The sequence below is a fragment of the Schistocerca nitens genome, chromosome 4 (genome assembly GCF_023898315.1).
Source record: "Schistocerca nitens isolate TAMUIC-IGC-003100 chromosome 4, iqSchNite1.1, whole genome shotgun sequence".
Lineage (NCBI taxonomy): Eukaryota > Metazoa > Arthropoda > Insecta > Orthoptera > Acrididae > Schistocerca > Schistocerca nitens.
In genome coordinates this window covers 284,174,741-284,463,098 of record NC_064617.1, presented here as the reverse complement: position 1 = coordinate 284,463,098, position 288,358 = coordinate 284,174,741, and the positions used below count along the sequence as shown (strand labels likewise).

The 288,358-nt window shown below is 42.8% G+C and overlaps 1 protein-coding gene across 2 annotated transcripts; it reads left to right on the top strand.

Moving 5' to 3' along the window:
- The first annotated feature begins 106,732 nt into the window (after nt 1-106,732).
- LOC126251982 (putative inorganic phosphate cotransporter) lies at nt 106,733-274,443 on the top strand. 2 transcript variants are annotated; one of them, XM_049952755.1, is made up of 9 exons: nt 106,733-106,885; nt 266,664-266,896; nt 269,103-269,360; nt 271,195-271,282; nt 272,284-272,510; nt 272,632-272,781; nt 272,873-273,005; nt 273,209-273,450; nt 273,972-274,443. In XM_049952755.1, the coding sequence occupies exons 1-9, from the start codon at nt 106,813-106,815 to the stop codon at nt 274,161-274,163; spliced, it is 1,596 nt and encodes a 531-aa protein (XP_049808712.1). In that variant the 5' UTR covers nt 106,733-106,812; the 3' UTR covers nt 274,164-274,443. The 2 variants fall into 2 exon arrangements, with proteins under 2 accessions (XP_049808712.1, XP_049808711.1); XM_049952754.1 differs by lacking the exon at nt 106,733-106,885 and adding an exon at nt 246,737-246,880.
- The last annotated feature ends 13,915 nt before the right edge of the window (nt 274,444-288,358 follow it).

Sequence of the window (288,358 nt, the reverse complement as noted above, 5' to 3'; positions counted from 1 at the left end):
TGGAAGATGTAATTATCAGCTCCAACAAAATATTAAGAGACTCATAGTAACAGAAGGAAAATAGACTGACGAACAAAAATCGCGACAAGAATGAAAGTTGTAAGGGTGTTTCTACATGTGAAAGATGATATCTTTTCATATTTCTCATCTGACGATTAAGATTGGCGCTAATAGCGCCACTTTGAAGATGCAAATCAGGTTTGCTTTAAATTCGTGCTGTAACAGTCGTGAACGTTAGTTAGCTTTGAGATGGGACGTAGTGATTTGATGTTAGTCAAGGATGCCATTAAGGCGATAAAGACGCCATTATCTACACCTCACTGAGTTTGAAAGAGGTCGCGCAATAGGGCTACGAGAAACTGGATGTTCCTTTTGTGATACTGTGGAAAGACTTGGCAAGAAAGTAGCCACTTAAGATGGTTACTGGCAGCCGTGCTCACGAGAATGTACTGTCGCAAGAATACTGGCCTCCGGACGGCTACGTTGCACAACCGAGAGGTAAAACCATCGTGTTCGGCGTGTGCTCTGTCGCATCGTTCGGCATCTGCAGCAACAACCTGAACAGCCGTCGGCATTATAGTGACACTATGAAACGTCCCCTTTGAACAATTTTACACGAGACTGTGCTTAAACCGACGCACAATATTTTTTAGCGCAACGCAATCTGACTTTCAATAATCTCTACAAGAGAATGGCCCTGACTAACATTAACCTGTACTTTTCACAAATCACTTACCTCACAAAAAACTTGGTTACTCCCACTACTGCAATACAGCGAGCGCCACTACTGCCAGCTAAATAAAAGATTCAAACTATGGAAGGCACTAACTACTGATAGGGATAGTTAGCAAATGAAAGATATTAATAGAGAACAAACACTGTATTTACCTTAATAGTCATAATATATATAGCAGTTCATGACAAATTACGAAACTCCGCCATCTCTCTCCCCACATCCACCACTGCTGGCGGCTCACCTCCAACTGGGCAACGCTACGCGCTGTTCACAGCCAGCTGCCTAACACTACAATGGCGAGTATTACAACAATGCAAAGCAGCCACAGACTGCACACAGCACAGCCAGTGATTTTCATATAGAGGTGGCGTTACCAATAAAAAACCTAAACAGCCTACTTACAACACAACGAGTTCGGTAACATGAAGGACAGCCCCGAGCCATACGCTCTATAGCGCGCATTGCACTGACCCCAAACCACCATCATTTGCGACTTTAGTGGTGTCAAGCGATAGTTCATTGGAGGGCATGGTGAAGCTGTTATGTTTTCTGAAAGGTGGTTCTGCCTCGGTGCCAGTGATGGTCGTGTGTTTGTTGGTCTGCCCGCATCTCGTGGTCGTGCGGTAGCGTTCTCGCTTCCCACGCCCGGGTTCACGGGTTCGATTCCCGGCGGGGTCAGGGATTTTCTCTGCCTCGTGATGGCTGGGTGTTGTGTGCTGTCCTTAGGTTAGTTAGGTTTAAGTAGTTCTAAGTTCTAGGGGACTTATGACCACAGCAGTTGAGTCTCATAGTGCTCAGAGCCATTTGAACCATTTTTGTTTGTTTGTTGGTCTGCGTTCTAGATACATAGGACCCACAACTGGAGTTATGGTCTGTGACAGAAAGAGCACTCTTGTGGTTACGCCACGCACCCTGGTTGTAATATTGTAGCCGGCCGAGGTGACCGAGCGGTTCTAGGTGCTTCAGTCTGGAACCGCGCGACTGCTACGGTCGCAGGTTCGAATCCTGCCTCGGGCATGGATGTTTGTCATGTCCTTAGGTTAGTTAGGTTTAAGTAGTTCTAAGTTCTGGGGGACTGATAACCTCAGATGTTATGCACGTTTGAATGCTTGCAAGCAATATTCTGGCAGTTACACCGGTTGTTGATGCACCAGTATTTCACATTTGCAACGGCTTATTCTGCGGTTATATTAACCTGTGATCTTGCACTGTTAATCGCTTAAATACCTTCCTGAAATTTCATTACTCTTAATGAATTAATTTTTGGAGTTGCCGGAGAAAAGCCATAAAGAGAAACCAAGAAATGCTTAAAATATGTCGCGCAAAAACATTGAAAATTAATAATCTGAAGATTGTCGTAAACATTTCAGAATTTACAAACTATGGTTGTCAACCACTAAAACACAACGTGTTTTTTTAAATAAAGTTTCTCTTATTCTTTTAGGAGACATAACTGGTCAAAACTCTAAACAAGAAGTCCCGGAAAAATAACACTTTGAGATATGGACCATTCTGTCCGATGACAGCCATTTGTCGATCGACACTACAAGAGGTCCTCATTGTGGTTACCACTCATTTCTACCCATTGTAACCTCCCCACAAAAAATGAAAATGAACCATGTGTAACCTCCGCACAAAAAATATTATAATTAAAAATGTGCCATGAACCACGAGCCATAAACCAAGTGTAACCTCCCTACACGAAAATATTAATTAAATGAATTTTTTAAGTATTGTAACCTCTGAACAAAATTGGCTCCCATTTATAATCTCTGTGCAGAAATGCATTCACATTTAATGTAACCACAAAATTCAATTGCTAAACCCGGAAATAATAAAAATTCAGTAACCTGGTAAATTTTATGACGACAGCAGCGCTGCGCCTCGGCCCTGTATTCTGAATAAAAAAAGAGGAAAAATTCTTACCTCAATAAAAACTGCGAATATATATCTGCTCTTATGTAGAAATATTTTGGCACAGCTTCGTGCAATGCTGGCGTATATTTTTTTTTTATTATTGTTGGAAGGAATGATCATGCATTGGAAATATTCTTTAAATTGAAATGAATGCTTTTCTTTAGAAAAATTACTTTATATTATGAAAATTATTATTGCGGCATTTTTAAAATAAGTTAATGACAGTTAATATACATTACTAGATATGCGCAAGGCTGCTTCTTTACCTTCTACAATAATACTCATCCTCCAGAGTCCAGACCAGAGCAGACTGCCGACACGCGCCGACTACTGTAGACTACTGCATACTACTGCTTACTAGCACGGACTGAAGACTAACACGGACTGACTACTACTGCCGACTGACGCCGACTCGCGACAAGCAACAACTAACTACATACTACTCTCTGGTCAGAGATTCTGCCATGCCTCGCCCATCGCCGGCAACACATACGTCTTACACCATCCTTCAGTCCTCCTCTTTAGAATGTTACGAATTCGTTCAAACACACCTGGCTGTCTTCGGATCTGGTCACATGCAGTGACACAGACTTCTATAAGTGTGCATGTTGTCGAGGGTTGTGGGATATATCAGTGCCCTTAAACGTCCGCTCAGGCAGATACCTAAGCTAATTAGGTCAGGTTCACGTTAGTTATTCTCGTGCGAGGCGTAGAAAATGAAGTGTTGAGGATGATTACAAGGGCAAGCAATGAAAACATTTACTTTCGGTTTGTAATATAAAACTTTTTGTCTCGGTCGCAATTTTTATTGTCATACGAAGGTTTCAGTGCCTCTCATCCGATATACACTGTCTGCCAAAAGAAGGAAAGAAATCAGAAGGGAAGAAGGAAACGGAATTAACCCTCATGAATTGAAGTTCATGTGATGTTATTTCAGTGATTATAATATCGTGTCAGATTTACAGAGAACGTGGCATGATGAGCACAATTAAAAGTAAGCCGCTGGATCCATCGTCTCTGGCCTGGATGCGCGCACTGATTCCGTTGGGAAGAGTGTCGTTAAGCTGTTGTGTCCTCTCCTGAGGAGGGGAAGAATAGGAAACCTCCCAAGGGAGCCCCCACACTCGCCGACGATGGTCATCCAGGGTGGTGCAGAACCGCGATTCTTCGCTGGACATCATGTAGCGCCATTCATCAGCAGCCCATGCTTCCCGGTCACGACATCACTTCAAACACACCGTTTGTGATGTTAACGGCAGCGTTACGCATGGGCCAATAATTTACTAGTTCGGCTTCTGCTGTTCTCTGGCCAATGCTGCGGGATGACAGAGAATGTTTCAGGGAGTCCATTACTTGTTCTCAGATGGGAGGCACAAATATGAAGCGGCTACGATGTGCTTAGTGCGCTATACGGCGAGCCTCCGTTTGCTGCGCAAACGAGGTCGATTGAAACCCTGACGAGTGTGACTGCCCTCACATCGCCATTAGTAATGAATCTTGTCCCCTCGGAACTTTGGCATGTTAATCGATATGTCCAATTTCGTATAAATTTTAGCCACGCGTGGGTTAATTTTCTTACTTAAATTATATATTTCTCATCTGAAGATTCCTCTCAATACATTTGATTGCCAAAAAACATTTTAATTCATATCGATCTATTTCGTAATATCGACCTTGTACCACGAAGATTAGGTATCACAATTGTCAACTTAAATGATCAAAAAAACAAATTTACAATAAATACACTCATGCTCATAAATTAAGGATAATGCTGATACATGGTGAAACAACGCTCTGGTGGGCGGTTTGCGTGTTTAAATCACCTTGGGGTATGACCATACGGCGCATCTAACCTACGGTCCTCGCACGGTGGCGCTGGCAGCAGTCCACATACGCAGAGGTATGTTGGTGCATGTCAGAGTACGGTGCAGCGAGTAAGTGTGCGGACGTTTTCAGACGTGCTAATGGTGACTGTGTGTTGAAAATGGATCAAAGAACACATATTGATGGTGTTATGAGGGGAAGAATACTAGGGCGACTGGAGGCTGGTCAAACAAAGCAGGTCGTAGCATGGGCCCTCCGTGTGCCACGAAGTGTGATCTCAAGATTACGGCAACGATTCCAGCAAACAGGAAACGTGTCCAGGCGCTACAGTACAGGACGTCCACAGTGTACAACACCACAAGAAGACCGATATCTCACCATCAGTGCCCTCAGACGGCCACGGAGTACTGCAGATATCCTTGCTTGGGACCTAACTGCAGCTACTGGAATAGTTGTCTCCAGACATACAGCCTCCAGACGACTGAACAGACATGATTTTGCAGATATCCTTGCTTGGGACCTAACTGCAGCTACTGGAACAGTTGTCTCCAGACACACAGCCTCCAGACGACTGAACAGACATGATTTATTCGCCCAGAGACCTGCAAGGTGCATTCCACTGACCCCTGGTCACAGGAGAGCCCGTAAAGCCTGGTGTCAAGAACTCAGTACATGGTCATTGGAACAGTGGTCCCAGGTTATGTTCACGGAGGGTTTTCATCTGGCGTGAACCAGGAACCAGATACCAACCCCTTAATGTCCTTGAAAGGGACCTCTGTACGGAGGTCGTGGTTTGATGGTATGGGGTGGGATTATAATTGGTGCACGTACATCTCTGCATGACTTTGACAGAGGAACTGTAACAGGTCAGGTGTATCGGGTCGTCATTTTGCATCAGTATGTCCGCCTTTTCAGGGGTGCAGTGGGTCCCACCTTCCTCCTGATGGATGATAACGCAGGGCCCCATCGAGCTGCCATCGTGGGAGAGTGCTTTGAAACAGAAGATATCAGGCGACTGTAGTGGTCTGCCTGTTCTCCAAAGCCCATCGAGCAAATCTGGGATGCTCTCGGTCGGCGTATCGCTGCACGTCTTCAAACCCCTAGGACACTTCAGGAGCTCCGACAGGCACTGGTGCACGAATGGGAGGCTATACCCCAGCAGCTGCTCGACCACCTGATCCAGAGTTTGCCAACCCGTTGTGCGGCCTGTGTACGTGTGCATGGTGATCATATCCCATATTGACATCGGGGTACATGCGCAGGAAACAGTGGCGTTTTCTAGCAAATGTGTTTCGGGACGGTTTTCCCAACTTATCACCAATACCGTGTACTTACAGATCTGTGTCGTGTGTGTTCCCTGTGTGCCTATGCTATTAGCGCCAGTTTTGTGTAGTGCCACGTTGTGTGGCAACACATTCTGCAATTATCCTTAATTTATGAGCATGAGCGTATAATACTATTATGCTTCAGTTTTCATGTAAACCAAATTTATATCTTGATTTAGAATTTTTCGAAATTTACTATCGATAGTGAAATCTATTTTACAAAAGAACATGAAGTTTCTATTTTTTATCATCATCTTCAAGGATTGGTCTGTTGCCTGTTGCGAACTCACAAACAAAATCATTCCAATTGTAACGATTTTTTTAAAAAGAAAAGTTCACGATTACGTTGAATGAATGTCTGAACTGTGGAATGGATACTAAAGTCGAATTAGCATGTAGTTTGTTGTAACTGAAAGTGGTGTGCTTACTCTGTGTTATTGTTAGCAAAAATTTTATACGCATTGATTGGGCAATGTAACTCCCTGTACCAATAAAGAAATACAGTCACTGCAAAATACATTCAGCCCCTTAGGCACTAAATCCTCTGGCCCTGTTCAAAAATGATAACTTTGGTCCCTGTGCACATAGCAAATAAATTAAATTGTCTTACCTCTAAAGCAGCAACAGTGGAACGCGACGTATTCTGGTCTCTCATGAAAAATATATAAATATGCTAGCTACTAGATCAACGATGTGCATTGCTAGCTGTAATACTTTCAAATGCACATGAAATTGTTTTGGACGATAATGAAAACATATATGAAAAATCTAACTTCTTTGAAAAACATATAACCTGGCCAGGGAAGCGGTACTACACTGAGGTTTTTTTAGCAAAATTATATTGCGAGTTAAGTTTGTGTTTTCAAAAATATCTACAACTGAAGTTATTGCTTAGAATAGTATATCATATTTACTAATTGATCCACAAACAATGGTATTTATACAGCAAATATTATCTAACCTCACTAAACCAACATAAATGCAAATCATCAAATTACGTTTAGCTCTGTTAACAAATCATAGAAACATTACAAATGTGAAATATCTAACTAGCCTTTTTCAAATCAGTTTACGTATATTCTGAGGTTACTCAACAATTACAAATTAACAGCTAACTCATACTAACGCGCTGAAAACAAAAATCATTGTTATTTAACATCTTTGCCTTGCTTGTGAGAAGACTTCTGTTTACATGTTCTCGTATTTCGTACATGAATCTAACACTTGGTAGCTTCACCACAAAAACTGCCTACATCATCGACTTTCGGTCACAGACAGCTACCTACTACTGTGCGCAAATCGCTCTCTTACTCCAACACTGCAATGTCAGACCAAAAGCAGTATCTTTGGGCCTGCGGTCGTACACAGTCAGCGATCCGCATTATAAAGCCTATCAGAGACATACATCATTTATAGTATACTAGTTCCACTTTAATTTACATTAATATTATTGACATACCAGTAGACTCCTTACACAATCTTTTTGGAGGCCTTCCAATATCTCTTTTCCCATTCGGCTTGTAGTTAAGTATCTTCTGAGGAATTCTGTGAGCTCCTCAGAATTCACAAACAGCCTCTATTTTTTATATTGTCAAAATTTCCAACATTTATTATTCACCATTAGGGCTGGAAATCTTCACTTAAACAATTATTTTCAGAAAACAATATACAAATTAAAACTGAAAAACAGTTTCAATTAAGATAGTCATGTTGATACTAATTTGGACTATATCCTCTTCTAGATGGTACTGGAAGCTGGATTCGTAACATATATATAGAATTTTTAGCGCCAAGCGCGTCAGATACCTTGAGAGCAGCGTCAGACAGTTTCAGATTTGGATTAGCTAGCGTCAGAGTGACCTTATCATCTACTGAGTTTGGTACATGTTGCCCTCTGATCAACTGCTTTTTTTGTGTTCCAAAAACAACAAGTAAAAGAAGAAATAATGTCCCAGCGTCTTGTCATTTAAACAACCGTGGATAAAATCTTTGCAATAGTTTATACAGGAACAAAGTAACCAGCCCTGACATTGAGATCAACTTTACAAGATAAGTACTATTTATCTGCAAATGCTGTATTATGCGTTTTCTCTTGCAATATATCTTAATGTTTTGTAAATTATAAGACACTTATGACTACGTAACATTTGTGCTTCATAATATATTGCGCCATCCCCGTTTAAGTCTTATATGTGCCATGGCGATAAAATAGGAAACAGTGTCGTGTTGTGAAAATATGGTGAAGTGTGAAATGAAGGCCAGTACAATGCATCCACAACACATAAAATGTATAAGGAATAGCAGATAACGATGTTTGCTTTGGATAAACTCATCAATCTCTTTGGAGTAATAAACATATAAAGCCCCGCCAGAGAGTGAAAATTGACAAACTTTTTTCGTCTCGCTGTATAAGGAGAAAGTTGTCGTGTAATAGCACCTCTGACGCTTACTGCTTGTAAAATGAAAACGTATCTATCGTAAATGTATTAATTAGTGCTTAATTTCAGAATATATTTGAATAGTGAAAATATTAGCCTGGTTTGTTCCTTTCTGAAAAACTCCTCTCCTTGAATTATTAAGTAAATATGTAAGAGTTTTCTAACGATTATAAACTATTACAGATCACTGCTGGATAGCGGCCATAAACGATTAATAACTTTATATTTATGCAATAATTTGCGGGCTTCACCTGTCTTCTTGAATAATATTACAGAGACAAAAATCAGTAGAATATTTAGCATTTTAATGATACCATAAAACATGAGTGCTCAAGAATATTTTTGTTTGTTTGTTTACGGAATAAAATGCTCTGGCTTTCTCGATTTCGCTTCACGAAATTTGACAACAGGGATAAAGAATTAACTTGAAGACAAATTCTGAACAGATAACCGAAGTATTTTTTTCCTTCTGGATGCTCAAAGAACAAGAATTACTTCATTATAATAATTTTTCTTTACATGAGTGTTTGTATTGGCAATCCCTCTCAATAGTGTACGTCTTATGTCGGGCAGACCTAAACAATTTCATACTATTGACGTCATATACTCGAGGCTTTATCAGACATATTGGTTCGCAAGGTTAATTTTAACAACATTTTAAAAGCTTTTGCTCGCGTAATGTCAAATCATTAACAGTGTCAAACGCAAGGCGATTTTCTGTGCTTCGTCGCTGTACTCATTTCTTCACACGCCGAGCAGCTGCGGTACGCGTGTATCTAAATCATTACAGGCAATTCCGATCGCGTAATTACCGACCAAGTAAGACCAATACGATCATTCATTCTTAAACATCATAAATAAAATAAATTCAAAAAAAATATACACTAAGGGTGAGACGGTCACTACAACAATAAGTAAGGGAGTGCATTACACCATACAGTCCAATGGCAGGCCACTGTACCATCCGAACGCCCCACAAATCTGGATATTCCACGGTTCAGCCAGTCGGCCAACTGGAGAGCCACAGAGAGGCCCCTGCCAGGTGCTGATAACGCTGGCTCGCATGAATGCACAGCACCTGCGTGTCCTTCACTGTGATCACTCAACAACTGACGCTGTTCACGTCCCTTATATACCCAACCAGGCATGCTAAAAACACTAAACACGAACAACACAAATGCGTCCTGGAAGCCTTTCAACCAGTGACAGAGAACTGTAACTAAGTATTTACATATCTACCGATGGTGTGGACGTGTACGAAATTACACTGACGGTCCATTCGTGTCTTCTGGGTACTTCACTTTTTCGTCGGACAGTGTTACTTACTTAGCAGCAAATAGCCCGCATTACCAAGAATTTTATATCGGATATAGGCATTGAACTTGATCATCTGTTAATAAAAATGTATTGCAATCGACAAAAAAGATTCATACTAAAAAGATCGGTACGCTCATAACATCCCAGTTACGATTTCACCAAAGGAATTGCATTCTTTCAGAAGGAAATCGTGACCAGGAGTAAGATAGAGGAACAATGTGTTCGCGAACATTGGCGATATGGAGATGCAAGGATGACGAATAAGAGCAGTACCCACGCGTGTATGAAGGCAGAGTGTTGATTCGAAAGGCCGTCAAGGTCTGTAATGCTACAGAAGAAGAAAGCTGTGAGTGGGCGGCGAATTCATATTCTTTCTTTTTTAGTACTTCTATAATTTTCATAGAAGCACAGCCACTGCCTCATGTTTCCCGTCTCTGATCACTATTACCCAGGAGGAGCGTATCAAATTAAGGGGGGCGACAGGGTGACGGACGAAAATATTCCTCAAATTAATGATTTTTCTCTCCGTACTGAAATGCAGTAGACAAATGGGGTTTTCTGCAATGAATAAAACATACATTGAAGCTTCTATTGGATATTTTATTGAAAAATATTAATATCTTCACTGTGTAATTGGGATTTTAGCGAGGCAACTATGGAAGGAGGTAGACCGACGGTTGTCGCTGTAACTTCGGTTTCCGTTATCTGAAACATGAAATTAATGTACCACCCTGATTCTTACAGATGTAATTTTAGTTAATCGCAGAGAGTTTCAGAAAATTTTTTTGGGAAATTATAGATATATGAAGAAAATGGCCATTTTTGGACCCCTCTTTTTGACCGAAAAAAATACTAAATATCAACATTAGATAAACCGGCTACGATGAACTGAAGAGATTCCAATTTGCTTCAAGAGCGATCAAAAACCACTCAAATCTGATGAAAATTTTAGAGTGGGCGACGACAACCACGCCGTAAAACATGGTTTTGAGGAAAAAATGGTTCAAATGGCTCTAAGCACTATGAGTCATCAGTCCCCTAGACTTAGAACTACTTAAACCTAACTAACCTAAGGACATCACACACATCCATGCCCGAAGGAGGATTCGAAACTGCGACCGTAGCAGCAGCGCGGTTCCAAACTGAAGCGCCTAGAACCACTCGGCCAAAGCGGCTGGCTTGAGAAAAACGCTTATAAAGTTTGACTTGTATTTGTCATATAAGAAAAAAGGACAAAGCTTGAATCTTACGGAATATCATCCATGCCTGGTCCGTAATAACTATCGCCGCAGCAAGTGAATGGTCGCTCTCTGCTACTTTGACAAGCCCCCATTTTCGTCATCAAAGCCCTTTTCGTCGTTGAGCGCATCGCCACTGGCATCTATATCTTCACAGAATCACTGAATAGACATACGGCCAAATTTGAAGCAATGTTGACAATTTCGATTCGGCTGGATGTTATTTTTGAAGCGTATCTGCAAATGAGACTATTGAAGCTTTCGTTCACATTTTGAGTAAAACCGCCCAAACAAGCCTCCAGCAAATTATGTTTAGGGGTGATGGCAACAAAAACGACTTGTGGCAACCGGTTCTCTAACGCCGAGGCGTTCCGAGGACACTCGGCTTCAAACGCACACAGAATTGTTACTCCTCGCAGTTCGCGAGTAATATTTTGTGGAATAATTCTTCGATGTATATATATTCGAATTCTGTAATTAAAAAATTTCGAATTTTTTCAACATTCAGCCTGTCTTTCCCTCTTAAGGGACGCTTACACATGTACTTTGTGGAGCTGTTTCGCCGCATCCGGTTATACATTCTCTGTGTTCAATAATGTGTAAAGTCTCGATAGCAGTCGGAACGGTGATCTGAAGTTTTCGTCGAAACAAATGTTAAAACTTGTCACGTGTATCGCACACTTGTAATTCTCCCGTGGTATATTTGGCCCCACATGTATTCCCAAAGACGAATGATGTGTTGCTGATAATCATATTTCGGATGATGCTGATGATCAGTAACTAGAATTGTACGATGAGAAACGTCTGAAACTGGTACCGAAATACGATGAAAAACTCAGGGATCACGGTGACTATGCGGAGATGTCCAACGAAACTAGGAATTCTCTTTTATATTTTGAATGGCTCGAATGCTGTTAGGAATATTGGATGATTTACACAAAATAAAAACTGTTGAAATCCTCGATTCACGAGAATGTATGCGTTAACTTCAGATGTTCACAGGTGCGACTGAGATATTGGCTGGGATCTATAAATACCGCGGTATGTCGTCAGTTGTATTTTGAAATACATCACGGGTAACATTTCCTAACACAAAAATGATTCACGCTTCTAATTCGTCGAGAGTATGTGATTATGATCGGTAGACTATCTCTCTGACGCAGATAGTGACGTTGAGTGAAGATGGGACTTCAAGGAAGCCATTAGTGTTGGCGCGACCTTCGCAATCACATTTCTCGGACGTAATCGCCAGGCATTTCACGAACGTCAGTGGCAAATGGGGTCGGACACCGTGGGAATGCACTGGTTATTTATGCTCAAACAGTACCTTCATCTACAGTTCGCTGCCTGTGATGTCTTCTAAGATCAGGGGATCAGTGAAGTGGTCCAAAGTAATGGAAAACCACCCGTCACCAGTAATAAAATTTGTGTGGCGAAACGTTCTGAAGATCGCTGGACTCAAGGTCTGGCAAAGTTATTTTTTATTTGACATTACGGCCGGATACCCTTCTTGTCGCAGCAGTCGTCAGTTGCCGAAGTAGGGTGGGGTTGGGGTGTATGGCCGGCCGGAGTGGCCGTGCGGTTCTACGCGCAACAGTCTGGAACCGAGCGACCGCTACGGTCGCAGGTTCGAATCCTGCCTCGGACATGGATGTGTGTGATGTCCTTAGGTTAGTTAGGTTTAACTAGTTCTAAGTTCTAGGCGACTGATGACCTCAGAAGTTAAGTCGCATAGTGCTCAGAGCCATTTGAACAATTTTTTTTAGGTGTATGCTGTGCGCGCCGCCTGTCTTGAACTGTTTAAATTGTGACCTATATATGATCAAGTGTTGACTGTTTCTCTGTCGTATTTTGGGACCAGTCCAGTGTTTGCATAAAAAAGCGTAGCATCCAATAAAATCAGGATTCACTGATGAACATTTTAATTTAAGACTTCATTTATATTGAACCAGCGCATCTGACTGCTATGCGGAGCACACGGGGTCGTTTCTAGGTAATGCCAGGGATTTTTGAATGATGGGGCCACGGGAACGGGGTGCACTCAGCCTCGTTACGGCAGCTGAGAAGTTACTTGAGTGAGAAGTGAGCGGCTCCAAGGTCTGGTAAACTGACAACGGCCGGAGAGCGGTGTGCTAACCCCATGCCCCGCCACACCGCATCCAGTGACGCCATTGGCAGAGGATGACACGGCGGTCGGTCGGTTTCGATTTGCCCGCCAGGGCCTACGGAGAGAGTTTACATTTACATTACAAATGCGCTGTGATGCCCGTAGGGTAACATGCTCGGTATGCCGTCAGCTGGAAGTAGAAGAACTTGCCTGTAGCGCTTCAGAAATCATGCAAAGAAATTCTCCTGAGGAGACAATACTGTTAAGGTCTGATCTTGTTCACCTCGACCTGCATGTTTGCTCCATACGTTATGCGTCCTGTGACTTCAATAACAATTTTCGTAAACTACGAATCATCCTAAGGGTTTCATTGCCTAAGTACAGTTTTTAGATTCCCTTTACAAGGATATTGGACACGTCCTAGTATTAAATCTTCATGGAGACTCCGCAAACCACCGTAAGGTGTGTGGTGGAGGGTACCCTGTACCACTACTTGTCATTTCCCGTCCTATTCCACTCGCAAATAGAGCGAGGGAAAAACGACTCTCTGTACGCCTCCGTATGAGCCCTAATTTCTCGTACTTTATCTTCGTGGTCCTTACGCGCGATGAATGTTGGCGAGAGCAGAATCGTTCGGCAGTCAGCTTCAAATGCCGGTTCTCTGAATTTTCTCAATACTACTTACCGAAAAGAACGCCGCCTTCCCGGCAGGGATTCCCATTTGAGTTCCCGGAGCATCTCCGTAGCACTTAAGCTTTGTTTGAACGTACCGGTAACAAATCCAGCAGTCGTCCTCTCAATTGCTTCGATGTCTTCGTTCAATCTGACCTGGTGCGGTTCCCAAACAGTCGAGCAGTACTCAAGAATAGATCACCCCCAGTCCTATATGCGGTTTCCCTTTACAGATGAAACACATTTCTAAACCTCCCAATAGACCGAAGTCGACCATTCGTCTTTCCTGCCACAATCTTCACATGCTCGTTCCATTTCATATCGCTTCACAACGTTAAGCCCAGATATTTAAACGACTTGACTGTGTCAAGCAGGACACTAGTAATACTGTATCCGAACATGACAGGTTTGTTCTTTCTGCTCATCCGCATTAACTTACATTTTTCCACATCTGGGGCTAGCTCCCATTCATCACACCTACTGGAAATTTTGTCTAAGTCGTCTTGCATCTTCCTGCAGTCACTCAACTTCGACACCTTACTGTACACCACGGCATCATCAGCAAACAACCGCACACTGCTGCCCACCCTGCCCGCCAAATCATTTATGTACGTAGAGAACAACAGCGGTCCTACCCTACTTCCCTGGGACACTCCTGACGATACCCTGACGATAGCCTTATCTTGCCGTCGAGGACAAAATTCTGGATTCTATTATCTAAGAAGTCTTCGAGCCACTGACATATCCGTGAACTTATGCCATATGCTCGTACCTTCATTAAGCCTGGAACGAGATACCGTGTCAAATGCTTTGCGGAAATCTAGAAATATGGAATCTGCCTGTTGCCCTTCATCCATAGTTCTCAGTATATCATGTGAGAAACGTGCAATCTGAGTTTCGCACGAGTGATCCTTTCTAAAACGCTGCTGATTCGGGGATACAAGCTCCTCAGTCTCAAGAAAGTTTACTACATTCAGATTGATAGTATGTTCAAGGATTCTTCAGCAAACAGCGTCCGTTCTTTTACCGTTCTTATGTACTAGAATCAGTCGCTTTTTTCCAGTCGCTTGTGACTTTGTGCTGGGCGAGAGATTCACGATAAATGCAAGCTAGGTAAGTGGCCAATGCCGCAGAGTGCTCTTAGGAAAATGGAACTGGGATTCCATCCGGACCTGATGATTTGTTTGCTTTCAAATCTTTCAGTTGTTTCTCTACGCCAGGTATGCTTGTTACTATGTCGTCCATACGGGATGCTTATTACTATGTCGTCCATATGCGAGTCTGTCCTATGGTCAAATGACGTCATGTTTGTATGATTCTCCTGCGTGAATGATTTCTTGAACGTGAAATTTGAAACTTCGAGTCTCGTTTTCCTACCTTCAACTGCCACACCAGACTGGTCAACAAGTGTCTGAATGGAAGCCTTACACCCGCTTAGCGATTTTACATACGACCAAAATTTTCTCGGGTTCTCTGCCAAATCTTTTGCCAAGGTGTGACGGTGGTAGTTGTGTATGCTTCGCGCATACGTCTTTTCACAGACGCACTAATCTCTACTAACATCCACTTATCGTCGTTTGTGCGTTAAGTTTTGAATTTAGAGTGCAACAGCCTCTGCTTCCTCAGCATCTTACGAGTTTCGTTATTAAACCATGGTGGGTCTTTTACACTCTTTGTCCACTTAATAGCCATTGGTATTACTATTTAAGAACAACAAAAATAAAGTAATTCCCATACTTAGAATTTTACGTATGAGGGACGTTGAATAAGTAATGTTTTGTCTTTGCCAGTTACGGTTGAAAAAATGCGGAATTTGTTGTAGGACTTCGTGGAATATTAATCGCTTCATCCCCTATAGTAACACGCAGTTCCAACGGGTGTCGGTGCTATATGTACCTTCAAAATGGCGTCTGTAGCGGATGTGCGTTCCAAGAAGAGACCTGTCGTTGAGTTTCTTTTGGCGGAAAACCAGAACATCGCAGATATTCATAGGGGCTTGCTAGTGAACGTGAGCACGGTGAGTCGCTGGGGGTCAGTCATCATTGCAACCTGTCTGATCTCCCGTGTGCCGGCCGGCCGCACACAGCTGTGACTCTGCAGCGTTGGAACGGACGGACACTCTCACTAGAGGTGATCTACGGCGGACCACTATCAGACTCCTCGCTGGTCGACTGGACGTCTCTGTTGGTAGTGCTGAGACATCCGTCCAACAGTCCGGCAACTCAAGGATGTGTATCCGTCTGGTTCCCCGCCGCCTAATAGAAGATTTTAAAGAGCAACGAAGAACCATCTGTGCGGTGCCAATTTTGTATCGAATGTCGTCACCGGCGATGAAACACGGGTTCATCACTTCGTACCGCCAGCCGCTGTGGCCGAGCGGTTCTAGGCGCTTCAGTCTGGAACCGCGCTGCTGCTACGGTCGCAGGTTCGAATCCTGTCTCGGGCATGGATGTGTGTGATGTCCTTAGGTTAGTTAGGATTCAGTAGTTCTAAATCTAGGGGACTGATGACCTCAGATGTTGAGTCCCATAGTGCTTAGAGCCATTTGAGCCATTTCTGAGTCACTTCGCACCGGAAACAAAACGGCAGTCCATGGTGCAGCGCCACACCACCTCTCCTCCGAAGAAAAACTTCAAAGTCGCACCCTGAGTTGGTTAAGTCATGGCGAGGGTCTTCTGGGACTCTGAAGGGGTTATTCTGTTTGACGACCTCTCTCATGGTGCAACATCAACTCTGAAATGTACTGTGCTATCCTCAGAAAACTGAAGAAACGACTTCAGCATGTTCGTCGGCACAAAAATGTAAACGGACTTCTCTCTCTTCATGACAACGCAGGACCTCACGCAAGTCTGCGCACTCGAGAGGAGTTCACAAAACTTCATTGTACTGTTCTTCCTCACCCACCCTACAGCCCGGATCTCGCACCTTCTGCTCTCACCTATTTGGATGCACTCCGCTGTAAGCAGTAAGTGGGTGATGGTCAGCTTATTGATGCAGCAGGAGGTTGGCTCCGACACCGTCCAGTAGAGTGGTACAATGCAGGCATAATCTCCCAGTGAGATGACGTAAGGTCGTCGCATTGAACAGAGATTATGTTGAAGAATAGACAAACAATGCTGTTAGAAGAAAATCCGCAACTGAGCATTATAGCAGAGGTTGAAAGTACCGCTTCAGTTGTAAATTACTTTATTTTCACACGACTGGTTTCGGACTGTTGTAAGCCCATCCTTATGTGTCGTAACTATGCTGTGGTCCCCGAGCGCCGCGTGTACCAGGCGCGGTGTGCTGCCTATGAGCGCAGAACAGGGAGGCGCTCGGGGACCACAGCACAGCTACGACACCTTAGGATGGGCTTATAACAGTCCGAAACCAGTCGTGTGAAAATAAAGTAATTTACAACTGAAGCGGTATTTTCAACCTCTGTTGAAGAATAGTTTTGTAGGCAAAAGAGAGGGGAACAATAATATTTCTTGGAATCCTTCAGAAAAAAATCGTTTTGGACTACGTATTGAACACCCCTCGTACTTACAGGTCTCGTATGACAAGTATGGGACAAAGAGTCGGCCGTGCCCTTATAATAGGAACCATCACAGAATTTGCCATAAAGAAATGTAGGGAAACCTAAATCACAATGGTTGGATGAAGACTGGAGCCGCCACCCTCCCGAATGCAAGGTCACTCTTCTGTCCCATTTGGTATATCCCTAGTGTACTTTGAAGGGAATTATTCACACAAGTTGGTACAGAGACAATGATTGCGAAAAGTACTTGATTGTTACGACGTCAGATATTTTTAGCCCGAGTACATGGATTTGACTATGTTTGGATCACGGGACAGACGCTTAGGACACATCATCTCCAAACTTTTGCAGCCATCGAGTTCCTCACGCGTCATCATGACAAGGGTCTGTGATCTGCTGCTGTTGTCGACAAAGCGACGATGACGGGTTCGTCGTCGATTTACTTTAATTGTATCATCGAATAGACAGATGGTCTCTCACCTCACTCCCTAAAATATATCTTAGCTAACACATTATGTTTTGAATCTACGAACCAACAAAGAAAAAGAAGTTGACTACAGATGTAAGGGAAATGCTGTAAAAACACATAAACGGAAGGAGCAAATGTAGGTCACCTACCAGTTCTGCTATCAGAAGAGACTTCTATACACCCACTTCTGCCCATATGAGTGTAATTTGGAAAGTTCTCAGAATTGAATAGAAAGAAACGAGTTACCGCAGTCAACTTTTTATTTTTCTGTGCAGTCTGCTTGTACCTTAACACAGTTCGTTCGGCAATGTTCCAATGCCTTAAACCCATTTCGAAAATAAGATTCCTCCAGGCCTGCAAAATACCCGTCAGCTTCGGCTGTCGGTTCTTCGTTTGAAAAAATCTCCAGCCATCATATTCTGAGCTTGGAGAACAAATGGAAGTCTGACAGAGCCAAATCAGGTAAATATCGGGCGTGTGCAGCAGTTTGTGTCTTAGTTCATGTATTTATGCCGTAGGAACAACACTTGTGAGTAGACTCTTGAGAGGAGACGCGTTTGAAAAATACTTTCTTCCTTGCCTAACGCAGCCTTTTTCCGTGTATGTTTTGTTGTAGTTGTTCCAGGTTATTGCAGTGTTGTCCCGTAATTGTTTGACCAGTTGAAAGATAATCTATCAACAGACGCCATGAACGTGTTGTCTTTACGTTCTTTGGTGGCAGTGAATCAACATGTTCAAATTTCTCTGACTGTTGTTTTGTATCTAGAGTGTAGTAATGGACCCATGTTTCGTCTGTGGTCACAAATCAGTTCAAACAATCTTGTTGGTTGTTCTGAAAACGGGTCAGACATGGACTTTTCCATTCTGATGCGTTTCTGACCCTGCGTTAACAGTCGCGGCACCAATCTAGCAGATATTTTTCTCAAATCCTGTTCCACTGTTATAATGTGATACGCCTGTTCAGATGACATCCCACAGCTTCTGTAATTTCTCGCTCTTTCAGTGGATCATTTTCCATAATTACTTTATGCACTTTTACAATAATTTCTTGGGTAGTGGCACATCTTGGCCGAGCAGTACGGGATCATCATATAAGCTGTCCCGACCAAATTTAAACTCGTTTGTCAACTTGGTTACAGTTCATTATGAAGAAGCAGAGTCCGTCAGCGTGTTCTGAAAATCGGAATGAATTTGCTTTGCCTTGATAACTTTCTTTGCGGAGTATTTCATCGCTGCTCAAATCTCTGTTTCTTCCATCTTCACAAATCACTATACCGGAACAACAACAGACAGACGTCTATACCAGAGAACTGTTACATCACATGTTTACTCATAAACGATGGCCTGCGTGGGAACCTCGTCTCGCTATTGATGACATCTAATGGTGATTCCGTGAACTTCTCAAACAGCCCTCTAATAACCTTGCAGCGGTTACCACTTGCGTGCAGGAATGCACTCGGGAAACATTTTCTCTCAAGTTGTTACGCAAACAACAGCACGACATCTATGTACTGTCCTCTATATGTTTGGAAACAGCAGATGATTAAGGTCAATGGAAAGGAAATACATTACAAAACTGCATTTTATTATTTTCTCGGTGTTTGTTAACCTCAAACAATACATAGGTAAATGAGAGTATTGAATTTTAGATTCCTCAAAATAGGCGCTCTGCGCTCTCATCATTATCTTGCACACTTTCGGCATGCGGAGAGTCAGTTTTGCCAGGATTTTAGTTGGAGTTATTCTCATTCTTGCTGCAGGCCCAACCACAAGTATGAACCACACATGATTCCCCGTTTTCTGATCTTCCTGTCCAACTCATTCCATACTAGCTCGATTGGGTTACAATCAGGGGACTGGGGAGACCGTTCCAAGGTTTTCAAAATGCTCTGAGCCTCTGGAGACTTCGTGTAGTTCTGACACAAGAAGGACGTATGTTTCGGTTCGTTGTTTTGCTGTAAGATAAACCCTTTCCTAATCAGAGGCAAACCAAATGTCTTGAAATGTCGCTGGAGAATGGCATGATAATCCATTTGGTTCATTTTTCCATCTACTTTCACCACTTCTCCGACTTCATTCCCTCTAAAAGATCCCCGAACCCCCATTATGATTCACAGTAGGAACTACCCACTGAGGATTCAAGGGTTCGCGGAGTAAGTGGTGTACAACTTGATGTTAATTACTTTCAAATATTTCGAACGTGAATTCATCAGTAAATAAGACTGTTTCCCAGTCCTCTACTGTCCAATGTTGGTGCGTCGTAGCCTATTGTTAACAGAGCGTAACTGTGATTTCCTTGCTGCTACATAACAATAGGGGTTGTTTACTGCCAGAACCATCTCTCTGTTGATTCACTCACTGGTCTATCCCTACGCGTATTTAGTTCAGCAGTCAATCGGCGGACAATTTTGGATGTATTACGTTTACTGGTCACTACCAAATACTTTTACTGGCGTTCTGACACTTCTCTGGATGCTCCTGAGCGATGATTATCATCATAGCAGCCTGTATCTCGATGCTGGTGTATGGTCTTGACAGGTCCGCGGTCGGAAATTTCAATTTCTTTGATATTTGTCTGTCACTATTGCCTTTTTCGAGCAAAATGATTATCCTTACAAGCGAATCATAAAGGAAACTGACACTCTGAGCCCATTTTCGATTACTTTCACTACGTATACTATCTTCTTTCGCGACGCGCCCTATCTCCATACAATCTGAACTACAACTGTAGAGAATTGTAAAACAACGTATCTCTATACAGACATGCCATCCACTGGCGCCAACTGCCATGTTTACTGGGACAGCTTATAGAGATAAAGTTAGTCTATATAAAACTGAGCAATACCAATATGTATGTATATGTACAATAAACATCTTTACAATTATGTAAGTGTAATTATTAATCGTTATTTGAACATATCCCGTATTCTAACCAATAACACACATAGTTCACTCCCATCTTGCTCCGTTCTAATACGCAGCGTGTTGTTTGCAAACTTATGGAGGTCTGTGCATCTACATCAACGACTGCACCCCACAAATGTTGTGGAACGCATTTCTTGTACAGCTATCATTTTTTCCTCTTCCTATTTCACTCGTAAATGATGGGGGAAAACGACTATACGTGAGCAGTGCTGCGCCTCGAGTTGGTGCTGTTTCTATGTTTCCACCCTCTGTTGCAGGCCAGAACTATCGTTTAGTTGGCATGGTTGCGGTTGGTTGTCTTCTTCTCGTATTGACTGGCGCCACTCGGTTTTGCAAGCGTTGCCTGTCCGCTATTGGCAGCAGCGGCGGTTATCGATGTGTATTAACGTTGCCCTATCTTTGGGTCGACGTGGTTATTTTTTTAAAATTCTTTATTCCATAATCAATAATAGTTATACAATATTAACCCACCTCCTAAGATGATCAGTGGGTCATAATAATTATACATAGATAAGATTACAATGCAGCTTTTACAATTGTGTTAGTGAGCTACAGTTTAACTACTACAATGTCTTAGTTACAGTTTACTACAACAATGGGCAGTTTTCTCTACCTACTTTTTGCTTAACTTATCTACTATGACTATTTCTTATTACCTGCAGCGTCACAGGTGTGCCAGTTGTATATAAACCTACTTGGGATAGCCAAGCTCAACGAGCTAAACCCGAAGAGCATGCCTCTGGCACTGGGCTGGCCAAGGTAAGTAATCGCCGCAGTTCCCTAAATTAGTGTCCTAATCTAAGTCCTACAAAACTAACTTAACCTACGTCATATCCGGTGTTGCCCCCACCCCCACTAGTCCTGTACGTGGCGGATTCCAACTATGATGGAAGTCGGCCAGCCCACGCACGGGCGGTATGGGAATGGGCTCTGGTCTCAATTGGTTTGGTCTACAAGTTGATACCTAATCTATGTCCCTCAGGTATTCTACTAACACTTTTTGTGATACCCCATCTGCCAATGCATTCAGAATGTGAAAAGTGTCGTCTTGTCTGAGTTGGTGGTATGTGTCGTGATTTGGAAGTCTGTCCTGAAGTGTTGTCGCGACATCATTGAAGAGGGGGCACTCGTAAACCACATGGTCGGGAGTACCCTCTGCCACACCACAGTCACACGCGGGGGTTGCCGTCTTTCCAAACCGACATAAGTATGTCGGATAGGGTCCATGGCCAGTGAGAAAGTGAATGAGGTGTTGGTTCAAAGTGTTTCAGGCTCCCACGCTCTCTTACATCTGGTAAAAACTGGAAGGTCCTTCTCCCAGTTTCTTCTTCCTCCTAAGACCTCTACCAAAGTTCCTCCCCGCTATTTCTTATTTCCCTCTTATCCTCCACCCTTACACCCATAATTTCTATTATTTTCTCCATATTCCCCTTTTTGGCCCAATACGACGCCGCTTGTTCTCGTATCTTGATGTCTAGCGGGCAAAGCCCCATTATGACTCCCCCCGGAGATGTTCTGTAAGCCCCCACAGATCTTAGAATCGTGCTTCTCTGGACCCTTCTCACTGTGGTTATTTGTCTGGGTCGTGTGAGTGGGCCAGTTCGATTGAGGACTGAGGAGGAGCCAGATCCGCGCAGTCCGGGAACACGCTGGGGCTGCTGGCGGCACGCATGGACTGCCGGATGGACGGCCTGTGGTCACGAGGGTGCACGACCTCGTTGTAAACCGGATCCAGCAAGCCTTAAGATGAGTGCATTTCAATCCAAGTAGAGCGGAGTCAGTCAGCTGTGTGGGCCCCGCAGTATGTATGTGATGTTGTGATGGATTACCATCGCGCCGTCATGTGCAGTTTGGTGGATCTGCGTACCACTTAGTACTTGAAGAGCCTACTGTGTTAAAAGCACTTGGCTCAGTGATTAAATGGTGTGGTTACTCAACTGTGAATTAATAAAGCAGTGAAGCGATTTGTTTGATTCTGCCAACCGTTGTCAGAGTTGTCACAGTGAGTTCAGTATGCGTTTGTGTGCCTAATGAATTTGATGTCACTCATTTGGTACTTGGTTTTGGCTCGCTTTGCGATTATTTCCGCAATGACTTGTGGTTGCTGATTCTGGTTGGTTACATTTCGGTTTTGCCTCGCACGCAAATCGAGTGCGGTTTTAGTTACTGTTAGTTTGTCTGGTGTTCTGTACTGTGACTTGTTTGTTCAGATTTTCGGATTTGTGGAATCGGACGGAAATCTCGTAGTGGTTCCTTTCTCGTTCTGGGCGCTCTAAACATAGTATTCTGGGGACGTAGTGCAAACCGCCGGTTCTGGCTTTGGCGTGTTGTTCCATTCTTGCATTTGGTTTCTTGGACGTCAGGTAGCTTCAGCAATATTATCATTAGTCATTCGTTAGACTGCCACTAGTCTGAGTTAACATCTTGTGAAGTGAATGCAACTCTTGGGTGCCTATCTCATCGCTCGCGAAGGTGTTTGTTGCCGGACCTTCTTAGAAGTCGATTCCTCGAGCACCGTCGGTAACTGGTCCTTATGTTTTATGAGTGTATTATTTATAACCATACCTTGTAATGCTACATTAAAGGTTATGTATGTCTAGGTAATAGTTCCGGTCGCCTTCTGGAATAAATCTAGCAGTGTAAGAGTTGTGTTACAAGGTTACCATCATCTTATTTCATCCGTTTGGTGGTCAGTTGCTTGTTTCTTTTAATAAACTTTTGCTTGTATTTGCTGTTTTACAGCAGGCTTCTAATTTTTTTACATATTGCCGTTCCTGGTGTGTAAGGCTTCCACCCGTGATTGTGGTCATTTGCTTTTAAAAAAATAATTCGATATTTGTATTTTAGCAGTAAGCCTTAAGACCTTATTTACTGCCATTCCTGTCGTCTGATGCCTTCTGCTGTGTTTGTGGTCACTTTTTAATATTTCAATACCTGTAAGTTGTAATTGCAGCGAGTTCTTAAACATTCTTAATTTATTACCATTCTTGGCGTGTAGGGCCTTCAGCCATGATCACAGTGGCTTTTTTATAAAAACATTATCTGTATCTGTATTTTATGGTGATTTGCTAAATTGTAACGTACTGCTAACACTATTATTTACATAGTTGTTTATTCCTTCATTTATAATGTGTGGGTTTTTTATTTACTGTTTTAAAAATAAATGAGTGTAACTGTAAAAGGCAACCAATAGTAACTGATTACGGCCCCGTCCACAATCGTAACCGAATCCTGCCTTCCCTCGACTACCAGGTTTCAGTACGGAGGACTCCATATGGGGTTAAATGCCTCCTAATTTCACCTTACAATCATTCCATGAAATGTGCATGATGGGTCGTAATATGTTATTGACCTTTCTCGGAAAGTAGCTAAAGCGATTTTTACTCCAACCCTGTCCATGACGCGTAACGGCTGTCTTGCAGCGCCTGCCACTTCAGTCGGATGGGCTGCGCCGTTACGCTTTCTCTGCTTTGTGGAGCCACTTCTTTTGTGGACGAACTGCACGTCCTTAGGAGTCTCTCACTGAAGCTCAGCCGGCATCTGTTCTTCCTACAACTGGCACGTTCACTTCATATCACTAGAGATGCATACTCGTAAATATTTTTGGATGGATACTCTTTTCAGTCATAAATCACCAACAGTTTAATAGAAAAATGATAGTTGTCCCCACCTAGTTAAGAGCAACGCGTAACGTTTTGTATTTTTAGTTAATTACTGGCTGCCAAACCCTGCGCTGCCCGGGCATTTATTATACCAGTTGTCTATTACAAACGAAAACAAAAAATGAACTGTGCTTCTAGTGGAGTATCGAAAAAAAATGCATTTCCATGTATTCGTGAGAACAACTATGAAATAGCGAAACATTCTTTGAAAAAAAAATATAGATAATGTACAAATGTAAAAGCAACGTATAGAAATTAAGGAACACGAACGCGGACAGTTTCTGTGCACTGGACGCAACTACTTCGCGTGTTTACAACACGATTTCGTAAACTTCTCTATAGATGGCTACAGGTTTGGCCTACAGCCATTTACGTTTCATGGTTGCAAGCTGTCAAAACGCTGCCAGGTGTCAGTGGTATCCTTAATATGAATCGACTGTGCAAGTGTCCTAGGGGGGACTTCCTTAATTTGCATCGATTGTGCGTGTGCCCTAGTAGTAAACAATAAACGTATTAAAACTTCATCCATAATACGTCAATTTTTCAGGCGTCTCAGTATTTATGACATATCTCTTGAACTATGTGTCGTGGAACGTTATTTTTTTTTTTTTTTCAATAGTCTTCTGACTGGTTTGTCCAGTTTGCCACGACTTCCTCTCCTGTGCCATCCTCTTCATCTCAGAGCAGCACTTGCAACCGACTTCCTCAATTATCCGCTGTATGTATTTAAATCTCTGTCTTCTTCTACAGTTTTTTATCCTCTACAGCTCCATCTAATACCATGCAAGTTATTCCCTGATGTCTTAACATATGTCCCACCATGCTGTCGCTTCTTCTTGTGAGTGTTTACCATACATTTCTTTCCTCATCGATTCTGCGGGGACCTCCTCATTCCTTACCTTATCAGTACACCTAATTTTCAACTTTCTTCTGTAGCGTCACATCTGAAATGCTTCGATTCTCTTCCGTTCCAGTTTTCCCACAGTCAGGGAATACTGTGCCCCAAACGTACATTCTCAGAAATTTTTTCCTTAAATTAAGGTCTATGTTTGATACTAGGAGTTGGCCAGGAATGCCCTTTTTTCCAGTGCTAGTCTGCTTTTGATGTCCTTGCTCCGTCCGTCTTCGGTTATTTTGCTGCCTAGGTAGCAGAGTTCCTTAACTTCATTACTTCGTGATCATCAGTTCTAACGTTAAGTTTGTCGCTGTTCTGATTTCCGCTACTTCTCATTACTTTCGATTTATTCTCAGTCCGTATTCCGCAATTCTTCTTAACTTTCACTGAGGATAGCAATGTCATCAGCGAATCTTACGTTGATATCCCTTTCCCCTGAATTTTAATTCCACTTGTAAGTAAACTGTTTAGGTTTTCTTATTGGTAACGCCATGTAGCGCCCTGTATGAAAATCACTGGCTGTGTGTGCTGTGTGCAGTCTGTGGCTAGTTTGCATTATTGTCTGCCATTGTAGTGTTGGGCAGCTGGATGTGAACAGTGCGTAGCGTTGCGCAGTTGGAGGTGAGCCGCCAGCAGTGGTGGATGTGGGGAGTGAAATGGCAGTGTTTCGAGAGCGGACGATCTGGACGTGTGTCCATCAGAAAGAGTAAATTTGTAATATTGGATATCAAGGACTGATATATATATATATATTATGACTTTTGAACACTATTAAGGTAAATACATTGTTTGTTCTCTACCAAAATCTTTCATTTGCTAACTATGCCTATCAGTAGTTAGTGCCTTCAGTAGTTTGAATCTTTTATTTAGCGGCAGTAGTGGCGCTCGCTGTATTGCAGTAGTTTGAGTAACGAAGATTTTTGTGAGGTAAGTTATTTGTGAAAGGTATAGGTTAATGTTAGTAAGGGCTATTCTTTTGTAGGGATTACTGAAAGTCAGATTGCGTTGCGCTAAAAATATTGTGTGTCATTTTAGGGTTGATCAGAATAGGTAAAGAGCGAAGTGCGAAATGTATGAGTACGTTCAGTTCTGCTCAGCTGTCTGAAAATCAAATAATGTAGGGGCTTACCAGCACAGTAATTCATTAATTTTTCTAAGGGGACGTTACATATGGCGACCCTGCCAGGATACCTCACTGGAATCTTCTGATTTTTTTTCTTGTAGTTTGTGTAATTAGTGTAGCTATTGTTTATTGCTAGTGCGTAATTGTAGAGAGAATCTTCTTTGTAGTTGTAGTTTTTAATTGCTGTACAGTAAAACACATGTGACATACATGTAGATTTGCACCTAGTATCTTGCAGCTGCGCTTGCAATTAACTAGATATTATTTTCAGTGCTATGTTGATGTGTTTTCTTATTTTGCTCTTCAAATTGTGCTTTTCTGTATTATCGTGTGAAATATTGTGACAATAATGTGTGAAAAACGTAATACTAGGCTCCAAAGTAAACTAAGAAATGATAGTGAAGACGAAAGCAGTGTGCTAGCGCCACCATGTAATGAATTAACTAATGTTCAAAGTAGTAATTTGGTAATTGTGGGGCCCTCTCGAGAAGGTGAATATGTAGAAGTTAGGTCTCCTAATCCCAATAACGATGCATGCCAACAAAGAGACAGACAATGACTCACACCACAGGCAGCCATGTGCGGCGGATGGCTCAGAGAAAAATAACATAGACGCTAACCTTGAGAAAAATTCCATTATTCTTTACCGACGTATACCACATGATAATTGCGTTGAAATTGAAACTCTGCGTACTAGGAAGAGTAAAGGCTTACACCACATTTCATATGTAAACCGTTTATTTAAAGATAATCTGCTATTTAATTTAGTCTTTGCCATAAAACTTTTCACTTCACGTTACTAGTATGCATTGTCACACTTAGAAACTGTTATCACGCAACAATGTTTTGAAGTTAACTATCCAGTCTAGAACCTAGGGAACATATTTAGACAGTAATTACAAATGCATTGTTATAGTGAACAGATGACACAGTGTTATTGTGTGTGTACATTCTTGCTTGTTAGTTGCACGATTATGTAACGACTATAAGGCTTACATACTTAGAACATATACTGCTAATGAGATTTTAATGCAACATTTTGGTTTACTTGAAAAGACATTCTTTATTTGAAGTACTTTCTGTGAGATTAAAGATGACTTAGTATTTGGTTTCTTTGACAGCTACACGATTATATCACGACGCTACTAATATGTGACACAATTTACATTGTTGCTTTTGTGCTTTATCTTTTTTATATCTACACAGTTCTTCTGAATTCTTCTGGAAAGTAAAACGTGTTTTAGTAGTTACTTTTGTGGTATAGCTACAATGAGACAGCCTTTTTTGTAGCACAGCAATACATTACAGTGTAGTACTTTCTTGATCACGGTACTGTACGTAATAACTACGATATCTATACGCATAGCATTTCACTTTTGTTTATTACGGGGGTAAGTACATTGACTTCCACAGAACTTTGCTTATGGACGACGATAATTACGACACTTGGCACATTTTTTACCCTTACGTAATGACAGAGATTATCTTACAACAAGACGCACAGTTTAGCGCTACAGTACACGTATTTGAGTGATTAATTTTGTACTTAAAACATTTATTTTTAAAGATTTTTGAATTACAAACATACAAAGGTTTTCTGTGATACATTTCATTCCATTGCTGTAATTTGTAACACTTGATGGTATAATTACATTAATCCTCAGGGGGTACACGCCTACTTTGTGTACCATGTGTTTGGCAAGCACAAGGAGCCCTAGCTAATATGGTATTTGTTTATACAACTTTACACATCGGTACCATATTTCTCTATCACATAAAATACACAGCCATCTGATCATTTAACTGAGAGAGACAAACATTTATTTTACTACATCAGTGACAGATGTTTATGCAATTACACCGTTGGATAACTTCACACTTACGAAATTGTATTTTGTCTGTACTTTGTGAACTGTTCATATTTTTTCGGAACCATTGTGATTCTATGAGAGCTTTGAATGATGTATTTGGTATGGGATCATGATTTTTAAAGTACGTTTGAGGTAGAACACACTATTGAAGTGGCAGAGATTTTCTTTTAGGTTTTGAACTTATTGGAGGAAGCTACAACGATTTTGAGATTTGACTGAGGTGTTATTGTGGTGTCACCGCCAGACACCACACTTGCTAGGTGGTAGCCTTTAAATCGGCCGCGGTCCATTAGTATACGCCGGACCCGCGTGTCGCCACTGAGCCGGCCGCGGTGGTCTAGCGGTTCTGGCGCTGCAGTCCGGAACCGCGGGACTGCTACGGTCGCAGGTTCGAATCCTGCCTCGGGCATGGGTGTGTGTGATGTCCTTAGGTTGGTTAGGTTTAAGTAGTTCTAAGTTCTAGGGGACTTATGACCTAAGATGTTGAGTCCCATAGTGCTCAGAGCCATTTGAACCATTTTTGTCGCCACTGTCAGTGATAGCAGACCGAGCGCCACCACACGGCAGGTCTAGAGAGACGTACTAGCACTCGCCCCAGTTGTACAGCCAACTTTGCAAGGAACGGTTCACTGACAAATACGCTCTCATTTGCCGAGACGATAGTTAGCATAGCCTTCAGCTACATTTGCTATGACCTAGCAAGGCACCGTATTCAATTGATATTGAGATTCTATTAATGTATCATCAAGAGCGATGTTCTACAAATGTGGATTAAAGTTAAGTATTCCAGAAGCTACGTACTTTTCTTTATAGCATTCATTACGTATCCTGTTTCAGACCTCACACCAGCCTGCATGAGTTTAAGCGCGTGCCTTTCGGCTTCCTCTCATTGTGTCTAGGCTGTCTTGTCTAGACACAACAGTTATGATGTTATTATTACGATTACGATGTGTATTATGCTGCTGAGGTATGTTTACGATCAATAAGATGATGCTACATATTTATTATGATGAAATATTGAAGAAGTGTCGACGAATATGCATAATTATGTATAATAAGGTAAGGAATAATGAGTAGTGGTTAGGGTCTCTGATATGTCAAAAAGGATGTTGGAAACCAAGAATCGTACTTTAAGAGTTACGGAATGTGTGTAAATGCGTGAATGTATCACAATGCCGCCGAAAATTTTTTGTACACTGTTATATTTATAGGATTTTGTTTCTACACATTTGTAACGCAAATTCTCAACCTGTGAAATTTTTTTTATATGAGACTGTCACTATAGCGCAAACTGCTGTCATAAATACTTCGGTAAGAAACCGAAGTGACCTTGATGTAATGTGTTGTGGGTGCCCAGCTGTGCCACCTGCCTGAAAAAAAAAGCCATTAGGTGGAAAGAGAAAGAGGCCATTAACCTCGCTATTGACATTCCTTTCCAGAAAGCATCACAAATACGACACGTTCATTACTTGGAAAGATACTTACATCTGTACACCTGATTATGACAAGTGTCTTTCTGCGAGAGTTGAGAGAATTTCTACTAACTTGTGAAATGCCACATGACTGTTGAATGATATTTTTATGCTTTTCTTTACATAGTTGCTTATTTCATTTGATATCTGGTTTCCAGCTGTGTTACAGCATTGATTTTATAAAATAAAATTAAATGCATTTGCTAATGTGAACACTTTCTGTCAACATATCTATTAAATAATAATTTTATGATCCATATTCTTCCAGAAAGGAGAACTTGGAAAGGAAAGAACTATAAGAAGGGACTAATAACACTAACTGTATACATAATTTTCTTTTATAATACTTGGTAATTTCTTTCGTAGAATAAGTTGTGGTGCACCACTTTAATGACATAGACATTAAGACGTGAATAGACATTTCCCTTATCTGCATTGTTGTCTTTAGTGTACTATTTTTTCTGCTTGTGGGTTTGTCATGATTAGATATAAGTTATTGCATTTGCTGCTGCAGGTTTGCCAGGCATTGTGCTACTGAATTTCACTTTGTATTACTCTGTTAAACCAGTTTTGCTACTGATTTATTTTTCTTGTTGCTGCACATTGGCTCATATTAGTGATAATGTTGCATTTGCTTTGTTAATTTATATTTATTGCTATTGGTTTGCCAATTTGCATTTTTTGTCATTGCTGTTTGTGTTAATTGTTTTGAAGTGTTGCATTGCCTCGTCCCTTAGTTTATGTATCTGAGCTCAGTAGATTTAAGTTAGCTTAAGAGGGGGGGGATACTATATATGAAACTAACTATGGGGAATAAGGAACGAAGGCATTGAGAAGTTATATGAAAAACATTTGGGCCAAAATGTGTATTGTACAATGAAATATAATTAGTTTGAAAGAGGATGTGAACCAAACAGTAGGGTTTAGGGACAACAGGTTTACGTAGGATTTTCTTGGAAATAAATGATTAGGTAAGATAATGGAAAATAAATAATGAGGTAAGAAATATGTGAACATATAAATACAGAAAGCATGCTTGGATTAGGTTTTTTTGGTGGAAACAAATGTTGAAATAAGACGAAAGATCTATGGAATGAAGTTTTGGGTTGGACTGCAGTACCAAATGTTACACTGAAAACAAACCCTGCCCTTTCCTCTTGTGTTATTCTGCTATGTGTTTGTGTACCCTTGTGTATTTGTGTTTTTCCTGTCTTTATGTGTTTAGCTGGTGAGAGTTATGTTGTAGAATTTTTCTAATACTATGTTATTTACTTTGTAAAGATGTTTAGACATTATTTATCTGTTCTGTTTTGTTGCTCATGTGTGAAGTTGATGTTTCAAAAGTTATTCTGATCTTTTATGTATGTACTTATGTCATAATTCCTGTAACACTTATGTATATGTTATTTCGATTCTTTTGTAAAGCCCATATTACTACAAATGTTATCTGTATTGTTATGTTCTTTAATGATGTATTTTGTACCTTTGTTATTGTATTCTTATGTTATAAAATTGTAATTGACACCAGTTCATCAAATTAAGTAACTTGTAAGCATTCATTTCACTGCATATATTTCTGTTGGACATAGTATATGCATAATATGTGAAAAAAAGAGGACTGTTAGTGTTTGCACATGTGTTAATAATTCAGCAAGGGACTGATTAACAGCGTTGCTGGTTCTAAGGACAATTCCAAAAACTTTGTGAGTGCACAAGTGGTGGTTTATGGACTTTCTATATTGTCTGCAAGACTTCTAAGGACAATTCCAAAAATTTTGTGCGTGCACAAGTGGTGGTTTATGGACTTGCTATATTCTCCGCAAGACTATTCGATGGTGATTGTGCACCTGCACAATCGCAACAGATGGCTGCTGGCAGTCTCTACAAGGACTACAGTGGGTCTGCATCTTTGATGGCCCACCAATACCATTATTTCTACAAGGACTGCACTTGGTCTGCACCTCTGGTCGCCCACCAATACCGTAATCTCTACCAGGACTACAGTGGGTCTACTCTGTGATGACCTACCTACCAATATTCTTCAAAACTTCGACTGTCTCTGCGGTGGGATTGCTCTGTTGTGGCCCATTACCTGTCTGCATGTCAAGAGTCAGCGCTATCTTTCCGTTGGAAGGACAACACTACTTCTTCAAGACTGCATGGAAATCCACTACTTCCGTGTGCATTTTCTTTTACTGCTCAGACTTTGAGAAAAACACTGCTATTTTACTGTGATGAACGATCAGGATTGTCTTTATGGACTGTGAGAAAATTTTAGCTTTTGACCAACATTGTATCAATAAGTGTGTGCATTTGATTTCTTTGTAATTGTAACTGTGACAAAATTTTAACAAATATGTATTGGCCACTGCCCAAAACAATTTGTGAAATTTTTTGTGGGGAGCATGGGGGCTATGTAAGTAGGCTGTTTAGGTTTTCTTATTGGTAACGCCACGTAGCGCCCTGTATTAAAATCACTGGCTGTGCTATGTGCGTCTGTGGCTAGTTTGCATTGTTGTCTGCCATTGTAGTGTTGGGCAGCTGGATGTGAACAGCGCGTAGCGTTGCGCAGTTGGTGAGCCGCCAGCAGTGGTGGATGTGGGGAGTGAAATGGCAGTGTTTCGAGAGCGGACGATCTGGACGTGTGTCCATCAGAAAGAGTAAATTTGTAATATTGGATATCAAGGACTGATATATATATATATATTATGACTTTTGAACACTATTAAGGTAAATACATTGTTTGTTCTCTACCAAAATCTTTCATTTGCTAACTATGCCTATCAGTAGTTAGTGCCTTCAGTAGTTTGAATCCTTTATTTAGCTGGTAGTAGTGGCGCTCGCTGTATTGCAGTAGTTTGAGTAACGAAGATTTTTGTGAGGTAAGTTATTTGTGAAAGGTAAAGGTTAATGTTAGTCAGGGCTATTCTTTTGTAGGGATTACTGAAAGTCAGATTGCGTTGCATTAAACATATTGTGCGTCATTTTAGTGTTGATCAGTATAGGTAAAGAGCGAAATGCGAAATGTGTAAGTACGTTCAGTTCTGCTCAGCTGTTTGAAAATCAAATAGCGTAGGGGCTTACCAGCACAGTAATTCATTAATTTTTCTAAGGGGACGTTACACACTCTTCAACCTTTCTCTTATTTGCGTCATTGCTACTTCTACGTCTAGACCGAACAGTAGGTACGAAAGAATACATCCCTGTCTTACGCTCTTCTTAATATGAGCACTTCGTTTTTGGTCCTGCACTCTTACTGTTCCCTCTTGTTTCTTGTACATATTGGATATTACCCATCTTTCCCTGTTGCTTACCCCTATTTTTCTTAGAATTTTTAACATCTTGCATCATTTTACATTGTCGAACGCCTTTTCCAGGAGGACAAATCCTAAGAACGCGTCTTGCTTTTTCTTTGACCTTGCTTCCATTTTCAAATGCAACGTTAGAACTGCCTCTCTGGGGCATTTTACTTCCCTAAAGAAAACTGATCGTCATCTAACACATCCTCAATTTCTTAACCATTCCTATGTATATTATTCTTGTCAGCATCTTGGATGCATGAGCTGTTAAGCTGATGGCGCTATAATTGTCGCTCTTTTCCGCTCTTGCAATTTTCGGAATTGTGTGGATGATGCTATTCCGAAAGTCAGATGGCATATCATCAGACTCATGCGTTCTACACTCCAATGTGAATAGTCGTTCTGTTGGCACTCCCCCCAATGATATGTGGATACTGTCTGCGAAATACGTTGTGAATAGAGTTAACATCAAAGGAGTACTAAATTTAAAAGTCAAGCATGATGCGGCAGTTTCTCACGCACCTCTGTGTTTATGGCGTCGTGTGGAACTATGTGTGGCACCGTGATGTGGATCCTGTCTGCTAATTTTTTTGCGAATACAGCTAGTAGCACAGAAGTAATCCATTTATACGTCATGAATCTCATTGTTTACGGCGTCATATCTGCTCAACTATACTATGAGGGTGGTTCTTACCACCCACAGCGACTGTCACCTGACGTTAAGGTGTATGTTGAAGTTTGGTTGAAATCGCTACAGTGGTTTAGGAGGAGATGCGGAACAAGGACACATGTACATAGACGCACGTATTTTTATAATATAATTGATATGGATTTAATTGCTGGTGATCGTGTTTTGCAACCGACACAAAAATCATCTACGTCCGTCAACGAAACGCAATAATTTTGTTGTATATGTATACTCTCTGCTTCTCTCCAAGTTCTCTTCTAAATTAATTTGTAAAATATTGCAGGCTCGTTCTTTTACCAACACGAGAGAGAAAGTCTGGTAGAAGAAAAGTAGGGATATAATAATGTAAATGTCGTGTGACTAGGGCCTCCCGTCGGGTTGACCGTATGCGGGGTGCAAGTCTTTCGATTAGACACCACTTCGGCTACTTGCGCGTCGATGGGGATGAAATGATGATGATTAGGACAACACAACACCCAGTCCCTGAGCGGAGAAAATCTCCGAGCCAGCCGGGAATCGAACCGGGGCCCTCAGGATTGACATTCTGTCGCACTGACCACTTTTTTCCTTAATTTTGTTCTATATTGTTCATGAATTTGTTCGAGGCGGACGTCCGATGACACCCGTTCAGGTTTTTCGTTGATCCATTCACTCAGTTTTTTTATTATAGAGGGTAGCTAAACCCTCTCACCGAACACGTTGAGTTAGCGTGCCGGCAAAAAAATACGGTTGGACGCGAACACGCGACTGTAAGTTTAAAATTCGCGACGATTACCACTTTTTTCTATTTAGTTCGGTATTGTTCCCTTTTTTTTATGAGCTACCGTGCCGGCATCACTCCGCTACCGGTGGCGGACGAAAGCAGGGATGATGAAGGTGATTAAACTATACAACTTGCTCTACCATCAATTAAATCAAACTCCTGCCTCTGATCGGCACAGACTGTATACAGGGTGGTTCATTGATCGTGACCGGGCCAAATATCTCACGAAAAAGCGTCAAACGAAAAAACTACGAAGAACGAAACTCGTCTAGCTTGAAGGGGGAAACCAGATGGCGCTATGGTTGGCCCGCTAGATGGCGCTGCCGTAGGTCAAAGGGATATCAACTACGTTTTTTAAAATAGGAACCCCCATTTTTATTGCATATTCGTGTAGTACATAAAGATATATGAATGTTTTAGTTGGACCACTTTTTTCGCTTTGTGATAGATGGCACTGTAATAGTCACAAACCTATGGCTCACAATTTTATACGAACAGTTGGTAACAGGTAAGTTTTTAAATTAAAATACAGAACGTAGGTACGTTTGAACATTTTATTTCGGTTGTTCCAATGTGATACATGTACCTTTGTGAAAGCATTTCTGAGAACGCATGCTGTTACAGCGTGATTACATGCAAATACCTCATTAATGCAATAAATGTTCAAAATGATGTCCGTCAACCTCAATGCATTTGGCAATACGTGTAACGACATTCCTCTCAACAGCGAGTAGTTCGCCTTTCGTAATGTTCGCACATGCATTGACAATGTGCTGACGCATGTTGTCACGCGTTGTCGGTGGATCTCGATAGCAAATATCCTTCAACTTTCCCTACAGAAAGAAATCCGGGGACGTCAGTGCTGCTCTGGTGCCCAGTAACAAGGGAGCGAAAAAGCGGGAGAACTCTGGATCTTCAGAATGCTGTTAGAGGACATTAATGAAAAAGGCAATATTTAGGTTAGTATGACTACTCTCCTTCCGAATCAAGGAAACTCCTCTATCTACCTCACTACATTTGGAAATCACTCGCCCAAGCAGTCATATTGTGCAGACAGTCATTCTGGATGCGGTAAAGTACAAAGAAATTGGTTGCTGATCTCAGATATAATGGAAAAATTCCACTGTATCCTTTTCCCAAGTATTTGTACAACCTCAATTACGCGGCAGAAGCAACAACAACTTATGACATTAGCGATCTACGAAATCTTAAATTATCAAAGGGGCAAAAAGACGTACCCCTTTCAACCGAACCACCGTACCACCATGTAATAATTCTTAGAAAAACATCGTCGACAATTTCTTTTGTTGCTTCGTCTCTATAAACAGAATTAATTATAACACTTGTGTCATTTAACCCTCCGTGACGCATCATAAGTGGGAGGTCATTCACTTACGAGGAATAGAAGTGAACCCAAAATAAACCCTGGGGAACTTGAGGAACTCACTTTGCGATTTTGCCGGGTCACTTCCAGCATCGTTTGACTCATTCAGAAAATCTTTTTGCATTTTTTTTTTCGTTAACCATGATTCAGACTACCTTCGTAAAACCATCAGTCCTGTGAGAAGTAGCAGCCCTCTTCAATATACTCTTGTCTTGAACAGAGGATTTACTTTTTCTTCCACTGTTCCATTAAAGAGATGAATTTTTGGTATTAATTCTATACAGGGGGAATATTATGGAATTGGAAAACCCTTAGGAGGAAATTCTTGAAAGGAAAAGGAATAAATAAATTCATTTCAACGTATGTCCGAAAACAGACAGTGAGTCTGCAATAGAGCAATTAGTACTTGCACAATACATTAACATTGCATTGTATTATTTATTTATTGCATATTTCCCATAGAAAATAGCACTGACGAACGAAATTATTCTCTGTGCTGCTGATTGTGTGATTTCAGCTAAGCCAAAGCACTATGGTCCGTTATTCATTTCAAGATCCAGCTAAGGAACTTTTCGTCCGCACTGAAACTCCTAGAAACTGTTGAGACGCCGACGGATTACCTCTGCATGCATTTTTCGACGTTTGTGTGAATATGGGTACCTTCAGAGAAATGAATAATCTAGGTGGCAGCGGGACGTTAACACATAAACTTTGGGGAATGGGTTCTACATGATACTGAGACCTACCCCAGCATAGAGTAAGCCAATGGATGGAGTTGTGTATGCTGAATGAAAACAGCTTCTATCCCTGTTACCCGCAACGTGAGCAGGGATTATCAGTAGCGAATTTTCCTGCACTAGAAATGATTTTCACTTTTTACAAGAGACCACCGTCGTTAAGGGATTTATGTCGTCAGTACTTTACACCCTTAGAGAAATCATTGGTAGAGACGGCACCATAAACCTAAACAGTCGTCATCTGTGATACACCGAAATTCCTAAGGGAATGATTGAACCGTCTCACCAGCAACGGTTTAACATAAATGTTTGACCAGGGATTCCTACACCTACATCTACGCCATTATTGGCTACACGTGTGTGAATTGCTGCAGAACACTCTGCCGTTTCTGAGGAAAGGTGTGATGGTACTTAATAGGTGATAAAAAAATTTGTCATTCTAAATGTTTGTAAGAGGAAGTATTACACCCATTTATTGAAAAAAATTAGCTACGATTTTATAAAACAAACAAGATAATCGCTGAAACTGTCATAGAAACATGACTGGAAAAGAAAAAGTGAATCTTTACGATCCTTTTTTGTTTTTTTCTATGTGATCTTCCCGTTCGTTCCAGCGAATGTGTGAGCTGAATAAAACTCTTGATTTATGCATGAAAATGGAGCAGACTTTTGTACCAACCACATGCAAAATACATAACAATAAATACACAAATGTATGTGTATTAATTAGTCATTACATATAACAATCCAAGCAAGTTTTAAGTCATGAACACTTAGCAACGAAAATGTCCGATTCACCTCCATTATGGGTAACACGGGAATAACTATTGAAAGAAGATGCAACACAGCAGACCTCACAAGGGCCACAAGAAACTATAAGGTAAGAAGTCGAACATCACAATATTTACGGATGTTGGACTGTGTTAGAGCGTCAACGAACTGGTATACAGATTTTGTGTGTGTGTGTGTGTTTTTCATATATTATACACGTAATGTGGCTGACGCATTATGTAGTACCAGCTCATTTCTGTATCGTCGAACGCCAACACTTTAACAGTATTTTCTGATGGATAGGACGAAGACCCCCTTGTGCGTGACCACCTCGATAACCGGACTTAAATCCCATTGATTTTTACTTGCGTGGCGTATGAAAAGTTCTGCGTGTCCTGAAACAGTTGCTGATGTCCAGACCCTTGAATAGCGTGTCCGTATAAGACTGTCGCTACTCGGCTACAGATTGGAACACTCGAAAGAGTCAGGCAGTCCCTGGTGCTAGGTGAGAAAGCTTGCATTGCATCCCGTGGTGTCCACTTCGATCATCTCTTGTAAGATGGAAAATATTAGCACCTTGTAACGTTTGACTGAAATGACTCGGAGCACTATGAGACTCAACATCTTAGGTCATAAGTCCCCTAGAACTTAGAACTACTTAAACCTAACTAACCTAAGGACATCACACACACCCATGCCCGAGGCAGGATTCGAACCTGCGACCGTAGCAGTCCCGCGGTTCCGGACTGCAGCGCCAGAACCGCTAGACCACCGCGGCCGGCTGTAACGTTTAATGTAACGTACCGGGTAATAGTTTTACTGCAGGTTCACCATCCACTTCAGGATATACGTTGTTACGAACTACTTTGTTCATTTTGCTGTAAGAATCATCTCCTGAAATTTGTCGCATCATTATGTAAGGTATTCACTTTGTATACTGTCATGACGTAGATACAGCAGTTCCTTATAGCCAGAGCACATTTGTGACTAGTTACCGATAGGCCAAAAAACGGACATCGTTAATATTGCCATTCTCGCAAGGCTGTAGGCCAGCTGGCTGTTCAGAACCGTTCCTGAAACGTTTTAGTAACGGAGAAAAACAAGAAACGTCAATACATTACACCTAAGATAGGAAAATGAGATACTCATACAGGGGTGCTCATATTACTTTGTCGAAACTTTGCACACGTACGAGGGTCATACTGAATGTCATCAGTAACCCATTGTTATGAACATAAATTTGGACAAACCGCGAACATTGTCTTAATCTGTAGACTTTTCTGTCACTTTGCAATACTGTCACCATTTCTTTGCACACATTTTTTCTCATCGTACTGTGAGTCTGAAAATTCCCTTCCAGCACAAAACAGACACTAACGCACCGCATTCTGGACGTTCTTCATTTCTCGTAGCGTTGATCTCACGGCTGTTTTTTCAGAGAATCGAAATGGAGGTAGCGGTGGATGCCAATAGCTACTCTAGGGAGTGTCTGAAAGACTTCACAACCCAACGTGATGTCCAACTAACACGAACCACTAACCTTTTGATACCGCCCTCCTGCTCACTCACAGCACTCCTAGTGATATTTCTGGTTTCTGTAATGAATTCGCCTAATTTCGGATTGTGGCGCTCCGCGTTCCGTTGAGGCAGTTCGTGGGAAACAGCTAGGAGGCTCGTCTTGAACGCTCGTATTCTCGTCTGTGAAGTGTTCCACAAACATAATATTGCTGGCACACATGCACACACCTCGGTGTGCACGCTGAATCTATGTGTTAACAGCAGATTTTTCCTTTTTGAGAATAAATCCAGTGACCGCACGCTGACGAAATGAAACATCAGCCAACTATTTTTTAAACATAGTCTGAGGTCAAGTGATAGACATCACTTACGTTACAGTTTGCCAACATATTATTTTTATTACATTTATTGAGTGCTACAGAAGAATGCTGAAGATTAGATGGTGTAAGACGTCGCGGTCTCCTGACCTTCATTGCTTACATGTTCCGCCTTCACAATCATATTCCGCACATCAAGACGCTTCATTCGAACCCAAACTCGATAAGACAAAGTCAGTGTTGTATGAATTCATGTAAAAGACACGCAGTTGACAAGTGAGCGCACCGTGGTTGAAATACTCGAGGCTGGCGTGCACACACAAATATTCCAGACATGACGGTCACAGAGACTTTTAGTTCGGGCGAGAGGCCGCACAACAGGACGCCAGGCCCTTCAGAGGACGACCCAGCCCACGTCAGCCGGTGACAGCCCGTAGCGGACAGCGTGGGCCCAAGTGAAAACGGGGGAACAACCCCGTGTTCGAATTAAAAGCAAATTCCGCTACACTGTGTGGGAGCGGCCAGCCTATGCATTCTTTACACATAGCATGCAGTTTCAGAGATTTTCACAGGAAGACAGCAAACGCCAAACGCCAAAGCTACAAGCTTCCGGATTGGTCGCCTTAAACGAAACGTCATTCTCCCGTTTTAGAAGAGCAATGCTGATTGGCAGACGATATTTCTGTCGCCTTGAGCTGAAGGAATAATGGAAGAGACCGAAAGATATACCACTTCACGTCTGGCGTGGAGAGGCACGGTTCTGTTGCCGCTCTTGGAGCGAGAACACGTAACGAGAGCGTGCGCGCTCGTATGTGTACTCGAAAGAGCAAAGAACAAGTCTCTCCTCAGTACTTCACTGGGAGAGCACCTCTGTCGAGAGCTAATCAAAGGGCTGCTCTATATTGAGTCCTTGCGATTAAGCGTTGTTCACTGTGTTGGCCGACACACTTATTGTGCGGTGTGAACTGACAGAGTTATAGTTAAATGCCTGCGAGCGAATTTTGAGTGGCATAGTGGTGGACTGGTTATCTGACCGGTGTACCACGCCAATAATTAGACTAGGGGCGAATAGGAACCCTTGACTTTATCAAGGCGTAGGGAGAGTTTGATTGGCGAAGGCTAAATGGCTCTGAGCAGTATGGGACTCAACTGCTGTGGTCATCAGTCCCCTAGAACTTAAAACTACTTAAACCTAAGGACATCACACACATCCATGCCTGAGGCAGTATTCGAACCTGCGACCGTAACGTCGCGCAGTTCCAGACTGTAGCGCCTAGAACCGCTCGGCCACTCCGGCCAGGCGATTGGCGAAGGTCAATCCAGATAGAATGAGAGTTATCTTATTTGTCAGCAGCGAGCGGCGCAGACAGCAGTCATTGCAGCTTACGATATGGTGCGCTACAGCTATTGCGAGCCCCATATTTCCTCCACAACAGTACACTTCACTGCATTTCACATGTGACAGTCTCGACCGTACCTAGCAACATTCTAAAGGATAATTGTTCACGTTGAGTAGCCGCGCCTCTCAGCCATTCTGCCAAGTCAATCTTAAACTTTGTACAGAAATTTCATTAGCGAATCCTATCCTTGAAAGGTAACTTCACATTCCGAAAAGAACCAGGATATAACTTGTTCAATTCATAACTAAAAGTGTCATTGTGATTTCTTAGAATTTTTGCAAAATAAATAATGACTTTCATTAGTTTCATGTTTTTCTTACATTAATTAGCACTACTCCAGTACCCAAGTATCCCACTAGTTATGTAAGTAATTTTGTGAATTTTTATGTCATTTCCTTACAGCGGACGACTCCAGAAGATATTTATTGCTGAAAATTTTTCAGGCAGTTCTCTTTAGAACGTTAGGAGCGTCTGTCTGACTTCTGTAGTAGTGTGGGGGTGGAAATTGCATCTTGCAGGAGCCACAGGGTAAAGGGTACATCTCAGATTAATCCGTCACCTCAGAAAATGACGAACATGCCAGGATAGGTAAAATAGGTAAACTGCCAGGATAGGTAAATTAGGTAAGCTGCCAGGATAGGTAAAATAGGTAAACTGCCAGGATAGGTAAAATAGGTAAACTGCCAGGACAGGTAAAATAGGTAAGCTTCCAGTATAGGAAAGTGTCAGGATAGTTGCCGGCCAGTGTGGCCACGCGGTTAAAGGCGCTTCAGTCTGGAACCGCGCGACCGCTACGGTCGCAGGTTCGAATCCTGCCTCGGGCATGGATGTGTGTGATGTCCTTAGGTTAGTTAGGTTTAAGTAGTTCTAAGTTCTAGGGGACTCATGACCTCAGATGTTAAGTCCCATAGTGTTCAGAGCCATTTGTCAGGATAGTTAGGTACGGCAGGTCGCAGTAGTAGCACTTTGAAGAACTTTCTTTCATGTATTATATAGCTATTTGCAAAGATTGGGATCAGAATAGATACAGGTAGTGAAGAAAGCAGAATTGTAGGGAAAAGGGCGTGTGTTATTTTGTTGGAAAATTTTGCATTTTTTTACTATTTTTGTGTAGCTGTTAGGGCATAGGATTTTCATGTGAAAGGCACAGACGCAGAGTGATGCAGAGACGCAGTGCGACGCAGCGTCATATAAATTGGAATTAAGAAATAACATTTTTCTCCCTTTGCAAGCGCACAGGTAGAGATTTGAGACTGTAGCAGAGCAGACAGAACATTAGCCGAGAAGTCACGACGTTGTTGTTGTTAGTTCAACCAACTGGTAAGTGGTCGTACAGTTTTGTAGGTAGGGTTGTGGTGTGTTGAAAGAACTTCCATGTTAACGAGAGCACAAACCAAAAGGTTACGTGAGAGACAGCAAGTAGACAAGATGCGGGAGAATCAACCAGATAGACAGCAAGTAAACGAGCTTATTGAGAATAGGACAGAAGGTGAACCTGAGAATAGGACAGACGGTGAAGCAGAGAATAGAACAGTCGGGGAGTGGCAGAATCAGCAGGCTCAGTTAGACTGCGATAAAATTGAGACAGATCAGACAGATGGTAATCGAAGGGATGAGAGCATCGAATTTCCAGAATATGAAATTCCAGGTAGGGCACATTCTGAGCCAGAAATAGATAACCCTCGTAGGAAATGGCAAAGATTAGAAGCGAAACGAGCACAGGAAACGTGTTTGTTTGCCGCATATTCAGGGTCATAATACGCGTGAATACAGTCAATGAACCGGCAGTTAGCTAACGTTCAAAGAGAAGTAGACAGTGAGGAAGATGGGAAACATTTAGAATACGTCGAACCTATCGTACACATTCTAAATATGCTCCAACAGCAGACACAGAATTTTGCGGAGTTACGAGCTCCACGAAAAGGTTCCGTAACAGATGCAACTGTACCTGCAAACGCAAGACATACACAACAGAGAGGGCAGAATGCGGAGTTGTTTGCGCCACGTAATGGTTCAATGACAAACGCAACTAGTCCTCAACTCAGACAGCATGGGTTATTGCAGTTATCAAACTTAGAAACGCCAAAGCATAGTCCAATAAACGACGTAACTGACCGAGTAGAAAACAATAGATCGAGAATACATAGTTCAGCAGAACGTAGTGTTAAAAGACAGGACGCGATCATGGAGATGTTAGAAAAAATGAACGCTAGTATGACGAAACAGAATCAGGATATTAATAATATTAATACACAGATGACAAAACAGTATCAGAAATTGAAACAGGATAATCAGGAATTGAATCAGGATAATCAGGCTACTAAGACACAGATCCAACAGGATAATCAGAACTTGAGTAAAGAAATTAAGACACAGGTTCAACAGGTCAAAATCCAGATGGAAGAAGGGATCGCTAGAATTGATAGATCACTCAGATGAACAAAGACGCGAAAGAATCTAGAGAAAGAATTCAGGTACTAACACAAGGTCAGCAGCAATTACGCACTTACGTGGACAAGGTCCAATTGGACATCGTAAACGTTGACAAAAAGGTGGAAGGTTTTACGAAAAAAGCCACTCGAACAGCAATACAAATTTCGGAAGAACAAGAAATTCAAAGCAAGGTCGCAAAGGTTGCACTGAAAAAGTATGATCAGCGGATTAATAAAATAGAACTTAAAACAAAGATGAGTTTGAAAAGCTTCGAACATGGTTGATACAAACTATCGAAGAAAAGATCGAAACCGATTACACCTGTAGCGAAACAACTGACGCGTCAAGCATTAATTCAGTACACAAATACGCGCCGTCTAAGAAAGTTCAAGTAGAACCAAGGCTAGACGTAACACTCGCGCAGAAATCGAAACAGAAAACCCCGATTAAAGTAATACGCGACATGCCACAGGACCAGGCACAGTACCCAGAAAAACGGAACACATACATTCAGCCGATACCAATCGAAAGACACGTAACTGAACCAGTAAATCCAATGACACAACATAATAGCAGCACAGGTACTATACCACGAACGACGAGAGTAGAAACACAGGAACAACACTTTTGTTCACCAATGATACGATATGACGCGGATATGAGTCAGGAAATTGAGAATAGGCAGACAGGCAGTAGATTACCAGCGAATAAACACGACGACACAAGCAATGGCAGATTATTTGAGTCCATGTATCAGCCACAAACCGGATTTATGAGTAGATATGATACAGACCACTTCCTTACAGTTAGAAAATTTCAACATTTCAAGAAAGAAGGCGGTAGCTTGCATGCACGCACATTCATCGACCAGTTTCAAGTAGGCTTACCAAACCACTGGAGCGTAGCTCACAAACTTTATTTGTGCACACATGTCAGGGACAGTAGCAGAGGTGATGCAAAAGATCTCGGCTACCTGTACGTCTTACCTACAGTTCAGAACAGCATTTCTCGAAAGATATTGGTCCAAGGAGGCGCAAAACAAAATTAAATACGAGTTACTTCAGATGAAACCATATGAAAACTCGGAGAGAAAAGCGTGGTAAAATTCTTTGATACAATGGACAAAAAGAATCAATGCCTAGACAAACCATACAGTAACGGAGAGCTGATACGTCTGTGTAGAATGAAATTACCGGTAAAGTATCAACAGGCAACAGTAGGAAAAAATGAAAACACCGAAGAATTCAGAGAGGTTTTAAGGGAACTTGAATTTATATTTAAAGAAGACGAAGTGAATGAAAATATAAAGGAAAGGGAACAGCAAAAGGAGAAGACTAGGAACGAATATCCCAATAATATTAATAATAATAATAATAATAATAATTGTAATCCTAAGACCAATAATTTCAGCCAGTTTAACAGATAAGGACAGTGGCACAATGGAGACAATTGGCATAGAAACGATAACCAGAATAATTGGTACCGAAATAGGAACAGTAATGGACACTCATACAGTGGCAGATATGGATTTAGGAATCAAAATCCCGACGGTCAAGGGTACTTTGAAAGAGGTCACGATGTTAGAAACAGCAACTGGTGAAACCAGGGCGCGAATAATTACCAAGGAAATTATGGTCCACAGAAACAAGAACAACACAGCAAAGAGAAACCAGATGTAGAAGTTAGCCCACCGAACACTGCAAAACGTAAAGATTGAATTGAAAAAATGCGGAAGAGGTTAGACAAACTAACGTCCACCCTATTTTATAGTAACCACTAAATAAAAGTTAAATTAATAGATCAACAAAATAACACATTAAATAAAAGAAAAGAGAGACACAATATACACTAACAATATCTTGTAGTATCAAGTACACTACAACATGCACACAAACAATAAACGGTACACAACAATTAAAAGAATGAAGAAGTGGTAGGACATAATTAGAATAAAGAAATATATCTATCTAATAATTTTTGCCACTATCAGAAAATTTTTGCATTATATAAAAATCAGAGTTTTTTTGTAAATAACAAATATATGCAAAACAAAAATTGTAAATATTTCTACGCGTCAGAGAGACATCGCCACCAACACCAATTACCAGCTCCCTTAACACCAGATACTTCGAGATAGCGACGGAGAGGGTACAGACATGTTGAGAAAGCACTTAGGGCAATAACAACAACATGAAGACCAACGCCACACTGGAAATGCAAGTTGCAACCAGGTTGGACTTCGGGAGGACAACGCGCAGCATGGACATTTCATATGTCACGACACTGCTACACAACAGAAGAGCGTGGGGAGAATCACAATACGACGAGACGACAATGAAGGTACAGAAAATTACTAAGATCTACAAACTCATCAAGTAACAGTTGGAAAGGCAGTCAGATCCTACAAATCCTATATCACTCCTACAGTAAAATTCACATATTCCTAACCCAAGAAGAACAGAAGAATGCAAGAAAGAGGAGAAGAACAGAAGATGCAAGATGAAGAAGGGCAGAATACAGCGAGATACCTTTCTCTCCTATCCTACAAAGCAAATTGCTACAAATGTCTTTCCATGAACTTTGAGGTATAGCAACTACCACAACCACCTCTCCAAAATTAAACCTTGAATCGTCAACCTAATACAAGCGAACGGTAAACGGAATATTAAGTAGTACCAACCAATATTATCTAGAAATAGATTCAGCAAAATGAACAGTATTCTCCTTACCACATCATCAAATCGCCATGCCGAACCAGGTGTGCAGTACCAAGACGTCACAGCACAATATTGGGTGACGATCGTCGGTAGTCAACTACAATCATCGAACTGCCTGTCGAACAGGTGACAGCAAAGGAGTACCAAGACATCACTGTTTATGCAGTAAACCACAGTCATCATCATCGGTTAAAAGTACCACTCCATGATGACAATGTCAACAAGTAAGACCCGGCATTGCATGCTAGCGTGCTTCTCTCATGATTTGTGACACCCATACAAATGAGTCGACTCATTCCAGTGTTTCAGTGGGGATTGTCGAGCACAGAAACTGACGCAGCACGAAAGGAAACAAAATATTGACAAAATACGAATGTAGAGTTATGAAAATAATATTTTTGTAAAAATATTTTCTTTTTCCTTTTTTCTAAAAGTAATCATTTTATCATGTATGTAAAGCTCACAATTTATAGATACCTTAAACCTTTTGTAAAGAAACTTAGTTAGTATAGTTATATAATCTCATAAACTCATGGAAAGTCTACTTGTTTCTTTTATATGTACAACTAGAAAAGGATTTGTGCAGGATTTTTCTTCTTTAAGTAACATTCAAAAACACCTTTTTGGGGTAATAATATTAATACCGAGGATAGACTTAAGAGGAAATGCTTCTTCATTCTTACAAAAAAAACAGTGACACATAAAGAAAAAGATAATGCCTAAACAAATAAAACAAAGTAACACAACAGAGCTTTTGCGAACATTTATGCAAGCTTAACTAAAGAAAAAATATAACCACACTAAAACATGATACACTGTTCACTTACGAGTTTAAAAAAATTAATATTGTAAAAACAAATTTTTGGAAATGAAAAAGGAAAACAGAGACACGTACTGGCAACGACAAAGAATAACAACCTTGGTAAAGCCTATATTTGCCTAACAACAAAATATAAATTGTAGAAAAAAATAGAAACAATAGCTGTAAAGAAATCATTAGAAAAAATTGTTAAGAATGGATGAGAAAAGTTTATTGGAAATCTAAAAAAACAATTTTTGCCTGACTTTGTCAATGGTTTCCTCGGCATTAAAAAAACCCCAGACAAAAATTTTGTCAGGAGGAGGGAGGTATGTAAGACGTCGCGGTCTCCTGACCTTCATAGCTTACATGTTCCGCCCTCACAATCATATTCCGCACATCAACACGCTTCATTCGAACCCAAACTCGATAAGACATAGTCAGTGTTGTATGAATTCAAGTAAACGATAAGCAATTGACAAGTGAGCGCACCGTGGTTGAAATACTCGAGGCTGGCGTGCACACACATACATTCCAGACATGACGGTCACAGAGGCTTTTAGTTCGGGCGAGAGGTCGCACAACAGGACGCCAGGCCCTTCAGAGGACGACCCAGCCCATGTCAGCCGGTGACAGCCCGTAGCGGACAGCGTGGGCCCAAGTGAAAAGGGGGGAACAACCCCGTGTTCGGCTTAAAAGCAAATTCCGCTACATTGTGTGAGAGCAGCCAGCCCACGCATTCTTTACACATAGCACGCAGTTTCAGAGATTTTCACAGGGAGACAGCAAACGCCAAACGCCAAAGCTACAAGCTTCCGGATTGGTCGCCTTAAACGAAACGTCATTCTCGCGTTTTAGAAGAGCAATGCTGATTAGCAGACGATATTTCTGTCGCCTTGAGCTGAAGGAATAATGGAAGAGACCGAAAGATATACCCCTTCACGTCTGGTGTGGAGAGGCGCGGTTCCGTTGTCGCTCTTGGGGCGAGAACACGTAACGAGAGCGTGCGCTGTGTTGGCTGACACACTTATTGTGCGGTTTGAACTGACAGAGTTATAGTTAAACGCCTGCGAGCGAATTTTGAGTGGCATCGCGGTGGATTGGTTATCTGACCGGTGTACCACGCCAATAGTTAGACTAGGGGCGAATAGGAATCCTTGACTTCATCAAGGCGTAGGGAGAGTTTGATTGGCGAAGGTCAATCCAGATAGAACGAGAGTTATCTTATTTGTCAGCAGCGAGCGGCGCAGACAGCAGTCATCGCAGCTTACGGTATTGTACGCTACAGGTATTGCCAGCCCCATATTTCCTACACAACAGTACACTTCACTGCATTTCACATGTGACAGCCTCGACCGTACCTAGCAACATTCTAAAGGATAATTGTTCACGTTGAGTAGGCGCGCCTCTCAGCCATTCTGTCAAGTCTATCTTAAACTTTGTATAGATATTTCATTAGCGAATCCTATCCTTGAAAGGTAACTTCACATTCCGAAAAGGACCAGGATATAACTTGTTCAATTCATAACTATAAGTGTCATTTTGATTTCTTTGAATTTTTGCAAAATAAACAATGACTTTCATTAGTTTCATGTTTTTCTTACATTAATTACTACTACTCCAGTACCCAAGTATCCCACTAGTTACGTAAGAAATTTTGCGAATTTTTGTGTCATTTCCTTACAGTGGACAACTCCAGAAGATATTTATTGCTGAAAGTTTTTCAGGCATTTCTCTTTAGAACGTTAGGAGCGTCTGTCTGACTTCTGTGGTAGTGTGGGGGTGGAAATTCCATCTTTCAGGAGCCACAGGGTAAAGGGTACATCTTAGATTAATCCGTTGCGCAGAATAACAGAATAACAGATCAACCCCACACCTCAGAATGGGTAGATCACATAAGTAATCATGAGGTTTTGAATAAATTTGGGGAGAAGAGGAGTTTGTGGCACTACTTGATTAGAAGAAAGGATCGGGTGATAGGACATGCTCTGAGGCATCAAGGGATCACCAATTTAGTTCAAAAATGGTTCAAATTGCTCTAAGCACTAACGGACTTAACATCTGAGGTCATCAGTCCCGTAGACTTAGAACTACTTAAACCTAACTAACCTAAGGACATCACACACATCCATGCCCGAGGCAAGATTCAAACCTGCGACCGTAGCAGTCTCGCGGTTCCGGAGTGAAGCGCCTAGAACCGCACGTCCACCGCGGCCGGCACCAATTTAGTATTGGAGGGCAGCGTGGGGGGTAAAAATCGTATAGGGAGACCAAGAGGTGAATACACTAAGCGGATTCAGAAGGATGTAGGTTGCAGTAGGTACTGGGAGATGAAGAAGCTTGCACAGGATAGAGTAGCATGGAGAGCTGCATCAAACCGGTCTCAGGACTGAAGACCACAACAACAACAACATATTTATTGACTTGCGGTTGAAACAAGGGTTGCTCATGACAGCATATATCGTTATGACAACGCGCGAACCACTACCTCAACAACAAAAATGATGAGCTGTGTTAAAAATATCAGCTGTACAGAAGATAGGAACATGAACGACAGAATTTGCCGTTCACAACAAACGGACACGAAATGATGATGACGTAACAACACTGATACGTACATGGGTAAACAGAAACAAAAGGAACTGGTTTTTGCTCAAGGCGGAACTCTCAGAATACATTTATTGTTCAGACAAATACGGACACAAATAGCTGGCTATCCTAAACAAAATCACATCAGAATGAACGCCCTCAAACTGTAGGAGAAAACGTCCGGAAACACAGTATGAAAAGAACTTTCCTGGGTCATTCAGTTCCGCTCGACTTGTCATACGGGACACAATGCAGTACTGTTTGTGCATACGCTGCTGAAAACATGTGGCAAAGAAAGGGCCTCAACAGGCCGATCAGAATGGTTTTCATTTTCATTGCTTCTGCGACCATGTTCAGACACATCGCAAAACTATACGGTGATAACAGTATTATGGGATATGGACTTCGAAATCAGGCAAAGGAGATCCCTTTATTTGTTAAAGAAAGGCAATCAGATGGAAGTACCAAGGATCCTTGGAACGGAGGCCAATATGAAAAAGTTAATACAATATTACATGTTACAACTGTAGCAAAATGAATCGGACGCTTCAAGTGTAGGCAGGAGAGCATATGAATTTTACCACGCAGAGTCTGGAAAAGAGATATCTTCACCTGTCAAGTGGCCTAATACATTATGTGAACAGTCATGAGCCGTATGCTACGTATGCATACAAAATCAAAAGTCTATTGAATGATAGTTGTGACTGCGCCAGTGTGGACACATCAGAGAACTGTTTGTAAGGCTGAGACTCTGTACCACATGATGAAGCGAGTAATGGTCGACAGGCATTCAGGCTGCTAGATCACAAAGTAACACTGAGGAACGAGTCCACCTGACGCATCTTGAACGACACTGCAGTAGCAGTATCCAGGAAGGCCAAGGACGACTCCAGAAAACATTAAACCACACGTCGGTATGCTGCCTTCCCAGCTAGACAATTTTGTCTACAGACAGAGAGAAGACTAACTCATATCAACGACCACTGAAAGAAACGATTTTCAGGACTTTCCATCGCGTTACTTACACGTGATCACGCAAGTGTGGATTTTAAGACCAGTGAATCGTGGAGATGCTGCTGACGTGCCGCCCTGTGCCCAATAAATCGAGCAAACATTTGCTGTTGACCGGGGAAGTATAAGGGCGGATCCAGTGGGGGAGCCAACCATCCACAGTACCCGCCTCCGCGGGAAAGGTCGCTAATGGACGATTGTGCGTTGGCGCTCGACGCGAGAGTAAGTCGGTTTGAGTCCTGGTAGTGAAAAAAATTTTCACTGCCAGTATTTGGCTGGCAAGGGGAGGAGAGATGGTGGCCTAAAGTTCCTGATCACCAGATCAGGATTTAAATACCAAACGTTTCCACAGTGTCTCATGAAGTCAAGGCATGCGAGACAGTTGTTTGTGATCCATCCGTTGGATGGGGACATTAAGCTTGGCTGTCCCCTTGGTGCTATTCGCGAGTTCCACCCTCTCCCTTCTCTCACCATCATAATACAACACAAGTATTCCACTAGACACACAAACACACACACACACACAAGCACAAAACACATACTCATTGTATTACAAGTAGCGTGGAATGGAGAATGTTGTAAATAAATGAACAGAAGAACATCTACAATCTAGAGAGAATTTCTGTATGGTGCGAAAAGTGGCAGTTAGCACTAAACAAAGAGAAGTGCGAGGTCATCCGCATGGGTACTAAAAGAAATCCGATAAATTTTGGGTATATGATAAATCGCAAATCTAAGGGCTGTCAATTCGACTAAATACATAGGAATTACTATTACGAGCAACTTAAATTGGAAAGACCACATAGATAATATTGTGAGGAAGGCGAAACAAAGACTGCGCTTTGTTGGCAGAACACGTAGAAGATGCGACAAACCCACTAAAGAGACAGCCTACAATGCATTTGTCCGTCCTCTGCTGGAATATTGCTGCGCGGTATGGGATCCTTACCAGGTAGGATTGACGGAGGACATCGAAAAAGTGCAAAAAGGGGCAGCTCGTTTCGTTTTATCGCGCAATAGTGGTGAGAGTGTCACTGATATGATACGCGAGTTGGGGTGGCAGTCACTGAAACAAAGGCGGTTTTCTTTGCGGCGAGATCTATTTACGAAATTTCAATCAGCAACTTTCTCTTCTGAATGCGTCAATATTTTGTTGGCACCCACCTACGTAGGGAGAAATGATCATCATAATAAAATAAGAGAAATCAGAGCTCGAACGCAAAGATTTAGATGTTCCTTTTTCAAACGCGCCATTCGAGAGTGGAATGGTAGAGAAGTAGTATGAAAATGGTTCGATGAACCCTCTGCCAGGCACTTAAGTGTGAATTGCAGAGTAACGATGTAGATGTAGGTGTAGATGTACAATTAAGATGTATTCAAGTAAATGAACATCAGAACATAATCTGTAGTACCAACAATAGTATGTAGTTTGATAACTGATTAACGTGTTTATAGTAGTTTTCTAGTGGGAGAAAGTAGTTGCAGTATTAGCATTTTTGTAGTATTAGCAGTTTAATTTTTTCATAGTTTCTGTAAGTACATAAATAATTAATATGCAGCTCTTTTCCACAAAAATGTCGGTTATGTAGCTCACGTTAGACTCCCACATAATGGCCTATAATTGTGGCGAATAAAAGAAATAAAATATACTGTCTGACAAAAATGGAGAGAAGCACCCATAATACATGGTTTGACGTCAATTTTAAATTCTTCCATGTATAACCATCGGCTTGTATGTAAATGATTAGAGCTGCAAATCTCTGTTACTAATAGAACGGCTAAAATTTAACCAAAACCAAACTCCTCCCCAACAGGCCATGAAGGCCCAAAGGTACCGACCGGCCGCCGTGCCAACCTCAGACCACAGGCGTCTCTGGATGCGGATATGGAGGATCACGTGGTCAGCACACCGCTCTCCCGGCTGTACGTCAGTTTCCGAGACCGGTGCCGCTACTTCTCAATCAAGTAGCTCCTCAGTTTGCCTCACAAGGGCTGAGTGCACCCTGCTTGCCAACAGCGCTCGGCAGACCGGATGGTCACCAATCCAAGTGCTAGCCCAGCCCGACAGCGCTTAACTTCGGTGATCTGATGGGAATCGGTGTTACCATTTCAGCAAGGCCGTTGGCAATGGAACGTCTACCAGAGCGTATTTTGTTTTTTTCGTGTTCAGTGTTGATACCAGGACTGGCAGGATACATAGAGAGTGTCGACAGCGTCAGAAGTTGAGTGATCACTATGAAGGACAAGGCGATGCCACATTTTCATGTGAGACAGCGTTATCATCACTGGTCAGAGTTTTAAAGGGGCCTCATTGGGGTCTCAATTTGGCCAGTTGGTCGAATCGCGCAATGTCCAGATTTGTGGGGCATTTGAATGTGACAGAGGCCCGGTATTCGCCTGCAGGAAAGGTGAGGGCCAGCATACCTGTCATCAAGATTCCCGTCGGCGACGTCTGATCACCACACAGGACTGCCATAGTGTTCACCAAGCACATCGTAACCCCTCCACATCTGTACCTGCCATCCGAGATCACGTGGTTGATTCCCTGCAACATTTTACGTCTCACACAAAATATTGACTTTCTGCATCCGGAATAGAGAATTACCGTCTCATATGTAGGTTGGCGTTAACGCCGAAACATAAACGGCTATGTTTGTAGTTGTACCATGACCAAGAAGCATGGAATGGTGAAGAATGACGCGCATCGTGTTCAGTGATGAACCGTGAATCGCGGTTGAGCGTTACCGTGGATGACCGTCATCGGCAAGTACGATGTTTACGTGGGGAAAGGTCCCATTCTTCCAATGTTTCGGACAGACACTGCGGTGTTACTCCTGACGCCATGGAGTGGGGAGACATCTGGTATGACTTCAGGTCACAGCTGGTAGTGACTGAGGGAACTCTGACGGCACAATCTCATGGACATTCTGCATTCCCAGTAATTCAAAAACAGTCTTAATCGCATTTATTATCATTACACCGCCAACCGGTTTCAACCCGACGTAGGGGTCATCTTCTGGGCGTTTACACCATTGGTCGACTGCTGTTGGTGTCACTCCTGTCTACATAACGGCAGGAAACTATCTAGTGACAGGAGTGACACCAACAGCAGTCGACCAATTGTGTAAACGCCCAGAAGATGACCCCTACGTCGGGTTGAAACCGGTTGGCGGTGTAATGATAATAAATGCGATTGAGACTGTTTTTGAATTATTGATTAATCATACTAGTCGCTGCTTCTCTCCACAACCATGTTTTCCAAAAATTCTGCATTCTCATGTGCTACCTCTCATGCGTCAGTATGGTGGTGGCATTTTTCAACAGGACTATGCTTGTCTTTATGAACTGTTTGGGTAATGCTGATTTTCTCCTGTGGCCAGCAAGATCCTCAGGTCTGTCACCAATAAAACATATGTGAGACCATCTCGGACATCAACTTCGTCCCAGGATGCCAAGGACCTGTTGCAAAATTTGTGTCACCTTGACTTAGGAAAGAGTATGCATCCATGCCAGAGTGGGTGCAACATCAGACTGATAGGTGACTTAATACTGCCAAGTTCTTTGTAAATTTAACTCGATTTTGTAATCATTAAAATAACATCACATACCTTTCAACCCATGAAGTTTCATTTCGTTTCCTCCTCCAGTTCTGGGTGCTTCCCTTTTTTTATCAGGCAGTGTAAATACAAATAAGTGTCCCTGTAATCTGTAGATGATTGCCATATGGACAACCTGGGTTCAGTTTCCAGTACCACCTGGGATTATTCATTGGTGGGAAGACTCGTATGGGGCACATCCAAATGACGCCATTGTATGAGGTCGGTCGGCCCCAATTCGCCTGTCGATTGTCAAAGCGGTGGAGCTTTGCTTTTTGCTGTAAACCTGTCAGCAAATACATACAACTAAAGTAGTCCTTTAGATTGACCTCACACGTTTAATACTGTGTTAGCCAATCCATATTGCTAAGGGACTCATCTGGACTAGCCTGACACAGCTGCAACACTTTCTCTGCTACTGAAGTCTAATTACCACACAATACTCCTCTTTATCAGTGGGCTGCGCTAAGTCGTTTTGTCTCTTCTAACTGGATGCTATGACACTGTGATAAGGCAACTTCAGTGCATACCAGGGATGCATCTATGTATCTGCAAACGACAAAAAATTAACTACATAATTTTATTTTTTCGAGGTGGTTATAAAAACTTTGTGACTGCCTTCTGTATATTGTACCACTTTCAATACCACTCCAAACACATGCTGGCGCACCTTATAAATCCTTAAATCGGAATTTATGCTAAGGTTCTTTACAAAATAGACTAAATCTTACCACAGGAATATGTAAGCGCTTAAATTGTTCGTAGTAGCATATTTTGTAATTTATCAGTAATAATATGTTACTAGATTTCACAAATAAATTAGTTTACACAAGCAAAGACACACTTTTATTTATGTGGGGGCAACACTGATTCGGACAAAGTGCAGAAGATTAATAAACGTCTCAAACTTTTGGAAGAGAAAGATTAATCTCTTGTAAGAACCTTAATTTTTACGAACGATGGCCGCGATAATTATTTTTACATGTACCTTCAAATCAGAAGAATCTGACTGAACTATTACAGCAGAAGCGTTAATGACTTTGCTGCTAAGATGGATTTAAAAAAAAATGTAATGAATTTATTAGCTAACGCAAAACACGAAGAAAATATTTTATCCAGTATAATTATCTAGTCACATATATATATAGAGAGCGCACATACTCTCGGAACAAAAGGTCTTCTAGAGGGCATTTCGTTCCTGATCAGCATGATATTCAGGATATCAATGATAAAACGGAGATAGTGCATAGGCCTCAAAAGCGTAGGAAACCACACTCGTTGGGGCACTTGGGAATCTTCAGTCGAATTAAGATAGACCCTGACCTCATACTTAACGATCAGCGCCTTTTTAATCAAGGATACTTGATATTTTTCATGACCTTTTATGAACACTTTTTTCTTTGAACTGTGATTTGGAGTTTGCTGGTATTCTGCTAACTGGATTTTTTCAACCTTGGTTGAAAATTGTGGACATCATCACGTCTCTTCATCTTCGTCCAACTCATTACCCTAGACGTCAATCTACGACATGCTTACTTACAGAATAGTGTGTTGTGCTTTTGACACCTCTTTTTTTTAAATGTATGTTCTGCTGGCTGTACTGCTGATGCCTGTCAGCTGGACGTCTGTAGGCTACAAGATGTCCGGTCAACTTCGCCCAGCCAATAAACTTAAACGTCAGGCTATGACATACCTGTGGATTACATGTCAGCTGAACATTTGCTGCCGTCATCACTTCTCTTCAACTTTGCTCAGCACATGAACATAGATGTCAGGCTGTACACACTTACATAGGCATTGTGCCACATCAGGCTTACCTATGTAATGTAGCTTTTGTACTCATTTTACAGCCTCATCTTCGTTTTACTCTTTTTTGAGCACTGGTATTTGTTATATAATCCCTTTTTCCTTCCTTCTTGTCTGTATGTATTTGTGTCACACATGAACGGTTTTATTTATTAATCTTATGTGTTTATATTCTTCCACACACTGTTCTTAATTTTGTTATGGTTTTATGATGTGCAGTGTTTGACTAATTATTTTCCATTTTATTCATTTTTACATTTTAGTGCCCATTCTTAGTGCAATTTTCTGTTGTCGTATCAGATATGAAGATGACTATCAACTGAAACTAGTAATCACTTAGACTTAAATATTTTCGATCTTGACTATTAAAAGATAATGTTAAAAATTTTTTACCTTATAAAAACACTTTTTAGGTTGTTTGTCTCCTCTCTGGCAGAGATGAAGACAAAATATCAGACTTGTTTCCCACATAACTTCCTGGATACAATAGAATCTCAAATTATATAGCTTTTAATTCTTGTTTTTAATTAATGCATACGCATATGGGTTACATTCTAAATACACTCCTGGAAATTGAAATAAGAACACCGTGAATTCATTGTCCCAGGAAGGGGAAACTTTATTGACACATTCCTGGGGTCAGATACATCACATGATCACACTGACAGAACCACAGGCACATAGACACAGGCAACAGAGCATGCACAATGTCGGCACTAGTACAGTGTATATCCACCTTTCGCAGCAATACAGGCTGCTATTCTCCCATGGAGACGATCGTAGAGATGCTGGATGTAGTCCTGTGGAACGGCTTGCCATGCCATTTCCACCTGGCGCCTCAGTTGGACCAGCGTTCGTGCTGGACGTGCAGACCGCGTGAGACGACGCTTCATCCAGTCCCAAACATGCTCAATGGGGGACAGATCCGGAGATCTTGCTGGCCAGGGTAGTTGACTTACACCTTCTAGAGCACGTTGGGTGGCACGGGATACATGCGGACGTGCATTGTCCTGTTGGAACAGCACGTTCCCTTGCCGCTCTAGGAATGGTAGAACGATGGGTTCGATGACGGTTTGGATGTACCGTGCACTATTCAGTGTCCCCTCGACGATCACCAGTGGTGTACGGCCAGTGTAGGAGATCGCTCCCCACACCATGATGCCGGGTGTTGGCCCTGTGTGCCTCGGTCGTATGCAGTCCTGATTGTGGCGCTCACCTGCACGGCGCCAAACACGCATACGACCATCATTGGCACCAAGGCAGAAGCGACTCTCATCGCTGAAGACGACACGTCTCCATTCGTCCCTCCATTCACGCCTGTCGCGACACCACTGGAGGCGGGCTGCACGATGTTGGGGCGTGAGCGGAAGACGGCCTAACGGTGTGCGGGACCGTAGCCCAGCTTCATGGAGACGGTTGCGAATGGTCCTCGCCGATACCCCAGGAGCAACAGTGTCCCTAATTTGCTGGGAAGTGGCGGTGCGGTCCCCTACGGCACTGCGTAGGATCCTACGGTCTTGGCGTGCATCCGTGCGTCGCTGCGGTCCGGTCCCAGGTCGACGGGCACGTGCACCTTCCGCCGACCACTGGCGACAACATCGATGTACTGTGGAGACCTCACGCCCCACGTGTTGAGCAATTCGGCGGTACGTCCGCCCGGCCTCCCGCATGCCCACTATACGCCCTCGCTCAAAGTCCGTCAACTGCACATACGGTTCACGTCCACGCTGTCGCGGCATGCTACCAGTGTTAAAGACTGCGATGGAGCTCCGTATGCCACGGCAAACTGGCTGACACTGACGGCGGCGGTGCACAAATGCTGCGCAGCTAGCGCCATTCGACGGCCAACACCGCGGTTCCTGGTGTGTTCGCTGTGCCGTGCGTGTGATCATTGCTTGTACAGCCCTCTCGCAGTGTCCGGAGCAAGTATGGTGGGTATGACACACCGGTGTCAATGTGTTCTTTTTTCCATTTCCAGGAGTGTATATATGCACTGTTGCAGTACCTCTTCTCTATAAGCTGTGCCCCCGTAGCTGGAGGTAACGGCCTGGCTATATTTGGATGTGTAAAGTATCAGATACACATCGTAGTGTTCTGTATCTCACCTGTTGTCTTCTAAAGTTGAATGTTTATCTCACCACAGGAGATCACACTGGCCCATAGCTCCATTTATGAACTGGTGCAGCAACAGTTATGACTATAGGAAACTATGGATCACTTTTCCAGTAAAGAGCACATAAATCTGTTTTAAGGGGTGCCTGTCATTTATTTAGTGCTGCACCTCTTGCCATAGCACTCTTAACATTAACATGAAATGTTACACAACACTCAAACTGAGTACATCAGTATTTAACACTTGTGAATACTAATATAAATCAAACTTTATAATCTCGTGATGCAGTTAATACTTCCATGAATAAATCTTTGAACAAAACTCGTATTCCATGGTCTCACATTGTGACCATTCACTTTGGCTGTCATCATCCAAATCTTAACAATGCCATTAATGGTTATTATCAACTATGGCTACCTATAATAAACGTTCTGAGCAGTGAACAGATTTCTGCCTAGGCCAGGAACTTTTCAACTGCAGATACCATCCGACTCTTACATAGGAAACTGTACTTGGCTACAGACACCACCAAGTCAGCCATCAACAACAATGCCTCGAATATTTCGGTAATCATGGGCTACATTATTTGGTCACGCTTCGCTCAGCCAATGAAAAGAAAAGTCACTGCCTCCAAGTGGATGGTGACATAGTCATCAAGCCAGAACTCAATTGCCAATTCTTCTTCATTTAAGATACCTTATTTTATAGAATAGTTAGGTCATGAACTTCATTTAGTTTGAGAATGTTTAAACGCTACTTTGATCTTATTTGAAATAATTACATTCACGTTTGGGAATATTTTCACCCAGAATGATCTAAAAGGCTTAGTAATTCCTATCCTTAAACTTTTATTAAGAAACCTCCCTGAAATTTATATATTTGTCATTAAGTTCACAATACACTATAAAATGCACTTATTCTTAATTCTAAGATGATTCGTGTTTGCATATAATGATAATATATTTTTCTAGCACTATGGCTTTCACATTATCATTACCTACTATCACTACAATTCCTTTAGTGAGCACTTTTCCATTCTTTTAACTTAACTCTCTATTGGTCACATAAACGAACAAAACACATACACTGCTTTCATATTTCAGCACCCTGCGGTCTTTTGAAGAAGAAAAAAAAGCCGTTTTACATTCCCCATAACTACAAATATATACACAAACCTCCACTGTAATTTTGGCAATGGGTCACCTAAGTCAACGGCAATTATGTCCAAAACGACTGGACAGATTTCTCATTTTCGATAAAAATTTCAGAATTTGGTTTTCTGATATGTATCACGAGTTTCCAACACTTTTGTCTTCTTCATATTGCAGATGTTTCCACTGTAATTTTGGCAATTGGTCACCTAAGTCAACGGCAATTATGTCCAAAACGACTGGACAGATTTCTCATTTTCGATAAAAATTTCAGAATTTGGTTTTCTGATATGTATCACGAGTTTCCAACACTTTTGTCTTCTTCATATTGCAGATGTTTCCACTGTAATTTTGGCAATTGGTCACCTAAGTCAACGGCAATTATGTCCAAAACGACTGGACAGATTTCTCATTTTCGATAAAAATTTCAGAATTTGGTTTTCTGATATGTATCACGAGTTTCCAACACTTTTGTCTTCTTCATATTGCAGATGTTTCCCTGAGCTTCTCAGTACACTTCTTTGCCCCAAAATGTCCATAATGAGATGTCCATCTAAAATTCATTTGTCTCCCTTATTTTCTAGCAAGTAGGCCATTGGAGCAAAATCAGTCCTTTAATACAAAATACCATTGTGTACGAAATAATATTTTCTTAGTTTCATGACATTTTTGTCCTCACATCGTCACTTCACCATTTTTAACATTTCTTTTTCGTTTTGCTCTCTATGCTTGTTTTGACTTGCCGTTTTCATGTGCACCATCCACATTCAAAATCTTCGTTTCTTGCGTTTTTGTGTCAGTTATGGTAATGTTAGACAGTCTGTAAGCAACAGTGTTTTCTGAACTTGGCATACAGGTAAAGCCATATTCCTGTAATGCTAAAGCCTACCTTGTGAGTCTACCACGTGTTAGCCTGCAGTCTATCAAGAAGGCTCCGGCTCTGTGATCTGTGCATACAAAATGAAATGACACAAGTTCAGAGACTTTACTGGTCTCATACAGATGAGTATAGACTGAAGCGGTGAGTGAAAATCTATACCGTGGCTTGGAATCAAACCCGTGTCTCCCGCTTACTAGGCAGGAGCGTTAGCCACATAGCCACCTGGCATAGCGGTTCACACAACTGCACGCATTTCCCTGGCATGCGTCCCTCGTCGATCCAAATTCTCACTGCTACCCCAGTCTACTTTAAGTTCCCCCATACACACGAACAGAATTGCCCAGACTCTGTTCATGTCTAAGGGCGGCAGTGAAAATTTTGATCAGGGAGGGAGGCATGCCAGGGTAATCCGTGCAGTTCTCCGAACCGTTGTGCCAAAGTGGCTAAGTGGCTAATACACCTACAGGAGACAGGGGTTCGATTCCTGGTCTTGGTAAAAAATTTCACTGGCCACTTCAGTCTATATAATTAAAAAAGTTTCTTACCCAAAAGATAAAAATTTAATTTTTTGGAATGCTCACACAATGGCCAAATCTTTTTTGCTATGACAGAGTAATTTCTTTCACATTTATTTAACATTTTGTTTGCATACGAGGTTCTATGATATGAAACAATGTTGTATCAGTCCCATATTCGTACACAGCTGCCCCTAAAGAAAAACTCTATGATAGATTTGAGTGTAATAGTGTAATTGTTTTGCGTAATTCATCCTCAATTTCCTCAAATTCTTTACTACATTTGCTGATCCATATCCAAACTGCATTCTTTGTCATCAAGTTTAACAAAGTGTTTACATCAACCACCTGATTTTTCGCAAAACATAAAGCTGGTACCACCTTTCATTATTTGTATGTTTTACTTTATTTATCCTGAAGTCTAACAGAACCTGTCTTCTTGTTAACTTACTTTCAACTCCAGATGCAGTGACTATTCTTACCCCTTGCACCAGTAACTCCTGAATCTCATTACCTGTTTTAATCCTGTCGCATAGGTTTTGGGCTATTCACTGGTCTCGGATTCTGAATCTACCACTGCTACCGCATTTCAGTTGTGTATTTTAACTTTAGGCTAATACGCTTCAGAAACTTCTCACTCATCCTACTCCATCAATGCCTCGTTAATACTATCCCTGGTATCATACCCCAAAAAGTTCATCTTGAGTGGTTCTTCAGTTTCTACAGTTTGTGATCAGACATCATCCGAATGTCCTCTGAGTTTCTCTGAGGTGAAACCTCCCGTTCATAATTTCCGTTATCATGGCTCTGTTAAGCTCTAGATTCCCCATAACAATTTCTTCTTCTTCTTCCTCTATTAAATCGCCCCTTTCCTCATGTGGAAGGATTGCAACAGTAATTACGTGACCCTTACGCTTTATACTTCGACCTCTCTTCCTGTTCCCAATGTGTCTCTATCTGCGCTGGTGTCACATTAAATCTCGGTGGCATCATTTGCCTGTGCCAACCTCCCAAACTGTGGTTGTTACCAACCAGTGAGTCTAATCGATTCAAGGCTGTAAAATCCATACATGTGTGATTTCGGAATTCTGATTGACTTTTCCTGTCCGGATACTGGTAACTTAATCATTATGACGGAAATTAGGTCCGACTCCTTCAGTGGATAGACTAAACAAAAATTCTTTTCTAAATATATCTTAAAGAACTCTTTATAACTCTTGCAACCACTGCTACTGAAATTTCGACCTTCAAATAAGTCTCCCCCAATGCAATTTTGTGTCACGCTCGACGAGTGCTGCTTCATAAATGCCCTTATAAACTGGTCAAATGTGTTGCGTTGTAATCCTGTTCTCATTCCCCAGGATAAAACTTTCTCTTCCAGTCTACTAATTACGCAACCAATTTTCTTCTACCGTCCCATTGCTCAGGAAATATTCATTCAAATTGTAGTTTGAATGCAGCTGTGTATTCGCTCTCTCAGGTCGATAAAATATGAATCCTAGACCCTTGCAAATTCTTTTCATCAGACATTACATAAATTTAATTTTTGGCTTCTGATTTTACCGCTCATAGTAAGCATCAAGCCTTTGCTTTATTTCAACCTCAACTTGAATGCTATACCGAGCCACTGACTCCAATTCTACCTCAGATTTTTTCTCGAATTTGTTTCATGATCTCATGCACTCACAGGACATGACTTTTTAACTACTACTACTGCTGCTGCCGCCCCCTTAAATACAAATCAATATGCACCTATTCTGTCTCTAAATCCTGCTGCTTATGAACAACTTCATAGTGGTAGTAGCTTTATTCATCTGTAGATCTCTTTTTACAAGGATGTAGAACATGTCGAAGTATTTTCAAATTTAGATCAATTTAAAATAAGCTAATTCGTATACACATATAATTACAGACTTCTAGTTAGAGACAATCATTAGATTTACTCCTGGTATACAATACTTTTTTTTACAAATAACTTGTTAAATAATGTAATGCCACATTGTTCACTCATATCTCACTCTCAGTCACTGCACACACTACACACACATTGTTTCATAACACTTCAATCACTACACACACACACACACACACACACACACACACACACTGGTGAACTCTGGGCCATTTTCTGTATCGCAACATCCCATTTGCTGTCCTGAAAAACTGAGTCAGCATCCCTCCATAATTAGTGCGATGTTGAGCTCAGAAAGAGGAAGAGGTGTTAGTATTGTACTATGCATAACTTGGGGGTAAGTATTTCTAGAAAGGAAAAAAAGAAGGAATAAAACATAAAGTGAAGGTGTTACGTGGTATATTGGATATTTTATAATCATTATTATTATTATTTATTTGTATAACATTTTTTATCAAACCCCTACTCTGTTTTAGCTAAGTAATCCTTGAATGTATAAAATGATAATTGTCATTTGTCTCTTTTCAGTCATTAACTAATTGTACAACATCAGTTTCTAGGCTAGTGATTCAAAGATCACGTGTTTTCCAACTCGCTTATTCTTAGCTACGTTTTACGATAAAACATAAGATATTACTTTTTGTCTCTCTTCATATGCCTTAATTAAGACAGAAGTTTCTAAGCGACTCTCATCTTTTACGTTACCCAGATTTTATTGTTTTTTTTTAATTTGCTGATTTGTTTTTTCAAATTTTTCTTCAATAGAAGATTTGCTTTCTTTAATGGCGTTTTCAATTGATCCCTGTCATTCGCTGAGAAACCACATAGTCCCACCTTCATGATAAGTAACATATACCGCTGTATTCTCACTTGACAATTCACCCTCACAGTCGACTTCTGCAGTGGCTGCTGATGCAGTGCAGTGAGTTCCATTTGATACACACACTTCTGTCCTATGGTTATCTTAATGTAACCTTGTTGACATCTGAAATGTCTTGTATCGATGCGGAACTTTCGTCAAGTAATTCTGACGAGGGTTTGTCATCGTCATTTCTCCCATGAGAAGAGTAACATACCTCCCAAGGACAACAACCTTTTTTATTTTGACACTCATGGTTGCAAATGTTGCCGATATTTATTACTATTAAATTCTACTCACTACTTGCTAACCTAAGGGTGTGGATTGCGCTGCACTAGAGTGCCGAGGACTGTCTGCTGCAGTTCCTGAAGCTTTTAACAGAGATAAGACCAGCATACCACAAAATGTACTATGTGTGGCTGCCTGTTGATGCTTTGCTGGCCTTTTTCACTTGCCAGGCTTGGTGGCTTTCGCTTTTGTAGGGCCGCTCTCCGCTGCGACGTCTTGTGCAAAGGTTGTCTGCACACTGAAAGGCTATGACTGAAGCTGAGTTGCCAGCTGTCTGCTGCGTCGTGGAGCGTCGCCCGTCTTGATGCGAAGTGTTGCGTCGTAATGAAATAATGAAATCTTCTTTTCTTGACATCAGTCTTTTATACTGCATCCCACATCACAATCCGTAGCGTTCCATATGTATTTGGTTCAAATGGCTCTGAGCACTATAGGACTTATCTTCTGAGGTCATCAGTCCCCTAGAACTTGGAACTACTTAAACCTAACTAACCTAAGTACATCATACACATCCATGCCCGAGGCAGGATTCGAACCTGCGACCGTAGCAGCCTCGCGGTTCCAGACTGTAGCGTCTAGAACCGCTCGGCCACTACAGCCGGCCTACGTATTTGGTACATTTTCAGAATACTGACTGCCATTGAAATGTTGTGCAATTTTAAACCATAGCAAAACATTGTCAAAATCAACTTTCACAGTTTCTCGACTTCACAATTAACCAATCTTCAACAGATCATATATCACTTTGTGCTCGTTACTGCTATTATTAACCAAGGCCACTGTACATCCTATAAAAATCCGTATTTAACAGTCATAAAGTAACTGTTATCGCTAATTCACTTTTATCACTGTCAATGCATTCCATCACAATCACAGTCACTTAAAATCATCCCCAACAGGGATGCCGTGGATGCTTTTAGGCATGCTCTAAAAGCCATGCTCCGGTGGCTGGTGTAACAGCCTGGCTGTAAACATGAGGACTGTATTTGGGTGTGTATGGCATCAGGTACACACTATGTTCTATATCTCACCTAACGTTTTCTAAAGCTGAATGTCCCTCTCGCCACTGTACATCCTATAAAAATCAGTATTTAACAGTCATAAAGTAACTGTTATCGCTAATTCACTTTCATCACTGTCAATGCATTTCTCCACAATCACAGTCACTCAAAATGCTTTTAGGGATGCTCTAAAAGCCATGCCCCGGTGGCTCGTGTAACACATTTATGACGTGGTGCTGTAACTGTTATGATTATAGGAAAATACGTCTCTGCTTTTCAGTTAAGAGCATGTAAATTTCTTTTAAGGGATGTCTGTCATTTATTTGGTGCTCCACCTTTTGCCACAGCACGCTTAACATTACACATGAAATAATACACAACACTCGAACTGTGTATATCAGTATTTAACATTTGTGGATATCACACTTTATAAACGTGCAACGCAATTAATACTTTCATGCATAGATCTTCGGCTAATTAACACACTTTATGAACTTCCTATTCCATGAGCTCACATTCGCAACTGCTCGCTTTGGCCACAGCCACCCATCTTTTATTAAAGCAATTACTATCTAATAACCATGAGAATATACAATAAACGTTCTGAGCAATTACTATCTAATAACCATGAGAATATACAATAAACGTTCTGAGCAATGAACAGATTTCTGCCCAGATCATGAACTTTCCAGCTGCATTCAGTAGTGGAAGCCACCCAACTCTCACATATACGATCACACTTGACAACGGCTGCCACCCAAGTCTGACAGAAACAACAATGTAGCTTTTGCCTTGAATGTTTTGACCAAACATGGACTAGAAAAATCCACACTACCTTGAAACCAATGAACAGCGAAAGAAAGAAGGAAGATTAGAGTTTAATGTCCTGTTGACAGTGCAGTCATCAAAGATAGAACACAAGCTCTGATTGTTTTAAGGATGGGGGAAGAAATCAGCCACACCTTTTACAAAGCAACCTACCCGGCATTTGCCTGGAGTGATTTAGGGAAATAATGGAAAACCTAAATCTTGATGACCAGACAAGAGTTGAGCTGTCCTCCCAAAAGCGAGGCCAGTGTGCTAGCCACTTCGCTCAGTATGGAAAGTGAAGACACTGTCCGCAAGTGGATTGCGAAGCTCAACTCGCGACCAAGACACTACAACGTCGCAGTATTCTACCCATACAGCAGGGCTTATGAAACATTGCACAACATTACGATTTACTTGGTTCCAGTTTTCTGTAATATGCCAGCCTACACGCGCTTATGGAGCCAACCTGTGGTATCTACACCTCATACTGTAACTCTGGTAACAACGGCAGGAAGATAGGTGGGATTTGCGCATACTCTGGCAACATCAGCCACTGATTACGTCACTAATCCCAAAGGTGGCTTAAGAACAATTTTAATGTGAGTGCGAAGTCATTTGTTCTACGCATACCTCTGCACCACATTACGGCGAAAGATTTCTTGCGCAACACAATTTTCTAAAATAACATCCAACCGAAATACTTGGTTTCTTAGTGTCCTCGCACATAATTACATGAAGATACGAATACTTCTGCCGTCTGGATAATAACGGCCTTTTCTACAGATAATGCAATACTCGTACTTTTCTCTGGAGTGATTCCTTGTATTTTTACATAAATGCAAAAAAAAAAAAAAAAAGCTCCGTCTTTAGGCCACAAGTGGCCCTTCCGGGACCGTCCGGCCGCCGTGTCATCTTCCGAGGAGGATGCGGATAAGGAGGGGCGTGTGGTCAGCACACCGCACTCCCGACCGTTAGGACGGTATTCTTTGACCGAAGCCGCTACTAATCGGTCGAGTAGCTCCTCAATTGGCATCACGAGGCTGAGTGCACCCCGAAAAACGGCAACAGCACATGGCGGCGGGATGGTGACCCATCCAAGCGCCGGCCACGCCCGACAGCGCTTAACTTCGGTGATCTCACGGGAACCGGTGTAGCCACTGCGGCAAGGCCGTTGCCTACATAAATGCAAAGCAAATAAATAATTGTAAAAAGTTTAGGATTAAACGTCAGTAATGGTCCGAACGGAAGGAAAGTTGGCAATGATAAACAAGGGGCTGAACTAGTGTCTCTTTCGGATATTGTACAACGTAGTTTCCAATCATCGCAGATGTGGTACTTGTAGCGAAAAGTATATGAAATAGCCAGGATTTGTTGGTATATTATTTCGTAAAAATATGCGGTAACCTTGAATTCCAGGGAGACGTTATCAAGTGATGTACGGCTTACGATTTTATTCGATATACAGGGTGTTACAAAAAGGTACGGCCAAACTTTCAGGAAACATTCCTCACACACAAATAAAGAAAAGATGTTATGTGGACATGTGTCCGGAAACGCTTAATTTCCATGTTAGAGCTCATTTTAGTTTCGTCAGTATTTACTGTACTTCCTCGATTCGCCGCCAGTTGGCCCAATTGAAGGAAGGTAATGTTGACTTGGGTGCTCGTGTTGACATGCGACTCGTTGCTCTACAGTACGTAGCATCAACAGGTTAGTGTTCATCGCGAACGTGGTTTTGCAGTCAGTGCAATGTTTACAAATGCGGAGTTGGGACATGCCCATTTGATGTATGGATTAGCACGGGGCAATAGCCGTGGCGCGGTACGTTTGTACCGAGACAGATTTCCAGAACGAAGGTGTCCCGACAGGAAGACGTTCGAAGCAATTGATCGGCGTCTTAGGGAGCACGGAACATTCCAGCCTATGACTCGCGACGGGGGAACACCTAGAACGACGAGGACACCTGCAATGGACGAGGCAATTCTTCGTGCAGTTGACGATAACCCTAATGTCAGCGTCAGAGAAGTTGCTGCTGTACAAGGTAACGTTGACCACGTCACTGTATGGAGAGTGCTACGGGAGAACCAGTTGTTTCCGTACCATGTACAGCGTGTGCAGGCACTATCAGCACCTGATTGGCCTCCACGGGTACACTTCTGCGAATGGTTCATCCAACAATGTGTCAATCCTCATTTCAGTGCAAATGTTCTCTTTACGGATGAGGCTTCATTCCAACGTGATCAAATTGTAAATTTTCACAATCAACATGTGTGGGCTGACGAGAATCAGCACGCAATTGTGCAATCACGTCATCAACACAGATTTTCTGTGAACGTTTCGGCAGGCATTGTTGGTGATGTCTTGATTAGGCCCCATGTTCTTCCACCTACGCTCAGTGGAGCACGTTATCATGATTTCATACGGGATACTCTACCTGTGCTGCTAGAACATGTGCCTTTACAAGTACGACACAACTTGTGGTTCATGCACGATGGAGCTCCTGCACATTTCAGTCGAAGTGTTCGTACGCTTCTCAACAACAGATTCGGTGACCGATAGATTAGTAGAGGCGGAACAATTCCATGGCCTCCACGCTCTCCTGACCTCAACCCTCTTGACTTTCATTTATGGGGGCATTTGAAAGCTCTTGTCTACGCAACCCCGGTACCAAATGTAGAGACTCTTCGTGTTCGTATTGTGGACGACTGTGATGCAATACGCCATTCTCCAGGGCTGCATCAGCGCATCAGGGATTCCATGCGACGGAGGGTGGATGCATGTATCCTCGCTAACGGAGGACATTTTGAACATTTCTTGTAACAAAGTGTTTGAAGTCACGCTGGTACGTTCTGTTGCTGTGTGTTTCCATTCCATGATTAATGTGATTTGAAGAGAAGTAATAAAATGAGCTCTAACATGGAAAGTAAGCGTTTCCGGACACATGTCCACATAACATATTTTCTTTCTTTGTGTGTGAGGAATGCTTCCTGAAAGTTTGGCCGTACCTTTTTGTAACACCCTGTATACAGCGATTTCTGCGCTGTTGGTCGGGTGGTGACTTGATAGCACAGCTTAAATTACTGCGAGTGATGATTTTCATACACTTTTGGTGATTCTTTAGGAACAAGTCAGATTCCCGATACTGTGATTAGGTTGGGACCTGACAGTAGAACTTAACTGTAACTGCACATTCTGCTCTCTATCATGTTTACAGAAATATATTTCATTACACTGTCTCACAGCTTCCTACATAACGTAACGTCATGACGTTTATTGAACCAGATTCTGTCATTCGTTCCCATCTTATAGTCAGAGAACATCACACATGACCAAGAGCTATTATTTTTCTTAAAAAATCACTTTTAACATACGGTATGGCGAGTTTTATGATTTCAAGTTATAAATATACTTCTTGTCTACAGCTTATTGTCCTATAGAGAACTGAATAACACCTCCAGCTTCAGGAGGTAGTTAATGACTTATCTACTAAAGCAACAATAAGGATTACCATTGTCGCTGTACGCATCCGTTACTGTTGTATATCCTTTGTTCCAATCAGGTCTTCCTCATTTCCCAATATTTTTAGCTGATGCAGTCTCCTTAAATTTCCTCTCCCCAGAATTCGCTGAATCAGAGAACACCTTTCTTGTACACCTACAGTTTCTTTTTGAATATGGAACTATTATTACTGTTATTATTGTCGTCATATTATTATTATTTCTATTATCACTATTAGTGGAGATAGCTGCGGTAGAACAACTCCTGTCAGCATTAATTTCATTACTTCATAGTTAGTATTATTTACTCATATTGGCACTTCAGACACTCAAATCATTTCAGTACTATTTCTCCTATAAAAACTATTATTTCGTAGGTGACTAAGATGTAAATAAGGTGCTGTATATGTGAAAACCTGATTAGATGTAAGAAAGGGCCTGAAGGCCCTAATCAGATGAAGTTAAATAAATAAACAAATAAATAAAAATAAATAAATTTTTGAACATACATCCATGAATTATAATCGCTTTCGGGCTTCTGCTAAAGTTTTCATCTGTTAGCAACTTCAGTTTTGCAAACTGGCATCAACGAATCGATTTTGGTATAGCCTAAACTGCCGTGTTCGCAAATATTTTATTTTCGTCTCATTTTCCCTAAATTGATTAACATCGTTTTAATTGTACTTATTTGTTGAATGAAGTTATCCGTGTTGTTTTCCTATCATTAAGTAGAAGCACACACCTGTCTTTCGACGTGACCCAAGAGCAGAAATTCTAGCAATTTTGTTAATTACCGAGTTGAGATTTTTAATTTCTTAACAGGTCCAAATTTTCGACTTTCATCAACCATCAGTTTAATCTGTTTACTTTGATCATGTTTCATTTCCGATGTATATTAACTCAACTTTAAACTAATTCTTTATTGCTAGCTGGTCCTGATCCACTTCAGTTACTTTTTTAGAAGCGTTGCTCTTATTTTTCGGTCTTACAGGCCAGCAGAAACACTTAGATTTGTAACACGTTTTTGTTTACAGATTGAAAACTGTGTTTTATACAGAAAAAAACGTAACTGTTAATTTTTGTTTTATACTGAAAAAGATGTAACTGTGAATCTTTCACGCTCTGTGATTTTGAGTCGCACTTAATCTGTTGACAACATTCCCGTCCTGAAGGAGGTCGTTCGCTTTCTTCTTCTGTTTCTTTTTTTCATGCTGGCATGTATTTCCGTGCTTGAGAGTGAGAAAATATTCTCTTACGTTTAAGCGTTGAGCACTAAAAATCACAAACCCCCAAAATATCATTTTATAATGAACACTATAATTCTCTCTTCAATATTTAGTTTTAGGTTTCATTTAGTTAATCGCGCCGAACTTTACCATACACACTTTTCAGAAGCTGAAGATTCTAGAACACAGCATTGAGTATTTCTTGGTCTAGAATATTGGAGATTATTCAAGAACATTCGAAAACATTCTAAAACATCACATTTTTAATTCCAGAAATTTATAGAATGTTCGACTACATTACATTCTTGGAACATCTAGAACACTTGAGAACATTAAAAAGACATTCCTGAAATTAGTAGAAAAATCTAAAAACTGACGAAACTACCAGAATGTTCGAGGAAATATCTTAGCTTCCGGTACATTCGAGAAAATTTCTGACATTTGCAGGACATTTTATAGAATTTCCAGAACATTCGAGGACATTTGCAAAGTTTCCGAAAGTTTCTAGAACGTCTAGAATATTCTTGAAGTTGCTGCAACATTCTAGAAAATTCATGAAATTTCTAAAACATTCGGGACCATTCCCGAAACTATTAGAACATCATACAATGTAGGCTTTCACGGACGGTGTTGTCTTCAGTTGAAACTTCCGGGCTGAGAGGCCGTGGTCGAGGTATAAAATTTCCACCTAACGTTTCGTCTCCATTTGCGGGAGACACCTTCTGAGGTCGTCCGACTCTGCCCAGTAGCCGGAAGTTTCAACTATTAGAACATTTTGAAACAGGATCAGATCGTTTCAGTATGCGCGTGAACTTTAAGTTATGTTTATTCACAAAGATAAAATAAGTTCTATTTTCATGTCAGAAGTAAAGGAAGATCGAGAATGTTCAAGAAGCAAGGTAAAAACAAACTAACGTAACTAAAATATTTTCGATTTTCGAGCAAAGTGATTTTGAATAAAATACTCGAGCTTACTACGTTTGTGCCGACTGTCGTCACTAGCAGTAAAACTACCGACGGCCTGAGTTGGCACTGTGTTCCACTTACACAGCCAAGCCAGCAGCGTGTGGAACCATTCAGAGGATGGCCGCAGTGACGCATGCGCGGGAAAGCGAGTTGGGCTGTTTCTGGCTGGTCCGGTCGGAATTACGTTGACCCCGTGTGGGACCGAATGACGTCAGGTGGCACGAGGGACTGGTGCCACATTTGAAACTGCCGCTCTCGCCTCCCTATAAGCGTCAGGTATTCGCCATTGTTCGCTCCCGGTATCTAAAGACAATCCCACGCAGCTGGTCTCGCTTAAAATTGCACCAATTTAATCTAATTTCAATTCCTTCTTTTATGACGGAACCCCAGTACGTACATGCATAGGCCAAGACTCTCGTATTCTCAAATTATATTTTATGCCCCTTTTTTACACATTGTCCAGCCACCACCGACTTACGTGTCGCGTCTCATCGACACTCAAAGCGTTTGGCTTATGAGGATGCCCGAGTGCAAACGGAGACGGATGCTTCGCGCTTATAAGGAGGCTAAGAATGTTTTTTCTTCAGATCGTAAAATAGGACCAACACTACTGTCAGGTAACTGTCAGAGTGAAAGAAATAATGTTGAATTTCTTTTTAGATTTCTAAGGTTGAAAAGAGTGTACTGCCCGCTGGCGCTCGCTGTATTGCAGTAGTTTGAGTAACGAAGATTTTTGTGAGGTAAGTGATTCATGAAAGGTATAGGTTATTGTTAGTCAGGGCCATTCTTTTGTAGGGATTATTGAAAGTCAACGACGGGTTGCTTCCCTAGTCGTGAAAAAAATCAGGCATGCGCACTACCTATGCCTACAATCACAGAGAGCGCTCGCGCCCCGGCACCGTTGCTTGTTTCGACAAAAAAAATGAGGTCAGATACTTTTTAACAGCTCTCATACAACTGACTGAAAGTTGATTTATGCACCAAGCAAAGTACGAGTGTCAATCAAATGAAAACCTTAAATATTTTTTTAAATATTATTTATTGTGCAGAAGTGGTACACAGCTGTATCACTTTTCAACATAATCTCCCCCACACTCAATGCAAGTCCTCCAGCGCTTACAAAGTGCATAAATTCCTTTAGAAAAATATTCTTTTGGTAGTCAGCTCAACCACTCATGCACAGCGTGGCGTACCTCTTCATCAGAATGGAACTTCTTTCCTCCCATTGCGTCTTTGAGTGGTCCAAACAGATGGAAATCACTTGGGGCAAGGTCTGGTGAGTGTGGTGGATGAGGAAGACACTCAAAATGCAGGTCTGTGATTGTTGCAACTGTTGTATGGGCAGTGTGGGGCCTTGCATTGTCATGTTGCAAAAGGACACCTGCTGACAGCAATCCACGTCGCTTTGATTTGATTGCAGGCCGCAGATGATTTTTTAGGAGATCTGTATATGATGCAGTGGTGACAGCTGTCCCTCTAGGCATGTAATGCTCCAAAATGACGCCTTTTTCGTCCCAAAAGAGAGCCAGCATAACATTCCCTGCTGATGGTTCTGTTCGAAACTTCTTTGGTTTTGGTGATGAGGAATGTCGCCATTCCTTGCTCGCTCTCTTCGTTTCCGGTTGGTGGAAGTGAACCCAGGTTTCGACCCCAGTAACGATTCTTGCATGGAAGCCATCACCTTCTCGTTTAAAGCGCTCAAGAAGTTCATCACAAGCATCAACACGTCGTTCTCTCATTTCAGAAGTCAGCTGCCCTGGCACCCATCTTGCAGACACTGTGAAACTGGAGCACATCATGCACTATGTGGTGTGCTGACCCATGACTAATCTGTAAACATGCTGCAGTGTCATTAAGTGTCACTCTGCGGTTTTCCTTCACTACGGCTTCAACTGCTGCAATGTTCTGTGGAGTCACAACTCGTTGTGCCTGACCTGGACGAGGAGCATCTTCCACTGAAGTCACACCATTTGCGAACTTCCTACTCTATTCGTAGACTTGCTGCTGTGACAAACATGCATCACCGTACTGAACCTTCATTCGTCGATGAATTTCAATAGGTTTCACACCTTCACTACGCAAAAATCGAATAACAGAACGCTGTTCTTCCCTGGTGCAAGTCGCAAGAGGGGCGACCATCTTTATACTGATACTGCGACGGTATGTGTGCATCTGCACTATGCTGCCACCTACAGACCATTCTGCACGCTGTTTGTAGCACGCTTACCAACTTACAGGATAACGGCGCGAAATTTCGATTTGTTATTACGAATTCAAGGTTTTCATTTGACTCACCCTCGTATATTCAGTCTGCTGTAGCGGAGAGTCACTTGTCTCGAATATCGTGACGTGGTTGAGAGTTTTGTACCTCGGCTTTAGTTACTTAAGGTTTACTTTCAGTCCAAGGTTTCGTGCAGGTCGTGATATTGAACAGAGGTCGTCATTCATACCTGCCTTGACAATAGCAACGTTCTTATGCTGGCACTTCGATCCAAGTGCAAGTCGTCAGAATATAATGACTACAAGGATGTCACACAGACGAAATGTGATAGGTATACAGGGAGAAAAGCAACAGACCAAGGACTAAACTCTGTGGGACACCTGAGACCACATGTTTCAAAAAATGGTTCAAATGGCTCTAAGCACTATGGGGCTTAACATCTGAGGTCATCAGTCCCATAGACTTGCAACTACTTAAACCTAACTAACCTAAGAACATCACACACGCCCATGCCCGAGGCAGGATTCGAACTGCAACCGTAGCAGCAGTGCGGTTCCGGACTGAAGCGCCTAGAAACGCTCGGCCACAGCGGCCGACCCACACGTCTCCCTGACGACTTCGCCGACCCATAGACGATTCATTCTATCTTTTTAAAGGTAACTTTCGAATCACGCTATCGCATGTTTGAGAAATTCAAGTGTTGAATCCTCACAACTAGGAAACTGTCCTAATATTAATCGTCGAATAACGTACTGGGTCTTTCTTGAATGCAAACGAGAGACTAGGCAAGAGCTGAAAATGTCTTGTCGGAAACAGCATGTAAATGTAGTAAATAAATTGTTTAACTTACATATGTATTAAAATATGATAATCCCTGCTAATAAAGATGGATAAATAGATCATAAATTCATACGTGGAATAACTAACAATAAAATTAAACTTTAATTTACGGGTAGGTCACTCCTGAGATTGGAAAACAGGAATATTAGAGATTAACATACTGACCACGACGAGGTCATTAGATATGGAGCACAAGCTTGATTCGATGAAGGAAATCTACTGTGCACTTTGAGAGGAACTTTAAGCAATATGGGGAAACCACGGCAAAACAATGTCAATGACTGGGCAGAATTTGAACAGCCGTCCACCAGAATGTGAATCCAGTGTCTTACCACCGCACCACTTGGCTCGATCTCAGATATACGTACACGTCTAGAAAACGTCTAACCACTTAGACATCTAATTTACATGACTGCGATTAGCATGTACATATGAAATCATTTTTTTTAAAAAAAGAAACTTGGGTATCGTGTAGTCGCCGAGCCAACCCTATTATCAAATAATTACTACATGTTATAAATAATCATGAGCGTGAAGCTTCAGCGTTGCACCGAAGAAAACAATGCGCGCATTCATCGAAGTATGAGATCTCACTGTAGATATTTATTACAGGATCCTGTTGTGTGTATTACTTATAGACAGGGTTCTTCACGTAAAAACAAAATCATCATTAGTATAGGAACGCTTAGTTTTTGAGTCATGAGCCCGTCGCGCGTAGTACAACGTGGTGATAAAAGTCATGGGATAGCGATAGGCACACACACATACGGGGTTTGTATCGAGTATGTGGTGTCACCGCCAGACACCACACTTGCTAGGTGGTAGCTTTAAATCGGCCGCGGTCCATTAGTACATGTCGGACCCGCGTGTCGCCACTGGCAGTGATCGCAGACCGAGCGCCACCACACGGCAGGTCTCGAGAGACGTACGAGCACTCGCCCCAGTTGTACGACGACTTTGCTAGCGACTACACTGACGAAGCCTTTCCCTCATTTGCCGCGAGACAGTTAGAATAGCCTTCAGCTAAGTTAATGGCTACGACCTAGCAAGGTGCCATTAGCCTTAGATAGCTTGTTTCTAAAGAGTCTCACTTGTATCGCCACAATCTCCAGATGTCCCATCAAGAACGATGTATACAAAGGATGGATTAAAGTGAAGTATAATAGCAGCTACGTACTTTTCTTTATAGCATTCATTACGTATCCTGTTTCAGACCTCATTCCATCCTTCGTGAGCTAGCGCGTGCATCTTGGCCGCCTCTTTCAATTAGTGTGCGTAGTGTTGGCAAGTCTGCCGACACTACAGAGTACACAAGATATAAATGGACAGTACATTGGCGGAGCTGTCATTTGTACACAGGTCATGCATGTGAAAAGGTTTCCGAAGTGATTATGGTCGCATGACGGGAATTAACAGACTTTACACGCGGAATGATTGAGCTACAGTCATGGGACAGTCCATCGTTACGTAATTCAATATTCCGAGATCCAAAGTGTCAAGAGTGTGCTGAGAATAGCAAATTTCAGGCAACGCAGTGGTCGACGTCCTTCACTTAACGACCAAGAGCTGTGGCTTCTTCGTAGAGTTGTCAGTGCTAACAGACAAGCAACACTACGTGAAATGACCGTAGGAATCAATATGGGACGTACGACGAACATATCGGTTTGGACAGTGCGGCAAAAATTGGCGTTAATGGGCAATGGCAGCAGACGACCGACGCGAGAGCCTTTACTAACACCACGACATCACCTGAAGCGACTCTCGTGGGCTCGTGACCATTTCGGATGGAGCCAAGACGACTGGAAAACAATGGTCAGATGAGTTCCGATTTCTGTTGGCAACAGCTGTAACGTCGGAGTATAGCGCAGACCCCACGAAGTCATGGACCCTAGTTGTCAACAAGGCACTGCGCAAGTGTGGTGGCTCCATAATGGTGTCGGCTGCGTCTATAAGAAATGGACTGGGCCCTCTGGTCCAACTGGACAGATCATTGACTGGAAACGGTTATGTTCGGATACCTGGAGAACATTTGCAGCCATTCATGGACTTAATGTCCCAAGCAACGATGGAATTTTTATGCACGACAATGTGCCAGTAACTGGACCACAATTGTTTGAGATTGGTCTGAAGAATATTGTGGACAATTCGAGCCATCCAGGCCGCCCGACGTAATTCTTGTCGAACATTTAAGGGACATAATCGAGAGGTCAGGTCGTGCACAGCATCCTATATCGTCAACACTTTCACTGTTATGAACGGTTATAGAGGCAACACAGCTCGATATTTCTGCAGAGGACTTCCAACCTCTTGTTGAGTCCATACCACATCGAGTTGCTGCACTAAGTCGGGCAAAAGGAGGGCCGACACGATATTAGGACTTTCGTCACCTCAGTATATATGCGATGATGCAACTGTTGATTACACTTGTCATTTGCTGAATTTTATGAAGACAACACATCACGAAAGCATTCAGTGTAGTTACCTCCTGCGTTCGTTTCTTTACTTACAGGGGACAAGCAAACCATCAATATAGCATAAAATCTAATCGGTTTAAGCCACTTGAGTGCGAAGACCAAGGAATTGTTGTACTACTACCTATTCACTGACCAATGTAACGTCAATTAAGGTGCAGTCGGGCATACAAAATAAGATGTATTGAGTTGCTCCACATTCTTCAGAACCATTTCATTTCGGCAGCAGTAAGATAAGCATATTTCTTTTCTTTGTACATACGTAATATGTATTATTGCTTCTATGATATGTTGTATATCTTACAGGATCTATGGAATGAAAGCACAGGGTGGCTGTAAAAGAAAGAACAGATTTCAATTGTTTGTTACAGAGAAGCTACGAAAGATAGACGCTATACCATACAGTCAACACGAACACCATGCCTTGCTCGAGAAACATCGCAACGGTAGTCCATTGCATTCCACACACGAATGAACAAGTCCCAGTTTATTGAATCGAGAACTTCAACAGTTAGATTTCTCAGCTTGTGGAGAATATTTACTACAGGTGGGCCAAAAACTTTGTCTTTTATGCACCTATGTACCTCCTCACAAAAAATTGCAATGTTTGAGGATTGGTGACTGGGAGGCCAAAAGCAATGAACAAGATCTTGTTGTCTATCTCTTTCAATCCAACGTTGTCGGTTGTTGGTGTTAAGGCCGCACGTCAAGGTGAAAGAGAGGCGGGGCGTCGTCACGCTTAAAAATAAAATCAAGAGAACCTTCGTGAAGTTGAGGGACGAATGAGATGTGTGTATCATCATGTCGTTAAATACGATAAAAAATTGTTAGTCTGCAACCCAAAAAAATTTTTTATAACACAAAATGTGTTTAGTGACATTTTGACCTGTTAAATCGTGACATATACTGTACAATTAGCACTACTTATGTATTTGACTTCTTGGTTTCAACGTAATATTTTACGCAAATTAAGAACTTTGTACCTCTGACTTCCCACACCAGATGGTGGTTACTGTGCTACAACAAGTTCTGTTATATTTGATGTGATGTTATTTGTATATTTCTTTACTAGTCATATAATCTGACACCTTATAATTTTACCTGTTGATTTTTATTCTTGCATGTTTTTTTTAAGTTGTTTTGAAAATAACACGCCAGTGTATGTTGGCAAGATGCGCATTTCCCCCTTCCTTTTTGCTGTGCATTTTAATGTACAATTTTAAATTTGAAATATTCAATTAATGTTTTGCAAGCGTACATTTGGTATTTTGTGGTAATCTCTTGCCAAATAAAGTAATATTAAGTCTTCACGTGACACATGTCACATAGAGGGCTTTCCAAGCCCCTGTCACACTGAGACCTAATGTATAGGTGAATGTAAACAGCAGCTTCAGTTATTGTGATCGTTTCATAGCTTCTGTTACTGCTAGTAACTAGACACCAGTGCCTACGAGCTTTAATTTTTACGCTAAAGGTATCTTATTGCCAACAGTTGGTTTATACTCAGGTGTATTTGTGGTCTTTTGTTTCTTATTCACTGATCGCTATGTGGAAATTTTTAACTTCCAGCACTGAAGATGATCATGATGTGATCGAAAATCGATTTTGCTGTTAATAAATCATCAAAATTACGACCAACTCTGACCTTCCTTCTAATTTTACTTACTATATAGTCGTTGTGCACACAGCACTCTATGGAGTCGCCAGTCAATAAGTATTGCTTTGATTTTTTGACTGTTTTTTTTCTAAATCATTCTGATTTTATATTATACTTTTTGAATTTTCTGTGAAAACCTAACTTCATTGGTATATGAATAAAAATACGCTGTCGGAAAAGAAATAGTACACCTGGAAAGACGACGTCGATTTTGATTCGATGATGGTATATGTCAACAGGAGGATAGAAGATGTACTGATAACGGTTTCAATGTCGTCCACCAACAGATAGCATAATGGCATACCTACCAGAGCGCTATCTGTGTCTACCCTTTAATAATGAATCTCACAGCCAGACTGAGTATGGTGCAAACGTGTGAAGCAAGTAAGCAACCACGCGACGGAGACGCACTCGTGCTTCCCACAGCCAACTCGGCGAGTTTGAAGGGTGTCAAATTGTGGCCTTCCGAGTGACGTGATGGTTCTTTCGGAGAAGTCACACAAGTTGCTTCAGTCGTGCAATGACACTGGTATCAGTGGTCACACCCGTAGACGAGGTTCTGAATAGCCACGCAGCACAGACGCCCTCCAGGATCGTCGTACTGTAAGGGCAGCAGTGACATCTCGTACAGCTACCACAGCACAGATAAGAGGACTTGTGAGCTCAGACGTGTGAATACGTACCGCTACGAACCGCTTACTAGCAGTGAGACTACGGGCACACTCTTCTCTAGCCCGTCCTCCACTCACGCCACAGTATCGACGTGCACGACCCGGCTAGTGCCGTCACAGGATCACTTGGAAGATGGATGGCGCCGTGATCTTCAGCGATGAAAGCAGATTCTGCCTGCACGCACGTAATGGTCGTTTGTCCGAACGACGTAGATCTGCTGTCAGCCGACTCATAGCGTACATTCTTCCAAGACATATTGGCCCTAACCCAGGCCTTGTGGTCTGGCGTGCGGTAAGGTACAACTCTTCTTCACCCTTGGTGTTTCTGGAGGAGACGCTAAATAGCGCCCAGTATGTGCTAGAATGTTGTTTGACCCATACTTTTGCCGTTCCTGCAGCAGGAAGGTGACGTGTTGTGGCAAAGATAATGCTCGCCCACACTCTACCCATGCAACTCAACTTACTCTGTATGACGTGCAGCAACTTCCCTGGCCAGCGCGACCTCTGGACTTGTCTCCAGTCGAGCATGTGTGGGATATCATGGGAGGGGAAGTGACTCGTGCCACACGTTAACCGGCAAGTCCTAAAGAATTAAGTGAACATGTCGAGCAGGCGGGAACCAAAGTATCGCAGGACAGTGTTCGCCACCTGTACGATCGGCTAGATGACCGAACCAGCGCCTGCATTGCCACCCATGCAGGCAACACCAGGTACTAATATGGATGTTGCAGCATGGGTCAATACCTAGTACCTCAGAACTGATAGTGCTATTGATCCGTAAATGTACTCACTTCATGTACATCATATGTATTGTTGCAACAATAAATCCTGAGTGAACTGGAAACATATCAAAGGGTGTACTAATTTTTTTTTCCGGTAGTGTATTTCTTTGAATAACTCGTTGAATACCCTGAAGATAACCATAAGAAGGATGTAATTTCAGATTGTTGAATCAAACTCGCGTTAGTATTTTGCAGCCGTGACTTATGGAATGTTGTAGATGGAATGTTGTCACGCCCGGGGCCTTGTTTCCACTTAGGTCTTTCAGTTGCTCTTTCAAACTCTTCACGTAGCATCATATCTCCCGTTTCATCTTCATCTACATCCATTTCCATTATATTGCCCTCAAGTACATCGCCCTTGTATAGGCCCTCTATATACTCCTTCCACCTTTCTGCTAAAGCCCTTCTTTGCTTAGAATTAGGTTTCCATCTGAGCTCTTGATATTCATACAAGTGGTACTTTTTTCTTCAAAGGTTTCTTTAATTTTCCTGTAGGCAGTATCTATCTTACCCCTAGTGAGATAAGACTCTAAATCCTTACATTTGTCCTCTAGCCATCCCTGCTTAGCCATTTTGCGCTTCCTGTCGATCTAATTTTTGAGACGTCTATATTCCTTTTTGCCTGCCTCATTTACTGCATTTTTATATTTTCTCCTTTCATCAATTAAATTCAATATTTCTTCTGTTACTCAAGGATTTCTACTAGCCCTCGTCTTTTCACCTAATTGATCCTCTGCTGCCTTCACTACTTCATCCCTCAAAACTACCCATTCTTCTTCTACTGTATTTCTTTCCCCAATTCTTGTCAATTGTTCCCTTATGCTCTCAGGTCCTATTTACAATTTGTACAGAAACCAGATGGCAGATATAAGAGTCGGGGGACATGAAAGGGAAGCAGTGGTTGGAAAGGGAGTGAGACAGGGTTGTAGCCTCTCTCCGATGTTACTCAATCTGTATATTGAGCAAGCAGTAAAGGAAACAAAAGAAAAATTCGGAGTAGGTATTAAAATCCATGGAGAAGAAATAAAAATTTTGAGGTTCGCCGATGACATTGTAATTCTGTCAGAGACAGCAAAGGACTTGGAAGAGCAGTTGAACGGAATGGACAGTGTCTTGAAAGGACAATATAACATGAACTTCAACAAAAGCAAAACGAGGATAATGGAATGTAGTCGAATTAAGTCGGGTGATGCTGAGGGAATTAGATTAGGAAATGAGACACTTAAAGCAGTAAAGGAGTTTTGCTATTTGGGGAGCAAAATAACTGATGATGGTCGAAGTAGAGAGGATATAAAATGTAGACTGGCAATGGCAAGGAAAGCGTTTCTGAGGAAGAGAACTTTGTTAACATCGAGTATAGATTTAAGTGTCAGGAAGTCGTTTCTGAAAGTATTTGTATGGAGTGTAGCCATGTATAGAAGTGAAACATGGACGATAACCAGTTTGGACAAGAAGAGAATAGAAGCTTTCGAAATGTGGTGCTACAGAAGAATGCTGAAGATTAGATGGGTAGATCACATAACTAATGAGGAGGTATTGAATAGAATTGGGAAGAAGAGGTGTTTGTGGCACAACTTGACTAGAAGAAGGGATTGTTTGGTAGGACATGTTCTGAGGCATCAAGGGATCACAAATTTAGCATTGGAGGGCAGCGTGGAGGGTAAAAATCGTAAGGGAGACCAAGAGATGAATGCACTAAGCAGATTCAGAAGGATGTAGGCTGCAGTACGTACTGGGAGATGAAGCAGCTTTCACAGGATAGAGTAGCATGGAGAGCTGCATCAAACCAGTCTCAGGACTGAAGACGACAACAACAACAACGAATCAAACTCGTGGCCTTCACATTCATATTAATATATAAAGATGTACTTTTCATGTGCTAATGAAGTATGTTTATCATTTCAATATCAAAATCATTGAGTTTTGCGTAACATGTCATTTGAGTAAGTTTTGTGTAATTCTTCTTAAATTTATTTCATTGGGCTCTATATGTTCTGAGACTTACCAATTCAGTTTCTTCGAAACAGGAAATTTTATAATATTGGTTAAATATCAGCGGACGCGTAGACCCATTTCCATTTTTTTCCTTTCAGCGGACGTGCATGTCCATTGCATTTCTATTCGCAAAGCTCTGAAATAAACAAGAGATCTCGTTACTGCAGTACTCTGTTACCAATACCGACTGTGACACGAAGACACCGGCACTAAGATGCCTGCTCTGTACATGCAATGACGTGGCCCTACAGACAGTGTCACTTGCATATGAGTCAAGCATACTGCGTAATAGAATAGCTTCGCGCAAACAGCAACACACCTGTTACAACAATTCATGAACTCTCAGAGGCAAATGAAAAAACACAAAAATAACACAACAGCAATAAATGACAGTCATAGTACTCCAAAATTAAGTATAGCCGACCCAATACAAATGTTTCTTCTTAATTCCAAATGACTAATCTGATCCGTAAGTCATCATCATCGACACCATCATTAGTCATTTGACATCTCTGCTGACGGAAGGCGTCCTCTAGACTCTTCCATGTATAACGACGCCCATACTCTTCCGGCATGTTTTCCAATGTTGTCGATACACCTTCCACTAAGTCGTCGTCCCAGCCTTTCCTCATCTCTTTGAATACAGAAAGGAATTTACTAGTTCCATAGGCAGTCAATTCGCCTGGTTACATATCTCAACTCACCACCATCTCATTTTCATTACAGTCGTAATTAACGTCTTGCACTCTTGCATCTCTCGGTAATTCACATTGCTGTCTCGGAAATCCTCAGTTCATGAGTGATCTTCGCATTAAAACTCTGTATCTCACTGCTAAAAGGAAAACTGATAATACAAAGCGACTGCAAACCTTGCGTGTCAGAAACAATGAAATCTTCTTCATTTTGAGAACTCCTTGTCATTTTTATTCTTTTGCTTATATCTTTTTATTACACTTCCTTCAGCTTTTGTGTTGAAATACCATCATTTCCAAATGCTTTTTATTTCTTCGTGCAAGTATAACAAATCGCTACAGACAGATCACCTCATTTTCTTCCGAAATGTCCTTATTTTCGTTATTAATTGTGTGTGTTTCTGAGTCACATCTTAAACTAAACAAACATTGCATGAAACTTCCGAATATTGGAACAATTTTCTTACTTTAATGTTGTTAATCTGTCAGTCCTCAGGCGCCGTTATTGTTATGTCAATGATAATTGTGTAAGGACCATCTGCACGCAACTGCACAAAGGTCATATTTGTTTTCTCAGAAGCGTTTCTCCTCGATTTGTTAATGCATCATTGGCGTGGCCAGTCATATTCTTGTCTATAATTTCTGATTTGTTCACAACTTTCATAGCGTAAATTGTATCTGGATTTGACTTCTGCAAGAAAACTTTTCATTGAAGTGATTATTCGTGATGCATTTAAAAAGATTTACAAACTAACCTTTCATAGCTCCAGCCATAAATTGTATATCATTAAGCACCTATTTCCACTAGCAGCCATATAAATTTTGACCCTCCTTCCATATCATTTGTGTCAGCTTTCCGTTATTGAACACAACAGTGCAGCCCACCGCTATAACATCGGTACGTTTTCATGACCACGGAAAGAATACAATTTTAACAGATGTAATGCCAAATGAGCGCCATCAGGCGTAATCTACATCAATGAATCAAATGGTCGCAATAGGACTGGTAGCTGCTTATTGGACTGGTAGCTCCTTACTGGATAACAACTCTTAGAAAAGAGGCAAATGAAGATATCAAACCTCGATATATCTAACCCCGATATATCGAACATCTGTCTATATCGAACATTTTCTTCATTCCCTTCTCTTGGAAGCCAAAAAACCTTGTTATTTCGAAGAAAACCTGCCATTATATTGAAGTTTTTGTAAGGCTCGAGAAGAGCAGATTTTATCTCTATATATCGACGTTCAGTGGACTAAAACTCTCTTTATATCGAAGTCACCACTATGTATCGAAGTCTTCCATGTAGTACCTTTGTATATCGAAGTGCACACTGTTTGGGGAATCCCAGTCCTCCCCCTCCGTACGCCGAAGCGCCAGTGAGATTTGCGTCGCTTTGAAGTTCCCACGCCTTCCGTGCCGGAGCAATATGAGACAGCGTTTGTTTTGATTGAGTGTGAGCTGTTTAAGTGTCATCCATGCACTTTAACCGGAGATGTCTGACAATCGCTGAAAAGCAAAAGTTAATAGACGAAGTGAAAGCAGGAATGAAGAAAAAGAAAGTAGCTCCAGAGTTTCGGATTCCGGCAAGCACTCCGTCGATAATAATCAAGAATAAAGACCGCGTGATTACAACAATTAAATCGACGCATTGGAAACGACAACGAAAGGCTGAGTTTCCAGATTTAGAAGTGTTTAGTACAATGGTTCCGAAGACAGTTGAACAATAATGTGAACATAGGTGGACTTATTCCGAAAGAAAAGGCAGATGATTTTGCAGCAGAGTAGAGACACGATATGTTTCGTGCGACTGACGGGTGGTTAGAAAATTTCAGGAAAAGACACGGTATTGTTTTCCGAAAAGTGAGTGGGGAAAGTGCAAGTGTAGAGAACAAAATTTGTGATGAGTGGAACTTAGAACTGTAGAGGGTCCTTCAAGATTACAAACCGGATAATATTTTTAACACAGACAAACCTGGACATTTTTACAAATATCTTTCAGACAAAGCTTTGACTTTCCGAGGAGGAAAGAGTGAAGGGGGCAAGCTAAGCAAAGATCGTGTTACCGTTCTGTTAGCAGCAAATATGACCTGCACAAAAAAACTCAAGCCACTTACGACTCGAAAACCCAAGAAACCGCGATATTTTTCCGGGTGTAAGTCGTTCCGTGTGGAGTTCACTGTGAACAAAAAAGCATGGACGGGTTTTCCAGCTGATTAAAATACTTTGACACGAAAATGGCTCGTGATAATAGAAATGTGTTGTTTGTGGCCAATTGTAGTACGCACTATACTATTGTTGTGGTCTTCAGTTCAAAGACTGGTTTGATGCAGCTCTCCATCTACCCCTCCGTTAAATCTGTAACAATACAATTTTTAGCATCTAACACTACGTCGAAATTGCAGCCCTTAGGTCAAGGAATAAACAAGAACGCCAAAGAAAACTAAAGGTGGTTCGAATGACAGTCCGTAATATTGACAATGACAACCCTACAACTATCAACATTTTAGACGCTATGAGAAATGTGAAGGAGCAAAAGATCGTCACTTGTTTCGAACAGATGGATTTTCGACGACAGATGAAAATGATCAGCTGGGTTCAGTACTTAAGCATGTAAAATCTTAGTTTGATTCTGACACTGATTTATGGAAATTTTGATTAAAATTTTTATGTTATACTATACTTACAGGAGACACACTCATGTCAGTATCATCGAGTCCGAATGGACGAAAGTGTTGACTCACTTAACCACCGCTCGCGTTCGTTTTGAAGATTTCGTGGATGTAGACAATGATGTCGCAGTAGTAGGATCACTAACAGAAGTCGAGGTTATTGACTCGATGACGACATCGAACGGAAAAGAAGGCGGCAACGGTGCCGAAGAGGAAGGGGCAGAGGGGAAGGAGGAGATGGAAGATGCACCGCCCGTGAAGGTCAGGACAGGCCCAAACCGCTCTCGACACAATCAGAGCGTACGTGACGAAGTGCGAGGAGGTAGAGGATAATGTAATCATGAAATTGATTCACCGGTAGTCAAAGGTTTAAAGCAAGCCCAGAACACGAATTACTTTTAATGCTAATCGTTTCCGGAAATTTTTTTGTACATACTGCGTATTCTTCTACTGGATTTAAATCTTTTTAAGATGCAAGTCTTCTGTTTTAAACTTACTAACTGCTGTCTATTTCAATTGTAACGTTCTTTAAAAATTATTCTTTGAGATACGTAAGTGAGTGCCAGTGTATATAACGAATAAATGAAATTGTCTTACCTCTAAAGCAGCAACAGTGGAACGCAATGTATTCTGGTCTCTCATAAAATAAATAAATAAATAAAAAATTATGCGGGACAGCGAGGCAGTACTGATTGTGGTGAATTATTAACACTGAGTTTTTAGTGAAATTATATTGCAAGTTAAGTTCGGCTTTTCAAAAACATCTGACAATTGAAATTACATTACCCAGAAAAATTACGAATTGATTCACAGAAAATGAGATTTATACCGCAAGTATTATCTAACCTCAATAAAAAAGCATAAATACAAATCATCAAATTATATGTACATGTGTTAACAAATCTTAGAAACATTACAAAAGGGAAATATCTAACAATCCTTTTCATCAAATCAGTTTACTCACATTCTGGGGTTACTCAACAATTACAAATTATCAGCCAACTCATCTAACTGTGCGCCAAGCGCTCTCTTACACCAACACTACAATCTCAGACCAAACGCAGTATCTTTGGATCTGCGATTGTGCACAGACAGCGATCCATATTATAAAGCCCATCAGAGACATACATCGTTTATAATATACTAGTTTCATTATTGTTTATATTAATGTTATTATTATATTCGGGTGCCACATACAAGTGCACCCCAGTAGACTCCTTTCAAGAAGAAATAAAACAATATGCATAACAATCTATCTTGATTTCTTTTTCATATTACCAAAACTAAACAGACGTGAAAAAAATCACAGCACTGTAATAAAAAAATCGTGGGTTGTAAACTATTAATTTTTCGGAAACGTCGTTTTATCGAACCCTCGATGTATCGAATGAATTTTTCCTCCTCTAGAGATTAAATGTATCGAGGTTTGACTTTCCATTAGAGGTAAGACTGAACTTAATGCCATCTAGGACGAACTCGCTTACTCCGCAGATCTCGAAAAACGGGCTACCTTAATTTTATCAGATTCACAATATGCCCAGAAGTTAATACAACATTATTAAGTGAATATCAATAATTATTTTATCACCGTATGCGAGAGACGCGCAACCTAAAGAAAACCATTGTCTTGATCTGCATCAAAGCACACTGCTCGTAGGACAACGAAAAAATTGTCCTAGCAGACGAAACAATGTCTGGGAACGGTAAGTAAAATAAAATACTGCAAAGCGACTACTTTTCGTAACGTCACAACCTCAACACAAATAAGCGAGGAATGGAACAAAGAATTACGGCTGTCATCCGAAACAAGGGCAGGAACTGTATAGCTGCGTGACAACAACGCCGCCTCTGGTCTGGGTTCAGAGACTACCCTCGGTTTCCTTCGGTGGCTGGCAGAAGTGTCAGCGGCCGTTAGCCTCGTGCGCAGGGCAGAGAGGCACTGCTTGCGGGTTGCAACACCGTCCCAGGATGACTTTTCGTGAGCAATCAACGTGGTTTCTGCAAGCACCGATCTTCTGAAACCCAGTTTACGCGGTTCGTTAATGAGATACAGAAGGAAGTAGATAGTGGAGTTGAGGTCAATGGCTTCTGTACGGTTTCTACACCGCGCCACGTAAACAAAATACGTACATACAAAATATCCTAGTACGCGTGCAGCTGAAGACTTCCTAGCCAACAGAAATCAGTATGGGGATACATCGCCAGAAACACTGGTAGCCGGCCACTGTGAGCGAGCGGTTCTAGGCGCTTCAGTCCGGAACCGCGCTGCTGCCACGGGCGCAGGTTCGAATCCTGCCTCGGGCATGAATGTGTGTGATGTCCTTAGGTTAGTTAGGTTTAAGCAGTTCTAAGTCTAGGGGACTGATGACCTCGGATGTTACGTCCCGTAGTGGTTAGAGCCATTTGAACCATTTTGAAACACTGGTAGTGTCCGGCGATACCTCAAGCTTGTGTGCCAAGGCCGCTGCAGTTCACGATATACAGGGTGAAAAGTATTTAAACCTACAAACTCTGGGAGGTTGTAGGGGACATCAAAACAAATATTTTTCCCTAATGCCATTTTTTCCTATGAGGATTATTTAAACCGGTGGAGGCCGTATTACGCTCTTCAGTCCTTTGCTGCTGTGTACCAACGTCTGCGTGAGACCGGGTCGTTTAGTAGATTACCTGGACAGGGACGCCGTCGCACGGTAAGAACGCTGCAATTTGAGGAAGCTCTCTTGCAGCATGTGGTGCGGGATCCTCCAATCAGCCCTCGTGCAATTGCACTTAACATGGGGACGAATCAGACGAATGTAAGAACAGTCTTTCGAGAGCGCGTCTATTTCACTTACAGCGTGTCCACAACCTGGAACCAGTTGATTATCCACCCAGAGCACAGTTTTCGCAGTGGTTCCGGGTACAGTGTGAAATGCATCCTACATTTCCATCCTCTGCGTTATTTACCGATGAAGCAACGTTCGAGAGTGATGGAGTCTTCAACATGCACAATTCGCATGTTTGGAGTGAGGATAACCCACATGCCACAGTTACTAGCGCTCATCGAGTGTGGTTCTTCGTTAATGTGTGGGTCGGTGTTGTTGGGGACTGTTTAATTGGGCCATAACTGCTACCTAGGCCATTAAATGGCAGGCACTATTACAATTTTCTCGCCAGAGCATTGCCAGAATTGCTGGAAGACGTCCCGCTCCCTACAAGACAACGCATGTCGTTCCAACATGACGGGGCGCCGGCATATTTCAATCGTCGTGTGCGTCGATTCCTGGACCGACGGTTCCCAGAAACGTGGATTGGCAAAGGTGGTCCTATACCATGGCCTGCTCGATCCCCAGATATGTCCCCTCTGGACGTTTTTGTGTGGGGAGAGATGCGCAACCTTGTTTACGCAACTCCTGTTGCATCAGAGGAGGATCTGGCTGCCCGGATGGTAGCAGTAGCAGGAACAGTTCAGGATACTCCTGGGGTTTTCGCCCATGTCAGACAGAACATGATCCGACTGTGTAACCTTTGTTTACGTGTCAATGGAGGCATTTTTGAAAACCTACTGTAATTGAAATTGGGTTGTGTTAATGTGTTGTCTCTTGGTCATAAAAAATGGAAAAGTGTTTGTTAGTTTAATTAATTTGTCGCCAGAGAAATCCTCCTCTGCCGGTTTAAATACTCCTCATACGAAAAAATGACATCAGGGAAAAATATTTGTTTTGATGTCCCCTATAACCTCCCAGAGTTTGTCGGTTTAAATACTTTTCACCCTGTATAGATATAAATGACCTGTCGTGGAACGCCTGTAGATCTATGAGGCACTTTTCTGATGAGGCAGTCATGTACATTATAACAACTCGAAGCTTTTCTAGTTTGTATCCGAGATATGAGCTTCAGCTCAGTGAACCAATAATAACGTCATCTTGCGAAATGTCATAGATTTATACCAAGACTGGTAGTTCTGTTTAGCGTATATTACAGCTGTTTGGGCACACAATTAAACAAGCTGGAAAAAGATAGTACCAAAATGTTGATAAGATTAGGTACTTAGCTGCAGTAATGCTGTCATGAAGATTCTCTTTGGACTCAATCAAGTTAATTTTGATCTAGGGACTTCCGTGACAGTTTAGGTGGAATTAAACGCTAATTTCATAGTATTCCATTCATTGCTTCCTCAATGGCATCTTCTAAAATCACTGCATAAAATACTTACTTAGCACCATACAACACGGGACTGAATTTTTCAGCTTCATATTAACAGCCCGTACAAAGGCACCAGTAATATAAAAAGTGCTTGAAACAATTGAAACTCATATAGCACACGGAGAACGACTGGGATACGTTTGGTGCGTCTGGCAGCTAATTAACAACTGAGATAAAACCGTTGGTGCGTTTTTCGCGGCCTTATTTAACCTACAATTACGAGTTTTAGTTACTAGATTAAGTTTCTATTTAAAACAGAAGCTTCTGGATATTTTGGCATTGTTTGTATTCTCATTTTCAAGCATATTGATTTAAATGCATTATTTCCAGTGAATACACCTATGTTATTTCAGTCAACTAGGCCATTGAAAGGTAATACACAATAAATTATTATTTGTAATCCTTCTGTTGAATCGATGAGTTGGAAAAGCCCTTACGTCCACTTTCTTTTCAAATTACCTTTACCAGAGGTAAATGATCTTTATATCTCTACCCACCGGTCGTATATCAGGGGGCAATGTCCCATCACCGGAAGTGCTCGTTAGAAGAGTATTAATTTAATGAAGGGGCTATGTCCGTATAAACAAGTGTATAGCAGCCTGTCCCAATAAAACAAAGAAAGAAAATAGACGACGTACAGAAAATCCTACGATACATACCTGACAAGCAGAAGCCATTTTATAACAGTATCTGCCAGTAACCAGCGTAAAAAGGAAAAGATAAGGATGAAACTTACCCATCATTGTCTGCTTTGCTGTATTTTGCTTGTGGTTGTATTTTGGGTACATTATGAATAAACATATATGCTCATAACACACTGTTTTATTGGTATAATGAATATGAATGTTAACAATATAAACTTTCATGACAATACTTTCGCTGTAAACAGAAGCTAGTTGCCGCCTCAACATCATCACATTCGAAAAGGGATCATCTCCAGTACATTCAAATTCCATTATTGACCACAGCCGGTTGACGTACGTTGTAATTGTGTATGTTGTTTCACCATGGTGCCAGTTGCTACATGGCAACTCCACAACACTATTCTGAAACCCGTTGTGTAGTAAACCAGTTTTTTGTTTTTCCTGAAAAAATTACTATTCGAGACATGACCCTTTTCCATCTCAACGATTCAGTTAGAGTTTTGACCTGTCTGGGTGATTTCGAGCTCAGTCTGTATTTCTTTGAGAGTATAAAACAAAACCCAAAGCTAATTAGCATTATTAGGAGCTATTTATTCCTGTCGTCGTCTACTTCTTTAAAAAATGAAAGGACAGAATGGTGGACTTTTATTATGAAACATTGTGTTGACATGTGACGAAAAACATTCCAATAGCAAAGAAAGCAGGTGTTGACAGATGTGAAAATTACCGAACTATCAGTTTAATATGTCACAGCTGCAAAATACTAACGCGAATTCTTTACAGACGAATGGAAAAACTGGTAGAAGCGGACCTCGGGGAAGATCAGTTTGGATTCCGTAGAAATGTTGGAACACGTGAGGCAATACTAACCTTACGACTTATCTTAGAAGAAAGATTAAGAAAAGGCAAACCTACGTTTCTAGCATTTGTAGACTTAGAGAAAGCTTTTGACAACGTTAACTGGAATACTCTCTTTCAAATTCTGAAGGTGGCAGGGGTAAAATACAGGGAGCGAAAGGCTATTTACAATTTGTACAGAAAACAGATGGCAGTTATAAGAGTCGAGGGGCATGAAAGGGAAGCAGTGGTTGGGAAAGGAGTGAGACAGGGTTGTAGCCTCTCCCCGATGTTATTCAATCTGTATATTGAGCAAGCAGTAAAGGAAACAAAAGAAAAATTCGGAGCAAGTATTAAAATTCATGGAGAAGAAGTAAAAACTTTGAGGTTCGCCGATGGCATTGTAATTCTGTCAGAGACAGCAAAGGACTTGGAAGAGCAGTTGAACGGAATGGACAGTGTCTTGAAAGGAGGATATAAGATGAATATCAACAAAAGCAAAACGAGGATAATGGAATGTAGTCAAATTAAATCGGGTGATGCTGAGGGGATTAGATTAGGAAATGAGACACTTAAAGTAGTAAAGGAGTTTTGCTATTTAGGGAGTAAAATAACTGATGATGGTCGAAGTAGAGAGGATATAAAATGTAGACTGGCAATGGCAAGGAAAGCGTTTCTGAAGAAGAGAAATTTGTTAACATCGAGTATAGATTTAAGTGTCAGGAAGTCGTTTCTGAAAGTATTTGTATGGAGTGTAGCCATGTATGGAAGTGAAACATGGACGATAACCAGTTTGGACAAGAAGAGAATAGAAGCTTTCGAAATGTGGTGCTACAGAAGAATGCTGAAGATAAGGTGGGTAGATCACGTAACTAATGAATTGAATAGGATTGGGGAGAAGAGAAGTTTGTGGCACAACTTGGCTAGAAGAAGGGATCGGTTGGTAGGACATGTTTTGAGGCATCAAGGGATCACAAATTTAGCATTGGAGGGCAGCGTGGAGGGTAAAAATCGTAGAGGGAGACCAAGAGATCAATACACTAAGCAGATTCAGAAGGATGTAGGTTGCAGTAGGTACTGGGAGATGAAGAAGCTTGCACAGGATAGAGTAGCATGGAGAGCTGCATCAAACCAGTCTCGGGACTGAAGACCACAACAACAACAACAATGACGAAAAACATCACAGCTGATAACAGACTACCGGCCGCTGTGGCGAAGCGGTTCTAGGCGCTTCAGTCTGGAACCGCGCGACCGCTACAGTCGCAGGTTCGAATCCTGACTCGGGCATGGATGTGTGTGATGTCCTTAGATCAGTTAGGGTTAAGTAGTTCTAAGTTCTAAGGGACTGATGACCTCAGATGTTAAGTCCCATAGTGCTCAGAGCCATTTGAACCATTTGAAAAGAGACTCTTGAATGGAAGGTAATGTTGTAAGAACAATGGTCCAAATGCATTGAATGCTTCATCTGGAAAAACATTTAACAAATTAAAAGTCTGAATCAAATATACGAAACAAAGATAGTATGTGTAGTATGCCAATCAGGCCTGTTTATTGGTACCTTACATCAGGGAGATTACATCCTTAGAAACTTGTTACGATATATAGAGACATGCAGATGATGGCGTCACATACAACCATTCCACACAAAATATCCTTCCACCAACGTCATATTGAAATTACATACAAGGAAAAGTACATTGAGGTGATAAAAGTCGTGGGACACCACCTAATATCTTGTCGTACCTCCTTCTTCCCGGCGTAGTGCAGCAGCTAGACATTGCAAGGACTCAACAAGTCGTTGAAAATCCCCTGCAGGAATACTGAGCCATGCTGCCTCTATAGCTGTGCATAATTGTGAAAGTGTTGCTGGTGCTCGATTATGTCCCTAAATGTACGATGGGACTCGTGTTGGGCGATCTGGATGGCCAGATCATTCGCTAGAATTGTCCAGAATGTTCTCAAATGGCGCATTATCATCATAAAAATTCTATCGTTCTTTAAGGACATGAAGACCACCAATGTCTGCAAATGGTCTCCGACTGGGCAAACATAACCATTTCCAGTCAATGATCGTTCCAATTGGACAAGAGGACCCAGTCCATTCCATATAAACACAACCCACTCCATTATGGAGCCACCGCCAGCACGCAGAGTGTCTTGTTGATAACAAGGGTCCATGGCTTCAAACCCTACCATCAGCTCATATGTCCAGGCCACGGTTTTCCAGTAGTCTAGGATTCTATCGATATGGTCAAGAGCCCAGAAGAGGCGCTGCAGGGAATGTCTGCAACACACATATAACAGATATTTTGCCCGCCGGTGTGGCCGAGCGGTTCTAGGCGTTTCAGTCCGGAAACGCGCGAAACCTACGGTTGCAGGTTCGAATCCTGCCTCAAGCATGGATGTGTGTGATGTCCTTAGTTTAGTTTGGTTTAAGTAGTTCTAAGTTCTAGGGGACTGATGACCTCAGATGTTAAGTCCCATAGTGCTTAGAGCCATTTTAACCATTTTTTTGAAGAGATGTTTTAGGCCTACCCACTTACATACTTATTCAGGATAATGCTACAAAATTTTACGAAACAACACAAACTTCTCATTCCAAATTTAGGACAAGAACCGCCAGAAGCTTCTCACAAGCGCCTAAAATTGACCCTTACGCACCGCTGTAGGGACCAATAACACACACCCAAAATCCGCAACTCGTGGTCTAGGGGCTAGCGTTGCTGCCTCTGGATCACGGGGTCCTGGGTTCGATTCCCGGCAGGGTTGGGGATTTTTCTCTGCCCGGGGACTGGGTGTTCGTGTTGTCCTCATCATCATCTTCATCATTTGTGAGAGGGACTAGATTAGACTGTGAAAAGAAAATGGACTGTGTAAAAATTGGGACTTTGTACGGGTGCTGATAGCCGCGCAGTTGAGCGCTCCACAAACCAAACATCGTCATCATCACACACACAAAACTCCAATCACAAACACTAAAAACACACATACAATTCCAATAACTCATCGTCACGAAATCCCCTAGCGCATTCGAAAGTCAGACGGGCACAATCCCGTAATACTTCATATACAACGTAGTACAACAATAGCCTCCGTCGTCGTGGTGTTAGCACAGGCACTCGCGCCGCTCGTCTGTTGCCATAGTCCATTGACGCGAATTTTTTCTGCAGTGGTCTACGTCTCATAATGATTCCAGCAGTTTTTCACGCAATGTTGCCTGTCTGTTAGCACTGACAACTCTACTCAAAAGCCCCTGCTCTGGTTCGGTAGATAAAGGCCTTCGGCCACTGTATTATCCATGGTGACAGATAAAGCCTTAAATCTGATATTCTTCGCACACTCTTGACAGTGTGGATCTAGGAATATTGAATTCCCTAACGATTTCCGAAATGGAATGTCCCATACGCATATTTTCAGCCGCGATTCCGCGTTCGAAGTCTGTTACTTCCCATCGCCTGACCGTAATCACGTCGGAAACTTTTTCACATGAATCACCCGAGTGCAAATGACATCTCCACTAATGCACATTCTGATCCTAATATTTGATCCCATTTCTCTTCCCTACTGACTCCTACTTCCTCTTATGACTCATCGTTACACAAGTCCTCCCCCTCACAGAGGCCTTCACTTTCACACTTTCCATCTATCCACTCTCTCCTCTATATTTAATAGTGGGATTCCCAATTCACTCATAATGTTACCGACCTTGCTTCAGATTTCACCGAAGATTGTTTTAATCTTTCTGTGTGCTGAGTCAGTACTTCCGATAGTCATTTCTTTTTTGATTTATTCGCATTTTTCATGCACAATTAATAAAATATTCCGGGCTATTATGCCGTGGTCGAATGGATTTCACTTTTACCCCGACGTTTAATAAATTAATAAAATAATTAATAAAATATTCCGGGCTATTATGCCGTGGTCGAATGGATTACACTTTTACCCCGACGTTTCGTACCCATCTGCGGAGGACATTTTCAAGGGGTATCGTAGCTTTGTTGAATATCCGATTCACACCCCGGCTCGCTACTGACCACTACTTAGTCAGAAGCGAGCCAGGGTGTGAATCTGACAATCAACAAAGCTACGATATCCCTTGAAAATGTCCTCCGCAGAAAGGGATGAAACGTCGGGTTTTAATGTGAAATCCTTTCGACCACGGTATAATAGCCGGGAATATTGTGACAATTCCGGCCGTGAAAGTTTCATTTTACTTTTTTCATGCAGCCATTTCATCTTAGCCTCCCTACGCTTCCTATTTATTTCGTTCCTAAGTGACTTGTATTTCTCTATTCCTGAATTTCCCTGAACATTTTTGTACTTCCTTCTTTCGTCGATCAACCGAAGTATTTCTTCTGTTACCCATGGTTTCTTCGCCGTTACCTTCCTTGTACCTTTGTTTTTCTTTCTGAGGTCTACGGTTGCTCTTTTTAGAGATGTCCATTCCTCTTCAACTGAACTGCTTACTGAGGTATTCATTACCGCAGTATTTATAGCCTAAGAGAACCTAGAGTGTATCTCTTCATTCTTTAGTATTTCCGTAAGCCACCACTTTGCCCATTGATTCTTCCAGACTACTCTATACTTTTTACCATTCCTAAATTCGCTCCCGGGAACGCCATACCATCCAGTATCCGATTTCGGAATCTCTACCTGAGCGTGATGTAATCTAACTGAAATCTTTCCGTACCTCCCTGCCATTTCCAAGTATACTTGCTCCTCTTGTGATTCTTGAACAGAGTATTCGCTGTTACTAGCTGAAATTTATTGCAGAACCCAATTAATCTTTCTCCTCCCTCGTTCCTACTACGAAACCCACATTCTCCCGTAACCCTTTCTGCCACTCCTTCCCTTACAGTCACATTCCAATCCTCTATGACTATCTTCCTTTACGTACTGAATTATCCGTTCAGTATCTCTGTCTTTTCATGTTCTACTTGCAACGTCGGCATGTATACCTGAACTATCGTTACCGGTGTTGGTTTGCTGTCGATCGATGATAACAACCCTATTACTGAACTGTTCACAGTAATTCATTCTCTGCCCTACCTTCCTATCATAACGAATCCTACTCCCGTTACACCATTTTCTGCTGCTGTTGATATTACCCTATATTCATTTGACCAGAAATTCTTGTCTTCTTTCCATTTCACTTCACTGACCCACACAATATCTAGATTGGGTCTTAACATCTCCCTTTACATACATTCTAGCTTCCCTACCACGTTTAAACTTCTGACATCCCACGCCTCGACTCGAAAAACGTTATCCTTTTGTTGGTTATTCAGTTTCTTTTTCCTATTATTACCTTCCCCTTGGTAGCCCTTCCCAGAGATCCTAATGCGGGACTAATTCGGAATGTTTTGCCATAGGAAAGGTCAACGTGACCCTTTTCAATTAGAGCACTCCTGCAGGCAATAACTGTCACTGTAGAACCTCCCTCAGCAGCAGTATGGTATTCTGCCTTACGGCAGGTCTTGTCATTGGTTAAGCCTCTTCCACTTTTGTCTGCCCGTAGTCAGTCTTTTCATTTCTGAATATTTGTCTCCTTTGATATTGTCCATCATTTGATATCTTCTTTTTCCTCTTCCCCTTTTCCCCTCCAACATTCCTTCTATTCCTTCCTTCAATAAACAGTCCCTCCTCAAACAATGTCCAATCCATTTCCGTTTTCTCTTTCTGATGACTTTCAGCATGTTTCTTTCTTCTCCAACTCTTCTTAACACTTCTTCATTCCTTACTCGGTCTTCCCATTTCACTTTTTTCCATTCTTCTCCATATCCACATCTCTAGTGCCTCCAATCTTCTTTCATCTTCCTTCCGCAATGTCCAAGTCTCCGCACCATATAGTGCAACGCTCCCTCCGCAGACGTCAATGCTGTTATTTGTTCTTGCCCTTCCTCCCTATGACATATGGGATCTTGCTCTGGGCAATTGAAAGACTTATTCGCCCCACGTTGAGTACTCTTCCTGCAGTGAATTTGGCTTCCGGTATCATTCTTGCAAATGGTTAAATAAAGCTTGCACATTTCCTTTGTTGAAAGCTAGTGCCCTCGCAAACGATGCTCTACAAAATTTCCGAAATTGTAAACAACATTTGCGTCTGTTCAGAAAAAGATCTATCCAGGTTCTGCTGGCGTCATTTGACTTGATAGGCGTTTACAACCATTTTTAATTGAAAGTTGAAATGCCATCCTTCTCAGATCAGCTTTAGCACATTCGTGGATTTTTTTTCCATTATAAGAAGGTATTCAACCAGCTCTTCCTCTAATTCTGCACCCAAACTGGCTTTTCACCCAATTTAATTACGAACTGCTACAGCCAGAATCATATCATGCTTTTTACTTAAGGTTTGGAGTGTTATAGGAGGTACATTAAATATCCTTGCTACTTTCTGGGTCTCCATTCGCTTTTCTTGGACAGCTAAAATAGCTTTTTCCATGTCCTATTCGTTAGAGCACTTTCTTTTAGTCTTTCTAATATACTTAGTCGTTTTTCCAGGCGTCCTGAAGCAAGAGGCGTCGTAAATTATCAACCCATTCTACATCAGGTGTACCACAATAATGTGTACGTATGGACTAGCCCACATTTAGATCCGGTTTTGTAACCCATGTTTAGACCAACCGGATAAGAACGCTTAGAGTGGTAACAACTCATTACCGAAATACGTTGTGCGATAAGTAATATACACCGAACGAACTGTGGAATATCAGTAACAAAATTCTGGTAACAAAAAATGCCTTGCTGTAACAACTAACGGTAAATAAAATAAAAACAACTTACCCACAAAATGTTTCAAGGCACTGGAGACGGCAAAATGACGTGCTCTGTACCACTGTATCGAAACACTTCGGCTGCAAGCGATCTATTGCATTTGATGGCTCCCTCTCTAATAGTTTAACACCACTAGGCTGCAGTACCTGTATCCCCTTAGACAACAACTAGCCCATATTTAGACCCTAGTCGGTATTTGGACCACTTCCTCTGCCTAATTAGGGGTGATCAGTAACTGGAGTCAATCACAACCTTCAACTGTCTAGGAGTTATGCACGGAGCTGTTTAAAATGAAACAACTGGTTTAATTTATCCGTGGGGACTGCAGGCTGATAGACTCAGATTTTGCACAAGTATCCTGAGGAAGTATACACTGAGATGACATGAGATGGACATATAGATAAAGAGGCAGTATCGCGAACATAAAAGGGCAATGGACTGGCGGAGCTGTCGTTTGTAAAGGTTTCCGACTTGATCATGACCGCACGACAGGAATTAACAGGATTTGAACGTTGAATGGTACTTGGAGCTAGACGCACAGAACATTCCATTTCGGAAATCGTTAGGGAATTCAATATTCCAAGATCCACAGTGTCAAGAGTGTGTTGAGAATACTGAATTTCAGGTGTTACCTCTCACCAAGGACAGCGCAGCGGCCGACGCCCTTTACTTAATGACCGAGAGCAGAGGCGTTTGAGTAATAACCATAGAAATCAATGTGGGACGTAGGACGAGCGTATCCGTTAGGACAGTGCGGCGAAATGTGGCGTTAAGCGACTATCGCAACAGACAACCAACGCGAGTGCCTTTGCTGTCAGGACAACATCGCCTGCAGCACTTCTGCTGGGTTCGTGATCACATTTGGACCCTAGACGACTGAAAAACAATATCCTGGTCATATGAGTCCCTATTTCAGTTGGCAAGAGCTGATGGAAGGGTTCGAGTGTGGCGCAGGTGACGAAGCCGTGGACCCATGTTGTCGACAAGGCAAGGCAAGCTGGTGGTGGCTTCATAATGGTATGGACTGTGTATGCGTAGAATGGAGTGGGTCCCTTGGTCAAACTGAACCGCTCATTAGCTGGGAATGGCTATGTTCGGCTACTTGGAGACCATTTGCGGCTACTCATAGACTCCGTGTTCCCAAACAACGATAGAATTTTTATGGATGACAATGGGTCACGGTTGTTCACGACTGGCTTGAAGAATATTGTGAACAGTTAGAGCGAATTATTTGGTCATCCAGATCGGCCACCATGAATATCATCGAACAATTGCGGGACATAATCGAGAGGTCAGTTCATGCACAAAATCCTGCACCAGCACTTTCGCAGTTATGGACGGCTATAGAGGCAGCATGGCTCAGTATTCCTACAGGGGACTTCCAACGATTTGTTGAGTCCATGCCACGTCGATTCGCTGCACTACGCTGGGCAAAAGCAGGTCCGACACGATATTACGAAGTATCCCATGACTTTTGTCACTTCAATGTAAACCATGAATATCCTTGATCTTAGACATTTAGATGTATATCATAGCATCATACAGCGCACGTTCAGTCGGCCGTCCAGAAAATCTTGGAAATCATTTTTAGTGTATTATTTACTATCCGCCAAGGTATGCTTTATCTGATTACCAGGAGCGTTTGAAAAGTCCATGCAAAGTCCGAGAGATGGCACGACCGGCGCGTATCGATATCATGTTTGGTTAGTAGCATCTTTGGAAAGAACGCACACCAAGTTTCAGCCATATTGGTCTATTTCTTTGTGTTTGGCATTCGTGTGAATCAAGTAAGTCGAGTGATTGTCAAAAAATGGACGAAAAAGAATTTCGTGTGGTGATTAAACATTACTTATTGAAAGGCAAAACGCCTCAGGAGACTAAACAGAAGCTTGATAAACATTACGGTGACTCTGCACCTTCGATTAGAACATTTTATAAGTGGTTTCAAAATTTTCGGAGTGGCCATATGGGCACAAGTGATGCTGAACGTTCTGGATGCCCTGTGGAGGTTACAACTCCAGAAATCATTGATAAAATCCATGATATGGTGATGGATGACTGAAGAGTTAAGGTGTGTGAGATTGCTAGTGCTGTGGGCATCCCGAATGAACGGGTACATAATATTTTTCATAAACATTTGGACATGGGAAAGCTATCCGCAAGATGGGTTCCGCGATTGCTCACGCTTGACCAAAAACTGTATCGTGTGAAGTGTTGCAAGGACGGTTTGCAGCTGTTTAGGAAGAATCCGCAGGACTTTAAGCGTCGTTTCGTCACTGTGGATGAAACATGGATACATTACTGTACTCCTCAGACCAAACAAAAATCTAAACAATGGGTTACCAAGTGAGAATCTGCACACAAAAAATGCGAAGACCGTTCCTTCGGCCAGAAAGGTTATGGCGACTGTCGTTTGAGATTCGCAAGGGATAATCCTCATCGACTATCTGGAAAAGGGTAAAACTATTACAGGTGAATATTATTAATCGTTATTGGGCCGTTTGAAAACCGAGCTGCAAGAAAAACGCCGGCGATTGGACAGCAAAAAGGTCCTTTTCCATCACAACAATGCATCAGCACACACCTCTGCAGTTGTGGTCGCAAAATTAATGGAAATAGGATTCCAGCTCGTTTCACATCCCCCCTATTCTCCAGACTTGGCTCCCTTGGACTACTATTTGTTCCCCAATTTGAAGAAATGGCTGGCGGGACAAAGATTTTATTCAAATGATGTGGTGATTTCAGCAACTAATAGCCATTTTGCAGACTTGGACAATTCCTATTATTTGGAAGGGATCAACAAATTAGAACAGTGTTGGACAAAGTGCATAAGTATAAAAGGAGACTATGTCGAAAAATAAAAAGGTTTACCCCAAACACGTAAGTAATTTTTATTTTTGCACGGACTTTTCAAACGCCCCTCGTACTTTCTTAGTCGCCTCAGTCATTTTCCAGCTGCAGGGGTAGGAGGTTTTTCCCTTATCCATCTGAATGGGCGGTGTTCGGAGCCGACTCGGCTGATTTTAAGGGGGAGTATTTTCCAGCATGGCCGGTACCTCCAACACTTCCCGCAGAGTAACTTTTTAAAGGACTTACCAGAAAGCAGCACCTTACAAAAGCTCTGCAAGTGGGAGCAGGAAATGGCATAAGAAGGCCTACACTCTGCTTCTCATTCTCTGTAATATATAAAGGTTAAAAAACTTCGTGAAGTGGTCTGGAGCCCATGAAACCGAGGAGTGCACAGGTGGCCTTCGTGGGCTGGAGAAGTTATGTCCCCTCTAGGGCGGAGGGGAGCTGGTGATCCTTCGGTATTATCATGTTACTCATGCAGTACGAAAGTGTGTTCCCCAATGCGAGCGCGGAATGCTGCTTCGGTACCTTCCTGTTTTTGTCAGCGAGTGTTACGGATTATTGAATGCAGTCTTTTTCTTGTAGAAAGAGATACCTCGGATAGAGTTTGGAGCCGTTAGCTAACTGAAAGTAAAGCTGGATAAAAGCGACGGTCTTGGCTTCACGGTCGATTCATACCAATAAATTTAATTTGTTTCCTCGCTAATTTGAGAGTGGTGTTTTGTATCCTTCTTTCTGAAATAAGGGAGAAAGCTGGTTTTGAATGGTAGGATAGTGGGCCATAATTTTATTAACAAAGTCAATAAAAAATAAACCACTTTATTGCCGCAACAAAGAGATCTAACACTGTCAGTAACTACTATCAGACTTTAATCTACTAGTGACTTTTTTTTTTAAGAAACTCAGCTGGTAGCAGATTTCACAGAACCTCTAAAATAACTTTTAAGAAAAAAAAATTAAGAAAAGTCAGCAACTACCACCAGAAATTAATTTTCTTGTGACCTTTTCTTTTGCAAGCAAGGCAACTAGTGGTAGAATGTAGAAAATATCTAAAATAACATTTAAGAAAAATATATTAACTAAAGAAGCTTAAGAGAAATTTTTTGAAATCTTGGCTTTAAATTCAAGCAAAAAAATGGTTCAAATGGCTCTGAGCACTACGGGACGAAACATCTATGGTCATCAGTCCCCTAGAACTTAGAAGTACTTAAACCTAACTAACCTAAGGACATCACACAACACCCAGCCATCACGAGGCAGAGAAAATCCCTGACCCCGCCGGGAATCGAACCCGGGAACCCGAGCGTGGGAAGCGAGAACCGTACCGCACGACCACGAGATGCGGGCAAATTCAAACCTTCACACAAATGTTTAATAAGGTAAACAATGTGGCGTTTGACAAAACATTCTCGATTTAAGCTTAAGAAATCTACAGAAATAATTAAGAGGCCATTAGCATCCGACATCCGTCCGCAAGTAAAACAGATCACTCGTAATAATCAAAAACAAGCAATCCATAAAATACAATTAGTTGGTCGTGCGGATAATGTGCCCGTATGTGGCCCAAGTAACTTATTTCTTTTGTTTATTAACAACACTCAGCCTAGTTTGCCACTTGAGATTTTAGGCTCTCGCTTTAGTACTGTTAACAGAGAGAGCAACCACTTTAGGATTGATGATTTCTTTTACTCAAGAACCCTTTAGCGGAATTAACAATATAAACCACCTGTGTACTCAAGCTACCAGGTGACAGTAAATTATTAGTCACAATGTTAGAAAAAATTACAACAGCAAAAGACACTGGAGAAAGTTTGGGAAAAACGAGCAGTGCGGTGATATCACGTTATGTACTGCCTAATATTGATAACACCAGTTAGCGTGTCCAAACGAAGGCAAGAGGCTTTCACACGGCAAGGTTAATAGTAAAAAATACACAGTAAAATGACTTGACTGGAATCACTTCAAATGTTCACAAAAAGTGCTTTACAGGCGGTGATGGATAACCAGGATGGTGGGTAATAAAATAGCAGTTTTCACACGAAAGCTGTAAGAGTTGTGACTGTAACTGAAAGCCCACAATAAATTCCCGGGATTGCGAACATAGTTAACAACCGCCCGAGCAGTGACTGTCATCGGCTGAGCATATATCCACCAGTCGCCCTCGTGTTCACTCCTTTGGAACTGGCTGATAGGACGTCAACCCGGCGCCGAAGTGCACACAGGCTTCTTCCAAACGAACCAAATCCACGTACAAGCAGGCGCACAAGCGGCACATCGAAATACTGTAACTTGTAGCTCGGGCAGCCTCCCCCTATCCGGCCGACACAGGGCACCACGTAACTCGCTCTGACTAACATCTCAAAAGCAGCAGCGAGCCAAGGATCTTATCGGCGACGACGTCACGTCGATTACTACCAGCCGGCGCCATACGAACCGCTAGGCACTTGATCACTGACCCACAACAACCGTCCATGCGGTCCAGCTTAAATTGACCTAAACGTCACTGCGCTTAACTCTGGCGGCGGAAAATCGTTCTACCACCGCCAACAATGCCGCCAACCACACGATCTATCGATATTAAATCGCGTCACGATATACTCGCACGGCACACTTGTCCTATTGACTTCGAACGGTGTTGCTGTTTTGTTGTTGCTGTGATTATCGCAGGAACTTGATGGTAACCAGTTGGAGGTGGTGCACTGAGCCTTTGGTGATGAACATATTCCAGTCCAGTGGTCGGACCTCGAAATGTTACTTGAAAGTACACTGTTGTTTAAAAGCTAAAAACGAAAGCAGCTTTTGCACGATGTGTCACTCCTAAGTAACAAAGTTTGATGAAATTTGAACCACATATAGAAAGAACTGCTAGTATAGTACAGACGTTAAGTGAAACAAATGCGTAACGAGGCGAACAGAAATGACACTTTTATTCAAAGACAAAAAGTACACCGAAGTCTCCGGAGCGCGAAGGAGCGCCTGGTCCCCGGCACGAATCCGCCCGGCGGACTTGTTTCGAGGTCCGGTGAGCCGGCCGGTCTGTGGATCGTTTTTAGGCGGTTTTCTATCTGCCTCGGCGAATGCGGGCTGCTTCCCCTTATTCCGCATCAGCTACCTATGTCGGCAATTGCTGCGCAAACAAGTTCTTCATATACGCGTACACCACCATTACTCTACCACGCAAACACAGGGGTTACACTTGTCTGGTGTGAGACGTTCCCTGTGGTAGTCCACTGGGGACCGAACCGCACAATAACCCTGGGTTCGGTGTCGGATTGCGGAGGGGAGAAGTGGACTGCGGTAGTCGTCGCGGGGTTGTAGACCACTGCCGCTGCGGCGGGGACGGAGCCTCTCCAGCGTTTCTAGGTCCCCAGTTAACATTCAACACCGAAGTCACCGCGATTCACGATGGTCCCTGGGCATTACAAAAGGCTTGACATGGTTCTGAATAGGGTGCGTGATCACCACGGACGGCCACAAGGTAGGTATGATTTTCCAGTGGGATGTCCCATACCTCCACCAGCGGGGTTGACAGCTGCTGGGTGGTGGATAGCACATGTGGACGTATTATAATAGGCCTCCCAAACGCATCCCACACGTGCTCGATGGGATTTAAGTCGGGGGAACGAGCAAGCCAGTCTATAAGCCGAATATATCCTCTAGTTCCAAGAGCCCCTGCACCTGCGCTGTTCGAAGCGGCCGCGCCTTGTCATGCATAAAAATGAAGTCAGGGCCGAATGCACCCCCGAAGTGACGCATATCGGGATGGAGTACAACGTCACAATAACTTTGAACAGTGAATGTACCGTATTCAAAGATTTGGAGGTCAGTCTGCCTATGCAAATTATACCTCCAGACACCGTAACACCTGGATCACCAAAACGGTCATGTTTGACAGTGCTGCCGGTCGGTGTGGTTCAAATGGTTCAAATGGCTCTGAGCACTGTGGGACTTAACTTCTGAGGTCATCAGTCCCCTAGAACTGAGAACTACTTAAACCTAACTAACCTAAGGACATCACACACATCCATGCCCGAGGCAGGATTCGAACCTGCGACCGTCGCGGTCGTGCAGTTCCAGACTGTAGTGCCTAGAACCGCTCGGCCGTACGGTGTGGCCGAGCGGTTCTAGGCACTTCAGTCTGGAACCGAGCGACCACTACGGTCGCAGGTTCGAATCCTGCCTCGGGCATGGATGTGTGTGATGTCCTTACATTAGTTAGGTTTAAGTAGTTCTAAGTACTAGGGGACTGATGACCTCAGATGTTAAGTCCCATAGTGCTCAGACAATCTGACAGTGCTGGATGTACCCTCATATGCCGAGAGGTGGGAACGGGTAATGCACCTAGAAACCATTAAAATTGCTACACAACGAAGATGACGTCTACAGACGCGAAATTTAACCGACAGGAAGAAGATGCTGTGACACGCAAATTATTAGCTTTTCAGAGCATTCACACAAGGTTGGCGCCGGTGGCGACACCTACAACGTGCTGACATGAGGAAAGTTTCCAACCGATTTCTCATACACAAACAGCAGTTGACCGGCGTTGCCTGGTGAAACGTTGCTGTGATGCCTCGTGTAAGGAGGAGAAATGCGTACTATCACGTTTCCGACTTTGATAAAGGTCGGATTGTAGCCTATCGCGACTGCGGTTTATCGTATCGCGACATTGCTGCTCGCGTTAGTCGAGATCAAATGACTGTTAGCAGAATATGGAATCTGTGGGTTCAGGAGGATAATGCGGATCGCCGTGGTGGATCCCAACGGCCTCGTATCACTAGCAGTCGAGATGACAGGCATCTTATCCGCATGGCTGTAGCGGATCGTGCAGGCACGTCTCGATCCCTGAGTCAACAGATGGGGACTTTTGCAAGACAACAACCATCTGCACGAACAGTTCGACGACGTTTGCAGCAGCATGGATTATCAATTCGGAGACCATGGCTGCGGTCACCCTTGATGCTGCATCACAGACAGGAGCGCCTGCGATGGTGTACTCAACGACGAACCTGGGGGCACGAATGGCAAAACGTCACTTTTTCGGATGAATCCAGGTTCTGTTTACAGCATGATGCTCGTCGCATTCGTGTTTGTCGACATCACGGTGACCGCACATTGGAAGCGTGTATTCGTCATCGCCATACTGCCGTATCACCCGGAGTGATGATCTGGGGTGCCATTGGTTACACGTCTCGGTCACCTCTTGTTCGCATTGACGGCGGTTTGAACAGTGGACGTTACATTTCAGATGTGTTACGACCCATGGCTCTACCCTTCATTCGATAACTGCGAAACCCTACATTTCAGCAGGATAATGCACGACCGCATGTTGCAGGTCCTGTTCTGGGCAATGATTTCTCAGGATCTATGCACCCAAATTGCGTGTAAATGTAATCACATGTCAGTTCTAATATAATATATTTGTCCAACGAATACCCGTTTATCATCTTCAATTCTTCTTGGTGTAGCAATGTTAATGGCCAGTAGTGTATATTCTATTAAGAACCATGTTTGCCGGCCTCGGTGGTCTCGCGGTTAAGGCGCTCAGTCCGGAACCGCGCGACTGCTACGGTCGCAGGTTCGAATCCTGCCTCGGGCATAGATATGTGTGATGTCCTTAGGTTAGTTAGGTTTAAGTAGTTCTAAGTTCCAGGGGACTGATGACCACAGATGTTAAGTCCCATAGTGCTCAGAGCCATTTGAACCATTTTTTGAAAAACCATGTTTCGCCTTTTGTAATGTCCAGCGGACCGTCATCAATATCGGTGACTTTAGTGTAATTGTTATGTTTGAAACAAAGCCTCATTTCTGTTCGTCTCATTGCGTATTTACTTCAGTCTGCTCTTGCACTGTAGCAGATCTTTCTATGTATTGTCGGAGTTTCATCGAGATATGTCACTTGACAGTAGCACATACTGTGAAAGTTACTATTGTCCTTACGTTCTGCACACCACTGTAGTTAGGTAACTACATGGCTTTTATTTATTATTTATTTTAGAATGATGGTCCGCAGGTCGTGGTCTCGCAGCAGCGTTCTCGCTTCCCGAGCAGGGGGTCCCGGGCTCGATTCCCGACGGGCTCAGGGATTTTCACCTGCCTCGAGATGACTGGGTGTTGTGTCGTCTTCATCATCACCATTCATCCCCATTGCGGTCGGAGAAAGGCAATGGCAAACAACCCCCAGTAGGACCTCGCCTAGTACGGCGGTACGGGTCTGCCGCATAGTTCCCCTACGCTCTGTCAAGGAGTATGGGACTTCATCATCATCATCATCATTAGAATGGTAAATCGTGTCTCGGGGATCAAACAGAGGCTGGCGATCATTATTTCGACTAATTTTGCACGTATATCAGTGAAGGTCATTAATCTGGATCCGGCATTAAACGTTAACGAACAAGTCCGCGGAGCTGGATGTCGCGTAATTTTTCTCGCGCGCCGCGAATCGTCAAGAGTGTGTGGACTCTGGCAGCGAGTGTGATTTCGGTCGAGGCGACGGAAGCTACGCAGAACGGACTGCTCGAGAATGATCTGTTTCCTCCAAAAACAATCAAAACCCGGCAAATCCTGCTCTGTCACCCTGCTGTAGCAGGCGTGGACGTTATCTGTCAGCTCAAGTTGAGCAGAGCTTTCTCTCTGCATATCCCCGCGCAGGGACGGTAAGCCGAGGCAAATTCCGAAGCCGCGGGTGATCCCTGACCACACAGCTTGGGGCTAACTGGAGGCGCGCCCGCAGGACTAAGCCCACGTGCGCGCGGGTCGGGCGACCTAATCTAGACGCTGACGGCCCCACGCACGCTTCACGTGAGCCGGCGGTGTGGCCGCCCGTGGGGGGGAGGCACGCTCTCCCATTGGTCGGCGCCGAGGGTACATCAGCGGCGCGCGCCGCGAGTTCGTCCGGCAGTAGTCGCACGGAACACACGGAGCGAAGCAGGGCACCGCGCTCGGAAGACCAGACGAGACGGCATGGGCACCAGCCAGGAGGAACGGCAAATCCGCGACAGCACTTTCCGCATCATCGCCCCGGACCCGCCAAGAGGTAAACATGGCCGCCGCGCAGCTCTCGCAGTAACCTTTAGGCGGCGATTGTTTTCGCAGCTTGTGCGCCAACTGCTGCGCAACTGCTACGAACAGGTGTTTTTGGAAATGTGTTGGAGGTATTGTTGTCTCTTGGTGACAGGGCAGCAATATTACAGTCGAATCATCGCCTTTTTGGCAGGCTGCCATTACTGTTTTCTCGTCGTGATACGTAGCACTATTTATTTTCTTGTATACCGCACATCCAACGTGGCTTTCACAGTAAGCAAGCTGTGCCTCGTTCCTCACTAGTATAACGTCTGTTTTTCGAAGATTCCCTCCGTAACCTAAAACTACCTTAACATATTTTCCAGCTTGTTCAATGTTCACCCTTTTTCTTTTCGTTGATACTGTATACCTTCTTATAATAATGTCATCTATGCGACCCAACCAATACCGAATAACATATTGTTCTTATAGATGCTGGTAATAAAACAGTCGACGCACACGTAGCCTATTTTCAGGATAAATATTTCCCTCAGCAGCAGAGTTTGCAAAGAGGCGTAATGAAATTACCGGATAGATGGAAACTTAACGTCGCAACGGTAATCCAACCCCACTGGCAATATTATTACAATAGTACACGAGTTCGAGAGCCGGTTCAATACCCATTTCTAGTCTGTGAGGAAGTGTCATTACAGCACGAACTCCACTCCAAAGTGAAACATTCAATCCTGCACAAATCTTCAGGCGGTTGATAAGACGTTCTCAGTCATAAGCTGTAGATCTTTCCGTGTCTGGTGGTTACCATTAACATGTTCCTCCTTACTAGTTCCACTTGTGAATGGGTTTGTAGTAAGAAAAGACGTCCGTACGCCTCCGTGCGCATACAGCTTTCTCTGATTTTCTCGTCGCGTTTCACGAGATGTGAAAGGAACGCCATTCTCGGAATGTAAAAGTAAACTCGTCTCTGATGCACAACGGCGCTTTTATAGTCTCTGGCGCTGGAGTTAGTTGAGCATCTACGGAACGCTATCGCGCTTACTGAACAATCCCTCGGTGTTACATGCCCAGCCTTGTTTAATCTTTTCTGTTAATCCAATATAGGACACTCCAGATATTGTATACGTAGGGTGCTTAAAAAGTATTAAATGTTTTGAGAGGTGACAGCGTGGACCAAAACAAGAAAAAAAGTCCAGTAAACATGGGCTGTAAAACGCACTTGAAGAGCTAAGAGCCACTTGTTCGGTAACAGAGACGTGTTTCACGATTGCGAAGATAAAACAAATTCTCATAGCTCTTAAGTATGCATTTTAGAGCCGAAGTTTGCTGGATACTTTCTTCCTTGTACTGCCATCTCTCAAAATATGGAATACTTTTTTTACAAGGTGTATATCCTTGGCTCTTCCGGTTGGTTTTTGAAAAATTAATTTGGTAGCATATCAAAATTTTATATTTTCCTATGTAATTGTGGAGTTAAAACCTTGCTTATGGGGCTTCCAGTCTAACAACGTACGCTAGAGTACCAGTGTTGTGTAGAAAAGGTACGCAGGCTGAATGTTGTGGACCGTGCCTCGATAGGTCAATTAGAAGAACATGGACGCAAAAGTTAAGGGTTCAGTTGTGTGTCCTGATCCAGTATTCATAGCATGATGTATCATTCCGTGATCTTGTGGCAGAATAAAAGGGGGATGTACAGTTTAAGCAGGAATAGATAGACTGCAAAGGCTATTAGTCAGTGCTCACATATATCTTTTGTTAACGAATAAACAATATATGTAAGCACTGGCTGTTAACGTTACGTTACTATAGTCTATCAGGGGTGTCCAACCTGCGGCACACGGGCCGCATGCGGCCTAAAGCAAGCATCAAAGAGGCCCAAAAAGTGAACACTATCACACGGTCGGTAAAACATAAAAATCAGTTCATGTAAAGTTACGAGAAACTGAATATTTTCAATATGGAACTCCCGCCACAAGATGCTATTCCCTCATTCACCCCCACCTCTTTTTTTTTGTCGTTTCTTTGTTGTTTTTTGTTGTTGCTCAGCGTTTATTGTTAGTGCTAAATGTATTACGTGCGGCTTAATAATTCCCATTTTCTTTCAATGTGCCCCAGTTAAGCTAAGAGGCTGGACACACCTGTGCTAAGTTAATGTGCTCACTGCTGCTCTTTGCCAATAATACGGCAGACGTGAACAAAGAGAGCAGAATAATTCATGGATTAATGTACTTTCGTAACACAGAGCTCGGAACTGTTGTTGTAGTAGTAGTGTTATATAAGTAACTGGAGAATTTCGAACATTGTTGAGCGTGTGACTAAACATAATATAGTTGAAAACTCAAATTGAAAGTCCAACTGCCTGTCACCTACCTGTGCGAATCTGAACACCATCAATCATAAGTCAGTGTTAAAATGTAGGCTCAATCACCTTTCACAGTGCATAAGAACCGAAATTGCTGAGGAGCAAGCCTTGATCAGAATTATTGTACAACAATCTATAAAAGCGATAAAGATACAAATATAAATCGCTTTTATAGATTCCATATAGTAATTCTGATGATGAAGTCTTGCTCCTTCGAAACGCCTAAATTATAGTGCTTTTGCAGTGTGAAAGACTACAGTGTAACACTGGTTTTTAACAACCACGACCTCTTGTCCATTATGGAAAAAAATCAAAACCCGTAAGGTATTCTGCGTAAAGAGCATAACGCGAAGCTCCACTGGATTTCAACCGCAATTTTATGTTGACTCATTCGTCCGACAAGCGGTATTATCGATTACAGAAGATGCACCTTAATTCGCTATAAAGATTAAAGTGCCGTTTATCTGATGGTCAGTGTTAAAAATCACAGACGCTCGGGAATTGTGTGATAAAGACGTTTGTAGCCGCAGACTTGGTTATGTCTTATCAGGGAAGGATCTAATTAGGTGAGCCGGTCGGCCTCTAACAACGCCAATTGATTCAGTTAACGCCCGTTTACTTGGTTTTGCGGAGCGAGGAGACGGATGGTCGCCAGATTAAGAGTTATGCGAGGCGCAGAGACGGCGCAGACTTTGGCAGGGCAGGCGCTCTGTAAATCGAGTAGCTCTGCTGACGCCGCAACAGGTGGACGCATACCTCAGCGGCGGGTATCTTCCTCTCCCTGCTCGTCGTGTGTAGCGGCGTCCCTATCGAAGAGGTGCCACGCCTGGCCCTAGAGAGACCGCAACCATAAAGTGCGGCGTGAATATCTACCGGCAGATTCTCTTAGGATTTCAATGACGGTTCACCACTCAGTGTAGGGAGGTCGCTAACGTCACACGTTATGCTGTTAGTGCATCTGATAGACAGAACAAGACTGGTGTTCTGAGTAGCACTACACAGTTCTTTTGGGCACAGTCACAGATACATTTACTGACTTTCTTTCTAGATCGACTTTGTCGCGACACTGGATAGCAATGGCTCCTTCAGTCGATATATTTTTCAACTCATCAGTAATTCCCCATCTTTTGCTGTCTAGTACTAATCGTTTGCTCGCCAGGCAACCACTACACCCAACGTCCTCACTTCTTCTTTCCACTCCATGCAGATTCAGAAGGATGTAGGTTGCAGTAGGTACTGGGAGATGAAGAAGCTTGCACAGGATAGAGTAGCATGGAGAGCTGCATCAAACCAGTCTCAGGACTGAAGACCACAACAACAACAACAACAACAACAACTCGTTTCGTAATTTATCTTACCACTTAATTTTTAGCAATCTTCCCCCCAGTTTTTTCTTCTTAGGACTTCCGATGGTCCTTGCTTAACCCAATACAATGCTGTGCTCCACACGTACACTTTAAAGGACTTCTTCCTCTGTTTTCGATATCTGATTCCAGGAGAGGCTCTTTTATTGAGTAATTTGTACGACCGTTTCACAGGAAGTCTGCTGCGCAATGTATCGCTCGGAACTAGTTACTTCTGAAGTACATTTTACTCTCGTTTTCCGGTTGGTTCTCTATTTATATCTCATACACAGTGTGATTTCCTGATGATGTTACAAACTTTCATCTGTGATGGAGAAGCGTAAGCGTGTCAATTTGAGGTAAGAGACACTGTTCGGAAAGAACAGAGTTGAAAGTTACGCACGAAAATCGTTCTGATACCTCTGACAGTGACTCTCTTGTACTGCAAGCTGTTTCCATGTTTTTGAAAAATGTAGTATGGACAAAATCAATAAAAAGGCTAGTACACATGGGTTCTAAAGTATATACCTTAAGATTGTTAGTCTTTGCTACTGCTTCTGCTGAACAAGTGCCACAGTTCTTAAGGTGTGCAGTTACTTTTCTTGGTGCATATTATCTTCTTCCAAAATATGGAAAGCTCAGAGCTTGCAGTAGAAGAGTCCACTGCCAGAGTTATCAGAACGATTTTCGCTTATAGCTTTCCACTCTCGTTTCCGGGCCGGGGCCTCTTACCTCAAATTGATGCAGTTACCCGTCTCCATTATCACTGAAAGTCTTTAACATTGTCACGGAATCGCCCTGTAGATTTAAGGCTTTCTCAGAGTGCCAAAAAATAGCGTGGAAGTACTCACTTCATTATGTATTAGCGGTTTATAAGAAACATATTCTTTTGAAAGAGCGAACGATGAGGATGGTACATATTCCATGTTAGGGAACCTTAATACGAATGAAGTAATTATTCTTTATGCTCGTAGTGCTGAGGCCTTTACGTCTTATTAATTAACTTACAAATAACGACTAATTTTTTTTTCATTCTTGCTGTTCTGTGCCAAGATAGCTATAATATCAGAGGCAAAAGAAGAATAGAATGCACTGGATGTGAGTCCAATCGCTGTCACAAAACGCCGCTGCTGATACGAATCCGAAAGCAGTATTAAAAATCATAGTTAATTCTCATCCGTATAGTCACAAGGAAGTTCTTACTCACTGTAAGAAAACACGAGTCATGGTTTCGTAATGGACACGTCACATCTCTGTGATGGGCCTAACGTAGGAACTACACTGTCTTGACTCACTGAAGACAAGGAGGAGATGTGAAGTGATACTGATGTTATCAATAGTTGTGCGCACATATCGATGGATTGAGACTTTTTTTTTTTTTTGTTCAAATATACTACCAATCGAATCAAAATTCCTTTCTTGAAATATCCGCCGGAGTTCACTCGAAATATACGAGAAACACACGTGGTACTTTCAGGGTGGCGGCACAGAATATATTTACGAACAGTTTGCTAGTTGAATGAGATTTTCACTCTGCAGCGGAGTGTGCGCTGATATATATATATATATATATATATATATATATATATATATATATATATATATATATATATACACTGGCGGAAGTAAAGCTGTGAGGACGGGGCGTGAGTCGTGCTTGGATAGCTCAGTTGCCGGAACGATAGCTCAGCGTGTTCGGTCAGAGGGTTACCTACCCTCTGTAATAAAAAAACTGAGTTACCGATCAACGACGAACTTGAACGGTTGTCTTACGACGTCCGCCCCGAGCAGATGCAACGAACGAAAGCGAACAAACTGAGAGAGAAAAAAAGTTGGTAGAGCACTTGCCCGCGAAAGGCAAAGGTCCCGAGTTCGAGTCTCGCTCCGGCACACATTTTAATCTGCCAGGAAGTTTCAGTTTGCTAGTTTACCGACAAACCAACTGCATTTACTAGATGTTTCATATTGTCTTCCTTACACAGAGATTCTACACTTTTACTTTTGTCAGATGCTGATAAGTCCCAAATATTGCAGTTACATACAAAAGGACAATAAAATCTTTGGTGGTCCTCTAAGAGTCACTTTATACTACATCTTCTTTGCTAAAATTCATAACTTAGAGTTCGAGTCATCACGCGTTAGTTCGCGTATAAGGAGAGGGAAGCTGGTAGAGGATGTTGCGGTCGTAACAGGAGGACACGAACGTTTGCGGTTGTCGGCGGTGCTGAAGCGTATTGGGTCACCACAGAAGATCTCAGAGCTGCCGCTACGGGACAGTTTTACTCAAGAAGTTCAAATGGCTCTGAGCACTATTCGACTTAACTCCTGAGGTCATCAGTCGCCTAGAACTTGAATCTAATTAAACCTAACTAACCTAAGGACATCACACACATCCATGCCCAAGGCAGGATTCGAACCTGCGACCGGAGCGGTCGCTCGGCTCCAGACTGTAGCGCCTAGAACCGCACGGCCACTCCGGCCGGCACTCAAGAAGTTTTCCACAGGTTAGCAAATACCGCGATAATCCTCTGCAGTCTTACTAGGAAGGATGAGATGTCTCGAAAGGGGTTGCTGACTTTGAGCATGATTCTAAACTCGATGTGAGGTGCGACCAATGCCTTAAATTCGAAGAATGGTCGCTTATAAATGGGCGCTCCTGAACGTGTCGTCTTGTACGGTTTTTCTAATGACGATATAAGACGTGCTATCTAACCGTTTTACACGACACGAGAACGAATCACCTGGATTGCCGTATTTAAGGCGTAAAATACTTTCGTGTTGTAACCCGGCTAATAAGCGCTCAGTTAAGAGAGATTTTGTACGTCGTCTAAAACAATCTAAGAGACTGTGTAGCTTACTTTCAAAGAACATTGGCCCTAAAGAAACATTAAATCTCCGCAAGCAGCGTTTTCATTTGCGAGCGTCAGCTGAGCAGTACTTCATTAAAATGTAACTTAGTTGTCGGCAGCTGTGAGCGACTGCAAATTATCTGGCAGGCGGTGAATGGGCACGTTGCCGCACGCGTGCCAAATCAACGGGCTGTACCTTGACGTCTCGCCACTTTCTACCACGTCGCATGCACCTGCGCCGTTCCGCATATCATGTTCGCAGAGTGTCAATATGCGCCGCCCTTGCATCTCCGAGCAAGCGAGAGGAATTAACTTTTTTCTCGGCGTTTCTTCCTGAAACTGCCTCTTCTTATATGCCAGGCATCTAATTTGGCAAGCGTGTTGCAGGTGAATGTGTCGAGTAACAGTTTCTACGCCCAGACACTAAAAGCCAGCCGGCCGCAGTGGCCGAGCGGTTCTAGGCGCTACAGTCTGTAGCCGCGCGACCGCTACTGTCGCAGGTTCGAATCGTGCCTCGGACATGGATGTGTGTGTGATGTCCTTAGATTAGTTAGGTTTAAATAGTTCTAAGTTCTAGGGGACTGATGACCTCAGAAGTTCAGTCCCATAGTGCTCAGAGCCATTTGAATCATTTTTTTGAACTAGAAGTCACAACAATTTGCGTAGCGGCTACGTGTACAATTTGCAGCCTCCAGCAATACTAGTGCGCGAGAACATCGTAGCTTATGCGTACCCAATGGTGTTCTCAAATTACTTCAACGCTGCGAATTTTAGTGAGAATTCTTCAGTAATTAAATCGTTCGTGGGTGCTGTATAAGAGCATATTATGAGGACGACACGGCGGTCGGTCGGTGCCGTTGAGCCTTCAGAGACACATTCGGCTGGTTGGAGAGATAACAATACTTACAAGCTCACTAATAAGCAAAGTGGCATTATGTTCAGGCAGCATACTGTAGTATAGATGTGTGGACTTAAATATTTGTAGAGTTAGCCTGGCACAATTTCTACTGCGTTTTTTCAGTTACTAGACAAATACCCCCTTCACAGGACACTGCCACTTCTCGATTTGAGCTAGTGAACAGGTGAACAGGATCCTCATGCTTCTGAAAGCGGCAGCTTCGAATTATTCTCTGCTAATCTTGAGGGCATCACATTCCCACCGCTGCTGTCTAGATTCGTATTCGCTGAGTGGCTCAAGAAACCAAAGGTTTGTCTGACTGTCTCCCACGAGGCACTTTCTCTCTGTGAAACGCAGTACTACATTCCCATAAGATATGAAGCATTGTCAAGGGTCAAATATCTCTGCGGCTGCGTCTGATCGTACTCTGTTCAAAGCAGTCTGTCTGACAAATACTGTCCGACGTTCGGAACTTGGGTAAGAATGGCAACTGGAAGCAGACCACGCAGTCTGACTTGCGACAGTAGGTGTATAGGAATCTCTATACTGTATACAGCCGTCTTTGACACAAAGCTATTAGTATGGTACCTTCGGAGGGGCACGTGGTTACACATTACCTGTACGTCATTATTAATGGATTGTGTGTTATATGTTAAGAACATTTCGTCTTTTTTTGATCGTACGCATCAGGCGCCAACGTTTGTTGCAAATATAAAAATGATACATTATAAGCAAATGTTTATCTTCCAGTGAAAAAGTACATGAAATTAACTCTTTCTGTTGCATGTGCAAACATGTTTTTCCACGATAAAATGACCCACTAATTACAGCAAAACAGAGATCAAACGTGTTTGAACTATAATCAGGAATGAAATAATATTTAGCAAACACGATCGCCATCAGAAATTATAGACTGCATTTCCAGTAAGACCTTGGGTTCCGTAAGCGATAGGAAGGCAACATACCCGGAAAGCGGTACACATCACGCATGTACGATCGGGGACTACTCATAAATTGTACTCAGGTAGCGCAGCAGCAGACTTTGAGCAACGCGCAAGGACTTCTAGCTCCGAGCGGAAGCAATTGCTGAGTGAGCGCGCATCTGTGGGAAAGACCTTGTATTTACACTCCAAACGTGTGAGCTCTACGTTCTCACACATTAGAGTGCGCGGAGGGGGGGAGAAGGAAATGACACCACAGATGAACTGTTCTCGAGAGATCAGCTGAATAGATACTACTCGACCGATTTTGCCAGAAAACTTAGTGTATTCGCCGAAAAAGTCTGCATTCACACTTATCAAAAGTATCTCACGGAAATACTGTAATCCTTCTGAATCTCTTACTGACTCCGAAAACATGTGCAGTATACAGAGATTCCGCTTCTAAACGCTATGCTGCGGGCAAAATCTGCATCTCAAGACAATTTTTCATACGCCATGCTACTTCAAGAAGAAAGTTGAGCCATGCATGTTCTTACTGTTGCTCTTGTTGCAAGTAAGTTAGCATAGATGAGTCTATAAGACAACGTTTCTCTGCTGCGATAAAGACGTAGGGAGTAGGGTAAAGGGCACTATGTGATTTCACTGCTAAGTAAGTCTGATACAAATAGTCGCTCCGGTATCATGTCGGTGGGGATGGCTTCAAAGAATCGGATAAAGGAACGGTCGTGGCTTAATTGAAAGAAATATCCGTATATTTCAAATGTAAATCCGTATGTCAAACGAGTAAACAAATATCCGGATGTAACGTACTGTCGACGAGGTCGGAAGAGACGGAGCATCAGATAGATGGAAATGTCTCATTATGAAAGAAACCATCACGGCGTTTGCATTCAGGATATCCATAAAAGCGCTCTGTCTGGATGGCCGACCAGGGATATGAATTACTGCTCTCCCGAAACCGAGTACAGTGTGCTAACCACAGCACCACCTCTTCTCTGTCACAACTTCTCTTCCTGATGCATCGAGGTAGCAATTGGTATGTGGCTTTTAAGTTGTGAACAAAATTACCAATTTAAGACCCAATAGACGATATGCACTACGCAGTAGCCTACATATAGATAGACCGAATATGCCATGTAGAGGGTATCCCACGAGGAATGGTCAGTTTTCACGGATATGACAGGAACAAACATTCGAAGAAAAAGTCAAGTAAACATGTAGTCTAAAAGGCACAAAAAATGGTTCAAATTGCTCTGAGCACTATGGGACTTAACATCGGAGGTCATCAGTTCGCTAGAACTTAGAACTACTTAAACCTAACTAACCTAAGGACATCACACACAGCTATGCCCGAGGCAGGATTCGAACCTGCGACCGTAGCAGTCGCGCGGTTTCGGACTGAAGCGCCTAGAACCGCTAGGCCACCGCGGCCGGCCTAAATGGTACACCGTAAGAGGTATGAGCACTTCATCTTCGATACTGTGAAGCAAATCTCCTCTACCGCAAGCTCTTTGTTTTCCACATTTTGGGACGGGGTAGTATGGACCAAAACAAGAAAAAAATTGTCTAGTAAACACGGGTTTTAAAACGTATACCTTAAAAGTTACGAGTTTTTGGTCTCTAGAAGAGATGTATTTCGCAATATCGAAGATGAAGACGTGCTTATAGCTCTAAAGGTAAGTATTTTAGTGCCAATATGTACTTGACTTTTTTGCTTCACATGATCGATCTTGTTGTATCCCTAAATATTGACCAGTCTTCGTTTTAAGAGGATCTAAAATTCCTGGGTTAAAAATGTAGTGTCAGTCACAGCCTAGTGCAAGTCTTCCTAAAGAAACTGGGTTAGGGGTTAACGTCTCGTCGGCAGCGAGATCGGAGTTGAATGTTAGTTACGGGCAGGGTGGGGAAATTAATCTTCCACATTTCCCCGTACTGATTCCGAGGGAAGATTTACGGAAAATCACGGTAATATCCTGCTTCCTGTTCCATAGCTTTAGCCTTTACGTCACCCCTCTCGTTCAAGCCTTCAAAACTGAGGAACACTACAGTGTCAGGATGGATCCCTCATTTGGTGTTATACCACGGAAGAGTCAGAACTGGCCATCATGAAACGAATCGAGGACCACCTACAGGTTTCACTGTGGAAGTGATCCACATCCCGAGGCGAAACGTGTCCTGAGGACGACAGCTACATTTCGCAGTCGAGACGTCTCTATAGCGATGCTACGAAACCCGCAGCAAAGCACTCTTTAATGAGACTAGCGGCGTCTTGTGTCAGCGCGTCGCTTATCACCGACTCCGAGCGACGCAGCGGTTTCTGAGATGGCTTCTAATCGCTGGCCATTTAAGAGGCGCCCCTTGGTCTTCGGGAACTATTCTGTCACGGATGTCGTGACTCCCTGCGTACGGCAACAAGTGTTTCAGCACTCTCTGCTTTCTGACGAAGCAGTTCTCCGTGGGATAGCATCCACCTTAAATTCCTCAAGTAAAACCCACAACGGACTGGATCAACTTTAGTGGGGGCGGTATCTGGAAAGAGATGACAGTATAACGTCCGATCGACGCGTGGTACTTAAGGCCCTGATTTTCGGAACGCACGGGATCAGATGCAGTCAGACCTTCCAAAGTATTTCATGGTTCGCCCAGACCACTTCATTTGAATATTTTGGATGGTTCCTTTTGTAAACCCTCGTCGCCAGTTTTGTAAAGGCCTCGTCGATACTGCAGTGGAGGCAGAGTTTGTGAGTTCGTGAAATGGCTTCTGGTGCAGTATACCGCTAACAAGGAGACGGCACGATTTTTCCGAAATTTTGTGTGGTGAAAGAGGACCCCTAACACGTCACGTGGTTAAAATATTAGGACGCATTACTCGGAAAATCCCGTGAAAAATTGATCCAAAGTTTCTTAGGTGCCTTATAAGATTTTAGTTCATCGCCGAGCCTCCGTCTGGCCTACATGGTTAGCGGTCGGACCCTTACGCCAGAGATCTCGGGTTCGATTCCTCCTCCGGCACTTTTATTTTCTTCTGTTGCTTGCAAAATTGCAACGCATTGTTACGGGAGAATCGTGAAATTAATTCCCGGGCAGACTGTATAGAAATTCATTCTGTAATTCACCATCAGTTATCGTCACCAATATTCCGAGGCATGATTCAATATGCCTGGTTTGCCTCAAAATTATCAGAAACTCAAAACATTTTCGTAAATGTTAATGGGGCATATTTTTGTACAGATTTATTGCAAACGCCCTGTGATTGTAAAACATGCGCTTTTATATGTTGCGCAAGATGTCGCAAAAATTATTGCTTTGCTTGTTTTTACGATAATTACCACTGCGGTTCTTGTTTATAATTATTATGTGTATAAAAATTGAATGTTTCCCAATTGAATTTGTTATTCTGATTAAAAACCCAGTGATTCTCCTTATATACTTTACAATGAAAAATGGAAAACCCACCGTCATGAATTGTGTTGTTCGACAAGAAGAAAATAATTTTTATTCAATAATGTAACTAATTTGTTAAAGATAATGTAGCCGGCCGCGGTGGTCTAGAGGTTCTGGCGCTGCAGTCCGGAACCGCGGGACTGCTACGGTCGCAGGTTCGAATCCTGCCTCGGGCATGGGTGTGTGTGATGTCCTTAGGTTAGTTAGGTTTAAGTAGTTCTAAGTTCTAGGGGACTTATGACCTAAGATATTGAGTCCTATAGTGCTCAGAGCCATTTGAACCATTTTTTGAAAGATAATGTAGATTTGGGAAACTTTCTGAATAAATGGTGGAATAACAAAAGAGAATGAAACAGAAGAAAAAAAAGGTGCCAGAGGAGGAATAGAACCCGAGACCTCTGGCGTAAGATTCCGAGCCCCAAACATCTATGCCAGACGGCGGCTCGGCAGTGGACTAACATTTTATACTCATAACGCATCTAAGAAACTTTAGATCGACTTTTCCCGGGATTTTCCGCGTAGTGCGCCCTAATATTTTAACCACGTGAGGTGTTAGGGGTCCTCTTTCACCACACACAATTTCGGACAAATCCCCGACCCCACTCTCGCGCCGTCTCCTTGTAAGACAATTTCTCCCTGCCACTATCACACAGCTGTGCCCCAGGTTCAGGTAACAATTAGGAGAACGAAGGTTCTACAACACTCCAAGAAATTAGTAACAAAGCCACACAAATGATTTAAAAGGGTTTACTTCGGCTATCTTGGTGACGTCTGCAACACTGCTTGTAATATAACACGAAAAAGGCCCTCTGTGGTTAAGTGCAAATAATCGTAGGTAAACTTCACAGTACACAGCAAATGCAATTCACAAAAACTGTCTGATCACTTCTAAGAGTTCGCTAGACGACGTTCCCTCTCTAAGTCAGCCCTGGACGATGATCTATAATCAAGTGGGCGAGAGCTGCTCTTCTGTCTTCCGAGTAGGCTTCTGTCCGTTGTCGTCCGGTCATTGGCGGATTGTACTCTGACGGCAGTCACCGAGACGATATCTTCATCCTCAGCGCCGCCCGTGCCGCTGATGGAACTCGCGTAAGTCGCAAGTCTCTGTGGCACTGGCACCAGTTCGCACCTTTGGGCCTGCGGTGCCTTTGCACTGGCTGTACCTTGTTTGGACGACACAGTAGTTCCGTCCACTAGACTCCTGCCAATTTCCTTCATCTTCCCAGCCGCACGGCACGGGATTAGCCGAGCGGTCTCAGGCGCTGCGGTCATCGACTGTGCAGCTGGTCCCGGCGGAGGTTCGAGTCCTCCATCGGGCGTGTGTGTGTGTGTGTGTGTGTGTGTGTGTGTGTGTGTGTGTGTGTGTGTGTGTGTGTGTCCTTAGGATAATTTAGGTTAAGTAGTGTGTAAGCTTAGGGACTGATGACCTTAGCAGTTAAGTCCCATAATATTTCACACACATATGAACATTTTTCATCTTCCCTGTCAAAACTAATTGTCATGACTTATTTGTCCACATTTACAGAGGGTGGACGAAAATACGAAAACGCCAACAGACAACGCATTACTATGTCCAATACGGTGTAGGACGTCACTTGACCCTCAAAACAGCTTCCAGATGCCTCGGAATGCGCAAATAAAGAGCCTGTGTGGTTTTCAACATTCCTGCAAAATACTGGCAAGTGCTGGTAATGATGATGAAGGTGGATAGCGATCACGCACCCTTCTCTCCAAAGCAGACCGCAAAGGGGCTCGGTAATGCTGAGATGTGGTGACTGCGATGGCCAGGAAAGACGCGACGGTTCATCCCCGAAAACCAGTTCTGGACGATGCGAGCTGTGCGAACAGAGGTCCTGGCGCTTTGGAACACAGCATCACCATTGGGGAACAAACGTTGTACCACGCGATGGATCTGATGACCCAAAATGGTCACATGGTCCTTGGCAGTAACGCTACATTGCAGTGTAATCATGGGGCCCCTGGAACGCCTCGATATAGCTGTCCAAATCATCACCGAACCCACATCACGTTTCACTCTTCAATGTAAACTCTGCCAGAAGTTGACAACAGTGTAAAACAAGCCTCATCCGACCAAACGACGTTGCTCTATAGCCCAGGTTTTGTGGCTTCAGCACTGCGTTTCCCTGTTAAGGCCCATTATATCACCCGTCTACAATTCCCTGCTTTTGGAGCTCCATTCGTGTTTTGGCGCCGACAGGATTCGTGAGTGCGACATTTAATTTTGCAGTGAATTTTCCAGCTGTCTTCCTCTTACTTTGTGTCAGTCCCCTTCAGTGGCCCTCTTTCACGATCGCTCAACACACCCTTTCATCAGCGTTGCGAATCAGCGAATAATATTCTTTACCATTCCCCTGTATACGGTATGAATTTTCGATATGTGCCTCTTGAGACACCAAACACTTTCGGTTACCTTGGTTACAGAAACATCCACCACACGAGTACCAATAATTTGCCCACGTTCGAATTCACTTAGCTCCAAAATAACGGACACTGTTTTGACTACGACAGACACTTCCAACGTATTGAGGACCTTGCACAGGTATCATTGGTGGTCAAATAGAGCCGTGCAACTTTCAGTCTTGACCAGCATCCCCATTTATGTTCAAGCATGCGTTTCTCACGGTGTTTCCACATTTTTGTCCAACTCATGTACATACGTATTCCGTAAGATGCCTTGCGATACGCGATACCTAGCGCAGGTTACTTCTAATACTACTATTAGTTCCCTCATTTCCTGTTCCATTCGCGTGTGGTGTGTGGGAAGCACGGCTGCCTGTAAACCTCCATTTCATCTCCAATTTCTCTCATTTTCTCGTTGTGGTCATTACACGCTTCTGTGGGAGGAACTAAAATGTCCCCCGAGTCTCCTTGGAAAGTGCGCTCTTGGCCTTTATTAGCTAACTTCCCCGTGACGCACAGCGCCTGTCTCTTGATATCTGCGACAGAAGCTCGTCAGTATCTCAGTAACGCTCAAGAAACTCTCAAACGAGTGTTTTGTAAGCCGTTTCTATCGTGGACGAATTAAATTTTCTTAAATTCTTCCAGTGAATCTCATCATAGCCTCTAATTTTCCTGCAAATAGTTTTGTTCACTCGTTTCACTTTACCTGGCTCCGAATTGTCGCTCCTCTGCATCCTAGGGTTCTTACTCTTTCTGGTTCTTTATCTACAATAGTGCAATCAAACAGTAATACTGGGGTGGACAAAAATTTGGAAACAATGCGAGAAATACATGCCTGATCACGAATATAGATGCTAGCCAAGTCGCTGGTTGCACTGCTGTATTTGACTACAAATGTCACCTGTGCGATGTCCTCAATACGTTGCAAGTGTCAGTCGCGGTCAGAGCAGTACGTTGTGTAACCGTGAGTGCATTACGTCGGAGCTAAGTGAATTCGAACGCGCACAACTTGTCTGTGTATGTGCGGTAGGTGGTTCCGTCGAAAGTTTATACCGCATAGGGGGAAAGCGGAGAATCATTACCAGCGAAGTCACAACGCATAAGAAAGTGTGTCTTGAGTGATCTCAACAGACGGTCGTTGAAGAGGAATGTAACGAAAAATAAGAGGATGATAAGTGCGAGCTGGAATCCGAAAACCAATGGTGTACTGCCCGTAAAAGTAAAATACGGGGTCGAAGCAATAAAACCTGGACTGTGGAGAAATGAAACTGAATAATTTGGTCGGATGAGTCTTGTTCCACATTGATTCCAACTTCTGACCCAATTTACATCTAGCGCACGTTGTCCCAGGTGTACGAGACAGACTGCTTGCTGCCAGGAGTGAAACATGACGGGGGTTCGGTGCTGGTTTGGTCAACCATATCGTGGTATACCGTGGGCCCCTTGGGTACTGTGCAAGGTCACATTACTGCCAAGGATTATGTGACCATTGTTGCTGATCATGACCATCCGCAGTGTTTAGCACACTGAACTCGCATTCGGGAGGACGGTTCAAACCCGCGTCTGACCATCCATCCATCCATCCATCCATCCATCCATCCCTAAATCGCTTCGGGCAAATACCGGGATGGTTCCTTTGAAAGGGCACGGCCGACTTCCCTCCCCATCCTTCCCGACTCTGATGGGACCGATGACCTTGCTGTTTGGTCCCCTCCCCCTAACCAACCAACCATGTCCACCCAATTTTACATTGTTTGTTCCATAGTGATGATGCTGTGTTCCATGTTGACAGAGGCACATCGTCCAGCACTACAAATTTCCTGGCAGATTAAAACTGTGCGCCGGACGGAGACTCGAACTCGGGACCTTTACCTTTCCTGGCCAAGTGCTCTACCAACTGAGCTAACCAAGCACGACTCACTATCCGTCCTCACAGCGGTAGAGCACTTGCCCGCTAATGGCAAAGGTCCCGAGTTCTAGTCTCTGTCCAGCACACAGTTTTAATCTGCCAGGAAGTTTCATATCAGCGCACACTCCGCTGCAGAGTGAAAAATCTCATTCTGGAAACATCCAGGACTAGTTTTGTGAGCTCGGGAATGAATTGTCGGGACTTCGCTGGTAGTCACTGTCACCAGATCTCAATAACATTGAGCTTTGTGGTCTGCTGCGATCGCTATCTCCCTCCGTCATCGTTTCTGAGCTTGCCTCTATTTTGCAGGAATAATGGTAAGATTCCCTTGTAAACCATACAGGACCTGTGTTTATGCATACCAATTAGTTTCGTACACCATTTTGGGGATGGCAGTTATTTTTTCTTTTTTTTTCGTTACTGTTTCCGTATTTTTTTGTCCAACCCCTGCAGATCACTTCGCCTATTTTTAGACAGTGTGCTACAATTATATACATTCAGGGCACTTGGTTTCCTTCGTTTCCATCTTTGTCGCGAACCAAAGTAGGTTTGCTGTTGTAAAGCTCTCGGCTTCCATTCATGGCGGGTTGTTAGTTGTATTCTGAACAACACTGTATTACACTGCCGAATCGGATTGAATTAGAAATCTTGTTTCAGACAGTAAGCGACACTAAATTCGCTGCCATGCGTTGAAGTATAGCTAATCCTAATTCGTACACCGAACAAGATTGTGCGTCAAGGGGAGCTTGGTTACTTGAGGCCACTGTGTGGAGCCTTCTACAAGATCTTCGCCCACCCAGCATGCTAGTATCCGGTTACCTGAGAGAGGCTGGATTACGCCTGAAAATGCTCGACGCTGATACTTTAATTACCACGCGAAGCGCCCTTTGTTAACGCTCTGGCAATCGACTAAAGCCTCCAGATCAGTCGTAATCACAAAAAATCCGTGAACGTGCAGTCATAAATTATTGATACCAATGCGCCCGACAGCGTCAGTACCGTAAAGCAACGAATAGCGTCGGCGGTAAGGCTGTTTCCTTCGCTCGTAATCGACGCGTAATGAAGAAACTCCGATAAACATCGTTCTGCAGTCGTACAATCGCTCATTTTGAGTGGAAAGAGCGTTTAATGGCCAGTGCCAGACGACCAAACAAGGCGAGGGCGATTTTGAGGAGCGGAGAATTCTGATTTGTTTTCTTGCATTCGAAGAAGCGGTAAACTTATTTTTCTTTCGACATAACACGCAGTTCAGCCAGCAGTCCACGTGGACATTCGAAATCCAGATTAGGACTTGTGAGATACATCGTCCATAGTGAACGTTTCTTTCACGCCGTTTCCCACTGCCACTCAAGCGAACGCTGCGATAGTTCCTTCTTCCCGTCTGAAACACTAAACACAGTCTGCATTGTTTAAGCACGAAATGAACCAGAACACATTTTACAACACCTGCAGACTCGTGACAAACAACATAGTTTTCCCCTTAAAATTAAAAGATAATACGGCGATCGTATGCAGTGCTTTGCCGTTCAGTAATTACTTGGCAGGTAGTGTTGGAATAATCATTACGTAAGCGTTTTTGCATAACATATTTTTTCATACAAGGAGTACACCCTTCGGTTATTCATTAGAACTGAGAATTTTCTGAACCATTAGTCACTAAATATTTAGTGGATGAAGTGTTTTAGCAGAGTATCGCCAAACACGTGGTACATGCCCTAGACAAGCTGAGCTAATTTCAGCACCTGTTGGAGCCGCGCTTTGTACATCTCTCACGAAACAAATAAAGGTCTCACTCGATACAGAATGAAGGTCTCGTTCGAAATAGAAATCTATCCTGTCCATTATTTCCTGTTCTTTAACAGATTTAAACCTCGCAGCCAAAAAGGGAATAGGATGTATATCCAGACATGTTATGGCACTACAAAAGCACTATGTTATCTTAAAAAACATGTACAAGCCGAAGCCTATTGCCGACTATAACACATACCTAAGGCACGGCAATTTGACGTGGGCAGTTTGATAATACTTAAGTTTATATCAGATCAGCATGCAGTAGATGATGGAGTAGAAAGTAGTACCTTAAGGTTCGTTTATGTTTGAACACTGCTTCTTGTATTGTAAGAATACATGTAAATGATTTATGGAAAATAATGCACTATTAAGACAATGAAGTCATAACATGGAATTGCGCATTTATTGTTATCAGGCAGATTATTTCCCATTGTGTAATGATGTGTGCGATGCTTTGATGAGGCAAATGCGTCGCCTAATGTACTTTACAAATATTTTCGTAAATATCTTCGTCTCTTGCACATCTTTTGTCAGAAATGAACGAAAATCATTTGACTGGACTTCTGTAAATGGAAACATACTACTAATTTCAGACTTTTTTGTTATGAAAATTGCATCTAATATCTTTGTAGATGTACAGCGCTTTTTGCGATTTATCCCTTCGTATTGAAGTCGGTATTATCGCTGTTGCATGTCCAGCGCTGCATAAAATTCCCACTGCTAATATTTCGTTTCCTCAAAAACATTTTGCAGCTGATAACAGTCCTGAAAAGAAGAATTGTCACGAATTTAAACACTACGAAAATGTACATGTTTTTTTTTTTTTCTTTTTCATCCACTAGGTGGCGGCAAAGTAAACAACGCAATTAAATCTGCTTTACTCCAAAGCTTACTGAATGTACAGGTGGTTCTCTTTGTTCGCGTAATGGACAATGAAGAAAATCGTTGACGCCCAAATGAATAACCTTGTACTCCCACGCCCAGTCAAATACCAATACAAAGGAATGCACTGCTGGTATTCCAGTGTGTTTCCTTAAGTTCGACACAGTCCTGAACAGAGGCACTTCTTTAAACATTTCCTGCCCGAATTATGGAAAAAAATACCAAATGATTTAGTATTTCGGGGAGAATATTACCGAACGAACTAAAAGCAGAGTAGCGATTTGTAATACGTACATTTGTTTTAGTTTGTGTACAAAACAGAAGTGTGTTTTCTGAGTCTTTTCAGGCTGTATTCATCTTAGTTTACTTACTTATTGCATTAGTATTATTAGTTTACATTAAGTAAAAGGATACGAAACCAGATTATGAAATGTCAAAAGGCCCGGAAACTCTTATCAGAAATTAACACCACAGAAGTACGACCAGTTTTTTGTCGTCTTTGGGCAGAGAGATTGAACTATCGCAGCCAAAGAGTTTCCTGTGCTTCAGCGGAGCTACACAGACGTCCCGACAGTTCGCCACTGCATGAATTCAGCCCCCATGCTGTTTTTATGACTCTAGGAAGTGGACGGGATTTTTAAGTCCAGTCGGTTAGGAAAGTGTTAAGGAGAAGTCTAAAAGAAGGAATAGTAGACCGGTTTGTGGAAGACAGCAAGCGTTCGCAGGCGTCTTTCCGTCACGGTGAGATGACGCAGGAGATAACCGCAGTTGCTCTCTTGAATGGCAATTAGCGGCTATTTACCACAGGCAGAAGCGTGTAACTGCGAAACCACTTGAAGATGACAGAAACCTCTGTCTCATGGGACTGCGTAACGCAAGACAATTCCAGGAAGCGGGCTATGTTCACTTGCTTCTTTTGACAATCGTCGGAACAGGCGACTGTACACGTGCCCGCGTTGCGACCTTGAGCGAGGCATGTGATCTAATCAGGACGGACAAATGAGCGGCCCGTGCTGCTTCCGTGACACAACTGTCTACGTACCTAATGAGATTGCTTAGCTAATACAGTCTGTCCATCGGGGCGTGTCCTCGAAATACACTTCCAATGATTAGAAGGAGTCATCATCACTCTGCCCAAAAAGAACATAGCCATAATTCTAAACGATTTTGTTGCAGATATGGCTGTTATCTGCAATGCTTTGAGGGAGCAAAGAGAACGAATAGTAACAGACGTCAGTATATCGTCGTAACTGACTACCGTATTGTGAAACTAACTGTATTGATACGAAATGTCTTCTACACTGGATGAACCAGACCACCTCCGACAAACCTTCGCGGCTGGTAGTACGGACTGAAAGAAGAAAGGAAAAAAAAAGTCTTCAGTCCGATTAAAATTACTTGACAGTTGACGGCTGTCACTTACCGTTACAGTGTTGCCACATCGGCTGCCGCTCCGTTAAAGGCGACACGCGAACATAGCAGGCGACTCAACAAGTGCCGAAATTCATGTAACGCGGAGCAATGTTGCAAGCGCATGCGGTCGGGTATTGCGGGAATCACAGCCTCGTGATGTGCAATATATCCGAGAAAACTACTGATAACAACCTGTGGCACAACTATTAATCTCGCTCGCTTTGTTCATGGCAACTGACAGACCGCTGCGAGACGAAAAAACTTCAGTTTCGACACTAAAGGCGAACTGTAATTGCTTGCTTTCGTCGGTTTCCTGAAACTACACTCATACTAGCTGACGCGGACCAGTGAGCAGTCATCGTTGCCGCTCAGTTACAGGTTATAGGCGACACAGGCAGATTCCAATCGAAAAAGAGAGTGACGGGTAGAAAAAATAAGGGGAAATAAAAATGGAGAGACAGGAAATTAAAAATAAAAAATTACATTTAAACCATTAATTGAAATAATAGTCAATCTGATAAAGATTTACAAATAAGCAAAAATATTACATCTGATAAGATTCAAACCTAACTTCTGCACAGCAAGTTTGTAACTGTACCACTGCACTACGGCACCGCGTACGGTTTGACGTTTCATTAATTGCCCTATAGGACCACTTAAATTGACGATTTGATACCTTCATAACGTTCGGCCTCATGCAATGTCGTATGAAACTTATCTACTGTGGGCTGATCTCTGTAGTGATAAAAATTAAACATGTGACACCGAATAGCGTCTTGTACTAGAGGATCCAGCAGTGTTTGGCTAATGTTGTGTACGAAAGGTACGTATTCCCTTAGTTTTGTGTGTGTATGTGTATGTGAGCGCGCGCTGGTTTTTGGGGTGGTTACCATGTCTGACCAAATGCGAAATACGAGGGCCAAGCCCAGGACTCGGGATCCAAAACACACAGAAAACAAAACGCAGACAAGGAATTGGAAGTGAAATGACCATTTGTTGTGGCAGTTAGGCAGCGGCGAACAATTCGGGTTTGACACTGAGCGCTCTGATAGTAATAAGATAGCTGCAGCGCGTGAGTTATCAACTATCAAGTGATTTTATTCAGACTATAGTAAACAAGGATTCTTAAGAAGCATGTCTTAGGAACTACGAGCACTTGTTCATCTTAGCTCTGCGAAACACACATCTTCGACTGAAGTTGTGCGTTTTGAAGTTCACGTTTATAGACGTTTTCTTCTTGTTTTTTTCCACACCTCATCCCAGATTATGGGAAGAAAGTAGCTTGGAGATGTATTTGAGTATCGAAGATGAACAAGGGCTCATGTAAGATACGCGTTTTAGGGCCCATCTTTGCTATACATTTTTATTTTCAGTAGAGTTCTGATTCACCCTACACAGAACAGTACACGTTGCATTGGACACTCGTCTTAAGTTTAAACGGTGAATTGCACCATTCCTCGAACACAGATACCCTCCTTGATATGGTTTGCTCTTGCTATTCACTATCCGATCGCGCCTTGCGATTCAGTCCAGATCATTAACTTTCGGATGGTTCCACTTCATTGCTTTATAATTCAGCGATACTGCAGTTTAGCGACCACTTGACAGCTGTTGCATAAGGGAAGAAATCACCTAACGCTTGCTAATGAAGGGAAAGTCGCTGAAAACGCGGTATATATACTGAGTTATGTATTTCTGTAATGGCAGCAATGTGTAGGGGAAAACCTAACTTTCGCTTAAACATGATGCGACTGTGTGGACTTCTGTTACCCTAGCACCGCACTGAAAACTTCTCACCTTGTCTGTCGTCCAGGAGTAGAATGGATTGCAAATAAAGCCCACGTGGCTTATTGCTCTCGCGTCAGTCGAAGTCTGACAAATTTACGATATCGCATTAGCGGCCGGAATAATTTCAATCGATCATGTAAGCGCATTAACTGCGTTTCACGTCGTTGTAAAAAAGCAGATAATTATGTAGTAAATTAAAGAGTCCATTAAAACATTCCTCTACGATGTTTTAGTATACAGTTGCACTAGATGTGAAAAATAGTTGTTAAAGAGTGAAAAAAGTCGTGCCTCACACAATAACCGCAAAAGAAACCTTGTCATGTTTTCCTAAATCTTGGATGAAGCATGAGTCTGAAAACAGACAAGTAGAAAGTGGAAATTCTGAAATGTATATTGTAATGTTCGTAATAGGACATACTAGACCGCATAGGAAAACAAAACCTAGTTGCACTGTGGCACGGGTGTGAAAAAAGGACTACATAAAAAAATGGCGATGAAAACTCCGCCCATGTTTTGAAAATTCGGAGAAAGTGCGTTGTCAAACGACCAAAGGTCACAGAAATCAGCGTACTCACCTCGCCAACAACATATGAGAAAACACTAAAACATCAAAGCCATGACAAGTTGTAGGTAGTGTAGCAGACTAGCTACCAACATAAATATCCAATAGCTTCATGTGAGTTAGAAAATAAAATAACCCACTGAAGATAGCACAAAAAGTGTTGAAACGTTTCTGGGTGAAAGGAAACTGAAAATGTGTTTTGCATAAGGCTCAATTCATCGTCCTATTTTCATAGCAAGCATGGACATAAGAAGAACTGCAACACCACAAGATGTTACAATCCACACTGATGATCGATCCTCCTAAATTAATCCAGCGAAAAGCAGTTTGCAGATAAGTAAAGCTGCTTTCATTTAGTCGCAGCAACGGATACCATATACTAGAAACATACTCGTAGCAGGTCTAAATATACTTGATGAGATCCTTGTTTATATATAAACATAAGTATAATATGTGTGTGTGTGTGTGTGTGTGTGTGTGTGTGTGTGTGTCATATTGGAGACCTCAGAACGTTTTGTTTGTGTTCCTTTTTCCCGCATCTCTTTGCCTAAATGTTGACGTCGCTAGTGACGTTGATGGAGTCGATCATACCCAGGCGTAAACAATCACCGGTCAGTGATTAAGCCTCGCCGAGTGCGGGGCCAGCGGTTCGTTAAGAGGAGCTCGCTAACGCGACCCGCGCAAAGAGGCAGCCATCATCTAACTGCTGCGTGCTCGCTTTGTGCGGAGACCTGAAGTGAACGCTAATTCGCCGTGCGTCGCAGCTCCACTAGGCCTTTAGCATCCTCATCACACGTCCAAAGTCAAAACGCTGATAGTAAACTAAAGCTGTTATCAACTGGAACATTTCAATAACATACTACTTACACTTGGGGTGCGCGCACGCAACGTTCCGGTTGCTGTTCCACACTAGGTTAGCCACCCGCTGCATCGCCCGCATAGACTGTATTGGCTGCAGATATTTTTCTGTTTCTTTTTTTATCAAACTTTTATGTTGTTCACAAGTTTCAACATCATCTAAGCTTTTCACACTAATCAAGGCCGCATGGTCTTTCCCGGATGTACTTCTGCCCAAAAAGCGAACGTGGCAGCTGGAGACCAAAGTTTTTGTTAATCATGCCTTTTGCGTTCTTGTGGAGACATTTCCATAGAAACTTTCATCTCCGAACAAATATTTCTTTATGTCTAACCGAAAAGTGAAAGACCAATTTTCATACACTCCTGGAAATGGAAAAAAGAACACATTGACACCGGTGTGTCAGACCCACCATACTTGCTCCGGACACTGCGAGAGGGCTGTACAAGCAATGATCACACGCACGGCACAGCGGACACACCAGGAACCGCGGTGTTGGCCGTCGAATGGCGCTAGCTGCGCAGCATTTGTGCACCGCCGCCGTCAGTGTCAGCCAGTTTGCCGTGGCATACGGAGCTCCACGCAGTCTTTAACACTGGTAGCATGCCGCGACAGCGTGGACGTGAACCGTATGTGCAGTTGACGGACTTTGAGCGAGGGCGTATAGTGGGCATGCGGGAGGCCGGGTGGACGTACCGCCGAATTGCTCAACACGTGGGGCGTGAGGTCTCCACAGTACATCGATGTTGTCGCCAGTGGTCGGCGGAAGGTGCACGTGCCCGTCGACCTGGGACCGGACCGCAGCGACGCACGGATGCACGCCAAGACCGTAGGATCCTACGCAGTGCCGTAGGGGACCGCACCGCCACTTCCCAGCAAATTAGGGACACTGTTGCTCCTGGGGTATCGGCGAGGACCATTCGCAACCGTCTCCATGAAGCTGGGCTACGGTCCCGCACACCGTTAGGCCGTCTTCCGCTCACGCCCCAACATCGTGCAGCCCGCCTCCAGTGGTGTCGCGACAGGCGTGAATGGAGGGACGAATGGAGACGTGTCGTCTTCAGCGATGAGAGTCGCTTCTGCCTTGGTGCCAATGATGGTCGTATGCGTGTTTGGCGCCGTGCAGGTGAGCGCCACAATCAGGACTGCATACGACCGAGGCACACAGGGCCAACACCCGGCATCATGGTGTGGGGAGCGATCTCCTACACTGGCCGTACACCACTGGTGATCGTCGAGGGGACACTGAATAGTGCACGGTACATCCAAACCGTCATCGAACCCATCGTTCTACCATTCCTAGACCGGCAAGGGAACTTGCTGTTCCAACAGGACAATGCACGTCCGCATGTATCCCGTGCCACCCAACGTGCTCTAGAAGGTGTAAGTCAACTACCCTGGCCAGCAAGATCTCCGGATCTGTCCCCCATTGAGCATGTTTGGGACTGGATGAAGCGTCGTCTCACGCGGTCTGCACGTCCAGCACGAACGCTGGTCCAACTGAGGCGCCAGGTGGAAATGGCATGGCAAGCCGTTCCACAGGACTACATCCAGCATCTCTACGATCGTCTCCATGGGAGAATAGCAGCCTGCATTGCTGCGAAAGGTGGATATACACTGTACTAGCGCCGACATTGTGCATGCTCTGTTGCCTGTGTCTATGTGCCTGTGGTTCTGTCAGTGTGATCATGTGATGTATCTGACCCCAGGAATGTGTCAATAAAGTTTCCCCTTCCTGGGACAATGAATTCACGGTGTTCTTATTTCAATTTCCAGGAGTGTATATTTTACTCTAAATTCTTTTTATTGTAACGAAATGAATTTCCAGAAACACTGAAACAAGTATTGTTTTATGTCTAACCGAAAGTCAAATACCAATTGGCATAGATGTAGCCTTAAAAATCCTTCAGTAGTTCTTTAGTAATTACTTATTTTCGAAGAACTTTCACCCACTATTTTACTCCTTGGTGCCTAAATTTTAAAAAATGAGGGAACGCGTATTTTTAATTTTCTGACTGAGAAACCAGATACCAGTCTTCGTAGTTCTAGCTTCAAAATTTACCCTTTCTCACCCCGTTAGCGTTAGAATTTCGAAAAATCCCTTCTTAAGCGAATCCTACTCTATGATTCACAACTCCAAATTTCGAGTTTCTGTTCTTAGAGGTTTGGGCTGGACGATAGTCAGTCAGTCAGTACATTGCGTTTTATATATAGAGGAGACGCGGGAACATACCAAGAGGCAGCACACTGAGACGGTCTATGGCCGCGGAAACCTTCCATATCACTGATTTGAAAACTGTCGTTATTTATCAGGAATTGTCGTCTGGGGGTGATGTGACCAATGGCATTTACCGATCCAGTTACAGGGATATCTACAGTCTAGGTGGGAAGCGAACCAAGGTGCAAGTTGGCGTAGTTCACATTGGCAGATCGATTCCATTAGTGAAACAAGCGATGAGTGAGAGAAAAAGCGTTAGGGCCGCCTGCGGACAGAACCCCGAACCTTTGAATCTGCTGACATTTACCCACAGAGCCAAACTCTGCCTATTAATCCTGATTAATCTCTCTCGTGGTTTCCATCGGTCACGTCAAGAGGATGACTCAGCAAAGGCCGCAGCTGAGTTACCCTGAGAAGGCCGTTGTGGCCGAGCGGTTCTAAGAGCTTCAGTCCGGAACCGCGCTGCTGCTGCTACGGTCGCAGATTCGAATCCTGCCTCGGGCATGGATGTGTGTGATGTTCTTAGGTTAGTTAGGTTTAAGTAGTTCTAAGTTCTAGGGGACTGATGACCTCAGAAGTCAAGTCCCATAGTGCTCAGAGCCATTTGAACATTTGAGTTACCCTGCATCCCCCCCTTCCAAGGGACTATTGCTCTGCTGTTCATGTCTCAGATGACATGTTAAATACCAGCCTACCTTCTTCCAACTGGTATTACAAACTCAATTCGTAAATAGTGTTGTAGTCTTCTTTAGGAAAAGTTCTTATTTCTCAAGGAAGGATATATCGATTACTAGTTTCGACCAGCTAAATGTCCATCTTCAGATCACATAATAGAAAGCAGTGTCTACATGAACTACTGAAGAAAGACACTTTTTCATAGTAACGTTTACGATTCCAACTACAATTTTGACTTTGGCGTGGTAAATGTGATGGTGCCAACTGTCTTGCTCCAGAAGTCGATGCAGTCACTGCTTTCTATTAAGTGATCTGAAGATGGCCATTTAACTGCTCGACACTACTAATCGACGTATCTTTCGTTGCGATCTCGGCAAATGAATTTTTCCAAACAGTGTACGAGGTGTGCGAGAAACGTAATGAGACTGACAACACTGCGAGTGATCTGGCAACGCTGTGCTGTTCTGCTTGTGTAGAACGAGGTGTTCATCCCTTCCAGACGCCCTGCGCGAGATTCAGCTCCTTACAGCCATCACGTGATTTCTGAGAGCGCCATTGGTGAAGCTGTGTCTTTGTGTGGTACTAAAATGGAACAACGGAATTTAGAGCAACATTATGCCACCACGTTTTGTGTTAAACTTGGGGAATCCCCACGTGTGACCTTTGAAGAGTTGGAACAGGCCTATGGCGAACATTCCTCATCAAGAGCACACGTATTTTCGCTGGCACAAATCATTCTTGGGATGCCGAGAACATGTTGAAGATGAACCTCGTTGAGGAAGGTCTTCAAAAACCAATGAAAACTTCGAAAGTGTGTGTGCTGCTGTTAGACTGTTCCTCCACGACGGACTGTCAACCAAGTGTTTGACAAAGATGTCTTTAAAAGCTGCAGGAGAAGGGTTAATGGAGTGAGACCGGACACTCCAGACAAGTGGATGCTGCATCACGACAACGCGCCATGTCACACGGCCACTTCCATCACGGAATTTTTTACCTTTCGTTCCACTGCCCCCATATTCACCTGATGAGTCGTCGTACTTTTTTCTTTTCCGGAGATTGGAAAAGTCTTAATAGGACGTCATTTTGGGGGCTCTGCAGAACACTGAAAAGAATGTGACCGACATGCTCAAGGCCTTTTCAGCGCTGCTATCAAGACTGGGAACGAAGACTTCGCCGGTGTAGCTGCCGAAGGGAACTACACTACTGGCCATTAAAATTGCTACACCAAGACGAAATGCAGATGATAAACGGGTATTCAGTGGACAAATATACTAGAACTGACATGTGATTACATTTTCACCAAATTTGGGTGCATAGATCCTGAGCAATCAGTACCCAGAACAAGCACCTCTGGCCGTAATAACGGCCTTGACACGCCTGGGCATTGAGTCAAACAGAGCTTGGATGGCGTGTACATGTACAGCTGCCCATGCAGCTTCAACACGATACCAAATTTCATCAAGAGTAGTGAGTGGCGTATTGCGCCGAGCCAGTTGCTCGGCCACCATTGACCAGACGCTTTCAATTGGTGAGAGATCTGGAGAATGTGCTCGCCAGGGCAGCAGTCCAACATTTTCTGTATCCAGAAAGGCCCGTACAGGACCTGCAACAAGCGGTCGTGCATTATCCTGCTGAAATGTAGGGTTTCGCAGGGATCGAATGAAGGGTAGAGCCAAGGGTCGTAACACATCTGAAACGTAACGTCCACTGTTCAAAGTCCCGTCAGTGCGAACAAGAGGTGGCCGAGACGTGTAGCCAGTGGCACCCCATACCATCACGCCGGACGGTAGGCCAGTATGGCGATGACGAATACGCGCTTCCAATGTGAGTTCACCGCGATGTCGCCAAACACGGATGCGACCATCATGATTCATCAAAAAAAAAATGACGTTTTGCCATTCGTGCACCCAGGTTCGTCGTTGAGTACACCATCGCTGGCGCTCCTGTCTGTCATGCAGCGTCAAGGGTAACCGCAGCCATGGCCTCCGACCTGATAGTCCATGCAGCTGCAAACGTCATAGAACTGTTCGTGCAGATGGTTGTTGTCTTGCAAAAGTCCCCATCTGTTGACTCAGGGATCGAGACGTGGCTGCACGATCCGTTACAGCCATGCGGATAAGATACCTGTCATCTCGACTGCTAGTGAAACGAGGCCGTTGGGATCCAGCACGGCGTTCAGTATTACCCTCCTGAACCCACCGATTCCATATTCTGCTAACAGTCATTGGATCTCGACCAACGCGAGCAAGAATGTCGCGATACGATAAACCGCAATCGCGATAGGCTACAATGAAACGTGATGGTACGCATTTCTCGTCCTTACACGAGGCATCACAACAACGTTTCTCCAGGCAACGCCGGTCAACTGCTGTTTGTGTATGAGAAATCGGTTGGAAACTTTCCTCATGTGAGTACGTTGTAGGTGTCGCCACCGGCGCCAACCTTGTGTGAGTGCTCTGAAAAGCTGATAATATGCATATGACAGCATCTTCCTGCTGTCGGTTAAGTTTCGCGTCTGTAGCACATCTTCGTGGTGTACCAATTTTAATGGCCAGTAGTGTACATCGCCTCCTACAACACTGTCAGGTAATTATCAACTCAGAACAGCGTCCAACTAGCGAATCAGTGATTCATACATAAGGGAATGGCTTGGGATTAGGACATGCGAGTACACGCGTCCTCAACGTGGCGGCCGAACTCCCTGGAACGGTGGTACAGAAGCGGCCACGGTCACGCGTGACACGGCAGCTCGTGCCTCGCCGGGCCGCGCTGTGGCGTGTGCCGTGTTCACAATGGGCCGTCACCTCGCATTTCCCGCGTTGATGCTCGCACGCTTCCGCCCATCCCAAGGACGGACGCAAGGGCTTTGTAGAACGGTCTGCAATGGTTCCGACTAGTTAAGAGCTGAACTGTTACTTTCAGATAACAGTGATTGCTGTTCAGGTTACTTTTCGGTAACTGTTATTTTTAGTTGTGGCTGTGACCTGTCACCGTTTTGAATAATGTTCTAACGATTTCACAACTTGCATCTCTCCGCACTCCGCCAATGTTAAAACGTTCCTTCTGTTATTTGTCACCGAAGCTGTTACACTGTGATTAGTAACACACAACGGAATGGACAGTGTCTTGAAAGCAGGGTATAAGATGAACATCAACAAAAGCAAAACGAGGATAATGGAATGTAGTCGAATTAAGTCGGGTGATGCTGAGGGAATTAAATTAGGAAATGAGACGCTTAAATTAGTAAAGGAGTTTTGCTATTTGGGGAGCAAAATAACTGATGATGGTCGAAGTACAGAGGATATAAAATGTAGACTGGCAATGGCAAGGAAAGCATTTCTGAAGAAAAGAAATTTGTTAACATCGAGTATAGGTTTAAGTGTCAGGAAGTCGTTTCTGAAAGTATTTGTATGGAGTGTAGCGATGTATGGAAGTGAAACATGGACGATAAATAGTTTGGACAAGAAGAGAATAGAAGCTTTCGAAATGTGGTGCTACAGAAGAATGCTGAAGATTAGATGGGTAGATCACATAACTAATGTGGAGGTATTGAATAGAATTGGGGAGAAGAGGAGCTTGTGGCACAACTTGACTAGAAGAAGGGATCGGTTGGTAGGACATGTTTTGAGGCATCAAGGGATCACCAATTTAGCATTGGAGGGCAGCGTGGAGGGTAAAAATCGAAGAGGGAGATAAAGAGATGAATACACTAAGGAGATTCAGAAGGATGTAGGCTGCAGTAGGTACTGGGAGATGAAGCTTGAACAGGATAGAGTAGCATGGAGAGCTGCATCAAACCAGTCTCAGTACGGAAGAACACAACAACAACTAACAAGCACTGGCAAGTACCGGGTGATCAAAAAGTCAGTATAAATTTGAAAACTCAATAAATCACGGAATAATGTAGATAGAGAGGTACAATTTGACACACATGCTTGGAATGGCATGGGGTTTTATTAGAACCAAAAAAATACAAAAGTTGAAAAAATGTCCGACAGATGGCGCTTCATCTGATCAGAATAGCAATAATTAGCATTACGAAGCAAGACAAAGCAAAGATGATGTTCTTTACAGGAAATGCTCAATATGTCCACCATCATTCCTCAACAATAGCTGTAGTCGAGGAATAATGTTGCGAACAGCACTGTAAAGCATGTCCAGGGTTATGGTGAGGCATTGGCGTCGGATGTTGTCTTTCAGCATCCCTAGAGCTGTCGGTCGATCACGATACACTTGAGACTTCAGGTAACCCCAAAGCCAATAACCGCACGGACTGAGGTCAGGGGGCCTGGGAGGCCAAGCATGACGAAAGTGGCGGCTGAGCACACGATCATCACCAAACGACGCGCGCAAGAGATCTTTCACGCGTCTAGCAGTATGGGGTGGAGCGCCTGGTTCTAATAAAACCCCATGTCATTCCAAGCATGTGTGTCAATTTTTACCCCTCTATCTACATTATTCCGTGGTTTATTAAGTTTTCAAATTTATACTGACTTTTTGATCACCAGGTATATCTGTTCAATGGTATATCTGGAAAGGGTAAATGTGTCACTGCTGCGAAAAAGATATGGTCTCACCTGTGAAGGTGATTACTTGTCAGAAGCGATTGTCACGAATTGAGGTTGGCGTTTTCAGCAACCTTAGTGATAATATTACAGTGTGCATGTGCACGTATTCTTCCTCAGCTGTTTCATGACAAACAATATCTGAGAAGTGGACACGACAGTGCACAGAGAGAATATCATTCCAAAAAAAGTCTGTAATATGTATGGTTAATATTTATTCTTCCTGTGAATTTTTAAATATCCTCGGAAATTCCCAGTGACCAATGGCCCTGTCGTTCATTCACGGCCGCCTATAGCCGGCTGCGGTTCACTTCCTCGGCTGTATATAGGTTATACATCGATAGCTTGAGGCACAAGGTTCTTCGAACGAAGTACAGATGTCAGTCCACAGAGGGTACACTGCGTTCAATGCTAGAATGTTACTTGTGACTTACACTGGTCTTGAGAACATCCGAAAAAACGTATGACTCCATGATAGCAGAGGTGCCGCTAAACAGATGGCTCGCAGTCTACTCTGAATTCACCACCAGATACTGATAACTTATTACTACGGAAACTGTGACTTATCAGTAACTAACTATCTTTAACAGTTACGTTATTTGTCGCCCAGCCCTGGTTCCTACACTGCGTGGTTAACTGTCCGCTGCGGAGGATTAGTACAAGTATTATTCGGACCCAATCTTATTGGATATCCTAAATATTGGCCTTTCTCCCAGGAGTAGAAGAGTTCCGTACAGTCAGATTAGACAGAAGGAATTTTTAATTCATACATTTGTCATCCATCCGACATGTCAATATCGACTTACAGCAGAAAACATCCACAAAATCGGAGACAGCCGGCCGTTGTGGCCGAGCGGTTCTAGGCGCTTCAGTCTGGAACCTCGCGACCGCTACGGTCGCAGATTCGAATCCTGCCTCGGTCATGGATGTGTGTGATGTCCTTAGGTTAGTTAGGTTTAAGTAGTTCTAAGTTCTAGGGGACTGATGACCTCACAAAGTTAAGTCCAATAGTGTTCAGAGCCATTTGAACCATTTTGTCCAAAGATCGGTTGTATTATTTCACGAAGACATTAATTTTTGTAGCCGTTTTTATTCCGCAACAATTCGCTTGTATTTCGGTGCCTCCTTCGCATCTGTCTTATAATCCGCCTTTTTAAACGTGTACATAGACCTGCTTTGGAAGCTATCTATTGCACGAGATTTATCTGCATTGTTGCATCTTCTATTTATTCAGCAAGGTGGAAGGTCATCTGCAAAAGATTATCCCTTTCTCTCCCAACTGTGATTCTTTATCTTTAATTCCTTCTTCTGTTATTTCCCTCCATTCCCTCACTAACTTTTTTAGTACACCACTGAACAGCAGCGGGAACAATCCAGCTCCTTATCGTACACCAATTCTGCTCTGAAAAGCCATTTAGGCTTGGCAAAAAAATTTAATTTTGCGTCTTGTATTTGTTAGTATGTTTATGATGGCCACCGATTTCTTGTCAGCTGGATCTGCGCGAACGATAAAGTAACATGGTAATAAAAGTATGATTATTGCTAATTCCGCTATGTCCACCTGAACTAAGCTCAAGGGAAAAGGAGGATGATGCTCGTAGAACACGCTTAGCGCAGATGGAACTTGATATGTGACGCCTCAGGCAACGTCAACAAGTTCAAGGTCACCTCTGGATTGCTTTGCAAGTGCCCAGTTGGACAATCAGTGTAAAGAACCTCGCTTTTATTCACCCTGTGAGCGTTATTAAAGTATTTCCTCTGTTTTGTTTCTTTTGTAAATCACTTTTTACCTGTTAGGTTCCTCCCCGTGTCACCTGCGCGGGCGACCAGCGCCGAGGTATTGGCTGGCTGCGCCGCCGTCGCTCTATTTTCGCCAGCCGTGAGCCACGAGCGCGGCGCGTGCGGAGCGAGAATCTTGCGAAGACGGCGCGTGCCAGCACAGATACCTGTTGTTGTTCACCGCGTGTTTGTAAATCACGCGGCAGACGACAACGCCAACACACGGGACTGTTTGCCACGTCGGAGGAAACACGAAATCTACATATCCTATAAAAATTCCCGTTTACAGTGGTTCCTGCGGATCACGGCAGTTTGCATAGTTTTTACACTTCAGACAGCATCGAGATAAGATGGCGTGTCGTACAAAATGGGACTTGCCTAATGTGGATCGTTTGCGTCGCAACAAGCCACGTCGGTCGTCAAGCTGTGTGAACAGTTTCAGAAAAAAAAAATGGTTCAAATGGCTCTGAACACTATGGGACTTAACTTCTGAGGTCATCAGTCCCCTAGAACTTAGAACTGCTTAAACCTAACCAACCTAAGGACATCACACACATCCATGCCCGAGGCAGGATTGGAACCTGCGACCGTAGCGGTCGCGCGGTTCCAGACTGTAGTGCCTAGAACCGCTCGGCCACGCCGGCCGGCTTTCAGTAATTCTTTTCTTACTATTGCAAGTCTGTATTTGTATCTTCCTTGCTTCGGCCACCAACAGTTTATTTTTCCGGCCTAATAGCAAAACTCATCTAATACTTTTAGCGTCTCAGCCTCTAGTCTAACAGCCTCAGCATCGCCTCATTTATCTCGTTTACATTACATTTCCTATGTTTTCCTTTTATTGATGTTCATAATGTAATCTCTTTTCAATACATTTTCCATTCCGTTCATTTGCTTCGCCAAGTTAGCAAACTCTGAAAGAAATAAAATGTCATCGAAAAACCGGGAAGTTTTTATTTCTTCTCTATGAATCTCCAAATTTTTTCTTGGCTTCTTTCACAGCTTGTTCATGTACAGATTGAACAAGACACTGGAAAACTAACATGTAGCGTCCAACCTCGTCCAAAAACATTTTTGCAAAATGTGGACTGCCACTTAAAAATTTCTAATGCAAATCAGCATTTCGCAAGCCACCGTGTGGTCAGTGGTGGAGGGTACACTGCGTACCAGCATAAATTTATACCGTCTGATACCTTTAGCGGATGCCTTGTCCTTGATACTAGCCGACGACGAAAGGAAGGTCGAACAAGTTCGTATGCTTGCTCCGAGGGAGAGTGGGTTCTATTCCCACGAGGGTCGCGTGCTGAGCCGCAGAAGACACTCGACTGCTGCCGCCTACCTACTAACCGAACCATTTCCGTCTTATTTTACTATTGTACGTTCAACTGATTTTCATTACGTTTGTAGCCTTCTCAGTTTTAGTGCCCGAATCTCCCGGCTAGAAGGAAGCATTTATTCCGTTATGATGTTAACCTTTCATCGGATTCTTTGGTATCGACTGTAGTGAGATGTCTTGTTCTGTGAGAGCCATCGTCCCCTATGTGACCAGCATACCGCCCCACCTCATTTACCTCTCTTCCAGTTATTTCTCATCCTGGCACCAACACTGCTTTCAGTGCCTCGATTTTACCACTCCTATGTGCTGTCGCAATTGGATCAAATTTCTAGGTGACGTCACTAAGACCAGACGGACTCTCTCTAGATCGAGAGACTGAGGACCTCACTGTTCAGTCGTTTAAGCCGCCTCCCTCCTCCCCCCCCCCCTCTCTCCTCGTCACCAGCCAACCGAAGCCTATACCCTTCGCAGGAACTTTCTAATGTATACGTTGTAGGATATCTTGGAGATGAGCGGAACTCCTTCGTCGTGCATCTGACATGTAAAACAGGCCAAACTGAAACGAAAGATCGTAATGCATTCTTAACTGTAATGTAGAATGTCAGAGTAGTTATAAAGATTATATACACTATGAACTACGAAAGCAAAATTACATCTAAACTGCCAAAACTGTCACGGATGACTTTCGAGAACTTATCAGACATTTGTTTTCGCATTCTCCGAATGTGTGATGTTAGCGCAAAGATTGCCTATGAAAATTCGGGCTTCTACTAGCGCGTCAGACGGATGTCTTTGTAACACACTACCTGTACCTTGGTTGACTGGCGAATGTAGGTAACGAACCGATGTATAATCTAATAGACGGCAACAGTGGTTCGCGTCGATTATGCCGCTAGTTTCACAAAGACTGAGAGATTTGAGCAATGTTTAAAAAGGCCCGCAATACACTGTAAAATAACATGGTCAAAGATATACGTAAGAGTTCTACAAAATCTTTGGTGGCGTACTTTGACATGGAGTTGTAAGACTATAAGCGGAAGTCAAATCTGTGACAAGGCATCCGCATTTAGTCTTGCCACGATCACGCTGAATTGTTTAAGTCGAATGCGAAGACGGTTCATTCGAAGAGACCTCTGTCGACACGGTTCTTGTCCAAAGAGACGCCTGTAATGATGTATTGGTCGAAGGGGCGTAAAAGCCTTCTCTTTCTCATTTGTACGACAAAACTGTTCCTAAAAAACATGGCGTGCAAAGTGTCCTGACGTCCAGTCTTGGCGAAATGACTCAATCAGGAGGACTGTGATCTGTGATGACCCAGAAACTTGAAACTTCCTGGCAGATTAAAACTGTGTGCCGGACCGAGACTCGAACTCGGGACCTTTGCCTTTCGCGGGCAAGTGCTCTACCAACTGAGCTACCCAAGCACAACTCACGTCTCGTCCTCACAGCTTTACTTCTGCCAGTACCTCGCCTCCTACCTTCCAAACGTTACAGAAGCTCTCCTACGAACCTTGCAGAACTAGCACTCCTGAAAGAAAGGATATTACGGAGACATGGCTTAGCCACAGCCTAGGGGATGTTTCCAGAATGAGATTTTCACTCTGGAGCGGAGTGTGCACTGATATGAAACTTCCTGGCAGATTAAAACTGTGTGCCGGACCGAGACTCGAACTCGGGACCTATGCCTTCCGCAGGCAAGTGCTCAATTTTAATCTGCCAGGAAGTTTCATATCAGCGCAGACTCTGCTGCAGAGTGAAAATCTCATTCTGGACCATGAAACTTCTTAGCACCTTCTTCAGTCTCTCTGGGGAATGCAGTTCAAATGGTTCAAATGGCTCTGAGCACTATGGGACTCAACATCTTAGGTCATAAGTCCGCTAGAACTTAGAACTACTTAAACCTAACTAACCTAAGGACATCACACACACCCATGCCCGAGGCAGGATTCGAACCTGCGACCGTAGCAGTCCCGCGGTTCCGGACTGCAGCGCCAGAACCGCTAGACCACCGCGGCCGGCGGGGAATGCAGTAATGAACTAACAAGCCTCTAGGCAATATGGACGCTTGTACAAAACAGTTCGGCAAACATGACATAGTAGTCTCTGATATCTGCTTTGAGTGAGGTACTTCATCGTTAAGTAACATGAAGCTCAGTGCAGAGGTCGCCCAACAGTTGCAGCGGTTCTCGCATCGCAGTGCGCGCTATTGAGACGTGTCCACCGAGCCTCCCTGCACCGACACAGCTAAGCGGAAAAGGCGCAGCACAACGGAACGGAAGCGTCGACTCAGCTCCCGACGCTATGTTCGTGACGTTAGCGGACCGGCACAGAAAACTACGAGGCTGCGCGGAAAAACGGCGCTACCGAGCCCGAGTGACGGGGCAGCCGCCAGGCCACAAAACTGGCGAACAATCGCTATTGTCGGGTGGACTTTCATCGGCTAGCAACCGGGTCATCGAAGCATCTCACTCAAAGAAAAACTACCAGCAGACTTGTTTGGCACCGCTAGGTCGCTTTAGTGGTTTCCTTTCCAGCAGCATTGACCTATTTCAGGATTCATTTCGCGTCCGTAGCAAGTTGTGTTTGTGTGTTAATGAGCAGAACGTACACAGCATGATAGGTGGTGTTTGCTATGAACTTCCATCTGAAAGGGGGCTTCAAAAAGAAAGCTACACATTATTATCACAGTCCAAGTAACTTTTATTGTGTGCTGCACTACACTTCGAAATGCTACAGATATATAACACACTATTTTTCAACATAGTCACAAAGTTCCTGTAAGCAACGGTAAGAAATTTCTACCAATCGTTCAGTTTTTTTTTCCATTATTGTAATTTTGATACCTGTACAAACAGGTAGGCTGGCAGCAGCATTCTACGCTGCTCTTCAGCCTTAGAGTAGACAATATGGCGGGTAAAAAAACAGTAAACATAGAATTCAAAAACACGGAGCCTTCACACTCGACGATAATCCACAATACAAACTGTTGACACGACGCACAAACACTGATGATTTCGATGGCACATGTGAACGATGGAGTATGATGGTGAACACTGAACACAAAACACGATGACACACACGAGAAACGGATGGCGATGATCTCCGACGCGCGAATGTCCACGTAACGTGTGCGAGTCCCAATCGTTCAGTTCCTCCATGACAGATATACGCACCTTGGTCATGCAGCCATTCGAGAACTGCTGTGTGGACATTCTCGTCTTCGGAAAATCTTTCTCCACAGTTTGCCGAAATATGGTAATCGCATGGCGCAAGAGCACAATTTATACAGTATACAGCTGGTCCATATACCGCCAGAATTTCACTGCAAATCTATTACGTCTACAACTTTGCTTCCGCCATTTTGCAATAGATGGCAGTAGCGGCAAGTGGTGGTGCAGGTGGTAGACTGTGTCATACAGTGAGCTTAGGCGTTGTAAACATAACGTCATCATAGAATTAGTTGATTTGTGATTGCATCTTAAAGTTATTCTCGATTGAATATGTCAACTTACGAGCGAAATTCTCGTCATTTGGTGGAAGTTTTATTTTTCTGCCTTAACGTGAAGATATCCTGGACTGAACATTCAAAAAATGATGGGTAAGGCCTGTGGTGAGGCTCCTATTACTTGGTTTATTTAGGAGGAGGGGACAAAACAGCGAGGTCATGGGTCCCCATTGGATTAGGGAAATATGGGAAAGAAAGTCGACCGTGTCCTTTCGAAGGAACCATCCCGGCATTTGCCTGAAGCGATTTAGAGAAATCACGGAATATCTAAATCGAGATGGCCGGACGCGGATTTGAACAGCTGCCCTCCCAAATGTGATTCGAGTGTGCTAAACATTACGCCACCTCGCTCAGTTCCTATGAGTGAAAGGACTTGCAGAGAATGGTTTCAACGCTTCAAGAAAGGTGATTTTAACATCGAAGAGCGGCACTGCGGTGGAAGAGAGGTGGTTCTCGAGCTACTGAAGCCGACGGCAACAATCACAGAAAATTGTTATCGAAAACGATTGATGCGTTCGAGCCTAGCTCTGAAAGATAAACGGCCACAATACAGCGATAGACAGGAAAAGATGATTTTTCAGCATGACATTGCTCGAACCCATATCGCAATAACCGTCAAAACCTATTTGGAAACCTTGAAACGGGAAGTCCTACGCCACCCGCCGTATTTTCTAGACGTTGCTACCTCTGACTTCCACCTGTATCGATCAATGGCACACGGCTTGGCTGACGAGCAGGTCTGGTTATATGAAAAAATGCAAAATTGTGTCGATTCATGGCTCTCGGTAAAGGATGCCCAATTATTTTGTCCCCGAATTCTTAAGCTGCCCGAAAAATCGGAGAAAATAGTGCCTGGCGATGGGCAATACTTCCAATCGTAAATTTTTTCTAAGCTTCTCGTGTAAAGCTTCGAACTTTGAGAAGAAACGACGCATCCAAAGCTGTAGACCTAATGTGTTGCGTTTCAGATGTTTTGTCCGCAAGAATCGAACTACCCCACGTCTACTTGGGAGTATATTTCCAGTTGCCGTGCCATTTTACTCTAACTCTGTTAAGTACCTGTTGCCCGACCGCAGCAAAATTCTCTCTGCAGGAGAGGTATTTAGTTGAATTTACGGCCTTTACATTAGACTGATCTATCGTGAAACCGAAGTTTGATGGATTCCTTTTAGCACTCATGTGGATGACCTCACACTTTTCGTTACTTAGAGTCATTTGCCAATTTTCGTGCCATACAGATAGCGTTTCTAAATAGCTTTGCAATTTGTTTTGATCTTCTGATGGCTTTGCTAGGCCATAAACGAGAGCGTCATCTGCAAACTAAGACGGCTGCTCAGATTGTCTCCTAAATCGTTTGTATAGATCAGGAACAGCAAAGGGCCTATAACACTACCTTGGGGAACGCCTGAAATCACTTCTTTTACTTGCCGACTTTCCGTCAGTTACTACGAACTGTGATCTCTCTCAAAGGAAATAACGAATCCCGTTACGTAACTGACACGATATTCGATAAGTACGCAATTTCACTACAAGCCGCTTGTGTAGTACTGTGTCAAAAGCCTTGTGAAAACCTAAAGTGCAGAATCAATTTTAAATCTCTTGTCAACAGCATTCAACACTTCGTGTGAGTAAAGAACTATTTGTGTTCGACAAGAACGATGTTCTCTAAATCCATTTGACTGTGTGTCAATAGACCGCATTCTTTCTACATTTTCTACCCAGAGAGAACCACTTAATTGATACCTGACTACAGGCACAAGAACCCGAAACTAGTCCCTCGTACACAAAGAAGACGGCCGGTCATCTCCTCGACATCACCACCTCCAACCGCTCCGCCCAATTACTTTAACATGTAGGCATTTGAACCAGTCACCCTCCAGTGTGAAATTTAGGCACTATGATAAGCCATTTTCTGTTAACGCACTGCTGTAAGGTGCTGCTACCTGCCGACACCTTCAGAAGTTTGTTCCGAAAGGTCATCAGGAAACACACCACACATTGTATGTAAACGACTCGACTTTGAAAACAGACGGATCGGACCAGACCACCTCATTACAGTGAAATTAGGGGAACCCCGTGCTTTATCTTCGGGCTGGAGAATGGCACCACTGCCACGTACAGAAAAACTGTCGCTGATGTTCACCGCTCCGGAAATGATACGTGACAAAGATACTGCGCTCTCTCTCTCTGAGGACAAGTGAAAAACTCTGGTCGTGAATGAAAAGGATTACCTGGCAAGAATTAAACATCGGCACTGCTTGCACAGGGACTAGAGAACTTGGCATGGCGTTGTCATCGCTGCGTAGAAGCTAAGGCGAGTTAGTGTGAACAATTACTGCAATTTTAACTTCTTGTGCAAGTTGGGCAGGTAAGAATTAATTATTTAAGTATGAAAATCATACAGCGTTTTGTTCCGTTAATGATTTTCTGCTAATTACATGGCTCAGCAGTTAAACGCAAGACTACGGATACACAGTATGATGTTAAAGCACCAACTAGTCCTATGATCTTTAACGCCAGTTATAAATCCTTCCATCTTTGGCAGTCTGTTAACGTGAAACGTACCAAGATGCACAGTGGTTTGCAGTCTTGTCTTACATTGCAGGTCCCTCTACAACTGGCTAAAGTCAGTTCAAAGGTCTGAGGAAGCAACGACCATGCCTACTAAAACACTATGGTATTCAGACCGTCCTTCAGACTGATGTCTGCTTTACTTTTTCTAGGCCGTCACCAAATAAGTGCTTTCAGTAAAATGTCACTGGAACAAAATGTAGTTTCTTTGCTTTGCATCTTTAAATATGAAACTGTTATGTTCAGAAGGAAAAGGAGAATTATTAATACGAAATATAATTCAGCGCGCTCTCGATTACAGAATTTAATGCGGACCCCATAGTTCACGGATAAAATTAAATACACATTTTTCCGAAAATTGCTACGCGCTGTATTTACAAAAAATGCTGCTAGTCACATTTGAAATCCCACTGCATTAATTACACTTACTCGCCGGAAACATTCTTTTTTTACAAAATAATAGTTAAAACCCACAGTACTTCGTAGCAGTTTCGGAAAATAATAGTCCAGTTTTTTACGTTTGTTTTTTCTTTGCGTTTTTCCTGACGGTGGTTCTCATTTTGCTGAGAGCCAAACCTCGATGTAGTCAGCATTTTCTGATAACACACACACACACACACACACACACACACACACACACACACACACACACACACACACAGAGAGAGAGAGAGAGAGAGAGAGAGAGAGAGAGAGAGAGAGAGAGAGAGAGAGAGACCCACCCATCCCTTGATCATTTAGTCTTCGCTGACTTCCTCTACTTGACTTGGTTCACTACAAGGTGATTCTGGTTAATGGGGAAACTGATGGAAACGACCTTCAGAGAATAAGGAGAGGAAAAGGTCACATGGACAAAAAGCCGCAAATGCGTTCCAAGGGAGGTACACCCACTTGAATGTGGTTCCAAACTGACACACTTTTGCCTTCTCCATAATCTCGGAACGTACTGAAATATATAACCGCAATCTGGCTGTATTATATGTTTCATTGCAAGATCCAGATTTCAGCCTTCGGCTGTTTTCAAGTTTCGCAGATGTCAAAATATATTTTAACGATGACTTGTGATCCACACAAGTTAGATGATTTATCACAGTTGTTAACACTTGAAAGTGGCCTAAGGCTGAAATCTGGATCGTGTAATAAAGCATATCATAGTCAGCTGTCGTTTACATCTTTCGTTAAGCTTTATATGACTGTGGCTTCACATCATGAAAAAATTATTTCGTAATGTATCATCACCGCCGAATTGACCTGTATATACGAAAGTCTGAGAAACTTAGAAGACTAGGCCGACATTCACTTGCTAATGACCGCACTTATCTGACACGGAAAACGTGTACGTTGTACACGGCTGCCTTGGTGCAAAGAGTGCCTTAGCAGTTAGGTCACGCAACGCGCGCCCCGGACAACACGCGAGGCCGGAGGTACAGCCGTGCAGCGGCCACGGACAGCGGCTACTAGCTACTTGGCTACCATGTGCAGGCACGTAGCTTTCGGACCGTGCCAGGCTTCCACGAGGAGGGTCTGCACGGCTCGGCGCGGAGCGACGGGTGCAAAGTCCGAAATAGCGGCTCGTAGGCGTTGCGCCGCGACCGCTCTGCGCATGCGCCTGGCGCACCTCAGGTGTTTAGCCGCTGCGAGGTGCCCGTGCAATACAACACACGACGCTGACCACCTGCAAGGTGTTTACTTATTTGCTATTTTCCTTTAGTTCAAATAGTTCAAATGGCTCTGAGCACTAAGGGACTTAACTGCTGAGGTCATCAGTTCCCTATAACTTAGAATTACTTAACTAAGAACATAACACACATCTATGCCCGAGGCAGGATTCGAACCTGCGACCGTAGCGGTCGCTCGGTTTCAGACTGTAGCGCCTAGAATCACTTGGCCACCCCGGCTGGCTTTCCTTCAGTCTGTTAGCTCGATAGAAGAGCAGACCAAATGTCGCGTGTGAATTGGCATCTTTATATCACGTAATATTTGAGATAATTTCAAATGTGTTAGTATAATTCGTTCTGGACTTGCACGAACAGATTGTGCAATAGAAGTGAGTCGGTACTAGGCAGCAAAAAGCTGCAATAGCTAATTTATACTGTTAGGTATGGTTTGTGAACTGTCAAGAATCAGAGATTAAACACTTTTCATACCATCGAAACCCAAACACAGGGTCCCACTTATCTTGTATCCTTGCTATGCCCGCTCCTTCGTTGTGGCTGCTGTCCGCCGCTGGAACAAGATGCCCTGGACGCTGCACAATTTTCAGTGTCCTATTGCTCTTAAGACGTTGAAGCACTTCCTTCCATCACCTTCATAACGTTTCACTAAAAATTAAAGTACACGGACAACTTTTTCCGTGTGAGATAGTACAGTCAATGCCTCTGTCTCCTCCCAAATACGTTTCTTTCTCTTTAAGAAACACCCAGATGAAGGGAAGTAGGGATAAGTCGGGTCGCAAGGGGACAAAATAGGAGAGTTTTAAACTGTTGAGTCCCACCTTGAATAACACCAACTGCTTCTATCCACCTGCGAGTATGGTCTCCACCGTGTCTCCACATGTAAACAACCGACAGGTCGAACCACCATGCACTCGAGTATGCTAACAATACCACACGCCCCCTATCCAGACGTTGAGAACAATTGGGATGGATCAGTGTTGTGAACAAGCTAGAGAGATCATTTGGACAGGCTTCTGGTAGGAGCCTCTCGTAACTGATGGCTCCCTGCTTATTCTGACGCTTCCTTAGGCCAAGAAGAATCCCTGGGCTACTAAATTAAGGCATTTAACTGAGTATTTAACACCAATAAAATTTATTAAATTTTCGTTGCCAGTAAGACAGCCCAAGTGATAAACTCGCTCAGTTATGCAAGAATTGTGAAGAAAATAGGTTAGTCTTGTTCGATGAATGAGCCCAACATTTTCTTGAAGTGATTTGAGGAAACGATTTATTTTTTTTGCGTTTGTTCCTAAGTGTGACTGGTTTCGCTGATAATGGGCAAAAGCACCTCCAGAGGTGTAACACAGCAAAAAGGCACAGCATGAACAGTCGATAACAAAATCTTCTTATGACTAAATTCCCATGATACAGAACTGGGTCGTCTCTCATACTGTGAATCTTGACGTTAGTCTCAGAGCACGCGCTTCGTAACGTCCCATAGACGGAAACCAATACCTGACCAGAAATTTCTTGGCGACTCTAACCATTTGTTTATTATTGGCTATGCCCCTAAGATAACTCAAATGGCTCTGAGCACTATGGGACTTAACGTCTAAGGTCATCAGTCCCCTAGAACTTAGAACTACTTAAACCTAACTAACCTAAGGACATCACACACATCCATGCCCGAGGCAGGATTCGAACCTGCGACCGTAGTGGTCGCGCGGTTCCAGACTGTAGCGCCTAGAACCGCTCGGCCACCCCGGCCGGCCTATGCCCCTAAGAGGCAGCAGGGCATAGGCACTCTGCGTTGTTCATGTACTATGTATCCTATTAAATTGATAGTAATCTTCAAGAAAATTTTAAGAATGTCTCCAAACGGAGAAAATATATTAGAAGAAAATCAGGATCTCTAATTTTGTACGGCCTATCGTCTTTCACGCAGAACTGATGACTGGATGACGTGCTACACATATTCCGCACACTTGCCGCAGTGTGTCTTCGCTCTGAGAACCAATAAAAAACAGCGGCCTAGCATCATCGGTAAACGTTCGCAAACATTTCGTCTGTAACAATAGTTCATTTCCGTGACGCGATCTGTACCTCGAGATGTTTCATGCAAAGACTTTCAAACGGCCTATATAAACACGCATTATACTTACCCTTGGAGAAGGCTGCGTCATGCTGTACACAAAATAGATGAGTAGATGAATAGAAGCTGACAACACTCATGAACATCCTAAACTGGAGCTTTCTGTCAATGGTCTTTTGATTAGTGGTACGACATCGTTCCCCGAGATGGTTGCTGTGGTCTTCAGTCCAGAGACAGAGATGCAGCTTTCCAACCTACTCTATCCTGTGCAAGCTTCTTCATCTCTCAGTACTTACTGCAACCTACATCCTTCTGAATGTGCTTACTGTATTCATCTATTGGATCTCCCTTGACGACTTCTTCCCTCAACGCTTCCCTCCAGTACTAAATTGGTGATCCCTTGATGCCTCAGAACATGTCCTACCAACCGATCCCTTCTTCTAGTCAAGTTGTGCCACAAATTCCTCTTCTCCCCAATTCTATTCAGTACCTCCTCATTAGTTACGTGATCTACCCATCTAATCTTCAGCATTCTTTTGTAGCACCACATTTCGAAAGCTTCTATTCTCTAAACTATTAATCGTCCATGTTTCACTTCCATACATGGCTACACTCCATACAAATACTTTCAGAAAAGGCTTTCTGACATTTAAATCTATGGTCGATGTTAACAAATTTCTCTTCTTCAGAAACGCTTTCCTTGCCATAGCCATTCTAAATTTTATATCCTCCCTACTTCGACAGTCATCAGTTATTTTGCTTCCCAAATAGTGAAACTCATTTCTAATATAATTCCCTCAGGATCACCTGGTTTGATTCGACTGCATTCGATTATCCTCGTTTTGCTTTTGTTGATGTCCATCTTATATCCTCCTTTCAAGACACTGTCCATTCCGTTCAGCTGCTCTTCCAGGTCCTTTGCTGTCTCTGACAGAATTACAATGTCATCGGCGAACCTCAAACTTTTTATATTTTTCTCCATGGATTTTAATTCCTACCCTAAATTTTTCTTTTGTTTCCTTTACTGTACACGTAATATACGGATTGAATGACATCTGAGATAAGCGACAACCCTGCCTCACTCCCTTCTCAACCACTGCTTCCCTTTCGTGCATTTCGACTCTTACAATTGCCATCTGATTTCTGTACAAATTGTAAATAGCCTTTCGCTCCCTGTATTTTACCCCTGCCACCTTCAGAATTTGAAATAGGGTATTCCAGTCAACATTGTCAATTTTCCCCGAGGTACCACTACTAAATACTGGCGCGATTCTTTACCACTACAGATTTCTTAGCTTGCAACGATTTCACAGCACTGACGTAAAACTTAATGCTGAAATTACGGACTGCCGCGTGCTTGTTCCGAGGAGGATGGCTGTTTTCCTCTTCAGATACTGTGAATTATCGACATACTACGATTAGGGAATTATGGCTAAGGATTCCAAGAGTCATCCACAGTTCTCCGTGACCGGTGAAGTTACACCACTCCTGTGTGATGCAAACGCAATGGAAGTAACAGACAGCACGGCCGGAGTACTGGAAGAGATCCGTCGTCTTCGCAGGCCAACGCTGCTCAGGCAAAAATTAAAGCGCACTTCCCGGGAACTGGCGCCGGTGTCGTGGTAAGGTCAAGGACAGTCGGCCAGCACCGCCTCGCTTGCAGCCTTCTGCGAACAGCCGCCGCTCCCACTCGCCTTTGTGTTTACCTTATTGAAAGGCGAATTCAAGCGCCTGTTCTCGCGGAATCACGAAATGCCTCTGCCTCAAGTGTGTTTCATTTGCCTTGTGCTCAGCCAGCAATAGTAAATATGGGAAGGAATACTTATGTAAATACAGACCCGCTTGCTCACCTTAAGAGGAACAGAACAGTTTTCTAAACGTGATACTATTTGCACGAAAAAAGAGGACTATTTTTTTCATCACTCTCCTGACATGTTTGATACGGCTTGCCATGAATTCCTCTCCTGCGACAACCTCTTCATCTCAGAGTAGGACTCGCAACCTACGTCCTCAATTGTTTGTTGCATGTATTCCAGCCCCTGTCTTCCTCTACAGTTTTTACTCTCTACAACTCCCTCTAGTACCATGGAAGTCATTTCGTGACGTCTTAATACATGTCCTAAAAGCCTGACCATTCTTCTTGTTAGTGTTTTCGATATATTCCTTTCCTCGCCAATTCGAATCTTGCCTCGGGCATGGATGTGTGTGATGTCCTTAAGTTAGTTAGATTTAAGTAATTCTAAGTTCTAGGGGACTGATGACCTTACATGTTAAGTCCCATAGTGCTCAGAGCCATTTGAACCATCTGTTCTGGTTTTCCCCACAGTCCATGCTTCACTACCAGCGGTTGTTAGATGAAAGCTTTGAAAGCTCAGCTGTACTCACCAATATTTTTTAATCTCATCTGCTCACCTTCCATTCCAAAATTCTGTCTTGCCATTTGGCACGAAGCAAAAACTTTATTGGCCCATCTACCGTCGATTCGCCGGACTACACATCTTGCCCATATACATTTAATGTTCATTACAATCGTAATTATGTCTTGCACTTTCTTTTACCTGATACAGTTTCCTGTTTTTCCATCTGCCCTAGTCGCTCACAACATGCATCTTTCTATTGGCCACTGAAAAATCCTTAGATTTTTAGTGTTTTTCTCATTAAAAGTGCGTGTCTTACTTTAATTAGTTGCAACTGGTAACACTTTTTGAAGAACTTTGCCTTTTCAGTATCAAAAATGTAGCCTTAAACTTCATTACTAGTTCTTCCCATTTTATCGGTACTGTTTGCTTTTTTTGTCTATTTCTAGTTGGTTTTGAGGCCAACTCTCAAACGTGTTACGTTAAGTTCTTCCATTCATTGTTGAAGTTGTCTACACTATATACGAACAGTACTACAGTGTTATCGACAAAACGGATGTGTTTAGGTACGTCGCATTAACAGCTATTCCTTTTTTCAGGTTGGGCATCTGACAACTACTTCTAATGTTCATAGTTGTACCAGCCAACAAATCTGCTCAAATGAGCATCACCACCTGCTTGCGCTACACCTCAATAGCAACGTCAGTAGAAACTAACCACGCGCTAAGTTTGCCATCGAAAAGCAACGAATTGGAGCTATGCTCTCTCCAGCTTGCTTCCGTCAAACACAAACGGAATGGCTTAACTCTTCCCAACACGTAAGCTAAAAAGTAATTGGTTATTTGTGTATACGGAAATTTACAGACAACAGCATGTATAGCGTTGCAGTATACCTTAATGCTGGTGAACCTGTTGTCAGGAAATGTTTCTGAACAGTAAACTGCAGCTTTGTACACGTTATCGGAGACCGTTGTTTCGTAAAAAGAGGTTGTTTACAAACAGGGAGAGCATTGCGCAAGAAAGCCAGCTTCATCCCTCTCATTGACTCATTGAGGTTACAGAAGCGAAAAAGTGCAATGTTACATGTGTTTTTGCCGCTATGCGGTAAGTACTTCTGCGAAAGAAAATTACTTGCCAAAGAGCTGTAGTTTCGCTTCACAAACTGGAGTCCCGGAAGTCTAGTGAACTGGCGTGATTCTCGCCATCCTGGCACGAGAACTTTCGATTGGAACTGAAAAGTAGAGGATGTTTTCCTAGAAGTGTTAAGTTGCAGTTTCGCTAATTCTACAGAAACACTTCGCGTCTCAGAAAGCAAAGCACCTGCAGGAAATCACTTCCTGGAAGGCAAAATTACAGACGCCATAGCTCTGAGATTTATCAGAGAGCGCACATGGCGGGTCCATAAGCAGGGAATCTCTGGGATAATGGAGTGTACACCGTCAGTACGAAACGTTTAGAGACTGTTCCTGGCGTAGCAGCGACGCCAGCCCGGTAATTATGGTGGCCGATCAAACTGACAACTGTAAACGACAGATGTTTATTCGTTCAGTTTCTTGTGACCAGGCACTGTTAAGTAGCGGATGCGCTTCCGTAGTCTGTTAACGTTGCTGTGTCAGAAATCGTAAGGGAGCAACATACACAAATCAATTGTTCAAGACATTCTTCAGAATGTTTTGAAGAGGAGAAACGTGTATGCAAAGTTTGTCGCGCATACATTGATTACAGAACGAAAACCATGAACGCATGGACGCCTACCACGGCTTGATTCATTTCTGGAAAAAATCATCTCTGGTGGCGAGACTTGAAGTTATCAATATTAACCTTGCCGGCTGATGTGGCCGAGCGCTTCAGTCTGGAACCGCGCGACCGCTACGGCCGCAGGTTCGAATCCTGTCTCGGACAGAGATTTGTGTGATGCTCTCATGTTAGTTAGGTTTAAGTAGTTTTAAGTTCTAGGAGACTGATGACCTCAGATGTTCCCACAGTGCTCAGAGGCATTTGAACCAATACGAACCTTACAAAAAGCGACAAAGTGCAGAAATTCACATGAAGAGTCAATGCTTTAACGACATAACCAACATTCAAGTGAGTTGCACAACGTCCCAAAAAAAGACTTTTCTGACACTTTCATGTGGTGGTATGTACTCAATAGGGGATGGAAACTAACGCAGAACACCCGAAGTATTAAAACAGCCATCTTAGCTTTTCTCTATATTTTATTAATCCAGTCTCGAAAATATTTGGACTGACACTCTTACTTTCAGATTACAAATGAATGTCTACGTAACACGTACTCAATATGGTCATACTTCGTAATAATTTTTCTACGAAAAGAGTAAATACTTCCACACTCACTTGCAATTGTAGGGCTGCGATGAAAGCAGTCTCTCCATTGTACCCATTGTCTTGGAGTCTTCTATTCCCAAAACGTCGTTGGAGAACCTCTGTCGAGTCGAGAAACAATGTAAAAGATGTAGAAGTTAGTTGAAACACCAGTTCGGTCGACGAATCACGATCGCATGACTGCACCGAGCGACGTGACGCAGTGGTAACACAGTCTACTCGGAGGACGGTAGTTCAGAGACTCAGCCAACCAGACCTAGTTTACACGTGATTCCTCTAAATGGCTTAAGGTTAATGTCTGGATCGGGGTGGTTCCTTTAAAAAGAAGACTGTGACTTTTCTTCCGCAGTTGGTGCATGACTTCATCTCTAATGACCTAAACGTCGACGGGGCGTGGAAGACTAAGTCTACCTCCTTTTCAAGCTATATTTATATTGACAAGATGACCTACAGGTCGAGAAATGAGTGGCACTCGTTTTAGCCGGCGCCCAGCTTAGAGCCAGATCGCCGACAAACGCCGATCGTATCCGAGGCGGCCTTTCCTGGTGAAAGCTGGCGCCAAGTTGAGGTCGGCCAACGCTGTCTGGTAAAATCCCCACGCCACGTTTCTGAAACGCAAACACGTGATCTGAGTGTTGCTAACCCCGTGCGCTGACGCCCCACCAGGCACTCTGTATTCTCGCAGCGTTGAGGAACTAATGGCCTCCTGCCGTACAGGTTGGGAGGAACGAGAAAAGAATGGTAAAGAGAATAGCCGTGACGCACCACTAAGAGATAAAGCTATTTTTAATTTAGCGAAGGAAACAAACTGAACTTAAGTTCATATTCGTAAACAGTATAGAAATGTCCGATCGCTACTTGTATAGTTGAATGTCACAAAAGGATCGCCTTCTCACCCGCGCCTGCCTATTTCGTGGTGTATATCCGCAGATCATGCGCATGATAATAGGTTTCAGGTGAAACTATATTTACAGTTGCAGTAGCCATTCTTAAAATTTTTTAAGTATACTTGCTGGTCTTTTACTCTGATGCTCTGCTAGAACGATGACCTATTCACACCTGAAACTAATTGATATGTCGCTTGACTCAAACACATCAACACACTATTGAATGAATCTAGTCATTTGTACGAGGGCGGTTCAGAAAGTAACCTCCGATTGGTCACAGTGCGGGTTGTGGGGGGAGTAGCGACGCCATCTGTGCGTTTACGCACTCAACAGGTCAGTCGGCATCAAGACGTGGTCGAGTGAACGTCGTACCTGCGCTAGTTTAGTTTTTGTGGCAGTTTGAAATGTGTGCTGCAATAGAAAACCCCGCCAAATGTGAAGTGCGTGCTGTCATAAGGTTTTTTACAGCCAAAGGATATTCTGCAGCAGCTATTCATCGTGAGCTTTGTGCCGTTTACGGACCAAGAGTTATGAGTGAAGGAGTTGTCCGTGAATGGGTACGTTTATTTAAAAGTGGACGAGAAAACGTTCATGATGAAGAGAGGAGTGGTAGACCATCATTGGTGACTGACGAACTCGTTCAGACAGTTGATGCAAAAGTTCGTGAAAATCGACGTTTCTCAATGTCTGAGTTGTCTACTGGTTTTCCACAGATTTCTAAGACTCTCTTGTACGAGATAGTGACAGCAAGATTGGGTTACCGTAAGTTCTGTGCACGATGGGTGCCCAAAATTCTTACCGACCACCACAAAACTCAAAGAATGGCCTCTGCATTAGACTTTCTGTCACGTTATGAGGACGAAGGAGAACCATTGTTAAACAGAATCGTGACCGGTGACGAAACCTGGATTAAGTACGTGAACCCTGAGACAAAAGAACAATCAAAGATGTGGGCACATTCAAATTCGCCTACCAAACCAAGAAAAGCCTCGCAAGATTTTTCTGCCAGAAAACTGATGGCAACGGTGTTTTGGGATGCCAAAGGGGTGTTGTTGGTTGAATTCATGGAACTTGGTACGACCATTAATCAAGACGTGTACTGTGAAACAATAAAAAAGTTACGACGGGCTATACAGAACAAACGCCGTGGTATGCTGACTTCCGGTATCGTTTTTTTGCACGATAACGCCCGTCCTCACTCTGCTCGCAGAACAACGGCCCTTCTTGAGTCCTTCAAGTGGGACGTTATCAACCATCCACCTTACAGCCCAGACCTGGCGCCAAGTGATTATCACCTCTTCATGCATTTGAAGAAATGGCTCGGGTTACAGCGGTTTGATGACGACGAAGAGCTCAAAGATGCGGTCACAGGCTGGCTCCAGGCACAAGCGGGTGATTTTTATGCAGAAGGAATTTCAAAGCTTGTGAAGAGATACGATAAGTGCCTCAATCGCTATGGAGACTATGTAGAAAAATAGTGCAAAGATGTAGTTGTAAGATGTATATATTAAAATATTTTTATTTAACTTGGTGTATTTTTTTTAAATCAACCGGAGGTTACTTTCTGAACGGCCCTCGTATAATTTCTCAGTCTTAAAAGTGCATCTAGTGTATTGCTCTTGTTGTAGGGGAAACTGCAACTATCTCTCATGTCGGGAGACAACAGTGGGGTAACAATGTTTCATACCACTTAGAGGCCTTACCTTGTCCTTTTTCCCCTATCACAAGCAATGATCTCAGGTATTTGTCAGAAGGAGGTGGCATACAGTTTATTTTCGAGGGATGTATTCACTTTTGCCGCCCCCCCCCCCCCCCCACCCCCCCAGTCATATTTTCATGTCAAATTCTGGCCCTGATAATTCCTTTACCATTCGGATTCGAACCTGCAACCTACAGGACGAGCAACACTAGAACTCGGCAACTTTTGCAGCGCTTCCAGATTGTCGGCACTTCAAAGTCGGCTTATCCCCTGATCCGCCTGCGCGACCATTCATACTGCCCACCTGCTTGCGCGTCGATCTGGTTGCATAAATTACAGGCTGTACCGTGAGATACAATGCTGAAGTGACATGTACAGTGATAAATTTCACAAACTGCTCAAAAAAAAAAAAAGGAAAAAAACCGCTACGTAGCCGTGAACAACAAATGTAAGTCACTAAACTCATCGCCGCTGGTAGGGCTTCAGCTAACTGTTGGGGCAACATTTCGATTCCCGATAGAGAACTTGCATTCGGGAATAGGTCATTAGAGATGAAGTACATGCACCAACTGCGGAAGAAAAGTCACCGTCAACTTTTTAAAGGAATCACCCCGATCCAGACATTCGCCTTACGCCATTTAGAGAAATAAAGTGTAAACTAGGTCTGGATGGCTGAGTCTCTGAACTACCGTCCTCCGAGTAGACTGTGTTGCCACTGCGTCACGACGCTCTGTGCTGTCAGATTGCCGTTCGGCCAGTCACATTAAGTTTACAAAATGTTAGCAGTCTTCGTGCCACATCAGATTCGATTAAGAACTCAAGTTTTCGATGATTACCTCCTCCTCGTGAGGAACCACTGACTGTTGTGGCTGCTGGATGTTTCCTTGCAAAAGGACAAGATCCATTCATTTCCTTCCCCATACTCTCACTGTCAGAGCTTCAGGTACGTCTGCAATGACCACGGCATCGCCGGGACGAAACACACAGAAGGATTTCAATCATCCAAATTGCCAAGGATAACATATCTCCGTACCTACGCGCTTACTTCCATGTCTGAAGAGTGGAATTGCGTGTTTGTTAATGTTGTAATGCTTCCTCAGTTACGATATCGCAATGTAGCTGCCTCTTATATAGACTGCACGCGTATTGTTTTTATGCACAGAACTATGTTTCAATGCGCTATACGTTTTAGTGCATCCACAGCGCTCGGAATTCGCTCAGTAACAAGCTGAAGCTGTGTGATTAAATTGTTCCATGAAGTATACATTTGCGATGACGAGTAGGCTACATTCTTCAATTGTAACTCACCGTTCCATATATATCGGTGTTTAAAGATGCCAAGAAAAGTCGCTGTGGCTACCATTAAAAATTATGAGAATTTGAAAAGCACCGGCAGTTTTTATGCACTCAAGAGTTGTTGACTGAAAAAAAAATTAGTTTATTAAGTGAATGAATGAAGTGCATCAGCTGTAGTATGTCATCATGATCATAATTATTGACCGATGGGACTTCGGAGCCTGTTTTCTTTACTTCAGAGCATGCGAGCCATTTAACGCTGCGGCGGATTGATGGATCTCTACATTGAAGTGTCCACGGGTCGTGGTCTTGCGGTAGCGTTTTCGCTTCCCGCCCACGGGGTCCCGGGTTCGATTCGCGGCGGGGTCAGGGATTTTCTCTGCCTCGAGATGACTGGGTGTTGTGTATCTTTCATCATCATTTCATCCTCATTCACTCGCAAGTCGCCGTAGTGGCGTTAAAGAACTTGTGGAGCGGCGAGGGGTCTCCCGGCCACCAATGCCATACGCTCATTGTCTACATTGAAGTGAAAATGATTTGGCAAAAGTTTATTCCTTGAAAGAAGCTTACCTCCTGCAGAAGCTCCAGTAAGGAGCAGATTTACTTAGTACTTGCTGCTCTACAATCGTGCGCAGATGTTACTGTAGTGAAGTAATGTACGAAGAGTTAACAAGAAAAGATGTGATTCTTTAGAGTACATGTCGAAGTATGGAAATGATGCTCTGTTGTCATGGACCAATTCGCGTATAAAATATAAACGTACGGAGAAGAGGACAAATATTCCAACCACAACAAAAAGCTAGGCCTCGATATTTACGTGTCATTGTCCTCCTCCGAAGCTCAGTGGTGACCTTGTCTGGCTGCTAAGCACAAGATCCGGCTTCGATTCCCGGTACTGCCAAGGGACTTCCCGTTGGTGAGAGGGCTGGTAACGGGTACACTCAGCCTCGTTACGTCAACTAAAAAGCTGCTTGAGTGAATGGCAGCGGCTCCAAGGTCAAGAAACCCGACAACGGCCAGGAGTGCTGTGTGCTGGTCCCACGCCCCTCCATACCCGATCCAAATGATGCAACTGGCAGAGGATGACACGGCGGTCGGCCGGTCCCGCTTGGCTCGGATGAACCAGAATAAAGGGCTTTTCTTGTATACGTGTCATTAGATGTTGTATCTTTAGAATCTTTTCTTCAAAACAAAAGCATTTTAAATTCAACACAAAACATGACGAGACTTATAGTATGTTTGCAGGAACCAGCTAGAGTAAAAAAATCAATACTTCAACAACTGTCTCAAGTTAGCTGCTACATAATAGTATTTTTGGTATATGTTACTGAAATCTGATACGTTCATTGGAGTCTGTACGTCATATGTAATGTTCCTACTGCACAGGGGTTCTCTGTATTAACATACACTGCAAACGTTTTACTTTCCATGAACCTGATATCTAAAGCATGTTTTCTTCAGGCAACTGTCAGCGGCGGGATAGATATTTCAGGAAATTAGTGACACTTGGTTGCATTGGAATAATTTATTGATTTGCTGCCGGTTTCGGCCACTGACCATTATCTGGCACCTGAATCAACGTTAAAAAACAGAAATGACAAAAAGAACCAAATGTATAAAACGTCACAAAGACACGAAATACAAAAACATAACTTACGAAAAATTGGCTATTTTGAATTTGTAGAAGTTTTATAAACTCGTTTGTTATTTGTGTGATGTTCCATATTGATCTCATAAATTTGGATGTTGTTTATCGATCCCTCTGAGGAAACGTATTCCATATAACTTTTGCCTGACAATCAGTCAGATGAGTGTGCTACATTACTTTATCCACACGAATGGACGTGAAATACTTTTTTTTCCGCCAGGTCTTCTGCATACTATCACTAAGGTATCCTTTATTGTGTTATTGGGCTATAATACTCTGTACCTTGTATTGTTTAACTCTTATTAGTTTTTCTTATTTCTGTGGAGACGTAACTTTTCAGTAATATACTGGGAACCTTAATCATAATTATTTGTTCGTATGTACCTGTCTGTTGGGACAGGTGATACATTGACTTTTAACATTGCACCTAGAATTTGACAAGTGTTTCAATTTTGTCACAAGTTACTTTGTTTACATTTTCAAGTAGTGCATACTAAATACATAGGAAAAAATGAAACTGATTTTGATAATCAATGCTTATGATTTCTGTACCTTAACAACTTCTGCCTATACTGTAATTTTTCTAATTATACTTGTTTTGTTATCTTTGTATGTCATGATTTATATCGATTGAATAACTTGGAGTTGTCTTGGAGGCTACAGGGGCTTTGTCTGCTCATGCTATGTTCTGACTACGTAAGGCCAGTGCATGTATGCATGAGGAAGGTTGCTGATATGTGAAAAGCATTGTTCTTCTGTATTATTACAAATGAAGCTGCCAATTTTAATGCGACTGTTCGGTGTGACTTGCAATAGCCAATTTTTCGTTAGTTACGTTTTCGTAAATCGTGTCTGTATGACGTTTTGCACATTGAGGTTTTGTTATCATTTCTGTTTTCTAACGCTGATTTAGGTGCCATATGATGTCAGAGACCGAAACCGATCGGAAATTAGTAAGTTGTTCTAATGCAGTCAAGTGTCTTCAATTTCCTGCAACATGGTATCGAAAGGTTATCTTGCCCCAGACCATTCGATACTTCTGATATTGATACTCCGATATTTCTTAAGATTCTATGAATTTATATAGTAGTACTGATACCGATTACATAGGTATCGATACTTCTCACGTCAGTAATGGAACGTCCGTAAGTGAAGCCAAACAACATCTTGCAGTGAGACTGAAATATGTGAGGCGAGTCCCTATGGAAATTAGCCCCGACAAAAGTAATTTGTCAGTGCGCGCTGGAAGAGCGCCAGCCTGCTAGCAACTGGAAGCGATGACGTAACCAACACAGCGGGGAAGTCCCGCCGTGGCCACAGGCGGCCTTGGCGTGACCCGACCTGTGTTTCCTGTCCGCCACGTGCAAACAAATGACGCGCATCACCGCATTCCACGATAACAAACCGGGACACCGCTTAGGAGCCCGCCAACTGCCTTAGTCACACGATATAATGGTATTTCCGCGGAAAACACGCGAAGTTGCCAACAACGTAGGAGCGGCGGCTGCCCCCTGGAGCTGGTACAGGTCGCGATGTATGCCTCTGGGTGCGCCGACCTGAGCGAGAAACCACGCCCAAAGCGTTTCTCTCTCATGGCTGCTCCCACACACTAAAAGGCTGGCGTGAGGGACTTCTTCAGTCCTTCTGACTGGTATTTATAATGTCGAAACACATGAAAGTGAAACAGCAGTTGAGAGTGGGGAGTTGTAGCGCATCCAGATGTTTTTCAATCCATGCATTGAACAAGCATCAAAGGAAACCAAGGAGAAATTTGGAAAGGGGATTAAAGATCTGGAACAGAAAATTAAAAATTTTGAGCATAGCCGATGACATTGCAGCTCTAACAGAGAAGGCGAAGGATTTGGAAGAGCAGTTGAACGAAATGGACAATGTCTTGAAAAAGAGACAAGGATAATGGAATCAGCCGAATTAAATCAGGCGATGGTGAAATTACGAATGAGACACTAAAATTAGTAGATCAGATTTGCTATTTGGACAGCAAAATAAACTGATGACAGCCCGAAGTAGAGAAGATACAAAATGCTGAGTGGCAGTAACAAGAGATCATTCCTAAAACGGGGAGATTTGTCAGCAGAGAATAAAAATCTAAATGCTGGAAAAGTGGAGATGGGGCGCTCTCGTTTTCTGTTGGTTCCTCTAGCGGCGTGCTGCGGTACTGTGGCATGGAGATTTCAGTGTGTACCAGAACTCCAGTCATATACCTGCAACTAAACAAAAACAAAAAAAAAAAAAAATACTCGAGCAACTTTATTATTTCGATATTATTTCGAGGTGACGATTAAATAGTTATGACTACTAATTTTTAGATACCTTTCCAGCCGGCTGGAGTGGCCGAGCGGTTCTAGGCGCTACAGTCTGGAACCGCAGCGACCGCTACGGTCGCAGGTTCGAATCCTGCCTCGGGCATGGAAGTGTGTGATGTCCTTGGTTAGTTAGGTTAAGTAGTTCTAAGTTCTATGGGACTGATGACCTCAGAAGTTAAGTCCCATAGTGCTCAGAGCCATTTGAACCATACATTTCCATGTAAATATTTTTCTTTGTTTGTATTTATGAAATGACCATTCGCCAAGCGATTGTCTGGTGGAATGGCGTTAAATTTATTCCATTATCGACTTCAGCCTGTTGCCATTTTAAAGTGGCTTTCCAATCCTATATGATGTATTAATACGATTTTTTTTAATATACACTTAATAAAGTCACAGCCGTATTAAATTTGTCGCATCTCGTAGACTAAAAAGGAACACTCGATGTGCCAAATAATTACATCATCGACGTTCACCGCGGTGTACAGGGGCTGCATAAAATGTAAACGGTTAAGTCAGTGAGCGAGAACAACATATATGACTCGTGAACGATTTTCTCTGTTGTCTTATGACATTCAGCAAGCTGCTGTTATACTTTCTACCCCTACCCACCAGCTTCGCCCATGGTTGGTCCAATCCACTCCACATTTCCTCCAAGTTGTTTTCAATTTCCGTCGAAACCGCCAAGTCCCCTTTATAATCGCGATGTCTGTTGTGCAGTACAACATAAAAGTTCTGAATTTCTTACTACCGTCTTGTGGAGATACTAGCGAGGATAATTTGCTAACCTGCCCTACACTAAAATTAGAAATGGGTAATAATTCTACTAAGCTGTTGCGAAGCTGATTATCTGTTGTGGAATAGCACTTCACAATTTAAGAAAAAAAAGGGGGGGGGGGAACTAATCGAAGCATCAATCGATTATCTAGAAAAACTGCACATATTCTGAATAAAAAAAAACTTGTGAAAAGTACCGATAAACATGTCAGTTTGGTTTTCTCCTTATTATTCGACGTGCAGTCCTCTTCGTCAAGTGGAGTGGTGTTCTGTCGATTACTCCCAGAATAACAGGTAAACGGTGTCGTCCTGTAGTCTTCACTTAGACGCAGTGGATGATTGGGGACAGATCCGACCAGAGCTATCGATTCGGCCTGCGTATCAGGTTCCTGGCCATCGCGAACGCTTGGCTGGCGGAGCACGAAGATCAGCGGACGCTCTGACGTCAGCAGACAACTGGCCACCGCCTCCTACAGACGCCCTACACCGTGGCATCCCGGCATTCCTAGCAGCTTTGTGTCCATCGCTCTGGTCTTTCATTTTCAGTACTGTGAAGATCCTACACAGTTAAAACACACACACACACACACACACACACACACACACACACACACACACACACACACACTAAAACAAATGCAGTCCTACGTTTCGCTTAGTTATCAGGCTTGAGGAACTGAAAGTCGTTTCCAAAAAATCCTCTGCTGGGAACAGCTGTCTCCTCCTCCCGTTACCCGTCCCAGCATGCTGAGATTTCCCTGAAAACTCTTTCTGCATCGGCCTGCCCTGCTCTCGTGAATGTGTGGCGCCCAACCTGTGAACGGGCTTCTCGTCTGACTGGGCGTAGAGTGCAGCCTCGGCACTAGCAGGGGGACGGTGGTGATCCCATCGCCCTGGCCGCATTTACTCCCGGGAGAGAGCGCTATTAGTAAATCTGATAGCAGGCTAAGTGCACCTGGGCCCGTTCTGGAAGGGCTGAAAAGAGGGAAAAAATACCCATTTGTACCTAGGGTTGAACCCAGGACCTCCAAGGCGAGATTATAGCCCTCGCGCATAGATAACAAAAACCATGTTTGATTTATGGCTCTTCGAGGACTCTTTGGAAGACACTAGACACTGGGTATTTGCCAAAAATCGACAGTGTTACGGTGGATCAACATCATAAATTGTGGCGAAATATGACGCAAACTTGAAAAATCTTCCGTTTTCATTCTCGAAGATCTGCGTGCAGCGGACATACAAAAACCTCGAGTCAGAATCTTGCTTCCACGTCTGCCATCCAACTTTTAAAAAGCTTCCCTAGTTTCTTTCCCCCCTAAGATTTAAAACAAGTGTTTCGCACTGTAGTGGGATGTAAGCTGTAGTGAAATATTTTTCCAGAGTACAACTGCGTGCATGGAGGGAATCTAACCTGAACCTTTGCCTTTCACTCGCAGTGTTCTTACCAACTTTGTGACCAAAGCCGCCGGCCGGAGTGGCCGTGCGGTTCCAGGCGCTACAGTCTGGAGCCGGGCGACCGCTACGGTCGCAGGTTCGAATCCTGCCTCGGGCATGGATGTGTGTGATGTCCTTAGGTTAGCTAGGTTTAATTAGTTCTAAGTTCTAGGCGACTGACGACCTCAGAAGTTAAGTCGCATAGTGCTCAGAGCCGTTTTGACCAAAGCCAGGCTGACACAGTGACACTCATTTCCAATCTGAACCAGTTAAGTTATGGAACATGGAAGTAGCTTCGTTGGCAAGTCATGTCGAAGTCTCTTTCATCTGTACAGTTTGGCAGGTAATTACACTTGTAAACCTGACACCGTTGCTCAGTCGTTATGTCAGGTTCAAATGGCTCTGAGCACTATGGGACTTAACATCTGAGGTCATCAGTCCCCTTGAACTTAGAACTACTTAAACCTAGCTAACCTAAGGACATCACATACATCCATTCCCGAGGCAGGATTCGAACCTGCGACCGTAGCAGTCGCGGGGTTCCAGACGTTTTGTCAGGGGTAGCGACATTTAACACTCGCGCCGTTGCAGTCGGCTGTATCTTGTACGTTAAAGACACTTATTTTCGATGTAACACACAGATTTCAAATTACTGCGAATCTTCTATTTCGATCGGATCGGTATGCGCTGGATCAACTCGTTCTGGGGTTTATTACGTGGCTGATCGTTTGTCAAAGCACAGAAAAAAAGAAATGAAAATGTAGGTTTAATGTCCCGTCGACACTAAGAGACGAGCTCTAGTTTGGACAGTACTAGGATGAGAAGAAAATTGGCTGTGACTTCTTGAAAGGAACCAGCCAAGTATTCGCCTTACCGAATTTAAGTTAACCACAGGAAACTTAAATCTAGATGACCGCACGGAGATTTGAACCCTGCTCCTCTCTAAAGCAAGTCGCTCCTTTTATGTTTGTCTTCGTTTAGCGTATTACTGAACACGACACATGAACCATAAAGTAATTTCTAAGTTTGAATTCTAGGAACATTGTGTTACAACGGCCCTCTTGGTCATGCACAACATACTGTGGGTTTAGCTGGAAACACATGCAACTTGTATTGTGTAATACTGGTCATGAGTGTTAAAAAAGAACAGAAAGACGCACGCGTGAGGTACTTCGGCAGCGTTTCGTTCCCAGCTCTATCCATGATCGCTGAAGATCTGTACCCGGAAGGGAACACACAAACTGTCAGCAGTCTACAAAGATCTTGTTGGTGGATTTTTATTTATCACTATTATATTGATATTCGAATTACTTGCTGCAAGATGAATGCAAATGATCAACTCGTGGTATGAGAATATTCGCTGTTAAGAGAAAATGAAGTGAAACGACGGAGTGGGTTGATGTGGCAAAAAGTGAGAAAAGGTAATATGAGAATACTTACACTTCCGTGACCATGGAGGAGTTAATTACTGCTTAATTAGCAGCGAAAGCGGAAAACTGCGAAAGCGTGCACAAAAGCTGGTTCTGCGTCATAGATAAGTGTCTCCAGAATTGTGACTGACAGAACTTAATGGCCTCGCCGTGAAGGGCAGCGGTGCACTTCAGCGATACATTACTCACAGTATTCCCAAATTGTGTTTGCTTATCGTTTCGTATTCGCTTTCCTGGAGAGCAAAAAAAAAATCTGGTTGATAAAGTATTAGGTTGGTATACAAGTTCGTAGCGTTTTTGTTTTTCGTGTTGGTATTCTGGTTGCTTTGGGTTTATTTATGGACTGTAATTTATTATTATTAGTTCACTGTTACTATTTGAGTTTATACCGTGTCATTTTGTCACTTGTAGATAGTGTGCCGCACGCGTAGCCGTGCGGTCTGAGACACCTTGTCACGGTTCGTGCTTCTGCCCCCGTCGGAGGTTCGAGTCCTCCCTCGGGCATGGGTGTGTGTGTGTTGCGTAAGTTAGTTTAAGTTACGATTAAGTAGTGTCTAGGCTTAGGGACTGATGACCTCAGCAGTTTGGTCCCATAAGACCTTACCACAAATTTCCAAATTTTTGGAGATAGTGAATGGAGCTGTGGACGCTAGAATAATGGAGTGTAAAGTGGAGAAATCAGAACATTTCCGACCTATTCTTCTGTTCGAATTCAATAGAGGGGTGAAAGCAACAGAAGCACTCAGAAACATTTGCAACACATGTGAGGATAATGCCACTGAACAGGCCACGACAAGAAAATGCTTTTCTCGTTTTAAACACGGTCGTTTCGACATTAGTGACTCTTCACGTTGAGGAAGGCTTTCGGGGTTTGACGAGGATCGTTTACACTCATTAATCGACAATGATCCACATCAGTGAACTCGATAACTGGCAGTGATAAACTGTGGTCATTCACCATGGTTCGGCATAAGCATGCAGTGGGGACGGTGCAAAAATCAGGTGTACGGGTACCGCATCTCTAAGCCAAAATCACAGAAAATGGTTCAAATGGCTCTGAGCACTATGTGACTTACCTTCTGAGGTCATCAGTCCCCTAGAACTTAGAACGACTTAAACCTAACTAACCTAAGGACATCACACACATCCATGCTCGAGGCATGATTCGAACCTGCGACCGTAGCGGTCGCGCGGTTCCAGACTATAGCGCCTAGAACCTCTCTGCTTGCTCATCATCAATTGCCGACCATTCCTATCCTGTATCGTTACTGGTGACGAGAAATGGTGTCTTTCTGCTAACACTAGGAAAAGAATGAGATGGCTGAGCCTAAACAAAACAGCAACTCGCCGTACAAAGACTTGCGAGCATCCACAAAAAATGTTATGCATCTAGTGGAACAGTGACGGTGTAGTGTGCTACGAATTGCCTCCCCGAGGGGTAACCATCACTGTTGACATCTATTGTCAACAACTGAGACGTCTTACAGACGCAATCCAAACACAACGACCAAGAAGACTGCGTGAAGCGATGCTACTGCACAAAAACGCCAGCCCGCATTCTGCTAGACTGACAAACACTATACAGGAGTTGGGTGACAGCCTCTCTGTAGCTACCTTATTCACATGATTTTGCACCCTCATATTTTCACTTTTTCCGCTATCGAACAACATTCAAGAACTTTCTTTCCGGATAAAAATGCGCTCCGAACCAGGCTCGACGATTTCTTCGCCTCAAAACCATGTGGTTTGTACAGTCGCTGAGTCGAAAAGTTACCCCAGTGTTGGCAGACAGTTGTAAATTGTGAAGGAGAATATATTATTGATATTAAAGTCTCTGTTACGTGTATCTGTTTTTATTAAACTTAGGGAAAAACGCTACGAACTTACATTGCAATGTTGCAAGTATTCCATTTTTCATTTGCCCTGGATAGTCGAGATCTCTCTCACTGTGCCGAAGCGTTAAAGCGGCACAGTTGTACCTTCTCGCCAGGCGCACACTAGGATGTCTACGACCATATACTTACTTCGATATTCAACAAGCAGCATTATGGTGTCGAAGGAAGGTTCCCTGGGATTACGCGAGTACCAGTTTGGTAGCTCTTTTCACTTCGCTTCTTGGACGCAGCAGACGGCTACGCAGTGCGCACAGAAATTTCCGGGCGGCGTGTCCTTGGCGGAAGGCGCTACTATTGTGCGGGACCGAGATACAGCTGAGCTGCCGTCTATATCTGCGCCACCTCGTCTGCTCTACTTGGCCTCCCGGCGACGACCCACTTTCGTATGGCCACGCATGTGCGCCGCACGTCTGCATCTGGAGCACTTACTGCCTGTACGAAATAAACACGTGTGTGCTGGCGGAGGGGGGCGGGGGGAGGAGATGTTTCTGAAGGTCATTGCCTGACCTAAGATGGTGAACGACGGGCAAGCAGCTCCCAGTCGTTTGACTGCGGCAACAGTGTCTTGATCGGAAAAATTAACAGCCATCAATTTGTAGTTTGCATTAATCGATGAACTTGACGAGAGGTGACGAGATCACGTTGAAGGTATGGGCGATCCAGTATCTGAAAATAGGCGGAAACCAAAACAGTCTGTGGTCGCAAATTTGCATACACAATGCAATAAACAGTTTCGAGTCATCCCAAAACTCCCGTACTCAATCTGGGAGACATGTATAATATCTCTTTCCGTAAGAGGCAAAATAAAATAAACAAGTAAAATGCGCAAACGCACGCTAACTAAACAAAATGTATAAGATTTCAACTATTTTTTATACTTTATTATTTTATACTATATTTTAATTATCTAGAAAATACATGCTCTGACAGTTACGGAACATCAAATACCCTATGCTGCTGAATGAATTCACACGCGTAACGATTGAGGAACAGATAGTTCAATCTGTTCCTCAATCGTTACGCGTGTGAATTCATTCAGCAGCATTAGGGTAGTTGATGTTCCGTAACTGTCGTAGAGCATATATTTCCTAGATAATTAAACATCTTTAGCTTTTCCTTTTACGTTAGGTTCGGACTTGTACGAACAAGAAAATGGAAGTATACGGACGCAGTATTACAAAGGACGTCGGAGTTTATCGTTAACAAAATCACCTGCAAGCCATGAGAGCGTGTCTGAATCTCGACTGGCTTAGAGGAAGTGGGTGCTGCAGGAAAACGATATCAGGCGCTCGCTTCGGGCGACAATGCCTCGTACTGTTCACGGGACACGGCTATAAACCGTTGTCTTCCACTGCGTAGCATTTTACGACCTGCCGTTTTGTGCGTTCGACTTCAGTCTACCGCTTTCAAAAGTAGCTGCAATCCGACGCAGCCCATATGCAAGGTATGGGCCGTGTGACGAACAAAGGAACTGCTCGTTGCATCAGCAGTCTTAGCTAGAAAAGAGGGAGCTTTACAGTCACTTTTTCTCCTGCACCTCCCACACCAGTGCAGTTTTTCACTGCGACTCCGTTGCTTCCTCGTCTCAAAATAGTCTGTTCCTGATTCTCTACCGTTGGTGTAGTTGTGAACAGCGGTGTAACTAAAGGAACTGGCGCCAATGGAATTCGTGATGTCCCCACCCTCCGTCGCTGCAGACATCTCCCTAATTTTTGTTTATAAACGGACGATGCCCCTCATAAATGTTACCCAGAAAAATGTACGTAAACACTAGTATTATGCTCTATGAAGGGCAATCGATTATGTATACTTACCTCAGCTGTGTGTGTGGGGGGGGGGGGGTGATTCATCGTGATTTTAACAAAGACTGGACCTTCACCATTGATGGTTTTACCAATTGAAGAAGGCTCAGAGCTTTGCTTACCCACGCCAACTGTTACTCAGCGGCATTCTGTAAAAGCACCCTATACCGTTTGACATAGCATTATGTACACCAGAAGACGCAACATAAACGTTGTGTGAAACTCTGATCGACTTCAGTAAATATAGCTATTTCGAACTATTACACTTCTCTTTCAGCTTTATATTTTAAAAGTTGCCTATGTGTAAACAGCTGTCTTATACTGTTTGAAAGGTCAGTAAGTAATGTAGGTCTGGTACTATTTGTTATAATTAAATATCAACTAATGACACATCGATAGCATTAACTCTCAGGGCAACATAAAACGAATGATACTGCCAATAATTGTGTAAATTCACCACAGCGTAGCGGGCAGAGACATGCATTTGTGGAACATCAGATAGTAGATTGGCCTTCTGGTATATGCTAATATTTTTTTTCTATTTTCGCGTTCCTAATAGATTCTGGTACTTCCCCAGCTATATTCCATGTTATTTACACATACGAGCATGGCCTCTTGAGAATGGGATTAAAAAACGAAACACGAAATTGCTGCGAGTGAAATGAGCGGCACTGATGTTCATATTCTTCATTGTCACAAATACTAGGCTGTTTATTTCCGAATACGTCGCAATTACCGAGGATGTGTTGGGGTAGAAACATTAGAGGGCAGTTTTAATGTCAGCAGAGCTCCTTACGAGCCATGTCAACAGGCGCGCTACAGACCTCCTGCCTTCCTTTCGACGTCTTGGAACCGAACGACGTGGCGCAGTTGTTAGCACACTGGACTTGCATTCGGGAGGATGACGGTTAGAATCCACGTTCAGCCACCAAATTCAGGTTTCCCGTCATTTCTATAAATCGTTCCAGGTAAAGGCCGGGATGACTGCTTGGAAACAGCATAGCCGGTTTCCTTCCCAAAAAAATGGTTCAAATGGCTCTGAGCACTATGGGACTTAACATCTGAGGTCATCAGTCCCCTAGAACTTAGAACTAATTAAACCTGACTAACCTAAGGACATCACACACGTCCATGCCCGAGGCAGTATTCGAACCTGAGACCGTAGAGTTTCCTTCCCCCATCCTTGAAACAATTATCTGGCAGTCGCGAGAGGCAGGTTAGGGAAACCCCTGACTGGCGCGAAGAACTGCGCTTTCCAGGTCGGCTCCAGGTGTGAGGCCGTGACCGGTGACGTCACAGTCGGCGCTGCGACTCGGGTAGGCGCTGCGGCATCCTTGGCGCTCCATGTCGGCTCGGCCTCGTGCCGACCCATCACAGGTTGGGATCCCGGCGGACACGTCCTGCTCAGGGACGACGTGGGAGCGGCGGAAGAATCACTTGCGAGCGCCATTAGCCACTTGTTGCAATTGGCCGAGCCGCCGCCGTCGCTTCTGTCTCTTCGTTTGCGGCGGAAGAGCGGGCACTTCGGATCTAGGTCGCCCGCTGGGGCCTCACCTGTGTGCGCCTTGCGTGGACGCCAGAGCGAAAGTCAGCCGGAGCTCATTCTGCGTGCCTCATTAGGCAGAGCACGTTGCGCTCTGGTTACCTAACTTTCAAACTGAATACGTGCTTTCTTTTGGGCATAAATGCGAAGCTTCCGCTCCCAGTGTCGATCTCATTAAAAACATATCGGGCATATTGCCGCGTCATCTTATAAAATACTAAAATACGCGTGTGCGATTGCAGTTACATGTTGAACTCTATGTCGAGGGCCTTAATGCCGAGGAAGAAAATAAATAATATTAAAAAAGATATATCGAGACTGATAGCGGTACACAGGGCTTTCCAGGTCGTCTCGAGGAAGGCAGCCGTGTCCGGTGTCAAGTTGGTGCTACGACTCGCATACTAGCTGTGCCGCACTTGGCGGGGTTTTACAAACCTGAGGCGGCATTCCTCTCAGCGAAACAGGAAAGTGGCTCTGAGCACTATGCGACTTAACTTCTGAGGTCATCAGTCGCCTAGAACTTAGAACTAATTAAACCTAACTAACCTAAGGACATCACACACATGCATGCCCGAGGCAGGATTCGAACCTCCGACCGGAGCGGTCGCTCGGCTCCAGACTGTAGCGCCTAGAACCGCACGGCCACTCCGGCCGGCCAAACAGGACAGTAAGTCCATTTAAACATGAGCCTGAAAATGCTTTTTTTAATAATGAATGTAAGTTTATTCAAACTGTTCGTTGAGTAATATGTATGACGATGCTGCAGCTTCCTCTAGACTTAATTACGATAGTGAAAAATTCAGAACTGCAAAATGCGTCTGATAAGGAAATTACATATCACCAGTTCCTGTTTCCCGAGTCTTCAACCGAGAAAATAAAGAAAGAATACGTATTAATGGATCACACCTGAGTCACCATCGTTTCGCGAGTGATGTCGCGCCTCCAGTACATAAGAACGTCCACAATAAATGAAAGAGCTCAATAAAGGAAGTAGAGCTGAAAACCAATTATGAAATGACAAAAAATTTGTAATCAATAGATTTCAAAACAAATGTTAAAAATTAATAACTAAGATTTTTTTGTATTCACTGCAACTGCCGGCCGTTGTGGCCTACCGGTTCGAGGCGCTTCAGTCTGGAACCGCGCGACCTCTACGGTCGCACGTTCGAATCCTGCCTCGGGCATGGATGTGTGTGATGTCCTTACGTTAGTTAGGTTTAAGTAGTTCTAAGTTCTAGGGGACTGATGACCTCAGAAGTTAAGTCCCATATTGCTCAAAGCCATTTGAATCACTTAAGCTGAATCAAAATACTGGATGGAAAGCGAAGGAAATAAATGGAAGATTAAAAATTCCCTCTAGTAGCTGTCGAATGCAAATTGTGGTTATAAGTGTATGCTTCCTACGGCAATGAGACGTGGAATTTTAATACGAAAAATCATTATTTGTTTCAAGAGTTAACAGAAAATGTTGAACACGTCGTTTATTGAGTAAGGCTCCCGTAGGTGTGAATAAAAACATTCTCGGTGACACATTACGTCCAAAACCGGGTTCACTGTTAACAGAACTAAAATCGATAAAGTACTGAAGTAGACTCTAAAACTACCTTTTCAGATGGTATGGGTTTTGACAGTTGAGGAGGAAGAAATATAGAGAAGCTGCGGTCTCTCAACGAGCAAGGAGGGGTGCATGTTCGGAATACTAGGAGGGACAGAAAAATATAAGAGTAAATTAGGGAATAGTCAGAAGCGGAAGACGTAATTTATATTACAGAATTGCTAAACCGATTTATGATGCCCTGTCCCATGCGAATGATGGGACACACTGTTTATCGCTCATTAAATTTTCACTGTTCACAAAGAGAAACTGCAACATCAGACACGACGTTTCAAGTTACTACTTCACTACTAGATCTAGTCGTAACATATTTTGCGGACAATGTCTATACATATCAGTGAATGTGCTTGCAAAATTATATCATTGTACGACACACTGTTCAGGAGATACGACGTCATAACATTGATATGCGTGAAAAACTAGCTTTTGTTTGAAAAGGAGCCCAAATTAACCAGGCGATATTCATCCAGTGTTTGATAATGAGAGCCCTTAGCAACTTCGAATAAACTTTAAACGTAATTTCAAACCTTTTCCAATTTTTTCCCGCTAACATGCTTAACGTCAAATATTTACTGTATTAACTCATTTGTAAAATAATTGTAAGTTTGAGGCTGTTTTATACATCGAAGTTCGGCTCTTTAAAGACTCGGGGCTGGTTAATTTGGTGGTTTTGACTATCACGGAAATTAAAAGGAGGTGGTCGTCAAATGTAGCGGGACGAATGGATGGCAGATGGGCCGTAGAAGTTGTCTGCTGGACTCCAAGAGGTAAGGAAAGACAGACAGGAACCAAACAGAAGGTGACCTTAGAAAACATATAAGCATACGTCTGGCTGGAGACAGTAACGCAAGGCAGTGTCTGTTCAGAATTAAATGTCGAATGGCCCATGGCCCATGACCGGTGGTGGTGGTGGTGGCGGTGGTGGTAGTGGAAGTCTAACGCAGAAGCTTTCGCGGATAGTGCCCTTATAGAATGAGTTTTCTGTGCACGACTCGAGATTCGCTCTCACAGCTTCAATTCTGTTAAGTGGAACGACGGTTAGTCTGGTTAGTATTACGTTCTCTCTACAGTTCGGATAAAATAAATGTGTCTTGGGCAGTCAGTCGGCCTTTGTATGAGACAGCATACCAGATGTACTCTCCACCCGGTCCTATCGTGCGAAGTACTCTGAGAGGCTCGCTTGTGGCTGCTAGCGCTGCGCTGGCTTTCTCTGCAGCAGAGGCCGGAGAAGTGGTCCACCGCCTCTGCCAGGAAGCGACCTTCGCCGCTCCCGTTAGCAAGTGTCGCGTGCCACCAGTATCCACACCCCCGCCCTTTCTCTCTCTCTCTCTCTCTCTCTCTCTCTCTCTCTCTCTCCCTCTCCCCCTTTCTCTCTCTCTCTCTCTCTCCCCCTTTCTCTCTCTCTCTCTCTCTCTCTCTCTCTCTCTCTCTCTCTCTCTCTCCCTTTCTCTCTCTCTCTCCCCCCCTTTCTCTCTCTCTCTCTCTCTCTCTCTCTCTCTCTCTCTCTCTCTCTCTCACCCTTTCTCTCTCTCTCTCTCTCTCTCTCTCTCTCTCTCTCTCTCAAGAAATGCTATTGCCTAGCAGAGACCAAGCGCAGAGAATGCAGTGGGTCTAAATGCAAGCAGCAGTAAAAAAGTGTCAAACAAAACTGAAGTGCTAATTTTCAAAGATAATAAATGCTCTGTTTTTTATGTTCTTGAAAGCTCTCTATTAGTACCCAAAAAGTTGCACACGCCCAACATTATTTCTTAGGTGAAGAATCTTAAAATTGTTTTTACTTCCAACAAGTGTATGAACAGAGCGAAGGCAAGAACCGCTAGAAATAACACTTTTATGTCCGAATTTTCACAGTTAAAAGAAGAGAGGGAGATGGGCGAATGGGGTGTCCAATTTAGCCAGCCAGTTTTGCAAGCACAAAAAACCTCTTAAGTAAACGTGGTAATTAAGAAAGGCCTAGTTCATGATTTTAGAGAAAATTGAAATATTTCACGGACTGCTGCTGCTAGCTACCTAAGTCAGCTGTCAAACATTTGAGCACTTGAAACTTTAGCTCTTTTGCGCTGAAAAACTTAAATTGATGTAAAAATTGTGTAATTCTGAATGTTGAGAAAATAAATTAAAAAATGAGATTATAGCATAAATTGAAAGTTCTGTGCTTTCTCTTGATCTACATACTCTTAATTATAAGATAACACAAATCGATAATTAAATATATTTTATGCTTTCTGAGCAACCCTTGAAAATAAGGAAACGAAAAAATCGATCATATATTTTGTGAAATGACATGTATAAAAGTAACAGATAAAATAGATTAGAGAAACATTCGACGCACTCATTTGCTGTACAGCATTTAGAGCACCGTTCAAAAGATTGGTCAAATGTTTCATATTTTTATTTCTTATTTTTACACAAACTGTTTCACAAAACATTCACCCGGCTTTTTATCATTTTTCATTGTCTTAAATAATCCTACACTCTCAGAGGATGCAAATAAGTAACGTGACTCTTCATAACTTCTCTCTGCAGCTTTTATTACTACGTGAATTAATAAACAGAGTTCCTTCATTATTTGTTTTGTTTATTTGTGTGAACGGAAAATTTTCTAGTTTTGAAGAAAACGTGTTGTCGCATGGATCATTTCCGTAGATATGATAGTAAAATTTGTTAGAATGACCAAAAAAAAAAAAAAAAGGAAAATGTACAGTACGCAGTTATGCTAGTGGTGGCTCGGCGTTGGGGCTAGCTTGTATATGTAACTATAGACGTCGCCAACCTTCTTCACTCACGTCTGCTGACTGCAACTCTTTCTGTACCATGGTTCAAACAATGTTGAATAAATTGGTTGAAATGTTTCACATTGCATCAGCATTATCTTCCTGACTCAAAAGCAGTTACCTACATGGTGGTCGGGTTCAAAAATGGTTCAAATGGCTCTGAGCACTATGGGACTTAACATCTGAGGTCATCAGTCCCCTAGAACTTAGAACTACTTAAACCTAACCAACCTAAGGACATCACACACATCCATGCCCGAGGTAGGATTCGAACCTGATACAGTAGCGGTCGCGCGGTTCCAGACTAAAGCGCCTAGAACCACTTGGCCACAACGGCCGGCGGTGGTCGGGTATTCTCGAAAGTATTAAAAAACTCACAGAACGGAGCAAGCTTCGTTGCCGAGTGGTTATCACAGTATAATAGAAAATTTCCAACAGTAGTAGGTTTTTGGTGAGGACTAGCTTCCCTTTGATTTAAAAAAAAAAAATTCTCGGGGATACATTAAGAACAAAGGGGTCTCCAACGTAGCAGAAATGAGATCTGTCGAAATTACAGTCAACAAAGTGCAATTTAAAACTATTTTCTCAGATATCATCATTTATTTTCACAGACTTTTAACTAGCGCCAAGAAGGTCGTCCCTTAAACGAAATAAATATAAAAGTTCTGAACCACTTGGATTAGGAATTGAGATATTTTAAGTAAGCTAAGGATGTTGTAGCAACATCCTACAACGCTATTTTATCGTAATGTTCCACCAGTTAATACAACTTATGCCTCTGTAACTGTACCGACAGTGGTTGAAATAATGAGCAAGTTCTGTTTCGTCAGGTATCCCACGAAGTCTCAGTATGACGATCATCCAGGACGCCGAACGTCACAGCTCAAAGCTGCTTCGGGCGGCGACCGGAAGAGTTAACACCCGCCCTTTGCGGATGAATCACTGCAATGTCCCACGCCCTGCCCTTAACACTGCAAAGCAGACTGACGCACCGTGTGATGACCGCAGGCCTGCGGAAGTGCTTCCCATCACATGCCCACAGCCAGCCGGTCAGCCAGCTAGCGTCTCGTAGAACGCCTTGTTGAATCAGCGGCTGACGTAAACATAAATCGACGAGTTAGCGTCCTGGCATACCAAGCAGCTGCAAGATATATCTTTGCGATGCTAAGATTTCAACAGCGGACGCACCTTTCGATTGACAATAACTATGAAAAGGTCAACAGCTCGAAGGTTTGAAGTTAAAGATGCCTAGGGCCGGCCGCTGGTGGCCGAGCGGTTCTGGCGCTACAGTCTGGAACCGCGCGACCGCTACGGTCGCAGGTTCGAATCCTGCCTCGGGCATGGATGTGTGTGTTGTCCTTAGGTTAGTTAGGTTTAAGTAGTTCTAAGTTCTAGGGGACTTATGACCTCAGCAGTTGAGTCCCGTAGTGCTCAGAGCCATTTGAACCATTTTTTGAAAGATGCCTAACTGGGCGTGTTTTCCTCTTTTCTGCCTGTGCAGAGACTCAGTTCAACGCGCAAGACAACGTGTAGTTTAAAAACAGAATACTTCATAGTGCTATAAATAGAGAGAAGCATTCTCTATAGCTAATACGTACTCTAAGAAGCAGAAATGAACAATAAAATTTACTGCATATTTAGCTCATAACTTTTTGGACTAGTTAAGCCAGCAGGGAAACACAGCATATAGTCATGGAAAGTCAAGGCTTTGCCACGCGTAATTTCATTAAATGCTTCGCGACAAACTAATTTAGTCCCAAATAACACTGGTCGTTAACTTCGTGGCCCGTAAGTCGAGATCATGTTAATGGCAATGGGATGAGAAATACAGTGCACACCACTCTTACGACAGATGTAAAAAGACAACTTTCTTATTGCAACGGCATCCTGATACAAAAAAGGAGACTGCTCGAATTATTAAAAAAACTATCTTTCTAGTGTATTAATGCTAGAGTTTTTTGTCCTTAAGGTTTGCACACCAGTATATTTCGTCCTGCTGTCTGTGCGCTGCATATGAGTGCTTTGCCGGAAGGGATCCACTGAACTACCGCAGATTTTTCAAATTAATACTCCTTCTCTTGGTATGGTAGTAAACGTGTTCTGACGTACTGTATGTCCACGCGTGAAAAGACGATAAGCCCGTCACCTACGACCTCACCGCTTCATCAGCACCACTTATCACCAGGGGAGTCATGAGCGACGACCTCTGAACCAAGTGGGGCCCCTTTAAAAACCTCTCAAAACTGTTCCCCAATCTGTTGAATACCATGTACTGGCAGTATACTGTGATGTACTGTACTGTTCCAAAGCGTATCTTCGTCCATCCCTATTTCGCATCTACCCTAGGGAGAACTACATAAAATTTTCTGTTTGTATGAGTAGATAGACTGTTATTATGATGGGTTTAAACATACGACCAAGAAATTCTTTAACTGACGATTGCTTACTTTTACTCAGCAAAATAGCCAGATTATAGCTTACGTGTTGCGGCGTTTAAATTACACACACCACCATAAGCAATTTTGATATTATTCACATGTACCTCATATTTATTCATTTAAGTATAGAAAGAGCTCATTAAATAACAACGAATCCTATGTGCACAAAGATTTGCTAAACACTGCTGAAATCCTATCGGTCATAATTACGGTAATCTAATACCAGTTTGTGGCTTATATATTACTGTAAACGACAAATTGGTTGGTTGATGTGGGGGAGGGGTCCAAACAGCGATGTCATCGGTTCCATCGGATTAGGGAAGGGTGTGGCTGAAAGTGGGCCGTGCCCTTCCAAAGGAACCATACCTACATTTGCCTGAAGTGATTCAGGGAAATCACGGAAAAATCTAAATCAGGATGGCCGGACGCGGGTTTGAACCGTCGTCCTCCCGAATGTGAGTCCAGTGTGCTAACAACTGCGCCACCTCGCTCTGTAAACTATAGGCTTCACCTCGCTAACGAACAGGTTTTCTACTTGCAGTATCACACTTCAGTAGCATGTAAATAGTTTTTTCAAATGTTAACGAAGGAACGAACGTTACGAAAAGCAGATAGTTATGGAATAGCTCCTTCATTTGCCAATAGAATGAAGTAATAATTCAGATATCTTATTCCACCCGTCAAAGATAACTCGCGCTAATACTGGAATTCAGAACAGTGAATCGACTTGCGATTCGTTGAAATAATAGCACTCCGTCTTCAGGCCACAAGTGGCCCATCGAGAACATCCGACCGCCGTGTCATCCTCACTGAGGATGCGGATAGGAGGGGCGTGTGGTCAGCACACCGCTCTCTCCCGGTCATTATGATGGTTTTCTTTGACAGGAGCCGCTACTATTCGGTCGAGTAGCTCCTCAGGTGACATCACGAGACTGAGTGCACCCCGAAAACTGGAAACAGCGCATGGCAGCCAGGATGGTCACCCATCCAAGTCCCGGCGACGCCCGACAGCGCTTTACTTCGGTGATATGACGGGAACCGGTTTATCCACTGCGGCAAGGCCTTTGCCATTCCCTGAAATACTAAAATGTAATCAGAAAGGAGACCTTGAACCAACAAAAGCTGTTAATTAGTTTAGATCCTAAATCAGCAGCAGGTCGACAGATATTAACAATTTAACAGGCACAACGCAAGGGGCGTGTTAAGCATGAAGGATTTACTAAAATATAAAATAATTATTTCACTGATTGTCTGCAGGAGAGGAGGCTGACACAGAGGCAACTAAATGACGACTGAAAGACGGTGAATCCACTAGGAGTCGAAAAGGTGTTGGACGTCCAAGCCTCATCCCCAGAATGTCGAAGTCGAGGGCTTGCCCGCTCTGCAAAGCAAGATTCATTCCAGCAGTATTGTTGCAATAGGGGGCGTACAATGTCAAAATATTCATTAGGCATTGACACCAAAATATTCATTTGTAGACTCCAACTGCAGTCTTAAATTATATCTGATATGAGTCAACTAGATGACCAAAAATGTTTCACTATCACTTTTTCTATGTAAATTAAAGAATGGCACTCGTAACCATTTCAACTTCTTATGCACTAAACTTGGATTGTAAGTCTTGTTAGCAAAATAAGAAGCCCTCTTCGTGCTGCGCCTTGTACGTTCTGTCATTAAACAAAGATTCAGCAAATGAATACGAGACATATGGAAAAAAAGCAAGTAAACTGTTAATTATTTCAAAAGTAATAGTCATAATTGTTAGTACATTTATCCCACTGTCAGACAAAACGATCGATGCATTCATGGGAAAATGTCTGCGGTTGCTTGTGGAAACATGACTGTACCCAGATGTGGGCTGCCTCGTCCGAAGAAATTCTACGGCCACGAACCAGGGCTACACAAATATGGAAATCTCGTGGAGAGATATCGGGACTGTATGGGGGGATGTTTAAAGGCTTCCCAGTGCAACTTCTGCAGGGTAATCGAAACAACCTGGGCAACATTTAGGTCCACGTGTTGCAGCAGAAGTTTCACTGGGAAGCCCTTACACATCCTCTGAAATTTTCATATTTTTGGAGCCCTGAAGGAAGACATTCGTGGCCGTCGATTTGCTTCGGAAGAAGAGTTACACGTCTGGGTACAGTCATGTTTCCATAGGCAACCGTAAACTTTTTCCAAGGTGGCTCTGACCATCTTGACTCACAAGTAGTAATAGCTACGGAGATTACTTTTGAAATAAAAGAATATTTACTTTTTCTATGGTGTAAAAACAAGTCCGTAGGGATAGCCAGACTGGCTGTTAGACGTGAAACACGAAATAAAAACAGTGCATTCTTTCGGTCATTACAAAATTCAGATGGGTCTGAGCACTATGGGACTTAACTTCTGAGGTCATCATTCCCCTAGATCTTAGAACTACTTAAACCTAACTAACCTAAGGACATCACACACATCCATGCCCGAGGCAGGATTCGAACCTGCGACCGTAGCGGTCTCGCGGCTCCAGACTGTAGCGCCTAGAATCGCTCAGCTACTCCGGCTGGCTCGGTAATTAGTTATGACTGATCTGCCGAGGATGATTCCATGTACTAAGGGACCTTGCAAAACATTCATATGTTCTGCCAGAGGCAGTTTTGCAGTTAGTATAATTATAGGTGTCACGAGTTCCCGCGTGAGAGAATTCAAACAGGGGAACAGCTTGAGGGACGATGTGACAAGGCTACCATTGTGACGGGTGGTTTTCGCTGGTAAGCAAAAGTGCGCCTCGTTGCATAGAAGAGACTCTTGTTTCGTCAACACAGTGCTCATTGTGCTGCACGCTAATCAGTCGCCGTTGGCTTCCAGGCATGTTCGCGCTGACTTCCGCTGCGTCAGTATGCAGTACACTAATTAGCCGAAACAGTAGGACCACCTGCTTAAGAGCGCGTTGGTCCACTTTTGGATCCCAGTACAGCAGCGATTGTGTGTGGCACGGATTCGGCAAGTCTTCGGCTGGTTTCCAGACATATCTGGTAGCAGATGTCTTTCCACAGATCACACTGCTACTGTAAATTATTGGCTGCTGATTTGTGGGTGAGCATGTTCTATCGGGTTCAGATCAGACGAATCTGGTGGCCAAGATATCACTGTGAGCTAACTACCGAACTCGTCAAGCCACTTCAGCAAGATCCTGACCTTTGTGCCACGGACAGTAAACCTACTGGAAGATGGTATAGCCATCGGGAGATACATGAAACATGAAGGGGTGCAGGTAGTTCGCAACAATATTCACGTACAAAATGTTCACATAGTCCACAGCTGTCACTGACCTGTCCAATGGAAGCCCAGGTCAATGTACCCCATACCAGAATACCGCCCGACCGGTCTCCCTCCGTGGTGCAGTGCAAGCTTCGAACAACTGTTCGCCTGGAGGACGGCATATCCCGACACGAGCACCGAAATCGTGCAACAAGAAACGTAATTCATCTGACCAGGTGACGCTTTTACGTTGATCCATCGTCCGATCTCGATGATCCAGCACCCATTGTAATCGTAATTGACGATGTCGTTGGGTCGACACGGGGAAACGAAAAATTCGTGGGCTGCAGAGCATTATGTTAAACAATGTGCACTGAACGGCGTGCTCCGAGAGATGTGTGCCTGCTCCAGCATTGTATCCTGTCGTCAGATCGGCCACAGATCGACGCCCATTGGGTTCATCGCCCTTCAACCACTTTCCCCTGATACTCACGGCAGTAGCCTGTGAGCAGTCGACTGGCGTCGTCGTTATAGAGATGAGTGTTCCCAGGCGCGGGGCCTTAACGATCTGCCCTTCGTCAGTCGCTTATGTGAGCGGGTTTCCCCACATGCTAGAATGAGTCCCCATTCGCCTTTGTTCCGCCTACATACTCTCCTTACCGCGTCACTTGCAGTGGGCAGCGGTTATAATGTTTTGGCTTATCGGAGAATGTCCCAAGGACACTCTCGATGCTGGGTCAAAATCGAAAACTCTTGCTGGTAACGTTGATTATGCTACTCATGTGGTATGTACAGAAGCTTACCAAAATTCTCACAAAGTCGCCTGGAAGACAGCCCTGTACATAACTTTGACACCACAACGAATCTGCTCTCTTGGACACATGTCTGCTTGAAGACCATTGGCTCAAAAACTCCATAAATGGATGTCTTAGGTTATTTTCGTAGTAATTTTGGCAGTGGCCCCATTTCTGAGATAAAAATTACGTGTTTCTATGTAGTAAACGTTAGATTCCGAACAGTCGTATTTGAAGAAGGCTGGAAATTAAAATTGCGGAAAGGAAATGCTGACAGAATGCAGCCGTAGGAATGCATTTCTTTTCTGACCTTTTTTATTGTAATATTACGCTCTCCCCCTCTCCCCACCCCCCTTACAGCCACTTTGCATCTGCAGCTACTCTTTCTAGTATGTCTTCACTGTTACGTTTAACTGTGCGTTTGTTCCGTACCGTATGACATCTAAAAGACTTCCTCTGATTTTTCGCTAGAGCACATTACACTTCCACAGGGAGAATTTCTGAAATTTCTTTACTCGATTCTGTATAAATATTTAATTTTTCTACTACATATTTCTTCCCCGGTGACAGTCTGTTTCCGACTTCCTCCTTCCACCACCTTACTTAACACTTCGACGAGTTTACTCGGCTGATCTTCCCAGTAGAATTCATCTTACTTACTCTTATAAGCATTAGAATTCTTTCGCTATTTCTAGGGTGATTTCATAAATTTACAGCTAACAAGCCATTGCTTCGATTTTTTATACTTTTCATCACCTATATTCGACACGTAAGTCGCCGCAGCAAATGAAGACTTACACCAGATGGTCCGTCTACCCGAAGGGAGGTTCTAGCTAAGTGCACATTTCATCACTTTGATATTTTAATTTTGCTTCTTTTTTTCTTAAAATCTACCAAAAGTATCATCCTTATTGCACGTAACAGCTATATATCTTCCTGCCATTGAGCTACAAGCTAATTTCGCTGCGGGTCTTAGAACTGCGATATGTTCGTGTTCACCTCGTACATTTATTTCAGCTGCCAAACTTTCTTTCAGTTCGGTTTTCTTTTCGTATACTTAGAAGTTACGAGAAGTGACGATAATCTAGTAGGCAAACATACTTACTACTGAGAACGTGAACGTCTTTCCTCATTTCATTTTCAGATTCCCGCTTAGAACGCCCCTGTATTTTGCACAAGCTAAAACTTCACACCACGATGTTTTAAGAACAGTAGTGTCGTAATCGCCAAAGGTTGCGTGTTCGCTCTGTTCAAGTGACGTCCTGATTTCTCACACATACATCTATCTCCACGTACTTGTTATTCAGACTGCGTTCCGGGTCGTGTCAAACACCAACTAGCGTTAAAGGATTGACCGACGCGCACTGAATCTGTAATAACGTGCAGCTGCAGATGACACGGGCACACGTTGCCAGAAGAGAGAATGTCTATAATTGTATCCTGCTTTTCTTTCAACCGAAGGAGAAACATGGGAAATTACCGTTCACACATTTCTGCAGGAGACTGTCTCGTGTTTATCGGCTGTCATTTTCAACTATTTAAGCAGGAATTAACAGTGGCACCTACGCGCTTGTTTATCAACGTGGACCAGAATCTCGTATTCCGCAAACCATGCATCAGACATTTTCAAAGTAGTAGTGTCAAATCCCCGCCTGTTCATCTAGATGGCCCCTTGGAGCATCCATATTGATCTTGATGTCGACGGGACGTTAATCTTTAATTACCTTCTATTTGTTAGGCGGCCTACAAATACCAGAGATGTAGACGTGTTAAGGTAGTTTCTCTGAGAACTTTACCCAGGGTTTATGACCGAGGTCCCAGTCTACGTTTAGCAAATTTGACTCGTCTTGCTAAAAGTTTTCTAAATCTTTTCAAGCAGTTTGGCGAAGGTTACTCAAACAAAATCCCAGCTTCAAAAATGTGTGTCTCGAACCTTTAAGGACTACAGAGCCAAAAAAAAAAAAAAAAAAAGTAAACGTTGTAACTGTCTTTTCAGAAAGTCATGTCACATCGATAAAATGTTTGAGAGTTGTTGGAAGAGACAGAGAAAGTATTACGTTGTGTTATGATTCTGAAATGCGTAAATTTTGCAGTGTTTAGTGACGCTTTCAACAGTTTACCAAAGCAAAAACTGAGAAGGAAATAGCACGATTCTCTTACAAGTGAGTGACACAGTTTTACATTCGATAATCTTCCCCCGAGACAGTTTCACATTCATACTATCCTCGATGTCAGTAATCTGTCTTCACTTTCTGATTCCTACTATTTATATGTCTTCCTGTTCCACTGTAAATGTATGACTGTACGCACGTACACACACACACACAACAGCGGATTACTATGTAATACACCAGGCATCACCTAGAAGGGCATTCACTGGAGTTACCATCAACGTAATCCGGGAATGCATTTAATCTCTCACTGAACATCTGATAGAAGAAAATATGAAGTTTCTGTTCCACTCATAACGAAGTTCATGAAATTGGACATGAATATGAAACGAATCTAAGCATGAATATTCAATGATTTCTGTTTTAACTTCTAATTACATATTCTTCCGGCGTTGTTGCCTCTGTTTTGTATGCAGGCAAGGTAAACTGTTACAAAAGTTACTTCCAAAGGTATCCATTAGATGCTTCGCGTGGCACCTCGAATCATAGCTAATGCAGAAAAAAAAATGCTGATGAATCCGACATGAAATAAAAGTTACCAGTCCGCGTCCCCATCGTACGTCAGTTACTACATAGAAATGCGAAATTTATGTTCCGCAGTCGAACAGGAACTCTCTGTTTCAGCATTGTTGTTTTACACGCACATTAGAAACATGCAATGAAGTCTTTGTTTGTGCGCCTGCCTGTATCCATTTACAAAAATTGCCTCTACATCCCATTTACTAATTGCCTTTAAAACGCTTACGCTCACGTCGGTTGTGAGAGGTAACCATAGTTCGCAGTAAAATCTGGCCGCAACCGGCTTGCGATATTAAAGTAGTTCTTTCAATTGCCACTAGATGGCAGGAATGGAATCTCAAGCGGTTTGCCTCGGTTGGAGGTACCGCCGCCAGGTGGCAGTCGCATGCAAGACAGTGCCAACTGCATCTACAGGACGTAGGTAAACAATTGAGGTCGGCGCAGTTCTGTTCGTCATTGGGCGCAGGCGAAACCTTGGGTTCGGGCCAAGCTGTTGGCTGATGTAAAAGTTGCAGAATAGTCTTGGCACCTGTAAGAATAACGTGTGTTCTGTAGGATACGAAACGTATGTGATGGGCTGATGGATGATCCTGTCTTCTTGCCGGTTTCGTTCGGGGATACATATAGAAAAGAAAAAAAAAAAAAAATCTGCGCCTGTGAGAAATGCCATCAGAAAAATATTTGACATCAGCATTTAATAAACTCATGACAAGTGTTGAGTGAAGGGACGGAATCAAATGGAAATGACACGATAAGTGCGAGTGGTACTCATTGTAGAATATTTATATTTCAAATTTTCGTAAGTAGCAGTACTTATTATTGCACAACGATATGAGCTTTTTATTATTTTCTACTCCAGCTTCACAACTAGAGGGAACCGATTCTTATTTCTTTAATGACATCGGCATATTACTTCATGCCTGCAATTTTAGCAGATTGTAGATCCCTCTTATTGAATCTCGTGAAAACTTTCGTAAAGAATGATTGGCAACAGATACGCAGAACAATGGACGGGAAAATGTCTCTGAAACAAAAATTATGTATGTGACTGCCATAACGCATTATTTTGTGATTATACGTAAGAGCGGTTCTAGGCGCTTCAGTCTGGAACCGCTAAGGTTCGCAGGTTCGAATCCTGCCTCAGGCAGGGATGTGTGTGCTGTCCTTAGGTTAGTTAGGTTTAAGTAGTTCTAAGTTCTAGGGGACTGATGACCTCAGATGTTAAGTCCCATAGTGCTCAGAGTCATTTTGTAATTATACGTAATGCATGTGCCGCGTTCTCGAACTTCATGACTGTCGTAAAATATCAGTGCATTTTCTTTTATGTAAATAACGCCGTATGGTGAAATACTGTGTTACTCATTTCTCAATTTTGTATGAAACAAAAACATTGGTTGCTGATATTTCAGATGCGGGTGGTTAGGTTGGTAAGCATATTTCTTGCGGCTTCTAGGAATTTTGTGTAAGTGGTCGCAAAAACAGCATCATCCACTTGTTTAGCGTATAGATTCAATGAACTCTGGAATTCTCCAAAGACAATTAACACTAAGAAGTTATCGTATCGTACTGCAAGAAATTATAGGCGAAATACGTTCTGAATTAAAATGTGTCTTTCTAGCAGACCTAGTAGTCATTAATAGTCGTGAATAATTTACTAAAAAAATTATATAGAAGTAATTTAATCGTTTTTGAGGGCTTAGGGTTTTTCGAGGTTTCGAGGCAACCGACTTCGTAGACATTCTTGTTACCTCGTGACAGAGGACTTTATATATAGTCAGGTATCTCAAATCTGTGTTCATGCTACCTGTAGAAGTGAATGCTGGGATGGTTTCTTCAACAAGACTAGCAGAGTACATTCGCCATAATTGTACAACAGATTTCATGCTCAGTCTTTATAAAGCCACTCACAATTGGTCCATGTTGCCATGTTCCGAGTGTTTGTTGCTTCATTTGTTTATAAGAAGTCCATTTCGCGTGATTTTGCACAATGAATCGTGTAGTGAACCACAACCTCGTCAATCAGAACACGACGTTCTTCCACAGAAATTTAAGAATTTTTCATCGTTCTGCGGGCAGTAACGTCACTAGTGATGATACTATGGACCTGTACGTGAAATGGAACCGCTCGTAGTTCCATGACTTCGCCTCGGAATCACTGACGCCACACCAGTTAGAGCGATCATGAGATGCAGTGTTCGTCGAACATAGCACACATGCAACGATGACTTCCTCGGTGTCACGTTATTCGTCTACATTTTGTTGGTTGAAGAACGCACTTAGTCCTAACTTCACTTACACAACAGCAGTTGTAAGACAGTGCGGAGATAGACATCCGGCGGCAACGCCCTATTTTCCTATACAGTCTTTAGATCTAAGAGTGTCGAGTAGCTTATATATGACGCGGTAAGAAGTTTTTGTGAGACGGAAGAAATTTATAATTAGACAAAATTCTAACAACTACCACTTTTGACACTACTTATTCGATGAATTTGAAAAGCATGGTGTCCCAAGAGCAAAATTTGATAGGAATCATACATAACGTATTGTGCGTCAAAGTATTGATAGGTATCGACTCAGTTTCGTAGGTAATTTAATATGATACCAAAATGGTAAAAATACTTCAGATACAACATACGAAATAAATATTTCTATAGTAGTATTATGAAGGCCACCAGCTCAGGTCAACTATCTTAGATTATATCCTTCTTATGATTAAATCCATGGTATCCAAAGAGTTACTCGCAAGAAATACTTTCATCCGTATATAAATAATGTTAGCTTGTCACTGAAATTATTAAATAGCAAAAAATCAGACTGAGAAAATATTGTTGAATTGCAAGAAAATAATCTGGAAAAATTGCTTAATTAATCATTCTCAAACTGGAAGTTCGGAAATAAGCTTTAAAAAATGCAATAGTTTCCATCGCGCTGTGAGGTTCGAAATCTGTATTAGAAGAACACAGACAATAATTGCTATAAATGCGCGGGAACTGTAGTACATATAAACTATACCTCCAGTTTCCAAGATGGGTCAAGTGCCTGTCTTGTTCCCCCCTCGCCTCATCCCCCTTTCCGGACGTCCATGCTGTCGGCTTGGCACAATAATGACAAAAGATCCAGTGTTCGATGCACAGTTCGTCCCAGGACTTCGTCTGTGAATTATCTGCATATGCCAATGTATCTTCTGCACGGAAACAATTGGCTTGCATTGTAGTTCGGATTCGACTTTGAAGTGTGGATATAAGTTAGTTGTCAAGTCAGGAATAGGTAAGAGCACGCCTCTTCAAATGGGACAGCGCTTTATTGAAGCACTGTATATTCCAGCCGAGCATCGATTTATTATGTTGAGTCTGCTCGTCTTTGAGGGAGATTCTGCGAATCTGAACCGCAGCCTTTGTCTTGATGTATTAATGCTTTACGGTATATTGCTTGAAAGTTCACAAGATGTTTTTATACAGATTTTCTCTCTCTCTCTCTCTCTCTCTCTCTCTCTCTCTCTCGCACGCCCCATTGACACAATAAAAAATCAGCAGCGCAAGATTCTCATATTCTTACTTACGGGAGCGGTACGTTTAAAATGTGAATCCACCAAGATTTAGCGTTTCCACGGTTCTGTTAAATTACGTCAGGCAAACCTCTACTGGGAAGTTAAAGGCCAATTTCCTTCCAAATGATTGTCGAATGCAAGTTTGTTTCATCGGTTGTCGTCGATAGAACTTGGCTAGATAACAATCCCAGACAAATCAACAATCAAGAACTAGTCAGACTATAGTTCTGGAAACGACGTCTTCGAAAAGGGCAAGCAGCAAAGCATGCTTCTCCACTAAATTATTCGCATGGTCGCTTTCTGCTGCATTTGTTCGTGATCCTTACGTAAACGAAAATTGCGGCTCGGGCAGTGATTCATCGCTAATGTTTAATTACTTCAGATGATTCAGTCTACTTACGAGCTTTGTAATAGGCCTACGTTTGTGTACACAAGACCCAGCGATTAGTCACTGCAGCTACTATGATTTCCTGTAACTCTTCCTGCATTTCTTAACGTCTCTCATGAGATAAGTGCTTTCTCTGCAAATAGTGTTAGTGATCTATCAATAGTGTCACGTTACACAGCAGATTCCTATCTAAAGAGGCACATCTAGCAATATCGAGAAGGACCTTAACAGGCACAACACAATATTCCACAACTGAGCTCAAGAGCGTTACATCAGACCACACGCTTAAATCACTTTCAAGAATAGGGGTGTTACATGGGAAGGATACCTGTCAGGAGAACTTAAAAGGGCATCTGACGCAATTTTGCACTGTAACGGTTTCGCAGCAGATTGTGCCAGATAGCGGTAGGTAGCTGCCGTAACAGTTCATGTGCATGCTTAAGTTAACCAACTATGAAAAAGCCAACAACGAAAAACTAATTTCATCCGATAGATTAAAACTTTATATCACACCTGGACTTGAACGCACACCATTCGAAATAGGTGGCACTGCTATTACAGTCTAAGCTATCTTGGCACAACTCCCATCCCATCTTCTCAGCTTTCTCCATAACTGTGACAGCAAACACTCGATCCAGACGTAGCCCCTTCGAATCCTAGAGCTGAAAAATAATTTCATCGACACTGTTTGACTGCCAAGCAAAGGAGAGGTGGTGTCGTAAAACTTCTTGTCACCAGAATTTCGCGCAAATTTCCTGGCGCAGTGGTTAGCATACTGGACTCTCATTCGGGAGGACGACTCAAACCCGCGCACGGCCATCCTGATTTACGTTTTCCGTGATATCCCTAAATAGCTTCAGGAAAATGCCGGGACGCTTCTTTGCAAGGGCACGGCCGATTTCCTTCCCCCATCCATCCGTAATCCGATAGGACCGATGACCACGCTATTTGGTCCCCTACCCTAAAGCAACCAAACAAATTTCCTGGTTGAATTTCAAAACTCTTCCAGTGTGCTATAATAGGGAAACCATGTCATCGTTTTTATAATAGTGAACAAAATAGTCCACCAGGTATCAATTCAGATTTGTGACTGGATTCAGGACTTCCTAGCAAACTACATTCAACGCAGTTTTTTTTTTTTTTTCTGGACTCAGAGTAGGACTTTCACCCAATGTCCTCAATTATTTGTTGGATTTTTTGCATCTCAGAGAATTTATTTAATAATCAATACACCTTTACATGTGAACCATTTGTAGGACGAATAATACTTCTTGCCATGTCCTTGGTAATATGTTCTCCGTGTGGCTGCTCCGCGTCCGCTCCAGCGATTGGGAAATTTCGTATCCTGGAACTTACGAACGGCAGTTGACCAATGCGGCGCAGCTCCATCTTGCTGAAAGATAATATTGGGTTGCAAGTCTCGTATCTGAGGGTATAAAAACTGCTCCAACACGTCCAGATCCACTGACCCATTCACTGTTTTTTCTGCAAAGAAGAACGGCCCTACTGTCCTGTCGTGCATGGGCCTACACTAGACCTTCAGTTTAGGACTATCATGAACATATTCAAATATAGCGTGCAGTTCTTGCGAGCCCCAAATCCCAACATTTTGCTGATTAACCGTTCCTGACACATGAAAGGTGCCTGCCCAGTCTTTAATTAAGGTTGCTACTCCGGAATACTGAAGCTAAATACAGGAAGGGCCGCAAAGGATCGGTGACTGGTTCAGGGTCTGAAAACTGACCTTGAACGTAAATAAATATAACATGCTGAGCATAAACAGAAGAGGAGGTCCAGTGCTGTTGGATCACCTACATCTAGATGAGTGCTCTGCAATTTACATTTAAGCGCCTAACAGTGTGTACATCGAACCACTTTCACGTTATTTTTCTACCATTTCATTCTCGAGCTGCGCATGGGAAAAATGAACACTACAACCTCTCCGTGCGAGATTTGATTTATTTCGTTACGATGATCACTTCTCCCTATGTAGGTGGACGCCAGCAAAATATTTTGGAAATCGGAAGACAGAATTGGAGATTAACACTTCGTGAAAAGGTCGCCGCATCGAAATACGCTTCTGTTTTAATGATTTCCGCCACACATCGCTCATGACATCCGTAACACTCTCTCGTAATTCGCGGTAGTACAAAACGAGCTGCCCTTCTATGAATAAAAATACCGTCCGTCGATCCTATCAGGTATACCACTGGTGATACATCGTCGGAAGAAGTTCAAATGGTCCTGAGCAAAATGGCTCTGAGCACTATGGGACTTAACATCTATGGTCATCAGTCCCCTAGAACTTAGAACTACTTAAACCTAACTAACCTAAGGACATCACACACATCCATGCCCGAGGCAGGATTCGAACCTGCGACCGTAGCGGTCGCGCGGTTCCAGACTGTAGCGCCTAGAGCCGCCGGCCACCCCGACCGGAGACGGAAGAAGTAACACAAATAAAATACGTAGCGGTAACCGTCCGGAACGACATAATGTGGAATGACCACACATAACTGCATGAAAAATATTAAAAAAAGTGGATTATAAAATCCTCTCCCAACCAGTTATTAAGGTCTGGTCGTTAGTCTTGGACGTGTAGTAGGTTCGAATAATAGAAGAGTTAAAGAAACGCTCCGAAGAACGGCGCATTTTGTCAGAGGTTCGTTCAGCAAGCGCGAGAGCATTATGGAGCTTCTCAAGGAACTCCAGTGGCAGACATTACTACGGAGGCATTGTGCATCACGGAGAGGTTCTTTTGAAATTTCACAGGCGTACGTTCCAAGAAGGGTCAGGCTCAATGTAACTTTCTCCCTCGTGTGTTTCGCGAAGTTACCACGACGAGAGAATTAGAGAAATTATGCGGAGGTTTACCGGCAGTCGTTCTTTACACGCTTCACTGGCGAATAGGAGCGGCGAGGGTGGTGGGAAGTGGGGAAGGGGGAGGACGATGGTCATATTAGAAGTACCCTTCCCCTCGTCTCTTTAAGGTGACTTGGGAGTGTAGATGTAGATGGAGATTACAAGTGAGCAGATGCGTCATCTTCATGGAAGTAAATGAACGGCTCTTTTGAGATTGGAACTGAGGCCGCCATCAACCAAGAGTCCTGAATCTCAGCTGGAAACTGTGACGCTTAAGCGACTGATGGAGAGATGGATATTGATTGGAAAAAGATAACAGCACTCCGTCTTCGGGCCACGAGTGGTCTACCGGGACTATCCGACCGCCGTGTCATCCCTCAATGGAGGATGCGGTTAGGGGGGGGGCGTGTGGTCAGCACACCGCTCTCCCGGTCGTTATGATGGTATTCTTGACCGAAGCCGCTACTAATTGGTCGAGTAGCACCTCAATTGGCATCATGAGGCTGAGTGCACCCCGAAAAATGGCAACATCGCATGGCGGCCTGGATGGTCACCCATCCAAGTGCCGACCACGCCCGACAGCGCTTAACTTCGGTGATCTCACGGGAACCGGTGTATCCACTGCGGCAAGGCAATTGCCTAAAAAGGTAATAAGATATTCCTGTATTCAAGTAGTATCAGCGAACAGAGACGCAAAATTATAGGCCTAAATTTCCGACGTCGGTCTATTGTACAGTTTTGGAATATGTTTTATGCTCGTGAATTATGACATTTCTGGAGACCGAAAATCTCCTCTGTAGGAATCGACACGAATTCCGAAAGCAGCGATTGCGTAAAACTCAGCTCGCTCCGTTCGTCCACGAGACCCGGAACGCGGAAGATACAGACGCCCATGTAGATGCTGCATTCTTCGACTTCTGGATGACATTCGATGCTGTTCTGCACTGCAGCCTAAAGAACAGTACGAGGTTACGGAATATCGGACTAACTGTGTGACTGGACCGAAGAATTTCCAGCAGACAGAACGCAGCATATCATTCTGGACGGAGGGATGTCAAAAATGTTCAAATGTGTGTGAAATCTTATGGGACTTAACTGCTAAGGTCATCAGTCCCTAAGCTTACACACTATTTAACCTAAATTATCCTAGGACACACACACACACACACACACACACACACACACACACACACACACACACACACGAGGGAGGACTCGAACCTCCGCCAGGAGGGAGGTCTTCAGACGTAAAAAAAGTATCTTCGGGCGTGTCTCAGGGGAGTGATATAAGACCATCACGTTTCACAATATATATAAATGACCTAGTAGACAAATTCGGAAGATCCATGAGGCTTTTCGCAGATGATTGTTTCTATGAAGAGAAGTCTCAGAGGTAGATTGCAACGAAATGCAGGTAGAGCTGCAGAGGACTGGCATTTGGTGCAGGTAGTGACAATTGACTCCCGATACAAGCGAACACAACGTATTGCGAATAGACGACATAAGACCCTTCAGTGTGTGATTACAGGATTGTAGAACAAACACTGAAAACAGTTGCTTTCATAAAATAGAAGTACGCGTACGGAGCAATTTGAAGTGCAACGACGGCATACTAGACTGAGATTCATTGGAAGATGGCTCTGAGCACTATGGGACTTAACTTCTGAGGTCATCAGTCTCCTAGAACTTAGAACTACTTAAACCTAACTAACCTAAGGACATCACACACATTCATGCCCGAGGCAGGATTCGAACCTGCGAGAGTAGCGGCCGCGCGGTTCCAGACTGCAGCGCCTAGAACCGCTCGGCCACTCCGGCCGGTTTCATTGGAAGAGTCCTCAGCAAATGTAGTCCATCAACAAAAGAAGTAGCTGACAAAAATACCTTTCGAATAATACTTGAATATTGCATTTTGCTCTGCGATCTGTACCAGATAGGACTGATAGAGGAAATGGAGAACATACAAAGAAGAACAGCATCTTTCGCTATTGATAATTTAGTATGCTCTCAGTCGACTCCAGCGGCAGGCGCTGGAAGAGAGGCGTTCTGAATCACGGTATGCTCTACTGTTAGAATTCCGAGAACTTAGTATCCTAGAAGTGTAAACCAGTATGCTGCTTCATCCTACGTATATCTCGCGGAAAGACCATAAAGATAAAATTAGAGAGATTGAAGCCCACACGGAGGCTTACCAGCATCCTTTCTTCCCGCGAACCATTCGCGACTGGAGCAGGAAAAGGCGGAAGCTACAGTGGCACACAAAGTACCCTCGGCCACACACCATAAGATGACGTGCGAAGTGTAAGTGTAGGTGTAGGTACCGAGTACCGTGTAGGCAGCACGCATGACCTCTTCCTGGAACCGCTCGGGGACGACAGGGGTCGGTTAGAACTGGTTACACCTAGCGGCAACGTGATGGCTACCGCGGCGCGCGCCCAATCGCGCATAGGACCTTCTGTCCCGCGTTCGTTGCGCTTTCTTATGTGAAATCAAAACTGCGTCTTTCCTCAGTTCTGTGTTTCCCGAGAGATTCTCTAAATTTCCCGGCGGCGATACTATGAAACTGTAATAAAGGCACCACGATTCTGAACCGTCTTGGCTTTGCTGTAATACGCATATTAGAGTAGGGTCTTGGCATGTTATAGCCAAGTGGCCAAACGTAAAATAAAATTTGTGATATTTACTTCCCCAAAACCTCAGTTACTATTATCTGAAACCGTGAGCTTTATAGTCTTCGTGCAACTTTGCAATTATCTGACGATGTGTAAGTGAACGCTTCATTTGATGGCTGCGGGGAGGGGGAGGGGGTTGAATAGTTCACACTTTCATCAGAAACATGGCAACACTTACCGATATTTAATCAAAAAGTAAAAATTTCGGTAGGTCTGCAGAATAATACACTTAATTAAATACAGCTAATCAGGAGAAGACGGTAACGTTCTTTCCTTAAAATGTCACATTTCAGTCGTGATTCATCCGCATATTGCCCTAGCTAGATGAGGTTCCATCTCTGTAAGAAGTAAAATACTCACACGAAAAGATTAATTTCTTTGGGAAGGTAACCTAATCTTACACTTGTGACGAACTTATTTCCTGGTGGCTGAGTTTTCCTTTTTTTTCTTTTTTTTTATATTGGATTTACCTACCAGTATCGAATAAAAGTCTTCAAATTGAATCAATGGTCTTTGTCGAACGGTAGAATCGTCGTGACAAACACGTACAGTATTTCTGCAACGCACCAAGTTATCACAAGGCGCACTTTTGGACTGATGCCAGGAAGCTGGAGCTGCCTCCCTGCACATTTGCGATGATTCGACTGTTCGTTCAAGAATTTTTCATTCGTGATATTTACTAAAAAAAACGAAAAAAGGATGAGTTTCAAATTATTATCCTAAACTGAAAGCTGTAATCTATAAAGTTAGCTGCCACACGCAAATTTATCAATTACTGTAGTTGGAGAAGGATAATCGTTAACAATCAAAAATCACAAAAATGATTTAAAGGATTTATACAAGGATTTATCCACATGGCTTTTACTAGATTTGAAGGTGAATTAACATTACAGCCGGGAAGTAGTCCTTACCATACGAATGTATGACACTTTTCATGGATATTTACTGTTAAAAAGTCTTGATCACGATTTATTTATCAAGGTGACCGGTTTCGACCACTACTGTGGTCATCTTCAGAACATTGAGTAGGAACCTCTTTCTGTTGGAGAATCACTACTAGTGATTCTCCAACAGAAAGAGGTTCCTACTCACTACTAGTGATTCTCCAACAGGAAGAGGTTCCTACTCAATGGTCTGAAGATGACCACAGTAATGGTCGAAACCGGTCACCTTGATAAATAAATCGTGATCAAGACTGTTTTTAATAGTAAATATTTGTAAGACATTGATCACTGCCACTCCCATAATGTATTCAAAAATAATTAACTTTTCATGGAGCTTTGACGTGGTAATTGCAACAACACAGGCGTGTGTGATGTGCTAAGGACACACCCCTCTCGAAAGACTAAAATCGAATATAAATAACTTTTCAGTACGGAGATATATTCCGTTCTACCACCGATCAATGTCAGTTACGTGTAAAACTTCAAATTTGTTTACAATCGAACTTTAAAAGTGGACGAATCTAAACACTATGTAGCCGTAGTGCAATAGTACCGACAGTGTGATCAACGCCGAGCAGACGAGGGTAATGTTGATAACGAAGTCCAGATATCGCACCATACTATTTCCATCTGAATGAACATCGGGGAGGGGGGATATTTTCCAACGGTGAGGACGTTCACGGAGTGATTCTCGAACCGCTCCGTGGCCACAGAACGGGTTTCTATCGTCGACAAACTGAATGATTAGTAGAACATACCGAACTTCGTTTACAGAAACTTGGTGACGAAGTTGAAAAATAGTGCCCTGTTTCTGTGTCATTTTGAGTATAGTGCAGCATTCATTACTGGCACTGACACAATATGTAATCACATATATAGGGTCTTTCAGAATGACGTTTTAAACATTTGCGGACAAGTGAGTTACACAAAAATAAGGAAAAAAATTCAGTAAATACACACCTTAAGAGTTACGAGCACTCGTTCATCTTCGCTCTGAAACATATCTGTGGTTATAGCTTTTCAGGTACGTATTTTAGAACCGATGCTTACTGGACTTTTTCCCTTGTCTTGGTCCACACTATCTCCTCCCAAAATATGGAGAGCAAAGACGCTGCAGCGGAAGATATGTGGTCCACAGCATCGCGGATGGACAAGTGCACATAGCTTTTGAGGTATGCATCTCAGAGTTCATGTTTTCGTGTAACGAAAATGTCCCCAAATTTTTAAAACGTTATTGTGAAACACTCTATATGTATATGTCAGTACAAACTCTCTGCCCGACGTCTTGATGATTTCGTACACTGGTAAACTCAGAGAACTCAGGCCAAGTTACAGGACAGGTGTTTAATCATTCGTCTTCACATTTATCTACAACCAACTTTCATATCAACATCAAGATACAGAGCTCTGTTAACATATGAGTGGCAAAGATCTGGTTACGAACTTGATTTTCCTATTACATCACCGATAATATGATCACTGTTGTTTTTTTATGTTTAGCTGTATACCGAAAATGATGTAGCCCGACCACGTCCCGCCCTTGTCAAGTGTGCATACTGTTCGAATCAGCTGTATTATAATCGCTTCATTGACACTACCCATTTGTTCTTAGATTACGAATAAGGGAAGAATGTACGACATTACAGCGACATCAGTTTCGGGACATATTATTCTCTAACTGCAGTATATGCTAACAGACTTCATATTGTTTCAAGAAAATGTTCAGATTTTTAACGAAATACTGCATCATTTGTGAATCTGTTGGTCAAAACTGCACGCTACACATGATTGTTTCCTCAGCAACTTATTTTTATGCATTCGATAGCAGACAAATGGGTCGTTTATGTTTAAAACCACCGTGAAGAGTGCAGAATGGAGTACATTTCCGTATTTCAAAATCATTTTTGTTCAGTTTCCACCCTCTGAGTTGGGCTGTCTCCCTTGTTAGGGGCTTTGTAGGGCTTAGCCCTGGTCAGACCCCGGCGCCTTTAAGTCATCTTCTAACTCCTGGAAAACCTTTCCAGGAGGATGGCAGAAACATTTCCAGCTACGACGTTTCTTGATACGTGATAATATGGTTAACACAACAGATCCGCATTTTGGAAGGCTAGCGGGGATTCTGTCCTCTTCCGGCCACAGCGATGTAGATTTCTATGTGGTTTCCCGAAACGTCTGGAGGCATAGGCCTGGATGGTTCCTAAAATGACATAAGATAGGTATACTTCCTCAGAATTTCTCAAACAGAGCTTGCGCTCCGTTTCAAATAATGTCGGCGACAGGACACTCAACCCTAAGCCATTTCTCGATTTCTTGAATGGGGCCTGTCGGTGATATGCTGATCACAGGTTCTCATTTTGCGTGGCAATGCGTAAATTTTACCTCGGTCTCTGCTGTTGGATGGAGCCGCAATCTCTGGCGTTCGCTGACCACCTGTTGAAGCCGATCGCAATAGTTTGGAAAATCGGCATATCCTTAAAAGCGAACAGCAAAGTCCCGCCTTCTGCAAACAAAACAAAGTTTACCGGTCAAGGGATGCACTCTGAATTCTGAGGATTGCCGCCTACAAAATTAAATCCACATACCCGTGATGATACTGATATCAGTTAACGTCCCTGCTTGGTTACATATGACCTTTCTTTGGGAAGGGTGTGGGTAGACCAAACATGGATCTCTTCGTGCTGACGGATTTCAATTCGTTCGACAGTCTCTTAACTAACAATGCTGCGCTAAACCATGAGGGTGCATGTCATACAGAATGGTTGAGAGTTACAGAAGTCTTTCGTTTGACAAATTCAGTACCCACGACCTACAGACAACCATGGTAGACTGCAGCCCTGCATAGATGAGCATCCCTATAGCGCTGTGTTTGTCTATAATAGCTCTCCTTTGATAGTATATCGCCACTTACGTGCTTTCTCAAGCCCGTTTCGTGGGAACGCTAGTGTACTTTTAAGCCCCTAATCCGCAGTCTTCGTCTTATTCTGCGGATTATGATATGCGGACGAATTTGTAACTGTTCCACGCACCTTCGTTACAGGCTGTTAGTCAGAAAGGAAATTCTGAACGCTACTGTGCGCTTCACATAACGCGAAAGTCACTTCTACAGGTCGGGGTGACTTCTTTTTGTGCTCTTTATCTTTTTGATTGCCAAATAATGGCTCGCCTACACCGGCTTATTACTTACTGTTTATGATACTTGATAGCACTTACATTTTGTTGAAGTTGTTACTCTTCAAAGATACGTAGGAGACCCCGCTGATATCAACCGGTATTACAAAAAACACTTCAGAGAGACGGCAAGTAACCTGATCCACTGAGAAGAGATTAGAGTTGCAACAGAACGAACGTCCTGCAAAATTCTGCACTGCAAACACAAAGTTCTCAGTAAGCAATTTCAAGCCCAGTCATTTCTCCGCACTTTTTATCACCATAGCGTTGCATTTATCGGGAATACACTTACCGTTTCGGATACTAAGTGTAAGAATTCAAATCCTGTTCTGAATAAAAATATTTCTTAAAATTCATATTTCAAGCCTGTGCTGCTTTATTGTAACAGTGGTATTTTCACCTTTGCGCTTTTCTTTCGAAATCAGGCGACAAATTCTGCTAGCCGTATGAGGAATTTCAGAAAAATTTTGAGCTACAGTTACTTACCTAACAGACCACTTCCTTTTTTTTTCATGTAAGGTAATACGCGTATGCAACGGTGGTAGATTAAAGAGGCTTCGCAATTATCTTGAATGATAATTCCGCTACCTGTTCTTTCGGACATACCCTCTACGCAGCTAAATGCCATTCATTCCTTTGTGTCTCTTGCATGAATTACATATATATCAGGCAACATCTGTGCAAGATCGGGCAATTACTTCCTGCTTTCAGAAGGTAAACGGCATTCTTTCTCTCCACGCACACCTTCGTACAGTCACTGTACTCTCCAATGTGAATAGCGAGGATGAAGGATCATAAATACACGTGACGTAAATTGCTACCCTCCCACGATGATTGTGTAACGAACTGCAATGGCATCGTATTATACGGCGAAGATTTCGTCCTGTTTACTGTACTTCACGATACAGTTGTCACTTATAGCTGCATAGCGAGGTCGTTTTCTTCGAGAAGGGAGCCAAGTATATCTTAGTTTTTTTAGTTTCCAAAGTAAATTGTAATTTGATATTTTCAGACATTTGGGACATGGTGATTAAAACTGCTTTAATGGCGACTGCGTAATTATCCTGCATGTTGAATCATGTCCATAAGTAAATTCAGTTACTACTTGTTTTCATTTACTTGAGTTCCGTGGATTTAATTTTAGTTGGATGGTGACGATCTTACAGATTTTTTATTTGTTATTAAAAAGAAATTTTAATATACTCATTGTCACCATTATTTTTGTACTGTCGGTGTGTGTTTAGCACTTAGAATACTCTCAAGATTTTAAATATTCAATCAGTTTAAACCATAACTTCTCAAAGACAGTATTACAAATGCCACACATCCAAGTAGTGGACAGTCTATAGTTGACAGGTATTAATTATTAGGAAAAGTACTCCACTACTGTCATCTAGATTTGCTCTTCGGGCATTCTACTTGAATGTTGCTTTTCGCTGTCCCAGATTTGCATAAATGCAACTGCGGTACAGAATGTGACGTACATTTAGATTTGTCGTGGTTTCCCCGATTGTATTAAGGGATATACCGTGATGATTCATTTGAAAATGAGTGAATGACTGACTTCCTTCCCTCTCCTTGTCTAATCCGCTCCTGAGACCCCTCTCTAGATATTTCATTTCCAGTGGTACATTAAACCCTAGTCATTCTACCTACCCTGCATTCAGTACGCCAAAAGTTAAAAGAAAAGAACAGCGTCAATATGGTAGAACAGAACGAAAAAAAAAGACAATCTGGGCATGCGCAGTGATGTCAGTTGTTAACTTGTAAAACTGAAGAATTTATGCGTCTCTACAACACCTGTCTGGGTACTCAGTCTAGAATACGAAATGAACTATGCTGCCGGGGCCTTTCTTATTGTGGATTATGATTCTTTCCGCTAACTGAGATACCAGTTAGCTTCGTCTTAAGATCTGCTCGCTGGTGCGCGAAGAAAACACAGGAATAGCTTTGTTGCTACGTCTTACGATATTTGCGGACGACATGTGCGATTATTTTTAGACGTTGCATTCTGGGACACACAAATGCTACAGTCGCGACCGTGACAACGCCCTTGACCAGGGGAATCATGGGAGTTACGTCGAGGGTTGCAACGCATCCACGCGCCCACAGTCGCATGACGCAAGCGAACTGGCTCAGTCATTTCGACTTTGTCTTCTTGACTCAGGCATTAAGGCAGTGACGCCGACACAACAGCTGTTTCTGTCTTGAGTCTACTGACGAGGCTCCACCGTTTCCACTGCTGCTTATCATTACAAAGAACTGCCTTCTACGTCTCTGCCTGTGGAATTTTCTGGCGGTAAAAATGTGCAATGCAGTACACGTAAAAGTTACTGTTAGGGGAACAGGATCTTTGTCGAAACCTGTTTATCGCCTCTGCTCAGGTCACCAAAAAAAACAGCTGACTTTTTACAGACCTTATGCCTGGTAGGTACGAGCAGCACAGAGATATCGCTTAGTTTCTGAAAACTCGTGAGGAACCTACTTCCAAAATTTCAACAAAGCCTTTTCGTCAGGAGAAGATCTTTTCTCTTCGATACCGTACTTGTGTCCTTTTTATTTTCATTTCAACAGCTGGTTAATGAGTACCCTGCGCAGTGTGAAATACCTCTGATACAGCCAATGTCACTAACTCAACGCCGCGTCGTTTCCGTAATGTATAGTGGAAGAATTAAAAAAACTTGGGTTCAACCTTGATTTTTCGCTCGTGACAATGAGACAACTTCACCTGCATTTTGTCAATTCAAGACACTGAAGTGTGAGCAAATAATTCTTGTATTTTCTTCGCAAGTAATAGTTAGCATAAATAACTTCTTCCACACAGTTTCAATTCACAATATTTGATTATGTGCTTCAAATATATTATACAGCTCAACTGTTTCGATACGTGGAAATTACGATGAACTTGAACTATTCCTTACGATTACTTCCCTCTTTTTACAAAGCTCAGTATAAAACGACTATTAGTAAATTTTTTGCGAATATTACATATCTTAATTTGACTAGACTGTGCAAAAATTTAGAAATTTAATTATACATAATATTGTTCAAGAAAATTTAGCACATTTATAGAGACAAATTAAATAGTACATTTTATGTAATGAAACAATACGCAACAGTAGGAGAGTTAGGTGACCCAAAGGGTAGAGCCAAGTTCTACGTGTGACAATAGTTCCTGCTTACTTGTTGGGTTCACATTAGGCTAAAACCTAAAGTTATCGTATTTCGGTTGAGCCTAAGAGTTTTTTTACCTAACGTGAGTTTTGGCTCTTACCAACGTTTCGTGTGTGTGAAAAATGCCGACATAAACTGTACTTTTCATTTACTGTAAAACTTAATCTCTCTCCAAAGATCTGAGTGAGAAAACTGACAAATAGAAAGGGAGACTCAAGCCCAAAATAGTAATGAGCGGTACGTCATCTATAGAATCTGATGGCTGCCTTAGTTTTTTTTCTTTCCTCTCGGGCTTCACCTAAGAGTTCATATAACTGTGATGTATCGTGCTGCCCGTCCTTGAATTCTGTCTATTTCTGCCGATCGCACGTGGAAGCGATCACATTCCCTCGAGTGGCACTGAAGAAGGGCCGGCTTCAGCTTTTCATATGTAGCTCGCTTTACAGGTTTGCTCACATATCTTCAAGGATTCGTTCAGTGAACTGCAGCTAGCCAGATGCTTTCTCTGTGGTTATTTTGTACAAATATGCACTTCTCGTCGATTCTCGAAATCACTCGCTACACCGATGCAATGAGTTTCTTTCAAAAAACATTTTTACTCGCATTTAAGCTACTATCCAGTGAAAAATCATTATTAGGTTACTCACGAAAAAACCACGAAGATCCCGTACATGCTGCAACATTAATTGACGATATCTTGAGGTTAACGCGTGAGGATCGTTCATAGCGCTTGTGCCCATTCTCTAATGATGTCGCACAGCGACATTAGGTCATGATCTTCCTTTCTTTTCGTATATGAAGCGGTTTCCTAGAGGCCGGGTTATGCACGATAAAAATACTATAATGTCCGTTTAGATGTGGACAAAGTCAGTTGGATGCAAATCCTGCTGACAAGCTCTTCATAGACACACATGCAAAGTTGTGCATTTCACGAAATACAAAAATACAGTGTCTCGAAAGCAAATCGCTGATTGCGAATTCTTTGACATCAGCCGTATTAGGCACAGATACTACCTATTAGTGACAAATGAATATCTGTGCCGGACCGTAACTCGAACTCATACTTCCCTCTTATCGCGATTGGTCGCCTTAACCATTCGTCTATCCTTGCACGCTTCCCGGACCGATCTAAACCTCGATACTGTCTATATCCCCAAATGCTTGCAACACTACTTGGATTCCCGCAATGGGGAATAATGAGACTACATGCTAAATGTTATTATCGTCTTTTTTAACCGCATACGTTTGTAATATTTATTTTACCATGTCTGTTCCTTCAGATATGCAAGCATGTATTAATGAATCTCAACAAGAGACTGTTAGAGCATACAAATACTTGGAAATAACACCGTACAGAAATATGAAATGAATAATAGATCAGTTGTAGTTAAAGCAGACGGAAGACTTCGATGTATTTCTTGCATTATGAGAAACTACAGTTTGTCTTTGAAAGAGATCGCTGGTGTACTTGTGTGGCCCGCAGTCGACTATTTCTAATGTTGATATCAGGTCGATCTAACTGGGGCATCGAATATATAGAAAGGAGGGTCCTGAAAGTGATCACAAGTTTGTCTGGTTGACTGCAAAGTGTAAAAATAATATAAAATAAAAAGTGTCGAAAAATCCAAACTCGAAGACGCAGCTTTCAAGCTGGAAACCGTGAAATCTCAACGTATTACCACTAAAAAAGTACCCTTCGCCAAACGCTTTATGGTTGCTTTCATATAACAGAGCTGGTTCTACTCGCCGTCTATCTCGTCTTAATGATTTCCCCATTGTCAAAGAAAGTTCCCATTTTTCAATAAAAAATTTGATTTTTACGTCGCATCACTATAAAATCACTAAAACACTGTACAGCCGAGGTTTCGACTCTCCATGGAGCGGTTCTCTTCAGGGCGACTAGTTCGGAACTTTAAGCTGTTCTTATTGCCTGACCGCTAAAAAGGCAATATCATTTCTCTAAACCACCGTCAGTTATTCTCATTTCACCGCAGATTTAAATCGACGTAGGACAAGGGCTGTTACACTGCGCTAATGTGTGTAACAATTCTGTCGCTGACGCCATTGTCCCGTAGTTTTCGCAGGGTCGGCGTGGCTACAATCTGATTTGGCACAGTTAGTTTGAAGGGGTCGCTGGATGCCCTTCCTGCCACCACCCCGGGACGGAATCAGTGCACCCCAGCTGTCTGCGTCTAGTGTAGATCATGAAATAATGCGAACGTGTTTCACATGTCTGCGAATCGTGTAACTGAGGCGGGACGTGGGGACGAGCCCGGTATTCACCTAGTGGGATGCGGAAAACCGCCTAAAAACCACATCCAGGCTGGCCGGCACAACGGCCCTCGTCGGTAATCCGCAGGGCGGATTTGATCCGTGGCCGGCGCGCCTACCCGAGTCCAGGAAGGAGCGGGTCTAATGTGTGTTACAATTCCTACTCAATAAAATGTGCTTCCTCACTTGCAGCTAACTGCGAACCCTTAGTTATGGAACGATATTGTGTTAAGGGGGTAGACCAGGGTAAAGTTCGATTTTGGAACCAATATTCATGATTTTTTTCAATAAAATAACAAACATATAACAAAACTGACATTAGACCTTTATTGTACATCATTAAGACTGTATTTTGTATATTTTTGAGTAAAAGAACTTGCACCCAGAGGACACTACACGACATTGACTAAAATCTCTCGTGTAGTGCGAGGGCAGTTGGTAGGAGCTTTGATGCCACAATTTTCAGCCTACTACAAAATTTCAAAAAAAAAATTTTTCGAAACTGATGATATAGCCTAACGTGGTCTAAAATGTTTTAGCAATATGGCGGCAATCTGAGAAGTAAATTTTTTCGACAAAGTGGTTACAAAAACGTATACCAATAATCCTACGTACTACAGCAGAAAAAACGTCGGCTTAAAATTACAAAAAGGTACAATGTAATTGCATGTACATAGCTCCTGCCAAGTAGTAAAATGTTTTTAGAAAACAAGCTCTAATGTTTCAGCTTGTGTTTTGTAATACTGTAATCCTTCTGTCGAGGATGTCGAAACACCCTCTTTTTGACAAAATTAGGTCTATTACGTGCCTTCTGCTTACCAATCGAAGCGTCTTTTGCACAACTGGGATTACTTTTCGAACCTTTTTTATCCGTATAAATGCGTTGTTTCTTATTTTAAAGCACTGGCGTTTTACTTCGTATAAAAAGATAATCGAAATGATAAATTAAGCAGATGTGATACAAGCACGTACTTTCAGACCGTTTACGATAAACGAATCATGTTACGAAGGGAAATCTTGTTGAGCATAGTATTTTAGCTGATACTGATGCTGTCTGTAATACTATTCAAAACTAATAGGTCTTGGATGCGCCCCCCCCCCCCCACCACCAACTATGCAGTAAACCGCTGTATTAATACATTTTATCATTTATGGCACACTTTATATTGAAGAATCTTAAAAATAGACTCTCCAAGGAACATCTTAAGCCAATAAAAATTAGGCTAGAAAAATACTACCCTTAAGGAACACAAACAAAAGAAAACATAAATGTGGATTCGTTGCATACATCGTAACATACATCAGCACCCCTAGGGAGCCTCTGGATATTCCTATTGGCTATTCTTCGGAAAGAGATGACGTACTGCGCAAAATTCGAATGCAAGCTGCAGACGCAATGTTGCGTGGCGCGAATAATGCACACCACCCACAGATGTGGTAATGTGATCACCTGAAGTACATTTGTTCCTCAGTTATGTCCATTGCGGGTTCTACTTAGATCTTATCTCAGCTTCGACGTACTACTCCCAACTAAAAGAAAAATTTTCCACTGTAATCGCAGATATATTATCTAGCTGTATTTTGTATTCGTACACTCGAAGGCACGCTGGAGAGTTTGTTTCCGCAAGTGTGAGTAAATATCCACATCCACTATCAGTTTGCGTCCGTGGAATGGATATACTACGTCGCGGCCTCCCGAGTACCATAACCAGATAGCGGTATTAATTACCTACTGTGTCTCCTGTTCTAAAATCTGTTCATTTCTTGTGTGTAGTGAGGTAAGTCCTACATTAAATTTTTCGCAAACCCGAGAATCAGTTGTGGCAAATTCGAAGACAGGCGATCAAAGTGGCACAGTGGTTAAGGCATTATATTTAATTTAGAGAGGAGAGGGGCAATTCCTCTTCTAGCCATAGCTGTATAGTTTTTCCCTGGTTTCACAAAAGCCATTGAAGATAGTGCTGGGATATTTGATCTGTCAGAGCCCGTGCTCTGGCTCACAACTTCGTCGTCCTAGGCTTTAGGCCATATGACCAAGATGTCGACAATATGACAAATGCAAAACAATTTCCTTATTCCCAGAATGAATTTTCGCTCTACAGAGGAGTGTGCGCTGATTCGAAACTTCCTGGTAGATTAAAACTGTGTGCCAGACTGGTACTCGAACCTACGACCTTTCACCCTGTACGCCACACGCTTTTAATCTGCCAGAAAGTTTCTCATCAGCGCATACTCCTCCGCAGACTTGAAATTCATTCTGGATACAGTGTCATAGGCTATGGCTTTCCTTTTGCAAAGTGTGTGGCGTTTTTGTCCTGCAAGGTACGAGGGAGAACTTCAGTGAAGTTCGGAAGGTTGGAGCTGAAGTAATGGAGCAAGTAAAGTTTTGAGGTTGGGCCGTGAGTCATGCTTAGATTGCTCAATCGGCAGAGCACTTGCCCAGAGGTTAGGGTCCCGATCCTGTACTCAGTTTTAGTCCGCCACGAAGTTTCAGTTAAGTTATTAAAAAAAGGCTGTCGTTTGAAACGTAGCTCCTATTTGCATGGAGAGAACTCTGCGAAATTACCTGGGTATTACTACTAGCACTGCTCTGCAGTTCAGTGTGGTACGTTCCCTCGAAATAAATGGAATCCGTGCTCTGTGCTGTTAAACTCGTGAAACCTACCCAGTTCCGGCGTGATGTGTGGTGTAGTCCATCCACCTGTTCTCTCCTTAACGGAGAGCTGTATCTCGTTGTCATTTCGACTTGTAACTATTCATCTGTCAAATCTGTCAAAAGAAGCCTTGGACGTCAAAATGACAGGAGGCAACGCGGACGGAACGAATGCGTCGCACAACAAATCAGAATTCAATTTTTATCGAGTGTGTGGTGTTTTTGTTTGTGAAATATAGGCCGTCAGAAGCTGTCTTCTGCTATGTTATCAGAGTTAAGAGTCCTGGTGACAGTTTAATGATCATATTAACTTGTTTGTACGTAATTAAATTACTTTATTAGTACCCACATCGTTTCACGAAGTACATCACATTTTAAATAGCGCTGTTGTTTTCGTCCTTCGACGTGTTATCTCGAATAATATCTCAAAGACGGAAAAAAATCAGACAATCGATACACAGTAATGCCGCCAAATGTATTGACGCAAAATCCATGTATTTGAGTGGGAAGGATACAAAACTTCGTACAAATTGAAGAAAATCATTTTCCACGAGTCCTACATAACTTTGTTTTGCAATTACCATCTCATGCATTCTCCATTCTGTCTTGTTTTTCTAGTATGATTACCTTTGTTGCCGTTTATTCATTTACCGAGGGTTGCTGGAAATGCGTGGATATCGCATCGTCGTCTTAGTAAAGCAGAAACTTTTGAGACCTGTTTGTTCATATGTTGCGTACAACGTATGTTCGAGCAGTTGCGCTACGTGCAGGCTCAAATCTGTGTTACTGCAAAAACGCATTGGAACTAACAAGAATTCCATACATTTTACACATGCATGGTCTGCATGCTTACTGTTCTGACAAAGTGTTGACGAAATAAGTAAATGCAAAATAGTTTTATCCATTGTGGATGTGGAACGCTGCGACAGTGGTGAATAAAAGTTATCGGACATGACTGCAACCATCCGCCTTTTTTTATGGTACAAATTTTTATTTTACCATTACCGATTTCAATCGCCTAGCGAGTCATCGTCAGATGCTGTAAACAAACATTGGGAACTGTATACCATCTGCTGATGAGTCGCTAGACGTCTTGAAACTGATAATACTATTAGAAAAGGCAGCTGGTTGCAGTCATTTCCGACAACCTTTAAATAATAGCATGACTGTGGATGAAATCGGTTAATCTCAGTTTTAGCAACAGCTGTGGATCGTTATTCTAAGGCCTCTAGCAGAGGGTAGAGGTCACTTATAAGCGCAATGTATTCCCTATACCGAACATTTATTATGGAAATGCTCAACATCACTATGGGCCTAGTGAGTCTTCCTAGGCCTAACGACCGAAGTCATCCTTCTAACTATGGCGTGATTTGGACGTCTCTATGGACAGATGCGGTTAGGAGTCCACATGAAATTGTCTAGCCAGTTCAAAAGTCGGAGGATGGTAAAGGCACACAAACTCCTGTAGGGCCTTGCCTAGTGAGGATTTTGGTGTTCAAACCAATTTTCGCGTTGATGTAAACTTTACGTTTATGGAGGAGCATGTAGTACGCACATCACTGTATCGGCTTTCCATACCAAAGCCACAACTTCTCGTTGTCAAAGGTCCCTAGCTGTGCTCAGGAGCCGCCGGAGTGGCCGTGTGGTTCTAGGCGCTACAGTCTGGAGCCGAGCGACCGCTACGGTCGCAGGTTCGAATCCTGCCTCGGGCATGGATGTGTGTGATGTCGTTAGGTTAGTTAGTTTTAAGTAGTTCAAAGTTCTAGGGGAATGATGACCTCCGATGTTAAGTCCCATAGTGCTCAGAGCCATTTTTTGAAATCCTGGTCCTCCATCTAGCAATCAAACTAACTCACAGCATAGCTATGAGGCGGACTCAAATATGCCACATTTCCCACCTCTTTTTCCGAATGGCGAAGATAATCCCTGTTCTGAAAAGTAAAGTATATATTGTCACGTATATTGGCACTCCTTGACCTGCCTGTATAGGCTTGCGTCTTGGCACTACGCTCCCGGGATTGGAGCAGGCGCACCGCCCCGGTTCGAACCCGTCCGGCGGATTAACGATGATGGTCAGTGGTTGTGAATTCTTAGGCAGTTTCCCACATCCGACTAGGCGACTACCGGGCTGGTACCCATGTCCCGCTTCATTTGTACAGTTCGTAAACCTGCGGAAAACTTTCGCACACTTTCACATGGAGAAGACTACACGCAGATAATTGGGATACACAAATTCCGTCCCGGGAGTACAGGGCTGACGACAGGAAGGGCATATGGCCACCTTCTATCATTAACAATGCTAAATCTGACAACCATGCCAACCCCGTGTAGGTACCGGATAAAGCCAAAAGAGAGAGGAAGATAGTATCACTTCTTGAATAATTCTGACCAATGCTATTTCGTTTAGGTTCTATAGTCGGTACAAACTAAAAACTTATCTAATATATGAGCTAAATTACGATATAATATTTCTAAGACGACTGAATCATCGTTAGCATGGCCACTCTTCAAGATAACCTTGTTGATGCAAAAAGTTCTGGAAGAAGACAGAAGACCTATGTCAAAGTCCTCCAAACGTCGGATACATTTCACAGCATGAAGAGGCAAGAATATCTTATCAAATTTTTAAAAGATCTTTGACTTTTCGTGTTCATCACGTCTTTTTATCTTTTACTGAGAAATACATACGAAATTAAAGTAACTCATTCGCAGGTTGCACACACAGGATTACCTGAATTGACGCAAATAACATTATCTGTCAATAGTTAAGCCGCATTTCAGTTTGACATACTGAGGAAAACAAGCCAAAGGTTCAATATCGCAAACGGAAGGTGCTGTCGGCCATGGTAATCTTCAGCAGGCCACAAAGGAAAAAAGTGCTGACACTGCCGTAGTTTGCTCTTAGTTGGTGCAATCTCGAGTCGGTCTCTAAATGTGAGGCAGAGAGTCCCATCAGGAAAGCAAAGAGGCGGGGAAAAGAGTTGCAGAGAAGGTATTAAGGGGCTACTGGACGTTTCTTCGAGGAAGGGCAGTGGTAAATACTTTAGCATTGTATCGAATCGGAAATGAAAAAGTCGAAATGAACAGAGCGCGTTTCAGAAATTGTAAAGAGAGAGCCTCACCAACGCTGACTGGATCGTCGTTCAGTTTTAAATGTACGTGCGTACAGAACGATTGTTATTTAAACTGTCCTCCTCTTCTCTAAGCTGTTGCGTTTCCGGTTGCCATAGTCTCGAAACAGGAGATCGCCTATTCATCTCTGTCTTGAGACATGGTTATTGGTTTCAAATCTGCTATTATTTTATGTATACAGTAGACACCAAATTGCAGCATGCGACTCTCTCTCTCTCTCTCTCTCTCTCTCTCTCTCTCTCTCTCTCTCTGTGTGTGTGTGTGTGTGTGTGTGTGTGTGTGTGTGTGTGTGTGTGTGTGTGTGTGTGTGTGTGTGTAATATTGATGTAGATACATACAGGGATCCTAATTTAATATGAAAGTAGCTGACTGGCCTAGATGCCAAATGCCAGTTTTAAAAATAAATATTATCTTTGGACCTTCAAGTTACTGCCTGTGCATTTCTTGTGAACTGTTCAACGAAATTTTGCAGAAATTAAGTCGCTTAACACAGCCTTGAGCCAGCAGAAGAAATAGTGCGTCATACCGCTGTTTTAATTGTCTTGACATCTGGCTTTGAGTTTTTCATGGTTTGTCTGAATCAATTATGACTTCCTTGAAAACATAGTAGACTTCCTTCCCCGACGTTGTGTAGGCCGAGGTTTTGTTCTTTCCCTGACAAACTTCCTTTCTTTCATTCTTTCTTCTTTCCTTCGTTGTGATTATTACATATTTGCTGATTTCCTTGATATTCACCTCCCCCGTCATCCGAAACTTGACTGCAGCTAATACGAAGACTTGAAATTTTCATCTCTGTACTTATCTTCTCATCGTGCTCATCTATTTACAGTCCTTGTGGTGTTCTTTCCGCTGAGATTCGCAATCGCAGAGTTCGCTTTGGCTACTTCGAACAGAACTGTGGGTCTGCATGTCCAACATTCTATGTCAACCAGATTGTATGTCCTTTCTCTTCAGCTCTTCCAGCCCCCCCCCCCTCCCCCTCTGAATCCCTCATTTCTGATTTCTCCCCTCCAGTTTCAAACTTCCATCAGTTCCTTCAGTTACCCCTTCCAGGCTCCACAGTTCCCTTCTATCGAATCTCGACTCAATCCCATTCCAGTGACTGAGCGTTCAGCGTAACACAGGTACCTAACCTGAGAAATGTCGTACTGGAGGTGCTTTGCTGTTGCCTTCCATCGACTTGCTACTCTCAGCCGGTGGGTACTTCTGCAGCTTAGTGTTGTTTATGTTGTGTATGGGTCGTTGTGCGAGTGAAGGGAAAGGAGAGGGTGAAATATGGGGCCGCAGAGCTTGACGTTCCCTTTCGGAGGTTGCATCACTGGGTCACATGTGGCGGTTGCTCACTCCTTTTATCCTTCAATTGCCGGAAGTCCAATAGACTACTTCTAAATTGAGCAATATCGCACCAGCGTTCATCAGCGATCGTGGACGATTGAATCGGCTCGTTTAGACCACTGTAAATCGTGGCTAGCGCAGAAAAGTCTTCAGTGGTGAAGATTAAGATCGCTTACCTCATTGAATTATATGCTCAATGGCTTAGTACAAATACACGTGCGGCGCATCTGCTATATGGCTGGCAACGGGTTTGCGAGACTGCATACGGGTAGTCGTCATAGCAACGACTGTCTTACCACTGCAGCCTGGAGACGCCGCGACCTTGGCGCATCAGTGTCCGCTTATCTCGTGCAGGCACCAGGGTGGCACCTGTGCGGCAGACCGCGCACCGTGGACCGTAAAGGACAATACAGCTCTGTGTGATTACTAGCAATCGCTCCACAGCGTGAGCGTTCCAACCTAGCCCTATTCATCCCTCCACTGACATGCCCCTAACTGTCGCGACAAGTCGTGAGTCAGAATCATGAAAGTTGAAAGTCACAGTAACCACGTACATTCTGGAAAAATGTTAGTATGGGGTTCACTATTACTTTAGAACGAGGATAGGCAGTTCAGCTCACTACGAGACATCAGCAACATACGCCATCGATATGAGCAAAACTATTCTGTTACAAAGTTTGCAGCAAGGCAACAATAGGGGTATATGCCAAATAAATTAATAAGAGATGGTACTGTTTCGCATGCTATACAAAACAGTTCAGAAAAAGTTTTTCGCCGGCCGGGGTGGCCGAGCGGTTCTAGGCGCTTCAGTCTGGAACCGTGCGACCGCAACGGTCGCAGGTTCGAATCCTGCCTCGGGCATGGGTGTGTGTGATGTCCTTAGGTTAGTTAGGTTTAAGTAGTTCTAAGTTCTAGGGGACTGATGACCACAGTAGTTAAGTCCCATAGTGCTCAGAGCCAAACCAATAAGTTTTTAGAAGCAACGAAAAAAGCAGGCAAAATCTAAAAGATTGGCAATGTTTTGCTGAAGCTCGAAATTTAGCGCGGGCTTCAATGCGAGATGGTTCAAGTAGTTCTCACAACGAATTGTCTCGAAGGCTGACAGAAAATCCAAAGAGATTCTGGTCCCGTGTAGCATACACCAGCGACAAGACACAGTCAATAACTTCACAGCGCTATAGTTATACTAATAATACTGCTGACAGTGCCACTAAAGCGGAGTTACTAAACACCCTTTCCTAAACTCATTCACCAAAGAACACGAAGTAAAGGTTGCAGAATTCTAATCCAGAACAGCTGTCAGTATTAGTAACGTACAAGGGGGCAGTTAAATGAAAACGAGAAAAATATTTGCATTTACCGCGACTGTGGACTCCCTTTCAAATAACGTGAGAAATTACCACCATGCTCATTTACGAGCAAAAAATGGTTCAAATGGCTCTGAGCACTATGGGACTCAACATCTTAGGTCATCAGTCCCCTAGAACTTAGAACTACTTAAACCTAACTAACCTAAGGACCTCACACATATCCATGCCCGAGGCAGGATTCGAACCTGCGACCGTAGCAGTCACGCAGTTCCAGACTTTAGCGCATAGAACCGCTCGGCCACCCCGGCCGGCATTTACGAGCAAACATAATTTGTATATGTTGCTTCGACCTCATAAGAATTCCTCATACTTGAGAAATATTCTAGTCAGGTATACACAAGTGATTCGTAACTGAAAAGTCTCGACGGCATAGTAGTAATATCTGCTATATAATAAGTAGTACGGCAGCAAAAACCAGTTGTCTTCAGATGACCGCCAAAATGCCCAGAAAAATTCTTTTTACGCCATTTTATTTTCTTGCTACTCAAAACCAAAGATTGCATTTATACCGCCTGTCGCTTCGGAAGCACTAGATTTTTCATACGCTTACGTTTGAGCGCTTTTAAGTCTTAGACATGAATTTTGTGTAAATAAAAACTAGGCACCATTTGACAAGACGAATGCTTTCCAGTAGTTTGTCTGGTACCACGCCTACTACAAGGCGACATAAAGATGACGTCATCAGTAATAACTTACCCTGAGTAGAGAACCTGAGAACCTGGTCTCGTGGTAGGTCAAGTAAAGAATAAACGAAGACCAGTCTTGAAGGCTTCTGATTTAAGAGATACGGGACACTGTCGCCATCCGTCACTGACAGAATTAACAGTCCAAAAGACCGACAGCACGTCTCTAAATATTTTTCCATTGTCATTGAAATATTCTGGAAGATTTTATCGCGTAGCGAGACGGTCGCAAATTGCCATTATGAACAAATGGAGTGGCAGTGAGGAAAAAGAAGTGATTGCGCTATAAGCCCCTGGGATTAGCGCAGAGATTGATTACCGCAACGGACCTGTCGGCGCGGTGGGCTTGTCGAAGCGTCAGCTGCGATATGTTGACCAGTTGCGAAGTACAACACGTCGCGCGTGCCAGGCACGCGCCGTAGAAACCACCTGCCTGAGAAGGTGTCGACGGAAGGAAGGACGAAAGGAAGGAAGGCAGAAACTTGGGAACTTAAGTCTCATCAAGATCAGACAACAGGAAGCTTGCCACTGACATGGCGGACAGGGACCTGAATCCTTGTTCTCCAAACCAAGGGTCCAGTGACACTGTACCCATCCTCAAAATAGACTGCTGAACCTCCGCTGTCCAATCGGCGAGCTGTCCTTCTGAGTCGTTATGCTAGCCATCTGTCTTCCATGCCTGCTAATCCGGCCCATGACATTTTTTTTCGACGCCTCCTTGGATTTAGGGTATGCAGACCGCCCTTCCTCCCTACTACCGCCGGGAGTCCGCTTCCGTCAACTGCTCCATTCTCTTTCCTTCCGCTTTCCTAAAACTTTCTTGACAACTTGGGGTACAACACCGCCTTGGCTCCGCCCTGGACCTGCCTGTTCCGTGACCTTTGTCAGTTTCCCAAGGATGGTACCCCTTCACTTGTTTATCGTCGGGCATTTGCTGCTCTACGTGCACAAATGAAGGAAGCAACATTTATTTACACTGGCTCTAAAACATCGTTTGGTGTAGGGAGTGCCTATATTGTTGGCGACACCCCAAATCGATTTCGGCTTCCCGACCAGTGTTCGGTTTATACTGCGGAGCTTTACGCTGTTCTCCAGGCTGTCCAATACATCCGTCGGCATCAGCGGATACAGTATGTTCTCTGTTCAGATTCTCTCAGCTCTCTCCTCAGTCTCCAAGCGCTCTACCCTGTCCACCCTCTGGTCCACCGGATTCAGGACTGCCTCCACTTGCTCCACTTGGGGGGCGTCTCTGTGGCGTTCCTCTGGATCGCAGGACACGTTGGTATCTGTGGAAATGAGGCGGCCGATATAGCGGCCAAGGCTGCAGTCTCTCTTCTTCAGCCAGCTATTCGCATGATTCCCTTTGCCGATCTACGGAGTGTTTTAGGTTGTCGTGTTGCTCTTTTATGGCACGCACATAGGTCGACACTTCCCAATAATAAATTGCGGGACGTGAAAGCTCTTCCCTGTGCTTGGACCTCTTCCTCCCGAACGCGTCGTCGGGAGGAGGTAATTTTAACTAGACTCCGGATAGGGCACTGTCTTTTTAGCCATCGACATCTTGTAAGTGGCTGCTCTCAGCAGCTTTTACTTGAGTGCCCCTATTTTACTCCGTTACGCGCCCGTCTACAGCTGTCGCCTGATATATCTTCCATTTTAGCAGATGACGCGCGCTCAGCCGATCGCGTTCTCGATTTTATTAGTGCCAGTGAAATGACGTAAGTCATTTGAAGCTCTTTTTGGGGACAACCAACCCCCTTCAATAATGGTTTTTAAAGCTTTCCATCTGTTTTTAGTTTCTCCAAGTTTTTGAGTTTCGTTCCCATTGCTGCTGTTTTCCAGTTTCGTTTTTTCACCTTTTCCTATGTCACAGACCGGGCGCTAATGACCATAGCAGTTTTGCGCCCTAAAAACCATAACAAAAAATCCTCAAAATACGTCGCACGCGATGGCTCGGCGCTTATTCTTCTGGCTTCCAGTCCAGGAACACCCCAACACCACCTGATTTCTAAAATTGGTGAGGTTAATTTTTTTATATGTACGTCTACAAATGTCACTAATTCATGTTGGATTCCTTCTGCGCCGGACCTCCCCCCCCCCCCTCCCCCCCTGCCCACCCGCCACTGCCGACGAATCCTCCCATTCTCCTCCGCTGAATTTCATAATGCAGGGAGCGAAAAGCGTGTGTGGCCTTAGAGCACATGGGCAAGGTGCGGGACGATTAACCCTGACGGCCACAACACAATTTATATTACGCAAATTACTTGTTATTGGTGGTCTCGTCCCCCCGAGCTGTAGAGGTCTCACTTCCAAGTAACTGGTCTGTTTGATGGATGGAGAGATTGACCAGCAGAACTCATTATATGATAACTTCTCACGTTTAGATAAACTGCAAAAGATTGTTATAAGCGCATTTTTTTCCTCGATAATTATATCTGCGTAGTTAGACCAGCAGTGATAGAATCAAGAATGCAGATCTTTGTGTGAGCTATTCCAATTGAATTTGTTTTTCACCGAGCAGAACGAAGAACAGAACTTCACCTGACGACATACCGATATCCTACCAGTAAAAATTGGAAGAGATTCCTGCGACCAGTACAGTTGTTCCACGTGCCAAACAACCAGGTCATTCAAGGTATCACAATTTACCGTAGAAATAAGGTTTTAATATAGACCGATATCGTACATTATTTCTATAGTTTCTGTGTAATTCTTGTCTAAATGATTCGAGACGGAAAAGGACAGTATAAAATAACTGTGAAAGGGTAATTACAGTCATCTAAAACGGCCAAGACTGCAGTTGATACATACGTGACTGGTGTATCTGAAACGCTGCACAAGAACAAGCGAGCATCGTCTGGATGTACGTGGCTCGAAAGGCCGTCGCTAAGATCAGTTGGTTTCCTATCAATAACAGTTGTGGTTAATTTGTTTGTTGTAACGATTCTCATGCACAATAAGTAAATGCTTTTAACCATCTTAACGATATTTGACCGTTAGTTCCTAGACCGCTGACATTCCTTAATTCTCAGGACCACGCCAAATCGATTCAGCAGAAATGATACCGGCAGCGGACAGAAATACGAAACACCAAATCACAGCACTTTAGCATCTTAATATGGTATTGTAAACCCGTTGGCATCGAAAACAGATTCCACCCATCTTGGAATGGATAAATATAGGTCTTGTATAGTTTTCGAGGGAAAATGATACCATTCTTACTGCAAAATAGTGACAAGTTCATGTAACTATGATGGAGAGGGCTAGTTGTCACGTACTGTCTCTCCCAAGTAGACCACAAACTCTCATTAATATGGAGATCTGATGGCTCGCCAACTCATTCTCGGGCTCACAGAACCAGTCTTAGATGCCACGAGGTGTGTGAACAGGAGCCCTGCCCTCTTGGAATACAGTACCACCATAGCGGAGGAGATATTGTGCCATGGGATAGACCTGATCAGCCAAAAAGGTCACATGACCGTTGGCACTAATGCGACCTTGCAGTGTCACCGTGGGACTCGGGCAATATCACGATATGGCAACCCAAATCATCACCGAAACACCTGCCATGTTTCACTCTTGGGACTAAACTCTGCCAGAAGCTGGAAACAGTGTGCAACACGACTCATCCGACCAAATGACTTCGTTTTATTGCTCCCCAGTCCAGATTTTATGGCTTCCGCAACCATGTTTTCCTGTTACGGACATTTGTGTCACTGATGTGTGCCCTCGGAATTGTAGCTCGCCCTGAAATTCCTTAGGAAGTTCCTTCGTGTTGTTTTGGTGCTGACAGTATTCTAGAGTGCGACAATCAGTTCTACAGTGACTTTTGCAGCTGCCGTCCTGTTATTTTCCGTCACAGTCCTCAATTACCGTCTGTCACGGTTACTCCGAACACACTTTCGTGCGCGTTGTGACTTAGTGAATTGTTTTTTCCCGCTTTCCTTTTTTTTTTTTTTTTTTTTTTTTTTTTTTTTTTTTTTTTTTGGCTGGTTTGATGCGGCCCGCCACTAATTCCTTTCCTGTGCTAACCTCTTCATCTCAGAGTAGCACTTGCAACCTACGTCCTCAATTATTTGCTTGACGTATTCCAATCTCTGTCTTCCTCTACAGTTTTTGCCCTCTACAGCTCCCTCTAGTACCATGGAAGTCATTCCCTCATGTCTTTGCAGATGTCCTATCATCCTCTCCCTTCTCCTTTCCTCTCCGATTCTGCGTAGAACCTCCTCATTCCTTACCTTACCAGTCCACCTAATTTTCAACATTCGTCTATAGCACCACATCTCAAATGCTTGGAGTCTCTTCTGTTCCGGTTTTCCCACAGTCCATGTTTCCATATATGCGGTAAAAATGAATCGATATCATTCCTCTTGAAACAAAAAATACTTCGGCTACCTGAAAGTGGTTCTAAGAATCCTCTACCGAGAACTGAAGTGCGATTTTGCTGAGTCTCATGTAGATGTAGGAGCTCAATTCCACTGGAAATCTACAGATCCAGTTGTCTGTTTCATCGCTTCAGTCACCTAAGATTATTCCATACGAACTCGTTAAGTTCAGTGTTTTTCCTAAAACGCTTAAGATTCCTTTGTAAAGGATGCGGTCAACTCCCTTCCCCATGCTTAACCATTGTTAACTTCCTTATGTCTTTCTTTCGGTTCAAAAACTTCCACGCAGACATCTTCCTTGATACTGTCTTTCCAACATAATGGCTGGCCTTCAATCTCCTCTTTCTATTACTAACCGTCCTTACACCAGCATGCAAGTTCAGTGGCGATGTAGTGAATCCAGCATAGTCCTATTCCAGAGAATGTGAGTTCAAAATCAAATGGTTCAAATGGCTCTGAGCACTTTAGGACTTAAAATCTGAAGTCATCAGTCCCCTAGAACTTAGAACTACTTAAGCCTAACCAACCTATGGACATCGCACACATCCATGCCCGAGGTAGGACTTGAACCTGCAACCGTAGCAGTAGCGTGGTTCCGGACTGAAGCGTCTACAACCGCTCGGCCACCGCGGCCGACAGAGAAGGTGAGTTCAAACTGCCACCCAGCCATACTGATTCATGTTCTCCATCGTCTCCCCCTGCCAATTCAGGCGAATTTCGAGGTGCAGTGCTGCGTCTATAACGACGTGGACAGCGACGAAACGCTGAAGCTGTTCTTTCCATCGTCCCTCCTACATGCCTTTCGTTCGCTGTTGGCAGATCGATCATTTCTGTTCAAATGGTTCAAATGGCTCTGAGCACTATGGGACTCAACTGCTGTGGTTATCAGTCCCCTAGAACTTAGAACTACTTAAACCTAACTAACCTAAGGACAGCACACACATCCATGCCCGAGGCAGGATTCGAACCTGCGACCGTAGCAGTCGCACGGTTCCGGACTGCGCGCCTAGAACCGCGAGACCACCGCGGCCGGCGATCATTTCTGTGTCTACATGTTACGTTTAGCTGTGATGATTGAGTACATTTTCTTTTCTTCGCATATAAGCGAAATGAAAACAGAAGGAAATTGGGCTTGCAGCGCTGTCCGGACTAACCACTAAATGGTTGGAAATTTTTCAGTTTAAAACTGCGCATTACATTAACGCGAATCATGGCGTAGTTATATTGTTTTCTTCATCCACCTGTTTGTTCCAAAACTTTCTACTCGATGTGTCTCATCGTAGGAGCGATTAGGTCTATCACAGCGAGGACGTAAGCAAATAAAACAGAGTACCTACTTCTGTTGCCCACCAACGAAATTAGTGCGCCACTGTAGCTTACACCATTTCCATTATTGACAATGCTTATCAGATTCCAATTATAATGTTTCATGCTCCTTACAGCGTCACGATGATCGATGAGTTCCTTTTGACATCACCGCGATAATTTTTTTCCCTTCTATCTCAGATCTGCCGCGCAGACAGGCGAACCTGTGGCAGTTGCCGGCGCGAGATTACATACGAAAATTTCGAAACGAGAGAAAGTTGGGACACCAGGACGGCGTATCTATGCCCGAGGGTTGATACCAGATTAGAGCCGCCGATGTAAATATTGAATGTGGCCTAGTAAGGGAAAACATAGGAAGTTTCTAAAGAGGACACGAAAACATATGAATACTACATTAAAATCTGGGTATTTAAATGTTTCTTTCTTTTTCATTTTGCCCGATGATGTCATGCCTCAAAAACGTGTTACAATAACAATAATATTGTTTCACCAGTCACAACTTATGAAAGCCCTCTTAAAACTGAACGTCCTGTAGGCGAAATGCATAAGTCTACAGATTAAAATGAACATTGATGCTCATGACGGGGTTTGAACCCCTTCAATGTTTTGTCACCTGCACGTCTCTGGGTACCAGGTAATTAAATATTGATCACTCGATTGCTGGAGTGATCTCACAGTGGCACAACTAATTAGTTCTGTGACCCTTTTTCAAACTCTCTAAATTTTCTGTCTCTGACGATGTCGTCGATCGTACAGAGTCTCTTTGCGTTACTTTGATCCTGTATGACGAACACTTACAAAGCGTACTGCTAGCATTCATGGCACCTTCAACGTCGATTACCATGCTCTACACCTCTGTAGATACTAGCAGTTCGAAAATAAGGGAAAACGGCTAAAAGTAATTACAGATTCGTATTGACACGAGACTCCATTATACTCAGCACCCTGTTATATATTTATATTTTGCGTAATCGACACCGTCGGTAACCAGTAGATATTAATTTACACACAAACTTACTGTATTTATAAGTTCTAAGGTATTAAGTGTTTATACGTCTTCCAGGTGTCTATTCTCGTACTTCGTAGTCTTGGACGACTATGGCTTGATATCTATAGTATATATTCAAGCTATCCCAGGTTAGTTACATTATATTTCCAAATAAGTTTCTTTATATACCTGTTGGCCCAATTTCCAAATAGGCCTAGTTTTGTTTTGAATTTTTAAAGGCTTTTGGAAAATGTCAGAAACAGTTTATAACAATCATAAACTTTTGTAATAGTACTAAAGATATTTCTGTAATTTTTTTTGTAATTGTAAATTTTAATGAATGTGACGTGTATGGACGTTTACTTATATACCAAGCACAGTGGCTGTTATGAACCAAGCTACTCTCTGGTGATCTAGTTGTTCCGTCTATAAGGAAGTATCTTGTACGCTTGGATTTCTGGCCTGTGAGATCATACTTTGCCACACACGCTATGGTGTGAGAGCCATTGTATACTCTACTAGCATGTGATTTGTGGGTTGCTTATTCGCAGTAGAGCTGGCAGTTTTTGCCGTAAGTTAATGTCAATGTATATGACAACTTCTCGCGGGATCATACAATGTATTTAGGTTCCCACGGTGCAATGATTCTTCAGTACAGTTTTCGTGAGAATGTCAATGATTCTCCAATGTGTTTCTGTAAGAGTGTCAAGTATCGATATGTGCGCACTTACGTGACATGTTGACCATTCATGTGACAGCTCGCTCTGCCGCAGGTTGCTTGCCCGCTCAGTTTTTCCTGTGATTTGCTTTGGCCACGACTGCACGTTCTACTTGTCTATCCCCACTCCTGGCCACAGTTGGTGCAATTGATATTGCATATGTTCTTTTTTGTGTGTTTGACAAGCCACCTTTTATGTAAAACATTTTTTTTTTCTTGCTGCACAAAATATTTTCGGGCACCTCTGTGCCACCAATGGGTTTTGTTTATTGAAAAAACTTGATAACTGATGACGTTTCTGAAGAAGAGAAATTCAACCTTGAATATAGACAAAAGTGTCAGTCTTTTATGAAGGTATTTGTCGGTAGTGTTGCCTTGCATAAAAGTGAAACATGGACGAGATAAACAGTTCAGAAAAGAGGGGAATAGAAGCTTTCGAAATGTGGTGCTGCAGAGAAATGATAAAGACTGGGTAGATCGCGTAACTAATGTGGAAGTACGGAACAGAACTGGAGAGAGAAAAAAATTGTCACAATTTGGCTAAAAGAAGGGATCAGGTGATAAGACACATGCTGAGACACCAAGGGATCGCCAATTTACTCGTGGTATTGAAGGGATGCATGAGGGGGGGGGGGGGGTTACAAATTGAATTATAGAAGGAGACAAAGATATGAATACAGTAAGCAGATTCAAACAGATACAGGTTGCAGTAGTAATTCGGGGCCGCGCGGGTTTTGCTGAGCGGTTAGGGCGCTGCAGTCCTCCCTCGGGCATGTGTGTGTGTGTGTGTGTGTGTGTGTGTGTGTGTGTGTGTGTGTGTGTGCGCGCGCGCCCTTAGGAGAATTTAGGTTAAGTAGTGTGTAAGCTTAGGAACTGATGACCTTAGCAGTTAAGTCCCATAAGATTTCACACACATTTAAACAGTTTTCGTAATTCGGGGATGAGCAGACTTGCTCGGGATGCATGAGGAGCTGCATCAGACTAGAGCCGGCAGCTGTGGCCGAAAAAAAAAAAGTGGTTCTAGGGGCTTCAGTCCGGAACCGCTGCTGCTACGGTCGCAGGTTCGAATCTTGCCTCGGGTATGGATGTGTGTGCTGTCCTTAGGTTAGTTAGGTTTAAGTAGGGGACTGATGACCTCAGATGTTAAGTCCCGTAGTGCTTAGAGCCATTTGAACCACCAGACTAGTCTTCGGACTGAAGGCCATAACACACGGAGAATATAGTCAGATGGCTGCAGTCTCTTCGTCGGTCCGCAACTAATCCTGTCCCCTGCCAACCTTTTCATCTCAGCAGAAATTGCAGTCAACATCCTCAATTATTTCCTGGATGTATTCCTGTCTCTGTCGTCCGCTACATTATGTAAGTTATTCCCTGATGTCTTAACATATGTCCTTTCATCCTGTCCCTTCTTCCTCGCCGGTTCTGTGGAGAACCATCTCATTCCTAAACTTCTGAGTCCACACTACTTAGGAAACAGGAAGATTCAGTACGTTGTAACGTTTGAGATAGCGCGGAAGTAAGATTGAACTCGTATTCGGGGGGACGGAAGTCGAAATCTCCGCCCGGCCATCCAGATTTAGAAATTTTGCTGAATCACTTAAGGCCAATGTCTGGACGTTTCCCGTCATTAGCCGATCTGAGCTTGTTCTGTAATGATCTCGTCGTGGACAGGACGTTGAACCCCTGTATTAATCCTTTCCGTCAACACGCTCTACTGTGGCACGTGGGCAGCTGGCGGAGTGACGTAACAGCTGGAGGCTAATGTCGTGCTTGGCTTCCGCGGCGACTGTGCCTCCGCGGAGAGCCGCCGAGGCGGCGCTGCGCGTCGTCATTATCTGCGGCGACGGGGCTGTCGCGCGAGATGACGCCGCCAGACAGCAGACAGCAGACAGCAGAGGCCGGTGCCGGCTCGCCGAGCACCACGTAAACACCGCGCCGCGCGGCCTCCCGCCTGCGCGGCGCTCGCCTTTTGGCAAGCGTTGCCCTGTTTCGACACAGCCTGGTGGCGCCCGAAAATGCCCTTGTTAACGAGGAATTCGCAAGCGACGAATTCTGTAAACACAGACTGCAAACTTGCGTTGTCGTTTGGTGCTTCTTCACGGAGCGCTGTCACTGACTTTCCTGATCATTCCGTTGCTGCCCTAAATCTATATCTGTCTGCAACCTCCATCCTTTTTCCCAAGCCGGCCGCTGTGGCGATCGCAGGTTCGAATCCTGCCTCGGGCATGGATGTGTGTGATGTCCTTATGTTAGTTAGGTTTAAGTAGTTCTAAGTCAGGGGACTGATTGCCTCCGATGTTAAGTCCCATAGTGCTTTGAGCCATTTGAATAATTTCTTTGTTCCAAATATATTCTATTAAACACCCTCAGTTTCACATATATTGGGCGATTTTGCTTAGTGGAGACATCTGAGGCAGATGTGGAAGGCACCATCCAGCAGGCAAGAGGAGCAATTAAGAAGTGAATTGGAATTCTGTGGAGGAGGAAGAAACAAAGAAAAGGATTCTGCAGACAGTAGACGAAAGTCTATCACCACATGGTGCAGAAGGATGGACCCTGGGGGAGCAGCAGGCAAGAAGAGTATTAGCAGCAGAGAGAGCTTGAATATGGAGGGCAGCCATGATATCCACAACAGAGGAGAGGAGAAATGAGGAAATTAGTGGAATAATGGATGTGGAATAACCACTTGTGCAAAGAACTGAGTAAAGAGCTTTTCAGTGGTTTAGCCTTGTGCAGAGAATGGAGCAAGGAAGATAGTCGAAAGCAACACGCGAATGGCCGTGAATAACAGGAAGGATGAGGAAGACTCCAATGATTCTGAATGCTGGTGAATGGGGATACACAGCAACTGAATAATAGTGGAGAAGTCCATAAGAGTAAAAGTAAAGGGACGAACTTCAGGAAACAATCGATGAATTGGTCAAATGAACATTTGGCCAGAAATTAGTTACAACTGAGGTACACCAACCTGAAGGTGGAGATGAAAGATCTTTGACAGTGTAGTTCAAATGGCTCTGAGCACTTAACTGCTGAGGTCATCAGTCGCCTAGAACTTAGAACTACTTAAACCTAACTAACCTGAGGACATCACACACATCCATGCCCGGGGCAGGATTCGAACCTGTGACCGTAGCAGTCGCGCGGTGCCGGACTGAAGCGCCTAGAACCGCTTGGGCACCACCACCAGCGACAGTGTAGTCTCCAGTGATTGAAAGCATTTGAGAACACACCAAGCAACAGAATGTTCTGTCTGTACAAGTGTTGTAGCTCCATACCCATGAGGGCAGTGAGCTGAAGAATCATGTAGTAGCCAAATTACTCTCCGTATCACCAAAGGCACGTCTTCCAGCTGCAGAGGCAAAGTCACGCGCACTCAGTGAAGATATGTCCCGTCGGCTGAGAGACTTGTGGAAGAATGACATATCCCTCGTGGCGGCCGCCCACCATTCTGTCTGAACCGATGCTGATATTCGCTGCCGCCACACCATGGGGATTCTTCGAAGCCTACAGGCGGGCACTGTGAAGGTGGACGATACCGGCCCTCGTAAACGTAGCCTCGTCTGCGAAAATGACATGTCAGGAATCCCAGGACAGTGGTGTCCCGTGCGACGAACCAGCAACAAAGCTATCGCCTTGAGGCGAGTCCTTAAATAATGCTTTGTAAGTGTTACGGGTAGTGGGAGTGGTCGTGGAGAATGTCATACACGGTCGTCTGGCATAATGGTTCAAATGGCTCCGAGTACTATGGGACTTAACATCTGTGGTCATCAGTCCCCTAGAACTTAGAACTACTTAAACCTAACTAACCTAAGGACATCACACACATCCATGCCAGAGGCAGGATTCGAACCTGCGATCGTAGCGGTCCCGCGGTTCCAGACTGAAGCGCCTAGAACCGCACGGCCACACTGGCCGGCACGTCTGGCATACCCCATGCTGGCGGGCCATCTGCCTGGTGCTGATACTTGCTTCATGGCTTTTGACACATTTTCTGCCACATGTCCACATTACCTTTTTTGCTTCCTATCGTCTGATGGATCGGTTCCTGCAGACTGCGCCTATTTAGCAAAGTCACTCTGCATAATAATATACGCCAAAGTGCTGATTATTTACCTGACGCGTTAATGATACTCAGACTTTTATCGAGTCTATGCAGTCTAATTTTTTTTTTTTTTTTTTACAGAAACGTGTCACCTGTATTTTACAGTTTGCTACTCATTACCTGGTCTTTCCAAATGCCATGATTTTCAGACACCATAGCGTATTTGTCCATTTCATATACCTATTTCACCACCCTCTACGATATTCCGTCTTCACCGTTTTACTTTGACGTTGGATGCACTAGGTGGAAGAGCAGTGGGTGCGAAGTAATAAAACAGCAATCCAGCAGTTAGATTCTCAGCAAGCCCCTCCAGGTGGGTGTGGTCTGCCGATCCAGTGACTGTTGTAATGCATACTCTGAGTTGTGAGGTTGCTGGCGGTATGGAGATGTTAACTTCGCTCTTCACGAACACCCCACGCAGAAAATATATACAGTGTGAGACCTGAAAGTTTAAGTTGGCTTTTGCAGGGGTAACATCTGCGGCCGATGTGCTCATATATTATCATAAACATTTTAGGGGCCAGTGTAGGCCATGCTCAGCCGTGACTTGTGATATAAGCCTAAGGTCCATTGTGTTATTGTGGTAGTTGCCGGTTCAAAACTGGACATCAGCTCTAACGACCTGCCGTGGACGGGACTTCAAACTCTATTCCTCTCTTCCCTCAATATGCGACACAGACACAGACAGACGGACGCACGCACACAAAGTAATTTTATAAAGCACTAACTAGGTTTGCGTGTGAAGCTTCGCGTTCTGTCTCACTGCTAGTGAGAGATATCATTCAGCCTTCCAAACATGAATCAGACTTCTACAGTCTTCCAATTTTTTTGTGTATTTGTTTATTTCTATTTACGAAACACTAAGTCTTGTTTCCTTTGCAAAAGAAAGTCCAGAGCAACTTCGCTAGAACTTTTTATACCCAGCCGAACATCCGTTACTCACCAAACCAGATGCTCAAACATTTAAACAAATACTGGACAGCGCTAACCTTCCCTCTTACAGTATTGCTGCTGTCACGCTAACGGGTTAGTTGTTGTCCGAAACTCTGGATTCACAATCCCTACCGTAGTTTCTAATCGTTATGAGTTCAGTGTCAACCTAGACAAATATTTGTTCACAAATATTAGACACTGAGTATGCAGAAGTGACCAGTCTACCAATCACGTTACTAGTAAACTGCTTGCTTTCTAAGAGTCAATGCTGACTAACAGTGTGGCCTTCCCGTATACAGATTCTGTTATCGGCACTACTGCCTAACACTTGCGAAACGTATTCGTACGTTGCTCCTTGCATTACAAGTTGCTTCTCGCCATGCGGGCCACTAAAACTTTTTTCTACGTCAGTAGTTATTACGAGGCATAATTACACTACTACTATGTACTAGCGCTCAATTATTCCAACCTGGTTCTTGAGCTTCAGTACTGTGATGTGTCCGATATCGATTTAAGAAGAGAGTTGTCATAATGTCACCACGATTGACATGACAACCATAGGTGAGTTTCCCAAAGACTTCTTAATAGAATCCAGTAAGATGTCTTGGACTGCGAGTGTTCGACAGAGACGAGGGTCTCTCCACAAGTCACCCAGGGAAGTGCGCTAGAACCACTCTTGTTCGATGAATGCATAAATAATCTGACGAAAAGGGTGAGCAACAATCTATGACTGTTTACTGATGGCCCTGTAGTATGCGATAAATTGCCGCCGTTGAGTGAATGTAGGAGGATACAGGTGGACACAGTCACGTCCGTTAAATATCTACGCGGAAAGTTGCAGCTCTATACTAAATGGAACGAGCACGTGAGGTCGGCAGCAGGCTAAGTGAATGGTCAACTTCCATTAATTGATAGAATTCTAGAGAAGTGTGAAGGCGAACCCATATAGGACACCAGTACGATCTATTCTTGTGTACTCTGTCCTTTAATCCACTAGCTCGGATTAAAGGAAGACATCAAAGCATTCCAGAGGAGTGCTGCTATATTTATTAGCGGTTGATTTGGTCAACAAACAAGCATACGCAGATTATTCGTGAACTAAAATGGAAATCCCTGGACGGAACACTTTCGAGAAAATTTAGGGAGCCAGCAATCGCGGCTTACTGCAGAGCAGTTCGACTGCTGCCAACGCACATTGTCCGCAAGAACCGAGAAGTCGAGATAAGAAAAATAGGGGCTCTTATAGCGACGTATCGATAGTTTTTTCTCGCTCCATGTGCGATTGGAACAGGAAAGGGAAATGGTTGGTAGTACCCTCCACTGTGCGCCGTATAGTGGCTTGAGAAGTAGATAAATAGATGTAGAGTTTTAGGTGAAAATTTGTGATGGAGTGGAAGGTTATGAGAGGAGAGAACAAAACACTTGATTCAACGCTAATATAAAAAAAATACAGCTGGCTGGTTGTCATAACATGATCAAGATTCCATTTTATGCCATAGCCACGGACAGTGAAGTAGAGTTCTTATATGATGAAATGTGCTTCTGGTAAAAAATAAAACGATTTAATGCCCCGTCGACGTCTAGGCCGTCAGCTAAGTTAAAGTTTGTGGGGAAGAAGCGATTGTAGCCCGTTTAAGTTCAAAAATGGTTCAAATGGCTCTGAGCACTGTGGGCCGTAACATCTGAGGTCATCAGTCCCCTAAAACTTAGAACTACTTCAACCTAACTAACCTAAGGACATCACACACATCCATGCCCGAGGCAGGATTCGAACCTGCGACCGTAGCAGTCGCGCGGTTCCGGACTGAAGCGCCTAGAACCGCTCGGCCACAGCGGCCGGCCCCGTTCAAGTATCATTTCCAGTGTTCGCCTTAGGAAAATTACGAAAAATCTGAATCAGGACAGCCAGATACAGATTTGATGATGTCTTGTTTGAACCATTTCTTCATGAGCCAGAAACACGCGCAAAACACTTGCAAAAGTTCATTGCTGTCCGATATAATTATCAAAATGTAATCCGAGGAGCAGTGTTGAAAAGTATGAATCAAATGATATTGTCCGAGGCATCTTTCACGGACTGGATGGATCAAATAACATGTCAGGAACACATCCGTTTCCAAATAAACGCACTGATAGCGCCGTCTCAAAGGTCGCGTCAATGGAAACTATTTCGGTAAACATTGAGTAAAGCCTTTAAGCCTTTCGTCATTAATGCCGTTGCTTTCCTTATCGGAGTGCATTCTCAGATAACTTAGTAGACGAAAGCGTCGTGCGCTCCCGCAGCAGAGTACAATGACAGTAGACAGAATGGGCACGCGGTGTTGCTCCCACTTCAGGCCCCGGGCAGTGCGGAAACTGGCCGCTGACGTCACTTGCAGCTGGCGAACTGCAACCTCGGGACCAGTTACTGCCCGAGCTCTGGCCCCCAGTGGATCAGCTAAGCCTGTGCTGGGAGATTACAGCGATGTCGCCTCTTCAGATGGCTCACTTTTGTTCCAAATATCCGAAAACCTAGACGCTTTCTTAAAGCTATGTCCAATGCGCCACGGAGTGCAGGTAGAAATTTGAAAAAAAGCAAACGACGACTCACATGTCAAACCTATTAAAAGAAAACTTGTGGGACGTGGAGAAAACTGCAACGTAAACGGAGGTTCACGTTGATAAGACTTACAAGCCTCCGTATTTACTATCTGGATACTGCAGGAAGCTGCATCGTGCCTGCGGATGAAGTTGCTTATACACGAATTTTACTATAGCCAAATCCAGTTAATATGTAAAACAGAAAAGGCACCTGTACCATCACTAAGATCGTTAAATTCAAAATCGGTGTGTGTTTGGAGGAATTAACATAACTCTCAAACAATGTTCATTTTGTGTAGCATAAGAAGTGCAGAATCTGCATAAAATAATGGAAGCTCTGTATCATTTCTTAAATAGCTCACAGTAGGAGCATTGACCGCGAAAGACAAGATTTCGGTTTATCGGGTCACGGTCCGGCAAACTGTTATAATCTAACAGGAAATTTAAAAACAGCTCCCACTTAGCTGTACAGTACGAGAGTTCAAATGGCTCTGAGCACTATGGCACTCAACTTCTGAGGTCATTAGTCACTTAGAACTAGTTAAACCTAACTAACCTAAGGACATCACAAACATCCATGCCCGAGGCAGGATTCGAACCTGCGACCGTAGCAGTCGCGCGGTTCCAGACTGAGCGCCTAGAACCGCGAGACCACCGTGGCCGGGCCGGCCGCGGTGGTCTAGCGGTTCTGGCGCTGCAGTTCGGAACCGCGGGACTGCTACGGTCGCAGGTTCGAATCCTGCCTCGGGCATGGGTGTGTGTGATGTCCTTAGGTTAGTTAGGTTTAAGTAGTTCTAAGTTCTAGGGGACTTATGACCTAAGATGTTGAGTCCCATAGTGCTCAGAGCCATTTGAACCACCGTGGCCGGCAGGGCCTCCCGTCGTGTAGACCGTTCGCCGGGTGCAAGTCTTTCGATTTGATGCCACTTCATCGACTTGCGCGTCGATGGCGATGAAATGATTATGATTACGACAACACAACACCCAGTCCCTGAGCGGAGAAAATCTCCGACCCGGCCGGGAATCGAAGCTGCGCCCTTAAGATTGACATTCTGTCGCGCTTGACCACTCAGCTACCGGGGGCGGACAAAGCTTTGTGTTAAAAAGGGAGATATAAGTCGACTAAAACTATTTCTTTATGCTCTGTAGTTCCTCTTCAATAACGACGTCGTTATTGAAGTCGGCATTGATCCGTCAAATTTTAGCAAATCTCGCAATAAGACATTAGTGGAATTACAAAACCTAAGAAGACATCTTTAATGCCCTGCTCAACACACAGATTCAGCGGGTACAGTGGAAGACCGACGCGAGACAGGCGATTATCGAGGAATCCAAAATTGAACTTCAGACATGCGGTGGTTATTGTCAGGCTCCTGTAGCGTGGGCAGTTGTCATACTAGTAACGTACTGCCAGTGAGGGGTACAATATCTGATCAAAAATATCTGGATACCTATTAGTGGACCTTAATATGGAGTGTGTCGACCCTTCGCCTTTACTGGGTCATTATTAATCCAGTATAAGAACCTCCAATAGAAAATGATACAAATAATGTCTTTGAAAACGTTATTGACTGGTTTTCTGCGAATGGGCTTGCTCTGAACTTTGAAAAAACGCAGTACATCCAATTCTGTACTGCAAGGAGTACAGTTCCTTCAGTAAATACCACACGTTAACGGAAGTCAGTAGTCAGGGTCGAGCATACTAAGTTTTTGGGTGTACATATATATATGAGAATCTTAATTGGAAAATTCGTATTTCGGATTTCCTAAAGCGACTAGGTTCAGCAACTTTTGAGGATATAGAAATTAGCAAGCTAAAATACTTTGCAAACCTACGTTTCTAGCATTTGTAGACTTAGAGAAAGCTTTTGACAATGTTGACTGGAATACTCTCTTTCAAATTCTCAAGGTGGCAGGGGTAAAATGTAGGGAACGAAAGGCTATTTACAATTTGTATGGAAACCAAATGGCAGTTATAAGAGTTGAAGCAGGGAAGCAGTGGTTGGGAAGCGAGTGAGACAGGGTTGTAGCCTCTCCCCGATATTATTCAATCTGTGTATTGAGCAAGCAGTAAAGGAAACAAAAGAAAATTTCCGAGTAGGTATTAAAATCCATGGAGAAGAAATAAAAACTTTGAGGTTCGCCAATGACATTGTAATTCTGTCAGAGACAGCAAAGGACTTGGAAGAGCAGCTGAACGGAATGGACAGCGTCTTGAAAGGAGGGTATAAGATAAACATCAACAAAAGCAAAACGAGGATAATGGAATGTAGTCGAATCGGGTGATGCTGAGGGAATTATATTAGGAAATGAGACAGTTAAAGTAGTAAAGGAGTTTTGCTATTTGGGGAGCAAAATAACTGATGATGGTCGAAGTAGAGAGGATATAAAATGTAGACTGGCAATGGCAAGAAAAGCGTTTTTGAAGAAGAAAAATTTAACATCGAGTATAGACTTAAGTGTCAGGAAGTCGTTTCTAAAAGTATTTGTATGGAGTGTAGCCATGTATGGAAGTGAAACATGGACGATAAACAGTTTGGTCAAGATGAGAAGAGAAGCTTTCGAAATGTGGTGCTACAGAAGAATGCTAAAGATTAGATGGGTAGATCACATAACTAATGAGGAGGTATTGAATAGAATTGGGGAGAAGAGGAGCTTGTGGCACAACCTGACTAGAAGAAGGGATCGGTTGGTAGGACATGTTCTGAGACATTGAGGGAACACCAATTTTTGGAGGGCAGCGTGGAGGGTAAAAATCGTAGAGGGGGACCAAGAGATGAATACACTAAGCAGATTCAGAAGGATGTAGGCTGCAGTAGGTACTGGGAGATGAAGAAGCTTGCACATGATAGAGTAGCATGGAGAGCTGCATCAAAGCAGTCTCAGGACTGAAGACCACAACAACAACAACAACATACTTTGCGTACTTTCTGATGTCCTACGGAAAAATATTTTGGGGTAACTCAACATTTAGGCAAAAAGTATTCACTGCTCAAAAGAAAGTGGTTAGAGTAATGCGTGGGGCTCATAGTTGCACATTTTGTAGGCATCTGTTTAAAAGTTTAGGTATTCTTACAACAGCCTCATAGTACATTTAGTCAGTAATGAAATTTGTTCTCAACAACATGGACCAGTTTAAAAACAACAGTGGCAATCATGATTATAATACCTGAAGAGACTTACACTTTCCTCTGCGTAGCCTATCTTTGGCTCAGAAAGGGGGAAATATGCTGTAAAACTTTTAGAAAAATCACCAGATGAAATAGAATGTCTGACACACAGCAGTAATAGTTTCAAAAATAAATTGAAATCATATCTCCTTGACAACTCCTCCTATACCATAGAACAATTTCTGAATAAGGATAAATAAATCTATAGATACAGTATATCCATTTTGTGCCATTGAAGGGAATGTAGTGGGCAATAAAAATTTAAGCTTAAAAAAAACCATTGCCTCGTGTGTGCATTTCTTATGCACTTGAAACGTTCCACATCTTAACGGTTACCGTGAGATTGATCAGTGGAACACGTAACTACCTAACTATGACGACTGGATCTCTACTGGGTAACTTTCAGTGAGGTGTCTGAATGTATGTGGAGGAATGCAGTCCATTCCTTCACAAGAGATGAAACCGTAGAAAATAGTCATGTTGGACATTGGGGTTCTGGAGCGGTCTACTTCCATCCCATCCGAAAGGTGTTCCATTAGGTTCAGGTCGTTACTGTGGGCAGGCCAGTCTATTTCAGGAATACACAAACCATTACCTGACAGATTCTGCTTTGTGACAGGGTGCACTGTCATGCTGGCATTGTCTCCGAACTGTTCCTCTACTGTTCACAGAACACAATGTTGGAAAATGTGTTCACATCCTTCAACATTTACCATTTTCTTAAGCTCAGTCAGGGGACCACAACCACGAAAAACACTCCCACACCCTAACAGAACCTCCCCTGTACTTCACTGTGTATTCCACACATTTTGACAGATAATGTAGTCCAGGCATTCGCCAGACCCAAACCTGTCCATCGGACTGCTACAGGGTACAGTGTGATTCATTACTCCAAATCACTCGTTTCCATTCATCCAGTGCCGCTCTTTACACCACCTAAGCGTCTCTCAGCATTGATTACATAAATCTGTGCATATGAGGAGCATAGTTTTTAACTTCCTGCGTACCGTCATTGTGCTAACTGGACTTCTAATAGCACATTCGAACTCACGAATAATTCCACCCGCTGATTTCGTGCTAATTTTTTTACGATTACCCTCAGCAATGCTCGAAAATCCCTGCCCACCAGTACGTGTGGTCTTCCGGGTCTTGCCTTAGCTCTGGTTGTACTTCGTATTTCCACATCACACTTACATCTCCAACAGTCGATTTGAGCAGCTTTAGAACGGTTGAAATATCGCCGATTGATTTGTTACTCAGTTGACACCCACGTTCGAAATCACTCAGCTCTCCTGGCCGAACCCGTGTGTTGTTACTGCTCCCCTACTGACATCACACTAACTCCTGCCATTTTTTATATGGGCGAGTACGTTCCACGTGACATCTAGTGGTACATTCCGCATTACATAGGGGTGCCAGGATTCTTTTGACCAGATAATGTATATCGTATAATGAACAGATTGCTCAGTCTAAATTTATTTATGACTCGAGAACACCCGACGATACTGGTACAGTCGCCGAGGAGCTCACACGGACGACCAGCTGAAAGTTTCATCTCGGCGCACGCATCACGTAAACAAGGAATTGTTACGCAAGCGATTATCTGCAACGGCAGAGGCGTCAGCCTTCGGAGCCCTACTAGCCCGGAACTGGACGCTGTGACCAAGTCTCGTGTCTGCGCATGCGCCGTCACTCACCCAAACTTTCCGGCCGTTTATCCAGCACCGCTTTGATCAGCACTCGCTCACGAAATAGAGACGAAATGAAGTGTCTCACACACCAGTTCGTTTAGTGTCTTGGACGGGGAACGTGTCCGACCGCGGATGAATGATCTACCGGGAAACGCGATAGAGGCAAAATATCTCTCGCAAAGAGTTCCGTCCCACAGGTTGTCATATTCAAGCTCGAAGTGGATACATGCCACACAGAATGACTTTTTATTGGACTCGATTTGTGTAGAGGTAAGACGTCACTCCATAAGAAGACACAGACCTCACAAAAACTTCCATCTCCAAAAGAAAGTTACTATTTTTGTTACTGCTGCCTTGGTAGGAAATGCGAAAGGTATATAATAAATTGAATTCAGATATCTACGCAGCTGGTGTACAGAAACCGTAGTTTAACAGTTTGAGGGTCTCTTTTTTATTGACCTACGTCAGCCGGCCGGAGTGGCCGAGCGGTTCTAGGCGCTACAGTCTGAAACCGCGCGGCCACTACGGTCGCAGGTTCGAATCCTGCCTTGGGCATGGGTGTGTGTGATGTCCTCCGGTTAGTTAGGTTTAAGTAGTTCTAAGTTCTAGGGGCTGATCTCAGCAGTTAAGTCCCATAGTGCTCAGAGCCATTTGAACCATTTTTTGACCTACGTCAGTGAAAGATACATTTTTAACCGAAAATTGGGTGGTTAAGTCAGGCCAGAGACTGGTTGACATTCCGCCTCCCCCTCTTCCCATCCCCCTACCGTTTCCACCACCATCCGTTTGTTTTAGACTTTTATCAATTTCGTAATTTTTGTTTGTTGTGCTATAAAATCAAGACTGCGTATTACAAAACAATGTAATGAGTAATGGAACTACTCCGCACTTAAAAGCGCCAAATCGTTTAACTGGAACGGCATCTTCCTTTCATCGTTCCGTAGTCAGCTACTTATTTGGTGCACTAGTTACCTTCTTCAGTCCGCTCATTATTCAGTGTGTCCACAAAATAAGTAACTATTCCCTTGAAAACTTTGTATTTCAGACTTCATTCATTTTCTGTGCACTGCAGACATCTTTTACATCGTTTCCAATTTACTACACCTTACTGGTTAATTTCCACGTATCCGCAATTGATGGCTCTGCACACTTCCCATCTGTGCACGGATCCACTAAATGCTTTGTCCCTAATCACACCGCAACAACTGCGAAATGCAGCCCTGATTCTAGGCGTCAGCTCTTCAATATTAGCCACTTTTCTTGTGTAGACTTTTGATTTAACAAATCCCCGTACTAAAAAATCAGATGGGGTAAGGTCCGGGGACCTTGGTACCCATGTCCACGGCCTCCCCATCCTATCCACCATATGGAAAACAGTTCATTGAGCTGGTTCTTGAGCACTATCGCATAGCGGCTTGGGGCGAAATCATGTTGGTAAACAGTGACTTAGATACCGTCCTATTACAGTTATGGCTGCAGAAATTTCGTCAGCATATGGAAACAAAAGGCACCATTAATGGCTTTCTCTCTGAAAAACAATCATCCATAGATCTTTGTCCGCATGGTTCCCAACCACACATTAGTCTTTATGGTGTCCCTGATATGCACAATGTACTCAGTTGGAGGCGTGTCGGCCCAAATGTGACAGTTATGACGATTGACGTGTCGACTTACATGGAAGGTTGCCTCTCCGCTAAACAACACGTGTGACATTAAATTATCAGTCTCCACACAGCCCGAGTCTGTACACATCCTAAAGAGTTCAGTTAAGTCCTCGTCATGGGGTTTGTGTAACACTTGCAAATGATATGCACGCTTCTTCAAGGTGCCTTTCAGCACTTTGAACACTGTCGATTCCGGAATTTGAAGCTGACGTGCAAGACACCGTACAGATTTAAGACTCCATTTAATTTACTCCCATATGGCGTCAATGTCAGCTGCGTTTGTGGAAGGCCGACTTGGTCGAGACTCATCAGCAACATTGTCTGTTCACTGAAACTTATTCAACAGTTCCGGTATGCTTTTATTCGTTACTCCATCCTTCCTAAATTTCCGTTGGAAGCGTCTTCGCAGCTCATGGTACGGAACACCCTGTAGACGCCATTTTGTGATGGCAGTACGCCCAGGAACCGTCAACATACTGCTCGGCGATCAACCTGTAAAAAAAAAATGGTTCAAATGGCTCTGAGAACTATGGGACTTAACTTCTGAGGTCATCAGTCCCCTAGAACTTAGAACTACTTAAACCTAACTAACCTAAGGACATCACACGCATACATGCCCGAGGCAGGATTCGAAGCTTCGACCGTAGCGGTCCGCGGTTCCAGATTGTAGCGCCTAGAATCGCTCGATCAACCCGTAACAAAGAGACATTCGCAAGTTACCGCAGACACGAAATAGTTACTTTATGGACACCCTGTAATGGACAGAATAATGTGAAGAAAAAGCTAACAAGCGTTATGACTACAACTGACAAATTAATGTTTATTTTTACGCTAATGGATAAAAACATAGCAGTACAGCAGTTGCCACAAACACCATTAATAATCGCCGTCCGACTGAACCAAACGCTCTTCTAGTGACAGTCAGGCTGGCTAGACTTCCATATTTTGAAATTACATACAGTTATTTTATTTTTTATTTTCTGTGACCAAATCTATGAAAAATACGTGCCGCTGAAGTCTCTCGGTGCCCTATGTCCGGACCTACCTGTCCTCTGCGTCAATATGGCTCTGGACAGAGTAATAGAGAATGGTTTCTCCTCGAACGTAGTCTTGTAAATGACCTCCCTGGCCTGCAGGAAAAAATATTCCACAGAAGTTAAAACACTTGATTTTTACTCTCAAACCACAGCGTCTCCCTCCCTCAGCCCTCAGTTCTCCCACAACATCTAAAGATCATTAATGTCGAAATGTAACTATAGAGTTCTGCTGCAAATTTAATGACGTTCTGTAGCAGGTTTCGAGGCACAGACTCGTGTGAATGCGCTGGTGTAGATTCCCAGCGACGGTCGCAAGTTGACTCTCTTGGAGTTTTCTTGTTTTAGGAATAGAATTGACATTGTCCCTGCCGGGACTTCCAGCACCAGGCTGTCAATTGGCCGGCAAGGACGTTGTTACACGGCGAACGGAAGCACGTCAAGGTTGCAGTAAAACTAACAAAGGACGCGTAAAAGAAATGTCACGCTCAGTGAAGATGAGTCTGATGGCAGGAAACAACCCTCCTCGACAGAAAAGGGAAGCTGAGCAAGACAGCGATTTGCATGTTGCTCTCGGGTTGCGTAGTTTGGCGTGCGGGTTGCGGCTTTAGGCCCCGTGCTCTCATACACAAGAGCAAACACTCGCAGAGAAAAAGAGAGGGAAACAAAGAAAATTTTGGGCAGGGGTAAAGTCAAAGGTAGCGTGAATAGTACCAGTAATACTCTCTTTTTTAAATTCGAGTTGCATTGGCGATTTAAATGAAATAAATTCTGTAACTCTGTGCTAGAAAATGATTCTCTCTCTCACACACACACACCTCTTAACGTGGGACTTTATCAAAATTTCGTTTGGAAACTTTACGCTAACAGTTACGCTCTTGACAGGATTTGGGGAGGGGGGAGGGATGGAAGTGAAGTGATGTATGGTCCTTAGGATTCCGTAAATATGGTTGGATCTTTGTGCTCCCTGAGGTCGTCTTCCACGACAAAAACGTTCTGTGTAAAGTAAGTTCGTGTCCCTCTTGGAGACGTAGTCCTTTTTTATGCGTATAGCGACCACAAAGAAAAAGTGTTCATCTGGATAAGGCAATAACTGAGGTTCACCGGGTCGTGTATCGGAATACGAATTAATTAGTTGAGTTTTGTGAACACATTCATTCTGTTGTCAGTTATCTCAAGTTCGTCTGACCCAGCTGGAACACAGACCACGTTACAAATTTCCTCGCTGCCATCCCCATAGCTGCCACGTTAAACTTCAGACGAGACAAAGTTTGGGCCGGCTTCTAATCTCTTCAAAACGTCATTGCTTAGATCTAAGCATTTAAAGAGAAGTAGAACCTCGGTATCTCTCTTTCGTTATCATTTATGTGAGACTATAGAAAGCATTATACTTTATAATAAAAATAAACTACGCGTTTAATATTACAAAATAAAAAAATATACAGAAGAATGGAAAAGAAACTTGAGGATCTGTATATGATGATGATGAGGAGTCTGGCTTTAACAGTCCAATGAATACAGAATACACATTGAGAGTAAATCGAACACGACGTAGATGAAGTTAAGTAATTCTGTTACCTAATCAGCAAAATAACCCATAATGGTCGGAGCAAGGAGGCATAAAAAACAGACTAGCACTGGCAGAAAAGGCATTCCTGGTCAAGAGAAGTTTACTGGTATCAAACATAGACGTTAATTTGTGGAAGAAATTTGTTAGAATGACTCCAGATCGCAGTGCGACTTGACCTTTTGTACATAAACAAAGCATGAACTTTCTGTGCATTATACTCGAGCGGTGGGAGACTATGTAGAACACCTGAAGCATTAAAACTATTTTAATGTGTGTCTATTTTTTATTAATGCAGTCACGAAACTGTTACGTTGACGGGGTATCGTCTGCCAACCATAATATAGTGTGTGATTGAAAGGACATGTTGTGCCAATGAGAGTCTCTCTCTCTCTCTCTCTCTCTCTCTCTCTCTCTCTCTCTCTCTCTCTCTCTGTGTGTGTGTGTGTGTGTGTGTGTGTGTGTGTGTGTGTGTGTGTGTGTGTGTGTGTGTGTAGGGGTGGGGGAGATGAGAGGGGGGGAGGGTCCCTTTTCTTTGCACGAATGTGTTGCGCAAAAGAATTGTTGCCGGTAAGCCTCTGTATGGCCTCGTATTTTTCATAGTTTCCCGCCTTAAGTGTTGCTAGAATCTCCTAGTAACGTATGCTCTCACGATTTTAACAACAAACCTCTCAAAGATGCACAACGCCCGCTTAAGCGCCTATCACTGTAGAAGATTGAGCTCCGCCCTAACTCTCGCGATGACTAAAGCGACACAGCGACGAAACGTGCAGTTGTTCTTAGTCTTTTGTATCTCCTCTATCAATCCCAATCGACAGCGCTGATAAGAAGGGCGAAGAGGGCTCGAGAATCGGTCGAAGGAGGGTTTTGTTACCAACCTCTCGTCGTGGACGAACTTGAGGCACGAGATCGTGCAGGACTTTATACTTTTAACTGAGCACCCGCTTAACAATGTTTAAAGCCGCTAAATAACAAGAATCCATTTACTGTAAAATTTAACTTACGCATTTCGGGCATGGTCCGTTACCAATATATCAGAAACAAACTTGATACTAAGTTTCGTGTTCATTGGCAACTTTACTGGCATCTATGTAATGTAGCTACCTGAAGCAGTGCTAGTGGTGCGCTCAAAGTAGATAAATTTCCTCGCAGCTCTCAGTTAAACACAGCCTGCCTCTTGCCTTTTCAAATCACTCTGTGATATTTCAACCTTAAATCGTTCCAGACGCATACCCCTACGTATATCACTGTTGTGACTGCTGCCAACGGTGGAACCACGCCAATGGTTTAGACACTCTTACTAAGCATACTATAGCTACGGTTCATTAGCAAAGTTTCCTCTTTTTTATCCTACTGAAATCGATACTTATCTTTATAATACATCGTAAAAGATAATCTGCCTAAATGCGAATTGGCTTAAGATAGGCTCTTCGCATGTGATATGAGTAGAGCCTTTATGGTTAGCACTTAGGAAGACGCCGAGAAATTATTATGACAGGCGAGCCGGAATTATAATAGTGAGCATCCCGAAATCATGCCTATTCTCTTATTTCTTTGCTGTAATGAATCAGTAAACAAAAAGCGCAGAAGACTTTTAAAGTGAATCTGAAAACCACTTGTTTCAACGCCTGGGGATTTCTTTGAGAGGCTGAGTGTAATAAGCTTGGTAAACGTGCAAAATGTTCTGGTAGCTCTGTACATTCCCAGAAATAGCGCTAACGCTTTTTCGATGCATCTTAATTAAAAGTAAACTCTTCGCAGTTAGCACCTTGCACTGTTATTTGACAGTATCTTCTGAATGCTTCTTTAGTGGTCGCTTACACAGGAGTCCATACAGCGAAAGATGGAAATGTAGCATGGTTAGTCATAGGTTTTAGTAATTGTTGGCCGGCCGACGTGGCCGTGCGGTTAAAGGCGCTGCAGTCTGGAACCGCAAGACCGCTACGGTCGCAGGTTCGAATCCTGCCTCGGGCATGGATGTTTGTGATGTCCTTAGGTTAGTTAGGTTTAACTAGTTCTAAGTTCTAGGGGACTAATGACCTCAGAAGTTGAGTCCCATAGTGCTCAGAGCCATTTGAACCATTTTTAGTAATTGTTGTGTTGTTGTTGTTATATTAGTAACAGAGGGGCAGATAAAACCTAAGTGTTACGTAAATGAAACTATCTCTCTTCCTAATACTGATCTGAGGGAGGAAGTTTTGTCACCTTGTCGCATAATTATCATGTAACAGCGTTTGTAGTATCAGAAGCTTTTTAAAGACGTATAGGTATCAAGGTCATGATTTTAGTTACTTGCACGTGAAATTACTTCCAGTTGAAGGAATATTCAGCGAATACGAAAAATGCAGGTTCTCTCCGACCGCATTACCATAACTATCCGTGTGAGCTGGTTCGCAGGTGGAGGTGATATGCAGACCAACCCTGGGAGTTGATAACAGCTTTTCAATCTCGGAAAAACAGTTCAAATCCACAGTGGAACTGAGTCTCCCTGCAAAATGTCTGAATGGAAGTTTGCAGCAAAGTCACAGTTCCAAAATTATTGGACTGTGGCGTCTGGTAAATGTCATTTTTAATACTTAATACCAGTTACTTAATACTATCCACAGTTTGGTCTCGTTAGTTGGTGTAACATAAGAGGTAGTTCTGTTTCACTCCCGACAGATTTGACAAAGTTACGTCCAATTATTATTTTCTTCCTGAACCTACTTTGCTGTTTATGTAAAGAATGAGGCTCGCGCCGGTAGCATGGGTATACTTTCAAAATATTTCTTAAGTGTCGTTCACTTTCTGACCACAAAACGGAACTAAACGCTAAAATCCTTCTGCAGTGACTCACGGAGTGGGGTATGGGAGAGGGGTAAGCTATGCGCTGGCACCCTGACTCATGTCCTTCCCTCGCTGTTTTCGTCAACAACCACACTACCACGGCACTACACTGTATGCACAGCATCGCAGTGGAGCCTGGGACGGCAGGAGGGGGGGGAGGGGGGGATAGAGGGATAGAGGGGCCAGTCATACCCCCACAGCCCAGGCTGCTGATAGGGGCATGAATTTCGCGCAAAGGGTCCATTTGACACAATTATTAAACTCTAAAAAAATTTCAATGAAAGAAAGGGACATAAATTGTTTGCATCGCTATCTTGCGCAGCAGCTGTTAAAATCAGTTATTACTAGTTTCTACGTCTTACGCTTACTGCAAGCCGGAGTGGCCGTGCGGTTCTAGGCGCTACAGTCTGGAGTCGAGCGACCGCTACGGTCGCAGGTTCGAATCCTGCCTCGGGCATGGATGCGTGTGGTGTCCTTAGGTTAGTTAGGTTTAAGTAGTTCTAAGTTCTAGGGGACTGATGACCTCAGAAGTTAAGTCCCATAGTGCTCAGAGCCATTTGAACCATTTTTGAAAAAACGTAAACACTGCAATACTATGCTGAGTGCGAATACACATAACTGCAGTTCTATTTTATAAAAGAGACGTGAAGTGTAAATATCGCCAATGTATCATAAGAGAAAGTGCAAAATGACAAATCTGCCAAGTATATATGTATAACGAACTTTCTTTCGACAGCTAAAGTCCACTAACAAAGAGGAGATTGGTTGGTTGGTGTGGGGAAGGAGACCAGACAGCGTGGTCATCGGTCTCATCGGATTAGGGAAGGATGGGGAAGGAAATCGGCCGTGCCCTTTCAGAGGAACCATCCCGGCATTTGCCTGGAGTGATTTAGGGAAATCACGGAAAACCTAAATCAGGATGGCCAGACGCGGGATTGAACCGTCGTCCTCCCGAATGCGAGTCCAGAGTCTAACCACTGCGCCACCTCGCTCGGTAAACAAAGAGGAGAGAAGCAGTCGTTTGCTGAATATTTTAATTAAAGGCAGAAAGGCCATGAAAAAATTTCACCCCAGCTTTATTAAGAAATGACTGTTTTTAATCGAAAACAACCAAAATATACAAACACCTGTATCCACATTTGCTGAATCACTACAGAAGATACTTCGTAAAAAAAAGGGGAACTGCTTCCGGTGTAAAAATCTGTTTTTCCTTAACAGCTGTGAAGATTCCTAGTACATGCGAAAAATAGCTTTCATTCGATGTTGTAGATGCCGTTCTAATTTATGTTTTCCGTGTCTGTATGAAAAAAAAAAAAAAATCCTGCATCTTGTAGTGTCGAACGCATATCCGACCCTTAATTTTTCATCAGCCTCATATTCTGGCATATTGTAATGCGAAGTTACTTACACCTTTGCTTATCGGTGTTTGACTTGAGCTTTCTAATCCTATCCCTCGTCCTAGAAACCTGTCTCAGCAGATCGAAGCGTCCAGGTGCAAAGCAGTTCTAAGTACCTCACCCGATTGTGTGTAGATTTTCGAAATCAAGACAGGCATACATTTTCAAGAAAGCTTTATGCGTTTGGTCGTTTACTTGTCGACAGTTTTAAGTATAATATTTGTTCTGGTAATAAAAATTGGCAAACAAATAGGTATGATTAGAAATTCAATACAAGTTCATGCAAATACACATGTCCTTACATCAAATGTAATATGTACGAAATAATATGACTAGTGTCGAAAAATACAAACTGAAAAATACATGACGGGACTCGAGTCAGCGATCCACCGATTACCGAGCTTGAACGCTACCCACATTACCGCCGCCATCTTATACTCAGGTTCGCACCGCTACGTCATTGACGCGTAAAATTTCACTTGCAATTTTCTCGAAATAGCCTAAGTAGTATGCTTTACTACTTGCTCATTATGTTGTCCTAATGGACTACTAAAAGCGTACAAAATTTCAAGTAAATCCGTGATAGGAACGTCGTCGCGTACACCTGTAAGTCACATTGCTTCTGATACCTTACAGTGAACTGACAAAACATAAATGCCATTATTTTACCCATAATGGTAATGCATAAAGGCCAAAATAACGTGATATTTGTACAAGAAATCCTAGCTGCCGTCCGACGATCGGCAAACTGAAGCTGTCTTTGAAACGTGTGGCTGGTTGCACTTTTTTATTTGTGATGAATACATAAATGATTTGTTTATGTGGCTACATACTGAGATGCAACGAGAAGATACTTACTGATGTAATTGATAAACTAGACGCTTGCCTGTTTGTCACTGGAAAATAGAGACTCGTCACCGCCCTCCCTACAGATAAGAGTGCCGCGGGAAGACAACAGTGTTGTCTGCCGGAACGGCTGGTCCGTTCCGTGTTTACTCGTAGACGCTGCTGCTGCAAATCTAATCTCCCCATTTGACAGTTGACAGTGTTGTTCGGTGGGCCCAAACGTTTGCTTAACTTAGCGCCAGTTAATTATACAAATTCAAAAAAGGGTGTTGCGCTCTCGCTTCACGTGTGATGGTGCTACAGAGTTTGTGAAACTACTATTCCTTAAAGAGGTAACCGATCTGGGCACCTCCTACCGTATTTAGGTGGCTAATCTCTGAAGGCAAATGCCGGGATTGCTCCTTTGGTAAGTACGCACGTCTTCCCACCAATCTTAAATTATGCTTAATCGATAATGACATCGTCATCGACGGAGTTTAAAACCTTAAGGAGATACTCCGCGTGCCCCAGGCACTAAATGAGGGACATGTATGTAGCCATTTACAGGTATTAATAATCATTATAAAAGAATGAATGTTGGATCTTCAGTTCACTATCATACACGATAATACCGACGTAGAGTTGGCATAATCACTAAGCTTTCTCTTTACCTCCCTTTCCTCTCATTTTTAAAAATTTTGTTAATTATAAAATGACTGCTCAAAGGTATGATACGTGAAATTAAGGATTTAGTTTTGTCATACAACATTCTCTGTTCAAAGTCCTACTACTAATTCTTTTACTTTATTTATCTTGCGCACAGGACGTTTCGGGTAATAATTATCATTTTCATCAGTGTTTTTATTACATTATGACATCTTAAACCCGAAATATGTTCCTACAGACAAGCTTAGTGCTTTGCGAGGACATAGCTACGTTACGTACAGACATTTATAGTATAGTAAAATGTGTTCAATTTTCGGCAGATAAGGAATTGTAACTGTCAATAAAATTTTTCTGGGTTGTCATCAATAAAATTCCGACGTTTCGGCGACTGTTGCAAGGCGCCTAATAAGTATAAGGAACCAAACTAGTACTCATTCAGCAGTTAGCAATACACCCTGAGGAAGGCACCTTGCAACAGTCGCTGAAACGTCGGAATTTTATAGATGACAATGCGGCCTCAAATCCAGAAGAATTTTATTGACAGTGACAACGGTCACGGAAGCCTACGTTTACAATTGCAACTGTTTGAATTTGGTTCATACTGGAAGAATGTTATTTCTTATTGTCACTGAGTTATTATAGCACCTCTTCCTTTATAATATCATATCGGATTTCTTTGTTTAAAATCTACCATAATTCCACGCACAACTTACTCCAAGTAAAACATCATTATTTGACGCCCAAATACATAATAGACAAAACGAAAAAAAACCACTCACCGCGAAGGAATTATCCAAACGGGAGGGAAATCGGTAGATGTGATGTACGTGTACAGAAAACCAAATGATTACAATTTTTAAAAAATGGGTAATTTATTAAAGAGAAAGTGTTTCCCAAACTGAGCAAGTAAATAACGCGTTGGTCCATCTCTGGCCGTTATGCAAGCAGTCATTCGGCTTGGTATTGATTAAGAGTGTTGTTGGATGTCGTCCTGAGGGATATCTTGCCAACATCTGTCTAACTGCGTTAGATCCCCAAAATCCCGATCTGGATGGAGCACCCTGCCCACAATGCTCCCCAACATCCGCAGTTGGCAAGAGATCCGGCGACCTTCACGGCCAAGGTAGGGTTTGACAATCACGAAGCAAGCAGTAGAAACCCTTAGCGTGTGTGGGCGGGCAATGTCTTGCTGAAATGTAAGCCCAGGATGGCTTGCCAAGAAGGTCAACAAAACGGGGCGTAGAATTTCGTCGACATCCCGCTGGGCTGTAAGACTGCCGCAGATGACAACCAAAGGGGTCCTGCTATGAAAAGAAGTGGCACCCCAGACCATCACCCATTGTTATTGGGCTGTATGGCGGGCGAGAGTCAGGTAGGTATCCACCGCTGTCCAGGTCGTCTGCGGACGCGTGTTCGTTGATAAACAGAACTCATTACTGAAGACAACTCTACTCTAATCCCACGGAACTGAGAAACCAGGTGACAACGGCAGTAAGGGTAACCTGATGTCTGGAGAATAAGCGTATGGAGGAACAAATTTATGATCAGCGAGGGGTAAATAAAATAATGGTGCGTCCGTTTACGAGATATGCAGCAGAAACTGGAGCGGTAACGAAAGATACGGTAAAAGTTAACGGCAGCGAAAATAAAGGTGCGAAGACAGATGCAAGGGCCGGCCGGAGTGGCCGTGCGGTTCTAGGCGCTACAGTCTGGAACCGAGCGACCGCTACGGTCGCAGGTTCGAGTCCTGCCTCGGGCATGGCTGTGTGTGGTGTCCTTAGGTTGGTTGGGTTTAAGTAGTTCTAAGTTCTAGGGGACTGATGACCACAGCAGTTGAGTCCCATAGTGCTCAGAGCCATTTGAACCATTTTTTTGCTTTTGTTGATGTTCATCTTATACCCTCCTTTCAAGACACTGTCCATTCTGTTCAGCTGCTCTTCCAGGGCCTTTGCTGTCTCTGACAGAATTACAATGTTATGGGCGAACCTCAAAGTTTTTATTTCTTCTCCATGGATTTTAATACCTACTCCGAACTTTTCTTTTGTTTCCTTTACTGTTTGCTCAGTATACAGATTGAATAGCATCGGGGAGAGGCTACAACCTTGTCTCACTCCCTTCCCAACCACTGCTTCCCTTTCACGTCCCTCGACTCTAAATAACTGCCATCTGCTTTCTGTACAAATTGTAAATAGCCTTTCGCTCCCGTTATCTTACCCCGCCACCTTCAGAATTTGAAAGAGAGTATTCCAGTCAACATTGTCAAAAAGGATATTTAGAGGGTAAAAACTATAGAGTGAGACAGAGATTTGGATGAATCCAGCAATCAAATGAGGAGTTGCAAGTGCTACTCTAAGATGAAAATGTTGGCACAGTAGAGGAATTCATGGAGGACCGCATCAAACCAGTCAGATGACTGACTACTCCAAAAGAATCCTTGGTAGTCTCCCCTCTATTTCGTGACTAAAAATTTGTAAACATGGACGACCCCAAGGGAAACGACCACCCAAGAGAGGTGGCAGTAGTTGGATCGGTACGTCCACAGGATGCGGCCAACAAACATGGGAAACACTAGTCAGCAGCAGCAGCAGCAGAAGAAGAAGGTATAAATATAAATACATAAAAATTGGCTGGTCGCTGTATTTCTTAAAGAAAGTGGCGAGTCAAGTCATAATTGCAAAGATATAACCGCGTACGCGCAGCAGTGACGCACACTCGTCACGGGAGCGACGGCTAGGTTTCGACCTACATCCGGCCTCGTCCTTGGCTTCCGTTTCGGCGCGCACACACCGCGCACCCCTGCGGGCAAGCTGAGGCGCGTACAGCCGCCAGCACGTGGTCGCGCGCCGCTGCAGCGCGCACCGTAGCGCGTGCTGTTACGCAAGCGGCACGCCGGCGCGCGCCCATTGGCTGCCGCAGGTCACGTGACGGCGGTTATTAAGAGCAGGCGGCGGCGGCGGCCGCGCAGACACCAGTGCCGAGAGATGAGCCGAAGCAATGCTCGCGTTACGCCGGGCTCCGTCAGGGCTGCGAACGGCAGCGCCCACCTGGGCAACCACGTGCTCGTCTGGGAGCAGCACGCATTGGAGGACGTCGCGCAGCCCCGAGGTAAGCCGGCAGCTGTTGGCCACGCGAGGCCTCCGGTATCTTTAGCGGTCGCGCCGTACTGCGACGCGAAAGCGACGTTTTTAGAGCTCAGTACGGCGTGTCGCGCCGGCGTCAACCCATTTGTTTCCGCCGCATACCTATTACATGAGCCGCGATCACTGTGGAAAACATCATCTCCCGCTAAATTCATTTGCAAGGTTACATACTACGAAATTACTTATTTGGTCAACAGACGTCTGTCTGTCACAGCCGCCGCGAAATTTATAGCACGCCGTAAAGAGCACGTAATAACTACTGACGTTATTACAAATGTCGACTGTGGCATAATCAGAGTGAGGGCAAGTATCAAACGTGCGTCAGAATGGTAATAGGTTTTATAGACCAGCTGCATTGTCAGAGAGCTCCAGATAAAACTTGGAGAATATCGCGCGTAAATTTCCTGATCATGCCGTTGTACCAGAGGGAGACTTTGCCTCCTGTAGAATACGAGTCACACGAATAAAACGTGTCACGGGCAAGGATTCGTGTGCGGTTGCTCCTAACTTTTTTTGTTTGTTTTGCGAAAATTACTTCGGGCAGTTAGAGAATCGACTCGTGAGGGTAATGCCTTAAATGTCACTACTAACAGACCCAAACTTTCAGCAATAGTTAACGTAAAGAGGAGCTGTTATAGTGTCATTGGCTACAGGTGCTAAGACAAATGTTAAGTAGCAAAATATATTTACTTAACAAGACCGCAAAAAACTGCAGTCCACATGATTCAGCTCTGGGGACTAGTAAGTGAAGCACGAATAGATACGAATTCGAAAGCTGTGTGGGACGGGACAGTTCTGTCACCATAAACTTACGCAGGCATCGTTCTTATGCTACATCTATTGTTAGATGCAAGGTCCGCCAGTTATGCAAAACACCGTTTTTTTCAAAGTGGGAACTTTGAAAAAAACGGTGTTTTGCATTATTGGCGGACCTTACATCCAACAATTTTAACTGCAAACACGAAAAATACGAGAGCTGCAAACTCAAATGAGCTGTTTCTTGACCGTGGGCCCAATTCACGTAGCTAGTTCTAAGGTGAACCTACTGTTAAATCTACATGCGCAATGCTAGCTTTTTAAACACCTAATTCCGCTTTCTGCGTCATTCTTTCCTCTTTTTCATTACACTTGTCTTTTGGTACCTATGCACTATCTTCTGTGAGTGTCATTTTGTTTCTGTACACTATTCCGTTCAGTTTTTGTATAACTATCCTAGGCATAAACTCCAACATTTGCTCATCTTAATGGGCGACATTTACTACTTAAATTTAGCAGTGCGGCTTACTCTGCTATATCTACTGACAGACAGCATAACATCTGCAAATAACCGGCGAAATTGTGTTTCTTTTTCGTCTCTACGAAACAGTTATTTTGCATAGATGTTTCCAGGAGAATCGGTAATGGTAGTAACTTCAGGCTAGATTCTTACGTGTTGTCGATGCAGGGATCCTCACACAGGGACGCTACAAGACCGGGTTGAACAAGAATCAACCGCGATCTTTTTTTTAAAAAAAAGTGATGCGGCGAAATTTGGGGAAATTGAGGTGAGAAAAACTGCCTGGGGATTTACACTCCTCGCGAATTCTAGTCTAGAGTATTAACCCTTGTTCCATCGAGCTCGCTGTGAAAAATTCCATCAACTGTCAGAAAGCCTAAGAACGTACCGCAAAAAAATGATTTTTTTTTGTTTGTCCATACAATTAAAGAAGTCATTAAAGAATATACATTATTTTCATACAGTAGTTGACAAAGAATATAATTAATTGCCCATACCGAGTTCTTAACTGCGGATGAACAAATGAAACCTTCGGCTGCTGACACCTAATATACATTTCTCATTTCTTCTTGATTATGGATAGCGAATAAAATGCGTGTTATTCAACGTAAAAGTCGTTTTATCTCCGTGGTGTAACCTTACCTCAAGGTTTCATTTCAAGTGATCTCGTCTTAATTAGATTGCGCACTTATCGTTGAAACTTTCTTTTTTTTTTTTTTTTTTTCGTGTCACTGCTGGCAAACAACGCATTCGGTGCGATACGATCACGTGCATAATCTCGACTGCCGCAGCAAAAGTAGAGTGTTTTGATTAGTTTCGATAACTCACCAGAGATCTCTAGTGACCATCTGCGTAGCTTCTGTGCAACACTATTGCACTCAAAGGTAAACAAATAGGCGTTAATGGATCTGTGTGTAGTTTTTATTGTTCAGAACAGAACACGTCTGTTGTCTCATTAATTCCTTTGAAGCAGGCATGTCTCTTCAGTGAATGCCCTCTGCCATGCGTTACATTGTGGTCTGCAGAGTACGGATGTAGGGTTATCTGACATTAGGCCTTTTTATGCTGTAGCATTTTATCTGGTTTTTTGAGAGTACAGATGGTGCTTTAGATAGGACTGCCATACTGCTGAGAGCAACAGTGGACAGATAGACAGACGAATGGAAGGGCAGATTTGTATTAAAAAAAAATAAAAAAAAGCCTGGAATTGTAGATTGCACGCGGTATCCGCCAACCTCCTCTTTCACAGAATATTCACGTGATTTTGTTTCCGAAAGAAAAGCTAGTTTGGTTATTCAGTGTGTGTGATATGGTGGGAATCACAGTGATTTGCACTGTGTTTTGCGTTTTTCATCTCGGTTTTCACTCATAACTCATCGATCACAAGATATCCCCACGAAACGACTGTGGTAGAATCAGTGCTAAAATTAAAGAATCTGCGTAAATAAATCTGTGACCCCTCTATCTGAAACATTTAGTTAAGTGGCGCAGATTATAGTCTGCAATATTTATTTATTTAGGCTTTCGGTCATTGTGAATATGCAGCAAAGTTTATATACAAAAATCTATTAAACTGTTTTCTTTACATGATTATACTACAATTTTGTTGAAAGAAAGGCATTAAATTCACAGTAAGACTTAGCGAGTATTATTGGTAACAGATTGTCAACAGAAGTTGGCAGTTGGGTCACAAAAAATTAAAAATTGTTAAAGTCTGTAACTGACGTTTGACCACGCTCACATGAAGCCTAGGCCAGGAGGGCTAAAGAGGTGAGGTGGTTGACGGCATCTCTGTGACAGCTAGAACAGGCCCACGGTGTTCGCGCCTTGCAGGAACTGTGACGTCACGTGATATCGCGCCATCGTATCTTGTCGCTTTTCTTCCCTATCGCGGATGTGTAACACCTTATCGCAAATACGACGGGACACTTCGCCAATAGATATGTCTGCAGACAGCAGTCACGTGGTTCAACGAGGTCAACTTTCTCCACCCATTTGGACGTTTAGTGCTGAAATAGACTATCTGAAATTGTCTTTGTGTTCCAAGACAATTCTGTTTTACGTGCGGCTCACCTTGCGAGAAAATCCCGGATACGCATGGATATCGTATTGTTTTTGCAAAGCATTATCAGCTGTCAGTAATCATCTCGTCTTTGCACGCATGTTATACGCAGCAAAGTTCCGCTAAATATTTGCTATGAGAGCGCCTTTACCCTTTGGTGGCCAGTTAAGTCAGCTAGAATGTGTGGAAAGAAGGGATTGGAAGGCAATCTTGTAGCGGTTTTCTGATACCACCAGAGATTTCACTGCGCTGTGAAATGTATAAAGTGATCCGGTCGCTGATGGCCAGGTGAATAAGGAAACAGCACACAAACGTCGACCAGTATAAACATAGTACTGGCCAGAGACCGGACTGATTTGATCATAGGCTTTCGACGCTCCACGTTGCAGTTATTAGCGTCGGTACCAAAACAGTGCGAGAGTAATGTCGTTGAAATGCTTAAAAAGCTATCAACGATAAAGAAAATATTACTGAAAGTTTATTAATGCTCTATGTGTCGCATTCACGCGCATATTCACCTTCGGTTCCACAAATTAAATTGTTCCTATAATTAGTCTCCAAATGTAACGATAGTATACAAATATGCAGCTGAGAGTGTGGTTTGTCAGGAAGTATGGATACGTGATCACTAAAGAAATAAATCGTTGAGTCAGCTCTCCTAAGAACAGGTTAAAACTTGCTGCCGACCAAAGTGTAGAGCAAGCTAGGATATAGCACGTCAACCACTTACAGCACCCATCTCACCGTCTCCTAAAATAAAGGACACCACAGTAAACTGTGAGAAGTGATCAAAAAGTTTCCGTTTGAAGGCGTCGCGGCAGCGTACGTGAGACGTACCGCTACTGCGTTGCGGGTATATAAGCACCGACATGTAGGCAAGAGATTATTGTTGCATTCGCGTCTTTCCGACGTGCGTACGGTAAATGTGTAAACGCGAACTATGGCGACACTATTACCAAATGAGTCCAAACAGGATCAATGCACTGTTATTCTTTTCTTGGCTGCCGAAGGACAAAACACCGATAGACATTCAGTGTTTGGGGGCCGCATGTACGTCGAGACGAGAACCATAGTTGTGGAATGGTCGACACAAGACGCCTGTCGATCTCGGAAGCTAGCCTCATCCATTACGGACAAGTGGGAGACGCTCGAACACACATCCTGTAGTCCTTACGTCTTCCCAAGCTATTGGGTCCCTTAAAAAAATGCCTTGAAGGGTCGACGATTCCTGTCGGACGGGGATTTGCAACAGGCAGTTAGGACTCCTCCGGGCAGCAAGACATGGTGTTTTTACCAGACGAGTATCTTCAACCTGGAGCGTATCGGCGTAGTGATTACCTCAACGCTCACGGAGATTTTGCCTGATCGGCATACCGATTCTGGACTGTACGGCCTTCGAACGGAAAATTTTGATAACGCCTTGTGTATGTTACCATCCTGCCGGGATATAAAACATAATCCGTAAATTGTGGTTTCAATAATCTGTATATTTCCCCAGAGACAGTGAGATGCCGCAGTTTTTATGACAGTGGACTCTAAATCGAGAGGTCGGCGGTTCAGTTGCCTGTACACCCATCCTGGTTTACAGTTTCCACTTCTTCTAAATCGCTTGAAGTAAAAGCCGGCATAGTTTGCCTGGGAAGGTCACTGCGGGTTTCGTTTCCCGAATGCGAGCTGATATTCCGCCTCTAATGACCTCGCTGTCGACAGAACATTAAAGTTTGATTTTCCTTTTACACGCAGATTACACAGGGACTCGAGCGCAGACCTCTTGGCTTTTGCGGGCAGTGCTGTTTCCAACGAAACCATTCTACAATGATCGGATGCCTCTGTTGGTAAGATGGAGATTTTAATGATTATCTGACATGTCGATTTCCAGGAAGGTTTCATTTAGAGTAAATTAGTTGCAAAAAGGGAGTTCCACTCTGAAAGAGCAACATCGCAGACAACCGGCCCATTTCCACTCACGGATGACTCTTGTATCATGTTGTTCAAATTCATAATATCGCTGTAAAGTAGAGAAAAACAATGAGCCATGCGAAAATGTTTCAAATGGCTCTGAGCACTATGGGACTTAACTTCCCCTAGAACTTAGAACTACGTAAGCCTAACTAACCTAAGGACATCACGCATAACCTGCGACCGTAGCGGTCGCGCGGCTCCAGACTGTAGCGCCTTGAACCGCTCGGCCACTCCGGCCGTCAATGACCCATGCACCTGGAGCCTTAACCAGAAATAGATTATTGGGGAGTCACTCGGAAAGACATTGTTTTAAACTCCACGAGTTATCGCAACGCGATAGGAAAAACTGGGAGTGGTATTCATATTCCTTCAATCTGATTTATGTTCTGCTCCTAGCAAAGTAACACATTCACTGATGACTTCCTAGTGAACGCCACAATCCTGCGTTATTGTATTGGTAAAACCTAAGTGAAACCAGTTTACGATGCTGTACGGCATTTGCAGATCCGCTTTGTTACAACTAAACTAATTTCGGCGAGAATTTTTTCACCAATCGCCCTTTATCTTGAAAATACAGGGAGCACGCAGAGAATTGCCGTCTAGTTTGTTACTGATTCATGGTCGTCTAATGAATTATTTTCTTCTCTTCCTTCCTTCCTTTTAGATGTGACAAAACTATTACGTAATGCACATAGGCGCCCACAGAAATTTTTTTTTTCCGGGGAAGGGGTAGGCAAGACTCTAAAACGGCTATTTTTTATATAAATGAGATGGTCAGTTTCCAGGCGTGTCTTGGCACACCAACTAAGTTTTTATAGGTGACAGAAACTTACTATATCCCAGAGAATCGATGGTTATCCACTCACTTCTAGAAATAGTGTGATAGTTCTGTATAAAATTCTGTACTCCAGGTTTCAGGAAAGGGGGGGGGGGGAGGTGAGCTACCTATGCCCCTCCTCCCTTCCTCTTCCTGTTGCCTGTGGTAATACAGAGCGTCATGATTAGTTTACGTTTGCCTGTTTCAAACGTGTATTTTTTTATCGTGTGAAAATACTTGTAGTATTGTGTGTGTAGGAATACAGAAGAGTAACGCAGAGGTGGTCGTAGTGCTGAGCAGCAAATGCGCGGCACCTGTTCTGTTTCTCCTGTCTTCCAAATCATGGAGATGAAAAAATTTTTAGCGAGCCAGACCACGGATACATCTCCGTAGTTACCCTTCAATGAGTCAGGCTGCTAAACTTTTCCAAAGAATTGTAAAAACCTTGTCTGATCGTCAAGCTGCAATACAATTTTATGCTCTGCCAAAGCATGATTGTACGCTGGTAACATGTAGCAGAAATAAGAATCATGACAGACCGTTACTGTAGCATCAATGTTTTTGAAATAAATAAGCTAGTTCGACATAGACAATAGGCAATAGACATAGGCAATAGACAAAAGATTCTATACGTGTGTACTCTATAAGCCACCGGGGAAGTATACACAGCGGAGGAGTATCGACTGAAGGGGTCGGCGTAAGAAAGCGCTAACCTTCGGTTGAGTAAGGGTTAGTGTGATCACACTATCTGTTAGAGACCAGTTTCTGCACACACTTTTTATCTGCCCGGAAGTTGCAAATCTATTAATACTCTTCTGCAGAGTGAATATTCGTTATGGATACGATCTTGTGGGTTAATTCATTATTCCAGCAACCCCTTCAATTTCTCGTCGTCTATTGCTTTCGCAGATGACCGACGGAGAGAAGAGACTGTCTATATACTTTTTCCTGCATGACCTCCGAATACATGTAATTTTAGCCTTTTGCTATTACATGAGTGTATGATTTAGGAAGTAATAAGTTTCCTCACTTGCGCCCCCCCCCCCCCCCCTTCTTCGAATTTATAGTTTCTGCTCATCGTCTTTCTGGTAAGTCTACCATTGCAATTTGTTGAAGATCTCTGTGAAACACTAATGGTGGCTAAAAAAACATGTTCATGCAGCTCTTCTGATTCTTTCCTCTCTTTTCTGTTAGTCCAACCTGGTAAGGATTTTGTTAAGGAAGAACTAGTATTATTTACCTTAGCTATAAGCTTAAAACCTTCTCCCTATTTTAAGCAACTACGGAGTACAAAATGGATACGTGCATCACACTCCCTGTTCGTATATGAATACAATGTTTTTTTGTTTTTGTTTTTTTTAGTAAGAAAAAATCGAACTTTTCTGTATCCTTCAATTTACTCAAACTATACTGGCCATTCTCATGCTGTACTCTGAAATGACTGTAAACGCAGACACGAACAAATCTTTCTTCGGTGGAGCCTATGAAAAAAGCTGTCTAAAATTTAAAAAATAAACGTGGATTATCAGTCTTTTATTCAGTTTCATGTAGAAGGCAATAACGACATTCACTGGTGCGTGTGTTTAAGAACAGCCTATTTCCTACCACAGTATGTAGAATAGATTAGATGACTGCTGCAGTCTCGGATATTCGCCGTCCTGTGAAGCCAATAAGACTTCCGCGATTGAGACTGAGTGAGGTCGTGCACTGCTTAAGACATGCGAACTGCATTTTGGAGGACTGGAGTTCGAGCCCTCATCACGTCATGCAAATTTTGGTTTCCCGTAGTTTTCGTAAACTGCTGGAGGCAAATGCAGGGGTGGTCTCATTGAACAAGGCACGGCCGATCTCCCCAGTTGTAGCTTCTGTTTCAACTCTGATGACTCCGTCGTGGCCCTATTCGCGGTTGAGTCGCGCCTTGTATCAGCTGGCACCTCAGGAAGCCGGGACCAGGAAATGTGTGTCGGTAACTTCCGGAGTTCCGCTTCAAAAAACCCCGCTCCGCTGTGATCTTCGTTAGATTTTTCATAAAAACCGTGAGAAAGACCGAAAATCTTTGTGTTCCAGGTGTCGCTCCTTATGAAGCACTTTTCGTTGCAGTCAGCGCCGAAACAGTTAAGATGAGGCGCTGTAGAAGTAGGTCGTAATTCCGTCAGTAGATGTTTATAGTCATTTGAATAAGCGATACTTGTATTTTTTTTACTCCAAAATAGAAAATTTTAGCTATAAACTGCAGCTTTGCTAGGCCACTGTCTTGGAATACTGCTTCCCGGCTTTACTCTCCGTACATTTATGGACGGAGCTAGTGTACAGCCGTCTGTTATCAGAATGACAAGTGGCTGTTATCTTATCTAACGCGCGCCCATCCGTTACACTCAAATTCGTTCCGAAAAGTGACGAAACTTTTATGATATTTTGCAGTTTGAAAATAATAATTGCTAGTAATCGCGCCTTAAGATTCCTCAGAAGTGTTTTTCTTAGGTTTCTTCAAGCTGCCAAAAACTTTTCATAGTTCTTAGAAAAAGCAGTCGAAGCGATTGATCGGAACTAAGTTGGAATTCCGTCTGAATCAGCCAGGTGTAGTAGATTTTTCCCTAAATTGCTAAAGGCTGTCTGGGAATGTTATGTTCAGTAACTTTATGATTAATTCATTGCTACTTTCTAACCGGCTAATAACGGAAGCAAACTACTATGGCTCATAGATTCGTATGAAACTTCACATAGATCTGTCACTGAAAGAAAATATATACTTTCTTAGCCTTTTAGCGCGAAACAACATTGTTTTCCAATTGCCGATCTTGGAGCAGGGGCAGGTTGGTTGTGGTTGGGACCCCACTTCGTGTCTTCTCGTTTTGGGAGCCCATGACAACTCCACCATGGAAAGACCGCCCCTTTTTTTCCAGTTTTTAGATTTGGTCTCACCTTTCATGCCTTTTACTGTGTGCGTGGTAACTTCATTATTGTATGATTCCAACCTCCTGACTGGATCCGTTCGTTTTTAGTGGACCCTCTTTCTTCTGTGAGTAGCTTCGGAATCGTGGAACTGATGACCTCGCCGTTTGGTCCCATAAACCCTCTCAATCAATCAGTCCAATTGCCGAGCTGTTCTGTTGGCGTAGATGCTAAGGCGTCATACTCAACATTTCTCAGGTAAAATATACTTTGTTTCAAGACAACCATTTTAACATTATAAATAATCCCATTCGTTTGATGAAGTTTTTTGTTTTAATAAATAAATGACAGAATGAAAGAAATATTACCTGCTAATTATTCTGAATTTATATATAAAAATTAAACTTAACTACTTTACTCCATAGAATTAACACCTATGTAGTTCATACGTCCCACGCTACACAAACGATCGGGTGGCACTTTACGTTTAAAAAAAAAACAAAAAAAAAAAACTTGAAGGAACACAAGGCTTCGCTGCCTCAGTTAAATGACACGACCCAAACTGGAAGTATTTTCACTTCTCAAATGAATATTTTTATTTGTACCCTCTCTTGATGACTTTTTGGCTGGCTCTTCCTCCAGTATTCCATTTGCCTGTCTTTACTGATACCAACGTGTCGTCGTCTGCTAAAGGCCAATTAACTATGCCGTTGCACTGCAAACTGATTCTTTTTACTGACCTCCGAAAACTGGTTAAACAGTTGTGCTAAATGTGGGTGAGTCCAAAATTTTCCACTTACATTTAATGACACTTCGTAATTTCCTCACAAATATTGGACTTGTCCTCAGTATGTACGCTAACCGTAATGAACTGATCGATTACAGTGTTTTCCTCTTGGTCCTTTGACGGCAAATGAAAGCTACGTAGCAGCAGGCATTTAACTGCTCAAGCTATTCCTAATAAATGGCGAAATACGAAAAGACAAATTCAGACGCTGCTGTGAATCGTGAAATAACGCGGATTAATTTATGTCGCAACTGGGAGAGCTGTAATGCGACACACAGCATACGAACAACGATCTGCAATACTGAAATAGTGATTACTTTGTTGGTAAAATATATTTACAGAATAGAAGTTATCAATAACTTACGTGTGCTTGAACCTGTGTCCGTAAATATAGCTTCTGTAAAAGCCGACCGAACCTGCCCGGCAACTAGCCGTCATTAGAACTTAAATGACACGGAAGACTTCTATATCCATTTTCTCATAACTACGGAGAGCAAAGCTAAGACAGATGTAGATTTCTTTAAGCCAAGAATACCTGTGCGAAATTTCATCCAAATTCTACCCGTCCACAGATCTATAAAGCAAGACAGATTTCACCAAGAAGGCCCAATATTGCCCATTTGCATATAAAACAATCAGATTAAAGATCGAATTATTTTTTTCCATTTCTGAAAAAAGCTTTAACATTTCTTAATTCAACAGGTTTCGCTTCTGCATTTATGCCAAATGAATTGGTACATGATTAACAAACCGAAGTTTGAATAAAATCCCCGTCAGGGCCCTTCAGATATAGATTTCGCGTTGCTAAATCTCTCCAAGTTGATGGCGGCGTCGCTGCCTTTAATGACTACGACGTCGCCTAAACGTTAAGTTTTTAATCTTTGTCGCCTGAGACCATACAACTTGATGACAGATGCTATCAGTAACTTACCGCAGCACTGAGACGAGTTCTGAATAGATAGGTTCATGAAGAACACATCTGTTGGACTTGTAGCTGTTTGCTTGGGTGTATTCTGAAGCAACTGCATGCGCGCCTAGCTTAAAAAAACGATAGATAAAAGGCGATACCGTACAAGAAACCGAGCGGGGTGGCGCAGTGGTAAGACACTGGACTCGCATTCGGGAGGACGACGGTTCAATCCCGCGTCCGGCCATCCTGATTTAGGTTTTCCGTGATTTCCCTAAATCACTCCAGGCAAATGCCGGGATGGTTCCTCTGAAAGGGCACGGCCGACTTCCTTCCCCATCCTTCCCTACTCCGATGAGACCGATGACAACGCTGTCTGGTCTCCTTCCCCAAACCAACCAACCAACCAACCAACCGTACAAGAAGTTAGTGGAGGCACTGACAAATATGCAGAAATGTACTTACCGACATCTTTCCTAACAATGATTCCCGTAGAGAAGCTGCACAGAGTATTATATTTTGAACTGGTAAGTACCTACAGTTCATATACCTCGGCGACGAGATATAATTTTTTTCATAAAAATGCTGTGCAATGACCGTGTCTGTAAATGCGTACAGAATAGTTTGAGCAACTTCTAACAACACAGTGACTTTCAGTACGATAAAACATTAACTGAGGCGTGCAGATAAGTTTCTGTCAAGTCAGAGTTTTCATAAATATAAACTCGGTAAGAAGGTCGTAGCAAGTATTAATACGGGGCAGGTTTGAATCCTGCCTCGGGCATGGATGTGTGTGATGTCCTTAGGTTAGTTAGGTTTAACTTGTTCTAAGTTCTAGGAGACTGATGACTGCAGATGTTAAGTCCCATAGTGCTCAGAGCCAATACGGGGCATGATTGAAGACAAAAATGAAAAAAACTAAAAGGGCGTTCATTTTATTGGTAAAATAAGTTTCGTGAGAATGGTGTTAAAACACATCTACATCCATACTCCGCAAGCTACCTGACGGTGTGTGGCGGAGGGTACCCTGAGTACCTCTATCGGTTCTCCCTTCTATTCCAGTCTCGTATTGTTCGTGGAAAGGAGGATTGTCGGTTTGCTTCTGTGTGGGCTCTAATCTCTCTGGTTTTACCCTCATGGTCTCTTCGCGATATACGTAGGAGGGAGCAATATACTGCTCGACTCTTCGGTGAAGGTATGTTCTCGAAACCTTAACAAAAGCCCGTACTGAGCTACTGAGCGTCTCTCCTGCAGAGTCTTCCACTGGAGTTTATCTATCATCTCCGAAACGCTTTCGCGATTATTACATGATCCTGTAACGAAGCGCACTGCTCTCCGTTGGATCTTCTCTATCTCTTCTACCAACCCTATCTGGTACGGATCCCAGTGTTGAGCAGCATTCAAGCAGTGGGCGAACGAGCGTACTGTAACCTACTTCCTTTATTTTCGGATTGCATTTCCTTAGGATTCTTCCAATGAATTTCAGTCTGGCATCTGCTTTACCGAGGATAAACTTAATAAGATCATTCCATTTTAAATCACTCCTAATGCGTACTCCCAGATAATTTATGAAATTAACTGCTTCCAGTTGCTGACCTGCTATTTTGTAGCTAAATGATAAGGGATCTATCTTTCTATGTATTCGCAGCACATTACACTTGTCTACATTGAGATTGATTTGCCATTCCCTGCACCATGCGTCAATTCGCTGCAGATCCTTTTATTAGCGTTTTGTGTCTGAAAAAATTTTCAGGTTCCATAAAACTTCTTTTTAAGTGATAAGATCATGTGAATTTCTTGCTGCGGATGCATAGTTAAAAAATTCCCTGTATACTGCGTATGATCAAAAAATTAACCTGGATTCTTTTCCAGATAAGTTATTTATTTTATTTGTACATAATGCTTTTTTTATAAAAAAGCTGGAGTAGTGAGTTATGTTTTACAATTATTTACACCCTCTCGCCACTTTCTTCCAATATTATTCCTCCACATTCGTGAAATGTGCTCTTGTCAACAAGGAATTTTTTTTAGCGTGCAAAAATTGTAGAAGGACCAAATTGCGTGATACCATATGGCATAGGAATAAAGCTCCGGTGAAGATGAATGATGAGGCGAAGGGACACAGCCAACACTCGAGTGCCCTTCTAGTGTGATTGATGGCCTCTGACGTCACAGAGGTTAAGGCCAACATGATTTCGATTTCCCAATTTCAGACATTTGCCGTACTTTAGTTGTCTAATTTCGTTTAATATGAAGTGTATACTTTCAGACAGCTGTCATATCAGATTGTAAAAGTTCTTAATCCTAAGTAATCAAACAGCACGAAATGTATGATTTTAATGTCTACAATGATTTATGCCGAAGTTGGCTGTAGATCACCCTCCCTCGCTCCGCCCCCCCCCCCCTCCCCCCATCCTTTCTCCAGCCTCGCACCACTATTAAGAATCTCAAGCCACCGTGAAAGGTTCTTTAATTGTCTTCTCTGACCTCCAATTTTAAAAATGCGTTTTTACTGTCTTTTCTATTGCGAATCGCGGAAGTAACTACATTATGATAAAAATGCATGCAGCAGCCACACACAGCGGAGAAAAACTTATCTCGCTGTGTAGACGAGTTTCCGTATTTGCATTGCGTATCGGAAGCACAGTCTTGTCCCATAAATTTCTACCGTAACTTTGTGGATCGAGTCTGTTTACAGACTATGTACACACAACACGCGTGCTTGCGTGGTTGCTTGCGTGCGTGAGGATCATTCTAATCAATGACGCTAGGCATGCTAATTGAAATACTCTTAAACTAAAACTAAGCGATTTGTCTGCTACGCTGTACATGCGCATTTTACTGGTCCGAAATAAAATATTTGTCTATGGAATAGAAGAAATCGCTGAGAAGAAATCACTATTGTTTGCATTTTAAATGCGCTTAGTTACCTGTCAGACGTTTCATATCGTTCTTGTCATTCATTATCAATTTCACTACATCATAAATAAAACACCGATTTCCACTTCCGGTGTTCTAAGGGTTCCAAAGCATTCTAGAGTTCATTAGAATAGATTTGTCCTCTTTTTTTTTGGCTCCAAACGTAGTTGCTTCTTCAATTATGGTTAGTTCTGCAGTATAAATGCTACTTAATTGTGGTAATGAAAATTTTTCTCTTTCTACCACGGATGGAAATAATAAGCACAACCAACTCCCTTATGTCCATCCTGTTGGCAGGAGGTCTCTGGGACAAAATAAAACACCTACAGCCGTCTTTATGATTTTATTTTGTTGCAGCCAGTTTCAACGTTTCAGTGGTCCATCTTCAGGCTTTTGTTAATGCGGTACGGGTTGATGAGAGTTGGCAGTTGATGGTTGGAGTGCTGACACATTATCTGCGTATCCAGTAATGCTGGCAACTCATGTGATATATATGTAGGGATCATATCAACCCGTACCGCATCAACAGCCTGAAGATGACGCACTGAAGCGTTGAAACTGGTTGCAATAAAATAAAATCGTAAGGACGGCTGTAGGTATTTTATTTTGTCGTAATAACTCCCTTATGTGTTGCGGCCAGTCATTATGCACAGTGCCTGCAGAAAGTTTGACAGGACTAAATTACGTGGAATTCGCGTGTGCCCCTGAAGTAACAGCATTTCAATCAATACGTTATAAAATATTATCACACGTCTTAATTACCGGTTTTCATTTAAAACTTCAATGCTCTAGCTCTAATTCTTCTGGAGGTGAAATGTTCTTTCCGTTTTCGTAAAAGGCCTACAAAAACCACGTATTCCCGACTATAAGTTTTCGTTCTCGAGAGCTGTTACTCCTATAGCTACCGGGAGGTTCTATGGCAATATTGGGCAGTTTTGTTCCGCTATAAAACACTATTGGCACAGCTTGCAAGGGAAATTTCCCATCGCACCCCGCCCCCATCCCCCACCCCCACCTTCCCTCAGATTTAGCGGTAAGATGGTCCAATGGATAGTCCGTTAAAAACTGAACACAGATCAAGCCTGAAACCAAGAAGAATGCATACTGAACAATGGAAAGAAACAAAATAGGAACAGTAAACGGTCGAAGCTTGCGACGAGCAACATCGCGGGAATTTGCGGGATATTGCGTCGTGGATATGTGGTCACATAGTTGGACAGCGAACGGGGAGATCCGTGTTCGAATCTCCCTAATGCCCTTTTTTCCTGCCAAATTATGAACTGTCCGTCCGGCCATTGACACGCCTATCCGCTGTATTCAAAAATGTGTCTGTGTCGTGGTGTAACGTCCGTTTGCGACAGCGAGGGGTAAGGGAGGGACTTCCAGTCGTACTTTACCTCCTATTTGTTCTACAAAAATACCCCATGTTAATGACTCGTAGGTTCCGTTTTAGAAGTTTCCACACTTGAATTCCTTTCGTTGTAACGTAGTTTACAGCCGTTTGCTGTTTCCATTTCTGTGATGGGTCTATGCGGCATCTCGCCAGCTCTATCTGTTCATCACATTCAATTGTGACGGTAATATATTCTTATCACATGACTTATATTCTCTAACCAGTGTATAGTATGGCAGTTGCCAAGACTGCAGGAGGAGAACGACACGTCAATGACCGGACGGAAAGTTTATAATTTTGTGAAAAAAAAAAGCGCAAGACAGATTTGTACACGGTCCTCCCACTTTGTAGTCCAACACCATGACCACACAATCACGACGCAGTGGTACTTCCAGCTTTCCTCGATGTTGCACATGTTTAGTTTGGACCCTGCACTGTTCCTGTTCTGTTGCTTCTTTTACATTTCAGTACACCACCTTCCTATTTTCATGCTTGATATGTCTTCAGTTTTTGACCGAGCGAGGTGGCGCAGTGGTAGCACACTGTACTCACATTCGGGAGGACGACGGTTCAATCCCGCGTCCGGCCATCCTGATTTAGGTTTTCCGTGCTTTCCCTAAATCGCTCCAGGCAAATGCTGGGATGGTTCCTTTGAAAGGGCGCGGCCGAATTCCTTCCCCATCCTTCCCTAATCCAATGAGACCGATGACTTCGCTGTTTGGTCTCTTCCCCCAAAACAACCCCAACCCAACTCTTCAGTTTTCGGGGTATACACTAGGCCATCTTACCACTAAATCTGGGAAGGAGCGGGGGCAGGGGGGTGCGTGGGGAGTTTCACCTATTCATGGTGCGGATTCTTCTCATACAAGACACAGAGAAAAGAACTACACAGAACTGGTAATAAAACAGCCGTAAAAATTTCGTAGCTGTAGGTCTAGCAGTTTTAGATCAAGAAAACATTTTAGTCAGAAAAAGTTTTTTAACCTGGTTTCGAAACGGAGAAACATCAAATCTCCAAAATTATTAGAGCTGTAGCAGATAGATTTTAACTGAAAACCTGTAGTTCAGATGTCTAACAACATCACGTAAAACACTGACTGAAATGCTCTTACTTTAGGGACACATCGGGATTCAACGAGATTTGCACCTGACGCTTAAGTTTCTGCTAGCATTGTGTACGCAGTAAATCTGGCCATCCGCTTTTCAGGTAATTTATTACGCACATCATCAGTAATATTAACGGTAAACGCTTGTCCCCTTCTGCTTGGTAAGTAGAAGACGTCAGGTTGACACTCCCTGTTTCACACCTTTACGAAACAGTGGTAACATTCGATGCTTAGACAGTTTGTCTGTGGTACTTTCTTGTCAAAGGAAACGTGAATCTGAGACAGCGGGAGCCATTCACTATCATAGTGTTCGTTTGCTTTCTTCCGAGAATACTCTCTCTCTCTCTCTCTCTCTCTCTCTCTCTCTCTCTGCGAGACGCAGAACTTTAGCCATAACAGGAACTTTTTTGTTGGTTTTCCTCTACAGATGGCATTTTTTGGCTTCTATTGGAAGGGCATGATTTGGAGACCTCATTGCTCCTAGCTCGATTTTGTTTTTGTATTGTGTTGTAGTTTTAAAATTGTAAATGACAGTCTTTGAAGATTTTCATTTATATCATATGCCGACAACCCGAGAATGAACTTAGGAAATGACTGCAGGTGAAAACACATTATTTCTTCTCACTACGTGAGTTTTTGCGGTAAACACATTCCTCATATATTATGTCGATAGATATTCATTATGGAAAATCAGCAGTTTTTTATTTTTGTTGTTATTGTCTTTGACAACTCTTCAGTCAGTATCGGTTATGGCACCCCGCAGAGTAGAACTGTATGGTTTACGGAAACGGAATTTGGGAAATCAGTAATACCGCGCGTCTTTCACGTTTCACGAAGTGTGTGTCTCAGTTCGTCTGCATACACAGTACAAAAAGACTGAGTCAGTCGAACATAGTACCAGAAAAAAAAAACTGTTGCGAACGAGATTTTCAGATACCCCGTTGAGATGCGCAGTAGCTCTGAAAAAAAAACAAGAGCCAGTCGATGTCGATCCTGCAGCAGCGAACAATAAACTTCTTTGCAAGCACAATAAACACGAAGCTCTTCTCGACTCTTGGCAATTTACTGTTTTCTCAAACAGTCTATGATAAACTCGCATTGCCTGTCGAAGAACATCCTAATAGGGACCGAAGAGGTGAGTACATTTGTCACATTGTTGTTCCACTGTTGTTCCACTGGAATAAGAATCCTAGGAGGAAGGATAGTTGCAGTTTAACGTGAGGTCATAATGAGGGAGCACGAGTTTGTATAGAAGTAGTATGTACGAGAATGTAGACCGTGGTGATCTTCTCAAAGGAATCGCCCCCGCAGTCTCCTTAATTTATTTATGGAAACCTAAGTCTGGATCGTTGTACGGGCTTTTGAACCCTTCTTTTCCCTAACGCGAATCCAGTGGTTTCCCCTCGCTGCGCCACCCTCGTTCGTATGTGTTACACTGAAACATATCCTCCTCTGTAATTGCGGAGAATGACTAAGGGACTGCGGTTCTAGGCACTTCAGTCCGGAACCGCGCTGCCGTTACGGTCGCAGGTTTGAATCCTGCCTCGGGTATGGATGTGTGTGATGTCCTTAGGTTAGTTAGGTTTAAGTAGTTCTAAGTTCTAGGGGACTGATGACCTCAGATGTTAAGTCCCATAGTGCTTAGAGCCATTTGAACCATTTGAACTAAGGGACTGGGAGGAGAGGGTAAGCGAGCGAGAGAGTCATTAAATTCTAACCTCGTATTTATCAGTATGGCGTGCTGATTCGTTTTTGTGACGGTCTGAGTTGAATCCCATTTAAAAATTAATTGAATTATTTCTGCCGAAGTTGTAGCGTTTTCGTAGCAGAGTTTCGCACCTAAACTTAATTCACGTGCTCCCTGGTCCACCCGCAAAGGGCGGGTGCAGTCTGTCTGTGAGTAGAAAAAAAAATTCTTATTTTTATCTGTTTTAATTGATTGTGCTGCTGAGATACACGCGGCAACCCAGACAGCATTCGTCCAATCAAGTGTGGAGTTAAGAAACTGGAACCCCCACTCTGATTAACGAAAAAATGTTCAAATGTGTGTGAAATCTTATGGGACGTAACTGCTAAGGTCATCAGTCCCTAAGCTTACACACTAATTAACCTAAATTATCCTAAGGACACACACACACACACACACACACACACACACACACACACACACACACACACACACACACGAGGGAGGCTCGAACCTCCGCACAGTCCATGACTTCAGCGCCCTAGACCTTGCGGCTCTGATTAACAGATTTAACCACCAACAGTAGCAGATACTGTACCAGTAAGTCTCCAACGCATTCGTTAACTATCGTCCACCTTTGGTGGAGTCTGGTTCAGAGTTTTGGTAACACATCTAAGGAATTTTTATATCGTGCTATGACTGTAGGAAGGGCATGCATGTATTTGCACATGAGTAATTGGGCTCCTGTTGTTTATCAAAAGTTGGTGAGTTAATGCTTTGTTACTTTTTCGTTTATTTAAAGACCAAATTCGCGACTCGCAATCCAGCTGAACGTCAACACCTAACAATGGTAGCGGAAGCAGAGGCATAGAATATGTACAGACGTTCTGTGTTTCATTTCGGGTATACTAAGATGTTTAGACTGTAGGCTCCAATTCATGCGAAACGCTGGACCCCCATCAAGCTGAGCAATAATACTATCATCCTGGGTGACATTTATTGAGCTATATAAAAAAACTTAAATTAGTTACAAACTACGGCGTGCACACACTTTATTCAACATGTAAACGTCACTACAGATATTAGGATTTAGATATGACATATTCGATATGCCTGCCATCATTGGCAATGATGTGGCACAGACGAATAGCGAAATTCTGCATGATCCGCGGAGGTGTCGAAACTTCGATGCTGTTGATCTCCTCCCAAACGGCTGTTTTCAGCTCAGCAATAGTTTTGGGGTTCTTGCTGAACACCTTGTCTTTAATATAGTCCCACAAAACGGTGTCGCGTGTGTTCAGATCCAAAGAATATGCCGGTCCATAGAGGCCCATGCCAGTGGCCTCTGGGTACCCCGGTCAGAATGCACCCAAAGTGCTCCTCCAGGACATAAAACACTCTCTTGCTTCAATGGGGTCGAGATCTGTCTTGCATGAACCACATATTGTAGAAATCAGGGCCACTTTGGATAATGGGGATGAAATCATCTTCCTAAACCTTCACGTACTGTTCGGCAGTCACCGTGCCATCAAGGAATATCGCACAGATTATTCCGTGACTGGACATTGCGCAGACCACACAGTCAAACTTCTCGATCGCGAAATGCAGATTCTCAGTCCCCCTCAAATGCGCCAATTTTGCTTACTGACGAACCCATCCAAACGCAAGTGGGCTTCGTCGCAGAAGTAAACCTTACCGCGCATACTAATTGCCATCTTGCCCCGCAGCCAACCGTGCAGTTTGAACGTCCTAATGCAAACCGTTCAGAAGTTATGACGATTTTATTTCAGGTTGTTCAATAATACGTCACCCTGTGTGTACTGTTAAATGCATGTCGTTTCATCTGTTAGTGTTCTAGCGCCAATCTGATGGAAACCTTCTGACCTGAAACGGGTCGAGAAAGCAGGTACATTGACAGTGGCGTCGCGTTTTTGTTTCAGCATGCGTCGGCGCGCGACACATGGTTACGTTCATGCTCTTCTTGGGCATGGCGAACGCATACGTGATGCGGACCAACATGTCGGTGGCAATCGTCGCCATGGTGAATCACACTGCCCTGCCTAAGGAGAATACGACTGAGGACGACGAGTGCCTTCCGTCAGGAACATCGGCCAAGCTGGGCACACTGTGGGACGCACAGATAGCACCCGCCGCTGATGATGACTACCAACTGGTGAGCATCAGTTACCTAGTAAATCAACAATATTTCATTGACAGTGCAGTTGGAAGGATAATGAGAATGGGACAATATTTTTGAAAAAAGTGTATGGCTCCTTAAAACCTATCTTATCTCCAACATTTCCTAATTGATTACCTGGCAACAGTTACCAGCCATATACTTTTCTCTGGACACTTCTAAGGTAGCCGTATACGAGGTGTGGTCAAAAAATAACGCAATTTTTTTTAGTTTATACATCCCGAGTTTCAATTTTGTATCGGCTGGTATACATGTTCATGACGTATGTTTCCGTTTTAAACTGTTCTAAATATTTAGTTGATTGTTGAGAGTTGGAAAGGTAATGTATGTTGTAGAGTTCTCGGGGAATTTTTACTTTCGTAAAAGATAGATCAAAGAATTTACATTAAATTTTGCCTGAAAAACGTGAATAAAGTGCATTCGAAATGTTGTCTGTGGCTTGTAGCGAATCTGCTATGAGTAAGGCAATGATAAACGTTTCAAGCGGGTCGAGAAGACGTGGAGGATGACAACTGCCCTAGTACATCAATTACTGATGACAATGGTAGAGAAAAAAAGAAAATGGTTGTAGAAAATCGCCGAATCACCAGCGGAGAAGTTGCTAGTGAAGTCGGCTTATCCTTTGGCTTATGTCAAGCCTCCCCCCCTCTCCCCGTAGGTTGTGGGCATGAAACGTGTAGCAGCAAAGTTTGTTCCAAAATTGTTGAATTTCGACCCAAAATAACGCCGCAGAAACATCGAACAGGAATTGCTGAACGAAGTCTAAAACGATCCAGCGTTTCCAAAGGAGGTTAGAACAGGTGACGAAACATGGGTACGGGTATGACATCAAATCCAAATCCCAATTGAAACTGCCTGATCAGCACGATAATACTTCTGCTCACAACTCAGTGCTTGTTCGTTATTTTTTGGCAAGAAACAAAACCTTTATGGTGTTTCAGATACTATATTCGCAGGGCATGCTGCCAAGGACTTTTAAGTTCCCGAGACTGAAGAAAAGGGTGAAAACAGGATCATCTGTTTCACTAACAGTTAATTATAGCTCCACCTTTGTTTTTATGGTGTAGGAGAAAATGGTTTAATGAAACACACACAGAAAAGTAATTCCCCCATCAATTTACTCAATGAATTACATGTGTAACATACAGCTGACATAACTGTCAGGATCAGTGAAGATATGTATTTTTAAGTGTGTCACACACAACTCATTTTGTTAAAAAGAAGGATACAATCACAAGAAAAGCTATATCAGTACATAATATATTGACACTAACGTTGTAATTTCTTGTAACTCAGAGGAGCTGTGAAGACCCTAAACATGCACTGATAATTACACCATGAGCAAAAAGCTCGATGGTTCTCAGAATGTGTTCTCTCTCATGCTTCATCTCTAGCTGTCGAAATTTATAAAGCCCTCTCGCCCTTCCCTCTTATAGCTGGTTCTTAAGGAATTTACCTTCTTACTAACAAGATATTTGTCTGTGGCAGAGCTATTTGCTTCATATTTCATCAAAAACAGTAATGTTTCATTCAATTGAAGTTGAAACGGACATTTACATCTTCAGCTGTGCTCAATAGTTACACACTGTAAAATATAAACACTTCTCATGAAACCATCCAGTTAAAATAATAGATTTAGTAGTGATACTGTGTTTACTATTGCACTATATATTGTCCCTGTTGCCATGAAGTCATCAGATACCTGCAAATGGATGAGCATACAATTGTCAGAAAATAATAAAGCTACACATACTGGATGGCATATTGAACAATAATATTAATAAACTTCCTGTAACTATCATGTTCTATCTTAAAGTCCATGTGACATTGTTTGCATTTAAAACAAGTTACTGTCATAAGAGTACATTGTTTATTTTCTTAAAAGGAAAATAGCGTACAACATGATACAGAGAAATAACACTGTGAAGTAATAGTATCAGACTGAGTGATGTACATTATAATTCAGTTGCAGTATAGTCATAAGCTTTTTCTTTATACATTTTTAACGATAGGTGAGATTTTAATCAGATGTATTTAATCATTAGCTTGCAAAACCATTTTAGCCTTGAATGTGAGACTTAATGCAAGTGCATGAACTCTAAAATGTTAATTCAGCTATATTTACTACCTTTTTAACACAGAAACAAACATTTTATAAAAATTCTTGTTGTATATATTGCAGGAACCATCATCAAGATCTGCTTCTGAGGGCTCTTTTGTTTGGGACACAACACTACAAGGATACATCCTCAGCAGTTTCTTCTATGGTTATGTTATCACACAGATTCCATTTGGAATACTGTCCAAGAAATATGGTGCCAAGTTGTTCTTGGGTGTTGGAATGTTGATCAACTCTGTTTTTGGACTATTGGTGCCAGTGGCAGCAAGACATGGTTTTGAATGGCTCATTGCAGTGAGATTTATTCAAGGTTTGGGAGAGGTAAGTAATGAGTCAACTTAAGAGTATGTAAAAATAAGATAAAAATTTACTTTAGACTTAGCTAAAACAAACTATTGTTTATCAGAGAGTGAAAACAAGGTTGGAAAAAAATTGATTTCAGCGATTGTTGTAGCCTACTTGGCATATGTGCACTCTTTATTATTAATGCCTCCCTGAAGACATATGTGAGGGAACAGTTGAACATGGAGTGACAAATCAGTGTTAGTGAGAAGTCAGATAGGTGGGGGGGTACAAAAAATGGAATTGGTAGTACACTTCTTGCAAAACCAAGAAAACCATAGCTTATGGTACTAAAAATACATGCCAATTTTCAGAGACTGCGTGTCTGAATATAATTGCAAAGAATGGGAAAATATTTAGAGTTAGTGCATCATAAGTGACAAAAAACTATATTACTGGGTATTTACAGAAGAGACAAATAACTGGAAAGGACCTTCTGTACCTAAAGGGATGAAGTATAAAAGCTATCGTACTCATTGTCTGCATTTTGAAAGGGTTATGCTAAACAACTGCATACACAAATGTCCAGCTCCAGTAATTAAGAGAAAAATTAAGACCAATATAGTCCTTTTACAAGCCCAGTATTTTACTGTAGTGTCATTTGCTATGTCAAGGTAATTTCACAAGTAAAAGTCGTTAATCTTGAGAATAGTTAAGATTACTGGAAATCCCAAATGTATTGCATGAGAAAGAGAGGAGATGATTTGATTGGTGGAAGAATTTCGTATACATCCAGTGTTTTTTTAAATCCATTCTGCTGCTGCTGCTTCTTGAAGCAAAAATGTCCGTACCTGCGAAGCATCAGTTTAAATTCTTTTTTTCATAATTGGTATCTAATAACTGAAAATGTTGGCATAAGAATGTGCTAAACCACAACAGTGAATTTTGAGGTACTGAATGTTTTATGTTCGATTAAATTCAATAATAAGACCATAAATACAATAAAACAAAGCTGTTTGTGTAGAAGACAATGTTTTCTTGTGGTACATAGAGAACAACTTGTTACCAACATGTAACAAAGTAAAGTCCAGATGGAATAATAAAAATATGAAAAGGATAAATTGCTACGCACCATACACAGGAGGCATTGAGTTTTGGACAGGCACAATGGAAAAAAACAGCTAAAAATTTCAGCTTTCAGACAAAGAAGTCCTCCTTCCAAAAGAAGACATTAAATGTTTAGCAGCCTTTTTTATTGTTCTTGTCTGTGACTCAGTGTCACTTCTATGTTGTGAGAGCAATCTATCCTTTTCTTATGTTATCAAAATGTGATGTTTTTGAAAATATAACAGATAATGTGCTCAGGCTATTCTGTTCTATTCCATTTTATTCTAGTCCATTTCAATTGATGGTTAGTACTTCCTTCCACCAACCCCTTCAATTAGGTCCAGCCATGAACTTTGGGAACTACCACTAATAAAATTTGGACGTAGCAAAATAGTACTGTGGATGATTATTTAATTTCTCAGTGCTGTTTCTTAGTGAGGCAAAACTGTGGTTAAGCCATGTGACTCTTATTTGAGGGAAATAGAACTGATACAGGCCTACTCATGCCACAGTCCTGGTGTAGGATTTCTGTGGATTCCCTAAACCAGTGCATATTAATTCCTGGATTGTTTTAAATGTATTTCTATAGAATGTTGTTCATCATTGTGTTTTAAGTAATTTCATCATTGTGTTTCAAGTAATTGTTTTTACAGGCTGCAGTATTAAATACCCATATAAATATAATCAGTACATTAGTTCACAAATGTCAATACCTAAAGTCCATAGTAGTCTTACTAACGTTTCATGAAATCACTTTTCTTTTTAGGGTCCCATTGTACCATGCACACATGCCCTGCTTGCGAAATGGATTCCGCCTAACGAGAGGAGTCGTATGGGTGCTTTTGTATATGCAGGTACGTAATGTCAAACAACCCAGCTTCTTTGTAACTATAGTGTCTGATTAAATCTGTCTCGATCAGTTATTAGATTCTTCTTGGCTACTGTGACACTTCTGACCTGTGTCATTCCATTTTTTTAAGCAGCTTAATGTCAACTGACAGATGTTAAAAACAGGACCATAAATCGGTATTAAGTAAAATGATGACCTGACGAAGGGAAGCAATGGTAAGCTTAAGTAAGGACGACCAAACTGAGATTTGAACATGGCTCTTTAAAAAATATATATAAGGGTTGTTTTTTATACTGCACTCCATTATCAGGCTTACTAGTGTTCGTCATTTTTGAAAGAATGTGGAAGTTGTGTGGTGAAAGATTTGCATTGTATGATTAATGTAAAGGTAAAATCCGTAGGGCTGTCGTTGTAGGGCTTCCTTCATGTTATTTCAACTTATAAAATTAGTGAGGAATGCATTTCAGGAATTTTGCTGTTACACACTCCATCATTCGCAGTACATTCAATGTCTTTTACTTACATGTTGTGTCTTTTGGCTTGTAACAACAAATCTATGAACATGACTTCTTTTTAATTAAGACAGTTTTGAGGCTGAGTACGGTCATGGTTCCATTACTTTCAGTAACCTAAAAACTTTTATGAAAAAGGATTCAGTCTTGGCTTCTTCTGAGATAAACAGCAGTGAGATCACCATTGGTGTAATAAATGCACTCTTTAAGCAAGTGGCCAGGAATCATTTGACATTTGTTGGTATTAGTACAATGAGTGTTACCTGACTGCAAAGGGTACTTCAGATTCTAATCCTAAATAAGATAAACCAGTCATGGTATACAAAACTATCACTCAGTATTCAGCATATGTCCTCCACATACAGCCTCTAGCCTAGAGATGTATATTATTCTTAATAGTTATTATCTTGCATGTGATTTTCAGAGGTCATTTATTGATATTTTTACATGTTGTACACACACCTTCTTACATATCTGTTTTGTTTTCTTCTAGGTGCACAGTTTGGTACAGTAGTATCTATGCCTCTCAGTGGTTTGCTCTCTGAATATGGATTCGATGGTGGTTGGCCATCGATTTTCTACGTTTTTGGTGCTGTGGGTACAATATGGTCTGTTGCTTTTCTAATCATGGTTTATGAAGACCCTGATGTCCACCCTCGCATAGCTGAAGATGAGAGGAAATACATCACACACACTGTATGGGGCTCTGCAGGTGTCTCTGTGAGTAACATTTAAAACTCTCCCATCATGAATTTAGAAATATATATTTATCGTATATTTTCCTCATATTCTCATTCATTTAGAATGCATTGTATGATTCAATGATTTTTTTACATTTCAGTCTCCTCCAGTTCCCTGGAAAAGCATAATAAAGTCTCTACCATTCTGGGCAATTCTTATTGCACACATGGGGCAAAATTATGGATATGAAACACTGATGACAGAACTTCCAACATTCATGAAACAAGTGCTGCACTTTGACATAAAAGAGGTACAGGAATTGCCACACATTCTGTCAAATGTGTTATGAATGATGTCTGTATCCCTACAGCTTAATAATCTTCCTGTGACTTAAATTTCAGAATGGAACTCTTTCTGCACTCCCATACCTTGCAATGTGGATATTTTCAATTGTCGCTAGTCATGCAGCAGACTGGATGATTTCCAGCCGGCGATTTACTCATGGAGTAACAAGAAAGATAGTAAATAGCATTGGTAAGAAATTAATTACAGTGAACTGGAGTTGTTAATGAAATTAACATTACCTCATAAGACATTTAATAACAATTATGCACCTTACAAGACTTTTAGACAGAGTTTGCTGTACAATGCTTACATCAGAACAGCAGGGTGCAAAATTTGCTTCAGTTTTCTGTATAATTTTGCTGTAAATTATAAAACTAACTTTTCTATTTCAGGTCAGTACGGACCTGCAGTCGCTTTAATAGCAGCATCATACACAGGCTGTGATCCAACACTTACAGTAGCACTGTTAACTATTGGTGTTGGTCTTAATGGAGGTATTTATTCTGGATTCAAGGTGAATCACCTTGACATTTCACCACGTTTTGCTGGTATTCTTATGAGTTTCACCAACTGTTTGGCAAACTTGGCTGGCCTTTTAGCTCCAATAGCAGCAGGCTACATAATCCATGGAAGGGTAAGTACATCATGTACATGTTGTATTTTACTCATAATCTTTTTTACATGCCTCATAGTTACATATTTGACAAATACACCTATCTTGTACTAACAATTTTCTCAACAGTTTCATATAATTTCAAACAAATGCAAAATGATGCAAATGTGCTAAGTCATTGTGTTGTAAGAGTCTCTCAAAACAAAACAAAAAATCTCCTTTAACTGCCATTCTTCACATCAGTTAATAGCCAGTAGCATAGTCTCACAGTAAATTCTAAAATTAATAGAGCAGCATTTCTGTGCAGTTTCTAAAAAAACCTTAGCTGTCTGTTGTTACTGTGTTCTTTGACTTGTACCATGTCCTTGATGGGTTTTTGGTAACATCTATAGGACTAAAATCAAAAGGAATAAAAAAGTTCTTTATTTGAGATGTATAAGGGGCACTTTCACAGCACACTCCTCATGAAATAAATATTTGCATATAGAAATCTGGTTTGTATTCTGTGATGATGTCCTAAATGTATAAAATTTTCATTGCAGCCAACACAAGCAGCCTGGAGAGTTGTCTTCATGATTGCATCTGGTGTGTATATAGTATGTGCAACAGTGTACCTGATATTTGGATCTGGTGTGAGGCAACACTGGGATGACCCCAGCAATGACAGCCCTCCTAAAAACAAGAATACTGATGTGGAAAAAGACTGTGTACCAATGGAGAGCACACACCATTGATTGTTGCAGCTTTGTAATGTGTTGGTGTGTGTGTCTTTTTTTGTATGTTCAAAGAGAGAGAGAGAGAGAGAGAGAGAGAGAGAGAGAGAGAGAGAGAGAATATGACTGAGCAGCTACATCAGCTTCTTCACTCCCAAATTTGTATATTTTGAAATATTAAATTATGAGTGTTTTTTTATGTCTGTCACTAGTTGCAAAAGAATGTATAAAAGATGGCAAAAAGAGTTCTATGTCTTTTAATATTTATTTAAACCCTGAGATTAAATTATCTTACACAGAATCTTGTCCAAATCAGTGATTTTCTGTATGGTGTGTGTATGAAAAATAAAACCCACATTTATGCCGACAGTAGATCTTGCTATTTGCTGTTGGAAATTTGGTGTGCTTCCATTTCCATAATAAATTTTTCATTATAAAACAGTTACAAATTATTTGGATAGTATTATAACATTAAATAACAGTCCAGTATTTAACCCATTAGTAGATCTGTGGGCTACTTCTCATAAAACATGAGATACTCCAAGAATGAATGAGGCAAAGACATCCATAGAAATCACAATTTGTAAATTACTGTAACATACAGTAATTTTTAAATATTGTTATGTGTCTATACCTAGACAAGTAATAGAAATTTCTAAAGTTTCTATAAGATAGGCTTAGAATTTGTTTCACTATCTGCCATGAAACTTCACTTTTCAATGTGTATTTGAGAAAGAAATTGTATGTTTTTTAAATGCTATGCATTTGTACACATCAGTCTGTAACCAGTATTAAATATTTGTTACTGGTTAAAGTAATTCCATTTTTAAATGTTACTTCACACGTAAGTGTGATATACTTCACAAGATGAAAAACCATGATTCCAATAAATATCTTTTTCTAAAAAACAAAATATTGTGTTCCTTACTTTTTTTTCATGAGGAAGTTCTGATACATGAGCAATATAATAGTGTCATCTAAGAAAGTGTCTTAACTTCACGCTTATATGCAGTTGTCTTGTAAAACCAGAAATTAGTTTGAGGATATTGAAAGAATTTGTTGCTTTACAAAAGAATGCATTTGAAATGATTAGCTTCAGGAAAAGAAGCAATAACAATGGATATGGCCTTTTGTAAAAGCTGAAAGATTGTGTTTTAATTGTGAAAATCCACGCTCATTCCATTGGGAACAAGACTTCATAAAGCAAGTGCCCTACCCACTGAGTGATTTTTGTTGGAAAGAGAGAGAGAGAGAGAGAGAGAGAGAGAGAGAGAGAGAGATTTGAGGGGGGGGGGGGGAGGAGGAGAAGAATGAAGAGCAACACACCAAAATTCAAACTGGTTAAGACCGTTGGCTGTTAGTCTAGATATGGTTAAGCCTCAGTAAAACGGATGATGTGTCACTCCAGTGATAGTTTGTTTCTTCTGTTAAGTTGGCAAACAATGGTATTTTTTCTGACTGGCTTGTGTATTCTTTTGTCATTGTCGTATAAATGAGTCACTGGTCTGTCGTGCTGCTGGTCAGTTGTGTTCAGCTGCTACTTGAGACAGAATAGTTCTTGGGGTTATAGGTCACCTGTTACCATTTTCGTAGGTGAACTATATTTGCTAAATTTCATAAGCTTTTCGAGTATCGAATCTGTAAATGTGAATGATCCAAGGTTTGATGACTTTGTGAGAAGTGTTTTGGAGGGAAAAAATGACAATCACAGTGAAAATGACTTATTTTCAAGTGGGGAAGATAATTTGAAAATACAATCTGAACATAGTTCTGAGTTTGAAGCTAAGACGTCCAAAGGTGGTGGTGGTGGTGGTGGTGGTGGTGGTGGTATCTGTGGAAAACACAATCAGGGGTAAGAATGGATTTTTATAGTCCAAAATATCACCTAAGAAAGGTAAAGCCCAAAGTAGAAACACTGTAAAAATTCTTAAAGCTGTTAACTTTACTCAAAACATTGACTTGAAGGTAGATGCTCTCAAAATATTATTAGATAAGAGTAGTTGATATGATTGTAGTTCATACAAAAGAGGAAATAAAAAAAAGTAGATTTATTGACCATTGGTTTCTTGGTGATATGGGCAAGGAAGAAATATGGGATTGCTTTATATGTTAGGTAGCAGAAAAGATGGTCATCTCAATACTGAAGAAATGAGGTGTGGCTCATCTGTGTACAAATGTATTATGTATCAAATGAGGTTCAAATTTCTTCTAAATTGTCTGAGATGTGATGATAAGACCAAGAGAAATAAGGATGACAAATTTTTACCTATTGCACTCTGGACAGCTTTGTATGTAACAATCGATGAGCAGCTTTTAGGATTTTGGGGAAAATGCCTATTCCGTGTTTACATTGCTTCGAAAATGGATAAATATGGCATCAAAATAATCACAATGTGTGACACCAGAACATAATTACATGATAGATGCTATTCCTTATGTTGGGAAGGAGAACAGAAACACAAATCAAAGTCTGCCAAGATAATATGAGAAAACTCCGTCCATAACTATTCGTGGGACAGGTTGAAATACCATTTGTGACAATTGGTTCACAGCTATACTTTGGCAGACATGTTGCTGAATAAGAATTTGACAACTGTTGGTACGTTGAGGAAAAATAAGGCTGAAATCCCACAAAGTTTCCTACCCAACAGAAAGAAGAAAGTGCTATCGTCGGAATTTGCTTTTCATCGGGGGGGGGGGGGGGGGGGGGGAGGGGGGGGGGGAGAACCACTTGTCTCCTTCACTCCTAAAGAGGAAAAATCTGTTGTTCTTTTGTCTACAATGCATAGTGTTCCTGATGTTAACATGTTAACCAGACCACAAATAAACCTGAGATCATTGAATTTTATAATAGTACCAAAGGAGGTGTGGATGTATTTGACAAAAGGTACAGGCATACTCCGTTTAGAGGAGTACGTGACGCTGGCCACTTCAGATGTTTTATGGAATATTGGACCAGGTAGCAATAAATGCTTTTATTCTATTCCTTGTAAAAATCACAGAAGAGAGTGAAAAAAGATTTTCTGAAAAATCTTGGATTTAAACTTGCTTCACCACACATGAAACGGCCCCTACAGAAAAATTTGCCACAAGAGCTTTTGGAAAATACAGCTTCACTCTTGGGAACAAAGGACCCACAAGACCAGGAAAAAGAGGCCCACAAAACTGCAGAAGCAAGCAAGATGTCATGTATGTCCTAGAGATGAAGACAAGAAAGTGAAATTAGATTGGATAAAATGTTGTAGGCCTACATGCAATGATCATAGAAAAGAAATTTGCATTACTTTTTTTCTCTTAAAGAACAATTTCATAATAATCCAATTACTGTTAAGTGTTTATATGTTGTTAAGAATGTTAATAACTAAAAAGATCAAGTTTCATTCCATAAGTTTTGTGAAGTTGTAATTAAATGCAAAATAAAACTTTGGAGTGATGACTCACCCCTGTTACCATTGAAAGGTGTGTTATTCATGTTACTGAGGGTTAAAACTGGTTCTACCTTTGGATGAAGGATAGGTGTGTATCAGTGGGAGATGAGGAGAAAAGTTGTCTGACTCAAAATGTATTAAAGTGTGTGAATAATGCCAACACAAACATTTCTGCAGGTGTGAAGCCAAAATAGTGTTTCCTTCTGTGAATGACTGATATTTGTGTACCAGGACTGGCAATATGTAAGCTTCATTTGTGGCTGATCACATATAACTTTTCAGGCAACACCAAATTCGTAGCTGCTAGCCCTCCACAAATTGTCCATGCTTACACTGAAATAAAGATTGGTTGTTAGGTAGTAGCACTATTTCATCACACTCTTCAGTCACACACAAGTTAATAACTATAAAAACCAAGATTTATAATACCCAATAAGAGGTACTGAGCAACAGATGGGCCTGATACTGTCTTTGAAACTCATTGTATGTCGAGTGCCACACATTTAACGGTTAACAGGTTGCTTTAGCAGAGAATATACACTCCTGGAAATTGAAGTAAGAACACCGTGAATTCATTGTCCCAGGAATGGGAAACTTTATTGACACATGATCACACTGACAGAACCACAGGCACATAGACACAGGCAACAGAGCATGCGCAATGTCGGCACTAGTACAGTGTATATCCACCTCTCGCAGCAATGCAGGCTGCTATTCTCCCATGGAGATGATCGTAGAGATGCTGGATGTAGTCCTGTGGAACGGCTTGCCATGCCATTTCCACCTGGCGCCTCAGTTGGACCAGCGTTCGTGCTGGACGTGCAGACCGCGTGAGACGACGCTTCATCCAGTCCCAAACATGCTCAATGGGGGACAGATCCGGAGATCTTGCTGGCCAGGGTAGTTGACTTACACCTTCTAGAGCACGTTGGGTGGCACGGGATACATGCGGACGTGCATTGTCCTGTTGGAACAGCAAGTTCCCTTGCCGGTCTAGGAATGGTAGAACGATGGGTTCGATGACGGTTTGGATGTACCGTGCACTATTCAGTGTCCCCTCGATGATCACCAGTGGTGTACGGCCAGTGTAGGAGATCGCTCCCCACACCATGATGCTGGGTGTTGGCCCTGTGTGCCTCGGTCGTATGCAGTCCTGATTGTGGCGCTCACCTGCACGGCGCCAAACACGCATACGACCATCATTGGCACCAAGGCAGAAGCGACTCTCATCGCTGAAGACGACACGTCTCCATTCGTCCCTCCATTCACACCTGTCGCGACACCACTGGAGGCGGGCTGCACGATGTTGGGGCGTGAGCGGAAGACGGCCTAACGGTGTGCGGGACCGTAGCCCAGCTTCATGGAGACGGTTGCGAATGGTCCTCGCCGATACCCCAGGAGCAACAGTGTCCCTAATTTGCTGGGAAGTGGCGGTGCGGTCCCCTACGGCACTGCGTAGGATCCTACGGTCTTGGCATGCATCCGTGCGTCGCTGCGGTCCGGTCCCAGGTCAACGGGCACGTGCACCTTCCGCCGACCACTGGCGACAACATCGATGTACTGTGGAGACCTCACGCCCCACGTGTTGAGCAATTTGGCGGTACGTCCACCCGGCCTCCCGCATGCCCACTATACGCCCTCGCTCAAAGTCCGTCAACTGCACATACGGTTCACGTCCACGCTGTCGCGGCATGCTACCAGTGTTAAAGACTGCGATGGAGCTCCGTATGCCACGGCAAACTGGCTGACACTGACGGCGGCGGTGCACAAATGCTGCGCAGCTAGCGCCATTCGACGGCCAACACCGCGGTTCCTGGTGTGTCCGCTGTGCCGTGCGTGTGATCATTGCTTGTACAGCCCTCTCGCAGTGTCCGGAGCAAGTATGGTGGGTCTGACACACCGGTGTCAATGTGTTCTTTTTTCCATTTCCAGGAGTGTACATGCATGTCAGTCACCAGGTACATTTACTACTCATTTTGGATTACATCATGTTGTTACTGTGTCTTAAATACAGACAGTTATCAAGCAACATTGAATTTTCATGTATAAATTGAGATTTCAACATTTTGTGACAGAAAGCACTAATAAGATTTCTGATGATGGTTTTTGTCATATTTCCCATTACTGCGTCTTCTTGACACCAGAAGGTAATGGGATGCATTCTTGCACTATTGTTTTGCAGCCAAAGCCATTTCAGCACTACCAAAAATGAATTTTCTTGTATCAGTATTATCCTTGATTGATTTGACATTCTGATAAGTCTGTCACCACATATGTTCTAATAGGAATATCTTCCCGCAGAAAAGAAAGAACCAAAATGGTTTCATTTAGATGTAAGTGATAAAGTACTCAGGATCATGATGGTCTCACAACTTGCGGAAGCAAATTATATTCTTCTTGTCATGGCTCTCCAGATCAAAATTTAATGTAAAACAATTTGACAATCCTCACAAGTCAGTATAAAATTTTCAGAAAGCTATTCTCCTACATGCAAAACAAATAATTACAAGACCAATCAATATTAGTGAAATTATACAGATATGCATATTACAAAACTCAACAATGGTACATGTCATAAATTAAATGCAAAAAAAAAGGTAACTGAATTGACACAAATTGATCTTCCATCATGGTACACAATTCAGGTAAGTCCATTTCTTTGTTCAAAACTCATATTTAGCAAAACTTATTTACTTAACTTTTTTAAGTTCATACATGAATAAGCACAACAGCAAAGGTAATACATTTTTAAGAAACTGGCATCTACAGGTATAAGCAACTTTTTGTGGTTTTTTTTTTTTTTTGTATTCAACACACATAAGTTAATTTCATTTCCAAGATTAATTCCAAGGAAGCATCACAGGAGAAAAACAGGAAAAAAGTAGACAAAGTTACTTTCAAAAATTCATGAATGAGTAACATAGAGAGCAATTTACAATGAGCATTTTTGCCTACCACACAACTGACAGGAATAAGAAAGAAGATATCCTAACAAAGACATCAAGGAACATTAGCAAATGTCAGACAAACAACAAAGTCTCTCGTCATTTCAGATGCTCCATTCGCTGAAAGCTTTTTACCCACTTCATCAACCATTCCAGCAGAAAATTTAACACATTAAAACACTGTTGCCTCAATGTACTAAAACTATTTTAGACCAGGTCATTCACAAAAAAATCAACACAAAGGAAGCGCAACTGAAATGAATCACACTTTGAATCATTAACAGCAAAAATGTTACAATATTGGCTTGATGGCAGCAATAAGGAAATTTTAACTCACATAAGTGCCAAAAGAGACTGTCTAATTTGGGACAGCCTTTAAAATGAAGACAATACATTCTTTCTTTTCTTCTCAAAATCTGAAACATAAATGCTGAAGCAAAAGAAATCATGAATCAGCAGGAAGACAGAGAATTACAGCATAACAGTTATCAAATTCCAGATCTCTCTGAAATTTTTATGCAGAAATTTTCATTCAGATCCTGAGAAATGACCACCACCACCACCACCACCACCACCACCACCACTATTACTGCTAAGAGCTATGAAATTTTGATGTGTTGAGGAGGACGCATTAACCCATTATTTAACAGCATCCTTCTGCTGGAGAAGACTTTTTCCTTTATGTACCACAACATTGGATGCCTTCACTGTCATACAGAGTGCAGCAAAGCTCTTAGAAGCCTCAAACCAAAGACTCTTGGCCTGGACAATATCTAGACTCATACAAATGTAGATTGCCCCTCAAGACAACAATCCACAATCTTATCCTTTTAAAGTGTAAAACACACACATTGCCAACTAACATAAAAATACTTGACAACATTTGAGGAGGGGACTCACAGCATGTGGCTAAGCTCTGTATCTTGGGGGAAAAATCTTTGCTGAAATTCTGCTGAACAGGGTTCAGACTGTTTTGAAGAAAATACTCCTTGGATATCAGTGTGGCTTTTATTCCTTCAGATCTCACATGGACATGATCTGTGCCAGGGAATAATATAAACACATTGTTAGCTTCTATGACCTATACAATATGCCTAGAGATACTATCTAAAGTGTTTTAAACTACTTTAGCTATCCAAGAAGGTATGATAGGTCAAGTTCCTTACCAAATTTCCAAGAAATTTCGAATCAGCAGTAGGCTTAAACAAAGCAATGTGCTCCTACCAACACGTTTTACCCTTTATTTGGTAGCCAAACTACACAAGATAAAACTAAAAACAAATTTGTGGAAATTAATTACTGTTTTGAGTGAGGACATTTTAAACAAGTCAGACTTTGTTTGGAGAGATTGACCAAGCTAACCTGGATAACAGAAATTAAGTATTAGGATGACATATGGATGAGGAACTGCATCATTTAAAATTTCTTCAAGAGCACAGATGAGCAAGTTGGCCTGATTAAACATTCAGAACAAAAAAGTGCTCCCACAACCTGTCACTCCAGCAACACTTCCAGACTGTTATACTATCATCTCATATACATCTGCAGTATGTAGATCACGTCTCTTACCTTGAAGCATTCTCTTAAAATCTTAAACTTATAAAAAGGATGTGCCCACATAATCTTAGTACACCCTACCACTTGCTCTTTCTCAGTAAAGATCTACAAATGAACACCAAACTGACGTGCTTGGCAGTTCATGTCTCAGTCCTGCTGGAATTACATGAAATATGGACACACTATTTATCTGATATCAAAAAATTGGGGCAATTTAACAATCAGGGACCTCAAATGGGATGACTTAGAAATCAATATTATATTTTGTGTAGGAGCACTGTACAGAATCTGTCAACATTACTCAAAGACTCAATAAGATTTTTAATGTTTTCATCAGGTGAAAACCAACAGCTGTTAAGTACATCACAAAATGCATTTTAAGTATCAACTGTTTTATTTAACTTACATACCATCAAATGGTTTCGGTCATACATCTTATCACTGGATGTCCATCAAACTTGAAAAAATAGAACGTAGACGAAAATGACATCACATTGCATGTGTCTGTGTATGTGTGGATGGATATGTGGGTGTGTGCGAGTGTATACCTGTCCTTTTTTCCCCCTAAGGTAAGTCTTTCCGCTCCCGGGATTGGAATGACTCCTTACCCTCTCCCTTAAAACCCACATCCTTTCGTCTTTCCCTCTCCTTCCCTCTTTCCTGATGAAGCAACCTTTGGTTGCGAAAGCTTGAATTTTGTGTGTATGTTTGTGTGTCTATCAACCTGCCAACACTTTCATTTGGTAAGTCACATCATCTTTGTTTTTAGATTTATCAATTTCAGTTTGACATGTTTATACTGAAGAATCACCTTGCATGCTTGGTTAGGTACAACAATGTTTTCATCATGTGAGAATCAACAGCCATTAAATACAATTTAACCAACAGCTGTTTTATTTAACCTATGCTATCAGACAAAAAGTTAATACTACCACTTCCAATTTGCTCATGATTTATTAATGCAACAAAGCATATGGAGTACATGAAATGATTACATCTACAGATCAGTAGCACAAGCAGTTCTGAGGTACCAGGTATTTGCCCATGCTGAAATGCCCATATTAGTACTTGGTGTAACCTCCACAGGCAGCAATGCAGACACTGACTCGCATCCAGTCAATCTTACAGATGGTGAATACTGTCCTGGGATATGTTATGCTATGCCTGTTCATGTAGTTCTGTAAGAGTTGTTGAGTGACAAGTCGCTTCTTGTCCCATCATATTCCACATGTGCTCAAGTAGAGACAAACCTGGAGATCAGGCTCGCCGGGGAAGTTGTTGCATTTCTTGCAAAATATGTTAAGTTTCACGTGTAGTGTGTTGGTGACCATTATCCTGTTTGAACAACACGTCACTTTCCTGTTGCAGGAACAACACAAGAATAGGTCTAACAACATTCTGAATATACCAAGCCCTGGTTAGTGTGCCCTTGAGAAATGCTGAAGGTGAACAAGAGTTTTAGTTTATCACACCCCGGACCATAAGGCCTTGGGTGGGGCCAAAGTGTCTTGAACGAATGTACTCTACTACAGCACTCATTAGGTCTATGCTGCACACATAAATGACCAACACTTGTGTGCAGGCAGAATCTGCTTCCACTGCTGAAGACCATGGTGCATCATTTCATCTTCTAAGTGACACTCCGATGGCACCAGTCGAGCCATGCACGTTGAAGCTGTGGTATGAGTGGAAAATGGGCTAGAGATATGCATGCTCATAGTCCCACTGCTAATAACCAGTTCCCAACAGCTCATGTTGACATGTCTGGGCTCATACGCCCTCTTATCTATGCTGTTGTAGCTGTATGATCTGTCACTGCCACCCTTACAATCCACGCTACATGGACACCCAGAATCTCACCTATGACCCTGGAGAATGTCCATGTGACCAGTGATACCAGCATCATTGCACAATTGACTTAGCACATCCAATTTGTGAAGCAATTCTCTGAAAGGACCATCTTGCCACTCAGAAGACCACAATTTGACCACTTCCAAACTCACTCAGTTGGCTATGGGAACCATGAGTGAGTATCCTTGGCATGGTTGCCAGCTTGCTTCACACATTTGTACCACTCTGAACCTTCTGGCTGTGAGAATTCACTATTAAATGGCAGACACAGATGGCAGTCTGGAAGCTATACCGCTAGGCTATGAGTTGGCGGACGATGTTGAATCCATTGTCAGTACATCTACTATCTCCCAGGTGGCATATGATGTCGTCAGATCAAAACTGATGTCATCGTCCCCCCCACCCCAGCAGTGTATATATCATCTAACATTTCAGTCATAAACCACCATCGCAGGATGACTGTCAAGTCAATATCAAAATTTTTAAAAGTCAAATCTCTCACATCATGAAAACATTAAATGCCTTGCCTAACCAAGCATGCAAGCAATTTTTTGTTTCAGTTTCCATCAGATTGGCTATATCCATTGCATGACTAATAGTTCCTCAATCCTGTATGGTGAGCCCCTCTTCAGCCCTATTAGGACCAGGTCAAAAAGACCTTTACGATAATGCAGAAAACTGCAACTGTCAGAATATCAATAGCTCTGAAAGTTTTGGATACTCTGCAGGGAGATCAATAGCTCTGAGACTTGATCATCTCAGTTGGAGTCTACCTGTTTGAACAAATTGATAAAATACAGGAAATGGAACCTTGACAAATGGAAGAACTAAGGCATATCCAACCACATGCCCCACTGAGAATTAGGTGCAATGTATGTGGACACACACATGGATTGGTTGTTACCAGTGGCACCTGCTTGAACAATTTCCACCAGAAACTGCAGGAGAGATATGTAGAAGTTGTTTTAAAAAACTGCTCCGTGATGTTACAGGTGGCAGTACTGCCAAAAATTACAAAACAAAAAAAGAAAAAGAAACCTCCTGTAAATGTAAATCTGGAAACAAATACTTCTTGAGATAAAGGTTATTCTGTCCTGTGACAGCCAGTTGTCTTTTGCCACTACATACTTTCTTCCAGCCATACTTCTCAAAGAACCACAAATGCTCAGAAACACATATGGCAGATATTGTAATGCTCATTTGGAACACATGCTCTTCTAACATGTGTTCGTCATCAGTGGGTGTGAGATATACCAATGGCTTTAAACATACCCATAAGCAAGATATCTATGGGATTATGGTCAAGTAGAAAAAGAGGCTAAGCTACTGAACCTCCTCAACCAATCCATCTTTTGTTTAATGGTAGTATTACGTACTGTTGTACGAGAAATAGAAAATGTGGTAATTTCTGGTCACACATAAATCAGACCCATTGTCTTTCTGCAAGATTAACTTTCTGCAATAGTGTCGGTGATCAGTCACACAGGAATTAGCAATGAACAGTACTTGTTAATTTGTCCATTAGAGTGTATGGGCTCATGAGCTGACACCCATAATTTTTGCATGCACATCGATACTAAAGTGATTGGATGCCTCACTTTCTTGATTGCTTGAGGATTTGTGTATCAGTCCGCAAGTGATTACTGTGGTAATTTATCATCTCACTTGCCTCATTTAATCATCATCATCATCATCATCATCATCATCATCATCATCATCATCATCATCATCTTGGACAGTTTCCAGCCACTGGCTGGGTCTGTCGGGAACACAAGCCTCTCCACCGTGTTCTGTCTTTCCACCATTCCCCCTCTTCCACCTTCGTCCAGTTCTCTCCCCTTCTCATCACACATTCCTTCACCCATCTATCTCTTGGTCTTCCTCTGGGCCTCTTCCCCTCCAGTTGCAGATCAAACATCCTCTTTGGAATTCTTCCCTCATCCATTCTCTTCATGTGTCCATACCACTGCAGTCTTGATTTTTCTATCCTGTCCTGTACTGGTTCCTCCTTTAGTCTTTCCCTCACATACACATTTCGCAATCTGTCTCGTCTTGTTACACTCAACCTGCTCCTCTGGAACTTCATTTCACTAGCCTGTATTCTACTTTTGTCGCTTTTGTGCATTACCCATGTCTCACTTCCGTATGCCAATATGGGGACAAAGTAGGTTCGGTATATAATTCCCTTGGATTTCTGTGGCACCTCCTTGCTCCAAATAAGCCCCCTAATGCATTTGTAGAACTGCCCTGCTTTTCTGCACCTTTCATTTATTTCCATTGCGTTTCCCCCCTTACTTTCAATCATGCTTCCCAGGTACTTTAAGTTCTCTACCACTTGTAGTTTTTCCCCTCCACAAGTTATATCCACATTTGGCCTATTCTTCTTCCTTGTGACAATTATTTCACTTTTCTTAGCAGAGAAATGCATTCCATATTGTGCTGCCGTTGCCTCCCATACATCTAACTGCTCTTGCACCTCCTCCTCGCAATTTCCCCATAACATCAGGTCATCGGCAAAAAGCACTGCTTTCATTTTATGATCCCCAATTGCATCTGATACTTGCTGTAGGATTTCATCCATAACAACAATAAACAATAAAGGCGAAAGTGCACTTCCCTGTCGCACCCCATTTTCCAGCTTGAACCATGCAGTACGTTCCCTCCCCACTTTCACACAACTCTCACTTCCCTCATACATTTTTCTGACTTTTCGTGTTATCTCTTCATCTATCCCTTTTGCGTTCAGCACATCCCAGAGCTTGTCCCTACAGATACTGTCATACGCCTTCTCAATATCTAAAAAGGCCATGATTAAGTCCTTCCCGTACTTTTAGTGCCTTTCCTGCAGTTGCCTTACCGCAAATATGAGGTCCGTTGTTGATCTTCCCGGTCTGAAACCATACTGCTCCTCTCGCAGTCTACTTTCAATACTGCTTCTTATTCTCTTCTCCAGGATCTTTTCATAGATTTAATGCAGGCTGTAAACTGTGGTTCTTCTTCAATCTGTCTTAGAATCCACTGGCAGAACTGTAATGTGGGGATAGTTGTCTTAAAGACTTACATACACTTTGAATGTTATTGACAATGTAACTGAATATGCAAGAACGTGATTTAAGCCACCAGCACATCCAATTCTCCACAAGCATTGAAGGATCCTCTATTTTGGCATTCTCTCATTATTGCAGCATTAATACTTCCTTAAATTATGCTCCTTTCAGCTGATCATTTCATGGGGCATCTGGGAATGAACGTAGGAAAGATAAGCTTAGGATTTTTCTGCAGTTCAATACAATCAGATATAACGAAAAACTGAATAAGGCCTTAAGGAGTTCTTGATTATCTTTTCAGCATAATTGCTTGATTTTAGTTCGCAGGTGCTACTGTTAAATAAATGGTTACTGCAAATTGTAGAAGAAATAAAGACAGAAAAGCTGACCAGGGATAAAGGGAATCTTAACACGAATGTTACAATGCTAATGGAAGTGGCATAAATGAGCGGACTTAAAATATAACCTCGAGGGATACCATTCTCTTGCTCAATGTAATTACAAGCAACAATAGACAGGAAGGACCACATCAACAGGAATGCATTATAGACCCACCTCTGGCGGAGATGGGTTGTCAATGGTTCAACAATATTTTCTGAACAGTATTGAATGAAATTAATGAACTGTAATGAGAAAATATTATAACGTAGTGTCCCATCAGTAATTTATTACACATAAATGACTCAAGTACAGTGACTGTTTTTAGAAGAACTGTTACAGTTTTCAAAGATACAGACCGCGCAGCAGTCCACTGATATTTTACAGGGGCAGAGTGGTGTGCATATAACAGTGTGGGTACATATTGTGTGACACATTCTGCAGAGAGACAGGCAATACTTTACAAACCATTATATTGCTGTCTGTCTCTTTCCCACATTACATATTCCATCTGGCCTCTCTCATGATTGACAGTAAGAGATAAATGCTAAAAACAGGGGCACACAATGATTCTCATATTCTCTCAAAGCACTTAGGTGCACAGAAGATAATCACTCTCAATTTTTTGTGTAATATTTGTTGCGTTTCCCTTTGTTATCCTTGCATAACACAGCAAGGGGGCAAGGTGAGCATCACTCATTGTGCATTACCAGGAAAATCAAAACTACTTGATTGACATGCATGCTAAGAGTCATGTACCACACTGAATTGGCAGTCTTGCTATTATTTGGTGTGTCATGGGTACAGTGCCTCTTCCTATGGAACACTTTACCACGTGCCTTATTATTTGCCCAACAACCTAATGAGGACAATATTATGGTAGCTACTGGTTTGCCCTTCCCCAAATTTAAGGAGCAATTTCAAATAGCTTCACTATAAGTGAACTGTTCAAAATAACAAATAATTTTTTTTTTTAGTTTGTGTTTCTTCTGATGTGCCACAATGTAACA

Excerpts from the sequence above, each read along its gene's own strand:
- LOC126251982 (XM_049952754.1), top strand. The coding sequence starts at position 246,757 with ATGAGCCGAAGCAATGCTCGCGTTACGCCGGGCTCCGTCAGGGCTGCG. Across the intron at positions 269,361-271,194 it reads TTATTCAAGGTTTGGGAGAG|GGTCCCATTGTACCATGCAC; the intron begins GTAAGTAATGAG and ends TTTTCTTTTTAG. Across the intron at positions 271,283-272,283 it reads GGGTGCTTTTGTATATGCAG|GTGCACAGTTTGGTACAGTA; the intron begins GTACGTAATGTC and ends GTTTTCTTCTAG.